We start from the raw sequence: 259,524 nt of genomic DNA, 5'->3' as shown, positions 1-259,524 counted from the left end.
ATGATAGTCATAATTATTAGAATTTTGACATGGAAGGAAAAATGAGAAAAAGGTAATTTAAATGAATTTGAAGTTATTTCAGAGAAAAACCTTTAAAAGGAATCAACATAATCTTAACATGCACCATCAGGGACTTGTATTTAACTCAGAGCGAAATATATTGCTTCTTTTATAGATGCCCTTTCCCAAAGGCCATGTTATCTAGAGAAAAAGTGAGGAAATGTGGTTATTAATAACCTGTTATGGTTTGGGATTGGTGATCCCTGATGGACATGAAGCCCAGGTTGTCCATCAATAGCTGGTAGGGCCGTGTGTCCCTATCTCCTGGGGATGCGCCTGGAGTTGGCATTAGGAACCTCAAGAAGATCCACTTAGCATCCTCTGCCCACCAAGTATCCAGTTCTCTGACCTGGATAAAAAACAGAAACTTTTACTTTCAGTTCCTTGGGGAGGGGGGTGGGGGGAGAAAGCCATATTAAAACAAACAAACCAAAAATTTTCCCAAATAATATGCAATAAAAATTCTCATACCTCAACATCTTCCTAACCAGCTTGCATAAGAATAGTAGGAATTGTTTGGGGTAGAGAGAAAAAGTTTAGTTCTAGAACCTCTGGAATTTCATTGGTCTGAGAACCAATTATTTAATGTGAATAATGTCTACTTACTGTGTGCAGACACTATGCTGTTTTATATGCATGTTTTAATTCAGCCCTTAAGACAAGTTAGTGAAGTATGTATTGTTTCCACTTTTATAGTCTTCATAAAAGAAAAAATATCAGGAGAGGATGGGCAAATGGTCCAGAAAAAGACAGGACTGCATGTGCCCCCAATCCCAGGCATACAAACAGCCCAATGTGCCTGTAAGAGCCTCAGATTAGAATCCTTGTTCCACCACATCTTATATCTTAAAGGAAGTTACTCCGTTTTCTTATCTATTAAATGGGAATGATGATGATAGTGCCTATCTTTCAGACTTGTGACAGGTTTCCAATAAGACCCTACACATAACCGACTTAGAACAGCACCTGCCAGACGGTAATATTCAATGACTGTCAGGCAGGGCTTTTACCTGGTCCAGCAACACCGCACGTTCCCACACACCAGAAGCATGCCTCCATCTGCATAGGTTTCAAGGATAATATATAGGCCAAGGACCAAAAATCCGGGACACTGAAAACACTTCATTCTTATTCCCTAAGTATAGGCCTTGATTCTCAAAGTGTAGTCCCTGGACCAGTAGTATCAGCATCATCTGGGAGCTTTTTAGAAATGTAGAGGGTCAGGTCCAGCACAGACCTTCGGAATCAGCTTGGCCATTTTAACAAGGCCCCCAGGTGATTAGTATATGCATTGAATTTGAAAAGCTCTGCTCTTAGGCACACAGAATAGCAATTCTCTCGGGCCCTTTGACATGCGTGCCCGGGGGCTTCTTAGTCCTCATATTTCAGGAGAACAGCCCAATGGCAGTGTCCACAATGGTCTAGGCTGCTGGGCCTTTCCCATTTTGCTTTTGTTAGTTCAGAATGTCCCTCGTTATCATCGATCTCTGAAAACCATTATTCAAGACTCAAGCATCATGGAGACTATTCCTATCTGCCCTACTACCCTACTACTCCTGTTTCTAGAGGGAATTAATCACTTCCACCTTTGTTTTGCCATTGAAGTTCAGACCAACGCTGCTCAAACTCCTTTGGTAGAAATGGAGAATTTTGATATTTTATAAAGACATGAATACACACACACACACACAAACACGTGCACACACACCCTGTATATTGATGAAATGAAAGCTTCATGAAAGAATACTTTCATTTAGAATGGACTCATATTTTTTCAACATTATTGTGTTCTATTTCAAGTATTAGCATGCTATATGGGTCATAACTGACAATTTGTAAAACCATGTACATTGCTATTTCTTTCAAAGGGACCACAACATTAGATCCATCATTTAGTTTCATGTCTATCACCAATTATAGGTGGAGAAGCCATGGTCCGAGACTGGCATATAAAGGGAGACAGCATTTTGCTGAATAACAATGAATGGACGAATGGAGCTTGCTTTCTTGGCCTGACACTACTCCACCCCTTATCTCCTCACTGCCATAATTAATAAAAAAATAATATGAGGGATTTATTATGTAATAATTTATTAACCATTAACCAAAACTACAAACCAATACACTGAGTCACTATGCTCTCCATAGGAATTTTTAAATGAAAAGTGGTTCTACAGAGTATTGTGTTGAATAAGAGGAAAGACAAAAATTGTGACTTTACAGAATCCTTTAGTTTTGCATATTTTTGGATCTTTTGCTATTGCCATTCATGCTGATATTTTCTTAGTCTTCCTATTGTAAATGAAATGGAGCTCGCGTAGCTGTAACTAAGAGCATTTAGAACACCCCGCGCCAGGGAGACGCCAGCCTGCCATCCGAACTTCTCCAGGGTACAGTGCCAGTTCACCTCCACTTTCTCTTTCAACACCTCTGCTCTTCCAGCATGAGATCTCTGATAGGGAAAATGATGACCAACCACATTCATTTATCATTTATATCCCCAGCTTGGGCAAGACACTCTAGTACATAAGGCAGGGCTGGAGTTTGACCTTCAGGGAGGTGTCAAGACCTTCAGTTCTGTTTTTGCAAGTCATACGACCCCTGCATGCTGCCCTCTTTCATTCATAAGGAGTGGGTAGAACACGCAAAGACCCAGAGAATACATTTGGAAGGACTAGCAATGTTTTCAGTCTTACCTGTCACCACAGCACAGCGATAAAAAAAAGCCACCTAATAATTCTTTCACTCCCTTGCAGCTTATTCTCAAATATTGCATTTATACATGACATTTGAGAGTTTGACTGTCTGGGTTTTAATCATGGCTCTGAGTAGCTAAGTGACATGCATGCCCCCTGCCAAATAGAGATAATAATAATAATACTTGCCTCTTAGAGTTTTTTTATGGGGAAAAATAAAATAGTACATATAACCTACTTAGGATTGTGCCTGGCACATAGTAAGAGTTTAGTAAATGCTGGCTATTTTCAAGACTATTATTATCCACAGAAACTGTATATACAGATAGTATTCCTTTTCTACCACATTTAGACACTTAAAATAATGGGGGAAAAATCTTCAAATTAAATGCTATACATGCTAAGTGCAGTATGGTATCCTGGATTGAATCCTGGAGCAAAAAAGGATGTTAGTGGAAAAACTGGTGCCATCTGAATACAGTCTGCAGCTTAGTTAATTTAGTACCAAAGCGAACGTCTTAGTTTTGAGCAGTGTACAAAGGTTATGTAAAATGTTGACACTAGGAAAACCGAGTGAAGACTGTACAGGAACTCTCTGTACTGTCTTTGCAACTATTCAGTAAATCTAAAATTATTCCAAAATAAAATGTCATTTTGTAAAAAATGCCACACATAGTTGCTGAGTATATGGTAACGACAACGTTGTGCTAGGCACCGTGGAAAATCAAGAGATAAGGAAAATATGACTGTCTTCCAAAATATGACTGTCTCACTCTGAGAACAGGACAGCAACGAGCTTACTATCAACTGGCCAGAATATAATAAATGTCTTAACGGAAGTGGAAATAAACTCTCGTCAGCCTGATATTAAGGACCAGCTTCAAAAAGACCCTTGTTCTCCAGGATGAAATGTGCGGGTAATAAACTGACCCAGCTTCACAGTTCCTGTCACCTCGAGTGGCTACTCTGCCTGGCTGGTATTAAAGAGGCGGGATGCCTCTGTGATAGAGGTGCTGCCTGATACCTGACTAATGCAGATATAAATTCTTTTTTAAAATCCTCACCTGAGAATATTTTCCCATTGATTGTTTTTTGGTTTTTGTTGGTTTTTTTTTAGAGAATGGAAGGGAGGGGGAGAGACAGGGAGAAACATCGATGTGAGAGAAACACATCCATTGGTTGCCTCCTGACCAGGGCTGGGACCAAGCCTGCAACTGTGGTACAAGCCCTTGACTGGAATCAAACCTGAGACCCTTCAGTCCTCAGGCTGACGCTAACCACTGAACAGAACTGGCTAGGGCTAATTTATTAATTTTTATAGGTTGTGGAATGCAGGAGAAAGGGCATGAACCTCATAAGCAAAACTGAGATCAAACCTAGTTTCTCACTAACCTGGGCAGGTTCACTGAATCTCATTTTCCTCTGTAAAATGGGGGGGAAATATTGAAGTTGCTGGCTATTATAATAATGAAATGATCACACGAGATAATGTCATAAAGACCCCTGGCCTACAATAGGCAGGCTTTATTATTATTGCTATCATTAGAAATTATCTGCTACGGATGTGCCCTGGCAACCATACTCAAGTACTTATTCAACTGGTAAGTATTCGTTTCACTTGTCTAAGACCTTACTTCAGAGGGTCTAGGACTGATTTACCAAAGGAGAGGGTGGCAGACCCCACTGGGAGAAGCTGACAAAGATTAAGGGTTAATTGCATAGGCTTTAGAGCCAATTGGCCTGGATTTAAATCCTGGCCTTCTACTTACCAGCTTCCTACCTGTGTGCCACGGGGAAATCAAGTTAACCTCTCACGCGTCTGTTTCCCTATGTGTAAGATGTGACAATAGAACCTACCTCATAGAGATATGTTATGAGGAATTCACACAGGTATAGTCTCTAGAACAGTGCTTGGCACATAGCTATCAATAAATAATAACTATCACTATTTGCTATTTTTATTATTCAATAACCATTTCCTCTTTTTGCTGGATGCTCAACATCCCCTTCTGTTCAAATAGGGGATGCAGGGGGCTCAGGGAATGGGGGACTCTTTCCTCCAGCACCAGGGGATGACCAGTGATCAGTATAAACTACTATAATAATCCCGTCTGTGCCCATTTAGGTGTGAGTGTGTGGTTGAAGTCTGGGCAATGGAAACTAAAGGAAAATATGCTGGTAGCTTCTAGGGAATCCTTTTTGTGTTTAAGGCTGTCATGAGGGGATGTGATGCAGCCATCAGGAGACCTATGGAGGGGCTGCCTCAGAGCCCAGCCATCAATGAGCTGCTGCACCACCTCCCTTTGGGCATCTTGATATGTGAGATGATAAGTGTCTGGATTTTCTCACTTTTAGTAGGTTTTCTTTTACTTGCAGCCAAAAGCAACCTAATATTGGAGGTCACTGGGAATGAGAGGCAAGCGTCACTATTCCCAGTATTATGGATGAGGAAGCTAAGTTTCAGGGAGATGAAAGTAATTTCCTACAGTCTTACACACCTGGTAAAGAGCAGAGAGTCAGAAGGGAGTGAATACAAGATTTTTATCTCTTCCCACTGAACTTTTCCTGGGTCCATTATTTTATTCAAAAAGTATTTATTGGGTCTATCAGACACTCTCATCAACCCTGTGACATTTCCTGGCTTCAGGGCTTGGGTGGAGCACCCAAAGGGCAGAGCGGGTGAGTGCACACCCAGAGGCAGCCCCAGCTGTGTGTGAATGCTTAGGCCTTCATCACATGCTCAGGGAACTGTCTGCCATGAGGGAACCAGGGACAAGTCTTTGATAAGATAAAGTATTTCCAAGAGGTCTGAGTTGAGAATTTTGTTTCCCACATATTTGAAAAACCAGAGTCTACAGCTGTTTAGTAATTCATTATTAAAACTAATACCAGTCTGACGAGATACTTGATTTGATGCCAACATGCCTTTGGAACATAAACAGACCGGACCAGATAGGAACGAACCAGAGTCACCAATAGTAAGCTCTTTTTTTTTCCTGCCTCAGTTTGGAGTGTTTCCTTGTATCTCTATGTTTAAGAATAACTTAGATCCTCCAGCCTACTTATAGCTTCTCATCTTTTTTAGTCATTCTTTTATTTATGTTATCATTGATCCTCTGAACTCTTTTTTCAGGCTTAGCATCATTATTTTCAGAACTGTGGCTGAGGAAACAACATTTCAGAGAAGTCACAGCGATTTTCCAGAGACATACAGCTGGTCAAGTCTAGATCAGGGTTCAAACTTGAGTCATTCAAACTCCAAAGGCTGCACTTGTCCCACATGGCCTCATGGTGCTCTCTCTGCATTGAGTATAGCAAAGAGAGGGAGTTTGGGGGAGGAAACTTTTGAAATCCTGGGGTTGGAGTGAGAGGTCTGAGGATGGAGGGACGCTCAGGCGTAGATGTAACCCGCACAGGCTCTTCCGTAGAAATGAGAAAGATGGGTGGAGGATGGGAAAGAAGTGAGTCTGAGAGGGGCCTCCACGAGGAGCCGCAAGCTAAGGCAGGTCTCCGCAGTGAACCTAGCTGACCACAGTCGCCGTTGGCTGCTATGGAGAAAGGATGAGCCAGTTTTGTTCTGAGGGAAGAAAGAGGACAAGGTGGAAGGATACATCAGAGACCGGGCCTTGTTACCAGCGCTCAGGTCCCACGTGTCCAAAGACATGAATTCTATGGCCAACATAAGTCAGTTGCTAGCACCTACGAAGCAGATTTTTCATAAATTCTTCCTTTTCAGCGCCTCTTGAAAAAAAAAATCAGAATATCTGGTTCTAGTTTTTTTGAACTCTCACTTCCAGAGTGACAGGTAATCTGAGCTGAAAAATGACCCCCCTCTCCAGCCTTCCATCCGGTTTCACTCTCAGCCTGCTTCCCGGATTCACAATACATACCTGCCTGGACCCTATTGTCATTTTATTTTATTTTATCTTTTCCCTACCTTTAATAAACAGCAAAATATTAGCGGCAGATAACTTTGGATAGTGAAGTTGTTCCTGATTTTTAAAAAAATCAACAAATGAGCTAACTGCATTTTCTAAATGTCCTCCAATTATTGTGTTGCTTTTATAATAAAAGAAAATGTGAATGTTATTTCTATAACGACCAATTCCACAGATATTAAGAGAGGTGTTGTGGCTTGGCAGGAGTCCTTGTGTAAAGATCCAAGGGTTTGAGTGAAGTCAGGCTCAATGTGAGCCAAGACCATGACACAGTAGCTAGAAAACAAAACAGGGCATAGCAAAATCCTGGCCAATCACTGAGGGCCACGGCCTCATGGCACGCTGCGTGGGTCAGGCCTCATGGAGCATAAGCCACATTTTATTGGAGAAAACAATAAACTAGAAAGAGTTTGTTGCTGGGAAACCAAGATGGAAGGAGTCTAGAAGTCAAGTTATGTGAGAGATAGGAGAAAATAGACATTTTTAGCTTGGGCTATTTTTTTTTTTTTTAAACAGGGTTTGGAAAGATGAAATGTGGTCAAAACAGCCTTCCCCAGTGTTGATGTAACAGGCAGGGAAAGCCCCAGTAAGAATAATGGGAAGTTTGGGAGGAGGAGAGATTTTTAACCATTTGAGTGCCAACCAATATCCTAGGAACTATGCTAAAATTGTCAAGGCATTTTTGCTGATTTTACAGCAGTTTAGGAAAAAAAAAATTATGAATCGCAAGTAAATGAAGTTACATATTTAAAAACTTAAGGAAACCTTTACTACATTTGTTTTCATCTTCGACATATATTGTTTGCTGATTGTATTCTAAAATACTAGAAGAAAAAAATTTGAACAAAACATATAATGCTAAAATAAAATTCATGTTGGCTTTGAATGCATGAATGAAGATATTGCGAAAGACAGGAGGAGTGCGATCGCGCTCCCCCGTACTCTATGGGTTAAATGTGAATTTATGCAACATGGCTCTGCCTTGTGAACTGGAAAGCTCCCACTTCAGGGCAGAAATGGTCTGGCAGCCCATTTTAGGTAGAAGTTTGTACCAAATGACCTCAGTGCACCCCCCAGGCCCGAGGTCCTCTCTTCCTCTGCTCAGGACTGTTCACAACCACCCAGGTGCAGATCACCAGGGATGCCAAGAAGATTTAATAACAGAAAGACATGACTCAGGACTGCTAATGGCTAATTTGCCTCCATTTCCCCAAAGTAATATTCCCTTGTGAGACAAAAAAACAAAGTATTTTCCAGCAATTGAAATAAGCAGAAGGTACATTAGCCATATGTCTGTTGAAACATGGAAATGTCCTCAACATACCTATTGCAGAATGACTCAGAGAGATCACGGGTTTAAGGTCGAGTTTATAATATTTCCAGGAAAACAATGGTCTCAAGCTTAGATAGCAGTGGGCACTTGCTTCGATGGTCAGAATTCTGATTTCATTTTCTTATTTAAATGTAACCATAGAACCTTGTACTTTTAAGATGCTGGTCTCTATAGCCAACTAGTCTGTCCTTACATGAACACAGAACTCAACGTTTTCCCAAAGGATTATGCTCCTTCAGATGGAGGAAAGTGGATCATATCTGAGATGTCCCTGCTAACATTCCTAGTCTAAGCAATTTTTCTGGTGAAGCATCGAAGAGATAAAAATGTTGGAACCCTCAGTGGTAGTGTGATGAGATGAGTGGCACCATGGGGAGGGTTTGCCACAGGGACAAGCACCTGAAGCTGCAGTTTTAAGATACCTGGGAGCAGGCGGCTAAGGGAGAGTTGTCAATCAAGCTTGCAGGGGAGCAGTGTCTTATTTAGAGGTTCTTACCCACACACACTCTGAGCACACACACTCCTCTTAATATAAAAGGTGGGTAGAGGAGTAGCTATTAACTTTTGGATTCGTTAGCACTGAGTTCGAGAATTTACATAGCAGCAGTGCCTAGCTATGCTCCCTCTTCACTTCTGCATCTATTTCTGCCCTGCTCTGTGCTCTGGCAGCATCCCATACTGACTGGTTCCTGGTTCTCAGTGGGAGGCACCAGAAAAAGATCAGGGCATGGAAAAGGTAAATAAAGGGCCCCCGTCCCATTCCAGGCTCCCTCTCCGCTCTGCGTTGTTGGCAGTGGCAATGTACCTCCATCAGTACTGCTCCTGTCAGTCGGCCTCTCTCCTCTTGGGATCCAGCTCTTGCCCCTCAGACTCCAATTGGCCCTGCTGTGCCTGGATTCCCAGCTCCTCACCAGCCTTGGCTGGTTCCCTTAACAGTGTCTGCACCTCTATAAATTATTTCGTCATTGGTCTCTAACTACCTGAGCTAGATCCTGTTTCCTGCCAGATTCTGGCTGATATAGTTGCTCCCTGGCTGTGTGACCTTTATTATTTTGAGCCTTAGATATGCCATTTGTGAAAATGAGAGCAAAATTGGTATTATCATATGGTGGCTGGGTCTCTGCCCTATCTCTTATTTTAAAAGCACCTTCATTTGGGAAGAGAGAGGAAAAAAACTACAGTGTGTTGAGCATGTGACTGAGAAGGTATCCAGGACATGGTCAATAAGAGCATCCAATCACTTGGCAACAGTGATTGGATCCAGGAAAATCACATGACCCAATCAGAGCCAATGAGATACTGTCTACATTTTAGGTCTATGGAGCAAAGGGGTTCTTTCCCCCTAGACTTGGAACCGCTGGAGGTCACAATGTAGAGAGCGCCAGTCTGAGAGTAGCCGGCAAATCAAAGAGAACCAAGATGAAGAGAGACAGGTTGCCAAAGAGCTTGATTGGACCCCTGGATGTAGCCATGCCTGCACACCACCAACTGGGCTTTTTTTGTTTGTTTGTTTTAAGCCAACAAATTCTCTCTTTTTGCTCAATAAATTGTGAAATTGTATTTTGTGTCATTTGCCATAAAGAGTCCTAACTGATAGAAAATTACATACTTTATAGATTTTCAATGAGGATTAGAACTAAGATGTATATTCACTTCTATCCTTGCAGAGTTCAGTATCATTATTTCAAAGGTACAGAGACATATTCACTGTAAGAAGCAACTGTACCACAAACATTTTGGGTAAAAAAAATACTGTGGAAATAATCTGTATTTGAAAGACAAGTATTAGAGTTCCCCAAGGTAGAAAAAGAACCATCGTCATCTCCTGGGTGGCCTCGTTTTGCAATCCTAGATCTGAAATTGTGACATAATCTGGTCTGAGATTCTGTAATCACCAGACCAAGAAGCTCTAGGCAAGATTAACATGCTCATTAGGAGAATGGGCCTAAGTACTCTAATTTCTAGAATGTCCAGGTAAGAGTGTTAAGGAAGCATGTTATTTTGTAGTAGCATCTCAGTGATATCCCTGATAGTTGTGGGCAATTGGAGAAAGTTGCCACCAGTGTTGCAAAGACTAAGTCTCTCTTCCAAGTCATCAGACCATTCCATCGAACATATTCTCTCCCCTACTTTCCTAGTTTTCTTCCTAGGTGTTTCCTTTACAGGAGGGAGAGCCGGAGGGGGACAGAGGCAGCTTGGCTTCATCTTCATATCATTTTCTTTCTTTATTCTTTCATTCATTCAACCATTCATTCAAAAGCATTTACTTATTATCCACCACCTACCAAGCACGGTGATAGACACTGGAGCTACACAGTAAAAAAGAAGCATGGGTCCTAATGTTCATTACCTGGGGGGGAAGGCCAAGGTCAATGAGTCAATTAATCATTTTAATTGCAAGACAGGAGTTTTGCACTCAGAAACCATTTTTAGAATTGAATTGTTTTGAATTAAATTGAAGAGTGGGTTCTGTTTCTAAAAGGTGGAAGGCCTGGTTTTATCCATGTTTTCAAGTGGGGGCAGGGTATGTGTGTTCCCAAGCAGCTGGACACTTGAGACCAGAGGAAAGCATCTATTTAGCAAAGCTAATTCTGGAGTTACACACAGACAGAGGATAGCTGGCAGCCAAGAGTGAGAACTGGATCTCTGAGGCAAAGAGTTCAGAAGAGAGAGCAAAGAAAACCACCTTGCAGGTCAAGAGCACAGATAGTAGTAGCATTAGGATGGGAGAGGGGACTCATATGTCTTGGAAATTGTCTTCACACAAAACATGTGGTTTTTACACAGCCAAATATACATTCATTTGATTTATGGATCAGAATTTAAGTAAACTGATATTATTAACTTCTGACATTTCTAGCATATTTTTGGTGAATACACACACACACACACACACATACACACACACACACACACACACACACTAGAGGCCCGGTGCACAAATTCGTGCACCAGTGGGCTCCCTTGGCCTGGCCTGTAGGATAGGGCGAAACCAGCTCTCCGACATCCCCTCGAGGGGTCCTGAATTGCGAGAGGGTGCAGGTCAGGCCAAGGGACCCCAATGGTGCACAGTGGGGGCCAGGGAGGGATGTGGGAGGTTGGCCAGCCAGGGAGGGACCGTGGGAGGGCTCCAGGGTGTGTCCAGCCTATCTTGGTCAGTCCCTATGGGCCAGACTCCAGCAACAAGCTAACCCACCAGTCGAAGCGTCCGCCCCCTGATGGTCAGTGCACATCATAGCTAGTGGTCGACCGGTTGACTGTCTGCCTCCTGGTGGTCAGTGCACATCATAGCGACTGGTTGACTGGTTGACTATCTGCCCCCTGCTGGTCAGTGCACAGTTGAGTGGCCTTATCATATCATTAGCATATTACACTTTGATTGGTTGAACGGCTGACCAGTCGACTGGGCACTTAGCATATTAGGCTTTTATTATATAGAATATATATTGATATAATCCTATATATCTTATGTAGGATAGATATATAGATATATTTTTAAGTTGGAAATTGGAGTGTTGGAACTTTTGTCCTTTACTTACCCCACCTTCCACCTCAGCTGAAAATTCCCCTTCCTCTGAACCTCAAGGTACAGAAAGGGGAGGGAATTTCCAAGGCTCCAGAATGCTAGACAGTGAGTGGCTCAGGGAGCACTACTGAGAGGAGGCTCAGGCAGTTGGTGTAAATATAAACCTGGGCTTCATCTGCACAGCTAGACAGTCAACCCACAGCCCTTCATGTGTTCATACAAAGTCTTTCAAACCCATAGTTCCCATAAGTCTATGCACTGACAATTGCTGACATTTATGCTCTTTTGCCATTTAGAGTGTTTTTATTTTTTTCCTGTGTGATTTCACTTAAGTGTTTGGGCATCTGGTAGTGGGGTGGCATGGAAGGGGCCAATGCAAGCTGCTTTTTCTTCAGCTCTTCACACACACACACACACACACACACACACACACACACACACATACACACACACTAGTCCAGGACCTCCCTACCTGCTGACTGCCTGTTTCATCCAGGGGTATCCACAACAGGCACAGAGAGCTGAGCCTTGGAAGACCATAAAAACATTAATAATGGATGGATGGATGGATGGATGGAAGAATGGATGGATGGATGGATGGATGATGATGATAGTGCTAACCCATACTGAGAGCACAGTTTGGTATGCCAGACCCTTTTCTGAGCACTTTACATGTAATCTTCACTAGAACTCAGGTACTACAGGGAGGTACAACCAAGAGGAAACAGAGGCACCCAGGGGTTAATGACTTCCTGAGGCTACAGAATTGGGAAAGTGGCAGGATTGGCCCAAAGGAACCTGGCTCCTGAGCCATGCATGGAGCCCAAATCCACACCAGTGTTCCTACTGCCACCTCCTCCTCTCCACCCCCTTACGCCGTCCGCACTAGGTTCTCCTTCCCCTGCAAACACCACTCCAGAGCTCTTCCTCTGTGGCTGGGTGACCACCCATGTTCCTCCCTGGCAAGGACACCCTTACACTGGGACGAGACTCTCCAACAGCTTGAGGAACGCACTTGCCTCTGTCAGGTCCTGGCTAAATTTGTAAGAACATTCAAAGCATGAGCTCAAAATCTCCTTGTTCTTGGAATAAAGTACAACTATTTCTTTTTCTATAAATACCCATGAAATAAAAAATGAGGGACAATAATTTGATACTTTATTTTATAAAATTAAGTAATCAAATTCCTCCTAAAAGGAGAACATAACTAGATTTTAAAATGTCCTTAATACTATTTTTAGCCCTTTAAAAGCTCTCTGCACAATCTCTTGACATTTTCTAATTTTACTGTTTGAATATTTAGAGTAGAAAATTACATTTTCCTCATGTTTCATTCTCTTCATTGACTCATATGAAAGAATTTATTACTTCAAATGCCAAATCTGCCTTATTGGTTTAGTTGTTTTTCACGTAATACTAGAACATCTCAAAATTTTCATATACATATTTTATTATATTAAAAACTAGTGGCCCCAGTGCACAAATATCGTGCACGGGGGCGGGGTAGGGGGGAGAGTGTCCCTCAGCCCGGCCTGCACCCTTTCCAATCTGGGACCCCTGGAAGGATGTCCTACTGCCGGTTTACAGGTATTGGGCCTAAATTGGCAGTCGAGCATCCCTCTCGCAATCCAGGACTGCTGGCTAACTACTCACCTGGCTGCCTGTCTGATTGCCCCTAACCACTTTGCCTGCCAGCCTGCTTGCCCCCAACTGCCCCTGCCACCAGCCTGCTCACCCCCAAATGCCCCCCCGCCAGCCTGCTCACCCCAACTGCCCCCCTGCCAGCCTGCTTGCCCCCAACTGCCACCCCTGTTGGCCTGCTCACTCCAAACTGCCCCCCACAGTCCTGATCACCCCCAACTGGCTCCCCTGCTGGTCTGCTCACCCCCAATGGCCTCCCCACACCAGCCTGATCACCCACAACTGCCATCTTATCCTGGCATGATTAACCACAACTGCCCTCTCCTCTTGGACTCTATAACTGCCTCTACTTTGGCCCTGCCACCATGGCTTTGTCCAGAAGAATGTCTGGAAGGTCTCCTGGTAGATCTCCCAGTCTAATTAGCATATTACCCTTTTATTAGTATAGAGGCCTGGTGCATGGGTGGGGACCGGCTGGTTTGCCCTGAAGGGTGTCCCAGATCAGGGTGGGGGTTCCCTTGGGGCATTGGGCAGCCTAGGCGAGGGGCCTGTGGTGGTTTGCAGGTCGGCCACACCACCCTTGGGTGAGGGTCCCTGCTGGGTTGCCTGGACAGCCTGGGTGAGGGGATGATGCCTGTTTGCAGGCATGCCAGGCCCCCCGTACACCCAGGTCCCCAGCCACTCCTTCAGCTGCGGCTAGAGAAGGCGGGAAGCTTAGCTTCCTCCATTGCCGGGTCAACCCAAGCCTCCAGCTCTGTGGCCACCGCCATCTTTGTTGGGTTAATTTGCATACTCACCCTGATTGGCTGGTGGGTGTAGTGGAGGGATGGTCAATTTGCATGTTTCCCTTTTATTAGTGTAGATGTTGTAAATACTGAAAGCAAGTTTATAAAGTTCTCTATGGTGTGATACCATTTCTTAATTTAAAAAGTTAAGAAATATATGAATATATACAAAAAAAGAGAAAGAAACAAATTGAAAAAGATGTATATCAGAATATTAACAGGGATTATATCTGAGAACTTCATATGTGAGCATTGAGAATATGGAAAAATTTTAATTTCTTATTTTTCCTTACACCTATTTTCTAAATTTTCTGTATTACTTTTACAATGAAAAAAGACCCCTACTCTTCTTTACAATAAAAACTAACATTTGAGTGACAGGCACTATTCTAGGTGCTTTACAAGTATTCACTTGTTTTAATTCTCACCTGAACTCTTTGAAGTGGGCACTGCTGTTATCCTCACTTTACAAACGAGAAGAGTGAGGCAGAGAGCAGTTCCATGGGCCACGCAGCTGGGTTTCAGGCCTGTGCTTGGAGCCACTTCAGTGTCTGGAGCAATAAGTCTCCCACTTAGGTTTGCTTTTGTTGTCCTACCACAGGAACACAACAAGCCTGATATGCTCTGTTTCAATATTTTGTAAAGTTCTTTGACCTGGAACCAGCCTTGACCGAATTTTGATCAGGCAGTCCACTCACATCTCTTGGGTAGTCAGTCAGCTTACAATATCTCTGAGAAGCAGACACTGAGAGGTCAGAAGACAACTAACACAACAGAGCAGCAGATGCCGCGTCCCAAATGTGAGTGTTTTAGGGGTCAGAGAAGGAGAAAGGTCCCAAGAAAATAAAGATCACCACAACCTTACCATCCACAGATAGCCACTGTGAGAGCTTTTTGTTACAACCTAATTGGAATGTTAATGGCATCATGGTATTTCATTATTTGCATCTAAAACTAATTTATTTTTTTCAACCCCATTCTGTTGGATATTTAGTTGTTCCTGATTTCTTATTTTGCTATTATAAGCAAAGCTATAATAAACTATCATGAGGATAAATCTCTTTCCACATCTATGCTTTTGTTGAAACAGTTACTAAAAGTGGTATTCCTAAACCAAATTTATGTGTATTTTGGTAGATTTTAATATATGTGGCCAAATTGCCCCCTCATAATGCTTATTGTCAGATACTCACCAGCCAGCCATGAGGGTACCTGTTTATTTGCTCATTGGAAATTGTAATTGTTAAGGATGTGCTGCCAATTATAAATAAATCTGCTATAAATATCTGTGTGCCAATCAGTTGAAAAGATAATCTTTGTTCCCTTGCATTTTCTTTGCTTTTGCTTTTTTTTGTCAAAGATCAGTTGATCATACTTATGCTACCCTATTTCTGGACTCTGTATAGTTTTTCATTGATAGGTTTGACTATTCTTTCACCAGTAACACACTCAAACGGCCATCGGGGAGCAAGAATTGGTAGCCCTTGCTGGGAATGCTGGAGCGGTGGGGGAAGAAATTCACACTGGCACATGGAGCCACTGAGACTGCATATCTGTACATCTCTTATGTGAGAGACAAGTATGTCATATCTTACTTAAGACATTCTTTGTAAAATTTAAAATGACACGTGGCCAAATTGCAGTGTAACTAACATAGACATCTATCCAGTCCGAAAAAATTCCTCTTTTCTCTTAAAGTTAGTCTGAGTGTATTAATATCACTTGCAACCAAAATTCCTCACTGAGTTAGATATGTGCTATATAATGTAGTGTGTAATTATACACACTTATCTGCATAAGCAAACTGTTTAGAAAATAAGAGCATTTATACATATATAAAAATGTGTGTGTGTGTGTGTGTGTGTGTGTGTGTGTGTGTGTGTAAAGTTTAGAAGGAAATCCAGAATGTTGAAAGGAATATACTTATTTCCAGTCTTGGGATTAGACTATAGTAACAAATATATATCCTTCATGTATGGTTAGGGAACCAAGACATTTATATATATACTAGAGGCCCGGTGCACAAAAATTTGTGCACTCGGGGCGGCGAGGGGGGGGTCCCTCAGCCTGGCCTGTGCCCTCTCGCAGTCTGGGACCCCTCAGGAGATAACAACCTGCTGGCTTAGGCCTGCTCCCGAGTGGCAGAGGGCAGGACCAATCCCTAGGTGCAGCCCCTGGTCGGGCTCAGAGCAGGGCCGATTGGGGAGTTGGGGCACCACCCCCTGACATGCACAGAGCAGGGCGGATTGGGAGGTTGCGATGCCACCCTCAGTCACGCTCAGGGTAGGGCCGATTGGGGGGTTGGGGAGCTCCCCCCTGTCACACACAGAGCAGGGTCCATCTGGGGGTCGAGGAGCTCCACCCTGTCACGCACAGAGCAGGGCTGATCAGGGGGTTGAGGAGCTCCCCCCATCACTCACAGAGTAGGGCCGATAGGGGAGTTGGGGCACCGCCCCCTGTCACACACAAAGCAGGGCAGATCAGGGGGTTGGGGCACCGCCCTCTATCACCCTCAGAGCAGGGCTGATCAGGGGGTTGGGGAGCTCCCTCCATCAGGCACAGAGCAGGGCTGATCATGGGGTTGGGGCGCCTTCCCTTGTCACGAACAGAGCAGGGTGGATAGGGAGGTTGTGGCCCCGCCCCCTATCACACACAGAGCCACAGGGCGATCAGGGGGTTTGGGCGCTGCCCCCTGTCACGCTGATCCTGGTGCCGGGAGGCCTCGCGGCTCCGCTGATCCCGGTGCTGGGAGGCATATTACCCTTTTCCTATATAGGATAGAGGCCTGGTGCATGGGTGGGGGCCGGTTGGTTTGCCCTGAAGGGTGTCCTGGATCAGGGTGGGGGTCCCGCTTGGGTGCCTGGCAAGCCTGGATGAGGGGGTGATGGCTGTTTGCAGCTGATCACACACCCTTCAGGGTGGGGGTCCCCACTGGGATGCCTGGCCAGTCTGGGTGAGGGGCTGAGGGCTGTTTTCAGGCTGGCGGGTGACTGAAGCTCCCAACCGCTCCTTTTTTTCTTTTTTTTTTATTCTGAGCCAGCTTTAGCTCTGGCTCCAGCTCTGAGGCCTCTGCTGCTGAAAGCAGGTATCTGGTTGGTTTGGGTTCTATAATCGAAACTCTGTATCAACTCCAGCTCTGAGATCCCGGCTGGCTGAAAGCAGGTTTCTAGGGTTTTGTTTAGCTTCTATATTTGTAAGAATGTTTCAAACTGCAAGCTCAGAGGCCGGCAAGGCAGGCAGGGAACGTTGGAGTCCTCCGTCACTGAAGCAAGCAAGCCTCATGTTAGTTTCAAGCTGCCTGGCTGCCGGCCACCATCTTGGCTGGCAGTTAATTTGCATATTGCCCTGATTAGCCAATGGGAAGAGTAGCGGACATACGCTAGTTAGCATGTTTCTCTTTTATTAGATAGGATTCATATATATATATATATATATATATATATATATATATATATATATGAAAATATTTGTAAGGGGTAGAATTTTAATCATTTTAGAGTCTGGGTCACATTTCAGTTCGGTTGGCCTGTAGTGAAGTCCAAGGGAGCAGGTGCACGAGTCTATTCTGATGGTGGCTGGTGTTTGCTGAGATAATTTGCACCTCCGTGCTCTTCACATTGAATCCCTTTATGTTTATGACAACCTATGAGGTTGGTGTGTTCAGTCCATTCTCAGGAGTGAAAACTGAAGCTCAGAAAGGTTAAATAACTTTTCTTTAAGGTCTAACAACTAAGAAGAAACAGGAAGAAATAGGATTCAACTCCCTCTCCTAATCATTCATTAATGAACTAACATTTTCCGAGTGCTTAATATGTGACGTGTGCACGTTATTGTGCAAAACAAACATGAAAGCTAAAATGCAGCCTCTGCCAACAAGGAGCCAGGAGGCTTAGTGGAGGCACAAATTAAAGAACAGAAAAGGTGCACATGCCGTCCCATACCAGGCTTATTCTTAAAGCCAGCAATTCCAGATAAAGGCGAGAGATGCAGGATGATAGCAAGAGGACTTCACTGAGGAAGCGGGTCAGCTGGGCCTGGAAGGAAGGATGGGGCTGGAATAGGAGGGAAAAGATATAGCAGGATAAGCCTGATCAGTCTTCAGGTATGGAGGTGGGCATGAGAGTAGTATGGGTGAGGGACAGTGAGGAAATGCCCAAGCAGAACCAAGCAAGCTGGCCCACTAACACAGAGAAGGCAGGTAGAGCTGGAGGGCAAGGCCATGTTGGCAGGGCCCTGTGATTCCAGCAGAGCCACATGGGTTTGAGGCAAGGCCACCTCCTAGGCCACCTCCTTCATGGTTAGGGAACCATGGCATTTTCATTTCATACTCTAAATAAAATCACGTTCCATGTTGACTCAGGTTTAGGATAAATAACAAAATAAAGCGACTGGCTTAGAGGTTCTAAAACATCCCAGACTTTGTTTATACAGGGAAGGATTTTTCAAAGGTCAACCCCAACCACTGTAATCACCTTTATATATATCTATGGTCAGTATTATTCTCGTTCCATAAACAAACTTAAAATAGGAGTTGACAACACCATCGGGTTTGAAAAGGGGAAGAGCTTCACATTTCTGTGTATCTATGGCCAAATGCATTTTTTTAAAAAAATGAGGTCCATAGTTTTGGAGGAACTGCATTTTCTTGAAATGGCTTTAAGCCAGTGGTCGGCAAACTCATTAGTCAACAGAGCCAAATATCATCAGTACAACGATTGAAATTTCTTTTGAGAGCCAAATTTTTTAAATATATTTTATTGAAAAATAAAATATATTTTATTTTATAATATATTTTATTTTATAATATATTTTTACAGAGAGGAAAGGAGAGGGATAGAGAGTTAGAAACATCAATGAGAGAGAAGCATCGACCAGCTGCCTCCTGCACAGCTCCCACCGGGGATGTGCCCGCAACCAAGGCACATGTCCCTGACCGGAATTGAACCCGGGACTCCTCAGTCCCCACGCCGACGCTCTATCCAGTGAGCCAAACTGGCCAGGGCAAGAGCCACATTTTTTAAACTTTAACTATATAGGTAGGTACATTGTTATTAACTTAATTAGGGTAGTCCCAAGGCTTAGGAAGAGCTACACTCAAGGGGCCAAAGAGCCGCATGTGGCTCGCGAGCCACAATTTGCCGACCATGGCAATTCACCAGGTGTGGCTCCAGCTCCTTTTATATGTAGAGTCAAAAATGAAGTTATAGAAACATGTATTCAAATGAAATATTGCTTACAAATATTAATTAAAAGGAGTATACCATTAAAAGAGTTAAACACAATTTTTAGATCAGTGGTTCTCAACCTTCCTAATGCCGCGACCCTTTAATACAGTTCCTCATGTTGTGGTGACCCCCAACTATAAAATTATTTTCGTTGCTACTTCATAACTGTAATTTTGCTACTGTTATGAATCATAATGTAAATATCTGATATGCAGGATGTATTTTCATTGTTACAAATTGAACATAATTAAAGCATAGTGATTGTGGACGAAAGGGGCCACACGCTGACCTGACAAGCTCAGGGAAGGCCTGTGTGGCAGCCTAGCAGACTCAGAGACCTAAAATAACCACAAAGGATGGTCTGAAATTAAACTTTAACTAAAAGCAGTTATGGTGGGCAGTTATGTCCTAAGCCAGTATCTTCACTGACAAGATCAACTTTGACCCTTACTGAGCCCATTTGCCTTTTTGCCTCTAAGATAACATTCCCTTGAAATGTCTGGGTAACTTGTAACTTCCCTTATTCTGGGCGCCAGGACAGATACTACAAATTCCTTCATTATCATGTTAATTGATCCTGCACCCACCTAAGTATGTGTCCATCATTTTACTTTTTATCCTATCACAGAGGTCCCCCCCCCCCCCCCCCCCCTGCTCCACTTAATCCCACCTCCTTAGATCTGTCACCAATGAATTTCATATGTAAATACGGATGTAACCCTGCCATTCTCCTGAGCACTATCTCAATTTGTTGAGGTTCTGCTTCCCGGCATATGTCGACAGTTTGGCTCAAATAAACTCACAAAAATTCTTTACAGGTTTCAATAGCTTTTTTTTTTTTTTTTAAATATATTTTATTGATTTTTTACAGAGAGGAAGGGAGAGAGATAGAGAGTTAGAAACATCGATGGGAGAGAAACATCGACCAGGCGCCTCCTGCACATCTCCCACTGGGGATGTGCCCGCAGCCCAGGTACATGCCCTTGACCGGAATCGAACCTGGGACCCCTCAGTCCGCAGGCCGACGCTCTATCCACTGAGCCAAACCGGTTTCGGCTTCAATAGCTTTTTTACGTTAACATGATTAATCACAAAATCAATATGTAATTATATATGTGTTTTCCGATGGTCTTAGGCCACCCCTGTGAAAGGGTCATTCAACCCCCAAAGGGGTCATGAGCCACAGGTTGAGAACCACTGTGGCAGCGGAGGGGGGCGGGGGGAGGCACAGTTGGATGAAGAAGTGGAGGGAGTACAGACAAACCTGAGTGAGGCAATGAATACCAGATTTAAGTCAGTTTTGTTTTCTGTCATCTCTAAATGCTACATAAAAAGGTTAGTCACAGAGTAGCCATCTGGTTTATCAGATGGCCTGTGGAGGTATAATAGTGCTTGTGTTAAAGTAACCCTTATTCTACCTCATAATGGCCTCAAAGTGCAGTTCGGATATGCCAAAGGGAAGATGTAAAATGCTTTCTGTAAGTGAGAAGGTAAAAGGGAAAATAAATCTTATGCTGAAGTTGATAAAATGAACTGTAAGAATGAATCTTATATTAGTGAAATTGCCTAATTTATAAACTACACATTATCATAAGTGTGTACAAATAGGAATGAAGACAGTGTATATAAAGTTGAGTATTATCCATAGTTTTGGGCACCCATCCTAAGCATTTAGGCCTTATTCTCCCATACACAAAATGAAGAGCAGGATAATCTTAGTGTCCCATCTAGCTTGGTAATATTGCTAACTGGCACCTTTCTTGGCAGTCATGGGACTTAGTGCACTTTTTCATCTTAATGCTAATAGAAGGTTCTGATCCTCATCTACATGCCCAGAAAAATAACCCAAAATCATTACCTAGGAGAGTTAACCTTAGCAAGCAGGGGTAGCTATTAGGATCTCTCATCACCTGAACGTTTATTAGGCCCTGAGATCAACTCAACTATTGCAATTGCTGGAGAAAAATTAAGTTAATTACTGGATTTTCTGGTTTTAGACAGCATTTTACATTCCTGTGTGAATTCATCTCCCTTTTGTTTCAAAAAAGTTCCTCATCCTTGAATGTTCACCAGTGGATTGTCTTTGTCCTGGAGCCAGCTTGGCAAAGCTTAGTTCACAAGATAAGAAGACAATGGGAAACCAGTGGCCTCACCGATTGCCTTTTCATCTTTTTTCCTTGACTTTCCTCATTTGTTATTGTATCTGCCATTTCTACCCTAACCCTTCCCACTTCCCAAGACTTAGCATTTATATTACTCAAGTTATTTTGCCCACAAAACTGCTTCCTATATGAGTTTCTACGAACTTATTTCCAATACCACACAAGTTAACACTTTTGTTCTTATCTTGTCTATGTTGTTGTCTATACCTTTAAACAAGCCTTTTCAATCAAGCTGGAATATAAGACTTCAATAATAGAGACAAAGTCCTTAACTTGTCCTACCATTCCAGTAATTCCTGACCTATCATTTAGGTCACAGCATGTGGTAGAAGATACTTTTTGATTGATGAAAGAGTCACCAATTAATGATCAATTTTATTTTTGCCAGGAACTGGAATCTACTATAGTACCCGCAGCAGGTATAGACAAAGATCAACACTTAGAATTAAAGTTCAACCTCATAATTTTTGTGATTCAGGAAATAGGCTTTGTCTTCACTATTGCTAACACTACCTGACCTCTTCTGACAATCCAGTAGAAGCCTTGTGAAGAGTGGAGTAACGTGGCCTTGTTAAAACTTAAAAGAAGGAAAACTGGTAAAGAAGTAGCATAAAAATAAGATACCTGAATTTCTTGAAAAATCAGAAAAGAGAGAAAAAGTTTATGGATTTTAGGCCACTATAGAATAAGAAACATGGAAGATATCTTACAAATCTCTAAAATCATCATTTTACAGAAGAGCAAAGTAAAATGCAGAAAGTAATTTGCCTGAGGTAGATTCAATACTGGAACCCAAGACTCTGGCCTCTTCAGTCCAGGATTCTTCCTACTCAGACTATGATTTGTTTTTCTTCCTATTTTCCTAATAACCTGATGAAATGATGCACTCAATAATTGTGCCCATTTTCTATCAGGAGACAATGCATCCTAGAAGAAGGAAAGATATGAAATGGAATGTTCCTAGGCCCTTAGTTCCCATGATACACCACTTCTCTTTCTTCATGCCAGTCTTATGACTCCACTGTTATATTCCATTGCTCTGAAATCAACACTAAGATTAAAACTAAACAATCTAACCAAAAGAGCATAGCACTAGTTCAACTTGGGGTTAATATTAGGAATGACTCATGAGGCAATTCCTGAGAACTGAAAACACTGTGTGATATGGTAGTATTCTGTACAAGTGGGCTCCAAATCCTTCATGGATGTCCTCTGAGGCCTAAAAGTATGATTTGGTAAACAGTCTTCTAAAATGGTTTTCTTAACTTAATCAGTCATTATCAAAGTTAAATTCTTGTTGCATTTGGTTGTGTGTGGTCCACTGGAAATAGTTTAGGCATGATGCTGTGGTGAGGACCACTATTGGAGACAGACCATAGTTAATATTATACAGCTGGTGTGATGAATTCAATTGTTACTTGTTGAGATTGTCTACATCTTTAGAACATTTTAGGGTGCTAAGGAGAAACTATTTCATTAGCCAGGACCCTTGTTAGCTTAGTTTGGTGAAATAGCAAAGTACCTTGATAAGTCCTGGATCAGAATGTTGTATATCCTACATGGTACTTGCAGAATAGCTCATTTTACACCTGGAAAATAGGGCATTCATTTTACTTCTTCACTAATGGAGTCAATAAATCAGCACTCTGTGAGTCACCATTGTGGGAACAAACAGCAAACATTCTGTTTTTCCCAATGAATTTTCCAGAGGAGAATAAGAAGGCTTTTAGAGGGAGGATACACAGTCCCAAGCAAACACTTCGGGAAAAGGCTGGATTGACACTCTCCTTCAGGCCCTTGATGTCAGCTTTACTCCTTCTCCCAAGGAGCAGATTATGGTGATTATGATCCTTATTTTCAGATGAGAAATGTGAAGCTTTGAGAATTTGAGTAATTTGCCTAAAATCACCTCTAGTAAGTGATGGAGTGATGGAAGTGAGTAAGGCATTCACATGTAAAACCTCATGAAGTTTCTGCCATATTTTATTGCTTGCCTTATACCAAACCACACCAAACCAAACAGAATGCAGATCTGGTTGGTTGTTAACTCTCATGAAGCAAAAAGAGAGGAGACCCAAATATATCCCCCTTTCACATAAGAACAACTCAAAACAAAACAAAACAAAAAAACCTCAAGCAGCCAATACATTAAATGTAAACAACCCTCTTATTAGTTCAATGTGTTTGGTTGAAGTGGGTAATGGATGTAAATATGCTATCTAAAGCTTATTTTAAGTTTCTGATAAGTCTGTGTAAATATCCCATTTTAGAATCCCAAGACTCATTGGCAAAGGATTATCTTCCTCCTTTACCCTTTGTGCCAAAGTTTCATCTTTAAGCCTGTAACAGTATTTCTCAAACTGTATTTTGATGTTAGTGAGTATGTAGAGGAAAGAGAAATTAATTTCAAAGAAAATGTTAAGAGAGAACCCAAATGGCGGCATAGGTAAACACTGAAAATTGCTGCCTCGCACAACCACTTCAAAAATACAACTAAAAGACAAAATGGACATCATCCAGAACCACAGGAAGGCTGGCTGAGTGGAAATTCTACAACTAGAAGGAAAGAGAAAAGCACACTGAGACTCAGAGGAGGTGCGGAAGCAAAGTGCAGCGGTACGGAGGCTCACACAGAAAGGGCTGGCAACTGAGGATGCGGCGCTCGTGGAAAGGGCTGGAAACTGAGGACACGGTTGTCTTTTTCAATCAGGAGGGTGTCTCAAGCTCCTGACTGCTCTGAACTCCAGTTCCGGGCGAGTCTCTGGGGACCCAGACTCATACAGGAGAAACTGGTCTGTCTGGCATCAGTCGGAACTCGAGGGCGGTTTTCTCTCAGAGGTACTTACAGTGATTACTGGGACACTGAGAAGTGGGGCCTCTTAGGGTAGGACTGAGGAGCAGCCATAGCTGCTTGCTCCACCCTGTTGATCCCCAGAGACCCCGCCCCACCCAAGCTGTGCACAGAGGCTTTTGCATATGAAAGGCCTGGCCCTTTGCAATATGAAAATTACCTAACAAACTGCAGCTGGGTCAGAGAAACCCAGAGCTTCCAAAATAAGGCCCAAGGCCCCACAGCAGCTTGCATTGCTTCACAGCTGGGCTCCTGCTAGGTAGCCTCAGGCAGAGGCTAAATTAGCACCTCCTTAGAGATCCAAGAGCCAGTGTACCCAGTGGTCAGAGTGGGACCATCCAGATTACAACTCCTCAGATCCATAAGAGACACACTCAGGGGGCACCAAAGCCCCACTGAAGCAAGTCTTGACCCAGAAGGGTGTCTCCAGCACAGACGTTCTCCCACTGCAGACACAGCTGATTCTCATAGCCAATTGGCCTGGTGGTCAATTCCTCCCAGTGATACCTACAGCAATCAAGTCTTAACTACAACAAGACTGTGCACAGAGCCCACAAAGGGGTGCACCAAGAGTGTCCACCTCAGGTAACTGGGGAGGTTGAGCCACTGGGTCCTATAGGACACCTAGCACAGAAAGACACTCTATCAACACAGGGAAGCATAAAAAATGTGGAGACAAAGAAACAGGTCACAAATGACAGAAATGGAGGAAAGCAAACTACTGGATATAGAGTTCAAAATCACACTTTTAAGGTTTTTCAAGAATTCCCTAGAAACTGCCAATAAACTTAGTGAGACCCTCAAGAAATCTAGTGAGACCCTTGAGGTTATGAAAAAGGACCAACTAGAAATTAAGCATACACTAACTGAAATAAAGAATATTATACAGAGTTCCAACAGCAGACTAGAAGATCACAAGAATCAAGTCAAAGATTTGAAATATGAAGAAGCAAAAAACACCCAACTGGAAAAACAAACAAAAAAAAAGAATCCAAAAATATGAAGATAGTGTAAGGAGCCCCTGGGACAACTTCAAACGTACCAACATCCAAATTATGGGGGTGCCAGAAGAAGAGAGAGAGCAAGATATTGAAAACCTATTTGAAGAAATAATGACAGAAAACTTCCCCCACCTGGTGAAAGGAATAGACTTACAAGTTCAGGAAGCACAGAGAACCCCAAACAAAAGGAATCCAAAGAGGACCACACCAAGACACATCATAATTAAAATGCCAAGAGCAAAAGACAAAGAGAGAATCTTAAAAGCAGCAAGAGAAAGAAAGTCAGTTACCTACAAGGGAGTACCCATACGACTGTCAGCTGATTTCTCAACAGAAACTATGCAGGCCAGAAGGGAGTGGCAAGAAATATTCAAAGTGATGAACAGCAAGAACCTATAATCAAGATTACTTTATCCAGCAAAGCTATCATTCAGAATTGAAGGTCAGATAAAGAGCTTCACAGATAAGGAAAAGCTAAAGGAGTTCATCACCACCAAATCAGTATTATATGAAATGCTGAAAGGTATCCTTTAAGAAGAGGAAGAAGAAGAAAAAGGTAAGATACAAATTATGAACAACAAATACACATCTATCAACAAGTGAATCTAAAAATCAAGTGAATAAATAATCTGATGAACAGAATGAACTGGTAAATATAATAGAACCAGGGGCATAGAAAGGGAGTGGACTGACTATTCTTGGGGGGGAAAGGAGTGTGGGGGGTGCAGGAAGAGACTGGACAAAAATTGTACACCTATGGATGAGGACAGTGGCGGGGGTGGGGGGTAAGGGCAGAGGGTGGGGTGGGAACTGGGTGGAGGGGAGTTATGGGGGGGAAAAAGAGGAACAACTGTAATAATCTGAACAATAAATATTTAATAAAAAGAAAATGTTACAAATTAGTTGAGAAAATATCAGGACACATGCTATTCTATTTTTGGACTTCTCTAGGACTTTAATATACCAATATTCATGGACTGGTTCACAAGCATATTTGACCATAGGAACTTTATTTTTAGGGGGATGCATCTATGACCATCTTATGTCCACTAGGTCATTAGAAAACATTGCCCAGTACAACAATTTAAAAGTTAATTCCCTGGCCCATCTGGCATGGCTTAGTGGTTGAATGTTGACCTATGAACCAGGAGGTCATGGTTCAATTCCTGGTCAGAGCACATGCCCGGGTTGTGGGCTCAATCCTCAGTATGGGGTATGCAGGAGGCAGCTGATCAATGATTTTCTCTCATCATTGATGTTTCCATCTCTCTCCCTCCCCCTTCCTCTCTGAAATATATATCTATAATAATAAAAGGGTAATATGCTAATTAGACTGTAACATCTTCTGGACGTCATTCTGGACATCCTTCCTGACAAAGCCGGGGCCCGAGGGAAGCCAGCCAGGATCCTGGGTGCCTGATGGCAGCTTGAGGAGAGAAGCCCGGGTACTGGGTGCCAGAGTTAAGCCAGTGCTGGAGAAAAGCAGGTGCCGGCAGCCAGGGGAAGGAAGGCCTACTCTTGCACGAATTTTCATGCATTGGGACTCTAATATGTATATATAAAAGTTAATACCCTGGAGATTCTAAAGTGTCAGAATTTCCAAGTTTTGCAAGACATAGGAAGAAAGCTTCACCTGTGACTGAAACTTTTGTGATTAATAACTGAAGAAAATGCTTCCAAAATGAACTAAGTCAAATAAATGTAACACAGAGTTTGTTGAAGGAATCTTCAACAAATCTAGATCATTCTATGTATGACTGGTTCTCTTTTTATCACTCAGGACTTCTCTGACCATCTGATTTAAAGTTCTTTTTGCCCTATTCCCATTTCTTGAGCCAATTTCTGTCATATAATTGGTTCAATTATATGATAGAAATATAATTATATTTCTAGCATATGATCCTGTTTAATTTTCCTCATAGAACTTAATCATCATCTGAAATCATCTTGTTGGTTTGTCCATACTTAGAATCTGAGATTCATGAAAGCTGGGTCTTATGATACTTATAGCAACTACTACAGTGCCAAGTATATATAGCATAACAAAAGTTGTCTCATTCATTCATGTATTTATTTATTTGACAAATACTTACTGAATGCTTCCTATGTGCCCCAAGCCATTCTGGTTCTGGGTGCAACAGTAAGTAAAACAGACATCAGTTCACTTCTTGAAATTGTCCATACATTAGTTGTGTTTTTGTAAATTAAATGAGACTTGCCAGTTCCTTTGAGAATGAAATATTTTAAACCATTGTAATTATTTAAAAATTCAAAATATCAATAACAAATTTACCTAATTCTGTAAACATGAATTTTATATGATGTTTTTATTGTAGTTTGTTATTTATTTAAAGGAGAAAGGACAAAACATTTATGAATATTACCTCATTTACTGGTAATCACAACAACCACCCTGTAAAGGAGAGACTATTACATCTGTGTAACACTTGAGGAAATTGAGATAATGCAAATAGTTTACCCAAGATACTTAATTAGTAGATAGGTAGTATCTGAATATAAACCCAGAAGATCTGTAACCAAAGCTCATATCCTTTTCTACCACAGCCAGTGCCTTCTGTGATATTAGTAGAATCCAACAGTTACTAATAGAGGAAAAAGTTAGAAGCATCAAAAAATGACTGAGTCAATGGGACTCTTGTGTCTCATTAGTAACCATGTGAATTCTCTCTAACTGATTCTTCGCGCTTATGCTCCCTTTCTGAGCTCTGGGCAATGCATCTTTTTACATAATATTGTCAGGGCAGTGAGCAGGTGTCTGCACCACCTCAGAGGTAGTGAATTCCATATTTCTGACACCTACTGTCTTCCTGATGAATAAGACCACGAAGTACATTTCATTACATGGATGCTGCAAAGGGAAGATAAGAGCAATAAAAGAGCCGAAGGAAACCAAAGAAAATTCGAAAAAAGGCAAGTTCCAAATGACCTAAATTTTTAAAAAATATATTTTTATTGATTTCAGAGAGGAATGGAGTGGAAGAGAGAGATAGAAACATCAATGATGAGGGAGAATCAGGGATTGGCCTACTCTTGCGAACCCTCTACTGAGGACTGAGCCTGCAACCCAGACATGTGCCCTTGACAAATAGCAAAACAAGTAGAAGATTCCTTTCAAATATAGAGTGAAATTCTTCAGTTGATATTCAAACATTTTCCAAACTTTGTGTAACTTTGGAGCTCCCTGTTCTCATTGCATATAATTTCCCCCAAAGATTTCATTATTACAGTCTGCTGTCATTCCCATCAAAACCCATAAAACTGAGGTTCAAAGTGTCTATTGCATATAATAGCCAGCAACATTTTTATCTTTTAAGGTAACTTGATCAAACACACAGCTCATTCATTAACTAAATTTTATCAAATATTACTAACCTCAGTATTCTACCAAGGTTTCCACTTTCCTCACTGAGGCCAAAGTCTTCTTGGGGTTCCTATCTGACTTAACATTTCTTTCAAGCTTTGGGTCAAAATCCCTTGTCTCTGCCTCCTTGATGCTCCAATCTGGAGTAGCTTGGGCCTCTGACTAGTCTACAGGTCCAATCAACTAGTTAAAAGGAGCTGGTGGAAAGATGATAGCCCTTCCCTAAAGCTGGACTATAATGTTCCCCACATTGATATCTGGCTAGGGTATGTGAATTACTTTGGCCAATGAAATGGGAGAAAAATAAAACTTCTACACTAATAAAAGACAAACATGCAAATTGACCATACCTTTGCTACACCTTAAGCCACGCCCACCAGCCAATCAGAGCGACTATATGCAAATTAACCCAACCAAGATGGCGGCTGGCAGCCACGGAGCTGGAGCAAGCAGGAGGCTTGGTTGCCCCAATGATGGAGGAAGCTAAGCTTGCCGCCTGCTGTGGCGGTTCTGAGCTCCACTCAAAGCAACAAAGTTTCAATTATAGAAGGTAAATAAACCCCAGATACCTGCTTTCAGCCAGCAGTGGCCACGGAGCTGGAGCGTGCAGGAAGCTTCCCCCCCGCCTGCCCTGGCCAGCTCTGAGCTCCTCTCAAGGCTACAAAGTTTCAATTATAGAAGGTAAATAAACCCCAGAATAAAAAATAGAAAAGAAAAAAAGGAGAGCTGGGAGCCTCTGATGCCAGGGGGCTTGGCCAGCATGAAAACAGCCCTCAGCCCCTCACCCAGACTGGCCAGGCACCCCAGTGGGGACCCCCCACCCTAAAGGGGGTGTGACCCACTGCAAACAGCCGTAAGCCCCTCACCCAGGCTGACCAGGCACCCCAGCGGGACCCCCACCCTAATCCGGTACACCCTTCAGGGCAAACCAGCCGGCCCCCACCCATGCACCAGGCCTCTATCCTATATAATAAAAGGGTAATATGCAAACTGACCCTAACAGCAGAACGACTGGGAATGACTGGTCACTATGACACACACTGACCACCAGGGGTCAGATGCTCAATGCAGGAGCTGCCCCCTGGTGGTCAGTGTGCTCCCACAGGGGGAGCTCTGTGCGGCCACAAGCCAGGCTGACGGCTGCCAGTACAGCAGTGGTGGTGGGATCATCTCCCGCCTCCTCAGCAGCGCTAAGGATGTCTGATTGCAGATTAGGCCTGCTCCCCACTGGCAAGTGGATATCTCCCGAGGACTGCCAGGCTGCCAGAGGGATGTCTGACTGCCAGCTTGGGCCCGATCCCCCAGGGAGCAGGCCTAAGCCAGCAGGTGGACATCCTCCAAGGGGTCCCAGATTGCAAGAGGGCATAGGATGGGCTGAGGGACCTCCCCCCACCCCCGAGTGCACAAATTTTTGTGCACCAGGCCTCTAGTAAGAAATATAAAGCCTTCTATTCACCCCAGATCAGAAAATGATTCTCTGGCAGAAGGAAAGAAAAGATAAAGGGGAAACAGCCAAAAGAAGTCACAGTCACAGAAGAAAGAGAAAAAAGGTGGCCACAGGATCTAAAAGGAATGAAGGTGGACCAGCCTCTAGTCCACTAATACCTTGAATTATCCAGAGCTGGGGACCAACAAGCAGCCAACTGAGAACCCTGGGCCCCACCCTATTAACCCTGTCTATTACCTGTACTCAAGGGCCATGCTAATTTTTCTTCCTGCTGTCACAAAATGAAGACTTTCCTTATCAGTAATCAGTATGACGTCTATTTATTCAATTAGTAGGTGTGAGACTCATTTGAGCCCTGTGTCTTGGCTTTGGCCAAGTTTGACTTGCATTGTGTGGATGATCTCCCACCCTTCTCCACCACACCCACACCCATGTTCATCAGACTTGCAGGGTGAAGCTAAATGGTAAGAGGGAAAGGCTTTTCAAGCTTGGGACTTGGGTGGGTTAAATTCATTGAGGCTGAGATCCTCCCTAAACTGGCACTGAGGCCACACATGTCTCTGTGAAGCTTAATCCCTCCATTGCTCAATCTTTGTTTTGGCAGCTGTCTTCAGGCTCATGTACCTACATGTGTCTGTCCTGTAGTAACCTGCCCTTGTCTTCATTTGCAGGTTCCAGTGCCAGAAATGACGACACCAAGTCATTCTTTTGTTTCTTTCACACCGGCAGCCAGACCAGTCCTCAGTCTACCATCCTTCTTTGCTTGCCAGCATTTCCCTTCTACAGATGAGCTGTTTTATTTCTAGTGTAAGAATTAGAGGGGAGTTAATCAACCACTGAGTACGGCATTACAACTCCGCACTCATATGTTTCAATTTACTAGAGTAGAAACCTCTAGTAAAGAAGAAAAGAAAGAAACAGAATAATTTTTAAAAGATATATTTTTATTGATTTCATAGAGGAAGAGAGAGGGAGAGAGATCGAGAGAGAAACATCAATGATGAGAGAGAATCATTGATTGGCTGCCTCCTGTATGCCCCCTATTGGGGATCGAGCCCACAACCCGGCATGTGCCCTTGAGTGGAATTGAACCTGGGACTCTTCAGTCTGCAGGCTGAGGCTCTATCCCCTGAGCCAAACCAGGTAGGGCAGAATAACAATTTAAAAAAAAACAAACGGTCATGGAGTTTTATGTGTGAAACCTACTTGTTTTTCCAAATCAGAGGAAAGTGATTCTAGTGCCACCCCCACCTAACACCATCCTGTTTGGGGCTTTTGAAGCTAGTGCTGGTGTTATTAATTTATACTGAATGGATGCTTGGCAACAACAAAACATGGTGTATTAAATATAAAACTACTTTCTGAAGTAGCTCAGAATTACAAAAATAAGCTCATTGGGACAGAGCTCAAAAAGAGCCATATAAATAGAACATAAAAATTTGAAAAATATGTAGAGATTTCATCACATTCCATTAATTGATGGATGAATCTCAGTAAATTAAATCAGATAAAGTTTTAATTTGGTTTGAATTAAATTTGTTTCATTTTATTTTATGGTGCTTGTACTCCAAAGTAAGAAAACTCAATTTGGTTTTCATCATAGTATGGTCACAATTAATTTTAAAATTAATTTTATTAATTTTAAACTTACTTAAACCTGATCCAAAGAACAGCACAGCATTTAATTCATGTTATAAAATGCTTACATAAACATATAGGGTACAGTATCTGCTGCAACTAACAACTCCCAAATTTTAGTGGCCTAATATAGTAAAAGTTTATTATTTACTGTCTTTACATGTCATTAAGGCTTGGACTGGGAGGAGGTGACCCTTCTCCACACAGTCATTCAGAGACCCAGACATCTTGCATCTGTGGCTCCACTGTTGCCTCAGAGCCATTCACTGGTACCCTGATGCAGGCAGAGAACAGTGGTGCGTGGAAGGTGTTTTATAGGCCAAACTTAGAAGTGGTGTGCGTCAATCACTTATCTCCACATTCCATTGGTCAGAAATCAGTCTCATGATCACACCTAACTGCAAGGAAGGCTGGGAAATGTAAGGCAGCCTTGTTTTCAATAGGAAAGGGGAATCAGTTTGGTGAAACCGTTTCAGGAGATCTATGTGGAGATTGGAAAAGGCTCCTTGCTCAGCAAAGGAATACCAGAAATAGGAGGAAATGGCTCTGTATGGAAGGGAACAGACACAATGCAAGGGGTCTGCAGTTTCTACCTTTGTTTTTCCAGAATGAAAGAAGATGTGGATTGCAACATTAAAAAGAGCTGAGGGCATGCCTCAGCTCAGGTGACAGAACCTCCTCTGGGTTCTGGAAGGTGTGGATATAATGCCCACCACTGAGCACTGACTCAACTCTTCAGCCACCCTTAGATTTAACTAGAGCAGTTCTATCAGCATCCATTAGGTTTAATTAGGTTCTATTTTCTGTCTTTTGCTGTATGCAAATTTATTCATATAATCTATGACAAGGATGCATATCCCATGTTTTAGAAAGACCCAGGAACTTGTTCTCTCTCTCTCTCTCTCTCTCTCTCTCTCTCTCTCTCTCTCTCTCCTCCCACCTATTGGTAGGATTAATGGGTGACTGTTGAGAAGGGGAGCAGAGTGTGAGCTGAAATATATTATTAAAAGCAATATTTCATGGACACTAATTGTCTGGGAGAATTTGTGGAACGTTGAATAGATATACCCCCCAGCCATGCTATCAGGCCTTATAAATGCTATTTATTGCCTACTAGTGACTGTGTTGTTGGAAATGTTTTGAAATTCTGTAGCATCTACTGCACTTGTCGTCGACCACACATCAATCTTGGATGTTGGTACTGTTGCTTAATGGAATGTTGATGGAATTCATATTTTCAGAGTGAAATCACTGGAGCATCTTGATAACATGGCTAACCAGCTAGACAAGGTGAATACTTCTTATTACAGTTTAAATCCCCTTCCTCTGATTATGTTATTCCTCCCAGTGACGGCTTTGATAGGAGGTATGAAAACATCTAGAGATTTTTAAAGTAAGAGCTAAAAATGCACTAAATCATCCTTCTTGTGGACAGCACTGCTCCAAGATATTTTAAACATCTCAGCTATGTTTGGGCTTATAAATTACTGCAAGAGATGATTGCCTATTTGGTGTGCAGAGATGTGGGAATGTGCAAGGCTCTGGTGGAGTATGATTCACCCCTTTGGAGTAAATCTCTGATGGTGCCCCTAGAAGAAGCAAAGACAGAGTTAACAGCACAGATCCTGGAGCCCGAGCGTCTGGATTAAATCCTGGCTCACCACCGACTACCTGTGTGCCTTTAGGAAAGCCACTCGATGCCCCTGAGCCTCAGTTCGTCTTCTGAAAAATGGAGCTAATGCTAGTACCTATGTCATGGGCTTATAATAGGCACCTGATGTTAGATGGGCACTTGAGAAGAAGACAGTCTAACTCCTTTACTAATAGAGACATCCTTGAGGGCACGGTCTCTCCTCGCTCTCACTCTCGCTCTCACTCTCTCACTCTTGCTTGCTCGTGCTCTCTCCTTGCCCAGTGTCTGGCACTCTGTTGAATCACCTTAGGTGATGGATAGATGGATGAATGAATGAATGAATGAATGAGTGAGTGAATATTCTCAAAAACTGTTTTTGATTTTCCACGAAGCCATCTGAATGACACATTATGATATAGAAAAAGCTTAGCAAAGTCTCAATGTGTAAAATCTAACACAATGAGAATGATTTCTGTAAAGTTGAGTTCATGTATGTTTCAGACACTGGCCTATAAGGGATAATACCTCATTTTTATTTTATTTTGTACTTATGTTTCCTTTAGGCTGGATGAGAAATGAACACAGCATGAGAAAGAATTCTGGGAATGCAACTTGGGGCTAACAAGCTTTTCTGTCTTTTCTGTTTGGTTTTTGGTCTTTATCTTCCCCCCAAAAGTATTTTCATGGAAAAGGCAGTTCCAGGATTCATTGGGGCCTCTTCTAGAAGAGAAAGAAGAGGGAGTAGAGATCTCTAGAAATTAAGTTAGGAAAAGAACTGAAATTGTTCTCAGCAAGCTGGTTCGGAGAATGTGAAATACAAAGTTCTCAGAAAAGACACTTGTTTGTCTAAAACTGCAAGTGAGAGTCAGGACAGCGGTGAGAGGAAACCAGAGGAAACGAGAGGAACCGCAGAATGGCCATGCTTACATCTACTGGAGAAAAAACACAATTGGGCTTCTACAAGTTTCCTAGGTCCTACAGTGCTGCAGTAAGTATTGACTCCAATTTCCAGGAACACTTACAGGTATGGGAAGTTGATTCAGACATGGTTTTCACCATTATTGTATCATGACTGTGAGCCACTAGGTAGGTTACAGAATTCACAGTGATTCCATCTAAATATTAGGCTGAGGCAGTTATTGGAATGATCCCTGTTTTATAGACCAGAAAACGGTGGTTGCAAGAGGTCAAGTGTAACTGAGCTAGTAAATGTATGAAGCAGAGTTAGGACGTAGAGGTTTGGGTCTAAATTCAGTGTTCTTTCCACTTCTCCAAGCTGCCTTTCCTCCCATCCCCTTCATGAAAAAAGGTGCAGAAAGGCCAATAGCTGTGGCTTATTTACCCCACACATTCTGCTTTAATGGGCGCCTACTAATGCAATATTTATGTCATGACCATGTGCGTACAGCAGAGGACATGAGGTGTGTGGAGGGTCTGACGGCACCACCAGCCCAGGCCAGCCTTCGTGTGTTCGAGGAGAAATGAAGACCCATGAGGTATGACTGAGCTGTCAATAGGGACTCAGTTAGAGCTCCTTCTCCAAGCTGAGTCCTCCCTCTTTCTTCTGGGCTCTCAGCAGCAGAGTGGCTGCTCTCTCTTGAATGTTGCAGAGAAAACCATGGTCTTGGAGCTCTTTTTCTTAAGTGAAAACTGTGCTTCCATTTATTCTGAAAGGGAAATAAATTGAAAAGTAAAACGCTATCGGCTATTTCTGCCAGTGCAGCAAACTATAAAGCAAGCACCTGGTTTTGTAACTATTGTCCTCAATAGAGTTCTGGAAACAACTTCAAAATGTTATTGTATGAATCAGTTTGTCACATTTCTTGGAATTGATGACTAAAATCAATATTTCCATATTGAGTGTGCTTATTTGTTCTTGAAAGAAGAATGGGAAAGCATGGAAAGTGCTTACACAATGCCAAATACAAAAAAAATCAATCAACATTTACTATTATCAGCATCACTATATCAAGATGTGTAAACCGTCAGAATGCTCTAAAAGTGCAATTTAACCATGTTGTTTGTTCTTTCCTCTGCTGCTCTAGAAAAATGGAATGTTAACTATTTCTCAGCACTTCCTGGAAAACATTTTCAGGTTAGGCCATTTCTGCCCTTCAAGCTTTGCTAGGCTGTGGTGTTTATGAAACACCATCGAGGTCAACTCTTAAAGAACAAGGAGCTTTGAGTTTCAGGGACACCACATGAGCCTTAGAGAAGCGGGGGGCAAAGAGAGGTTCTCCATAACTAGGAAGAGCTCCCGCTGGGCTGGCCAAGAATGAGATGGCTGAGCCTTGGAGACCTAAGTCTGACGGAGATGGAGACCCAGGGCATCCAGGCAGAAGGAAATGTAGGCTCCATCCTGTGCTGTTAGCCATGTTGAGCAAGGTGCAGAAACCACAGTAAAACTACAAAAGTAGAATTTTGACTGCGATGTTATAACTTTAAAAAAGGTTATTGCATACTGGCTATCAGCAAGTCATGTTGTTAGAACCCAGTCACCCTCTTGAACTGGCATGGAGTGTCCTGGAAGCAGATATTCCTGTGAATAAAATCGGGTCAGAGAAAAGAGGGCTAAAGGCATAAAAAAAAGAGGACTTCATTTCTGAGATTGTGCAGGTTGCCTGGCTTCTGCTGTGGCAGCAAACATCAGTGTCTCTTGCTCAAACCATGAGCAATGCATTGTAGGAAAGGACTCTTCTCCTCTCTGATGGCCAGGGACTCAGGCTGATGAGAGCTCTGCTTTCTTGTGGTTGCAGAGCTCCCCTGCCACAATGTCAGGGGAAGAGGAAAATAAAGTGTCTATCCCAATGCCTGTGTTTGGAATTGACACATCATTTCTACCTATAGCCCATTGGCCAAACTGGCCCCATGACCCTGAGTAACTGTCAAGGCACAGGGGAATTTGGGGGAGCACTTAACATTCAGAGGACAGGGGATGTCTCCACAACACAGAGCTTGTCTAGTTCAGTGTTTTTCAAATTGTGCCTCTTTGACCCTTGGGCTCTGCAGAGGAGTATAACCAATTCTGTGGATAATGATGTGCAGTCAACTAAATGTTGAGTCAAATTGATCATCTTTTATTTACTTTTTTATTGGGGGATCTACAAATGAATAGGCCGTGGAAAGAAATGTTTTGTTGCCGAAATAAATCAGAAATTTACTCACTTGTTCCATTGTTTGCCTTCAAAGAACGGTTCAGTTACACCGTCACACTCAGAGGGTTGTTTCACTAGTCACTGAACATCCTTCAAGGGCACATGACGTTTCTCCTGCTTGGATTTCAGCCTCTTAAGCAGTAAAGTCAGGATGTTATCTCCACTTACCTATATAATTCTAAACATGCTCATCTTTCACAGCAACAACAATAAAATCTAAGGAGCATGTGCATGAATTGTGAGGCAAACTTGCTATGTGACCTCCAGTAAGTCACCCAGCCTCTCTGAGCTCCACTTTTCTCATTTATAAAAATGGGGATAATACTAGAAACAAGCTTATGCTTTGTATTGTTGTCAGAATAAAATAAGTGGGTGGATGAAATGGGCTTAGCAAGTTCTAGGCACATAGTCATTGCTCGAGTGATCAAAGGTCATAGTGGTGGTTTCTAGAAAGTGGTAGGCATTTTATCAAGAAAACAAATTGTTTACACATAAAATTGCACTCCCGCCAGTAATAACCTATAGCCATTTATTAAAATGGCAAGAAATAAGACTGTAAAATGAATAAAACCCTAATAAGTTTTAAAAATCTATCCAAGCCCAGTAGTTAATGGAGAAAGATGGAAACATTTATCCTAAACACCTTTTTGAAACAAAGGACATTGTGCTAAGGAAAGCCAGGTGTCCTGGTCCACTCCCATCTGCAGGCTCCAGGCTGCTTCACTAAGTCTGGGGTCCCCCGTGCACAGTGCTCAGTTGCGCCTCATTTGTGAGTGCTGTCCAGCGTCTTCCACTGGCGCCAAATACAGAGCCAGAACTCTACTAGAAAGGAAAACCACTGTGCAGGATTACTTCCAGCTATGGTCTGAATGTCTATGTCCCTGCCCCCCACCAATTCATGTTGAAATACTAATCCCCAAAGTTGATGGTATTAGGGGTGGGGCCTTTGGGAGGTAATTAGGTCACGAGGATGGAGGCAACCTAAGGAGCATCAGGTGGAGGAGGATGTGGAGGCAGAAGAAAGCTGGTAGTCAGCTGGGGAACGAGGCTCCCTGTGATGCTGAAAAGTAAGTGTTCTGGGAATAAATGAGAGAACGAGGGGGGTAGAAGGCTCTGGCCAGAGATAGACTGTCTTGATTTAAAACCTCAGAGGACAAGCAGTTATGGGTGGAGTGACAAGTTTTAGTGCGGGTATGTGCGGGGTGACTGCAGAGCTGGTTAGGTGAAGAGAATGGAATTCTGAATGTGGTTTTGATCATATTTTAACACAATGTGAGATCATCTAACACAATGCAGAACATCCCTGTGGAGGTAGCCAGTGTGGCACATGTGATAAAAAAAAAAAAAAAAGAAAAGAAAACTAAAAAAACACACCAACTCTTCTTTTCCTTGTTCCAAGAAAAGAAATGGACACAGATTATAACTTCATTTTTATTTGGTAGCAGGAACAAGAGTTCAGCATTTACTGACAGAACTGCAGAATTAAATGGTGGTGATTCTTTTTTTAAAGTGCATAAACTTGACAGCTAACATTCATCCTGACCGAGCAGTAATGAACTAAACACTAGCCCTGAGTGGTTGCAAATTCAGCTGAAGTGTGTATCATTTGCAAATGCAGTGTTTCACTGTGAGCCTTCCCTGAGAACACACCTGGCATCTTTAGAGGAATTTGCCAGATTAGTCTGCAACTCTCAAATCTGCTGGGGACTTCTACATTTTCCTCAGCCCCTTCGGTCTCCAGACCCCTGAGCCCGCTAAGCTGAGTTACAAGCTGCAGCTAAGCTTTAAAATCACTGTATTAGTCTGGAAGAGTTAATATACTCCGAGTACTTAGCTTTCTCCTAGGGAGTCATCTGCTCCTTGGTAGGAAACAGATGACTAAGCAATCATTATCAGCGCCATGAGATAATTCTAGCACAGGGAGCAAATAATCCAGAGGATGGCATGCACTACAAAGCTTACTTGCTGTGAAAGGAAGAAGGCAAGCAGCTTTTTATTGAATATTAAAGGACAAATCATGACATCGACCACTCTGTTATTATTGTCATATTTTCTCCTGAAGATGACAGAACTTCTTTTCTGGATTTCATAGAAAACACTTCAGGTATAAGTCTCAAGTAATGGAGCCAAATGTTGTTATCTGCCTTGACACATCATTATATTTATGTATCCATACATTAACAAAAATAGTATCTTAAACTGTGATTACAGACAAGTTGAGTCAAGAGTGCTTTCACCTTAATTGAAATACATACAAATCAATACATCAATCTACATACATTTATTAAATGTCTTATAGGGAAGGTGCTGTCCCAGATGTAGTTGAGTGTAGAAATGAGTGTAAGACATAATTCCTATCTTCACAGGTCTTAGAAAGCTTTCATTTTATTTTTACCTTTTAAACAATATGTCTTTATGATTTAGAGAGAAGAGGGAGAAGAGAGATAGAAACATTGATGAGAGAGAAACATTGATCAGCTGCCTCCTATATACCCCTACCAAGGATCAAGCCTGCAACTCAGGCATAGGCCTTAATAGGGAATCAAACCGGTGACCTCCTGGTGCATGAGATGATGCTAAACTGAGCCACACCGGCTGGGCTATTCATACTTTTAGCATCAGACATGTTCACAATAAAGAATTATATTAATAGAGCTTGATAATTCCAATTGCTAGTTAAGAATCATATTAAGAAAAATACACATTTCCAGAAATCATTATTTAATGTTTTTGATGCTAGCCTTTCTCAACACAGAAATTTAAGTATGTTGCCTTCAGGGTGAATTACTGTAATCAGATTTTCATTCAAATGGCATTATTACTATTTAAGGTTCTAATACAGTTTTTCATAAACCAAATTCCAACTTCTTAAGAAATGCCTCCTCTTCTTGATCATTTAAACATTTTCTGTAAACCACGTATTCGGGTCTTCATATCAGTGAGCGGTGTCAGATTCTTGGTCTACTCTCGAGGTCGCAGACACAGGCACCGTTTGGACATTTTCTTGAACTAAATACTAAAGCAAAGGTTCAGCAGCACGTTTTAGTCGAGCTCAGGTCTCGATGCTGCCAGGCCCGTGGGTCTCCCTCCAGAAGGCCCGGTCCTCCTTGGCCCCAGAAGATGTCACTTTCTTTGTGTATATTCCATTCGGCATTGTCCTTCTGGCTGCTGGACACCCACCAGATGGAGAGAACTCTAAGAGCAGAAATGTGGAAATTAAGAGACAGACAAAACCAACGGCTTTAGACCTACAGTTTATTCACTTATAATTATCCCCTAAAAGATCCAGAATTTACATTTAGAAGATTGGAAGTGTTTGCTTGATGAGTCTTATCGATTTGAGCCTTCCACTCAAGGGACAGAAAAGAAGGCAATCCCTTCTCCTAATGGCCATCCCATCAGTTTCACCAGCTACCCTCCCTTCACTTTGTCTGGCTAAACAGGATACCACAAACAAGACTCTTTCTACATTTCTGGCCCCTAACTGGGACACCTTACTTACAATCTCTGGGTGAGACCTCTATGCCATGTAATAGAAGTTTAAAAAGCAAGGAAGCCTTTTTTAAAGGATGACACCCAACTGAGCAGGCATGGCTCAGTTAGTATTTAGTTCAATAAGTCTAGCAGGTATGGCTCAGTTGGTTGGGTGTCATCCTGTGCATCTAAAGGTTGCTGGTTCGATTCCTGGTGAGGGCACGTGGCCAGATTTCGGGCTCTATTCCTGGTAGGGAGCGAGCAGGAGGCAGTGGATCCATGTTTCATTCTCCTATTGATGTTCCTCTCTCTTTCTTTCTTCCTTCCTTTCTCTCTAAAAATTAATATAAAATCTTAAAAATAAAAACAAAATAAAATAAAAAGTAAATGAGGTGTTGGTGGTATAAGTGAATCACTATTACAGTAGACCAAAGGTCCTAACTTCCAAAAGGATATTTTGTGGGTTCCAAATGTTCTGATTTCTTTCTCTCTAGTTATGAACAAGGAATAAATGTATATGGAGATGAGAGGTGGTCAGTTTATTACAAATAATACAGAGATTGCTGAGGTTTGAAAGCTTGAAAAAGAAAAGCTACCTATTCTGCCAGCCGTGAGAGTTGAGGGGAAGAGGAGAAGTGAGGAAAGAGGAGATGGATCCAATTTAAGTCATTAGTCTACCGTCAAATGTGAGAGCAACATGGCCCGGAATGGGCTCCTTAGCCAGGAGCTTCTCAGGGGAGTTGAGAGGATGAGTTCAGGGTTTCTGTGGATCCTGTGAAATTGCAGACACAATTCTGTGTGTATGAAGAGGAGTGTGTTTTTCTAGAATGGGAATCCAGAGGTTTTATGAGATTTCCTATGGAGACGACTCCCCTCCCACATCCTACAAGAACATGGACATTTGAAGGTCATTTCCTGCGGTTCTTTGATCACCTCATTTTACAACTTAGTAACACAGGCCCAATAATTACATAATTTCCATTGATCTTTCTCTTTCTAGAATAAGAATTTATGAAATAGAATGCCCTTTGAGATCATGAGAATTCACTTAGACCTGTACTTTTGACAAACTGAAATAGCATGTCTTTTAAAAAAAAGTTCTTAGTAGTATCAACACAGAACTAGGATGTATGTAAAATAATATAATAAATACAAGTAACAGAATTTTTAGCTAGGAAGGAAGTGCTGGGAATATCTTGCCTGGGGATCTGGTCACAATGACTGATCTCCAGCTTTGGGGTCATGTGACTCTGACGAAGGTTATCTTTCTGATCTGAAAAGGGGTTTTCTGTTTCTTGCTGGTGGGGAAATAGTTGACATCTGGGCAAAAATGTGACATCTAACTCGGGGACCAGGGACCAGGATGTGGTGCCTGTATAGCCAGGCCCTGATCTTCATTTTGCTAAAAACAAACAAACAAACAAACCCCAAACCCTGTCCTCAGCTGAGAACCTGTGTGAAGGGTATTTGACTCCCGTTTCGTTATAGGATTCTGAGAGCTCCTCATGACTGATAGTTACTTGTTCTCAAAATAGAACCGCAAAAGAAATTAGAGGAAAATGCTGAAAGGTGCACTTTTGTGAGTAATACAATATTGTCTGTGTCACTTATGCACTTACATAATTTCTACTGAAATGTCACCCAAGGGTTTTATTTATCCCTCCATAGATTAGCCTCATTATATCAAGCTTAAACCAAAGCACAAAATGCTATGTGAATAGCCCTTCGAGTGCACCTTCAGCTTAAATAGCACCTTTTATCCAGAATTTTCAAAATGACCTCCAAACTTTAGGACTTAAATTGCATTTCCCCTTGGACAGTGGTCCTCAACATGTGGTATCCAGACCAGTAGCATCAGCAGGACCAGGACTTGTTAGAATTGCAAATTCTTGAGCTTCTCCCCAGACACACTGGATCAGAAAATCTAGGGGTGGGGCCTGTATTCTGTATTCTAACAAAGCCCCCAGGTGATTCTGATGCTCCCACCAGTTTGAGAGCTGTTGGTCTAGGAAACAGAACTATAGAAAATGATGGGAACATTCAATGGTCAGAGGTTGGAAAGGTCATGGCCTTTTCACTTTTGTCCACTGTTTTTACATTGGGTTAGTTTTCTTCCATAAATGGATCAAGGGCTACAATCTGTCTCCAAAACTGATGGTTCACTTTTGGACCCACAGACATATCTTTCTAGGGAAACAAGCCCAATATCAAGGCCGTGTTTATCTAATGCAGGAAGAGGGGTTACCATTGGTAAATTCATTGAAGAGGTCCCAACACTAAGTGGTGGAAATACTGCTATTGGGTCCTGGTCTTGTGATGATGGAGTACATAGATTAGATGCAGAATTAAGGGAGTATCTTCTTAGTTTGGTTCAATGTTAGACACCTGTTAAGATCAGGTCTAAGAGAAGGAATGAGTAGCTTATCTCTACTAATTAAAACCAAGGGGTGACAACATAAACTGATGAACAAAGTAGATCCAGAGACATAGAAGTATGGACCAGACTGATGTATCTCAGAGGGAAGGTGGGGGTGGGTGGATGGGTGGGAAAAGATAAATGAAAGAACTTGTACACATACACTAGTATATGCATAACCCATGGACACAGACAATGGTGTGGTGAAGGCCTGGGTATGGGCTAGAAGGGGTTAATGGGGGGAAAATGGTGACATCTGTAATACTTTCAATAATAACAATTTTTAAAAAGATAAACAAAAAATAAAACCCAGGGGTGAGAGTTCATATCGAATTTAAAAGCCATACTGTTCAAAATTCTGGAAATACTCACCTGTTTTGGCAATGGGTCCAGAAGACTGCAGTCATAATAATAAAATAATAAAATAATACACATTTCAATCTCTAACATAGCAAGCCACCTGAAAGAAAAATATAAAAGTGTTACTTGGTTATGAAAAGTGTGTAAGTATTCTCTTCCAAAGAGAATACCTAGAAAGTACACATATTTCAGAGCAAATATGCTCTTCTTTGCAATATAAACTTTTACTATTTTTTTTAAAATATATTTTATTGATTTTTTACAGAGAGGAAGGGAGAGAGATAGAGAGTCAGAAACATCGATGAGAGAGAAACATCGATCAGCTGCCTCCTGCACATCTCCTACTGGGGATGTGCCCGCAACCCAGGTACATGCCCCTGACCGGAATCGAACCCGGGACCCCCCAGTCCGCAGGCCGACGCTCCATCCACCGAGCCAAACCGGTTTCGGCAAACTTTTACTATTAAAAGGATAAAGGAAGACTTTACTCTTTTCTTTCACAGGCATGCCTCATTTTATTGTGCTCCACTTTACTGCATTTCACAGATGTTGCGATTTTACCAATTGAAGGCAAGATCTCCACCAGCAAAAAAGATTATGATTATGCTCATTTGTGGAATATAATGAACAACATAAACTGATGAACAAAAACAGATTCAGAGACAGAGAAGCACTGATCAGACCATCAAACCTCAGAGGGAAGGCAGGGGAGGGTGGGGAAAGGGGGAGAGATCAACCAAAGGACTTGTATGCATTCATATAAACCTAACCAATGGACACAGACAACAGGAGGGTGAGGGCATGGGGAGGGGACTATGGGGGGATAAGGACACATATGTAATACCTTAATCAACAAAGAAATTTTATAAATAGAAAAAAAAGATTATGATTCACATTATTGGGGAGGTCTGGCACTGAGGTGTGCCTGTATAAAACTTTCTACTCAGTGAGGTAGTTGGGATGATAAAATTGTTTAAAAATGTATGTAACAAGCTTAGCCAGTACAAGCTCTTATTAAATGAAAGCCCGGGTCTCTTTCTAAGTTTAGATCTGTGCTTTCCAATATGGTAACCATTAGCCACATGTGGCTATTTAAATTTAAATAAACGAAAAAAATTTTCGGTTCCTCAGTGCACTAGCCATATTTCAAGTGTTCAATAACCATAGGTGGCTACTGGCTACTGTATTGGACAGTATATAATTAGAACATTTTCATGATCACAGAAAATTCTATTGGACAGTCTTGTTGATCTAGACCAGTGATGGCGAACCTTTTGAGCTCGGCGTGTCAGCATTTTGAAAAACCCTAACTTAACTCTGGTGCCGTGTCACATACAGAAATTTTTTGATATTTGCAACCATAGTAAAAGAAAGATTTATATTTTTGATATTTATTTTATATATTTAAATGCCATTTAACAAAGAAAAATCAACCAAAAATATGAGTTCGCGTGTCCCCTCTGACATGCGTGTCATAGGTTCGCCATCACTGATCTAGACCCTTATTACCCACTGAAATTTATTGCCTAAATGTTCTATAGGCACCTCAAGTTCCCCAAAAGTTATGTACAAATACTACTGTATTCTTTTACTGTCTACTTTATAAGACACATACAAATAGAAACTAAAAAACAGAAAAAGGTAAATGGAATTCTGCTTTTTTTTTCTTTTACTCCAGTGGGTTGTCTTGAATTCTTCAAAGGGTATTCAAACCCTTTTAGAGGTCATAGCCTTTAATGAATACTATTAGCCCAAGAGGTTGGAAAACTGGAAGTCATCATCGATTCAATCCTCTCCATCACCCTCCATATCCAATGAGGCACTGAGACCATTTTTTGTATCTTCTAAATAACTCCCCAATCCCTCTCCTATCCCTTTGTCTCCAGTCCCTCCACTTCTCCTTCAGTGTGGTACTTCATTTATTTCCTGGATCAGATTTTTACTGAATCAGCTTAGCTTCCAGATTGGTCTCTCTGCTTTCAGTTTCACTTCCCTACACTCTAGCACTGGAGTGAACTTCCTAAATCATAAATTGATCATTCTACCTACACACACACACACACACACACACACACACACACACACACACACACACCAAGAGAGAGAAAGAGAGATGCTTCCTATTTTCCTCCAAATTCTATAGGAGAACACAACCAGTTCTTAAAGATCTGCTGTTTCCCCAATAGCTTCTCTTTGAAACCTATACTCTTGCTAAACTGTATATGTGATGGTCCCTGAATGGCGATGCTCTCTTTTTCAAGCTCTTTCCTTGTCGGAGGCTCAATACCCTTGGGAGGCAGTCCCTGATCACTTGCCTCTGGGCTGAGGTGCCCTTCCTCTGCACTTCCATGACTCGCTGTGCACATCCCAGTCATAGCATCTATGGCACTGAATTGCAACTATTCGTTATTTCTCTCCTGGAGGAAGAATTGTATTGCTGGGCCTCACACAGTGCATAGCACAGTACTGATGCCTAATAATGTTTACTGAATACATGAATAAATGGTGGAAGGTGATGCCTTTTATAAAGCAGATTCAATTTCCTGACCTTTTCAACCTTCTCTGTTTTTGTGGAATGTGACACATCCATCAACTACCGTCTTTACCCTACAATCTTACTATATCCTACCATATTACAGTTAATCTCTTGTATGTCTCCTCTTATAGACTACAATCTTCACAAAAAAAGCAGGTCATTGACTTCCTTTCAAATGGGTTCTGTATCCTTGCATTTGTGTACAGCAGAGGACATGAGGCGTGTGGTTTTGTCTGTCTCTTAATTTCCACATTTCTGCTCTTAGAGTTCTCTTCATCTGGTGGGCGTCCAGCAGCCAGAAGGACAATGCCGAATTGAATATACTCAAAGAAAGTGACATCTTCTGGGGCCAAGGAGGACCGGGCCTTCTGGAGGGTGATCCACAGGCCTGGCAGCATGAAGTAAATTAGATGACATCACTCTTTCCAATAACTTCTGTGTTCAGTGGAATAAGCAGTGACTCCCCAATATTCAATGTTTAACATGAGGTGCCCAAGGAAACAGAACTATAGAACTATAGAAAATGATGGGAACATTCAATGGTCAGAGGTTGGAAAGGTCATGGCCTTTTCACTTTTGTCCACTGTTTTTACATTGGGTTAGTTTTCTTCCATGCCATTGCTTTTTAAATGGACCAAGGCCTCTTATTCAGATGAGAGGGGTCAGAAGTAACAACATGTGAAAGTCAACATTCAAGTTCCCACTTAGAAGAATGACCAGTTCCCACTGCTCCCTTCCAAGAAGTAAATTAGATGAGATCACTCTTTCCAATAACTTCTGTGTTCAGTAGAATAAGCAGTGACTCCCCAATATTCAATGTTTACCTAGCAGCACTAGAGAAATATTGGCTAAGTGTATATTTATAAATTATAAAACAGTGTTATAGGTTCCACTTTATTTAAACAAATCCTGTTTTCTCGTAACTGCTTTTAGCCCTTTTCTAACATTAGCTTGCCATGGACCAGTGCACTTCCCTGAGCTCAGCCCCCTGGGGTAAAGACAGTGCCCAACAGAAGACATTAAGTGATCTAGCGGGCTGGGTGGAGCTGTAAGAGTGGAGAAGGCACTTAACCCTCGGCTGGTGTGGCCCAGTTGTTTAAAGTGTCATCCTGGGAGAAACCAAGATGGCGGCATAGGTTAACTCCGGAGTTTGCTGCCTCGAAAAACCACTTCAAAAATACAACTAAAAGACGGAACGGACATCATCCAGAACCACAGGAAGGCTGGCTGAGTGGAAGTTCTACAACTAGGAGGAAAGAGAAGAGCATACCGACTCAGAGGAGGCGCAGTGCTGAAGTCAAATACTAAGGTGCGGAGTGCATGCGGAGTGGGCTGGCGGCTGAGGGCGCGGTTGTTGTTTTCAATCAGGAGGGAGTTTCAGACTCTGAGCTCCAGATCCGGGCAAGTCTCTAGGGACCCAGACTCAAACGGGAGAAGCAGGACTGTCTGGCTTCGGTCGGAACTCGAAGGCAGCTTTCTCTCTGAGGTTTGCAGCGGTTGCTGGGACTCTGAGAGGCAGAGCCCCTGGGGACGGAACTGAGAGCAGCCATAACTGCTCGCCCTGCCCGCCCTGTAGATCCCCGCCCAAGCCCTGCACAGAGGAATTTGCCGGATAGCCTTAGGCAAACGCTAGATTAGCACCGCCCTAGAGATCCAGCACAGAAGTTCTCCCACTGCAGACACAGCTGACTCTCATAGCCAGTTAGCCTGGAGGACAAATCACCCCCAGTATTGCCGACAACAATCAAGGCTTAAATACAACAAAACTGCACACAAAGACCACAAGGGGGTGCACCAAGAAAGCATAAAAAATGCGGAGACAAAGAAACATGACAGAAATGGAGGATATAGAGCTAAAATCCGCACTTTTAAGGTCTTTCAATAATTTTCTAGAAACTGCCGATAAATGTAGTGAGATCCTCAAGAAATCTAATGAGACCCTCGATGTTGTGATAAAGAACCAACTAGAAATTAAGCATACACTGACTGAAATAAAGAATATTATACAGACTCCCAACAGCAGACCAGAGGAGTGCAAGAATCAAGTCAAAGATTTGAAATGCGAAGAAGCAAAAAACACCCAACTGGAAAAGCAAAATGAAAAAAGAATCCGAAAATACGAAGATAGTGTTAGGAGCCTCTGGGACAGCTTCAAGCGTACCAACATCAGAATTATAGGGGTGCCAGAAGAAGAGAGAGAGCAAGATATTGAAAACCTATTTGAAGAAATAATGACAGAAAACTTCCCCCACCTGGTGAAAGAAATAGACTTACGGGTCCAGGAAGCACAGAAAACCCCAAACAAAAGGAATCCAAAGAGGACCACACCAAGACACATCATAATTAAAATGCCAAGAGCAAAAGACAAAGAGAGAATCTTCAAAGCAGCAAGAGAAAGAAACTCAGTTACCTAAAAGGGAGTACCCATACGACTGTCAGCTGATTTCTCAACAGAAACTTTGCAGGCCAGAAGGGAGTGGCAAGAAATATTCAAAGTGATGAATACCAAGAACCTACAACCAAGATTACTTTATCCAGCAAAGCTATCATTCAGAAGTGAAGGCCAGATAAAGAGCTTCACAGATAAGAAAAAGCTAAAGGAGTTCATTACCACCAAACCAGTATTATATGAAATGCTGAAAGGTATCCTTTAAGAAGAGGAAGAAGAAGAAAAAGGTAAAGATACAAATTATGAACAACAAACATGCATCTATCAACAAGTGAATCTAAGAATCAAGTGAATAAATAATCTGATGAACAGAATGAACTGGTGATTATAATAGAATCAGTGACATAGAAAGGGAATGGACTGACTATTCTTGGGGGGGAATGGGGTGTGGGAGATGCGGGAAGAGACTGGACAAAAATCGTGCACCTATGAATGAGGACAGTGGGTGGGGAGTGAGGGCAGAGGGTGGGGCAGGAACTGGGAGGAGGGGAGTTATGGGGGGAAAAAAGAGGAACAAATGTAATAATCTGAACAATAAAGATTTAATAAAAAAATAAATAAATAAAAATAAAGTGTCATCCTGTGCACCAAAGAGAATTGCATTCCCGTGGGTAAAACTGTAATTCTGGCTCTTGATGAATTCATATTGTTCATTAGTGGGGCTTTAATATTTTTCTTTTATTTTTAGTGTTAAGTTAGTTTAGTTACTACATTAGTATTAATTATGAAAGTAGTGTTAATTAGTAATATTACATTATAAACATTTTGCTAAGTAAGGTGAACTAATAATACCGATAACAAAATAATATGTGCTAAAAATATTATTTTCGCTCAATTCAAATATTTGGAAATTCTTGTAGAGATACCTCAGTTATCCACTAAATAAAGTTAATTGTTTGGCAATGCAAAAAAATACTTGTGTTTTCAAGCCTTTACCAAGTTACTGAATTTTGTTCAATGTCTACAATATGAGACTAACATATATGTACCTGCGACACAAAAGTTTTTTATGTCAAAGAAAATGGGTTCATAAATTTTTGTTTTTACAGAAGCTCTTCAGAAGCAAGCTGAGCCATTTCATGTCAGGGATGCTTTCTTAATACCACTTCTAATGTCAAAACAGTGAGAATAATGAGGCCTATTACTCATAACAGATTTATTTGTTACACTTACAAGAACAATAATTACACATCTACAAATAGAGCTCATGAAAATATAAACATGCTGAAAATTCCTTAAATACTTAGTACTTGCCTCTTTTCTCCACTTGTAGATAACTGTTCAAGGAGCGTGCACAGGCATCAAGAGCACCGAGTCTGACAAAACACAGACTCCGGCCTCACATCGCTAGTAAGGCACGTGGAGAGATGGGAGAGGTAACCATCTAAGTTAGATAAAGGTGGAAGCGAAAGGCCCGTTTGGAGTCTGGAGAGCGAGCTCCAACTTGGAGTAATCAATGTTGACTTTATGTGGAGGTGAAACTTGAGCTAGACCTTGACGGAAGGACAGGCTTTAAATAAGCAGACATGTTGAGTGAGGGCATTCCTGACCCAGCAGATAGTATGAGCAACGGGAGGGATGGGCTGTCGTTAGGGGACAGAGAGCGGACCCTCTGGGAAGGGCTTTCGCAGAGGCTCAGAAGGGTACAATGGGTGTCAGGGGAATTCTAGGGGCACCAGAGTCTTAACAAGAGAATGGCAATCAGAGATGACAATTTAAGGAAAATTAAATAGGTAGTTTGTATGTAGTGAGTGAGATGGACTGAAATATAGTGAGTAAGATGGACTGAAATAAGAGACAACGGAGCCAGGGAGAAGGGATAGGATATCACCTGATGCTAAGACACAAGACCTGGTTTAGGAGGTGGGAATGGACAGGCGAAGCCAAGAAGGGGGAGGAGTCCAAGGTGACTCTAAAAGCCCTGGCATCTAGGAGAACAGTGGCCCATTGAAAAGTAACAGAGAGCTGAAGGAATGCTGGGATGAGAGGAGATGGGTGACTCTAGGTTTAGGTGTCGCAGTTGTGAGACTGAATCCCTCTCTTGGAGTCATTGCGGGCAAAGCCAGCACGGGCTGGAAAACGGCCACGGTTGCCAGGAACAAGGGCTCTGCAGTATATTCCTAGTTGCTACCAGCTGCGGCTTATGAAAATAGAATGATCTTGCCCTGGAATGCAGAGAAGGCAGCATGCAGACATACTTTCACAGGCATCGTCACTGAGCACCGCTACTCAAGTTAAAGGGAAAGTACTTTTCCCACAACCTCATCCCCCTAAGAAAGTTTTTAGGAAAATATAATCAATTTGGTGGCAGGAGGAAAAATAATATAGACCAGCGGTTCTGAAACTTTAGCCTGTACCAGAACCACATGGAGGACCTGTTAAAACACAGCTCACTGGGCCCCACGCCCCAAGTTTCTGATTCTGTAAGTCTGGGGAAAGGCCTGAGAATTTGCATTTTTACAAGTTTACAGGTCATGTTACTACTTGTGGGGGAGTGTCACACTTTAAGCATCACTCATCTAGAGCACCTTGACAAGGAGAAAGGAGAAAAAAAATGTCAAAAGAGAATAGTTTATCAAAGCTTTTAGTTTTAGCTCACATAACTAAAATTACAGAGAATTTCTCAGCTATGCCGGAAACACTATGGCTGGGGTACCAAGCTTTTGGTTGATGCTGCGGACATAACCTGGTAGAGTGAGCAGGTAGATGCCCATATAAAATAAGGGGTGGGGGAAACCAACAGAATAACATGGGAAGAGAAGAATGGGATAAAGCTAAGTTGGACGAGGAAAAAGAAGGAAATACATGAAAAAGAGGAGAATGAAAAAAGGGAAAAGGAGGTGAGAAAGCAGATGAGAAGACAAAGAGGAAAGGACTGAAGAACTCAGCCATCCTTGATGTGAGATTCCGTTTTCTATGTCATTGGGAAGATCAGAACGGGCTCCTGGAGGGAGGGCACGCTCTGAGGTCACTGTTTTACAGAGTGGCATGGCAGCAGGATTGTTCCAATGGCATTGCTACAGCTACTCCTGGAAGTGAAGCTCCCATATGTAGGAGCTACTAGTATGAGCTAGAGATGTGGATATTTCTTTTAAGGGAAAAGAAGAAGGAGGAAGAGGAGGAAGAGGAGGAGGAGGAGGAAGAGGAGGGAGAGGAGGAGGAGGAAGAGGAGGCAAAGAACCAGTATTGACTTAAGATCAAGTACTCACCAAAGAGAAATTATCTTTTAATATATGTTAAATCTCAGACCTTCCAGGAAAAATTTAAGAAGTGGCATTTACTTTTGCTTTGTGATATACTAAAGTAAATGAAATTAAGCCCTTTTACAAAGCACAGGTATTTTTTTTTAATTTTTAAAAATATATTTTATTGATATATTTTTACAGAGAGGAAGGAGGAGGAACAGAGTCAGAAACATCGACGAGAGAGAAACATCAATCAGCTGCCTCCTGCACACTCACTACTGGGGATGTGCCCACAACCAAGGTACATGCCCTTGACCGGAATCGAACCTGGGATCCCTCAGTCCACAGGCCCATGCTCTATCCACTGAGCCAAACCAGTTAGGGCAGAACAAGGTACTTAGAAAGCTATTGGAGTTCGATAAATCTTTTAAAAAATGTTTTCTTTAAAAGAAAATTATATTGCTTCATATGCTCTCGGTTGCACGTGACAGAAAAACCCCATCGGACTGGTTTCTGTACTGAAGGGAATGCATGGCGTTATGGATCTGAAAAGCCTGGAGCTGGGCTGGCCTCGGGCAGAGACCACTGCAGCAGCCTGTGATGTTCCCAGGAAGCCAGGTCGCCCTGCTGCTCTGTTCTATGGTACCAGCTTCATCCCAACAATGCCTCCTTCTGTGTCTCAAATAGCTGCTAAAGGTTTCTAGGATCAAGTCCTTCCTTATTCACATCACACAGGGAATGGTTGGTTATTTTTGACCTGGAAGTCCCAACAGAAACATCAGGAGTTCATTGTGCAGCTTAAAACATATGCGAACACCCAAACCAACGGTTCTCAACCTGTGGATCGCGACCCCTTTGGCGGTCGAACAACCCTTTCACAGGGGTCACCTAAGACCATCCTGCATATCAGATATTTACATTATGATTCATAACAGTAGCAACATTACAGTTATCAAGTAGCAACAAAAATAATTTTATGGTTGGGTCACAACATGAGGAACTATATTTAAAGGGCCAGAAGGTTGAGAACCACTGAGTCCTAAACCGATCCATATGGGAAGGGAGGGAGGGGCAGGGATGAGATGTGAGGATTGGCTTAGGGAACTGTACTCCACAGGGACAGAACTGGGGTGGAACCAGCACTACAGGTATATTGTGTTGTGAGATGGTACAGTTTTCATCACGGTCCTCTTTTCTTAGGAACAGTAGACACCTATTCAAGAGCAGTCACTGAGGGGTAGGAGACACCAGCCCAAAGTCTCCTTTCTCGCCATAGAGAAATCCTGCACCACAGAGGGGCTGGAGATGTTGAAATTCTGCTCAGAAAGGAGCATACCAGTATTTCTTTTAGCACTTTGGCCTATCAGAGTCTCAAAAGTCACTCTTGAATGGCTTCTTTTGTTCTTCACAGACTGAAATCTTAGGCTCATAATGAAGTGTCAAAATGAAATGGCTAAGAAAGTAATGACAGCAACTTGGCCAGTGGTCCCACGGCTCCTTTGCATGAGTCGCTGCTCCTTAGTTAAGCAGAACAAATAGAGAAGCATGGCTACAAATTCACAGAGTTCAGCCCAGCTCAGAGTCCTCGGATTAACTGGATCTGCCCTGCCCACCCTCATCCTAACCGCTTTATATATCCACCAGGACATGTGCACACCATGGTGAAAACGTTAAGTAACCACTATATAAGTAGATGCAATTCTATTTAACAACTGGAGTTGAGAGGATGCATTTGTTTATGTAACAAACTAGAGGCCCAATGCACAAAATTCGTGCAAGAGTAGGCCTTTCTTTCCCAGGCTGCTGGCACCGGCTTCCCTCTGGTACCCAGGACCCTGGCTTCCCTCGAATCCCCCGCTTCATTTGGAAGGTCGCCTGGAAGGATGTCCGGTCTAATTAGCATATTATGCTTTCATTATTATAGATTCCTCAGAATGTGGGCTAGGAAAATTGGGTTCGTAGTTGTAATATAAATAATACAATAATTAATAATAATACAAGAATAAACTCTGTTCTGGGTATTCACAAGTGTAAACCTACTTTTGCCCTCCCCATATACTGAATTTGCAACATCTCAAGAAACCTATAGGGATCTGAGTTTGCTCACTCTTTAAAAGTGACCAGTTAATAGTACTTCTTAAACAAAAGATTGTGCAAAGCTATTTCATTAGGGCACAATTATTAAAATTACATTATCTTTAAAATAAACATACAGAAACAACTGTGCTCAGAGCCTCACAAACCCCAAATACACAGTTGCCTTGCTACCATTAACATACAGTCCATTACATTCCTATGACTATTTCCTCTCGTCTCTCCTAAAAGTTTGACACCACTGCCTGTGGGAAAGGTGCGCTTTCTTCTATGCCGTTTATTGATTAGTCCCATCTAGGCCATAAAGCCCCTTTTAATGCCCCTGGACTCCTATGGCAATTATATGACTCAGCTGGCATTGCTCAGGTGCTATCTTATGCAGTTAAGCAGACTTGTTTTCCACATTGCTAGGTTTCATCTCCCCAACTACATTATAAGCAATTGAGGAATGAATCTCCCTGGTGTTTACTAAAGTGACTTAAGTTAGACTATAAGCTCCTTGAGGGAAGGACTTTCATCCCTTATTTTGTTTTCCAAGATAACTCCTAGAGCCCTACCCTGAACTACAGCATATTCTCCATAAATATTTATTGAAGGAAATAATAACCATACTAAACCAGGTGCTCAAGAGGTATTTGTTAGGTTGAATACTACTACTACCAACCTACTATCAGCTGGACCTCTTTTTGGATTAATTTTCCAACAGCTGTGTGATTTTCATTAGTAATTCAAAACACGTCCATGACTTTGTGGCCTAGGACTGCCCTATGACACGGGTGAGAGCCAAACACACACAAAAGGGTGGAAATCACAGTTTCGATTCCCAAGGAATCCATGCTTCTTTTCCATTTCTCAAGTACGGCAGCTATTCTCTTATATACCCTCTTCCTGTCCAAGCATGCCTTTGCAAGCAGGGTAATCATGCCAAAAACCAGCGTGACTATTTTACACTAGAATTTAACCCCTATCAATTAGCACAATGAGACAGCCACCCAGGCATCCTCACTCATGGATGGGAAGCAAGGAGAATCAAGGCGTAGTGTAGATTCCAGAGGTTGGGTCCAGCAAGCACATCCCTTTCTGCCAAGATCATCTATTCTCAGAGACACCCACACGACACTAAAGTTCCCTTGCCCTGTTTCTCCATTTAGATTGACAGGTTAGGAGGAGAATGTCCACCATAGTGGGACTCTTCGTTTTGCATGCTACCATTGATGAAGAGGTCTGGGAGTTCATGCTGCTTTCTCCCGTTTTCCTGCAAAGCCAGGTTCTTCTCCAGCCGTAGAATTACTAGGAAGGGTTCCCTGGCCGTGTGTACCCAGGAGCTTCCCAGCTTCAGGAAAGGGCCTAGCAGGGGGTTCTTCCTCAAATGCATTGCAGAACTCCCACTATTTGGAGGAGGTACTACAGTTCTTCCATTGCAATGTTTATCTGGCAGTTGATGGCAGCACTGAGCACTTATTTGGTAAATTCAGCAAAATATTCTGTGTTCACTTGTGTGAGGGGTTCTCATGCTGCCTCAGTGGCCTGGACTCCCAGGGGTGACAGCTGCAAGGCCACAAGACTGTTTGTGATAAACTTTGGTCGTCAGCAACTTTACAGGCAACTTTCTCTGACTCAATGCGTTTGGTACATGAGAAAGTAAATTGGCTCCTGGTACACAAACTAAGAATGGGCATGATTTTCTGGGGATTACACTAAGGGTTTGTGGGATTAAATTTCTATCGCAGACCTGGAGGGTGTGGCTCAGTTGGTCAAGTGTCGTTCCATGCACCGAAAGGTTGCTGGTTTGATTCCTGGTCGGGATACATGCCCAGGTTGTGGGTTCAATCCCAGATCGGGGAGCATGTGGGAGACAACTGATGGATGTTTCTCTCATGTGGATGCTCTTTCTCTCTCTCTCTCTCAAATCAACAGAAACATATTTAAATCATTTCTAGTGCAAAATTTCTACAGTTTCTGTATAACATACCACTGATGGAGTGGAAATGTTATGATTCTCTATATTGTATCCATTACTCTCAAACCCAAGCAAATGTCTATCAGCCTCCACAGATATTACAGTAATGTCCTAACAGCTCCTCTTACAAACAACAGTCATCGATTGACCACCAGCCCATACTACATGCTCTATTGCCACGCATTTCAGACCTTAGTTTAAAACATTTCTAGGTCAGCTACAAAGATGGTTCTAATAAACTCTTTAGTTGCAATTGAAGATATATACTAAAGGAACATGAAAAAGATAATATCTATTCTTTTTAGAAGATCTACTCTTACACGTTATTACTTAATAGTGACAAAAACAATAAATGTGTTCTTGGCTTAAGAACTGCTTATCTAAAGTAAAAATGATAGAAGAGGTTGGTGTGTGTGTGTGTGTGTGTGTGTGTGTGTGTGTGTGTGTGTGTTGCTATTACTGTTTTTTCCTTTGTCATACTCTGCCCCTAAAGTATTGGACACTCAATTACAGTGTCCACCTTAGAAGTTTCCTGGTGGATATGTCAGCATGCTTTCAGCTCTCAACAATAAAACCTTCAACTCAAACTGCCTTAAAAATCATGAACATTTATTATATGTAATAAATATACTATATTATTATTTATTAAAGTAAAAACATTTATCATCTAGCATGACAGGAAGTAGATGAACTCCTCAACACTGATGGTTCAGTGACACAATGATATCCTGTGGACCAGCTTCTCTCCATATCTCTGTCCTGCCCTCCACAGACCACACCAGCATGAGGCTTGTTCCACTCGAATCTGCTGCTAGTAACAACTGGGCTGCATGCTCTCCTGTTCACATCCAATGAGAAAGGACAAAGTGGGCCCCTCTCCTCACCATGGAAGAAAAGTCTCTCTTCTTAAGTTAAGAAACTACAACTTTTCTGATATATGATTTTTAAGGACTCTGTACATCCACTGAGTGAGAGTCTGTTACAAACAGGTGCCAATAATCTTCTAATTGAATGGTACCAATAATCCTCTAATAGAATGGTACCAATAATCCTCTAACAGATTCAGCAGCAATGAAGAAATGGGACTTGTTTAACGCAGAGTGCAAGTGTTATGAGGTGAGGGACCATGTCCGCCTTCCCCACTGCTCTGTCCCTGAGGCTTAGCAGAGGGCCTGGCAATGGCGAGATGTTAAAAAAAGTATCTGCTTAAACACATAAATATTAAATATCTTTCATTAAATGATAAACGCCTGCCCCAGAACAGGGCATCACACTGCAGAGAAGTCCTGGGTGCCAGATTAACTACAAAAGCTCTCAAAGAAAATTCTGACAGAACTAACCTAACCCAATAAATAAAAGCCATTTAGTAAGCTGCTGCTATGCTCCATGCTAGCGAGATTCTGAACCCTCAACAAATGTCTACGATAAGGCTGTTGTTAAAGAAATATTATACCTGCCCGGCAGGTATGGCTGAGTGGTTGAGCGTCAACCTGTGAACCAGGAGGTCACAGTTAGATTACTGGTCAGGGCACATGCCTGGGTTGCAGGCTCAATCCCCAGTGTGGAGCATGCAGAAAGCAGCCGATCAATAATTCTCTCATCATTGATGTTTCTACTTCCCTCTCCCCCTCCCTGCCTCTCTGAAGTCAATCTTATCTAATAATAGACAAACATGGTAATTGACCGTACCTTCACTACACCTCCCATTGGCTAATCAGCGAGATATGCAAATTAACCACCAACAATGATGGCAGTTAATTTGCATACGCAGGCATGAAGCAGCAGAGCGAAGACTGAAGGCGGCTCCGGCCAGAGCAGCGAAGGCCTGGGTCCTGGGTGCCAGAGGAAAACCGGTGCCAGCAGCCAGGGGAAGGGAAGGCCTATTGCATGAATCTTTTCGTGCAACAGGCCTCTAGTAAAAATATATTTTAAAAAAAAAGAAATATTATATCTCTATCTTTATCTTTAAAAAAGGTGAAACTCAAATGACTTTTGAGTTATCCTTATATGAGAGCTGAGCATTTGAAACATAAACCCTGAGTGCATCTGGCAGCTGGAATGTGATACTTTGCTCTCCTGAGGTCTCCTATTGGAAGGCACTTTAGACATTCTCACAAAGACATCGTGCAATACGAACGGCCAACCAAACAAAACACAGTCTCTGGTTTTCCCTGTGGTTTGATGATAAAGAAAAGACAGACTGAGCCAGAGTTCCCCCGCTCTGCGCCAGCATCTCCCCGCAGACTCTGTGAGGAACGTGGCCTGGCTGTCTCACTGACCTTCCTGGACACTGGTACTTCCCGCTTCCAAAGGCCACAAAGCCATCCAAGAAAGCATGCTTCTCTAAATTTGCCTCTTTCCAACGTTCCTGTGGGAAGAAAACATTTTTTTTTTTCCAAATCAGCCTTATATAAATAAGCTTAACTTTATTTCTCTAGGCTAAAAATGACCTTGTACAGCTAATCCTTGCATATAAAGTTGCAGGCTTGTTGGTCATTTTTTCCGACCTGTTATTAATATCAGCCACGATGATGCTTTTGGAACATAACTAATAAATAAAAGGGTTTAAAAAGAATTCTGTTAAGTAGCAAATGTAGATGATGATGTAAATCAACCACAGGACTGACTCCAGAGAGGAAGAGTATTTACAATGGGGCCTCACGCTCCATCCTGAAACTGCCCTTGGTGATAAATTTAGTAACAGACAGCTGCTGACAGCCCTGTTGGAGGGCGCCTGGATGCAGAATGGATACATCTGGAGGCTATTTTTGACAGTTTCACCTGAAGGCAGAGAATAGATCAAATGGCCTCTTAAGATTCTGTTCAGCCCAGACACTCCCCCAATTTTAAGAAACAGCAGAACACAGTTTTAATTTGCTTCATTTTTATTTTTTGTGCTCCTTGGAAACCAATAACTAGAACAATTGCCTAAAGAACATGAACTCAGTCTTCTATCAGAACAAGGCCTGTTTACTTTAACATGCTCTGCTGGTTTCGGATAAAAATTTACTGTAAAGTTGCTGAAGCTTATTCCAGGAACTTGCCTATCTGATTTGTTATATATGTTATGCCATCTATATTGCAAATCTAATCTGTATTTTGTCACCTTTGTTACTAGAGAAATATTCTGCTTAATGACAAAGTCCTGGTTAATTTATGAATTCATACTCCTGGCACAAAAAGAAATTAAAATCAAAGAATCATGTATATTGAAAGAAGTAACTTACGGGTTTGAAAGATTCTGGTTCAGGAAAATATTTTGGATTTCTATGTAGCCAAAATGGAGACAACATCAACAGGTCACCAGAAGGAACAGTGAAATTCTACGATAGAAAAATTGATTCCAATTCATTTTTTTGAAGTCTGTTAAAAAGTGTTTGGGTCATTAAAAATAATGCTATGACTATATTGTGGAGAAGGCACATACATTTTTTATAATCAATGGTGATAAACTCTAACTCTTTCCTGGGTAGACAGTTCTATTTTCCAACTTGGGGAATGACTGATTTATAATTCCTATTTTTAAAAATATTCTTATATTTTTTTAAAAATTAAAGATTTTTTTTAAGAGAGAGGGAGGGAGAGGGATAGAGAATAGAAACATTGATGATAAAGAAACATCATTGATTTTTCTGCCTCCTGTACACTCCCCACTGGGGATGGAGCCCGCAACCTGGGCATGTGCCCTGACTGGGAATCAAACCAGTTACCCCTTGGTTCATGGGTCAACGCTCAACCACTGAGCCACACCATTTGGGCACTTATTTCTAATTCCGATGATCAGTTACTGAATGTATATATTTAGTTACATAGGGAAAAATATTTGATTAATGTGAAAATTTCAGAAACCAGTATAGGTCCATGCTAATGCAGTTTTTGATGTTTAATACTGAGGTTTGCAGCAAGCGTTCTAGAAAAATCTAACTCTGAGACAGGACACTGGTCACAGCACTGAGGACAGGGGCGGCAGGTGTCCTGCCCCTGGGGATGCTCATGAGAGTGTCAGGACAGGCTCAGTGGATTCTTTGTTTGTTTTTTTCACTCTTGCAGCAGCTGTTAGGGCAGAAGGAATATGAAGCCAACTGGTTAGTAAGACACAGGACGAAGCAAGTGCAGCGCGTTTATTTGGACGGTTTTGTGTTGGATGCTGTGGTGATTGTGGGGCTGAGCAGTGGGATTCCTTCGACAAAAGAGTCTGCACAATCCTTCTGCATTCATGTTAAATAAGTTATGCCAAGAACTAAAATCATCTCATAAAATCACCCTTACAGCACCATGCTCAGGAACCACAGGGCAAAGAGCTCTCCCAGGGTGTGTGATCACGAGGTAGCTACCAACTTTACTGAGTGGGGCCACTAGTCATAGCAACTCCCATCGCCAAACATCAGAAGCACATCTATTTAACCCTGCATCATTTTCAAGTGTCCTCAAGATATTTGCAAAACACGAAGTTCATGCATCTAGAATTAACACCTTACAATTAAAAACATGTCTCCTTATGGCAGTAGGTGGTCAAGTATGGGGAGAGGGTCATTATTTTTTGGCCCAAGAGAACCCCTGTTGGCTCTGATGGGAACTAAATGTTGCTTGAGTTTTATAATTTCAATGCCAGGACAGCTGGATAGTTAGATCCAAACCCGGGAAGAGCGCGAGGCTTGCTGGTGCCCTCCTAACCATTTTTTAAGTTGAAAGAGATCGGTGAGATCCCAATCCTTTGTGTTCGTTCCCTCTGCTGGAACTGAGGCTAGAGAGGTCATGCCTGTTGTGAAATCAGCTGGGGGCAGGGCTGGAGGCAGTCTGCCCTTCCTTTCCCCACCCAGCAGCCCTCTTTAGTGGCAGTTGACCTGTGATTATGACTTAGAGGCTGATGACTGCTGAGGCCTACAGAGCCAGCTAGTAGAGAAAGACGTCAAAGGGGGCCTGGATAACACCATTAACATCAGCAACAGAGAGGAGACCAAAAAGACATGCCTCTTGTAGCAGCAAATGCCAGGCTGACAAATGGCATAAAGGGATGTGAGAGCTGGTTGTATCACAGGAACCCTCTGAGAGAACAGATACCAACATGCCCAGTCTAAACAGGCCCTGCCATTATTTATAGAAGCGGTTCTCAACCTGTGGGTCGCACCCATTTGGCAGTAGAACGACCCTTTCACAGCGGTCGCCTAAGACCATCCTGCATATCAGATATTTACATTACGATTCATAACAGCAGCAACATTACAGTTATCAAGTAGCAACAAAAATAATTTTATGGTTGGGTCACAACATGAGGAACTGTATTTAAAGGGCCAGAAGGTTGAGAACCACTGATTTATAGGATAGATGAAGGGACAGATCAAGAGGGAGACAAAATAGTAAGGACTGGAACACAGACCACTAGCAAAGAGAAGTCACAACCTGTTGCAATAATAACTGCATCTCTCAGGTAGACAGAATCGAACCTGGCCAGCCCACCACATAGGGATACTATGAGGCCAATGAGCTTCTAGTCTGGAGAGAAAAGAGAAGGAAGGACTATCTGCTGTACCTTAAGAAGAATTCTGAGAGCAAAGTGAGTGCAAGGAATGCAGACTATGGAAGAGAGAGGAGGAGTCCTATAAAGACAGAGCATCAGTAGGAGGAGGTCCAGAGGACACGGTTTCCCTCCTAGTTCTTGGCCAGGAGCTTGGTTGCTCTTAGCACTTTAAAAATTAAAGACTATTTATTTCTTCATATTGTATAATCATTGTGAATAATTCCCTCTCCAATAGCTATTTAATCTTTCATTGGCTAGATTAAATCATAATTAATCTGATCCTATTCTAATGTTTTTCCTATTATAAATGCCATAACTAGAGTCTTCTTCCTCAAAGCATTTTTCATACAAAATCGTTTAACAGAGATGTTCAGAAGACATAGGACATGAATATTTTTAAGGCTATTAATACCTGTTGCTTAATTGCTTCCTCAAATTTTGTAAAAAAAAAAAGAAAAGTCTCTAACTACAACGTGAACATATCAATTTCATTACCCTCTTATCTGCTAGTCTGACATCTCCATAGGCTAGTTTTGATTGCCACCTAAAATTTTATGTCTTGTTGAGCATTTTCCATGTTTTTTTCTTCTATAAACTTTTGTGCATTAATCTATGTAACCTTAGTGCTTTACTTACTGAGCTGTAAATTCTTTATATATTAAAATTATTTCCCCTTGTGTTATAAACATACTGACATTTATTCTTAATTTTTGGTTTACATTTAATTTAGATTATACTTTACAAAATAAGACATGTTAATTTTTGATATGGTACATTCAAACCTGTTCATCTGCTTTGTAGTTTCACTGATTAATCCTGAATTTATAATAGGGGCTACAATATTGGCTTTCTCTACACTAGTGGCTTTCTAGGTGGTTTAGGGATTTCTAGGAGTCCCCAAGACCTTTCCAGAGCTTCTGCCAGGTCAACATCACTTCTGAGTAAAAATACTCATTCAAAGTACAGAACACACCAGTGGATTTTAACATAATTTACTACAAAAATTCACTGATATATTTTCAGGTTGCAACAAACTTATAAGAAAATACCACTGTTGAGTTTTAGTGTAGTACGAAAGAATAGCCACAAATATCTGAAAAGGTTACTAAAACACTCCTTTTTTGGCTACAGGTCAATGTGAGGCTGGATTTTCTTCATTTCCATCAATGAAAACAATACATCACAATAGACTGATTGTAGACACATACATAGGAATTCAGATATCTTCTATGAGCAAGACATCAGATTTACAAAAATTATGCTACTCTTCACTTTTTGTTTTGGAAAATATGTTTCTTAAAACCAGGCTATTAATTTACCATGTAATAGGGTTTCTTGTTCTTTTTAAATGAATTACTAAATAAATACTTTAACAATTTCTCAGCTTTGGTTTCTAATACAGTAAATATATATAACTCACACAGACAAAAGCTCTTTGGGATCATCAATAAATTTGAAAGGATAAAGAGATCCTGACACCAAAAGTTTGAGAACCACTATGTTAAAAAAAAGTACCCACTTTTATTTATTTATATATTTTTTTGAGAAATTATATGTATACTAGAAGCCCGTTGCATGAAGATTCACACAATAGGCCTTCCTTCCCCTGGCTGCTGGCACCGGTTTTCCTCCGGCACCAGGGACCCAGGCCTTTGGTCCGGCCGCAGTGGAGAAGCCAAGTCTCTTCAGTCTTCAGTCTTTAGTATTCACTCTGGCCGGAGTCTTCAGTCTTCACTGAATGCCTGTGTATGCAAATTAACTACCATCTTTGTTGGTTAATTTGCATAGCTGCTCTGATTGGCTGGTGGGCATAGCAGAATGACAACAATTTGCATGTTTCTCTTTTATTAGTGTAGATTTATTTGTTGAGGGGCAATTTATAACTTTTAAAAAATTCTTTATTGTTGAAAGTATTACATATGTCTCCTTTTCCCCCCATTGACCTCTCCCAGCCTGCCCCCACACTCCAGCACAGGCCCTCACCCCCCTATTGTCTGTGTCCAGTGGTTATGCCTATATGCATGCATACAAGTCCTTTAGTTGATCTCTTACTTTCCCCCCCTCCCAACCTATTCCTGCCTTAGCTAGTCATCTCAAACCATATATTAATCTCTTCCCTTTTCATGAACTTATAATGATTTATTTATTCTATTAAATTCTTATGTGTAAGGGGTTTTGTTTTTTGTTATCTACCGAATCTGTTCTATGGATCTGACAATCTGGTCTGACACCAGTATGATGCCATTTTAATTGTTTTAATACTTGTTTTAATAACATGTCTTAATAGTTTTATATCATTTTAATACCTCAAGAAGGTAATTAATATGTCTTAATTATTCATATTTTCCAATACTACTTTGTTTATTATTTGTTTGGTATTCTTGCAGATTAACTTTGTACTAAAAATATGAAGCCTTGAAAAGAGTATAGGTAGAAGTTTAAGAGTTTTCAAAAGACGGCATAATAAAGAGAAAGAAGAAATGGAGTAAATCCGAGAAAGCAGATAGTTGTTCATTTTAATAGAAAAGAATACAAAGGCAAAAATGAATACTGATACCCTGTTCAGACTACTCAGGGGAAGAGCAGTGGGAGAATACTTCTAGCATTCATAGCAAGACACCCTGACCAGCTGTCCAACAGGAGGGAAAATATGAATGAGCCTCTGCCACTGCTCAATACAGACAGTCCCATATGAAATGTTTTCTATAATCCAAATTCTTAGGAACGTGTTAGTATATTCAGCAAAGGCATAGTGAAAAAAATGAAAGCCATATACATAATCAAGAATGGGGAACTGATGAAAAAATTTAGATTCTGTCCATATATTAGATTATCATGTTGCAATTCAAATGGTGTAGATATCCTTTATTGATATAGAAAATTATTTGTGACCTATTATTAAGTAAAATAAAAGCAGGTTATAAAAAATTAACACAGTATGACCCCAATTGAATTTTTGAAAATGCACACACTACAGGAAAAGAAAATGTGAAATTATAATAATACCAAAGTGTTCACAGGAATTATCTTTGACATGAAATTGTTAGCAATTTTTCATTTCTTTTTTTTTTTAAATATATTTCACTGATTTTTTACAGAGAGGAAGGGAGAGGGATAGAGAGCTAGAAACTTCGATGAGAGAGAAACATCGACCAGCTGCCTCCTGCACACCGCCTATTGGGGATGTGCCCACAACCAAGGTACATGCCCTTGACCGGAATCGAACCTGGGACCTTTCAGTCCGCAGACCGACGCTCTATCCAGAGCCAAACCGGTTTGGCTCATTTCTTCTTTCATCTTCTCTTTTCTAATTACCATGTATTACTTACATAATGAAAACTGTGCAAGTTATTAAAGTTAAAGTCTCATCTCCCCAGGGAGAAATCCAGGTGCGTGTGGGCCTCCTATGGGGAAGGTCACGTTTACAAAAGAAACAGTGAGTGCAGGAAACACTGCACCTTTTATAGCTGTGAAGAGCATATTGTGGGAAATAACGAAGGAAGGACTGGGGCATTCTGGGAAGATGCAGCCTGAGCACAGGTCTCTGAGAAAGAAGAGACCTGTCCCACCACTGAGATGCCGTCACAGCTGCTGGGGTCTGGAAGGAGACTGAACAGGTAGTGAGTAGCCTCTTGTCCTCCAGGAAGAGAGTGAGAGTGTTAGGAAATGGAGATATGAGACTCATAATTATTTAAAATAAGTTCTTGACTCGTTTTGGATATCCATTATGTCTAATTCAAAATATTTTACCCCATAGATGTTAGACTTTATAAGAGGGTTGTATGTTGTGAATCATAAGTGTGTTTATACCCTTGGAACAGTAATCCACTAGTAACACATAATTCAAGCATAATCATCACAAGAAGAAAATGGCCCTGGCCAGCTGGCTCCATTGGTTGGAGTGTTTTCCACTGCACCAAAAGGTTGAAGGTTTGATTCCTGGTCAGGGCACATACCAAGGTTGCAGGTTCGATCCCCGGTCAGAGAAAGTATGGGAAGCAACTGATCGATGTTTCTCTCCTCTCTCATCTCTCTCTCTCTCTCTCTCTCTCTCTCTCTCTCTCTCTCTCTCTCTCTCTCTCCTCCCTCACCCTTCTCTCTCTCTCAAATTAATAAACATACCTTGAATGAGGATTAAAAAAAAAAAGAAATGTACTCTGCACAAAGATGCAAGTAATTACCACATTAAAAGAACCACAAAGTAAAACATTCTAAATTCTCAAGAGCCAAGAAATAATTAAGTATTCAAGCTATTAACTCCATGGACGATTATGTGGCAATGGAAATAAATATGAAAACTCTCTAGATGCATGAAAAATAAAAAATAATGTTAACAACTTTTTAAAATGACATATTTACACTATGACGAGAACTAGATTTATTTACTGATGTCATACAAAGAGAATGTTGGATAGTTGTTACAGTACAGTCATGGGGTTGTGGGGTTGTGTATGCATGAGTGTATATGTATAGGCATGTGTTTGAACATGGATGTTTCTTTTGATAAAGTTGTTGAAATAAGCAAAATTAATTTTGAAAAACTATGTGATGTTAACAGCCCCAACAATCTGACAAGGATATGATGTTAAAAGCTCCCCCAAAAGCTACTCACTTAAGGATAGAAAAGGGGTTCAGGGGGTATGAGGGGTGGTGGAATATAGAGTGACCATATCAGTACCAATGTTGAAGCTTGACCAGCAGACAAGTGAGTTGCTGGTCAAGAGACAAGAAATTTTATGCTGAAAAACAAATACATTTGTGCCAGCACGTTTATGTAAAATAAAAATACAAGAAAAGAGAACATCAACTGAGTCATCTTCAAGGAAATGAAAAGTAAAATGAAATAAGCAGGAAGCTAACATCTGCCCAGTGGAAAACTCCTCCTGCTAGAAGGGAAACAAGGAGGCCCGGGAGACAGGCTTCAGGTGGTGGCATAGGAGAAGCTAAAGGAAAAGAAAGAGGATGAGCACAGAATCCTAAGAACAAAGTAGTGTTTAGTGAAAGAAGAAGTATTGGGGTGTAAGTATAATTAATCAAATAAAGATAAATGAACAGCATGAGAATATCCAAAGGCAGGATAGCAGGAGCCAGAAGGAACACAATCTCAGAGGAAGTGTGTTACATTGGTTGGAAAGTGGTGTGTGCCTAAAAGTTTTTGATTTGTGTCTGGGAAGGAAATCTATTTATGTAACAAATTAAACATTTCTTATTATACAATCACCCTGTGATGATCTCAGATACTTAGCTAATGAAATAGCACAGCCAGGTGTTATGTCTGAGAAGAGGGGTGCAGAGCTGCCATATATGTGGCAGGCAGAGCAACTGGTTAAAGAAGCACAAGGTGAAATGTGTTGAAACCACATAAACCACACTGGAACTCGCAAGAGAGAGAAGAAATCCAAAAGCAGCAGGAAAAAAATTTTATAAGAATTTAGACATAAGAATCCTTATGGGTTTTTTTCTTCCTGGTTTGGTCATGGGCATGGTTAGTACAGACAAAATGGGAACTTTATTTATTTTTTAATTGATTTGAGAAAGAGAGAGAGAGACATGGCTTTGTTGTTCACTTATTTATGCATTCATTGGTTATTTTTTGTATGTGTCCTGACCAGGGACTGAACACACAACCATGGTATATGGGGACAACACTCTAACCAACTGAGCTACCTGGCTAGGGTCTGAAATGCAATCTTTAAGGGAGAGCAATTACAGGGTAAAAAACCTAAAGAATGAGACCAGAAAGAGAAAATGAGAGAAACAGAAAGGAACTAAGGAAGAAAAGAAGAGAGCTATACTGCTGACTTTTTCTTTTCTGTCTTTCATAAGGAAATACATGTGATAGGAAGGAAGAAAGGGAGGAAGGAAGAAAAGAAATGAGAAGGAGGAAGAGTGGATGAAAGAAAGGAGTGTGAGTGCGTATGAAAAGGGTACAGGAAAAGCATAAAACAGCTTTGAAGAGACTGTCATGGTATAGAAACCAACCAAAACAGGACAAAATAAAAAGTGAAGAACACTAGACCAATAACTCTAAGGAGCTTAGATGCAAAAATCCTCAACAAAATGTTAGCAAAAGAAACTAACAATGTCTAAAAAATTATACATCCTGATCAAATGAGATTTATTCTAGGTATCTACAAAAAACCTACAGCCAACATTATACTTAACAAGGAAAGACTAAATGTTTTCCCATAAAAATCAGGAACAAGGCAAGAATATCTGCTGTCACCACAGTAACTCACCATGGTGCTGGAAGACAGAGCCAATGCAATAAGGCAAGAAGAAGGGGGAAGAGGCATACAGGTAGGAAAGGCAGAAATTAAAATATTATCTACAAGGAAGCTCCTAATGAATCTATAAAAACACTCCTAGGACCAATAAGTGAGGTTAGCAAAGTTTCAGATACAAAAAAAAATCAGCTGTATTTCTACAAACAAGTCATGTACAATTGAGACTTAAAACTTGAAAATATACCATTTATAAAAGTTTCAAGATAACTGAAATATTTAGGTATAAATCTAACAAAACATGTATAGAATCCTATCTATACATGTATAGTATCCTATTTAATAAACATGTATAGTATCCTATCTAATAAAAGAGAAACGTGGTAATTGGCATACGACCGCTACCCTTCCCATTGGCTAATCAGGGCAATATGCAAATTAACTGTCAGCCAAGATGGCGGACGGCAGCCAGGCAGCTTGAAACTAACATGAGGCTTGCTTCAGTGACGGAGGACTCCAACGTTCCCCGCAGGTCGCTGCAGGCCTCTGAGCCTGCAGTTTCAAACATTGTAACAAATATAGACACTAAACAAAACCCCAGAAACCAGCTTTCAGCCGGCTGGGATCTCAGAGCTGGAGCTGATACAGAGTTTCAAGAACCGAAACAAACCAGATACCTGCTTTCAGGAGAGGAGGCCTAAGAGCTGGAGCCTCAGAGCTAAAGCTGGCCCAGAATAAAAAAAGAAAAAAGAAAAAAAGGAGCAGTTGGGAGCTTCAGTCCCAGCCTGAAAACAGCCCTCAGCCCCTCACCCAGACTGGCCAGGCACCCCAGTGGGGACCCCCACCCTGAAGGGTGTGTGACCAGCTGCAAACAGCCATCATCCCCTCATCCAGGCTGGCCAGGCACCCCAGTGGGGACCCCCACCTGATCCAGGACACCCTTCAGGGCAAACCAGCCAGCCCCGACCCGTGCACCAGGCCTCTATTCTATATAGTAAAAGGGTAATATGCCTCCCAGCACCAGGATAAGCGGAGCTGAGAGGCCTCCCGGCACCGGGATCAATGTGACAGGGGGCAGCGCCCAAACCCCCTGATAGCCCGGTGGCTCTGTGGGTGACAGGGGGCAGGGCCACAACCTCCCTATCCATCCTGCTCTGTTCGTGACAGGTGAAGGTGCCCCAACCCCCTGATTGGCCCTGCTCTGTGGGTGATAGAGGGCAGCGCCCCAACCCCCTGATCTACCCTGCTCTGTGTGTGACAGGGGGCGGTGTGCCAACTCCCCTATCGGCCCTACTCTGTGCGTGCAGGGGGCAGCGCCCCAACCCCCTGATTGGCCCTGCTCTGTGCATGACAGGGGGTGGCTCCACAACCTCCCCATTGACTCTGCCTTGAGTGTGACAGGGGGCGGTGTCCCAACCCCCCAATCGGCCCTACCCTGAGCATGACTGAGGGTGGCATCACAACCTCCCAATCCGCCCTGCTCTGTGCATGACAGGGGGCGGCGCCCCAACTCCCCAATTGGCCCTGCTCTGAGCCCAACCAGGGGCTGCACCTAGGGATTGGGCCTGCCCTCTGCCACCCGGGAGCAGGTCTAAGCCAGCAGGGCATTATCTCCCGAGGGGTCCCAGACTGCGAGAGGGCACAGGCCTGGCTGAGGGGCCCCCCTTCCCCCCGAGTGTACAAATTTTTGTGCACCGGGCCTCTAGTAATAAAATAAAAATGAAGATGCCTGCTGGCAGATAAATGATTGTGTAATTCAAGTAATTATCTACTAGCCAGAATATAAATGAGGCTATAAAATAAATAATATAAGAGTGTGCAAAAGTAGGTTTATAGTTTTTATAAAGAAAATAATACAGTTAATAAATAATAATACAAGAATAAACTCTGTTTCACATACATAGAACTGTAAACCTACTTTTGCTCCACACTGTATAATGTAAATATTTATAATATATTTATAAATTTATTTACTTATTTTTACATATTTATATATTATCAACATTTATAATATAAATAATATAAATAAAAGTTCAAGAAAATTATAGTACTATTCAGACTAATAAACACATTGTTCTACTTAATTGCACCAAGTTGTTTGACTATTTCCTCTGGAAGCATATTATTTTATACTTTTAAAGTAATTAAGAATTTATTTAAAAGCAAAAACTGTTTAAAATCACACTAAAACTAAATCATGCTATTTATGTAAGATCAGCCAAACAAACAAATGTCTCTTCTGAATTTAGCAAGTTGCAACCTTTATAAAATTTGGGTTTTTTTTTTTGTCTTTTTGTGTTGTACCACTACAAAATGTTCTTGGTTTGAATCCAGGCACTCTCATGCTGTGTGTAAAAACAGCCAACAAGAGTGGAGGTCTGACTTAATGTGATCTTGCAGGCTCAAAGTCAAATCATTCTGAAACAATATTTTGTTCTGCCTGATTGACTCAGCAAATATTGACCTGAAATTCTGCCATGTACACATACTTTTCATGGTGCACTTCAGAATTTTCTCCTATTCTGCCCATAAAAAGGACCTCTCTCCCTTACTTGGATGCTGATTGCTAATATCAGTTATCTGTTCCCATATCTGTAATCTGTGGTCTGAAACTGTCTCTAGTTGGAACTTCTCTTGCATATGAATTCCTCAACCTATGGCTGCTCAGCAGTGAAGATATTATCTAATCCACCTGCTTGATTTAAATAGGATTATACTAATTTTGATACATAATCACATAGCCAAAATGATTATTAAAATATTATATTGTAGCTAAAATCCTCACCAATGGAAAAATACCTACATTGACAAAATGTTGCTGTACAACTCTTGTTAGTAATCTATTCCTAGGTCATTTGGTGCTACTGGAATTTAAGGAATTATCTAATAATATATGGGAAAGATATGTACATTTTTTCCCTAGAGAGATTATTTTAAAGCCAAATTAAAGCTTACCAAAATTTTAATTGGTTTCAGCACTTTTCTAGTAATGGCACCCGGGGCTCTTAAACGAATCGTTTCCAAAATACACCATTTAATTAGAGGGAGTTTCTTCAAGTCATCCTCAGACACTTTAATCTTATCTTTACCTGTAAAAAGAATTTAAAAAGAAAATGGACTTAAAGAGGCCAGGAAATGATTTCAGGTAAGCTCATAAACATAGGTTAGATACTACCTCTGACAGCTAGTGTTAATATTACTATTACTCTTTAAATACCAGCCTTAGACATTTATTGCCTCTTACCAAGATAAAATGTATGGCATCGGCATAAAAAAACTAAGTCAATGTTGATTGCTGCAACATAATGGATTGTATCCAATCTTGGTTCTCACAATCCTATGTCTGTCAAATGACTATGACAGGCCCTGTCAGAATGGTGTTCAATTTTCACCCATTTCATTCTTCCTTGTCCAAATTCTCATTTCACTTAAGGAAATAGCAATATAAGACTGGCATCAAAAGTACAAAGAATATGACCCAAGAAATCTGACACACCAGTTAGAAAGGACATATGCACCCCTATGTTCATAGTAGCACAATTTATAATAGCTAAGATTTGGAAACAGCCCATCAGCAGATGAGTGGATTAAAAAACTGTGGTACATCTACACAATGGAATACTACGCCGCTATAAAAAAGAAGGAACATTTGCGACAGCATGGAGAGACCTGGAGAGCATTATGCTAAGTGAAATAAGTCAGTCAGAGAAAGATAAATATCACATGATCTTACTTATTTGTGGAATATAATGAACAACATAAACTGATGAACAAAAATAGATCCAGAGACAGAGAAAGACCAAACAGACTGTCAAACCTAAGAGGGAAGGCCGGGGAGGGTGGTGTGTGTGTGGGGGGAGAGGGGATGTAAGAGATCAACCAAAGACTTGTATGCATGCATATTAGCATAACCAATAGACATAGACACTGGGGTGGTGGGGGCTTGTCCTGGGGGGTGGGAGTGGCCGGGAAGGGGTCGATGGTGGAAAAAGGAGACATATGTAATTCTTTAAATAATTAAAAAAAAAAGAAAGAAAAGAAACTGAAGAAACAATTGCCTGGGCGGGGGGGGGGGGGGGGGGGGAGTACAAAGTAAGAGATCTGAGAAGCCACCTGGCTTACTTCTTCTATCTCTTCCCTGCTGATTCATTTTTGTTTTTGCTTCTTTTTAATCAGACATTTCAGAAGTTTCCCCCCAAAATATTAGGAAATGGGTGATGAGATACATGTATTTCATCCGGACTGATGATTTCTCTACACATAGGTGCATCAGATGTTCCTAATGTAGCATGCATAGCTTAGCTAATATTCAGACCCAAGGCAACTGAAAAAGGATGGAGGCCAATCTGTTTATGATCCAAAGTATGGGCAGGGCCTTAAGTCAGATTAGACAACTTAGCTAATGGTGGTATTTCAAGTAAAATATTTCCATTTTGAAAATTAAAACAACTCAGCTTTCAATTGGTTTTGGAGTATTGGCTTAATAAACGTAACAACATTGTTAGTTAAATGAAGTCAACTTTCCTATTTGCTTTCCAACTGTACTGGGAATGACTGGGTAAGAGTGGAATATAGGGTCTCAAGCATGTCTCTCCTACATTCTGGATGAGGCTTGTTCTAAAAGCAAGCCCGTTCTGCATGAGAGATGGGTCCGTGCTGTGTCTATGTCAGCACATGTGGAATTCCTGGGGAGTTAGAAGCAAATGTCTTTGGTTAGTAGAGTCTAGGAACCAGGGCTTTTGGACTCTGGTTCTACTAATCCCCATAGGGGTGCCTACACACTCCGTTAAGCTCGATAGGTTCCTGACACAAATAGGGACCAGGAGCTGAGTTAGGCTCTACCAGGGTTACAACAATGAAGGCTTCTTGCAACACATTTAGTCTCGTAGGAGGTAAGAGACAAGCTCATAGTTAACTGGTACACCACATAGGCAAGGAAGCTATTCTGTGAGGTGTGAAAGGCAGGGATGCTCACATTCAACTACAGGTAAAGCTAAATATTCTATGAGTATCTTCCTCTAAAGCTACAAATATAATTAGTTCCTTGTACAAGTAGATCTCAGTAAGTACATATTGAACTAACAAATGGCCCAACTTCCACATGGAGAGATGAATAGTGGATATTCTAGGCAAACAAAAGACGAAGAGCAAGTCCCTGAAAAAGTTTGCTCTAGTAACAGTGAAGATTCTAACCTTTTATTTTATTACTAGAGGCCCGGTGTACGACATTTGTGCACTGGGGAGTGTGGAGGTCCCTCAGCCTGACCTGCACCCTCTCCAATCTGGGAGCCCTCAGGAGAGCCCTCTCCAATCTGGGAGTTTCTGTCTGTCTTTGCAATCATACAAGCGAATTGTCTGAGACCCCAACTCAGTTTGGTTTGTTGCTCACAGAATAATGGAGCCTTTTTTTTTTCTTTGCTTCATTGGTGGAGATTTAGGATATCTTCCCTTTAATTTTTCCTGGAAACTCTGATTTTACTTATGTCTCTCACCTTTGCTTTCCCTCCATCCCCCACCACAACAGTAATTTGCTCCAGGCTCACTTTGCTCTAGTGTCTAGGACAGTGGTCGGCAAACTCATTAGTCAACAGAGCCAAATATCAACAGTACAACGATTGAAATTTCTTTTGAGAGCCAAATTTTTTAAACTTAAACTATATAGGTAGGTACTTTTTCTTATTAACTTAATTAGGGTACTTCTAAGCCTTAGGAAGAGCCACACTCAAGGGGCCAAAGAGCTGCATGTGGCTCGTGAGCCGCAGTTTGCCGACCATGGGTCTAGGAGATCCATCTGCCACCAGAACTACTATTCCCAGAATTCCTGGTGCTCCCCGTGCTCTTGGTTTCCTTTACTGCTTTGTCTCCATCTCATGGCCTCCCACTCTGCCAAGTCCTCCAAGCCGCCAGCTCTCTCTCTCTCTGCTCTCTGTCTGGCAGCTTGCGGAGCCAAGTTCCCCAAGACGCTCCACTCTGCGCCAGCTCTCCCGCTCTGCTCTCCACCTAGTGGCTTTGGGGGAGCGACTGAGGGAGCCATGTCCCCGAAAGCCGCCAGCTCTCCTGCTCTGCTCTCCTCCTGGCACCTGTGTATGCAAATTAACCTGCTGTCTTTGTTGGGTTAATTTGCATACTCACTCTTGTTTGGCTGGTGGGCATAGTGGAGGGATGGTCAATTTACATGTTTCTCTTTCATTATATAGAATATTATCTTTTATTTTATTTTTCTGACCTCTTTTTAGAAAAAAAGAGATTTTATAAAAGCTATTATTAGAGTACTTGAATTATAAAGTGCAAAAATGTTTTGTGTTATGTAATATAGAAAGAAAAGCTTCTTTTGAGTTGAATGTAATATTTAAAATCTATTATGACCTATAAAAATATGATAGCTGTAGACTACTCTTGGAGAACAAATGTTTTGATAAAATATTTTTAGTTTCTCAAAACCCAATGTGATGTGGGAAAAGCAAGGTAGTATTCTTGGATTATTCAAAGAAAAAAAGGAAATATGCTAAGTTTTCAAACAACATCTTTAGGTTAAAGACCTTTCTTATTATAACTCTTAGAAAAGGCTCTGTACTCATACTGTGCATATTTCAATGCACATCTGTGGTTTGTTCCCCCAGCATTTTGACTCTAAAATTAGGAGGCTTCACTTGGAAGCATGCCAAGTTCATCATCAAGTGCGCGAGAGCCTAAAGCCACCCAGGACCAGTGCAGAAGACATCCACGGAAGAAATCATGGGTGATTTCGGGTAAAATTCAGAGACTGTTGTTTAACCATGGGCATAAATGCAATGAAAGTCAAACCAAATCTTAGGGTATTTGAAATCAAATAAAAGAAGTAACAGGGTAACTATAAATTATATTTGTTAAGGTTATATAATGGATTGAAATTCTATTATTTCACCCACTTATTCACTCAATAGAAATTTGCTTCATATCTGTCACATGCTAGCCTAAGCACAGGTGCCATAAGAGGCAGGAAGAGAATAATACTAATTTATTAACCACCTAATGTCACAGATACTTTGGACAACTTCATTTATTTCTTAAAACTCTCTGCCAGCGATCAAGCCTCAGAGAGATTATTGTGTGGGAAGACCAGCCCCTGTGCTTCAAACCCATGTCTTCCTACATTGAAAACCCTTGCCCTTGATCACTATGTCCCATCACTTCCCCTCGGAGGAGAAAGGAAGGAGAAAAACACAGCCATTGCCTTAAAGGACCCAACATCTTATCCTATCTAATAAAAGAGAAACATGGTAATTGGTGTACGACCGCTACCCTTCCCATTGGCTAATCAGCGAGTATGCAAATTAACTGCCAGCCAAGATGGCGGCCGGCAGCCAGGCAGCTTGAAACTAACATGAGGCTTGCTTGCTTCAGTGACAGAGGACTCCAACGTTTCCTGCCTGCCACTGCAGGCCTCTGAGCTGCAACTCTAAGCAACTATGTAACAAATATAGAAGCTAAACAAAACCCAAGAAACCTGCTTTAGACCAGCGGGCTTCAGCCAGCAGGATCGCAACACTGTAAGCAAAGGCTAGAAACCTACTTTCAGCAGCGGAGGCCTAAGAGCTGGAGCCAAGCCTCAAAGCTAAAGCTGGCCCAGAATAAAAAAAAAAGAAAAAAAGAAAAAAAAGAGCGGTTGGGAGCTTTAGTCACCCCTGGCCTGAAAACAGCCCTCAGCCCCTCACCCAGACTGGCCAGGCACCCCAGTGGGGACCCCCACCCTGATCCAGGACACCCTTCAGGGCAAACCAGCCGGCACCCTCCCGTGCACCAGGCCTCTACCCTATATAGTAAAAGGGTAATATGCCTCCCAGCACCAGGATAAGCAGAGCCGCGAGGCCTCCCGGCACTGGGATCAGCGTGACAGGGGGCAGTGCCCAAACCCCCTGATCGCCCTGTGGCTCTGTGTGTGACAGGGGGTGGGGCCACAACCTCCCTATCCACCCTGCTCTGCTTGTGACAGGGGAAGGCGCCCCAACCCCCTGATCAGCCCTGCTCTGTGCCTGATATGGGGGAGCTCCCCAACCCCCTGATCACCCTGCAGCTCTGTGTGTGACAGGGTGCGGTGCCCCAACCCCCTGATCGGCCATGCTCTGTGTGTGACAGGGTGCGGCGCCCCAACCCGCCCCCTCCCCCCCACTGGCTCTGCTCTGTGTGTGACGGGGTAGAGCCATAACCTCCCCATCGGCCCTGCCCTGAGTGTGAGAGTGGCGGTGCCCCAACCCCCTGATCGGCCCTGCTCTGTGCGTGACAGGGGGCAGCGCCCCAACCCCCTGATTGGCCCTGCTCTGTGCGTGACGGGTACAGAGCCCCAACCCCCCTGATGGGCCCTGCTCTGTGCATGACAGGGTACAGAGCCCCAACCCCCCTGATTGGCCTTGCTCTGTGCATGACAGGGGGTGGCGCCGCAACCTCCCCATCGACCCTGCCTTGAGTGTGACAGGGGACGGTGCCACAACCCCCTAATCGGCCCTACCCTGAGTGTGACTGAGGGTGGCATCACAACCTCCCGATCGCCCTGCTCTGTGCATGACAGGGGGCGGCACCCCAACTCCCCAATCGGCCCTGCTCTGAGCCCGACGAGGGGCTGCACCTAGGGATTGGGCCTGCCCTCTGCCACCCGGGAGCAGGTCTAAGCCAGCAGGGCATTATCTCCCGAGGGGTCCCAGACTGCGAGAGGGCACAGGCCGGGCTGAGGGACCCCCTTCCCCCCTGAGTGCACAAATTTTTGTGCACCGGGCCTCTAGTCTAGATATAAATAACCATAATAGAAGTTTCACGAGAGAGGATTCAAGTGGCAGCTGTGTTCATTGCCTCCTGACTAGGACTGGAGTTTCAGCTAATAGTAAGCCTGCAGGGATGAGTGAAACTCACCCAGGCAGAAAGAAAAGGCACTTACATATCAAAATTAATCATAAAAATATGATTTCCTGGACTTAAAAGAAAATAAACACAAATCAAATACAATCACCAAAGTGTGAGAGATGGCTATTCTGGTGCCTTAATATTTAAGCCCCTGTCCCTTACACACACACACACGGAATATAAAATATAAAAAATCTGTTTCTATAGCCCTGGGGTAATATTACATAAGGACGTAACTAATAATTTGGGGAAAATAATCCATGTTTTGAGAGAAAAGAAAAGGAATGGTAGATATCTGTTGTGTCATTCAGACCTTTTGAGATATATTCTAAAAACACTGAATCAGCCCTAACCAGTTTGGCTCAGTGGATAGAGCATCGGCCTGCGGACTGAAGGGTCCCAGGTTCGATTCCGGTCAAGGGCATGTACCTCGGTTGCAGGCACATACCCAGTAGGGGCTGTACAGGAGGCAGCTGATCGATGTTTCTCTCTCATCGATGCTTCTAACTCTCTATCCCTCTCACTTCCTCTCTGTAAAAATATATCAATAAAATACATTTTAAAAAAACCACTGAATCAGAAGGTGAGGTTGCAAAGTGGGGTTGAATACTGAGGGCCCCTGTGCTTCCCACAAATGAAAGACAGATGTAGATGCTACCAAGGGACACATGGAAAGATGAAGAAAAGCAAATAATAAGCTCCACTGAAATGTAAACAGTGGATCCCTCCACATCCCTCCACCTCTTTCTTTACTTTTGAAAGCATGGATTCTCAGTTCTGTTTGTTGTTCTCTGCTGTGAGTTAAGCTTTCCTTTGCAGAGGCTGCCTTTTCATATTCACAGAACAGCTTGTTTAAAATACTTAAAGGTGCATGCAAAAGGTCACAGTACACATGAAGAATGAACATGGGACAAAAAAGCATGACATAAAGGTTGAAAAATAAAGAAACTGATGTAATAACCTTAAGCAATGATTCCTATCAAAATTCGGTCAGGAAATTCGCTTCCAAAATTTTATGATAATTTATTTAAAAAGTAAAAGTCAAATAATAAAAATTAGTGTTTATTTTAGACTATTATTAGGGAAATTATGTAATCGCTTTAAAAAAAGCATTTCTATGAATTCTACTAAAAAATAACGAAGCAATGAGATCAACTGTAGAAAGAGATTAAGGGCAAGAAACTAGTTTCTTGGCATATTTTCTCAACCAGAGACCTCAAGAAAAACTTCTGGAAAAAAAAATCCATTTTTAGAGAACAGAAACAAAGCTAAAGAAAAATAGTAAATAGCTTATATCCACAGGGGAATAAAATCGGTATCTTACATTCTTCTCTTCATTTCAGAAATTTTAAAAACTTCAATATTTTAAGTAATGTCCAAAAGTTCAATTTTTAAAAATTATACCTCTATTTTATGTCAGGAAAATCCTATATAATAAAAGGCTAATATGCAAATAGACCAAACAGCTGAACAATCAACCAACCAAACAACTGGTCACTATGATGTGTGCTGACCACCATGGGGCGTGTGTGGAACATTGCAGGTGTTGGTTGCAGTGGGATGGTGGAGCAGGTGAGCAGGGGCGCCAGACCAAGACGGGGCGTGCAGGTCACTGTCATCGAGTGAGCCTCTGTTGGTTACTGAAAATTCTTTGCTCCCACGCACCACAGTCCTGCCTGGTGCTCGCACCTGCTGCCAGCGCCGTCCCTGCTCACACCCACAGCTGGTCCTGTCCCGATTGCTCGCACCATCAGCGGGTACGATCGGTGGCTGCCAGTCCTGATCACCCCGAAGGCTTCTCCACTTCCCCCTGCTCCTGAGGGGCAATCGGGACAGCAGCCACCACTCGAACCCATGGATGGCGCCAGCCCTGCTCGTACCCACTGCTGTGTTCTGCACTGTCAGTGGGTGGGAGCAGTGGCGGTGGGAGCAGGGCTGCCGGCAGACAGGGGACTGGGGGCCATGGTGGGAGGGGCAGGGCAGGGGCACAGAGGATGAGCCAAGACATGCCCCTGTGCTTACCACAGCCTCGTGGCCCACAGTTCCTTTCAAGGTGCACAAATTCGTGCACTGGGCCCCTAGTAGTCTTATATTTACAAAGTTATTGGGTTTTTTTTTCTCCCAGAAGAAACCCATGTTCACTGGGAAAGGTCAGTATACTGCAAATAGAGAGAATAATAGTGGATAAAATGTACTGAAATAGATAACATCACTTACAATAAGCTTTATATCTCAAAAGACCTTACAACAGTTATTTATAGGTAGTGAGAACATGCTGGTTACAGATTTTTGGAAATTTTCAGTGAGATTTTGTTGACTTGTTTCCCAAATGGGAAAAGCAATAAACCCCTTTCTACAATTATTCTTTTAAATTTGATAAAGAAATACTGTGAAACTGATCTTTGAGTATTTAAAGGGCAAATTAATTTTAAATTGTGCATAAAGACCCCAATGACCTTTCCCTTCTCCAAATATGTATTACCCTCTATCCCTGCAGACTAAGAGACAGTGAGAGAAATGCCCAGGACAGAGGGAGACCAGAATTGAGAAACAAACAGTAGCAGAAATAGCAAGAGAGAAATGAAAGAGAATTAGTGAGTAAATAAGGTCACAGAGCTAAGCTGGTTAAGCAAGGTGCACATTCGAGGGACTTAATTATCTACACAATAAGACCCAGGTTTTTCATAATGTTGCAAATTATGTCTGTGGCTGGACCTTCCCCACTGACATGAGTAGGACATGGATGCAAAAGATTCTACAGAGTGTGTTAAGAAAGGGAGAGGCTTTTTTAAAAGTTTATATTTTTTTTAATTGATTTCAGAGAGAGAGAGGGAGAGAGAAATAGAAACATCAATGATGAGAGAGAATCATTGATCGGTTGCCTCCTGCATACCCTCTATTGGGGATGGGCTAGAGCCCACAACCCAGGCATGTGTCCTTGACCAAAATTGAACCCGGGACCCTTAGTCTGAAGGCCAACACACTATCCACTGAGCTAAACCTGCTAGGGAAAGAAAGGGAGAGGCTCTTTGAAGAACAGACTGATGTTTAGCAGAGGGGAGTGGGGAGGGAGGATGGATGAAAAAGGTGAAGGGAGTAAGAGGTACAACTTGGTAGTTACAAAGAGGTCATGGGGATGTAACGTACAGCATAGGGAGTATGGTCAATCATATTGTAATAACTATGGATGGTGCCAGGTGGATACTGGAAATATGGGGGTGGGGGACCATTTTGTAAAGTATATAACTATCTAACCCCTATGCTGTACACCCAAAACTAGGACAGGGAGAGACCAGAATTGAGAAACAAAGAGTAGTAGAAACAGGATACTGAATGTAACTGTAATTGAAAAATACAATTTAAAAAATGTACTTGTTTTCAACTTGTTGAGCTGAGCCATGTTTCCCATCTCTAAGAATTAAGGGAATAATAAACTGATGAGCCATCAAATAAAAAGGGAGATGCTATTTTGGTTTTAAGAAGGGAGTGACAGAGAGGTCACTAGGCAGTGAGGCCTGAGGAATGAATAGAACATTGCTTCACTTGCATAGGAGAGTTGAGCTTTTAAAAATGCAGCCTAGCCCTAGCCGGTTTGGCTCAGTGGATAGAGCATCGGCCTGCGGACTCAAGGGTCCCGGGTTCGATTCTGGTCAAGGGCATGTACCTTGGTTGCGGGCACATCCCCAGTAGGGGGTGTGCAGGAGGCAGCTGATCGATGTTTCTCTCTCATCGATGTTTCTAACTCTCTATCCCTCTCCCTTCTTCTCTGTAAAAAAATCAATAAAATATATTTTAAAAATATATTTAAAAAAAATGCAGCCTACCACGGAAGAAGGCCCTCCAATCTCCAATCCTCCTTCCCCTCCTCCCTTCTCCCTGTCACCTTTCCTTTGTCCTCCTCCCTCTTGCAGATGTCCTGATCTGATTCTGATCCTTCTACATATAGTACAGGGCGACTCTGGATTTATGGCATCTGAAAACATAGAATGGGGGTTTATTGGGCACCTAAAGTAGAGAGTATATATAATTTCTTAACACACACACACACACACAAGAGGGAGGGAAGATGGAGAGAGATGAAAAAGGTAATGAATTAATGAAAGAAAAGAGCAGAACAGATCCCTGGAGGTTAGCTAGGTCCTGCTGCCTCATTCAGATATCTCACAGAAACCTCTGGAATGTGAAGAAAGGGCTGATAGAAAGAGGTCCAGTAAGACAAGCTCCAGAGGTGAGAACACGAATGCAAAAGATAAGCTGCGTCCACCCTTCTCGGACACATATGGCTTGCTCTACCTTATCAAGAAAACAGTAAGCTTACAGTGCTGAAAACCTTCCAAAAAATCAAGTTAAAAAACAGTATTCTGTGTTATCTGCCAAATATTTCTTTCGTAGAGAAAAATATATACGCTGGGTTTGTTTGTTTGTTTGTTTACAAAAGATCAATTTCATTATTGTGCATGTACATTATTGTGTATGTGCATTACTGTAAACGTTCTGAGACCAAATTCTGTGAGAAAGATATTAAGTTAAATTTATAGCAAGTTCAAGAGAGAGAAGATGAGAGTAGAGGAATGATTAGGATGTGTGTGACAGCCTACGACATTCAATGCTTTCTAGTTCACCACAGTTCCCTATGAACTCTTTATTGAGTCTCCCCAATGACTGCAGGTTTCTTGAATATAAATTTACCTTAACTGTTGATAGTTGAGAAACTTTTCCCTCAAGAATGTTAAATAGAGTGGAAACATTACTTTTCTCCTCTAATTATTTTTAGCTTTGAAAGAAAAGATCGTGAATTTGCTTTCTGCTGGCAAATGGCAAATGAATAAGGGTTGTGCTGATCCACTGATTTTTCTGTAACAGTTGTGTCCTATTTTTTTAATAGCAGCATTATCATCGGTGTTAATACCTGGTAGGGCAGGTCTGGCCTTACTAGTTTATGTTTATAATAATTCTGATGACTAATCACATTTACTTTTCAAATAATATTAAGTCGCTCAGTTCATTTTCCCCCCCAAAATTGGAATTCTCATTATAATTAATTAAATGTATAATAATTCTAAAAGGTTTGGCCTTTAAATTGGTAGGCTGTTTTCTTAATTAAGGTTGTTTTATTAAAACATATGATTTTATAAAATGTTAGAATTCCTCCATATAGGTTGTACACCAACCCAATTTCTTTGTGCAAGAGAAACACCAGTTACATGAATAGAAAGGACAGATATAAATGGAAAAGAAGGTTTAAAAAGCAGCTTAAGACACTTGTGGTGGATAAAGTGTGGGGAAAACAAAGAATAAGCCTGGAGGCTGTCCATGGACTCTGAATACGGGTGAGGCATTAGGGATCACAGCTGCAGCCACATCTCCTTCAATTCTTCCCTCTAACCACAAGCTTCTGCCAACTACCTCAGTCGTTTTTGAGCTTTCAACTCTGGTTATTCTGACTTGTCCAGGGTGGGTATGGCTTTTTGGCTAAATCCTTGGTATGGCTAAATCCTTTTGTCTGAAGGACTTTGCATAAAATTTTATTATCAAAAACACATATTCCTACTGTTGGGAAAGACCATCATGTGCGGTCTTTCAACCCAGCTCAGTCACGTTAGAGTGGCCCTTGAGCCTGGGACACGCCTTCCCAAGAGACGGAGAGCCCACACAGCCTGGGCAGGGCTCACCCCCTCGTGTGGGAACATTCTGCCTCGCTTCAGGCACCATGAACACTCTTTTATCTCTGCTTAAAGTGTGTGCAGTGTATGGTGCCTGTCCAACACCACTGTTTTATCTGTCCCTCCAGGGGAGGAGGGGAAGGAGTTAAGAATCAACAGACTGACCCTCCCCAACCCTTTCCCATGCACTTATAAAAATATACAAAATTTTATTCTATCAATTTAAGAAAAGTTTAATGTTACTATACCAAGTCAACCATGTAAGATTCCCTTCTGGAGGGAAAATCCTGTTATTTTAAGAAATACTTCTCTCATATATTAAAAATAGGTTATCAGTTTCTCACTTACGGAAATGTAAAATGTACCCTGCTTTATATCATAACACTTTTAAGAACATTCCAATATCGAATAAATAAAAGAGTGAGATATTGACCAAATAAGATAACAATGGGTAGATAATAAGACATAAAATAAATTTTGATCTAGAAACACCCTTATAAACTGCATGATGATTCTAAATTTGGATTGTGTTCTCTGGAGAGATGTTGACCCAACTTAAAGATCTTTACCTCAGTCTTTTCTAAAGAGGAAAAAAGATTATCCAAATGCCTGAATAATTCTCCAACAGGACACTGAATAAAAGAACTGCATCTAAATGAGAAATGTAGAGGATAAACAAAACGGGTTACAGGTGCTGCACTGCGGTGAGAGAATAGGAAGCTTTAATAAAACAGGAAGTGCCAGAGTAGGACCTTCTCCGGGTTTGTGCATTTGAAGAGGGATATCAAATAATCTACAGTCACCAGAGGTATCTCTTCCCACCTGCTGAAGCTATGCAATAAGGAAGGAGAGAGTGGGCTGCAGTATCACAAGACACACTTCAGGTGGAGGCAGGAAGTGGTGGAGGAAATGCAGCTGCTGGGAAATCTCTGGTGGGTGCAAGTGGGGCCAGTGCTGTCACAGGGTGTGAGGGGCAGCTGCTGCCCCAATCACCCCTCAGGAGCAGGGGGAGGTAGAGAAGCCCTGAGGGGCGATCAGCACCAGCAGCTGGCACTCATACCCGCTGACAGTGCCGAGTGATTGGGGCTGGCACTGGGCACCGGCAGCGGGTGTGAACAGTAGCTCCAGTGCCGGCAACAGATGAGAGAGGGGATGGCACTGGCAGCAGGTGCCAGTGCCTAATGGGACCATGGCACGCAGGAGCAAAGAATTTTCAGTAACTACCAGAGGCTCACCCCGATGACAGCAACCAGTGCCCTGCGTTGGTCTGGCACCCCCATTCACCTGCTCCACCATCCTGCCACAGTTGATGCCTGCCATGTTCCGCGCACACCTCCTGGTGATCAGCACACGTCATAGCAACCCGTTGTTCAGTTGTTCCACCGTTTGGTCCATTTGCATATTAGGGTTTTAAATATATAGACTAGTGGCCCGTTGCATGAAGATTCGCGCAATAGGCCTTCCTTCCCCTGGCTGCGGTACCGGTTTTCCTCCGGCACCTGGGACCAAGGCCCTTGGTCTGGCCGCAGGAGCGAGGCTTGGCTTCTCCGCTGTGGCCGCAGCAGCAAGGCTTGGCTTCTCCACTCCTGCTGCTCTTAGCCCTTATTTTTTTTTCCCAGATCCTCGAGCAGAGCCCAGGGTGGGCTGGAGGTCTGCATCGCCCCCAGTGACCCAGGCTCCCTACGACCCAGGCCCCAAGCCCCTCCTTGAGTGGAGCCCAGGGCGGCCTGGAAGCCTGGGTTGCCCCTGGCGACCCAGGCCCCCAGCCACTCCTTGAGCGGAGTCCAGGACCAGCGGGAAGCTTAGCTTCCTCCATCGCCGGGAGCAACCCAAGCCTCCTGCTCTCTCCAGCTCTGTGGCTGCCACCATCTTCAGTTGCCTTCAGTCTTCGCTCTGCGCCTGCATATGCAAATTAACCACCATCTTAGTTGGGTTAATTTGCATAGTTGCTCTGATTGGCTGGTGGGTATAGTGGAGTGATGGAGTGATGGCTAATTTGCATGTTTCTCTTTTATTAGTGTAGATAGTCTCCTAATAATTCCATGAGATGGGCATTCTTATTTTGCCATTATTCCAAAGAGAAAACAGGCTTCAAAAATTTGGTAAATTAAATAAGGATGGGGGATTTAAACCCAGGAAATCTGATCTCAGTTCTTATACTGTGTTTCTGAGGTTATGACAAGCTATTGAAATAGTATGTTGTAATTTATAAATTCAAAGTTAAAACTAAATGACTAATTTCTAGGAATTATACCCCAAAACTCTGTATCAAAGTAAAATATTTTTTATCAGCTTCTCCATGACATGATAATGTAGGTTGCACTGAAGATCAAAGGATAAAATAAAATGTTAGGCAAGAAAATGCTTTACAGAACTCAAAACTCTGAGAAATGCTAGCATTCATTACCACTCATATGGATTCTTGGGTTTGAAATGACTCAGCGTCCCATATTACTGATTAGATATTGGCTGAGGCTAGGGTTCTGCTAACTCAAAAATTCAGTGCAGAAAATTGTCAAAACTTCTTTACATAAAACACTCATGTCCTCTGAACTGTTTAATGGGATAGGAGACAGAGCTGCAAATGAAGGCTAGACCAAGACACTCATCTCTTAAAAATATATCCTTATATTTGTTCATTAAGTTCATTCAGAAAATATCTGTTGAGTAATTTTTTGGTTCTAGGCAGTTGGAGATACGATAGAGAGCACAACAGGCATTGTTGCTGTTGTTGGAGAGATTATGTTCTGGTGAAGGCAGTGGAGGATAAATAAATAAATACACTAATAAATAAATAATCATGTGAATGAAGGAAATAAGGAGTAAGATGAGCCAGAGCAGCACTGGGGCAAAACTAGGGAAAGTGTCTTTAGGTAGGGTAAGTCTACAAGTCCTGTCTGTGGAAATGACATTCAAGCTGAATGATGAACAAGTACAAGAAAAAGGTTCCAGGCACAGAAAACCTACAGAATTCACCAGCAGGTACACATCTCCAAAGAAACAACATAAATATTCCTTTTTCTCTCCTAACATCTGCTAGATACCCCCCAACCTGCTTCCACATGACAGAAAACCAATTCATGAGCTTCCTTGAGAGCACCTTGCACCATACCTCACTCCCCTTCACAGCCCTGGCATTTCTCACAGTGCCAAGTCCATGAAGGGTAGAGTGAAGGCTTAATCCATCTGGAAGGTTTCCTAAAAGAAATCTTAAAACGTATGGTTCGAGGTTATGTCAGCTAAAAAAAGGACTTCAAAAACTCCCTCTTTAGAACGAATGAGAAATACGGTAAAAATGGTCAGGATCACTTTTTCAGAACTCTGAAAATTAACCAAAGGCTTACAGCAATTCAGGGAGTGCTTATCCAAGAAAAATGCTGAATCGTGGTAAAAACAGCAAGCTTAATGACATTTTAGCTTGCCCTATTGCCATTCCCCTCTCTAAAGCTCCACAGTAACCTTGAATATCAATATCTGCAGTCATAGTGCAATCAGTTGCCCTGCAGCCACCAGAGGGGGTAGAATAGGGTTGGAACTACTCCGAAGCTTCGTTCCTAGAAAATTATCATTACTTGACCTGTGTGGCAGTCCCCTGGAAAATCCCACTTGCAAGACTGTCTTGATCTGACCTGACTTGGAGCTCCCCACTGGAAAAAGTCTTTTCCTCCGGGATGTTGGCTGAAAACTTTTAAAGATAATTGTTTAACTTGGCAGCTACCTGAAGCAAGAGATAACAATTGGGACAAACAACAAGTAAACCCAAAATATTAAAATAAAAAGCTAGGAAATGAGATGTCCTAAGGGCTTTGAAGAGTTCCAGTGCATTCCTGGAAATATGGAAGGCCATGCACTTGTGCAGCACTGAACAAATGCCCAGGGCTTTACTCATGCTCCGAAAAGACCTGAGAAGTCCCAATGTTTCACCAGTGGCTGACTTTGAGGTTCTGTGCAAGCAGGAAGTAAAAGCTAAGGCAGAATTGTCAATTGCCGGCCACGTGTTGAAATAAGCCTCAACATGCACACAGAGCCCCTTGGCAAAAAATGGGAGACTTGTTGGTTCCTAGTGTAAAAATACTCTGCTCAAGTATCGGTTGACCACTAAACTAACAAAGTAGAGACATAAGTGGCCACATATGATAAGGAATACAAACTAAGTCACTAAAACAAACAACAATAAGCAGCAATAACAATAAACCTGAGAGGAGAATCTGATTTCCAGAGTTGCCACATTATGTTATTAAAAATATCCAGTTTTCAGCAAAAAATGGTAAGATATGCAAAAGGAAATATGAAATAAGACATGAAACAAAAAATACTAAACATACACAGAGAAAAAAAGCAATCAATATAAAGTATCCCTGAAGAAACTCAGATATTGGGCTTACTAAAAAAGACCTTAGATTGTTTAAATATATCCAAAGAATTGAAAAAGTCAAATCAAAGAACTAAGTATCAATAAAGAGATATAAATTATAAACAATAAAGATTAGAATAGAAATAAATGAAGTATAAACTAGAATATCAAAAGAAAAAATAAAATCAAACAAAATAGACAAAACCAAAAGTTAGTTCTTTGTAAACAATACTGGCAACTCTTTAGCTACATTGACCAAGGGGGAGGGAGGAAAAAAAGAAAAAGAACACATTACCAAAAGGGAGAGATGTTTTCCTTGTGACCTAACAGAAAGAAAAAGGATTATGGGGAATACTCTGAATAATTGTATGCCAACAAGTTAAATAACCTAGATGAAATGGGCAAATTCCTAAAAAGTTACAAAACTAAACTCAAGAAGAAATTGATAATGTGAATATGCTTGTAAGTGGAGATATTTAATTTTTTAAAAACCCTCTCACAAAGAAAATCTCTGGACTAGTTTACTTCACTGGTGAATTCTACCATATGGTTAATGAAGAATTAACACCAATCCTTTAAAAATTCTACCAAAAAAAAAAAAATAGAACAATAGGGAACATTTCTGAAGATATTCTATAAAGCTAGAATTATCCTACTATCAAAACCACCCCAAAACATTGCAAGAAAACTATAGACTAATATCCCTTATTAATGTTAATGTAAAATTCCTCAACAAAATACTAACAAACCGAATCCAGTGATATATAAAAATTATATGTTTTATATGGATTATGCACCGTGATTAAGTAGGATTTATCCCAGCAATACAAGGGTGGTTCAACATCTGAAAATCAATTAACGTAAAACATCACAATATAAAACATTATGTTAAGTGAAAGAAGCCTGACACAAAAGACCAAGTATGCAACAGTAGTAACCTTTACCCTTAAACTTGTGTTATAAGAAAGATAGGTAAAGTATCTGTGATGGGCTCTAGGGGTGAGTTTTGAGGCCAGAGAGATGCAGAATTGGAAATTCACCGAGGGCATCTCCAAGAAGGAAATCGTGATCTTGTGATAGAAAAGAGCATACAAATGGGAAAACTGCCATCCTGAGTCAGATCCTTGTTCCATGCACTCGAACGTTGGTTCTTTGACAGGATCCTTTGTACGGGTACGTGGATATCTTCCTTGATATCAACCGCCAAAGACCTGTAGTCTCCTCTCACAACATCTAAATTCCTGAGCTACTCCTACGGCTTATGCATGCGCTGATCCGAACTATAGAGGCATGGCAAGAAATGATTGATATATTTTTTTATAAATCGTTTTCAATTCTACAATAGTGTCATAAACTGGAAGCATTGACATAAGTATAGCTGGTACTACATTTGAAGGAACAATTTTCTGTTAAAGGAAAATAATAGATTCTAAAAATAAACAGATCATGTAGAAGAGAAAAAGATTCCTCTTTCTCCATTAGCACTGTGTTCAATAATTCAAGCTTCAAGCATTGTAGTCATTTAGATTAATGTAATATTTGTGTTGTGGCTTGGGGTCAGATAGGTTGCCACATTATTCCTACCATTCCCATCTGTACCTTTTTATTTCCTAAAGACCAAGAATTTGGAAAGCCCTATGTCAGGACAAGGGTCTAGTGAGGAAATGGTACAGGAGAATTCGTGACAATCAAGGACACATTCCCTCTCATCATCTGTAGACACACAATTTTGGACTATAAGAAATTTATATAAAATTACGGGCTTTTGACTTTGCTCGTGATGTGTAATGAGCACACATTATTTGATGTTTCTTCAATTATGTAATTTATTTCAGCTTTCGTACCTGCTGCGCCAAACACAGATGATATGCCTTCCATAATGGCCTTATGAATACTGGGTTGAGAGAGGATAAATCCAAGTGTCCAAAATGCAATCTTAAAAAGAAAAACATATATCAAAAATTACAACCTTCTTTGAAAGTAAACAAATGCAGACTTAGTATTAGCCTCAAACATATGTAATACTTTCAATAATAAAGATTTTTTAAAAACAAAAAATAAATAAAATAAGCAAGGAGATTCTTTAAATTAAACTTAAAAGCACGTTAGTGAAGAACATCTTTGAAAACAACCAAGTTTTATGAACAAAAGAGAGAGTATTTATCTCTAAGAGGTCCAATTTATAATTTTATTCTGATTATAGTTTCATTATGTTGTTTATATAGATTAATCTACATAAAAAATGTGAAAAGTGGGATTTCTTTTACAAATGTACAATATAAAATATTACATAGGCATACAGTGAATATTTTTTGTTTTGCTTATTTGTTTTATTAATCCTCACCCCAGGAAACTAGTTTTTCCATTGTTGTTGTTGTTGTTTTAGGGTGAGTGGAAGAGAGGAAAGGTAAGGAGGGAAAGAGCAAGAGAAACATAATGTGAAAGACACATGGATCAGTTGCCTCCTGAACACACCCCAACCAGGGCCAGGGATGGAGCCTGCAACAGGTATGTACCCTTGATTGGGAATCGAACCTGAGACCCTTCAGTGCAAGGGCCAACACTCTAACCACTCAGAACACTGGCCAGGGCAGGCATACAGTGAATATTTAGGAACAAAAAATTATGCCACTTAAGACTGTTAATCCAAGTCCAAAACAAAAAGATTTTAAAGATTTAATTTCCTTGAAATACAAACGAATTGTCAAATCATATAGTCTGCAAATGAAACATGGCAATTTTAAGTAAACCCCAGATACCATATCTAAAATCTCATACACTAAATTATGAGAGTACTCCATATAAAAATGGGGTCCTTTCACACCCTACTGAACATAATGACATGCTCAAAAGTTCATAGGTTATAACCGAACGCAGTATTCTTGCAAGTTCTCTCTCCAGACCAGACAGAAGTATTTCAGATCTTTCCTCATTGTAGTATCATAAAATAAAACTATACTGCAACACATCTCAAAAACTAGCTTTTCTTCAACTCAGGTAAATGTTTTTACTTCTATTTTTAGGTTACACAACATAGAAAACCTACATAAAATCATTTAAAGAAGCTTGAATTTTGCTTTCTTTTTTTTTTCTTCAGTAAATACTGTATTGTGAAAGAAATTTCATCAAGGAAAACCAGTCCTGAAATATGACCCAGACAACACTTCCTGTCACTTAAGTCTATCCCTTTTGTGAAGTAACTTGGGGGACCTTAAAATAATTCCAGTACTCCCCTCTGTGGTCAAAAGTGGAAGAGCAATTATGTGAAAGGAAGTGCTCCCACAAAGTCAAGTTCAATGCTGCTTATTGTTTCCCCTCTGAGACATTAAACTGCAGGGAAGGGATCATTGTGTTAAACCCAGGCCACTCACTACAATGGGGGGCCCACTTTCTGTGGCATTTTCCAGATTACAAAAGAATTACCCTAGAGATGGATCATCTAGTGTGCTTTTACAGTAGGAGTAAGACTCCCAGAGAGCTCTCTTCTCCTGCCTCCCCACTCAGGCCTGTTCTACTATTTTCCATAGATGGAAGTGCTGAATTACTGTATTTAATTAATAGTGACTCCATACTCAATTCATCTTATTTCAAGAGTCAGAGATCATGCTGGGGGACTAGGGGAAGGCTTAGTGTCATACATAGATTTTCAGTTATGCGAAAGAAGGGCCTAAAGTTGTATGTGCTTAATTAGACTTTTAGAGATTCACCTATAATACCTTTTTATAACAAATACAAGAAATTCAGCTAAACTATAAATAGCTGTATAATGGTGCTAGTGATAATTTTTAATGCTTTTTTTCTTAACAGACTTTGCTTCTAAACATCTTTATTTTCTGCTTTAGAAAACGAAATCACTTTAAAAAATGAACGGCATGCAAAAAGAGTCAAAAGTAATGCTCACATACATTACTGAATCAACAAACAAGAAGAAGTGACCTTGAGGTCTTTGTTCACCCACATAGGGGAAAGGAGTTAAAAAGTGCTCCCAAAGGTACCAATTAATGTTTTGCCAAAGGGGTCAAGTCCATGGTGAGGGCTGAGCAAAAAGGGGAAGGGCCCCTGGCTCAGTGACCTTCAGAAGCAGCCACTGCCATGCCTTCCCACTGCTCTGGAGAGGTAAGAACAAAGGTGATAGGGACAGAGAGAAAAGCTCTGCCTCACTGTGTCATCAAGATGATGAATTGAGCATCATTTATCCCTTCATTGAAAAAAAATGATTTAACAAATATTGATGGAGTCTCTATAACATGTTAGTAGTCTTTGGCCAATCATGATAAACACAAATTGGTATAAGTCATAATTCCTGCCCAAAGAACTTACACTTCTAGTTGGGGATAAGAGATGAAAAAAATAACTATAGAGCAGTGGTTCTCAACCTGTGGGTCGCGACACCTTCGGGGGTCGAACAACCTTTTCACAGGGGTCGCCTAAGACCATCGAAAAACACATATATAATTACATATTGTTTTTGTGATTAATCACTATGCTTTAATTATGTTCAATTTGTAACAATGAAATTGGGGGTCACCACAACATAAGGAACTGTATTAAAGGGTCGCGGCATTAGGAAGGTTGAGAACCACTGCTATAGAGGGAATGGATGGCACAGACAATAAAGTGAAGGTCACTATGGAAAGTGTTTAGAAAAGAGCTTCAGGGAAGATGATTTTAAAAAAGGAAAAATGTCAGTTTTGAGATTAGACTTGCAAAAATGTTCTTGAAAAGTTCTTGGACCTTGGAAATGGTTTTAGCATAGAAACAATTTCATACATCGTAGCTAATACCTGGGCCAGCCCACCACAGTTCACCTCGGTGACAATGGAGCCTCCCAGGGCCCTGTACCAAGCCTATTCGAAGCTTGCGCTCTGAGCCCAGCGGGCCCCCAGGCAGAGCACAGAGTAGGACAAATGCTAAGATATTTGGGAACCAAGAAATGTCACGCCCGCCACCTACACCTCTGGCAGGTGTTCAGCAGCTCTCCAGGCAATGATGGGAGAACACAGAAACCAGTACAGCAGAGGCCGCTCCTGCCCTGGGGCATGTGAGCGGTCACGTTTTGGAAGCCAGGATAGGTGATTCCTAATGGACCATTGAAAATGGCTGATTGAAACCACGGCTTTACTTTTTATAAGAGAACAAAGTTAACATTTATTGAGCACCTATCTTGTGCCATGGACAGTTAGCTATTTCCATTTACTACCCATATAATTCTCACAACGACCCTATGAGGAAGATATCATCCTATATAATAAAAGGCTAATATGCAAATTGTCCCCTTGGGTGGGGGAGTTCAACCAACCAGAAGCTCGACCGCTCGCTATGACGTGCTGACCACCATGGGATGGCATGGAACAAAGGAAGGACCTGGCCAGTGTCCAGGGAAGGGAAGCTTGGCTGGCAGCTGGCAGCTGCTAGGGATCCTACCCATGCACAAATTTCATGCACTGGTCCTCTAGTTAAATCTATATTACAGATGAGGACACTGAGGCTCAGAGAGGTTAAACAATTTACCGGCTGTCACCCAGCACTGGGATTTGGCTTTGGACCTGACCTAAAACCTTCTAGGGTCTCTGCCTACACACCAGCTGCCCCTTGGAAGTGCCAACAACAGTCAGCAAGATGGAACTTTGAACAATCATCAGACACTTCCTTTCTGCAATTAAGGATTTAATTCCTTTCAGACCGGTGCCAGGAACAAATTCCAATGTGCTGACTTCCCCCGAGTCAGATCAATGGGGCTTTGTGTCCCTGTCTTCCGTGGGACTGTTCTAATGGGATCTTGAAAATCAATCCTGTGACAGGAGTGGCTGTTTTGTTGCTGCTTTGGGAGTTGTTTTCATGTTTCCTTTTTAATTTTGCTATTGGTTCATCAGCTTCCAAGAAAATTATGTAAGGAAAAATCAAAGATTAATATTCTTGGTACATAAAGAAAGGAAAAGGATTAATTAGACTATTTTACATATTCTAGTGGTTGACACACATTTGGGCAGGGAGGCTGAAATTTCTATTGCTGCTCTTTACCCAGTGAGTTTTGAAGCAGGTTAAAGGAAACTAGAATGTCAGTAGTTAGAAAGCCTTTACTAGCCTTGACCTTCATAAGAGGAAGAAGATATAAATAATACTTAACATATCTTATTTCTCTTTGCTCAAAGAAAAATGACCACATTTATCATTATAGATGATCTGAATGTTCCTGTTAAGGAAAAAATAAGTGTATAAAAAAGGTCATCCTTTAATTTCTCAGATAATATAAGTGCAGCTTAGGCTAATGTGAAATCCTCCCAACACAGGAAGCCGGTATGCATCGAACCTGAAGAGGCAGACAAAGCTCATGGCTTTAATCTAGCTCAGAGGAGCTTTATAAAAATAAGTTACACAGTGTCTGCTCTCTTCAGAAGTATTGTGCATTCCAATGCCACCAGCTCCATTTATAGGGAAGCTTACAGGACCAAGATGGCAGGTAATGCAAACAGGAGGTGTACAGAAGGAGAAGGGGATGAGGAAGACAAAGAACCCACATTCACCAGGTACCAGAGGGGCTTATCTTGAATCCTCAACAACAACCTTGCAGAGAAATGAGAGTTACTATTAATAAGTACCCAAGTCCTAGGACAACGGTGGCGAACCTATGACACGCGTGTCAGAGGTGACACGCAAACTCATTTTTTTGGTTGATTTTTCTTTGTTAAATGGCATTTAAATATATAAAATAAATATCAAAAATATAAATCTTCATTTTACTATGGTTGCAAATATCAAAAAATTTCTATATGTGACACGGCCCCAGAGTGCAGTTAGGGTTTTTCAAAATGCTGACACACCGAGCTCAAAAGGTTCGCCATCACTGGCCTAGGACCTCACTAGGAGTTTCCTTATACCCTTTTTAAGAGAAGGAAATGGAAGCTCAGAGTTGAAATTACCTCCGTGAGATTCTATAGCTGTGACTGGGGATACCTGGATTCAAGTGCAATTCTATCTGAAACTATCTGTTAACCCACTCACTCCCCAATAAAAGGTAAGGGTCAAGCCTTCTTTGTCTCTGCAGCACCCATGCTAACTAAGCACACTGCCCGACAGAGAAGTGCTCCATAAGCAGGTGTTGTCACAGCTGACCCAGAGTGCAAGCTTCTTCCTTAGCCTGTGACATGCTGCACCTTAGACACGGAATTCCCATTGATCTCCACTTTGCCTTCTCTGTGATCTTATCAGACTTCATTAGATACTAAGTCTTATTTTTCTATCTCACAGACAACTCTACTGCAGTCTTTTTCTTCCCCATAAGAAGGAAGGAAGGAAGGAAGGAAGGAAGGAAGGAAGGAAGGAAGGAAGGGAGGGAGGGAGGGAGGGAGGGAGGGAGGGAGGGAGGGAGGGAGGGAGGGAGGAAGGGAGGGGAGGGAGGAAGGAAGGAGGGAAGGAAGGAAAGAAGGGAGGAAGGAAGGGAGGAAGGAAGGAAAATGAAGGGAACATTGAGAGTGCATAGACGGAAATGCAGCCCTTACTTTACTGACATACTTACAGGGACAGCATTGGACAAAGAAGCCCAAAGGAGTAGAAGCCCATAGTTTGGACTTTGCTCATTTGTTTCCGTCTCTATGATTTCCAGTAGCGCCTGCATTAGTGTCTGTTGAAAAGAAATAAGTATCGTCAAGCCACAGCTATGTGACAAAGACTGATATTGGTAAACAAAAGACCACACATTTTTCTTTTATCCAAAAGGTATTATTTCTGCCATTCCCAGGTCTGCAGTTTGAGGCATGTAAGGGATTTACATACTTATTCCTTGTTCAGTGATTAGGAGTAGGGACTCTGGAGCTCAACTCCCTTACTCTATTGCTTCAAAACCTGCCTTAGTTTTGTTTGTTTTTTAAGACTTTATTTTTTTTTTTAGATTTAAAATAAAATTGAGAGGAAGGTACAGAGATTTCCTTATAACCCTTACCCCACACATGCGCAGCCTTCCCAATTATCGACATCACTCAGCAGTAAATTACATTTCTCACCAAGGATGAACCTGCATTGACACATCATAATTACCTAAAGTCCATAGTTTACTTTAGGGTTCACTCTTAGTATGGTACACTCTATGGGTATGGACAAATCTATAATAACATGTATCTTTCAAAATAATCCATTCACACACTGAAGGGCATCAAGATTCCTTCCAAGTTTTGACAATTATGAATAAAGCTGCCATAAGCACTGCTTTTGCTACATCCCCAAATCTGGTAGGCTTAGTTTTCATTTTCATTTGTTTCAAAATATTTTTAATGTCTCCCAAGTTTTCCTCTTTGGCCCATGAGTTATTTAGAAGTGTGTTGTTTTACTCCTTTTATTTTGGGATTTTCCTCTCTCTATCTTCTTTCCTCTCTCTGAAATCAATTTAAAAAAACATTTAAAAGTTAAAAAATATATAATAAAGGGATACTTTCAACAACTCTTTGCCCACAAATATGATAACCTAGATGAAATGGACCACTCCCTTGAAAGACACAATCTGCCAAAGCTCTCACAAAAAGAGACAGATGACTTAAACAGGACTACATCTGTTAAAGAAATTAAGTCCATAGTTAATAACTTTCAAAAACAGAAAGCACCAGGCTTTCTACCAAACATTTTAAAATGAACTTACACCAATTCTCGTTCAGAGGATAGTAACAGAGGGAGCACGTCCTAACTCATTTTACAAGGCCAACATGACCCTAATACCAAAACCAAAGATATTATCCTATCCTATCCTATCCTATCCTATCCTATCTAATAAAAGAGAAACATGGTAATTGGCGTATAACCGCTACCCTTCCCATTGGCTAATCAGGGCGATATACAAATTAACTGCCAGCCAAAATGGTGGCCGGCAGCCAGGCAGCTTGAAACTAACATGAGGCTTGCTTGCTTCAGTGATGGAAGACTCCAACGTTCCCCGCCTGCCGCTTCAGGCCTCTGAGCTGCAACTCTAAGCAACTATGTTACAAATATAGAAACTAAACAAAACCCCAGAAACCTGCTTTAGTCACAGGGCTTCAGCCACCAGGATCGCAACATTGTAAGCAAAGGCCAGAAACCTACTTTCAGCAGCGGAGGCCTAAGAGCTGGAGCCAAGCCTCAAAGCTAAAGCTGGCCCAGAATTAAAAAAAGAAAAAAAGAAAAAAAGGAGTGGTTGGGAGCTTCAGTCACCCCCAGCCTGAAAACAGCCCTCAGCCCCTCACCCAGACTGGCCAGGCACCCCAGTGGAGACCCCCACCATGAAGGGTGTGTGACCAGCTGTAAACAGCCATCATCCCCTCACCCTGGCTGGCCAGGCACCCCAGTGGGGACCCCCACCCTGATCCAGGACATCCTTCAGGGTAAACCAGCCAGCACCCACCCGTGCACCAGGCTTCTACCCTATATAGTAAAAGGGTAATATGCCTCCCAGCACCGGGATCAGCGGAGCCGTGAGGCCTACCGGCACTGGGATCAGTGTGACAGGGGGCAGCGCCCAAACCCCCTGATTGCCCTGTGGCTCTGTGTGTGACAGGGGGCGGGGCCACAACCTCCCTATCTGCCCTGCTCTTTTCGTGACATTGGAAGGCCGCCCCAACCCCCTGATCAGCCCTGCTCTGTGCCTGATGGGGGGAGCTCCCCAACCCCGATCGCCCTGCGGCTCTGTGTGTGACAGGGTGCAGCGCCCCAACCCCCTGATCGGCCCTGCTCTGTGTGTGAGGGGTGCGGCGCCCCCCCCCACCCCCCACGGCCCTGCTCTGTGTGTGACGGGGTAGAGCCATAACCTCCCCATCAGCCCTGCCCTGAGTGTGAGAGTGGTGGTGCCCCAACCCCCTGATCGGCCCTGCTCTGTGGGTGATAGAGGGCGGTGCCCCAACCCCCTGATGGGCCCTGCTCTGTGCGTGACAGGGGGCAGCGCCCCAACCCCCTGATTGGCCCTGCTCTGTGAGTGACAGGGTAAGGAGCCCCAACCCCCCTGATGGGCCCTGCTCTGTGAGTGACAGGGGGCAGCGCCCCAACCCCCTGATTGGCCCTGCTCTGTGCGTGACAGAGGGTGGCGCTGCAACCTCCCCATCGACCCTGCCTTGAGTGTGACAGGGGGCGGTGCCCCAACCCCCCAATCGGCCCTACCCTGAGCATGACTGAGGGTGGCATCACAACCTCCCGATCGCCCTGCTCTGTGCATGACAGGGGGCGGCGCCCCAACTCCCCAATCGGCCCTGCTCTGAGCCCGACCAGGGGCTGCACCTAGGGATTGGTCCTGCCCTCTGCCACCTGGGAGAAGGCCTAAGCCAGCAGGTCGTTATCTCCCGAGGTTTCCCAGACTGTGAGAGGGCACAGGCCAGGCTGAGGGATCCCCCTCCCCCCCCCCCCCGAGTGCACAAATTTTTGTGCACCGGGCCTCTATTCCTATCTAATAAAAGAGAAACATGGTAATTAGCGTACGACCGCTACCCTTCCCATTGGCTAATCAGGGCAATATACAAATTAACTGCCAGCCAAAATGGCGGCCGGCAGCCAGGCAGCTTAAAGCGAACATGAGGCTTGCTTGCTTCAGTGATGGAAGACTCCAACGTTCCCCGCCTGCCACTGCCAGCCTCTGAGCTGCAACTCTAAGCAACTATGTTACAAATATAGAAGCTAAACAAAACCCCAGAAACCTGCTTTAGTCGCAGGGCTTCAGCCACCAGGATCGCAACATTGTTTCAAATACAGAAGGTAAACAAAGGCCAGAAACCTGCTTTTAACAGTGGAGGCCTAAGAGCTGGAGCCTCAGAGCTAAAGCTGGCCCAGAATTTTTGAAAAAAGAAAAAAAGGAGCGGTTGGGAGCTTCAGTCACCTGCCAGCCTGAAAACAGCCCTCAGCCCCTCACCCAGACTGGCCAGGCACCCCAGTGGGGACCCCCACCCTGAAGGGTGTGTGACCAGCTGCAAACAGCCATCATCTCCTCATCCAGGCTGGCCAGGCACCCCAGTGGGGACCCCCACCCTGATCCAGGACATCCTTCAGGGCAAACCAGCCGGCCAACACCCGTGCACCAGGCCTCTATCCTATATAGTAAAAGGGTAATATGCCTCCCAGCACCGGAATCAGCGGAGCCGCGAGGCCTCCCGGCACCGGGATCAGCGTGACAGGGGGCAGCGCCCAAACCCCCTGATCGCCCTGTGGCTCTGTATGTGACAGGGGGTGGGGCCACAACCTCCCTATCTGACCTGCTCTGTTCGTGACAGGGGAAGGCGCCCCAACCCTCCTGATGGGCCCTGCTCTGTGCGTGACAGGTGGCGGCGCTGCAACCTCCCCATCGACCCTTCCTTGAGTGTGACAGGGGGCAGTGCCCCAATCCCCCAATCAGCCCTTCCCTGAGCGTGACTAGGGGTGGCATCGCAACCTCCCGATCCGCCCTGCTCTGTGCATGACAGGGGGCAGCGCCCCAACTCCCCAATCAGCCCTGCTCTGAGCCCGACCAGGGGCTGCACCTAGGGATTGGGCCTTCCCTCTGCCACCCGGGAGCAGGCCTAAGCCAGCAGGTCGTTATCTCCCGAGGGGTCCCAGACTGTGAGAGGGCACAGGCCGGGCTAAGGGACCCCCCCTCCCCACTGAGTGCACAAATTTTTGTGCACCGGGCCTCTAGTTCTATCCTATAAAAGCCCAGGGACCGAACGGGGGGGCGGGGGGGGGGGACAACCAGAACAACTGGTCAACCAGCCGCTATAACGCACACTGACCACCAGGGGTCAGATGCTCAACACAGTGTGCCACTTGGCTGATTAGGATGAGCAGTGCTCCCACAGTGGGCCAATCCCCACAGGCCATGTCCCCCACCAATGCATGAATCCCAGGCACCAGGCCTCTAGTAAGGAAGGAAAACTACAGACCAATATCTCTCATAAACATAGAGCAAAAATCCTTAACAAAATATCCGGTATTTGCCTACTGTTCTCTCCATTCTTGAGGCCAATGGTTTGCCCTGTATCCTCCCTCTCTAGTGGATCCAAGAGTTGTTGATTTTTCAGTCTGTTCAGGTTCTTTCTTGAGAGGATGAAATGACAACCTCCAAGATTCTTTCATGAGGAACTAAAACTTGGCTGTTATTTAAGAATTGGGTAACCTCAGACAAGTTAAACTCTTTGTGTCTCAGTTTCATCTATAAAATGGTCATAGGATTGTGGTAAGGATGAAATAACTTGCCATTTTGACAAATGTTACTTTAAACACACACACACACACACACACACACACACACACACACACACACCCCTCTACTCTTTGGAAAAGAAACACAGCTCTCTGGAGCATTCAGGAGAAAACCCTACTGCCATTCTCCATGCAGATTCTCAGGCTACACCCCATGAGAGAAAACTGCATGGCCAGTGTACTGTAAATACCGTCATTCTCTAAAACCCTGTGGAAAACTGATGTTTGCCTGAATGGCTCTGGGTCAGATTACAGCCTCACCCAAGGTTGGCTACTATGGTTACTCTCAGGTCATCACACAAATACCCTGAGGGTATTTTCCTCATAGAAAGGTGTCCCCAGGTTTGCCTATGCCTGTTCCCCAGCATGAGGAAGGAATTCAGACACTGCAGTAGTTCTCAACCTTCTGGCCCTTTAAATACAGTTCCTCATGTTGTGACCCAACCATAAAATTATTTCGTTGCTACTTCATAACTGTAATGTTGCTACTGTTATGAATCGTAATGTAAATATCTGATATGCAGGATGGTCTTAGGGGACCCCTGTCACAGGTTGAGAACCACTGCACTAGAGCATTTTCATTAAGTTACTTGTGCACTTTGAGTCTTAAATAACTCAGGCATAGGTGATGGAAATAATGGTAGCTACTGTCTAGTCATTGCTTGCTAAGGCAAATACCGTTTCAGGTGCTTTACAAGTATTTTACCCATTCAATCCTCACCCAACTCCAAGACGTAAATACTTGACCATTTTACATTTGAGTCAACTGAAGTATGATTAAGTTAGGGGACTTTGCCAGGGACATATATCTTCTAGATGGTGGGCTGGGATACAGACCCTGTGAGCTTGGCGCTGGCTCCAGAGCCCACACTCTTAGCTGCTATACTCTACTGCCCCCTTAGAAGCACAACCCATAACTCTCAAGGATTAGGGGTTAGGAGAACTGCCTTGTACCATATGTACTAGTTTTGCTTCAGATCCTACAATACATAAAATAACTATTAAATCACTACCAAAGAAAATATATGATGAGAGGCAGTTGCAGTTACTTACTAAGGCACGTAATGTTTCAAAAGTGATTAACCACTCTAATCCCCAGCTTTCTGGTTTTAATAACCCCCAGTTTTCTGGGTATGAAAGTTGCAGAAAATAAATGAGAAATGAATCTGTGACTGTGTAACACTGTGCCTGGCATGGAGTATGCAGCCCATAAACGTCAGTAGTGTCTTATTGTTATTGTTTTTTGTAACAATGGATTAGCAGAACTGAAAATAGTTTAAGGATAAATTTCATTTAAAGCTGGTTTCTACCATACTTACAATGGAAGCTGTTATAACACAAAGTTTATATCTCATGAAAAACCCTACAGATGTATTTAATTGTTTTGATATGCCATTCTGTAAATGGAAATACTCGTTTAATATACATTTAGACACATGGAAGAAATCACCACATTTGATATTTCTAATGTAATAACATGGGTGTGTAATATTTGAAAAACAAAAACAAAAAAACTTCTTTTAGTCCTCTGCTTAAGTAGGCCATTGAAATCCACTTATGTAGAACACAACAGAATCTTTTATTTTCTTCTTAGCCCACGTTAAAAAAAAGTGTGGGGATCAAAACAGGAAACTTCTCGAGGGAAACAGAAGCAATACATACAAAGATGAAGTTAAACTGCTTGTGAACGTTCACACTGAATTCTGTCCCAAAGTCTTAAACAATGAATGAGCATCAGCAAAGTTCAAAATCTGTCTTGATTCAAATAGGGAATTAGAGTTGCTATGATTTAAAAAGTTCCATTGTCTTCATCTCATGTATTTTAGGGTGTACTTACCACGGAATTATCTTTTTCAGATTTGTTTGTTTTTATATCTGGGATGTTTTTCTCAAAAAATTCTAGAAACCACCTTTTGGATTTTGACCAGTTTCTAGGCAAGAGAAAAAATGTGTATAAATTAATTTGAAAGCACTTTAGAATAGGTCACAGTATGAAATGGGGGATGTCTATAGAATTACAATTATTTCTCCAAATTTTTCATCTTCAGCTAGAATTTCATGATAGGTGTACCCTCAGACGTATTAGTCCATAAGGAAAATTGTAAGGGACAACTGTAGTGTTTTTTACAGATATATGTTTGAATTCCTACAGGATTGGCACTGAACAAGAAAACAGAACTCAGAGTAAAATACTTTTACTCTGGCTGTTGTCACTTACAGAAGGATGAAAAGCTAGCACGGGGACCCATTGCTGTCTTAAACCAGGTAAAGCAAACTGGCTATGTTTTTTTAATCTTTCTGACCATTGACCACTGTAAACCAACTGCCAAGAGATAAAAAAAATCACAAGCTACTTTTTATTCGAGGCATTTTATAAATATTTATCTGAGCCACTTTGAGAAATGCATTAAACCACATCTACTTTTGCCTCAGAGAGAATGAGGATGACAATGTCTGATTCTGAGACTAGTCACACTGGACAGTTTAACACAGGTCCAAACTGTAGCAATGAGTGTGACTATGAACTGTAAATGGGATAAACCTCAAATAAATTCTTCACTTTATTCTAATATTCACATTCATATTCATTTCCTCTCTTTTCCTCTCTCTCCCTCTCCCTCTCCCTCCCTTTCAAGGATTTGCTCCTCAAAATTAAAAAAGAAACCATGCATAGATCTTCTGTTCCTCCTTCAAACACAAGCCAGTCATAAAAAACAGTTCTCTCTCTTCCACTCAACTGTTATATCTACGCTGGACAGAGAAATGAGAGACGTATGAATTGCTGGGAGGAGCTTGGTCAATGAATTAATTGTAGGAAACAAGTTCTACCTTAGAAGATATTCTGGCATCTGGGACCCATGTTCAAAACCTTCATCATAAGTTTGAAAATGCTGGTAGAACTCCATGATTTTCCTCTTGTTTGTGGGAAACAAACCTTTTTTAAAGAGCATATTCACACTGACTGGATAAAGGAGATGCCTATAAAAAGAGAAGCATGTGGAAAGTCAGACCCAATGACCAGGAGAATATAAAGTCAGGATACAAAAGAGGGCATTATTTAATAGCTATATATAAGGAGTAGAAAATAATACATGATAGATTTTTTGGGGGGAAAAGCTACCCTTAACAGGTTTTAATATTTGGATATTGTCAAGATGACTCAGGGGTGTTCGGCTGGTGTGTCTCAATGGTTGAGCGTCGACCCATGAACCAGGAGGTCAAGGCTCAATTCCCAGTCAGGGCACATGCTGGGGCTTGGGGCTTGATCCCCAGTAGGAGGTGTGCAGGAGGCAGCTGATCAATGATTCTCTCTCATTACTGATGTTTCTATATCTCTTTACTTCTCCCATTCTCTATCTAAAATCAACAAAAACATTAAAAAAAAAAATGACCAGGGTAACTGAAACTGTAGTCTTATTTATCTGAAGATTTTAAAATGCTTTCTAAGCAAGCATTCTTAGATTCTGACAAATGTTAGATGCACAAAAATAAACTGATTCAATGCAATTTTAAAAATCATTAATTTAACAAATTATATCTAAGATATAGTCCATGCCTTTAGATAACAGCAAAAAATAATCAAAGAATCAAGGGAAATATTACTCACCAAATTTCCTAATGTCTACAGGATCCTACAAATGTGAACTATTCTATAATGAAATATAGTATGTATAATTAAGTTTTACCATAAGTGAATAAAATTATTTCTGTGGCATACTTAAGTAAAAGAATATCAATGATAGTTAATATGCCCTAGATTGGTAACACTGAGTACTGTTAATTTCATTTTTATTTATTTTCTCCAAAGTTTCACAGATAGCTGAGAATTTGCTGTTTTGTTGTACATGTGGGGCATGCCAAAAGTTTGGTTGGTTGGTTGTCTTTGTTCTTTTTTTCTCTCTCTTTCTAACCACTAACAAAACATTAAGTGTCGTTCTGTTTTATGAGTCTGAACTATTGAATCCCGCCTTCAGCATCTCAGTATCCCACTGAGATGGAAAAGTGCCCAAGGTAACTTCAATTTCCCACCTCTCCTTGTGTACATGGGAAATTTCTCTCCTGGTTCCCATGCCCAGACCTTCCATTCGCCAGAAAGCTTCAGAATGTGGCTGACATGCTGCCTGGTTCCTCTACTGCCCTTTCCTATCTCATCCGCCTTTCAGCACCTCCCCTCCAGGAGGCACCTGGGGTGAGGCCTCTGTTGACTTTGCCTCAGTCAACTTTTCATGTCTCACACCATCTCCTGGACCCTCTACTTCAGTGGTTCCCAACCATTGTTTGGCCATGCCCCACCTAAGCATGTCTAAAATCCTGATGTCCCCCGCACTGTGACATATGATTCTTATTATTCAAAAAGTAAACTCCTATTCATGTGGAGGAAGCCCAAAAGGCCATTAACTTCCAAAAAACATGGCATCCATGAAAGAGAAAAATAAAAGAACAAAAAAGACAGCTGAAGTACTGAGGAAGAAATCACTAAGAGATTGTTTAAAAATAATAATATGAAATGATATAAAAAATAGCAAAGTTTCAAAACATATAATAGAGAACTGAAATGCATAAACATGTCACAATATATATTTATATACCATATGAAGCACCTAGAACCATAAGAAATGCAAAAAACTTACTGTTAATAACTCATTCTCGAATTGCCCCCCTTAAAAACCAAATTGCCCCCCTGTGGGGCGTGTGCCCCATGTTGGGAAACACTGCTGTACTTGATGATTCTATCCTCTCCCTTGTCCTTTCAACATCCATTTGTTATAATAATCACAAATTGCACTGAATTTTTTATCAAAAATCTGATGGATGCAAGACAATTGTAAGAGGTAAGTCCATACAGAGCATACACAATTGTATGGAATGACTAAGGAGAAATTACTGTACACGTATTAAAATGTGTTGACTTATTTGCTCACCATAAAAGTGGACTACTCAACTGAAACCTGCCCATTAATTAGAATTTAAAATATTAACATAATCTCTTAATTGCCTAGTTAGGTAGAATTTATTAATCGACTGGATAATTTCTGAAGTCCAATGTATAGGCTTTAAAATGTTTTATTCCAAAAAAACCAAGATGAACTCATACCATTGGTCTATTTACCTTACTAAGATGTTCAGGTCCCTTGTCCCATGAGTGCCTAAGTTCTCCAGTTGTTCCTGTAATTCTTCAGTTAGTCGTCCAGTGAATTGACAGAGGTTGAAAGTCCCCATTTTCCCTTTCATCAGGATATAAAGTTTTTCATGCAGTGTTAAAAAGACATTCTTTGGAATTGATGCTATAAACAAGAAAACTATTTTTAAAAGAAGCAACAACTCCTTGAAGCAGTCAATATACCCCTATTATTTGATCAGTAGAGAATATAGCCAAAGTTCACCAAAAACATAAAATAACCTCCTGGGAATAAAACCAGGTAAAGATTCAACCTATATTGTAAGATAGTAAAAGTCTGTAGGGTAATTTACTCTAAGGTATAATCTATAAGTGGGCCTCTGGAAACACAACTCTAGTGATGCTATTTTCATGCTTAAACCTTTCATTGGCTTTCTACCAACTTTTGGACTCTGGTGATATTTCCCCCTCCAAATCTACATTTCAGGTATATTGAAAACAAACAGTTTTATACAGCCCAGCATTTTCATGAGTTGTTCTATCTGCTCAGAACATTCTCTACTTGACCAACCTCACTCACTCCCAACCCCATGCCTACAAGACCTAAGTTTCTCCTGCTAATTTCTATTCCTCTTTCAAGCATCTTCTTGAATATTACTCCACCAGGAGTCCTTTCCTCACCCCATGAATTAATTGGCCCCACTATTTCCTTTATATTAGCGTTCATGCTCCTTCCACAATACTCACTCCTGCTGTGGCTGAGGTGGTGAGAGTATAAGTAAGTGTTTTTAACTCACTATTCCTTCATATTTTTCTTTAATCCTATTTTATTTTCTTCAAAGTAACCTTTTCAAAAAATAATTTTTAGGTTTGTGTTTCATCATCCTATTATGTCTAGGTTACATTTTATACAGGTAATTTAAAAACAACTTTTAGATACCCTGAAGCATTCATCTTCTCTGTGGCAGGGGAATACATGAGAGGAATTTGGAAGCTGGCTCAAAAGTAGAAATTAACATACTTCCATCTATTAAATAAAAATATTTAAATATGAAAGCCACCAGAAGGGAGGGACAGGTATAAAAACTTGATCACTTTCATGTACCTGACAGGTGAGTAGGTTGGTATATATTTCTGAAGGGTATGTGACTTTATAGATCAAGAAATTTCAAAATATTTATATTCTTTGATCTGAAATTCCATAGTCCAAATACCAAGAAGTATACTAAATACTCATAAAATTTAAACAACATGTGATTTTCATAAAAGCAAGATGAAAAAATAATCATTCTATTGGTCACTGAGAGCTTTTAAAACCAACTTTTTGGTTTTAATGGCAAAAAAAAAAAAAAAATGCATGAGAGGCTACAAAAGAACCTAAGAAAGAAGCAAAGAGGAAAAAGCTATAGTCAGTAGAGGCAAGCACAGACATTGTGAACAAAGGCGCAAAGTGAACCAGATGCAAAATGAACTAGCCCTGCATTTCTGGGAGGACAAATGGGCTCAGCATGCACGTGTGTGACCTGGGGAGAAACAGAGGAGACCGTGACCCTGCGGACACACTAACCAGTACAATCCAGAGGTCACCGAGGACAGAGAATTGGAGAAAGGGCACCACTTACCTTAATAGCCCTATGGATTATGTCAGGAAATGCCGTTAGTAAAGGGCTTAGTAAGCAGTGGAATTCTACTTTCAGGGAGCAGAGCAGTAAGATGTGATCAAGCCAAGAGCTACAGCCTGAAGAGCACTGTATGCACAGTAGCAGAACAGTTAGCCACATCTTGGGAGCTGTAACAGGATACAGATTCCAAATATTTTCCAGAGAAAACATCCGTGAGGTAACCTCATCTCTTTCACGTGTCTAATTGAGATCTAACTGTATTAGGCTGCCGATACTTTGTTTTTCAATGACCAAACTCATTATATACTCTTTTCTCCTCCTACCCTTACTCTAAACAATAAAATAATGGAGCCTCATCATTCTTGATATAGGAGTAAGGATGTCACTGTTACCTAAAACTACTTGGGGATTCCAACGTTATATTTCAAATGAACTGAGAATATTCTTTACCTGTACGATAGACGGGATCTTGCACTGCAAATTCAAAATTTACTTCTTTGGATTTTAGAAACACATCAATGCCCTCTTCTTCAGTAACAAAGGTCATTCGAATTCCCATAGCAAATACTGTAAATATTGGTCCATACTGAAAAACACACATAAATACAGATCATATTAGTAAGCATTTCTGATAACTAAGTTACTGGGTCATGGGTTAGGTTTAAGACACAGTATGCCTCAAGAACCCCAATGCTGAAGTTATAGTCAAGAAAAAAATTATTATAATTATATATGGTAACTAATTCTAAATTTTGACTGATTTGGCCAATGCTATATTATATAAACCCTAATTTATTCTGTCCTAATACTTAACCTCTCTTCTGATCATGTAATTACTTAGTTGCATCTTCCTTTCTTGGAGTGCCAACTAATAATTGGAAGTAATTATTAGAAATTTTACTAAATACTGTACTATTTGAACATTGTTTTCAAGATTCAGTAGGTTATAAGTAACCTATACCTCAACTTTGTTCAAGAAAAATATACAAAATTGTTGACTGTTTTTACTATAAATTCATGGTCACTCAATAATGTCTTGCAATCCTAAAAAGTTCTCTAACGTGTTCACTTTCTCACTTTCCAAAATGACTATTTTACCTGTACAACTTGCCCAACCTTCTCTACTGTGAGGTAGTGTTCCTGCTTTGTATGTCACCGGGAATGTAAAAGCAATCAAGTAAGAGCACTCTCAACTTCCTACCACCAAATCCTGCAAAGTTTATCCATTTGCCCCATTCTCCATACTTCCCTCTGGTGAACACAGGTGGAAGGTGAAATGCCAACATCCCTTCCATGCTCTCTTACCTTCTTTTTGTTCTACATTTCTTCCTTCTCTCTCCTACATCCTCAGTTTTGCCCTTGCTATCAGATCATTCCAAGTAGCCTAAAACATACTCTAGTGAGGGGTTTGATTCCAGGAAGTCCTTTATTGGGGGGCGGGGAATATATCATTATTTTCATTTCCCCTGTGGCCACAGTGACTTTACCATACTTCATCCAACATTTCCCATTGTTAGAACCACCACCCTTACTTTTATCTCTGAATACCATTTATGTTCATTACTACTTCAATATTAGTCATTTCTAGACCTGCCATGAAAAGACACGTGATACACTGTTGAACACTATCAGGCAACTGAGGGCTTGATAATCATGGAGCCACCAAACAGTGAAGTCTCATTTTCTTTCACTCGCGATTCATATGTTAGCAGCAAGAACGGCAACAGGTGTTAGACTGGTGGAGTCAGACTGGACCTTGGTGCAGCAACCTGGAGTTCTGGCTAAGAAAGAATTCAGAGCCAAGACAAACTATAAGAGAGTTTATTTAGAAATTCACAGAGGTAGAAGAAGGGAGCCATAGAAGAAATGGGCTCAGTACAATGTGCCTGAGGGAATGGGGCGGGGAAAGGCATGGGCATGCTCCATAGAGAGAGCCCCTTGGGATCCTGGTCTAGAGCAGGGGTGGGCAAACTTTTTGACTCCAGGGCCACAATGGGTTCTTAAACTGGACCGGAGGGCCGGAACAAAAGCATGGATGGAGTGTTTGTGTGAACTAATATAAATTCAAAGTAAACATCATTACATAAAAGGGTACGGTCTTTTTTTTTTTTTTTTAGTTTTATTCATTTCAAAGGCCCGCAGGCCGTAGTTTGCCCACGGCTGGTCTAGAGGGTATTTATCTGGAGGTCTCAGGGGAGGATCCCAATAGAACAATCATCAGCTTCCCACCACTGTATCCAATGGTGGTTTCCACGGATTGGCTGGTGCCAAGGCAGGGTAATTAGTCAATGCAGCTGGTCCCAAGGTCAGCCATGGGGTCCCTTGTCTGGTTTGGCTGCTTTTCTGGGCCTGGAGCTAAAACACAACTGAGGCCTAGATGTAATTGATTTGGGTCAGAACCTCGTTGTCCTCAATGCATAAAAGCTATTCTCTGGAATAGCTTTGTTCATAACGCCTCTAAGGGGTCTAACCCACATGACTAACAACATGCTAGGGCAGGAAAGATCAGAGGAGGGTCCCAACCACATGACCAGAGATATGAAAAGTCAGAGGGGTCTTACCACATGACCAGTAATATGCTAGGGGAGGAAAGGTTACCCTGGGGGCAAGGTCCTTGTTTCCTCAGGTTTGCCCATTGCTAAGCACCCGAGGCTTTCCACCCTGTTGACCTTCTGTAACCTGGCCCATCCTCCTTGCTCTGCTCTTGTCTAACTGCCTACAGCACTGGAATCTACACTCCTTTCCAAAATTCCCTCTCTATAATTGTTTGCTAGTCAATAGTTAGAAGATGAGTGATTCTCATTGTTTGTTAAAACTTTGTCCAAAAGAGAATTCTTAAATTTCCATTAGAAATGTGTCCTTTTGCAACACAAATTGGCACCCAGGTCACGGGGGTAGAACAGCCAAGTTCAAACACCCTGAGTAGTTAAGATAACTGCTGACAAGTAATATTTAAAGTAACTTATTGCAAAATGACTGCACAGTGCAAATGTCCATGTTCGGTGTTATAAATTCAACGAGGTTTTTCTGTCTTATTTGCCTCCCTTCTGTTCTTGTTTTTGTGCAATGTCAGCACTCTGAGTATTACAAAGTAAAGCCAAGCATATGCAGTATGTGTAGTTGTGATGCTTGTATTTTTTTTATTAAACTTTTTATTTTGAGATAATGTAGACTAACATGCAGGTGTAAGAAATAACCATCACTCTGCTTCACCTAGTGCTAACACCTCTCAAAGTGATAGTACAGTATCATAACCAAGCTACTGACATTGATAAAGTCAAGAAAATATGTCCCTTTTATAGCCATACCCATTTCCCTCCCACACCGACTCCTCCTTAACCCTTGGCAGCTACTAATCTGCTCTCTATTCCTAATAGAGTACTGAGTTTTAACAATGTTATAGAAATAGAATCATATAGTATGGGGACCTTTGGGATTGTCTTTTTCACATGGCATAATTCAATTGAGAACCATCCACATTGGTGTATGCATCAGTAGTTCATTCCTTTATATTTTGAGTAGAATTCCATGGTATGAATGTACCACAGTTTGTTTAAACATTGTTTAAGGATGTCTGTGTTCTTTTCAGTTTCAGACCATTGCAAACAAAGTAGCTATAAATATTCATGTACAGGTTTTTGTGTGAACATAAGTTTTCATTTCTCTAGGCTAAGTTCCCAGAATATGAACCAGCATTTCCATCAGCAATTTTACCATCTTACATTTTGTATTTCCACCAGCAATGTATGAATGACCCAGCTTCTCTGTAGCATTTGGGTGCTGTCCTTGTTTTTTATTTAGCCATTCTGATAGGTGTCTCATGATATTCCATTGTGGTTTTAATTTACATATTCCTAATTGCTAATGATGTTGAACATTTTTCCATGTGCTCATTTGCCATCTGTATATCCTCTTCAGTAAACTGCCTGTTCTTGACATTTGCCCATTTTTAAATTGGATGGTTGTGTTTTTTCTTTAATCTGGAATGTTGAGCATTCTTTATATATTCTAGATACTAGTCCTTTGTTAGATATGTGGCTTGCAAATATTTTCTTTCAGCCTATAGATTGATTTTCATCCTCTTAACTGGGGACTTTCATGCTAAATATTCCTCTTTAACAAACAAAATATGTTAACATTTACTTTTGAGCTAGCTTCCTATGTCCTCTCATGTATTCCCCTGCCACAGAGATGAATGCTCCAGGGCATCTAAAATTATTTTTAATTCACCTATGTAAAATGTAACCTAGACATAATAGGAGGATGAAATACAGAATTAAAAATTATTTTTTGAAAAAGTTACTTTGAAGAAAATAAAACAGGATTAAAGGAAAATAAAAAAGCATAATGGGTTAAAAAAAAATACTCACACTCTCACTACCTCAACCGAACCAGGACTGTGCATTGTAGACAGAGCATAAACACTAATATAAAGGAAATAGTGGGGCCAAAGCTATTCATGGGATTAGGAAACTAGACATGTTTATGCCTTTAGAATATAAATCTATTTGAAAAAAACAAACACCCCTATATTTTAAAGAAGACGGACTTGTAATTTTGATAGCAACATTGTGGCAACTTCTTTCTGAATTTCTCCACTTCTTTCCTGGAAACTACACAAAGCCAAAAGGAGAAAGAAACAAACATATGCACAAGCAACAGACTCAGCTAAACAATAAGAAGAAAATCCACACACTACAAAAGCCACCACACCTGAAACCAGCAGAAGTGGCAGTGGAAGCTCTAACCGTATAGCGGGGAGAAATGAGCGATGTCCGGAGAGTTCAATACTGAAAAGCTCAGGAGTATACACTCCGGGAGAGGAGAAGGCAAAACTCGGAGCTAGAACCACTCGGAGAGGGGCTAAAATAAGCAGGCCGTGGATATTGAGGGAACTAGCAAAGGATCACACAGAAGCTATTCAGAGGGTTCCAGAAGCAGTGTCTTCTAAACGTGAAGAGGCACCTGAGAAGACAAGAGTCCTGTCTCTTAGTAGCAGCAGCTATGGGAGAAAGGCAGTGAGAGTTCAAGTGTGGAAGGGTAGGTCCCGAAAGGCGGGAGCCATAGATCATGCATGCGAGGAGGCGCTATGGTTTCTCTGTAGCGAGAGAGGATAGAAAAAATTAAGCTGAGAAACTTGGAAAGCAACTACTTCTAACCAAAACCTCTTGTTGACAGCTAGTCAAAGACAACTCAACTCTTTAAAATATGGTTAAACAAAAGGGAAAAATTCAGCACTATAAGAAAGAAAAGAATACCCTGATAAAGAAACCCACTGAGAGGATTTTGCTAACGAGTACATGAGAATTGAAATGCAAAATTACAGTTGTGATTTGTAAAAATTAACCTAATAATTGCAGTTGGAAAGAAAATAAAGCAGGAATATAAAGAAACTACGGGAAAAAATAGCCAGACAAAAGAGGAAAGCTAGGAGATAAAGGAACTCAGGAAAGAAAGACACAATAAGAACATTTCTGAATAAAAGAAAAGAATTATATGTGAGGCTATACACCTCACACAAAAAGGTCTAAGGAAAAGAGAGTATAGAAATGTGAGAAATGCAAAATAGAAAATAGAAATAAAGGTGAAAACGATTGCAAGGGAATGACAGCATGGGAGACAGGCCAAGGAGATTAAACCGATGCATAATTGGACCTCTTTCCCAAACTCCAAATTCACTTATCCAACTGCTTATCTCAACATCGCCACTAGGATGTCAAAGTCCCAAACTTCTACAGATCTAAAGCTGAACTTTCCTTCCAATGAGTTCTTGCAATCTTGTCCATTTCATTTGATGGCAATCTACTGTCTAGTTTCTCAAGCGAAACGTCTTGGAGTCACCTTTGCCTCTTTGATTCTCTTACACACCACATTCAATAACCAGTAAATCTTGTTGTCTCCACCTTCAAAATATACCCAGCTGTTTCTCAGACTGCCACTGCTATCACCATGGCCCAAATCACCATGACCTTAAGCTTGAAATATTGCAATAACCTTCAAATTATTTTCCTTCTTTTATCCTTAAGTCCCTGTTTTTAACAGAGCTGCCAAAGTGACCCTTTAAAATTTAAATCAGATCATATTACTCCTCTGCTCAAAACACTCAAAAGTTTTCCTACTTCACTCTAAATTACAAATATATTTACACTTTCAATCTGATAATTTATAGATATACTGTACACACAGAAATGACATTTATTGCTACATTATGTATAATAGCAAAATATGAGGGGAAAAACATGTCCATCATTAAGTGACTGTTTAAGTGAACTATGTTTCAGGAAATACTTTGCAGGTTTTATGTCTGAGTAGGATGTGGTAGAACCAGGTGAGCCAAGGTTCTTACTGCCAATTTTAAAAAGGTGAATAAATTCCAAAGATGATATTTTGAAAAGCATCAGAGAACTGGGGATACAATAAAAACTAAATTGGCTAAAACTCCACAGAGGAGAGAATTGTACAGAAGTGAAAAAACAATAGTTCACTATTTATTTCCCTGTTGAATTCTGGGTATGGTCTGAAGGTCAGAACTGAAATAGGCACCTTTGGAAAATCAATAGTTAACATCATACTTAATGGTAAAATGTCGAACATTTAACTTAAAATTAGGAAAAAGACAAGCTTGTCAACTCTCATCACTTTTATTCCACAATATATTAGAGCTCCTACTGATTGTAGTAACGCAAGAAAGAGAAATAAAAGACATAAACATCATGGCGGAGGGGTGGAGAAAATAAATTTATCTCTTTGCAGGACATACTGTTTATGCATCAAAACTCTTAAGAATTTCACAAAATAACTACTAGAACTAATAAGTGAATTTAGCAAGGTCATAGGATACAAAATTAATATACAAAAAAAACTAAAACCTTGCATTTTTTATGTGCCAGCAGGATACAATTAGAAAGCAAAAGTGAAAACAATTTTATCTATAACGAGAGTCCCAGTGCACGAATTTGTGCTCCAGTGGGATCCCTCGGCCTGGCCTGTGGGATCAGGCCAAAACCTGCTCTCTGACATCCCCTGAGGGGTCCCAGATTGCAAGAGGGTGCAGGCCAGGCTGAGTGACCCCACTGGTGCAGGATCAGGACTGGGGAGGGATGTGGGAGGTTGGCCAGCTGGGGAGGTACCACAGGAGGGCTCCAAGGTGTGCCTGGCCCACCTCACTCAGTCCTGATCAGCCAGACCCCAGCAGCAAGCTAACCTACCAGTTGGAGCGTCTGCCCCCTGGTGGTAAGTGCACGTCATAGCAAGTGGTTGAGTAGCCTTAGCATATCATTACCCTATTATGTTTTAATTGGTTGAACGACCAACTTGTCAACTGGACACTTAGCATATTAGGTTTTTATTATATAGGATAACCCCCAAAATATAAAATCCACAAGAAAGTAATTAACAATCACAGGCAAGCCCTCATTGCAAAAAACTACACGTAATTTCTGAAAGAAATTAAGTAGCTAAATTGAGAGATATACAGCATTCAAAGAATAGAAGAATTAATATTGTTAAAAAGTCTATTCTCCCCTAATTTTTCTATAGGTTTAACAAACTTCCAATCATAATTCCAGCAGTCTTTATAATAGAAATTGACAAGTAAGTTTTAAAATTTATATTAAAATTCAAATTTAAATCTTGAATGTCAAGGCAATTACAAAAAAATATATAGAGAACTTTGACTACCTGATTTAAAGACTTACTATAAAAACACAGTATTTAAGACAATTCAATGTTCATAAAGGAGTGGTCATATAAATCAATGGAATAGGAGAGAAAAGCTAGAAATAGAACTACACATATACAGTCAACTAATTTATGAAAAGCTGCAAAGGCAATGCCATGAGGAAAGTCCTTCAAGAAATGATACTGGAACATCTGGACATCCAGGTCAGGGGGGAAATGAACCTCACCCCTTACTTATACCACACACACACAAATTAATACAAAGTTGATCATAGCCCCAAATGAAAAATGCAAAACTATAAACTTTTTAGGAGAAAATAGAATAATCTTTGTGACCTTGATTGACCTTTTCAGACAAGCTTGTAAAAACATTCCCTAAACATTATCAAAATCATACTCCTAAGGAAGGCTATATCCTATATCAGGGATGGGCAAACTTTTTGACTCGAGGGCCACAATGGGTTCTTAAACTGGACTGGAGGGCCGGAACAAAAGCATGGATGGAGTGTTTGTGTGAACTAATATAAATTCAAAATAAACATCATTACATAAAAGGGTACGGTCTTTTTTTTTTGGTTTTATTCATTTCAAACGGGCCGGATCCGGCCCGTGGGCCGTAGTTTGCCCACGGCTGTCCTATATGATATGCAAATCAACCTAATTGTGGAATGACTGGTTGATATGATGTGCACTGACCACCAGGGGGCAGACACTCAACGCAGGAGCCCTGGTGGGGCTCATGGCTAGTGAGCGCAGTGGCGGTGGCAGGAGCCTCTCTCGCCTCTGCAGCAGCGCTAAGGATGTCTGACTGCTGGCTTAGGCCCGCTCCATGGGGGAGCAGACCTAAGCCATCAGTTGGACACCCCCCGAGGGCTCCCGGACTGTGAGAGGGCGCAGGCCAGGCTGAGGGACACCCCCACGAGTGCATGAGTTTTGTGCACCAGTCCTCTAGTATATATATATATATATAAAAGGCTAATATGCAGAGTGTCCCCTCAGGAATTCGACTGGGAGACTGGGAGTTCAATCGCTCTCTATGACGTGCATTGACCACCACAAGGTGGTGGGGAATGAAGGGAGGAAGGCCCCAGCCAGCAGCCAGAAGGCCCCGATCTACCCTGATTGCCAGCCAGGCCTAGGGACCCCACCTGTGCACAAATTTCGTGCACCGGGCCTCTAGTAGGAAATAAAGGAGAATTTATTTTAAATATACTGTTTTGCATCTATTAGACTAGCAAGAATTATGGTTCCTTGTGTGGGCCAGGATAAGAGGAGCTAGGCAATTCCCTACCTACACTCAAAAGAAAAGAAAAAGTGTATACTGTTAAATCCTTTTGCAAGGGTAAAATGGTAACATAAGCAATGTAAATGTTCATGTTCTTTAGGCACTTCCATTTTTAGAAATTCATTCTGAGGAAACAATCGGCTAGGTGCAAAAAGCAACACACACACACACACACACACACACACACACACACACACTATATGTATGTATACACAACCCCCGCCCCTCACCCCCAGAATGTTCAGTGAAGCGCTGGTTGAAATAAATAAAAAAGTTGGCAGTATTCTATAAACTCTTTTTGCAAGATATACTATATTTGAAAAAGTACAAAACCATCTACTACAACAACCATCACTAATCTTCTTAGTGCCCAGGGAAAACTGATTTCATCATCAGTAAGTAATAACAGCAGTCGAAAATACGGGGCCAGCAAAATTTGTAAAGACCAAGTTTAGGCATATCCCCAGTAGGAGATGTGCAGGAGGCAGCTGATCGATGTTTCTCTCTCATCGATGTTTCTGACTCTCTATCTCTCTCCCTTCCTCTCTGTAAAAAATCAATAAAATATATTTAAAAAAAAAAAAAAAAAAGACCAAGTTTGTAAGCAATTTTTTTTTTTTACAACAAACTCCTATTTGGCTACTAATTTACTATGTGTTTTCATAAACTGAAATTACACTTGTCTTTCCCAATTACTGCAAGCATTTACTTAATATGTATACAAAGGATTTTTTAAAGATGAAGTAATTAGCACTCATCATAGGTTGCATCCCATAATGTCTGCTTCCCAAAAGGCAGTTAGTTGCAAGCTGCATTGTACTTCATAACTGATAGAAATCTATTTGGTTTTTAAAAACCATGCATAAGACATAGCTGTAGGTTGAGGAATGCATAAATGACTAGATCCTTTAATTGAGGGCAGCAGATATGTTCCCCGTGTCCTAACATTACATTTGAGATCCAATGAAAGAAAATAAAAAAGTAAACATTACCTTCTCCGATAACCCCACCTGCTAAGGCCTCTTACCTTGATTCTTGCTTTCTCTATAAACTCTAGAGGGGCTTTCCCAAACTCAAATGCAGCTCCAATCCAAGGAATCCAGCCGCTGATGCACGGGGGTCCGCTCAAGTTCTTCCGTTGAAGGAATAACAAAAGAGCAACGCAACCTAGGATTATAAGCACTGACGGGAAAATTAGTTCCATGTTTTTGTCTAGCACCTTCCAGAATCAAAGAAGGAAAAGTCCTGCTGCCATGGCACTTGTTCCTTCCCTCTGCGAATCGGGAGCACCCACCGGACCTCGCAAACTTTCCTGCTGCAACTTTTGCAGCTTCCTTTGCCTTTCTAACTGTAGTCGCCTTTCCCCGCCCCAGTGTTTAGATGACTTTTGCATCATCGCTCCCTCCCACTTCTCTTCCAGGTCTTGGCCAACCGGTTCGTCGTGCTGAAGCTGGACCGAGGTCGAAGGGCGGGTTCGAGTGGCCAAGAGGGGGGAAAAAAACCCACGCGTTGTTGCCATGGATACCGGGGCCCAGCGAGCGCGTAGATTGCGGCCAATCAGAGAACGCGGGGCGCAGAGTGCGGAGGACTACATTTCCCAGAAGCCTCGCGGGCTCCGCGTTGTTTATCTGTTCTCAGTGTCCGCTGGATCACTCCGTCCTGGGGCTGTTAGGAAGGTCGCGGGTTCGAGGGGCCAAGCCAGAGAGGGACGCGGACTCCGCCACGCCCTTGGCCGGTTAAGGAGAGGCCGCCCTGGCCAGGCGGCACGCCAGCTGTGGCGCCCGCGCCGGCCGGAAGGGGTGCATTGTCGTCCTGTCCTGCTGCTGAATGTCGGTCCCAGAGGATGAGGAGAGGCTTTTGCCGCTCGTCCAGAGATGGCCCCGAGCGAGCAACTTCGTACTGTCGGGCTGCGCGGCCACCGTGGCCGAGCTAGGTACCCGGACGCCCGCTCCTGGGCCTCTCCCGCCGGTCGTTGTGGCGCCACCCTGGAAAGGGGTGGCAGTGGGGGAGCGGGGGAGGGGGGGGGGAGGAGCGGTAGGGCCAGCAGATGGCTCGGTTCCCGGGTGTGTGCAGTCCGCGAGGTTGCGCCCTGTCCTTCCCCACGTGTCCCGCAGATGTGGCGGGGTGCGGGCAAGGCCAGCTTTGTGTGGAGGAGGGACCGGGGGGTCACTAAGGTCTTTGCTTTCCAATTTCGTCTCCCTCGGAGGTGTGCAGTTGTACCCAAACGTGTACTTTCAGGAGCTTCACGAGTTGTCATTCCCCTTAAGGCATCATTTTCCCTTTAGTGAGGATGACCTTTTGGAAAACAAAATCCACTTTTCGTCCTTATTGAAATAATCTCTTGGATGTATATTCTTTTTTAAAAAAACTTATCTTTACTATTGAAACTATTACGTATGTCCCTGTGATTTATATTCTTACACAGCCTCGATACATCATTGTCTTTTGGGTCCAAATTGTGGAACCAACTTATTAACCTGTCACACTTAATTGAGCCTCTACTCAGCATCTGCCAGTTGGCCACTTGGAGCTTAACGCATCTACTGTGTTTACCTTGCAGGATTCTGAGAAGTCAAAAATAAATAAATACTAAATCCAAGGCAAGACCCCCAATAATCGTGCTATTATTATAATTACTGCAATGCTAGAGACTGTGGAGATGTAGTTTAAAAGACCCAATTCTGACCTTCCAGGCTGGTGGCGAGACCTGCATTCTTATGATGAAGGTATTGTTAGGTATCATAAGAGCACAGAGATGAGCGGGTACCTCTGTGTAAGCAAGTCAGGGAAACGGAAGGCCACCTAGCGCAGACTGAGGATGCCCTCACAGGAGCAGGTGGTGTTTCTTCCAAGGATTTTGTGAGTAGTGCCTGCCGTTCCCTGTGAAGCCTTCACTGTGATGAGCCTTTCATTTTGTTGCCCATTTAAAACAAACAAAAAGTAACAGCTCTGGTGTGTTATCAATTGTAAATGTTTGCCCTGTTACAATGAGCTTAGTTTGTATTTCCAGCCCAGCCAGCACGTTCTCTGTTGTTCCGCCCTTTGTGCTCCTCCACTCTTGCCCTTTGAACCTTCTTTTTTCTCTGTCCACTCAAAACTGATGGAGAATTACTTTCATTCATTGTTTTTACTGAAATATAATTGATCAACTTTTTTTTAAATTTAAAAGCAGATTGCTGAATGATTAGATATATTTCCAGGTGGGTCTTTTGTTTTGTTTTGCTTTTGTTTGTTTTGTTGGTTTTTTAAAATTTATTTAAACTGATGTTTCCCCCTCTGACCAAAGGCTTTTGTAAAGGAATATTTCTTCTGTTAAAAATTCATGGAGAGTTGTGAGGAAGCTGGGATGGGAGGAGGGAGAATCAAAACATGAGATGGTTCTGGGTGCAAAACAATTTAGGATCAGAACCTGGAGCATGATTTAAGTAACGAGCAAAAAAAAACAGATTTGTTTTGAGTCATAACCTATGCTCATATAGAGGATCCTATGTCTTAAGACTTTTCATATTTCATATTTCAATGAAGCATTGCTTGAATCCTCTATATGTTAATTACTTGTTTAAGGGAAACTATCGGCAAGATATAAATTTTTCCAAAGACCAGTGGTAAGATTGATTATTCTCTTCACTCTGTTTTCTTTTGGAAGGACATAGCTATGGTTTTGTATCAAGTGGGAGTCATTGAAAAACTTCTGTAATGTTAGCAATGTTCATGAAGTTAACTGAATCTGGTCATCTCAGTTATTTGGGACATTGTGTTTATAAAGTTATGAGCTTGATATTCCTACTCTGGCCTAGCTAGTGCTGCTCTGTCTCAAGGTAAAAGGCCTATAATTCAAAATGTAATCATTAGAAAAATAATTTTCAAGGGCAGTTGGTACTTGTAAGGAGGCCATGCATAAAAATTGTCAATGCTGGAAAAACAGTATGTGCTTTAATACAAGGCCAATGAGCATGCCATCCTCGTATACAGAAGATGACATTATAAACTCCTTATTGCATCTTCTGTATCTCAAACAAGTTAGTGAGTTATCTGCGTGTGAACATCATCTATGAAATTATAGAATTTAGCTTCACCTGGCATTCAGAACCTAGCATAAGTTATACAGTATTCTAAAAGTCACAGTAGATCTTAATCACAATTACAGTCAAGAGGACATTACACAATATGGATACCTGAAATTATAACCATTGGAAAGCAAAACTTAAGGACAAAAAATAGATTTTAGACTGAAATTTCTGAACAAAAAGAACGCAAGGCTTGACACTTTTCCTCCTGGTGATTGGGATGTGCTCTGGAACAGTGGATTGTAAATTTGGGAGCGCTTATGAATCAACTGATTTCCATAGCTGATTCTAATGTACTCTAAAATTTGAGAATCACTGATGTTGTGACTGAAGTATTAGTCCTGTGATTTTAGAATTGTTTGTTTCTCTGATTATTGTGAGTTTCCCCCTCATTTTGGATTTTTTTTGTATTAGCAACCTTTCCCCTCGATCTCACAAAAACTCGACTCCAAATGCAAGGAGAAGCTGCCCTTGCTCGGCTGGGAGACAGCGCAAGAGAAGCTACTCCCTACAGGGGCATGGTGCGCACAGCCCTCGGGATTGTCCAAGAGGAAGGCTTTCTAAGGCTTTGGCAAGGAGTGACACCTGCCATTTACAGACACGTAGGTATTTATCTTGATTCTGGCTGGTAAGTTTGTTTTGATTTCTGTGTTTGTCTCCTCTGCTTTTCTGTTTGGCTCTATCCAAAAACCAGTTAGTTTTTTCTACTAATGTGATAAATGAATATATAGTCTCTTAAGAAGAACAAAATTAACTACCAATTGTTATTAAGGAATTATTGCACTCAATTTTTAGAAATACATATAGAATTATTTAGGGATGAACTGTCATCATATCTGTAATATACTTTAAAATAATTAAGAAAAAACAAATAACATGAAGCAAATATGGCAAAAATATTAGCACTTTATAAATCTGAATTATAGATACTGAGGGAGTTATATATCATTTTGAAACATACAGAGAAGTAGCTTCTCTGTATGTTTCAAAATTTTCTTAATAAATTATTTTCAAGTTTAAGAAAAAAAGCATAATTTATGTATTTATCTATTATAGAAACTTTAAACACAAAATTAAAAATGTTTAGGTTCTTGAAAATTAAATATATTTGACCACAATTCCAAATCTCACCAATACATTAGAAATCAGGCTACTCTGAAAAGACAGCAAGCAAGGATGACTGTCTGTCCAACTCCGGCAATAGATTAAATGCAAAGCAGGTGCTTTTTGTTGCCTGTTTCCCAGGCTACCTAACTAGCTAGCTATGTGGGCCTTTGGTCACTCTTAAAGGAAAATAGTGATAAGCACATTACAGCCAATGAGAGCACTTTTCTGCTCTGCTTCCCAAGTGGCACTCACAAAGATAGGAGGTGTTGAGTTTTCAGCTTGTGGACAGGGGAACATAAACTTGGCTTCAAAAGGTGGCAGGACAGTCCTAAGCAGTGGTTGGAGCATCAGCCCAAGTACTGAAGAGTCACCCTGGTCAAGGGCATGTTACCCCGGTTGTAGGTTCAATCCCTGGCCCTGGTGGGGGCACATTCGGCAGGCAACCAGTCCATGTGAGAGCACATTGATCTCTCTCTCTCTCTCTCTCTCTCTCTCTCTCTCTCCCTCTCTCTCTCTCCCCCCCCGCACTTCCCTTTCACTCTATAAAAAAAAAAATCAATGGAAAAAAATATCCTCAGGTGAGGATTGGAAAAAAAAAGTGGTAGGACAAGTGTGGCATTTTTCTCCTCTACATTCATCATGTTTCCTCAACTATTGAAGGGACCCTTGGTCAGAGAACCGCCCAGCAGTAACTTCCATCTTATTATTTTTAAAGCTTCAGTTTTTCAGATGAGTAAGTTAGAGTGTATTCATCAAGAACTATCCAGAAATGTGCATAGAGACTGTTATTGTTTGGTACTTTGTATATTTTTTAATATCTTGAAATATTTCATCAAACTTCCAGAAATATCAAGAAAAATTCTCTATATGAATATCATGTACTGATTTTAATGATTTTTACTTTTCATCCTTTAAAAAAATATTTTCTCCTTTGCTTCCCATTGTTGTTTTGAATTTCACTTCTTTTCATGTGTATTTGTTGACCACCATATATGGTTTTACAGTTAAGCTTAATTTCATATATTTGACACGACTGAAAAATGACTATACTATAATAAATTATCCAATAAAGTTATACATGTTTATTGAATGAAAATGCCCACTGTTTACCCAGCTCTGTACTAGGGCATATAGGGTAATGAAAACCTCATGGTCTGATGAAAAGGTGAGCAAGAAAATCAAGTCCATCTCTAGTCAGTATGATAAATGCTGAATTAGATGTGTGCCTGTGTGGTTCTGTGGGAACACAGGGGAAGCAGCAGGTGCCATGACAGCCTAGAACACGGGAGCAAAGGTCAGAGAATATTTCTGGAAAAGTAGTTCTCTGAGTTGAGTTTTGAAGATCGGAGGAGTTAGCAAGGCAGAGAAGGGAGAATCCATGCAAGAAATATCAGCCAGCTGGTGAGAAGGCCTGAGGCTGGAAAAGGCATGCCCATGAGGGGAGCCACCAGGAAGTCCATGTGCCGGAGGCATAGGCTGCATGAGGAAAAGAGCCAGCTGGAGAGGCGACCAGACCAGGTCAGAGGTCCTCGTATTTTATTAAACATACAGCTGGATCCACTTTTTTCATGCTCTCTCTTACACAGTGTACTCTGGAGGTCGAATGGTCACATATGAACATCTCCGTGAAGTTGTGTTTCGCAAAAATGAAGATCAGCATTATCCCCTTTGGTAAGTTTTGTTTTGAAAATAAGATGCTATTGCCCCTAAGGTTTTAATGTTTTATCCATTAGATTTACATAAAATTATGCATTGTACTGCAATCACCTCAAGTTACAGGCTTAAAATAATAAATATTAAAAATTTAAGTCCAAATAATTGACCATTTACTGCACTTTGTATACAAATGTATATATGTACATAAAATTGTATATGTATTATTTAATATTTTAATATTAAAAATTGTTTTAGAGCACATTCTCTATTCCTTTTTCTACTGAGAATTCCTAGGCTTTAGAATACGACAGAGATGGGCCCAAATTCCTGCTCTACCAACATGTAACGTGGGCAAACTATTTGAATTTCAACTCTCTGTGGTCCTTTAACCTTGCCCTCTGTAAACAGACAGATCATCCACTTTCCTCTGATTTGTTTGGGTCTGTTCCTCATTTTGTCTTAAATGTCATATGCAAGGGCTGTACCAGCATGGTACTGTTTACTACAAAACTTATGAAATTAATAGTCATCTTTAAAAATGTATCTCCTTGTATAATCAGGAAATCAGTGATTGGAGGGATGTTTGCTGGTGTGGTTGGCCAGTTTTTAGCCAACCCAACAGATCTAGTGAAGGTTCAGATGCAAATGGAAGGAAAAAGGAAACTCGAAGGAAAACCACTGCGGTAGGTTCGCTAATTAATGCACACCTTTCTGTCCCCCTTTGCCACCATCGTATTTTGAACATTTACCTAATGGACATAAGCATTTTTGTACTTCAGCATTCAGTAAAGACAGTAATTTTGACTCTCTTAATTTGGAAATTGTATCCATTAAGAGGAGAGCTAAGGTGGATCTTTTCTTTGCATGATAAAGGTGCACATGTTCTCTACCCAGACAAATTATGTGTGTGCTGCCTTTCCTAGCCCAGGCAGCAATATACTAGTAAAGAGTTTGATCATTAAAATGTGCCCTGCTCTGAATCCTGATTTAGCATGGCCTGGTGTTGTTGAAGTCAATTAACATTTCTAGTCTCTGCTTCTCTGACTTTACAAGGGGCCATCTCAGAAGGTCTACCTGACAGTGAGACTGCCTGGCTCATAGGTGCCAAAAGCTTAGCTTTCTTCCCTTTCTCCCCGAAAGAAGGGAAATAGCAAAGTTGACCTTGCAGGTGGTTCCTGCTTCCTTGTCCAGTCTGCTCCTCTTCTTTTCACCAAGTTTAAGGAAGTTTGGGGAGTTCGCTCCTGACCACTGCTCTCTGCTCTGCTGCTCCCTGAGCTGACTCAGTGGAAAACGAGGTTGGACTGGGGAAGAGCCTGCACCACAGAGGAGAAAGGGAAACCACTCTGATTTAACCAAGTAGTTCACGGAACCCCAGGGCCTATTTTGTCATCTGGCAACAAGGTCTAATTACTCAGTAGCAGGGAGAAGTGATGTGGCCTTGGTTGGATATATAGGGAGAGAACTAATTATTAGGATCCAGAAATAATCTGAATTGATTGCCTCAATTTTTTCCCTCATCTTTAATGTTGGAACTTTTTGGTTTGCTATAGTAATAAAAAACATTGAATACTGTTATAAAGAATATGAATGTTGGGATCAGATAACCTGGGATTCAAATCCAGCCTTTACCACATTTTAACTCTGTAACCTTCGTCAATTTCCTAACCTCTCTAAGCTTTAGTTTCCTCAGATGTAAATTGGAGTTAATAATACACACTTCATAGAGTTTTCAAAAATTAAATGTACCATATATGTATAAAAAAAGTCTGGTGCTTAATAAGTGTACAATAAATTTTAGCTACATTAGCCCTTTATGACCATACCTCCCATGTAGCATCGTAGCAATTATGCATGCCTAATAAATGTCATATTATCTTTTCAGTGCGACTCAGAAAGTGTAAGTCCTGAGCAAAAGCCACACAGCACAGCTAGTAAGTGGGAAAGGTAGCATTTGACTCCAGGTATATCAAATCCAACTATATCAACTATATCAAATCCAGATCTTTATTTTATACCAGAGGTTTCCAGATGTGGCCCATGGTTCAGTACCATTTTTTTTATCTGTGTAAAGAAAAATAAGCAAAATAAGAATAAAATAGTAAATTTTGATAAAGCCAAAGTATTCTATTTTAAACCTCTTATGATGAGGTTGTCCTTCTTACTTTTTGGCCTAAAAATATTTCTTTAAAAGATTATGTGAGGGTCATTGTTATTTGACGAAATTACAGAATTTGTAGGTCTCCCACAAAGTAGTAAAATGAACCAGAGGTACAATAACTACTGTTCCCTCCTATAATTAATATGTGCACTGGTTATGTAAAATATCAAGAAAATAATTGTAATGTGTTCAAAAATTTGAGAAGAGGTTGACACAGTTTATAAAGATTTCCATTAAAATGATTAATTAAATGTTGGCCTTTTTTTAAAGGATTTTTAAGTTTATCTGGAAATTAGATTTCTGTGGATTGCTTTAATTTCTAACAATTCTGAGTGATTAAGATGTTATTTTACTCCAAATCATTAACAGCTATATAGGCAAGCTTATCCAGTTGCATTCCATACAAAGGAATGCATGCAGCTTTTACATTCATTATTATTTCCCCTTAGATTTCGTGGTGTGCATCATGCATTTGCAAAAATCTTAGCTGAAGGAGGAATACGTGGGCTTTGGGCAGGCTGGGTACCCAATGTACAAAGAGCAGCGCTGGTGAATATGGGAGGTAATGGAAACTTCATTGAATTCTGAGAAGCGTAATAGCCTTAATAATTATTGGCACTCACCTCAGGAAAAATGAAAAATGTTATTATTTTTAAATAACATATACTGACAATAGTCTTCTTTTATGTTGTACTATAATTGAGAATGTTCCCTAGAGCATTTTCACTTTTTGGTATGGCATGTGAAAAGGATTTCCAAAAATAAGCAAATTGTGACAATAAAGATATAAGACCAAATTATTTATAAGGTCTTCTCTCTGCTCCACACCTTCTCTAAGATTCAAAGACATTATTGTTGAATAAATAAATAGTTGTCTTCTTTTTCTTTCTATTGCCAGATTTAACCACGTATGATACAGTGAAACACTACTTGGTATTGAATACAACACTTGAGGACAATATCATGACTCACAGTTTATCTAGGTAAGTGGTTGTTTTAGTTTTAGACTTTATTTTTTTTTCTCCAGATCACCTTTTCTTCCATATTTGACATACCTTTTTTTTCTCTTTTGATTGGGAATCTAGGGATATCACACTTAGAGAAAGGTGATAGTATATTTATAAAAAGCAGTTTTCTTAAAGTTTGTTGCAGTTGAAATGGAGAAGACAGAGACGAAGTTGTAGAATGTTGTAGATTAAACTTCCCCAAATATTTGCACCTTGTTGGGGCCCTGCCAGGGTCAGATTCTAATGATCAGCTCACCAGCTTGTTGAGCAGATATGTCTGAGCAACTTCTGTGTTAAAGGCACTGTGCAGGGCCCTTGTAGTCAGTACAGACCATAAACCCAACTCCTTCCCAGGATGTTTACCAAGACAGAAAACAAGACAAAGCGTAAAAACACTGTACAGTAAATGACAGTTACTGTAGAGTTCGGAGGAGGGAGAAGTAATAACCACTTGGAGGGGTTAGAATTAGATACGTGTCTTGAAGGGCTGTGCTTTTGATAAAAAGAGACAGGAAGAAGAGCATTCTAGGGAGGAGTAATACGTACCTTTATCTCTGCAACAATTTCAAATATCCATTAGAATGAGTTATTTTATGGATGTCTAATATCCTTAACATTATAGTGATTTTATTTAGCTCCTTATCTTGTTTCCAAATTCTAGAACCCTTTATGGTATTTGGACAACCCCAAAAGTATATTAATAGTGCCAAACCAATGATATTTGGAGACATAATAGGTACAGATAAAATGATTCCTAAATCAGGTTCAACCTAACTAAATATTCTTAGGGTAGTGTTTCTTCATTCTTCCTCTTTTAAAATCAGCGCTGTCTTTAGTGTTGCTAGGGCAATCTTTTTATATGTCTTTGCTTACTGTTCTTTCTCATTCTAAACTCTTACCCAGGTGTGTTCACAGTCTGCACCATACATTCTCTGGCCTCTTCACAGAGCACAGGATGTTAGGGCTCCTTCCACTTTTACCTCCATCCCCATAAACATGTGTGTGATATCTGTATTCACTCATACGTTTCTTTCCTCCACTATCTTTGTGCGTGCTGTCCCCTCTGCCTATGAGACCTTCTTCACCAGTTTCTACCCAGTCAAGTCATCTTGACTTAGCTTTCCAGATGCTTGTCTGGACCAGTGTATGCTGTACTGTGGGAGCAGGTTAGTCAGGTCTTTCCGAAAGTCCCACGGTGATATCATCTCTGTTTCTTGTTGTTTTTTTTTTTACCTTATCTTTCTAACCAGATAGTCTTTGAAATCCCACACTTCTCACCTAAGATTCATGGATTTCCCAGCAGGAGTAAATCTGTTTAATGTACACGACTCCCAGATATACCTTCCAGATAATATCTTTTTTGGAAAGACTTGAAATTTCCAGCCAGTATATATTCTAGCCCTAATATGAAATAACTTAGCTTTATTCTTCTCTAATTCAGGTTTTGAGAAAATGGGATGATTGGTATTTGGCTCATTTTTTAGCTCCACCCACTGGATCAGGTTTTTAAGTGCATTGCATGAGTATGTATAGTATGTGAGGCAGCTCAAAGTTGTTTACTGTGAACGCAAATATAAGTAGGTAAGTAGTGCTGTGTGATCTGAAAGTTGTGGATGCTGTGAATGCTCATGGATGCGTGAAGGGGACTGCAGCTCTACAATCAGGGAGCTTTACCCAAGCCATCAACATCTGGGGAAAAGGAGTTCAATATGAAGAAGAATAAAAATGGTGTAAGCTCTGAATTGTGCACTTAAACATGGTGAAAATGGCAAACTGTATGTCATGTATATTTTAGCACAGCTTTTTAAATGGTGAAGGTAAAATGAAGTCCTGGAGTAGGGCAGGAGCCATAGAAGCCTGTGGCCAGGATTTGGATCTTCCAAAATTTTCCGGTGAGGTGGGAAGGCAGGTTACAAGGTATGTTAATAGGAGAGGCAAAGGAAAGATGGGAGTAGAATTAATGGTCAGGAAATTGTATAGAACAGAAAGACCAGGATAATCCCCTTTTTTGTTTTTGTAAAATCATGAGGCTATTAGGTAAAACTGAGAAGGTCAGTCTCCATTGTGTGAAGATTATATGTGAGCATGGTTATTTAGTTGATCGTGAAGAGTATCGCTGATTCTGACACAGGGCTGATGGGATATTTTAAACTAGTTTTGTAGAGAACCATTGGTCTCCTAGAGAGAACAGAAGACTCGTCCAGTCACCTCTGTCCATTTTCACTTTCACTGTGTCCTCGGCCTCATTTTGGGCTATTACTAGCAAGGAGTGATAAAGGTCAATAGCAAAGTACCCATGCCCATTACGAGTAGCTTGACAAAATAAATCTCCTGTTATTGCCCTATCTTCTTACTTTGACTCTAGGTGTCATCGTACTTGAGGCCTTTTTAATACATTACTTGCTCTCTTTTAATATTTATTTTTTAAAGATATCCAGCCAGATCATACTGTGGCATCAAAACAATTTGATAGGAGGATGAGGCCATCAGCAGTTGCGTCCTAAGGTCGCTGTTTAATATTTTACACAATGTTCCTTTCTAGCTTTGCATTAGCCAAACATAAGCTACTCTCTAGGCTTCCATGATCCCATACTGTGGACTCAGCTGCCAACTTCTGGACTTTGGGCCTCTGTTCTCTGTGATCAGGTTAGCCACCCCTCTTCTCGTCAGATGCCTTTCTCTTGGAAAACTTTAAGTAGTTAATGAGTTGTCTGTTTATGAAATTTTGATTATGTTCTTGTGTTATCTCCCTTATGTCTGTACACATCACGAACTTATAGTGGTTTCTTAACTTTTCAGTCACTCATTTACATACTCTTGACTTACTGTGCAGTTGACATCCATTTTGTCACTTTTGAGTAGTTGACAAGAAACCTTTAACAAGGAGTGATTAACCTTGTTGGGTAAAGAGAGAGCGGTAAGCAAAAACTCCTTAGACCTTGTGCCTGAGCATAGATTGAAGGAAAAACTGGGAATTTTCCAATTATATGGGGAGCGGGGCATTCCAAATGAAAGAATTAAAGGCATGGAGGTATTGGATAATGGTGGTAAGTACAGAGAACTACACTTAATGATAGCATTAGAGCATAATGCGCAGAGAGAGAATACCTGGCATAAAATCAAACTCCTTCAGTGGCCTTCATGGGCTGAACTCCGCTTCTTTGGTCTTTCATCTGGATGGACCCTCCTGAGGAGGATGCAGCCATGTGGTTGCTTTCCCCCTCTGACACACAAGAGTATTCCTGACTCGGGGCTTTGACTGTGCCCTTCCTCCTGCTTGCAATGCTCCTCCTCCAGGTCTTCGCATAGACACTTTCTTCTCTGCTGCGCTCCCTTCACATTACCCCATTTTATTCTTCATAGTGCTTATCAGCACCTGACATTACTCATTTTTCCTGTGCCGCTCCACCAGTGGAGTGTACGTGCCTCAAGGGCGGACCTCATCGTCTTGTTCTGCCTATCCCCAGTAGGTTTTCAATGTATAATTGTCTTGTTTCCTTTTTAGTGGACTTTTGTATAAGTCATCCACTGACTGCTTGATTCAGGCTGTCCAAAACATTCTTTTGTTTTTCCTTTTTTCTACCTTTTTAATGAATTTAGCATTTATTTTAAGCTAAAAGAGCATTATTATGAAAGATATTATAGTAATTTATTTAGTATTCTATTCTTTCTAAACGTTAAATTCCCTTTTATTAAAATTTATAAACTGATACATATTATCATGCAATTTCATCTATTTGTATTTATAGTTTCTGTTCTGGACTGGTAGCTTCTATTCTGGGAACACCAGCTGATGTCATCAAAAGCCGAATAATGAATCAACCACGAGATAAGCAAGGAAGGTAGGTAGAAAGTCTTCAGTGTCCATGTGTCTGAATGTCTGTAATAACATTGATCTTTAAAGACGCTTCCCTGTTTATTCTTGATAGAAATGTATTTGTGTGTTTGTGTGTTCAACCAGGAAGTTGTTTTTATGCAATTACTTGCTCTTTGTCTGATGAAAAAGTACTGTGCCTTTGGGGAAATGAGCTAATTTAACAATCATATTTAGACAAAAGATATTTATTGTGACTTTATTGTTTTCAAGGAGGTTTTGAAAACATACTCTGCTGAGAATTTACAGAGTACTTTCTTCAGAAGCTTATGACTTACAGGTAACATGGAGAATTTGATCTGACATAAAACAGTATTTTCTCTCTGGAAGAGATCAGGTAGAGTGAATTCTAAGTATAAAACCAAGGGTGGGATGAATCAGAAGAGTCAACCTTAAAAATATCTTTAAACTCAAAAAGGTGATCTATATACAGCAGGTCTTCAAATAATGTCATTTCATTCAATGGTGTTTCCTTATAATGTTGATGAGCTGCCGTAGGAATTTAACTCTTGTTTCTGTCAATTAGCTTGTGGTGAATTGGTTTTGTGAATACACCATTTTGCTTGAAGTCGCAGAACCTATCAACATTAAGTGAGGACTTACTGTATACAGAACCACAAATAGTATTTGTTCTAAACGAGCAGGAAATATTTAACTTATAGCAAGTTTCCTTAGTCTATTTTTAATTTATATTTATATACACAAGAAATTTAACAGAATTGTCTTGTTTCCTTTTCAGGGGACTTTTGTATAAGTCATCCACTGACTGCTTGATTCAGGCTGTCCAAGGAGAAGGGTTCATGAGTCTGTATAAAGGCTTTCTACCATCTTGGCTGCGAATGGTAAAGTTAGGTCTTTCCTTCTGTTGTTTTTGTTTTATTTGTACTTAAATTACTTTTAATCTATAAGTAGTTTCCCTTTTCTCTTCTGGCATGGCCCTGCCCTCATACCACAGTTCTTTCTTTTTGTTATCTTTGACTTCTCATCAGAATTCTATTACCTTCTTTGGTAGATTAAAGTAAAATAATTCAGTTATATACAGAAATTAATAGATTGATACTCTGTTGTTATAAAGCCAGTGGATAGATTTTTCTGCATTGTGAAGCCTTTAGTAGTCTATTTAGCCAAAATACTGTCATTTTGGACACATGTACTGATTTAATACTGAAGATTATTCTTACGGAAATGCTAATGTTTCAAACAAAATTTGTTAGTTTGATGGCACATGTTGCATTACCCATTGATATTTATTATCACAAAATTCTGCTTAGTAAGAAAGCATTATGTCATTTTTATTTGGTTTAAATGTTATTTTTTAGAATTAGATACTTATTTAAGAAACATAAAACTATATTAAAAACAAAGTACCCAAATATTTTATAAGTTAGAAAATATTTGAAAGAATGGCTGAGTTGTGGGTTTAGAAATTCAAACAATCAATAATTTACACCATATAATATTAATTGAGTGCCTATGCCTTGCCAAGCCCTGGACTCAGAGTGGGGCTTTGGGACAAATGGAAGATTCCCGGCCCCTGTCCTAGTGCTGGAGCTTTTAGTCTAAGCGAGGAAAGCATTGACTAAGAAGCTAGAAGTGATGGGGAGTAGGAGAAAGTGCATGGTGTTATGGGACTTTATAGCAAGTAAGTGTAGCCTAGGCTGAAAGATTAAGAAAACTTTTTTGGAGAATGGACTTTTGAACTGAGAGATGAGGAACGAGTAGTACTTACCCTAGTGAAAAGGGCAGAAAGGATCATTTTAGGTGGAGGGAATAGTTGGAGTGGATGGAGAACGTGATGAGTTCAAGGAACTGCAGGAAAACCAATTGGTCAAGGCCCAGGGATATGGAGGACAGCAGCACAGGCTGAGGCCAAAGGGGCAGGGACCAGACTGGAAAGGGCCCCGTGATCCGTAAGAGTGAGGGCACCAACTGGATGACGTGTGTTTTTAAAAAGAGCATTCTTGCTGCCATGTGGTTCTGGAGAAGCCTAGGAGTAGTGATAGATGAAAGGTAGTGGTGGCTCGGACTGCAGCCGTGGGCAAACTACGGCCCGCTTGAAATGAATAAAACTAAAAAAAGAAAGACCGTACCCTTTTATGTAATGATGTTTACTTTGAATTTATATTAGTTCACACAAACACTCCATCCATGCTTTTGTTCCGGCCCTCCGGTCCAGTTTAAGAACCCATTGTGGCCCTTGAGTCAAAAAGTTTGCCCACCCCCGGACTAGAGTATAACAGTGGGGACAAGAGAAGATAAATTTTAAAAATATGTAGAAGATAGAAATGTGGCTGGAGAAGACAAAAGTCCAGCTTCACTCACAGATTCTACCCTGACAGATGATGTAATTTCCTAAATGGGAATTTAGGAAATTACCGGGAAGAAGATTTTGTGGTAGAATAACAAGTTTAGTTTTAAATGTGTTAAGCCTGAAAACATATCTAGATGATTACCTTCACATATTGGTCTGGATCTTGGACTACGGGAATGGAGATTTAGATCTGAGCACCCTCCACATCTAGATGGTTATCGAAGCTTTGGGAATAAATGATGTCACCCAGGGATGGTATCTACCTATTAACATGAAATTAACTGCCAAAGCCATTGCCAATATCTGATACAAAAGTGTACCCAAGTTGTAAAACATTGCTTTGTCTAGATCAGCGGTTCTCAACCTGTGGGTCGCGACCCCTTTGGGGGTCGAACGACCCTTTCACAGGGGTCGCCTAAGACCATCGGAAAACACATATATAATTACATATTGCTTTTGTGATTAATCACTGTGCTTTAATTATGTTCAATTTGTAACAATGAAAATACATCCTGCATATCAGATATTTACATTACAATTCATAACAGTAGCAAAATTACAGTTATGAAGTAGCAACAAAAATAATTTTATGGTTGGGGGTCACCACAACATGAGGAACTGTATTAAAGGGTCGCGGCATTAGGAAGGTTGAGAACCACTGGTCTAGATTATACCTTGAAATTATCTTACATCTGTGGGTATTTCTTATTGGAAAGGAAGATTTTTATTTGGCCTGCATGAACCAGGCACTATTATAAGTGCTGGTAACACTAAGGGATAAGATGTTTACTTTTTGTACTAGAGGAGGTTACATTGTGATAGAGAAGATAGATATATATTTAAAAGTACAGAAATAAAGCTAGTATTACCAAAATCACTTGGTGTATAGTCAGTACTGTGCTAATCATTTTTATGGCTTACCTCACGGACTTCTCCCAACAATCTATTTAGCAGGTTACTATCATATCTCTCTTTTATAGAGGAGGAAACAAAAACTTAGCGTTTGGATACCTTGGACAGGGCAGGTGGTTAACCAGTGGAGTTGGGGCATTAAAGTCAGTCAGCCTGGCTCTAGAGGACATCGTCTTATTAAGGAGGTTATATTAGTGCTTTGCCAGTGGTATGGCCAAAACACTGTGGGAACATGACTAGTGGAGTAAAAATGGCTTTAACTGTTTAGGACACCATAAAAGCCTTCACAGAGGTGATAGCTGATATAAGCTTTGAAGGATTAGTAGGCATTTGTCAAGAGTAACATGGGTATCAAAGGAAGGTAGCATGGGCATCAGGTCACATGTGGGCCTAGTGTTGGGAGAACTGCAGAAAATTCATTGTGGCTGGAGAACAGGCTTCACAGGGCAGTGGTAGGAGAGAGTTCTAGAGAAGTACTTAAGGACTCAGCTGAGAAAGACCTTGTTGGCCAAGTTCTGTAGTTTAAGTGTAATCCTGCGGTTAGCAAGCAGCTGCTAAACATGGGAGCAATGAGCTTGGATTTGTTTGGGGACAAGATTACTTTGGCAGCAATGAATAAGATAAATTAAGACTAAGATACAGGAAAGGAAGTTTTGGCAGTGATATAACCAGCAGATGATTGTATAAATGGAGAGAAAACAACATTCTAGGGACACTTATGGTTAACTCTATAGGACTTAGTAACTTATTATAGGTAGAAGGTGGGGGAAGGAAAGAGGAAATGGGACTTCTAGGTTTCTGGTGTGGGAGACTATGAAGCTGGGTGAGACCATTGGTGACAAATAAAATCAGGGTAAGGAGGAGTGAGGGGCAAGAAGAACACCCACGGACAAAGAAATACTGAGACCACATAGATAACAACAACAAAATGAGTACTTAATATATGCCAGTCTCTAACCTCAGCTCTCTACACACATTAATTATTTTTTAAAGTCCTACAAGAATCTATTAAAACAGGAGGTGTTAACCTCATTTTTCAGATGAGGCAACCATGGCTCAAAGTATAAGAAACTTGCTCAAGTTCATATTGCTAGTGTGTGGCAAAGCTAGGAATTGACTGCTCAACTCTAAACCCATGCCTCTGAATAATGCAGTATACTGAGTGTCTCAAGATCCTACAGCTAGTTTTAGAAGTTTTAAAAGAAAAGAGAAGGTGTGTAGCAATAGAGCCTTGTTACCAGAGAAAGGCTGGTGAACCACCAGAGATCACCAAGGTGACATTGGCCTGTTGAACTGACACAGTGCATGACCCTAATCTTAGAAACCTTACTCATGAGTACGTCCAAGAAGATTGGCCTTGAAATTGATGAGTGAACCACAGTATCATCTCAGTCACATTGAGAAACACACGTAGCCAGTGATTCAGATGCTGAGGTCCTCTGGACAGCGTGCTTCCTCCTACATCGAAGCAGTAAGAGAGCCAAGTTACAATCAGTAGATTGCTTGCTGAACACAGAATATTGATGAGGAAGAGCCGTAACTATCAACTCAAGAGCTCTTATGTATTCAGCTCCTCAGTAATAGGCAAGGAGAAGGACTCTGCTGTTTTCCCAAGAGTGATGGCAATTGGTAGAGCAGAGCAAGCAACATGGGTGCATATATACTTGGATTTTTTTCAGTGGTACAGCTGTGCCAGTGAGGAAGAAAACTAGTAAATATGCACTATCCACATATACACCTGCACAGAGGCTCAGTGTACCCCATTTATATACTACCCAAGTTGTCTGGCTGTGTGGTCTCCCTCTTTAACTTCTGTTCAAAACCCAGCTGAACTCAATCTCAATCCCTTCCACCAGGCAGAGGCAATATGACCTCACTTCGCTCAATCCCTGATTAATATACTACATTTCGTTTGCATATAGTTTGGCTGCTATGTCACTAACTTGAGGAAGAAGTCTAATGACCAGAGCAATTAGGAATGAACGCATAGTCTATTCTTAACTAAGGCCTCTGCTCCTTGCTCCATCTACAGTTATATTCGTGGTTCACTTCATTGTTATTGTCACAAGAATATGATACCATCACAGCTTCGCATTATTTTGCGTCTGTCTTCAGACATTGAACTGACCCAGATGTGGTCTCCTAAATCCACTCTATAGTAAATTCTCAGTCTATAAATATACATTAATATTTCCAAACACATTGACATATATATTGCTTTACAAACTGTCTAACCAAATACATTCTATAGTCTAATTGCTTGAGTTTATATCTCTAGTTTGATATTGTTTCTCTCTGATCAACATTACCCATCACCTATGAACCAAACTATACAGGAATGGGATCCAAGGCACCCTTTCTCTAATGGTTACTTCCAATATTTACTCTGTGATTTCCCTGTGTCTTTTAGCATTTTATAACTATTATTGAATAACCCTCATCCCCTTATGTGTAATTCCTTTTGGCACAGTTATAACGTCATTCAAGCTAGTCTTTCTGAGCTGGAAGCTCTTCTCTATTTAACATGAATTTTTACACCCATTTTGTGATACCCTAGGTGTTGGTTTTGTGACCTCTCAGGATATTTTTTCATCTTCACTTTCAATCTTTTAAGTGCCTCCTTGTCATCTCCGTATACACCAAATGTAGAGGAGCCAGCCTGGAATTCAGACATGCTCAGCCTGAGCCTTTAGGCAGTTACATGCAGTAAAAAGAACTCTGGGATGGAGGCCAGAAACCTGTAGTCTAGATCCACAACATGTTATTAGGCATTTGATTGCTAAGCCTCAGTGTCCTTGTCTGTAAAACGGGGATATCAACTATAAATTGTTCAGAGAAAATATATGACAGGAAAGTGTTCGGTGAGAAATAATGCTACATGAAAATATTTTGTGCATTATATAAGGTGTTCTGCAAGGGCAAAATAAAAATATTTGCTTTTAGCCTAGGTAGAGTCAAAATGACTTTGACATTTAAAGATGTTATACATATATGTAGAATATTCAGAATTACTTTGAAATGTGCACTAACTTCTTTGGTTAATCTTGCAGACCCCTTGGTCACTGGTGTTCTGGCTTACTTACGAAAAAATCAGAGAGATGAGTGGAGTCAATCCATTTTAAGCCCTTAAAGAGACAGTGTTCAGTATCAGTGAAATATGGGCATCTGCAACACCCCCCTATTATTTCTACCTCGTTAGGAAGACACCTTCCACTGCAGAGACTGTGATTTATAGGGGACAGCACTTTGTTTTTCTCTGGAAGCCCGAGTTCTCTTTGACTCCTCTTTGTTCAGAAGCAATCTGCGTGGATAACAGGCCACCAGTGGACCCAGCAGAGCACTTTCTAAAGACGAATGCAAGCCTGACCACCTCCCTTGGGAGATCTGACCTTTGAGACATTGTTCTGTGCTGAAGAGAATAACAGGAGAAGTGCCAGTGGGAGACAGCAGCTCAGATCTGGAGTAGACAATAGGGATGGGGAAGAATACACACATACATAGTGATGAAGAAATATATTTAACCCGTTATGTCAGTATTTCCAATTGACACTTGATAATTCACTTTCCTGTTGTTGTTAACGTGCACATACTGTACATTACATAGAGGTGGATGAAAATTCATGAATAAATACTTTGAATTTCCCTAGTGTTGAAGGACGTTAATGTACCTTTTCTTGCCAGGAAGATGAAAAAAATCAAGGTGGTAGGATGTTTGAATTTGAAGGAAAGAAGCTGCTTTCTGTCAGCGCCCCGTCGTTAGTTAGACCTGTGTTAACTGGTCAGCACTCCACGCACCTGCTGGGGGCTTCTGACAGCCACAGACCGAAGCTTGATGAAAACAGAGTATTTACTTTGTCCCATGTCCCGCTACAACCTGGATTTGTTGCTAGCTCTCAAGAAACTTCAATATATTAAAAATTCAACTCACTTGATTAAAGTGCAGGTGGATAGATCTTTTTATAAAGCATCTTGTTATCATAAGCCCTTTAGTGGCAATTTAAAAGCAAGGCTGAGGTTAAGTCAGCCAGTTCTGACATGTACTGGTACCCTCTCTTGTTTCCCCTTCCCTAACACTGAGGACTCTAGAAAGAGAGAGAGCCAGAACTCAGAAATCACACTGAAGCTGTCTCTAGCCTGAATCTTACTCAGTCTGACAGAGCTTCCTGCCAAAAAGTGATAACTGCCTAGGATATAGTTATATCTCCCTCCAACCCCTCAATCACGTCCATTTTCTAATTTTAGAAAGATGAGAGAGTTCTTCAGATTCACCCGTATCCACCTGCTCCCCCAACACCAGACAGTGGGCATGTCTGGATGGATGGCTACAGTTATGGGTAAATGTTGTAACTGTCAAAATAGGAAAACTCAGAAAGCCCAGAACTAAGAAACCTGACCTTGAGGCTAACCAAACAATTGTTATGGACCTAGATGCTGTTGAAAAGGTTTACAAGTGCTCTGTGATTGCACTAATGCACAATCACTGCCATTGAAGAGGGGAAATGTACTCTAAAATACATTTTCGTGTGATGTACTAATTTGCTGATTTTTCTGTACAGTTTGCATGAAATCTTTAGGTGGTGTAGTTTCCCACTGCATTTGTCAATCTGTATGAATCGAGTTGTTAAATACATTTAAAATAATACTATGTAATTACATTCCCAAGTGTTCTGCATTAGAAACACTTGGAGAACTTGTTATTTTATGTTTTATAATAATTAAAATTAAGTAAAGAATTAATTTCTTATTATACTGGATCAGAAGAACTATATGAAACTGTACCCTAAAAATATTTATTTAGCTTTATAAATAAATAAATAAATAAATAAATAAATAAATAAATAAATAACACTCCTTCAGTTTTTCGGGTAAAAACACTGCTTAAGTACCAAGATTCCTCTTTGGTACCTGGACTCAACATGAGTGATTGGAATTTTTTAACTTGAAATGACTTCCTGGGGCCATCTGGTTTAACTCTTTGATTTTACATGTTAGAAAACTAAGGCTCAGAGAATTAGAGTTGTTCATGCTTGTAAGTTACTTAGTAGCAGAGCCAGGATAAAAATACAGATCTAATTACAACTAACAGCTATTGTACTGATTTTTCTTTATGGAATTTGTTGTCTTATTCATGTTAACTTCAGTTGCCTTTAGCATAAATTTTAAAATGGAGACACCATGCTTTAGTTTGAACATTAAGACCCTCATACTCTGACCAAATCCTGTATATTTAACACATATAAGCCCATCACCTTCACACTTTTCCAGGGAAATCATGTTCATTCATGTATTTTGGAACTTTGCTTTACTTTTACCAACTTAAAATCATCTTGCTCCTCTTCAAAATAATAAAAAGTAAATAAAAAGGAATAAAAAGTTCAGTAATTTTGTGTTCATACTAAAAGACTTAACCATTTCAATCTCACATTCTTATTATCTTACTTCAATATGTGGTTTTATCTTCACTTCAGAATTGATAACACTTAACATCTGTTTCTTTTGCTTAACCTCCACATTTTTTCTCTTCCCAAATCATTTTTTTCTTGTTGAAAAAAAATATATTCTTACTTTTAGTCATATAATTATTTATTCTTTATAAATGACTTAGCATATATATCTAAATAAAGAGATAATAGTTCCTAAATTTGCTTTTAGTAAGGAACAATGTGTCTTTATCAAGTTCTCCAAATGTATATTTTATTGTGACTAGGGGTAGGACTATGTCTTTATGTCTTGTTTTATATATATAATATATATCACTATTCATTAGTAGCATTTCTTTGATGTTAGGTACTCAAAAAATGTTGATTACAGTTACATACTGCATGAATCAGTTAATTTTCTCTTCATTATTTTAAGAACTTATCATAAAACTAGTCTGAAATTTCTTTCACTTTGCTAAGAAAAAGTAAACATTCAGAAATGTAAAAAAAAAAATGCTGTTCTGTTATTTTCAAAGATTTAAGCACAACCATTTATTAACAATTTAAATAGTTTTGTATGTTTTTCTTCATTAATGAAAATAGATTCCCTCAGGACCTGTGGTTATAAAAACAAATGGTGGGGGCGCTATTGTCTTCTTCCCAGTTAAACATTGACTCTTAAAAATGATTACCAAACAAATATATAATTAAATGCCAGATAATGTGGATAAAGGATAGTGTGGTTTCTAAAGACCTTTATCAGATTTGGGGTTCTACTCTGACAAAGCCTAACTATAATCAGTTTCCTTCACTTCCCATGATTCTTGATTTCTACTTCTTGATAAGGTGAAGTGATTAAACTCTAGAATCTTAAATTGCATAGACTTGAAGGGGGCCATTATATTTATGCCAGGTGAAAGAGAGAAGATATGAAGTATTTATTGGGATTTTTGTTTTCTGGTCTTAATTGATTTGTCATATTTCAAGATTGGGAAAGGTTTATTCAGGCGTTAAAGTATAACACAAACTTAAAAAAAAAAGATTGAAAAGTATAATACATTTTATATAGCTGGCCTGTCTCACTCAGAAATCCACCAAGTAGCAGTCATCTTCAGACAATTCTGGGCATGTCAGCCCATATTCTTCTCTTCAATTGCTCCTTTCTACACACAATAAAAATTAAAATTCTTAGTACTATATGCAAGAACCTCTCCATCTGACTCCATTTCCTAACCTTTGCATTTCACTGCATACCTGCACTCTACCTCCTTTTACATGCATTGCTCACTAATTTCTCTGGAGATGCTCATGGCTGCCTTTCATGCAGTGTTCACACTGGGCTCCCCAACAGACTTTCCACCATCACTACTACCCATCCCTCCTCATTTCCATCAGTTACATCCAGAAGTAACATCTAGAATGATCTCTGAGGACCTAGACATCTTCAACCCCCATCTTCCCACTGCCTCTCCTACTGCGGCTATATGTCTGAATGTATGGGTGTGTGCCTGTGTCCCCTCCGCTACATCTCTGTTTCTCGTACAATTCAAACAGGAGCCAATAAAAAGGTATTGATTGAATTCAGAGATTTTTAGGGGGTGGAGAGAGAAAAATTTAGGCACACATGGTTAAGTCATTTGTTGTTTTCTTCCTATTGTCGGAGTAATCATGTTAAGTCAGCAACACTTGATTTCATGAGATTCTTGACCATATTACCAGTAAATGCATAACTGCATTTTCCTAAGATCACATGTTTACATGTATGTAATTAACATTTTAAAGAGGTATTCATCAGTTTAATAGCTATTCCACAAAAACCTAGAATTTGGAACTTTTAAGTAATACAAAATATTTGGTTAATAGTTAATACATATATGATGAGTTTATGTTATTCTTCATTTTAGAGTGTCTATGGAAATGATTTCACTCTTTTGGCCTTCATTGATGCCATACAAATGCACATTTTGCCCACTCAAGTGTTTTGAATTTTGAGGGATACATGATTATTTTTCTCTCCCCATACTTTACCCCCAACAGGCTGCTGTAATTGTCAACAGCAGCAGGATCCACTTGGAAGGTTTGATAAAAGCAGATGAAGATGCTTAAAGATGTCTGTTTGCTGAAAATATCTGGTAACAGGAATGTATGTGAGTAAATATAGTGCATTCTAATTTTTAAAATAAATGTTTTAAGACTTCTCGCTGGCTGTTAAGGGTTTTGTTTTGTCCTGATGTGTAGTTTTATCCTGGTGTATTTTTTAGTTAAAATGATAACTTTATTTATGTATCATTTTTAAATCTTAATCTTTACTTTTTACAAGTGTAAAAGAAACTGGCTTAATTTAGGATGTCAGAGCTGAAATAATTATTTTAGAAAAAAGGATGCTCATACCTTATCACTATAATAAATCCATTTCGTCTGTTAATCCTCTTCTCCCTACTAATCTAGTTCTGCTCTGTCTACAAAGAATGGATAACTATTAATGACAAAGATGGATATGCTCAGGAGCTGAGGACAGAAGAGGAAAATAAAAATGGGAATTGCTTTAAACATTGGAGAATTAGTCCCTCCTTTTTTGATAGCATGTTCTACTTTGATTTCCATGATACTATTCCCTCCTGCCACTTATATTTTCCATTACTATTTTTCAGTCTCTATTGGCTACTTCTTTACTGCCAAGTCTTTAAATTTTGGTTCTCAAGGTTCTAATTTTGCCCCTCTTCTCAATTTCACTCTCTCTTTAGGAAAAGCCGTGCATTTCTGTGACTTCGGCTACTACACTTAGTCTGGTTTTTCCCAAACACATAAAAAGTACTCAACACATGGCAGGCACTCATTACCCGTATTTCTACTCCTTACTCATTTCTCAAGCTTTAATACTGTTTTATCAATTGCCAATTATATATCTACAGCAGGATGGCCCACAGTCCAGTGACCTCAAGTTTCCCAGTATTAAGTCATTTTCTTCCGTTTTTTTTTACAACTCCTTCCTCCCTACCCTTTAAAATGTGCTCTTCCAGGATTCTCTGTTGCATGACACAACCAGTACAGCAGCCAAGAAACCTAGGGACATCCTTAGCTTCTCATTTGTTTTCTTATTGTTCAAAATGTTTAAATCCATTTATAAAAAAGAGATCAAAGTCTCTTGTGAACATAGATGCAGTAAGTACCACTTCACACCCATGAGGATGGCTGTTATAAAAACAAAACGCAAAATAACAAGTGTTAGGGATGATGTGGAGAAATTGGAACTCTTATACATTGCTGGTGAGAGTGTAAAATGGTACAGGTGCTATATAGAACAGTATGGGAACTTCCTCAAAAAATTAAACAGAATTATCCTATAATCCAGCAATTCCCCTTCTTGGTGCATACTCAAAAGAACTGGAAGCAGAGATTTGAACAGATGTTTGTATACTAATGTTCATAGCAGCATTTTTCATGTAGCCAAAAGGTAGAAGCAACTCAAATGTCCATTGATGGATAAATGGATAAGCAAAATGTGGTATATACCTATGATGAAATATTATTCAGCCCCCAAAATGAAGGAAATTCTGAGACATGCTATATCATGGATGAATCTTGAAAACATGCTGTGTGAAATAAGCCTGACACAAATGGGCATAGTGTCTGATTCTACTTATATGAGACACTACAATAATCAGAAAGTAGAAGAGGGTTACCAGGAACTTGGGTGGAGGAGAATGAGATGTTAGTGTTTAATGGGTACCTAATTTCAGTTTGGGATGATAAAAGAGTTCTGGATGTGGATAGTGGTGATGGTTGCACAACAATGTGAATGTACTTAATACCACCGAACTGTACATTTAGAAATGGTTAAAGTAAATTTTAAGTATATTTTACTAAAATTTATATATAAAAAAATTTAAAGAGCATGAGTATAGTTGGAAATATATATTAGCAAATTGAATTCAGCATTATAAAAAGGACACTACATCATATCTAAGTGTGGCTTATCCCAGGAATACAAGGTTAGTTCAACATTTAAAAATCAATAGTCCTGGCCAGTGTTCTTAGTGGTTAGAGCATCAGCCCATGCACTGAAGGGTTGTGGGTTTGATTCTCAGTCAAGGGCACATACCTGCGTTGGTCCCTAGCCCTGCAGTTGGGGTGTATGCAGGAGGCAACCAATGGATATGTCTCACATCAAAGTATCTCTCTCTTTCTCCCCTCCTCCCTCTCTCTCTTCCGCTCTCTCTAAAAATCAATGGAAAAAGTATCCTCGGGTGAGTATTTTTAAAAATTAATATAATTCACCTAATTAACAAACAAAAAAAGAGAGAATCAAGCATCTCACTAGAATATGAAAAGTACATAATACAATCCAGTATCCTTTCATGATTAAAGTTCTCAAAAAACTAGGCAAAGAAGGTAATGTTCTCAACCTGGTAAAAGAGATCTAAGTAAGGCCTATATGTAAAATCACATTGATGAAAGGCTGAAGGCTGTCTCCCTACAGGAACAGGACAAGAATATCCAGTCTCACCATTTTTATTAAAAATGTACTGCAGACCTTAGCTATTATAATGAGGCAAGAAAGAGAAATAAAAGGCATGTATATCAGAAAGAAAAACATAAAAACTGCCTTTATTCATAGATGATGTAACTCCGCAGACAATCCCAAGGAATCTACAAAAAAGCTACTAGAAGTAATGAATCTTAACAAGGTCATAAACTAGAATGTCAATACACAACGAATATATATTGCAGTAGCAGTGAAAAATTGGAAACTAAAATTTTAAAAAATATAATTTACAATAATATGAAAAACTTAGGGATAAATCTAACAAGATACTTGCAAGACGTGTTCACTGAAAACTACAAAACATTGCTGAAGAAAGTAAAGAGCTCAATTAATGGAGAGAGAAACCATGTCCATGGATTGAAAAAAATACTGCTCAGAAGTCCATTCTCAAATTGATCTCTATCTACAATGCAATCCTAATAAAAATCCCAACAGGTTTTCTTTTATTTTTTTGGCAGAAATTGACAAGTATATTCTAAAATACATAAGGAAAAGCGAAGGCTGTGCATTCAAAAATAAATGAGAAGAGTTCCTGCTTTCAGGAAGGTCACACTGGTAGAAGGGAGAAATAGTAAACAATTGCAAGACATGATAGGTAATATAACAGACATATGTAAAAGGAAGGGATAGGAGAGTCATGTGGAAGAGAGATTTCAGCTAGATCTTGCTAGAAGTCTTTAAATCAAATGCTTTTCTTGCATCGTGATTGAGACATTAACTAGAGTACATTTGGAAAATGGAATTGAATTTTTCAAGGATGAGTTTATGGGTAAAAGTTTAGCTTTTTTTTTTTTTCCAGCTTCCATAGAGCATACTTTTGATTGTACAGGTATATATACAACAGTTTAATTTGTGAACATTTACAGGCGTGGAGTTCAATACCAAATCTCCATGGCACCCCATACACTGCACTGTGCAGTCCTGTTTTGGGTTCAGCCCAACAGGAATGAGACACAAAGTTATTGCTTTGTGAACAGAGTTTCAATTATATAGAATCTTTCGCATCAAGAACAGAGCCAAGGATCCTAATTCCTAATACCCCATAAAAAGTTTTGTTTTTTTTAAATCTAGCATCTTCAGATACCAAATGCTGCATACAGTAGGAGGCAGATTCTATCCACTTAGCAACTAATGGGTGGTATTGGACACAATAAAAAATTCCCTTGTTCAAAGGGGGCCTTTGAGCTTTACAAAATGTGCAGAAACACAGCTTGCTGATGATTTTATGTTTGTTAAAAAAAAACAAAACAATTTTGAAACTTAACTCTTCAAATGGAATGTCCTTTGAAATGACATGTTCCTTTAAGGTACTGAAGCTTGATTTGCCTATTTATTTCACATCTTGGTGATTTAAGTAAACTTGAAAAGTCTAGTTTTTCAGAGAAATCAAATCCATTCTTTCATTTACTAGTATTCACTAGAGGCCTGGTGTACAGATTGGTGCACCGGTGGTGTCCCTTGGCGTAGTCTGTGGGGATCGGGCCAAAACCGGCAGCCCAACGCCACCTGCCACTCCTCCTTGCCACTCCTGCTCATCCCAGCCCCACTGTGCCCGCCACCACCACTCAGTAGACTTGCTGCAGCAGCCAGTCGTAAGCCCTGCGTCTGGCACCTGTTGGTCAGCTGAGCGGCTCTCCTGCTGTGGGAGCTCACTGACCACCAGGGGGCTGTTCCTGCATTGAACGTCTGCCCCCTGGTGGTCAGTGTGCGTCATAGCGACCGGTCAACCTGTTGCTTAGGCTTTTATATATGTAGATTCTGTGAGTACTAGTATGTATTGCCTCAGCCCCAGGCTAGATTTCAGGAATGTAAGAAACAGTTCTTGGCAAAAGGAGCTTTTAAGCTGGTGGGATGACTAATTGCAACACAAGTAAGAGTGCAAAGTAAGCCCAGGGGGCTCTGGAAGTGGGGAGGCCTCTAATCTGGATAGATGGAGACACTGCAGACCAGGGTTATATGCCTTGACTTCATCTACATTCTATCTGATGATATTTCATAATGTGAAGGAGATGGAAAAGTATGAGAAACTAAGATGAATGTGTCTAACTTTGCAAATGAACAGAAATCCAATGCAGACATCTCTGGGAGCTACTTACAGAGTCCGCACTTCTCCATGCCACTCCCTCCTCCTTTACAAATTGAGTCCTCCAAGGATTCCCTTGGTAAGGTTTAGGTGGGGGACAAACAAAAGTTTGGCCAAGAGACCCTCTGCCCCAGGAGATACAGCAAGACCTTGAAGTCACGTTTCTTCCTTTACTCTTGACCTCCTTTTATGAGCCCAGTTATGTCCTAGCTCTGGGAGTAAATGAAGAATAAGTGCCTGAAAAGCTAGGCTGCACACAGGCAACCTAAAGAGCAAAGAAAGTCCCACTGGATAGTCATGGGGAAGGGAGCACTTAAGTCTCCATATACTAATAGTCTCATACTATTTCTGTATTTATTATCCTCACCGGAGGATATTTTTTCCATTGACTTTTAGAGAGAGTGGAATGGATGGAGAGACAGAGAGAGAGAGAGACAGAGAGACAGAGAAACATCGATGTGTCCATTGGTTGAGCCTGCAACCAAGGTACATGCCCTTGAATAGAATCTAATCTGTGACCGTTTGGTCCTTGGGCTGAAACTCTACCCACTGAGGCAAATGGGTTAGGGCTCACACTTGATTTTAACCCTTGTAACAGTTCAGGTGATCAAAGGGGTTCATAGGAGAGGGTCAGCAACTTGCTCCAGGTCACTGCAAACCCTGTCCCATGTAGGACACAAGCGCATAGGCACCCTCAGCCAGGAAGCGCCTGGGGTCCTGTGAGTGTTGGGGCCCTAACGCCCAGGAATGTGCTGTTGGGGAGTCACCTGTGCCTTCCCCCCAACCCTCCACCCCGTGAGCCTGCGCCTGGCTCACAGGGCTCCTAGACACTCCCTGGCCAGCCCGTGGCCAGCCCTTCACACTGCGTCCCCCAGAGTGGAAGGCGCTCTACTGAGGGGCAGGTGGTGTCCCCATCCTGGCCTTGGGAACAGCCCTGCAAGTCTATTCTGCTCTCCGGCCACCAGCCCTCTCTGGGCTCCCACCGCAGCGGGGCCGCTTCCCTCCACGTCCCGCGGCCGGAAGCCGGGGCGCCGCGCGCGCAAATGCCTGCGCGGCCGCGCAACCGTGGGCTCAACCGTGGGCGGTTGGACACGCCGCGGGGTCCTACCGGTTGGTGCGCGTCCGGGAGGCTGGGCGATTGGCGCGTCGCCTCCGGTGGCCTCGTTGTCTTCCCAGTGCTTTGGTCCAGAGCCCGGGTTGTGCTCCTTCCCGAGGCGCAGGGGGTTCGCGGGCCTGACCCGCCCAGGCCGCTCCGAAGGCGGTAGCCGCGCCGGCGCCGGGGAGATGTGCTCCACCCCCGGGCTGCCCACGCCCGGGACCTCGCTGGCCCTGAGGGTGTCCTTCGTGGCCGTGCATTCTGAGGTGATCCCGGTGCAGCTCTGGGGGCTGGTGGGCGAGCGGCGGGACGAGTACCTGCGGCTGAGCCAAGAGATCCAGGAAGCGGCGGCCACGCGCGGCCCGTGGGCGCTGGGCGGCGCCTCGGCTCTGCCCGGCGAGCTGTGCCTGGTGCAGGTGGGGCTCCGGTGGCACCGCGGCCGGGTGGCCGGCCGGCAGGGCCAGGACAGCCGCGTCTTCCTGCTGGACGAGGGCCGCACCGTCACGGCGGGCGCGGGCTCGCTGGTGCCCGGGCGCAGCGAGTTCTTCCACCTGCCCTCGGAGGTGCTGGGCTGCGTGCTGGCCGGCCTGGTGCCCGCGGGGGGCGGCGGCGGCAGGCCCCAGCACTGGCCGGCCAGCGCCCTGGCCTTCCTCAGCAGCCTGCAGGGCAAGGAGCTGCGCGGGCAGGTCCTGGACGTGCTGCTCCCGCACCGCCTGGTCTTCCTGGAGGTGCCCGCGCTGTTCCAGCAGATGGAGGAGCTGGGCCTGGCCAGGCGGATCCCGCACAGCCTCTTCCGCTCGCTGCTCAAACGCTACCTGCCGGCGGCGGCCTCGGCGGGCCTGGGCTCCGGGGCCCCCGCCTTGCAGCGAGTCCTGCCCAAGCAGGAGCAGCCCAGCCTGGATTACTTCTGCCCGCAGCTGCAGCTGGGCGTGACAGAGCCCATGGTGGTGACGCAGGTGTGCCACCCCCACCGCATCCATTGCCAGCTGCGGAGCTTCTCGCAGGAGATTCGCCGCCTCTCCGAGAGCATGGCCCACATCTACCGGGGTTCCGTGGGGACCGGGGAGGAGAACGACGCCAGTGCCCCCTGGGAGGGGGAGAAGGAAAGCCCGGACAAGTCGGGCTCTCCGTGTGCATCCTGTGGGTTGGACGGACGTTGGTACAGGGCGGTCTTGCTCGAGACCTTTCGGCCGCAGCGCTGTGCCCAGGTGCTTCACATCGACTTCGGCAGGAAGGAACTAGTGAGCTGCAGCAGCCTGCGCTACTTGCTGCCGGAGTACTTCCGGATGCCCGTGGTCACCTACCCCTGTGCCTTGTATGGTCTCTGGGACGGTGGCCGCGGCTGGTCTCGGTCCCAGGTCGGTGGCCTGAAGGCACTGATACTGGGCCGGGCCGTGAATGCAAAGATTGAGTTTTACTGCTCCTTCGAGCATGTGTATTACGTTACCCTGTATGGAGAAGATGGGATGAATCTTAACTGTGCCTTTGGGGCACAGTCCTGTTGCCTGATTGATAGATTCCTTCAGAGCCCGGGAACAGAGGAGGAGGAAGAGGAGGAGGAGGAGGAAGGAGAGGAGGAGGAGGAAGAAGAGGAGGAGGAGGAGGAAGAAGAGGAGGAGCCCGAATTAGCCCTTTACTGTCAGTCTCCTGCTGAAGAAGTGGAGGAAGAGCTTTCACTCCCAGCCCTGAGGTCTGTCCGTTTAAAGATTAATGCCTTCTATGATGCCCAGGTCGAGTTTGTTCAAGATCCTTCTGAGTTCTGGATCCGGTTGCGGAAACACAGGGGCTCCTTCCGCAAGCTGATGAAGAGAATGAGCAGTTTCTATTCCTCCGCCAGGAAGCTGGATGGGATCGTTTTGAAACCGAAATCTGATGACCTCTGCTGTGTGAAATGGACCGAGAATGGTTACTATCGGGCTGTGGTGACCAGATTGGACGCCAAGAATGTGGATGTATTCTTAGTTGATCGAGGCAATTCGGAGAAGGTGGACTGGTGTGACGTGAGGATGCTGCTGCCTCAGTTCAGACGGCTGCCAGGATTGGCTCTGAAGTGCACTCTGGCTGACATTTGGCCTGTGGTAGGAACCTGGAGCCAGGAGGCAATTTCCTTTTTTAAAAAGACTGTGCTCCACAAAGAATTAGTCATCCATGTCCTTGATAAGCAGGATAAGCAGTATGTTGTGGAGATTCTTGATGAATCAAGAACAGGGGAAGAAAACATTGGTAAGGTAATTGCTCAAGCTGGATATGCCAAGTATCAGGAATTTGAAACCCAGGAAAATATCCCTGGATGTACCCACTCCCCAGAGCATGTTTCAAACCATTTCAGTGCTGAGAAGAACAAAATACCTTCTGCCAAGAAGGAAGAAGTAGAACAGAAAGCCAAGGGCGATAATAAAACTACATGTGTTTCAGAAGCTTTGGCGGACACAATAGTTGGTACAAATGTTTCAACGGGACTAGTTGTGCAGGGAAAAGAGAAAAGAATGTCTGTTTATTCTCCTCTTCTACAGAACTTGGAAATTAAGCTAGGCTCTTCTTGTAAAGGAGAGATAAAAATTGGAAGCACAATGGAAGTCAAAGTGTCTTATGCTAAAAACCCTGGCTATTTCTGGTGCCAGCTGACCAGGCACAGGCAAGAATTTAAAGCTTTAGTGTGTGATATTCAGGACTATTGCAAGAATACCCCTACTCCTTACCAGGGATCCACCCCCGCTTGTTTGGCAAAGCGAACAGCAAATGGAAAATGGTCCAGAGCTCTGATCTGGAGTACACAATCTCCAGAGAATGTCAAAGTAGTATTTGTAGATTATGGAGACAAAGATGTGGTATCTGTGACGAATATTTGCGCAATTAGTGAAGCATTTCTCAAAGTTAAGGCTCAGGCTTTTAGGTGCAGTCTTTATAACTTAATTGAACCAACTGGCCAAAATCCTTTTGCTTGGGGTGAAAAGGCAATAAAAGTTTTCCGTGAATTTGTAGTCAATGCATGGAAAGACAATCTAGAATTAAAATGCACAGTATTTGCCACTGCATCAACAGGTGACAAGGAACTGTTTTATATCGTGGATTTGCTAACACCCTTGCAGAGTGCAAGCCATATTTTGGTAGAAAAAGGACTTGCAAGACCAATCAAACTTCCGAAGCTGCTGGGGTTCCCCATTCAGCTATGTTCTTACTACTATTCAACACATGATATAAAAATCGGAAGTGAAGAATTAGTGCTTGTAACACATGTTGTTGACCCTTGGACATTTTATTGCCAGTTGGGAAGAAATGCCCATATTTTAGAAGAGTTGTCCTGTTCTATTATACAATTAAATAAAACTTTGCTGAACATTAAAAAAAAACCCTTGATTCCTGGGGACTTGTGCCTTGCTAAGGATACTGACAGAAATTGGAGTAGGGGGATAATGATAGAAAAAGACCCAAATAAAGTCTTTTTTGTTGATTTTGGCAACATTCGTGTGGTAACAAATGATGATCTGCTTTCCATACCTAGTGATGCATGTGATGTCTTATTTTTGCCCATGCAGGGCATTAGATGCTCATTGTCTGATATTCCTGACCACATACCAGAAGAAGTGACAACATGGTTTCAGGAGACTATTTTAGGCAAGTTATTGAAGGCTGTGGTTGTAGCCAAAGATCCAGATGGAGGACTGATGATAGAACTATATGATGACAGTATTCAAATTAATGCTAATATTAATGAGAAGTTAGCGTTACTTGGTTACAAAGGTAGGGAACGAAAAAAAGAAGAAAGTGAAATACTCTCTACAACAGAAACTCTTGATGTGAAAAAGAAATATATGAAGTTGTCACCTATGGAATATTTAAGCAAACAAGTAGAGAACAAGATATACAATATGGAGATCCTGACAGAATCAGACAAACCTAAGGGCAGCTCAGCAGGTAAGGAACTCAAACTTTCACAAAGTTCAACAAAGACAAACGTAGTCGCTCAACATCGCAACTCTGTGGGGAATGAAAAGAGTGAAGTGTCTTCATTAATAGAAAAGAAAGAAAAAAGGAAACTCATAGAACTAGAAGTCACTCCTTTAGAGAGAAAAAGAGGAGATTCCTGTAACAAAAATTTGCCTATAAAATTGTCCGAGTTTCCACAGAAGACTATAAAGCCTGGCTTTAAAACAACTGTATATATTTCTCATATAAATGACCTTTCAGACTTTTATGTGCAACTAACAGAAGATGAAGCTGCACTCAGTCGTCTTTCAGAGAGATTAAATGATGTTAGCATAAAGCCCAAATGTTATGCAGGTCCTCCTTTGCAAAGAGGAGATATGATATGTGCCACTTTCCCAGATGACAATTTGTGGTATCGTGCTGTGGTCAAGGAAAAACAACCCAGTGACCTTCTTTCCGTACAATTTATAGATTATGGCAATGTTTCCATGATTCCTACTAACAAGATAGGTAAACTTGACCTTGTTCATGCCCTGTTACCAAGGTTGTGCATTCACTGCTCCTTACAGGGACTTTGGGTTCCTGAGATTCTACATTGTAAAGAAATGATGCGTTACTTTTCTCAAAGGACAGGCGAGGCTCCAATAAAATGTGAATTTGTTAAATTCCAAGACAGATGGGAAGTTATTCTTGCTGATGAACATGGGATCATAGCAGAAGATATGATCAGCAGATATACTTTCAGTGAAAAATCTGAAGTAGGACTTTCCATCCAAATAATGAATGGCGCCTTTTCCAAGTCGGCCAACAAAACAGACAGTGGCACTTCAGTATTTCTTAACTGGTATAATCCCAAGATGAAAATGATAAGAGCTTATGCCACTGTGGTAGATGGACCTGAATATTTTTGGTGTCAGTTTGCTGATAGTGAGAAACTTCAGTATTTAGAAGGAAGACTACAAAGTGCTGGAGAATGGACAACAGATGGGAGAAGCTGTATCTCGTGTCCTCATATTGGAGATCCTTGCATAGTGAGATACAGAGAAGATGGGCACTTGTACAGGGCACTTATCACCAATATTTGCAAAGATTCTCTTGTATCTGTCAGGCTTGTGGACTTTGGGAACATTGAAGATTGCGTGGACCCCAAATCCCTCTGGACCATTCCTTCTGAACTTATGGTGATCCCCATGCAAGCCTTTCCCTGTTGTCTCTTGGGATTTCATATTTCAGAGGGTGTGTGCCCTCAAGAGGGAAATGACATTTTTTATGAAATCGTAACGGAAGATGTGTTGGAGATAACAATCTTAGAAATAAAAAAGGATATTTGTGATATCCCTTTAGCAATTGTTGACTTGAAAAGCAAAGGCGAAAGTATTAATGAGAAAATGAAAAGGTATTCTAAGATTGGTATTAGAAACAGTGATCTGCCCTATGAAAAAAATGGCCCAGGGATCAAGGGAGCTCTTAGATCCCCTGGTCCTGATGTCAGACTTAAGAAACCATGTAGTAAGGCCGGGCAAGAGAAAGCATTATATGTGGAACCACAGACAGATGAGTTCTCTGTAAGAATTGAGAAAGACTTAAACATGATTGAAACCAAGCCAAATAAATTCCATGACCCCAAAATGGATACCATTTTTGAAGCTTTTGAAAACCCATGCAAAGACAAGGTTGGCACTGAGGTCCTGGAAGGTCAAGTAGAGTGCCATTTGGTTGACAAAGCAAAGTTTGATGATGAACCAATGACAGGATTGAATGTGTTATTACCGCGTGCTGATGAAACAGAGGAGATACTAGAACTGAATTCACTTGAGATGCTGCTTTCTCCTGATGATGAATCAAAAGAATTCGTGGACCTGGAATCCATGGAGTTACAGCATTCCCTAGTCGGGGATGAAGAAAAAGAAGAACCAGGCCTGGTGCCTCCTGTTGAGCCACTCCCCCTGGTCTGCGACACAGAAGCCACCCTGGAGCCCTTCACAGTGCAGCTGCCCCTCACTTGTGAGGCCGAGAAGCAGCCAGAACTAGACTTACCTACAGCCCAGCTGTGCCTAGAATCCCTGTGTGCTGAGGACACGAGAGAGTCAAGCTGCGTGGAATGGTGTGATGACCAACATATGTTGCCATTGCATCTACATGGAAAGGATTGTGATCCCAAGACACAGGTAGAAATGAACATACATAAAGAAGAATTTACAGAATATAAACACAGAGATGCCATTTCCTCATTGACGTCTCTGCTTTCTGAGGAAGAACCCAGAGATGAGCAGAAACACGGTGCTTTACCAGAGGTCGCAGGTATGTGAGTTTTTTCTCTCACTTTCATTTAGGCTTAACCTGGTGTCTTATTTATTTACTAATTTGTCTTAAAGAAAATAATTCTTATCTAAATTTTTAAATTAACTCTTTGGGGGAACCGATTAAAACCTGAAAAGAGAGTCTGATTTGGAGGGTATTTTTAACATAGGGAAATTATATTGTAAAATTCGTGTAAAATAATACTTTATATGCTGAGTAAAATGCTGACTTATTTTGTGTTTAAAAATAGAATGCTTAAAGTGTGTTTCTAAAACACACTTTACTTTCCAAAAAGTAATCACATTAGAATGTAAAACAACAAACACCACCTTTGAAATAAAGAGGTTATATTTTTTTGGTGTTTTTTAAAAAAAAATGTGGGTTTGGGTTGTGTGTGTGTGTGTCTGTTTCCAAACATTACTATAGGCATGAATTTATGATAGGGATCATTTCAGCAGAGATTTCAAATTTAACTGTTTTGCTTCATGCAGGTACTTTGCCATTCATTTAGAATCCCTTAAAAAAAAAACTAGATTATGGAGCCTATGCAAACCAAAAAAGTTAACAGCCAGGAGTAAATATTGGAGAACATTTATTGTCATTAACTTTCTATAAATTATTACTACTGCTATTTTCTTAGCTGCTTAATAAGATTCAAAGTTAGATGAAATGGCTAACTTTCAGTGTGTTTTTTTATAATCAATGTAACTTTTTAATAATTGTTATATTATTCAACTTGAGTTATTGTACAAAATAGAGAAAACAATAGGCTAAGGAGAATGAAAATCACCATAATTGCATTACCAAGAAATGGCCACAGTTAACACCATGGTGTACTTCCTTTCTGTTGTCTTTCTGCATATGTGTGTGTTTATTTACAGAGTTTGAAAAACTAAAGAGATCAGACTATCCTACAGTGTTCAATGCTGCATTTTAATCTCTTAAATATGCCTTCAAAATAATTTAATTTCATAGTATGCCATCCTGTGGATATATGATGATTTATTTAAATATTAAACTAGATTTTTAGTCTTAGTTGTTCCATTTCAGAATAGTAAGTAATAGCTTTGTGATAAGATTGTCTGTTCATTTGCAATATGCTGCTTTGCTATAGAAATGGTTGTTGTAACCATAGACCACACCACCTCTGGCAAGAATAGCCTGCTTTTTGTAGTAGTTTTTAATGTTAGAATCAGACTCACATCTTTAAAAAACATAACACATGGTGATGGTTTTTTGTTTGTTTTGTTTTGTTTTTGAGGAAAATGGTAAGGAATTATCTGGGGAGGGACCCTGTTAGAATTTAAATAAAATCAAGGAAAGATGACAGACTTAGAACATATTGTATTGTACATGATGCCAATTATATAGAAACTAGAGGCCTGGTGCACAAAAATCTGTGAACTGGAGGGGGCGGGGGTTGTCCCACAGCCCGACCTGTGCCATCTCACAGTCTGGGACCCCTCAGGAGATAACCACCTGCTGGCTTAGGCCGACTCCCCGGGTTGCACATGGCAGGCCCGGATCTGGCGGCAGGGCAGGCGGCCGATTGCGCTTCCCTGCCCCACTGCCCCCGGTCACACACGGCAGGCCCAGATCCCGTGCCAGGTTGGCGGGTGGCGGATGGCACTGCCCCGCCCCGCCTGCAGTATGCAAATTTAATGGCCTTCTTTGTTGGGTTAATTTGTATACTCTTCTGATTGGCTGATGGGTGTAGTGAAGGTACAGTCAATTAGCATCTTTGTCTTTTATTAGTGTAGATAGCAACGGCAGATTAGGAAAATGCTTTGCTCATGCATCTAATATTAAGGAATGAAGAGGCATGCATTGAGTTTTACTCTATTCAATCTGGCAGCTCAACCAGAGAACACGTACACTTTGAAAGGATTTACTGTTGGATCCAAATGTGTTGTGTGGTCAAGACACACATGGTCTAAATGTGAGATTTTGGAAATAGCTGAAGAAGGTACAAAGGTTAGTACAGTTGAAGTACTTTATCTCAAAATGTACCTGAATATTGTTAAGGAAATTTTATAAGCTGAGAAAATGCAGTTAAACAGAAGTTCACCTGTTCATCCCCCCTCATATTTTGATGCAGTCCAAAATATCATTTTAAGAGTTCATGGATGAGCATCCTAGCAAGAAATTGTGCTAGGCTCTTTCCTCCTTACCTCTAAAATTCTATCAATCACCAGGTTCCACACTTTCCACTTCCAATCTGTCAAAACATTTTAGATATCTTGCCACTGCCTTTGTCGAGTCCCTCATTTCACAACCAGATTATTCTAATAACCTTCTATTTGGTTCACATCTGGTCTTCCTTCAGTTGATTCTCTACACAGCCAGTGTGAAGTTTGTCAAATGCCAATCTGAGTACATCATTCCTGTGTGTCAAAGTTCTTGGGGACTTGCAGTTGATTGTGTCTGTCCTGTGACCTGAAAACCATTGTATCAGAATCACCTGGTGTGTTTACTTAAAATGTAGGTTTCCAGGCTGTTCCCTGGCTGGCTGACTCAGAACTTCTGGGAGTAGGACCAGGACTGTGCATTCTTATACCATTAAAATTTGAGAGCCACTCATCTAGATTAGAAAAGTCAAGCTCATCAACATGACATTGTCCTCCGGATTGAAGTGTCAATGTACCTCTCCAGCCTTAGGTCTTGCTCCTTTATGTTTTGTACTTTACATCAGATGAACATCAGACTGCTTGGTTTCTCGTATATGTATGATTCTGTTTGGCTTCTTTGATTGATGTATTTAATAATGCAGTTAGTTCTATTTGCCTGTATTCTGTCCCCTGTCAAACTGGTTAATTTCCACTTATCTTTAAAAGATTTACTTCAACCATTGCTTCTTCCAGGAAGCATTCACTTGCTCTGTTTTCTAAATTTCTCTATCTCTCCCCTTTCCCTAACCTTCAAAGAGCTTTATGTCTTCTTTATATTTCTGTATCTCCTGCTGCAGAAATCTGTTATGCAATTTACTGCTTAGAGCTCTGTTTCTCCACTAAATTTTGAACCCCTTGAGATCTAAATTTAATCCATCTTTGATCTCTAAGCATGTTCAATATATGTTTTTTGAACTAAAGTATCACTGAGTTGAAACATAAGACTGAAATTTAATACAATTATTTGTATTGCCTTTTAAGGTATTTCATTTTTGAAAGGATTGTTGGGGTACAAGAATCAGTTAGTTTTTGGAAACTACCAATGTTCATTACATTTTTTTCTATGGTAGGTTTTGAACCTTTCAAATGGTATGGAGGAGATAGTAAACCCTGAGAATGTCTGGAATGGCATACCCAAATTGGATAAGAGTCCATCTAAGGTATGGAATTATAGAAATAGTAATTAATAAGAGCATTGTCCTTCATTTTGAAAGGTGATAACTATTGCCAAAGACCTTGTGTTTAGGAATAATAGAGAAAAAGTACTAATATTGTAATGACAATGAAAAACAGCAATAACAGAATCAATGTTTCAGGGCTTTATGCTTCATACCCTTTTGGACAACCTAGTTATTAATGTTTTACTCTTTGATTTTCATTTTGGGACTTAAAAAATTAAAATTGTTCAGTGTCCACGACCTTTATAAAATATGGTTTGATGCAGAAAATCTAGGACAATGGCAAAGTTGAAAAGGAGAGAGTATCAGTCACCTGTAATATATTCATCCAAAGATAAACACATTGGTCAATGTGGTTTTCTTTTATAGTTTTTCTGCTTATATGGAATGTAAACATGCCATCTACTAGTATGTATTTTGAACATAGTTTGTTTTATTCTATATACAGTTTTACATTTTGTTCTTCATTCAAGATTATAAGGTGGGCAATTTCTGTTGCCATTATGATATGTATGGGCATTTGAATTTATCCTATTTGGATAAATTTAAATCTCATGATGCATTAACTTACAAAGGACTATTTTTTGTGATACATTAATTCACCATGGTCTGGGATTCTATTTGATTACATTAAAAAATTTTTTTTTATCTGAGCTATTTTCTTTTACCATAAGAATAGGTCTCATGAATTCATTTCTGTACAGACATCACACACATGATGCTATTAGGAGTTGAAAGCATCCAGGAGAACTATTCCTCTTCATGAAATCTTTAATAAACCACCTATCTGTGGATCACCATTGATAATGTGTTTGAAAAGTAGCCCTTGAACAATACACCAGACACCAGAGTTGTGGGAGTTTGGGAGCTAACCATTCGAAGAGGTTACTTCCTTCCCTGTGTTAAATGCTCCCATGGAGATGGACCAGAGGAATGAATAGCTGAAGGATAGAAAATGTACTTGAGGTGATTCTTCACTATAAAATCAGATCCTTTTTAAAGGATTACTTTTTGTTGTTTACCATTTTTCTCGTTTATCGATGGCCCCCTTTCTGATTTTAATTATTTTGTGCCTACAGTAAAGAACTGGTTATAATCCAAGGGTTCGTTTTGCTGGGCTATAGTCCAAACACTGGGGAAAGATCTTTCCTTCATGTCATTGGATGATAACACCATTAAAGGACACTTTTGTTTATAAAACAGATTGCCAAGTCTTAAAGATACCATTACCCCGAATCTGCAAACAGAAATGGTTTATCAATTTCCTTGTCTGTCAGTAGTAAGAAAAACAAAAACAACTCTAGCTAAAATGTTAAATGTGCTTAAGAGGATAAATAGCCAAGAAGAGGAATTCTTGAAATAGGAAGTGCTTGTTGATTGAATTAATCTTGAAAGTTAGATTGTGAATCTGATAAATTCATAGTTTAAAGGCTTTTTTCAGTGTTAATCCTATTTAATAAAGAGGTAATATGCAAATTTACCCTCACACCCTCACAAGATGACTGCCTATGACCAGGCTGGCAGGGGGGTTAGTGAGGGACAACCAAATGACTGAACAAGCAGGCTATGTGGGGAGACCAGGCCGCCAGGGGGCGTTAGTGAGGGACGACCAGGCTGGCAGGGGGGCAGTTGGGGGTGACCAGGCCAGCAGGGGTGGCAGTTGGGGGTGATTAGGCTGGCGGGGGCGGGAGGGTGGGCAATGAGGGGTGACCAGGCCGCCGGGGGGGGACCGTTAGGAGCGACCAGGCCGGCAGGGGGGCGCAGTTAGGGGCGACCAGGCAGGCAGGCAGGTGAGCGATTAGGAGCCAGCAGTCCAGGATTGTGAGAGGGATGTCCAACTGCCAGTTTAGGCCCAATCCCTGGGATTGGGGCTAAATCCGCAGTCGGACATCCCCCAAGGGGTCCCGGATTGGAGAGGGTGCAGGCTGGGCTAAGAGGACCCCCCGCCCCATGCACAAATTTCATGCACCAGGCCTCTAATTAGCTTATATGTTCAAATCATTTATATATGTTAAATGGTCTCTTGGAATTTTCTTTCAGGATTTTTAGTTTTATGTATATGGTACAGTTCAATTTGGGGGAGTTCCTGGTCATTGCAGGGTCATGTTCATAAGAAGCACACTTGTTCTTAGAATTGAGATTATGAATGAAATCAGCTCTTGGTGGCTTTACTAGTATGTGAAAAATACACACTAGTCAAGGAGAACAATGGACTAACTGGCTATCAGCCTTGTTAACATCATTCTAGCAAAATAGAAAATATGCCCATCTAATAAAAGACAAACAGGGTAACTGACCATACCTTCGCTATGCTTCCCATTGGCTAATCTGGGCGATATGCAAATTAACTGCCAAGAAAGATGGCGGTTAACTTGCACACATGGGCGCAATGATGGGAGGAGGCGAAAGGGGGAGGACGGAAGAACGGTGATCAGAAACCCAGGCGGCAGGCAATAGCTAAGAGGACCCCCCCTCCATGCATAAATTTCATGCACCAGGCCTCTAGTTAGCTTATATGTTCAAATCATCTATGTATGTTAAATGGTCTCTTGGAATTTCTTTCAGGATTTTTAGTTTTATGTATATGGCACAGTTCAATTTGGGGGAGTTCCTGGTCATTGAGTTCCCCCCCAGGGCTGCCTTTGCCCTGCCCCCGGGCCCTGGATTGGAGAACCAGGGCCGCCTTTGCCCGCCCCCCAGCCGATGATTGCGATCAGAAAGCCCGGCTGCAGGCAAGGCGGCACCCCCGGAACCCAGGCGCTGCTTTGCCTGCGGCCGTGATCCTGATAGCGAAAGTGGAGGCATGCCTAAGGATTTTTTGTACATGTCCCACAGTCTAGAAGCAGAGTCAGAATCAAGAAGTGGAGTCTTACCTCAGCGCTGGGGTGTTTAAAAGTATCTAAAAATAGCAGTTCCATTGTAGAGTCCACCACCATGTTTGCCCCGACGGGAGGCATGCTGAGGACTTCCAGGGCAGCCCTATAATCTCCAGGCGGCGACAGCAGCTCTGGAGGGGGAAAAACTGCAGCACTTCCTGTGTCGGAAGTGCTAGCACCGCAAACCTTGGCCTATCTCCAGCACAGCAGACAAAGGCTGAGAGAGGAGAGGTGGGTACGCTGGCTCCAGTGGTCCAAATCCTGTCATTGTCTGCATTACCTAGCCTCGGTGCCCTCCAGGGCAGCCTCAGTGCCACTGCAGAGGAGGCTTTGGAAAGGGTGGTGGTGAGGAGAATGCTTCCGACTCTGGATACCCAGTGAAACTGCGGTCAGGAGCCTTTCTAAGGCTGGCAGGAAAACGCGGCAATGAGTGAAGAATAATGTCTCAAAATGAAGAGGTCGGTTTTTTTTTTCTCATCAGCAAAATGTGAATATTACCTAACCCACAGGCTTTGCAAGAATTAACTGAAATAAAATTCCAGAAATCGTATAATGGCCAGGCTGAAGTAGATAGGTTGGTTGAGCATGAGCGTGGTCCTGTGCATGGAAAGGTTGCAGGTTCGATTCTAGGTCAGGGCACATACCTGGGTTTCAAGTTGGATCCCTGGTCCGGGCTCCTAAGGAAGGCAACTGCAGGGATGTTTCTTACATTGATGTTTCTCTCTCCCTATCCCACTCCCTTCCACTCTCTCTAAAAATCAATGGAAAAATGAACTAATGCCATATCTACAAATGTGGATAATCTAAAAAAAAAAAAAAAGTGGGGGGCCCTAACTGGTTTGGCTCAGTGGATAGATCATCAGCCTGCAGATTGAAAGCTTCTAGGATTGAATCTGGTCAAGGGCATGTACATTGGTTGCAGGCACATCCCCAGTTGGGGGTGTGCAGGAGGCAGCTGATCGGTGTTTCTCTCTCATTGCTATTCCTAACTCTCTATCCCTCTCCCTTTCTTTCCATTGAAAGAATCGATATATTTAGAAAAAAAAAAACGGGTAAAAGAGGTTGAATATGTACTGTATAATTTAAAGTATGTAAAAAAAAATAACTTTTTAGGGGCATATATTTTATCTATACTAAAAAAAGAGTAATATGCTAATTAGACCAGACATCTTTCAGACATCCATCCAGACATCCTTTCTGGACAAAGCCACTGTGTTGGGGGCCAAGGCAGAAGGCTGTTACAGGCGATCAGGCTGGCAGGGGAGGGCACTCAGGGGCAACCAGGCCGCCAGGGAAGGGCAGTTAAGGGTGACCAGGCTGGTAGGGGAGGGCAGTTAGGGGCGATCAGGCTGGCAGGCAGAGGCAGTTAGGGGTGATCAGGCAGGCAGGGGAGCAGTTAGGGGTGATCCAGCTGGCAGGGCAGCAGTTGGGGTGATCAGGCTGGCAGACAGAGGTGCTTAGAGGTGATCAGACAGGCAGGCAGAGACGTTAGGGATGATCAGGCAGAGGTGGTTAGGGGTGATCAGGCAGGCAGGGAAGCAGTTAGGGGCATCAGGCAGGCAGGCAGAGTGGTTAGGGGCAATCAGGCAGGTAAGCAGGTGAGCTGTTAGGAGCCAGCAGTCCCGGATTGTGAGAGGGGTCCCGGATTGGAGATGGTGCAGACCGGGCTGAGGGACCCCTCCCGTGCACGAATTTCATGCACCAGGCCTCTAACTTTATAGTATTTTAGAGAAACTTTATTTGATAATAGGTAATGTATGAGAACCAAAACACTACAAAGAAAACATTTTTATAGGGATAATTCTCTGTAGCAGGGGTGGGCAAACTTTTTGACTTGAGGGCCACAATGGGTTCTTAAACTGGACTCAGAAGAAGGAGCTACGGCCATGTTTCCCGACGTTGCCATGTTAACACTGCTGCTGGTGAAGGAGCGGAGGGGAGAGCAAGAGAACCCTCCGCTCTTTCGGCTCCGCGGGCCGGAGGATAGAACAGCCGAACGGGCCGGATCCGGCCCTCGGGCCGTAGTTTGCCCACGGCTGCTCTGTAGTCATTAGAATACTCACTCATCCTCCCTCCCCATTTTTAGAGGACATTAAATTTGTGGTGGTCACTCTCATGTAAGTAATTTTGTTTTTCTTTTTCTTTCTCAACCTCAGAAAAGGGGCCTGGAGGTCACATAGATTTAGCTGTGGATCCAGTCAGAGCTGCTCTTAGACAAGAGGCGTGGCATCCAGACCAATGGAGTCTTTGAGCTAATTGAGAGCCTGAATCACAAGAAGTTGTCATGTTTTGGAAACTTTGATATTTGTTGAAAACCAAATAGATCTCAGGTTGAGGGTGCAGTGTATTTATAGTCATATTGCTGAACGTATATGGATCCGGGATCTTTATTTTGCTAACCAATTTACTAACACATTAGGTCATATTTTAAAAAATTGTTATTATTTTAAAATACAGTGTTTAAATTTTAAAAAGTATAGGTTTATGACAAGTATATTTTATGATGCTACTTAGGAGGATGGTTTTGTAACTCCTTCAGGATTTTTGTTTTTATTTCAGAAGCTTTGTCTTCTCTGTCTAAATATTTGACTAATTGCCTGTTTGAAATTAGAAGTATTCTAATATGATACAATATTTGAATAAAGTTTATCCTTTAAGATGTAATGATCTTCTTTCATTAAAAAGAAAATAGAATCCTGGAATATCCATAGTGAAGGAACCACAATTCTACAGTTGGGGGAAAGAGAGCAGCATTAAATGCTAGCTCCAGGTTTAGTCACATAGATGGTACTTTAAATGCATTTTCTTATTTACTCCTCAACTCTAGGCACATATTAATATTATTCCTATTTTATAGGTGAGAAAATGGGAACTTTTTACAGAAGCTGAATAACTTGCCTAAGGTCAAAGAGCGAGAGGCTTGATCAAACTGGACCCATCTAACATCAAAGTCTATGCTTTTAAAAATATGGTTGCAAGTGGTAGTATGCAAAGTCCAGATCCTAGCATCAGGAAATAAATCCTACTTATATATTGCTTACTATATATGTGACCTATGCAGGTTATATAATATCTTTGAGCCTTGATCTTCCTAATCTGTGAAATGGGGATAATAAAACCTTTCTTGCAGTATTTTTAAGATTATAAATAATTTATATAAAGTACCTGAAAAAGAGTAGGCATTCAATAGGTATTTCCTTCTTTTCCCTGAAAGATGTTCAGTATACTAGGATTGTGATTTTTTTTTAACCTTAACTCATTGGATCCTTTCAGCAGATAGTTTCTTCTTTCCACAGCAGCAGGTGTCACCAACAAAGGATTTGAAAGAGGTGCTATTGAATGGGGACAGCCATACAGTTGGAATGGTTATCCATTTCTAAAATGAGGTTTGCGACATGAGAATGGGAAAAGATGTTTGCGTAGGAAACATTATCAGACCTCGAAGCTGGAAGGGAATCATGAGAATAGGGAACCTTAAAAGCTGGGTGTAATTTCAAAAAGCAAAAAGGAGATGGTTTTGCATTTAATGTACTGAAGGTAGATAAGTATATGGTTGTTCCGGAGATAATGGACAGACAAGTTTGGCTCAACATGAAGGAGACATAGTTGTGAATTCCTGAGAGAAATGTCAGAGAAGGCTTTTTAGGGCCAGATTACAGGAAGCCTGCAGTTTCATGCTGAGGAATTTAAACATTTTTAATCTGAATGGCTATATAGGTAGGAGAAACCAAATTTCTCAAAATGGGTCTTTGTGCACCTTAACACATTAAGACAGGCCCGAAGTGCCATTTCAGAACACAGTTACTTAGTAACTGGGCAGAAGGGGTAGCAATGGAATAGTCATAGTGAACCAAGCTTCTTACCAAGTACTAATTATCCCTGTTCACACAGGCTTAATTAAATATAAAGAAGTCAGAGAAGGCCATACTTAGACCAAAATATACTTAGCTAATCAGTGGCGTAAGTTTTTACCCTTTAGGAAACTAAAAAAATGTTTCCCTTGACTCCTGAACATATAAGTGCATAATGTTTAAGGCAGTGGTTCTCAACCTGTGGGTCGAGACCCCTTTTGGGGTCAAACGACCCTTTCACAGAGGTCGCCTAAGACCATCGGAAAACACATATATATTTACATATTGTTTTTGTGATTAATCACTGTGCTTTAATTATGTTCAATTTGTAACAATGAAATTGGGGGTCACCACAACATGAGGAACTGCATTAAAGGGTCGCGGCGTTAGGAAGGCTGAGAACCACTAGTTTAAGATATTCTTTTCCCTCCACTTATTGTGATATTCTATTTCCAGTACTACCTATATAATTAAAAACATTTATTAAATAAAAATAAATGAAGACCAGCCGATGTGACCTAGTTGGTTGAGCACCATCCTATGCACCAAGAGGTCACTGGGTCAATTCCCGTCAAGGCCCATGCCCAGGTTTCTGGCTCAATCCCCAGTAGGGGGCATGCAGGAGGCAGCTGATCAATGTTTCTCTTTCATCGATGTTTCTATCTCTCTCCTTCTCTCTTCCTCTCTCTCTAAAAATTAGTAACAGTAAAAAAAATATTTAAAAACATAATAATAAAACATAAAAATAAATAAAATAATTGAAAAATAAAGCAGTTAAAAGTCACTCTGAATGTTTTCTTAGTTAACCCTGCCTTTGGTGAATAACTAACTGAATGTGTTATGTAGCTGGTATTTCTGCTCTGTCTTATGCACCTTTCTTTCATAAGTAGAATCCACCACGAATAAACCATTAAAAAAATGCAAACAAATTACCCACTTCTTTTAATCTGCTTTAATATGTTGCCCTTGCCCTGTCTCCAATAATCTTACCCTTGTCCATGCCCCACTTAGTTATCATGTTCAATTGTATAGTATCAAATTATATAGTATCATTGTGGTAAAACAATGGCTTTATTACCTGCTTGACCTAATTTTTCTTAACATGACCAAAAATCAAAGGGAAGTGCTGCCAAATTTTATCCAGATTACCATGTTGCTGAAATAATAAAAAAAGAGGCAAGAAAATCTCTTTTTATTTTTTTAGGGAGTGTTATGCCCTTACAACAATTTTTTCATTGGCATTGTGCCTGTTTTAATATCCTTGTTCATTAATGTAATGTAAAAACAGTTATTAACTTGATACTAAAAAAGGATCACTTAGTAAAAGTAAAATTTAGGCTGGTATGATTTTTACATAATGTAGTCTCCCCTTATATTTAAAGGAAAAAAATTAATCCAAATTTCAGTCACTATTATGGTATAGCCATACAACACACACTTTCAAACAGTTTTAAAATAAGACTTTTTAAAAAGCACGTTTGATCTCAATTCTATTCCTCTAAACTTGTAGAATTCTGTAGAGCGCCATGGTGGTTGGTTACGTCAACATTGGTCCCTGGAATAAGGTGATCGTCTTTCCCTTCAATCAAATAATCCCATTTATCAAAATCTTTCTGAAGTCCTGTAAAATATAAATGTTAATAAACATTGAACTTTTGAGAGTGTTGAACAGTTGAGTGCCACTAGGTGGCAACATAGCATCACAAATTACATAATCTGTGTATTGCTCAGGGAGACAAGGTAGCCTGTGCCCAGCTGCTGCATCTGAACGAGATGGGATGGAAGCAACATGCACAGTATCCTCAACATGGAAGCCTGCCCCAGTCTCACCAGAAGACTGTTGGCTCTAACGGGTACACTTACTGTCTGATAATATAGTATGCAATGCTGCAAAATTAAATTTTCTCAAGTTCTCAAACTGATTTGACTGCTATGTTAAATTGTAAACTACTGGAAACTTAACGTGAGACTAGTGCTGTAATAAAAGGCAGTTTTGTTCTGAGAATCATCCGGTTTGTGGAATGAAAGAATATTTGTTTCTTACCTAAATGCTTTTGTAAGAATGCTAATGAAGCTTTGTTGGTAAGATCCATAGCGACTTCTGAGTCTATTTTTCCTTTTAATGTGAATAAGTATCCAACTGTTTTGCCAGTTGCAAAAGTGAAGTCAGCAAAATTCTGATGGACTGAACCCCTGAAAGATAAATGAGACATTTACAAATCACATTGTTTATAGTTAGAGTGCAGGAGATATGGGCCTGGTTGACTTTTTTTTTTATTTTTAAATTGATCTTTAAAGAGAGAGGAAGGGCCAGGGAGAGAGAGAAACATCAATGTGAGAGCAAAACATTCATCAGATGCCTCCAGGAGGCCCTCACAGGGGATTGAGCCTGCAACCTGGCATGTGTCCTGGCAGGGAATCAAACTGGTGACCTTTCAGTGCCCAGGACAACACCCAACCAGCTGAGCTACACCAGCCAGGGCCTGGATGACTTATTTACCGAAAACCAAGGAAACAATATTTATCAATTTGATATGATTTTTGAGGGTCACAGACTGTTCATTTAGGGATCCTATATATTTGTCTTCCCTTCTAGATAAACAATTCAAAGATCCTATTTTTGCTTGGCATCTTGTCTTTAAAAGAAATGATTCCAGCTTTTTAAGGGGCTGGAATACTTGCAATTTCAGTAGATGGAATGTGTTATATGTTGAACTCAGAGCCAGAAGCCTGCTCCCTTACTGCAACCACTTAACTTGATATCTATTTGATATCTAATCAAGCCACTTTGGATTTAAGCCTTGGATTAAGTAGATTAGAAAACATGTTTTCTTGTATTGTTTAAAATGTAAGCACCTTCCAAATACCAAGCTGCATGTTAAATTCACCAACAGCCTACCATCATATAGGATGGCCTTTTTATTGCTCATTTTCTATTACCTCCGGGACACTTGACACTTGATTTTATTGCATTTTTTTTTCCTCTTTGTTTCCTTGACATTATGCCTGCCCCTTTCCTTGTACTCTGTTCTTTTCTGGCTCTTCACCTAAAATGTAGGCATTTCTCAAGGTTCTATTCTCAGACCATTTCTCTTCTCACTTTGCGGTCTCATCCATGCCAAAGGTTTCATCCATAACATATAAAGTCTATGCATTTCCAATTTGTGGCCAGACAGCTCTACCCATATTTCCCAATCTCAAGCTGAGAAATACCAAATTAAAATACATTTTTTCAGGCCCCACATGATGCAATTCTTTTTTTTTTCCCGACTTTGCTGCTGCTTATAAGCAAACTGTGACTCCTCTTAGCTATCACTACTCAAAACAGAACCACTTGGCACCTGCTCACTCTTCCCTGAATTCCAATCAAAACTTGAGCATGGGACTCATAAAGAAGGTAGACACAGGGTCAGGGAAAAGCAGAAGCCTGGATGCTACCCACAGTAGAGTATGGCTAAGGAGAAGGAGAGGGTGGGGGGAAAGGATGGAGCCCTCTAAATGACAGGGGAAGAGTAGGGCTGGGTAGCCTGGAGAAGAGAAATAGGTGTCCTCAACAATATCGAATGGATGCAGAGAGAAAGGCTGAAACTGCACATAGACTGCTGGGCTTTTAAAGCCTCGGCAGGGCCAGCTTCAGCAAGGGGGGGGGGGGGGGTGGCGTTTGGGAAGCTAGACCACAGGAGTCAAGAGTAACTGTAAGTAAGCACATGCAATATTAAATATAAGCTATTCTTTCAAGATTTCTAGTAGCAAAAGGAAGAAAAAGAGTGCCTAGTAAGGAAGTGGGGTGAAGGACAGGTTAGGCATTCTATATTATTTCTCCTTTAGAATTAGACTTGCATGTGCAAATATGCTACATTGAAGTCCTTTCCTTATCTGGACATTTCCTCGCTCTGTCTAAACTCTCTCCATCCTTCAACACCCAATTCTACTCCCATCTCTTCCAAGCAGCCTTTTCTGACTACATCAGTTGGAAAAGACCTCTCCATTCTGTGATCCCAAAGTGCTCATTGCCTGTACTATATATTTTCTCCCTGGAAATAAACCCGTTTCATATAGGAGAGGGATGAGCACTATCTTTGCTTTGTAACATCCCATTGTGAGTCCAAAACTTTTTTGGGATTTCGTTTTCACATCGATGATATAAGCATATTGCCAGCACTTAGGGGACCCCATTATAGTTTGGGGAATTTATAAGTTTGTATTCTTCCCAAATAGGTAAACATATTGCCGGTCTGAACCGATGCTCCGACTTTTTTCCTAAAGAGTTCCTACTCTAGCTTGGTGATGGAACACTTTTCTCTGCCCGGACCCCAAAATGTGTAAGCTTGCTCTTGTGTTTACATGAAAGTGGCAAGCACCCTAGCGTGCATTTTAATTATCAGTATATGGGCCACATATAGTAACACCACTTGAACATTTGCATTTTAAAAAGAGTAAATCTAAATGCACTTAGAACCTGAGATTTTTTTAATATTCTCACTTATTGAAAGTCTACACAACAAATTTAACAGTCCTTTAATGGCGGATATCTGTTGTGGTTTATCCAAGTTTCAAGTTTCTATTTCAGATAATGAAGTCAGTTGCTATTACCTGATTGTGATCATTTTCCTTTCTTTACCAGGTGCGTAGCATTTTTTCATTTTTATGATATTAGCAGGATATTGGAACGCTTCAGAGTTGATAAAAAAGAGGGGCTGAGAAAACTTGGAACATACTTCCTCATTCAGGGGCATCATCCATGCATCCAGGGCAATACCGCACCTGCAGGTGTTTGTTGAGATGATAACGGAAGGCTGGTTACACACTGGCAAACATACAGGTCTTTCTACTAAAGCCAGGACTAATGGACACACCACACTGGCCCATGATGGTATTGTGCTTCATGTGAGAAGGAGATATGATTAGCTTTATAAGGTCGCAGATGTGGAAATATGTAATCATTTTCTTTAGGAGGCATTTAGGAATTGGGACTTTTAGAACGATATATAATCTTTAAAATTTTCATTCATTTTAATATTATTTTCAAAATAAATTTTTGAAAAGTAGTGATTTCTTCAAAATTGTGGTGTCTGAAAAAATTCCCTGCACGCATTATTGCTCCTATGTTTCCAGACTTTCTGGATACTCCATAGTCTATTTATTATATCTTTTCTTAGAGTAACAGTTGGACCCATCGCTTTATATTTAGAGGTGCTGTACCTGGAAAATTGTCTGGGCATTGATGAAAAAAATGGGCATATCTCTGGAAATATTACTAACTTTCTTATTTCTTTATTTTTTATTTTATTGTTTATAGTATACAGATGCTCTCAGTTACTAACTTTCTTTTTACAAGTCAGTTTATCCTATGTTTCTTGACATTTTGGACACTGTTTTATGTGCTAAATGGACTAAGGAAGAGAAACCCCTTCTACTGAAACAGATTTTAAGAATTCGAGATGGAGTTTCACAAGTGATCCTCCCTTTCTATATGGTGGGCTCTACGTGAGCTCATCAGTCTGGGATGAAGTACTTCAAGGCAGAAAATATATCCTTATGTTAGCACACTGGAGTATTTCAGACCTCACTCCAAATTAAAAATGAAAAAATAATTAAAAATGCCCTGCTTACTAGGGAAATCTGGACTATAAGATGGCTACATTATTATCACAATCTTATGTCGCTGATAAAATGTGTATATAAAGGTACATTTCCAAGTGAAAATGTTAAGCCCTCAAACAGATGAATAAGAATGAGGGAAAATATGTGGGGAAGGGAAAGTTTATAACAGCAGTGAAATCAGATATTTTCTGCTTAGGAAAGTTCACAGAGAGTATTTAATAGAGGCACAAGAATAGACTTGTAGGCCTCAAAGGGTCCCTTCCTTACTAAGAATTTGATAAAATTGTATTTCACGTGGGTTATCATTCCCCCTCTTCCAATAAATTACTGTTCTGTCTCTTCACCTCATTCTCTTACCTGAATCTCCGGTCATCGTGAAGAGCCTGAATAACTGTGGCTCCACCAAAAGAATGTCCCATTACTGCTATTTTATCTCTATCAATGGAGTCCTACGTGAAAAAGCATGATATGAATTGATAACTATCTCACAGGTTGTCAGAAAAATAGAGTGAATGATTTTGTTAATCAGGCAATTAGTATTCAATTCATGGGCATGGTTATACACCTTGATTTCTTATAAAGGAAATACACACATATACAAATATACACATATAGCACACACACATAATACATACATAGAAATACATCCGCACATATATATGATAAGCATTTGTAAAAGTTCAGAAGTGAACTTAATGGTCTTCCCAGTCACCCACACTTAAAACATCATCAATGCTGATTTCTCCCTCTCCCCAATTCATATTTATCACTTTGTGCATTTCATGAGGATTTATTGAGTGCCTGCTCTGTATTAGGCATTGTAGTTCATTTCCAGTGAGCTCATAGCCTATTGGGAAGGAAAGAAATACAGATGCATGATGCAAATACAATGGAGTGGAAGCAAGGAGTAGCCAGGATAGATAGCCAATCCAGGCCAGGGCTGGGCAGTGGGTCCAAGAAAGCTTCTCTTGGAGGAGGTGCTTCCTGACTTGAGTTGAAAATTAAGCAGCACTTAGTCAGGGTGGAGGGTGAGTCACGTTGCCAAGGGGATAACATGTACAAAGGCATGGAGATAAGAGAGAGAGTGGCGACCATCATCTTATGCTTAAACTCAAGTGCCTCTACTCCCTGTACTCCACCCTCCACACCCACTGTTGAGTCTTTGTCTATGATCTTCACTTGGTGTCATATTTTTTCCCCCCCAACATTGTATCTAAAAATTGTGGACCAGCTTTCCAGGATCAAGCTCAAAAACATGCAGAAGCCATCCAAGAAGTTACAGTACTTCTACCAGAGGTGTTAAGTTGAACCACGTGGAACTGCCATTTTTGTAGACTGACTATTGGCAACTGTATATACAGTTCAACCTAATGCATTTCTTCCTGTCCTAACACTTCACCTGTAATTTTTTTTTTTTGCAGCTCTTTATCATGTTGTACCCTGTATTACAGCAGAAAAGCAAACTCTAGAGAATAAAGAGCTAAGAACTACAGGACAGGGAAAAGGGCTTTCGTAGCTCACCTGCAGCTGTTGCATATCGAACTCTGAGTCTAATACATTCTTCACCGGTGTTCCAGAAAGCATCACATCGAGAGCCTGGGAACACTCTTTTGCTCTTTGTTTCACCTGATATGATTATTAGAAGAAGGAAATGACAAAGTAAAAAGTTGTAATACTTTACAACTATTGTAACGTTTGTGTAGAGCTTGTGTGTGGGAGCAATGGTCAGCTACTTATAAGCTGGCAATGTCTGAGCAGTAAGTGGTTAGAAAACAGCCCAGCATCATGATGCAGGCACCAGCCTTGTGGGGGCCACATCCCGGCTCGGTTGCTTAGCCACAGTGTGACCTCGGATGACTTCATCTCTCTGAGCTTCCTTTTACTGTCTAACGCTGCCTACCTACCCCAGTGACATTTGGATGGAATTCAATGCAATAACATATGTAAAGCACCCACAGGAAAGCCGTCACAGGGCTGGAGCCAGTGTGCTCGATTTCATTTAATCTTCCCAACAGCCCTGTGGGAAAGACACTAGTACTCGTTATTTTGTAACTGAGAAAACATGGAAGCAAAACAGGGACAGTAAATTAACTTGTCCAAGATGACGCCACTGAAAAGTGACGGCTCCAGGATTCAAATGTACAAAGTAGGATCCTAAGGCCCTAGACTCTTAATACTATGCTATACTCCCTCTCTGAAAAGTAGTCTTTCTTATGGGACTATGAATCTACCTTGAGATTTTAAAATGAGAAGTTGTAATGCAAAAGAATTCTGTATATTCATGGTCATCTCCCAGAATTTTGTCTGTCTTTGATTTCACAATGACCCACACATTTCACTAAGGCAGTGGTTCTCAACCTTCTGGCCCTTTAAATACAATTCCTCATGTTGTGACCCAACCATAAAATTATTTTCGTTGCTACTTCATAACTGTCATGTTGCTACTGTTATGAATGGTCATGTAAATATCTGATATGCAGGATGGTCTTAGGCGACCCCTGTGAAAGGGTCATTTGACGGCCAAAGGGGTCGCGACCCACAGGTTGAGAACCGCTGCACTAAGGGGATTGTATTACTCAGTGAACCTGCTGATGGATCTTGGGCGATGGGAAGTACGAGTGCAAGGAGCACAGCTTGCCGAGTATAAATCTAAATTAGCAAATGCCATCTTGGTGCCTGTGCGTTTTAGTCCCCACGCCACCTGCCCTGACCACAGTGTACCTGTGCATTTCGTAGAAGCACCTCATTCTCCCCTTGTTGTGGGGTTTTGAGATAGAGCCACGACTTGTTCCCTATTTCTGCAGCAGACTGGTCATTGAAATAGTATGTTGCAGAGGCGGATCCATCTCTTCAACACAAACAGAATCAATTACTTACACTTCCCCATCGCACCCATTTTCCTCTTTCCCACCCTTGACTCAAGGTCACTCTGACCTTCCTGACTTCCCTTTCTTCCTTTATACTGCATTTAAAAAAAAAAATCATGCACAGCCTGTGTGCTCAGGGTTGAGCATCGACCCATGAACCAGGAGGTCATGGTTCGATTCCGGTCAGGGCACATGCCCAGGTTGTGGGCTTGATCCCCAGTGGGGGGCGTGCAGGAGGCAGCCCAGCAATGATTCTCTCTCAGCATTGATGTTTCTATCTCTCTCCCTTCCTCTCTGAAATCAATAAAAATATTTAAACAAAAAATCAAAAAGGCCCTGAAGGGACTTCTAAGAAAAAGACATCATTGCGAGTAAACTCAACCCATTCTATCTTCCCAATTCCTGGAGGCCACGTTGAAAACTCCCTCCCAGAATCAAATCCAGCAATGTCACTTACTAGCTGTGTGGCTTTTGGCAGATAACGCTTTGCTGGCTTCCTTTTCCTCCTCCTTAGAACAGTGATAACGGTAGCCATCTCATAGGGTGGCTATGAGGATTACATGATGGTGTGCAAATACAGCACAAAATAAACCCTCTAGAAATGTTAGCTGCTTTTGTAATTCTTGAAGAGCTAGCTCAGTCTCCCTTGTTTCTTACCATATAGTCATCGCTGACCACCCAACATTTTCTGTCAACCTTTAGGAAAGTTAAACCCTAGCTACATCCCAGGTGACATACCTGTGTTCTACAGTAGCAACTATAAACCCATGAGATGCCAGGTCATTGCCAATTGCAGAATAAATTGTCCTTCAAAACAAAAAGAGGGGAGCATTCAACTGCCAGTCATGATTACAAGGTGGAGTTTACTAGTAAACTTGGGCTGTTACACCCTGGAGTAGTGCCCTGGAGTAAAGCAGAGAGCTGTGGTTCTCAAAGGGAGGCGATTTTGTCCCTCAGGATATTTGACATCTATTGTCATTTTCATTATCATGAGTTGGGGGAGGGTGCTACTGCCATCTGGTGGGTAGAGGCTCCGCTAAACATCCTACAATACACAGGACCACCTACCTCCACAACAAGAAATTATCCAGCCTAAAACATCAACAGTAGCAAGACTGAGAAACCCTGGTGCAATGATTATCAATACGGCCTTTGAGAGTTCTGAGTATTAATTGTGGCTCTGCCACTTACCAGTCACATGACTTTAGGTAATTATATTTCTGATTTTTTTGTCCTCACCTGTCAAGTGGGGCTAATAAAGGCTTTGCTGTAAGGTTTTAATAAGATAATGTGTGTAGGAAGGCAGTACTGTGTGGTGCTTAAGAGAATAGGATCTATCGTCCTGCCACTGTGTTTGAATCCTGGTTCCACCACTTGCTAGCTATCGACCTTGGATAAGTCACCTATCTTACCTCTGCCTTGGTTTTCTTTTATCTGTAGAAGGGTGATGCTATAACAGAACGGCATCTAGTGGGATGATTCTGAGGATTAAGTAGATTAGTACATTTTCAGTGCTGATAATAATGTCTAAAACAGAGTCATTACTGAGCATGTCAGCTGTTGATAGGGTGAGATGTTTAACAGTCATGTGCAAAGCCATTGCATTTGTAACCCCCTTCCATGTCTTCATTCTGCACAATCTTCTCATATCATGCATTCAGTAGAAAATGTCCATAAAGAATAAAAAGGAGGGAGGGAGGAACTATGTCTTCTACCCCTGAAGATCCAGGAACTTCAGGGACAATAATCTAGCACAGGGATCAGAAAACCTTTTCTGCAAAATGCCAGACAGTATATCTGTCCAGCTCTGTGCACCATACATTATGGTCACAACTACTCAACTCTGTTGTCATCACACAGAAGTAGCCACAGACAATGTGTAAAATGACCGTGTTCTTATATGACTTTACAGAAAAAGGTAGCAGGCTGGATTTGGCCGTGGGATTCTAATCAAATAAATAGCTAGACCACAATTAAAGAGCTGAAAATCATTTCTTACTGCAGATGCTACCCATCTGTTTTCTAGCTAAAAGCTACCTTTTATTCTCTGAAAGTTGCATAATTCTCTGAGGTGGAGGAAGGGAAGGCAGATGAGAAGATATAAGAAGAAAGTGGAAAGATATAAGAAGAAAGTGGAAAGGATGTAGTGATCATAAAAATAAGCCAGTCAGATATCACGTTATTGAGACCAGAGTTAACTAAAGAGCCCACCCAGCTCTGACCTCTCTGGATCCTTTGATGAACAACATTGGGTCAAGCACTATTTCCCCTGGCCTTTTAGAACTATGGGTATGCTATAGTCTGAGACTTCATACCCAATCAACCTTTAGGAAAGTTAAAGCCGTGCCACATACCAGGTGACATACCTGTGTTCTATAGTAGCAACTATAAACCCCTGTTTCTCATCTCCTTCCCAAATGTGCACCCTGAATCACGATCTGAAGGCTCTCCCCATCCCTTCCTGATCATTCCCCTCTATCCTTCATAGGCATTTCTCTCAGTAACTGTCTTTCACAGCTAATCCAATCTTGGTGTCTATTTCTCAGGGGCCCTGAACTAACACAGTATATTCTGAGAGTATAAATATTGTAATACAGAAGGACAACAGCCAAAAATGCAACGCCCTCTCTCCTCTGTTGTGAGGCTAAGCTCCAGGAGCTGGTAGGTGGAAAAGACAGGGCTTGGACTGATCAATAATAGATTATAGCCAATTCTTGAGGAACCCCAACTCCTCCAGGATAGGGGCCTGCATGACACTCCAAAATCTGCTATTTCTTTTGGGGCTGGGGGAATACATTGATCCCTCATGGCTGAAATTGTTCAACCTCTCAAACTTTACCTGAATGCTCCAAGACCATGAGATAAAACAACCAGTGGGTATTTTTCACCAGTCCTCACAGGAGCATTCCAGCTTGCAGGCGTTGTTTTTGAACCTAGATAGCAATGAAAGATTATAAATAGGAGTTTTTACTTGAATGTTGCTGGTTAATTTAACTTACATCTCCTTACTATAAAATCCTGACCCATGGAATTTATATTTTTATGCATTAATAGCACATTTGTTAAAAATTCTCCTACTAGATACCCACCAACCAAGGACCTGAACCATGTGGTTTTTCCTAAGACCACAGGATCATTAGTTATCAGTTCTCCTTGCCAGCTCTGAGCTTAAGGTGAGACATTTTACTACTTATGGGCATATTTAAGAAGGCTGTTCCTTACTATCAATGCCAGGTTTTGGAAAAATTTCAAAGGGAATGCTCTAAAAACAAACTAAACCTCAGGGACATTACACTGAAAGCCAGAATCTTCTAATAGGAGACTCCTCTCATTCTACGTGGGTCATGATCAAGAGAAAGGTGAAGAGACCATTGACTTCATACTCAGATGTGGCTTTAGATACAGCTCTGCCATGATCACTAGCTATTGACCGTGGGCAAGGTAAGAGAACTGTCTAAGCTAAAGAGTCACTTTCTCTTTTAAAAAAACATATTTTATTGATTTTTTACAGAGAGAAAGGGAGAGGGATAGAGAGTTAGAAACATCAATGAGAGAGAAACATCAATCAGCTGCCTCCTGCACACCCCCTACTGGGGATGTGCCCGCAACCAAGGTACATGCCCTTGACCGGAATCGAACCTGGGACCCTTGAGTCTAAAGGCTGACGCTCTATCCACTGAGACAAACCAGTTAGGGCTAAAGATTCATTTTCTATAAAAGGAAGGAAATGATACCTATCTCATCAAGTTTCTTGTGAGGATTATGTTTAAGTGGTAACACATGTAAAGCACCTATGCAGTCAATAGTAAGGGGCACAAACATGGAAAATATTGTCTTCCCTTCCTTCACTTCTCAATTGTCATTGTTTTCATCAACTGTGTTTCATTTTCTCACCTATAACATGGAGATGTGATCATGAAGCCCGAATGTGACGATTGCTACAGAAGTGACCTATAAGTTATTCAAGCACCACAAAGATGTGTAGTTTTTTAAGAAAACTCCAAAAAGATGTTTAAAATAAATGCCAAAAGCTGTAGGTAGTTTTTAGGGGGAAATCTGAAGATATAGTTGACACCAGCCCAACAGTAGTGTCTGGTCAAACAGATAAGAAAGGAAAGTCTATACTCATGAAAGTAGACAAATTAAGTGATGACTGCATATCAGATTGTCTTTGGAAGAGAGGCTGGTCCCTTGGGTGTGGGTGATGGGAATGAGAGTAGAATCTCCTCATTTATGCTCAGTAGGAAATTAGCTTTCGCTCCTTAGTTTGAGATTTGGGAATTATGGTGGCTTCTACTTTTTTTTCTCTTGTTGTTGGCCTGTAGAAAGCACTTTAGCACAGAGCATAAGGGATAGTAGTTGCATCGGCCCAGCTGCTGCTTTCACCATATTATTGCTCCCCCACAATATGTAAGAAGAAAACGAAAGACCTGCCACTGAGAGATGTTAGAGATGTTAGAGCCAGTCTGAAAGTCTGATACTTTCATTCCCTCCACCCATCCCATCATATTCAGAATGGACAATATGAGAACCCTCGATTCACTGATAGCTACCTGGCCTTTGACCTTTTAAGAAATATATACTTGCTTTGTCATCTTAAGTTAGACTGATGAAAATCTACTTTGGTCTTTAACTGCCTGAAACAGTCGCTGTTTCCAAGACTGTCTTATATTCTGGAGTGTATAAAGCAGGGTCAGCAGAAATCTTACCAAATAATAAGCTCAAAATGTTGCCCATAATCCAGTGTGTTCCAAGAAATTTACTAAGACCAAAAAAATATTCCTTGTTTGGGATCCACACGGTGTCAGGGAGATCATTATCTTGGGATGGATAATACAGACGCAAGAAGGTGCCCTGTAGAGGAAAAAAATTAATGCAATTTTAGTCAAGTCACTTCTCAGATTCCAACAGCTATTTTATTGGGGACACAAATACCTCTGTTGCTCACGAAAGAAGTCCAGAGAACTTTTTAAGCTGCTGTCATGATTGAATAGCCAAAAGAGAAGAGAAATAACAACAACAAGCTTTCGTGGTGAAAAGAAAGTGAGCCTGGTTTCAGCCATTAAGGAAGGGGAAAATTAGAGTTTATAGTTAAGTTAATCAGATGACAGCAATGAATTGGGGAATGACTTAACTCAAAAAAGGCTTCCCATGAAGCAGTACAAATGGCAACGTGAGTCATTCTCAGGTGAGGGCAAGGTCAACTTTCAAAACCTCTAGGGAGTCATAGCAAGTCAATATTCCAATACAAGGGTAAGTGGTTTTAAAGCATCACCTGTTTAGTATATGTAGACATCAAGTCTGTACAACCGACAGGATAAGGTCCACTTCCTTTGGGGATTTTACTCTGGCCCATGATTGCAGCAGCCATCAGAGCTTGTATTTTATTGATCCGTGCTGAAAAACAGGTGCATGTTATCTCACTTGTCACTCATTATGCCCCAGATTTTATTATGCAAAGAAATTCCAAAGGAATCAAGTTCCCGCCCATAGTGTCTAGTCTCCTTCATTACTTTACTAACTAGAAAAATATATAAGTAATTATTGAGAACCTGCTGTATGCCAAGTACTATGTGAGAAAAAAGATGGAGGTAGACATAGGCCTTCTCACGAGATACTTAGCACTATCACCTTCTGATACTTACAGCCTTGCCCTTACCTTCTGCTCCAATGCAGACCATATTAAAGACCATTTCCCAAATCTGTTTCCCCTAAACATGAACCTTATCTCATATTTCTGATTTGTGCTTACAATTTCCCATTTCGTATCCCCACCTGATGTCCTTCCATAGGAACATCAAAGCCAATGGTCCAAAATAAAACTAAATGACATCTTCCCAACTTCACTGCCTCATCCGCCAACCACAAACCTGGGATCATCTCTCCTTCCTACCTCTCTCTCGCAAACTCCCTACATCCAACCAAGTCTCAATTTCTAACATTTGTTTTTAGCTTAGGGTTCTCTTTCCAATATACCCCTGACCCTCTGGCTCAACTGTCTCATACAGACCGTCCCTGTCTCTTGATTAGACAGTTACCATCTCTCCTAACTGTTCTATTCACTTTGGAACTTAGCCTTTTTAAATGCATAGTTCACCCAGATCCTGGAGTGATTAAAACACAAAGCTCACCAGTCAATTCTTTGTAAAATCCTTCAATGGCTTCCTACCACCACATGGTTTTTCTTGAAGATGGAATGTACTGGAATCTTTCTGGAAGGCAGTTTGTAGGTGATTTAAATCTACACATACCTTCCTAAGCTACTTCCATTGTTACTTGAGGCACAAGTATGGCCTTTCCTCCCAGTGTTCTGGGGTTAAAACGTGTTCATAGGCACACAAGTTTAACCCCCAATTCCTGGGCACTGTAAGAAAGACCCTCCATGATCCAGAGTTCCACTACCTTGTACTCTTCTGCTTTTTTCCTGTATCTCCCTTCCATGTGCTCCAGGGCTCCTGAGTGACACACAGGGCTGTATGATACCTCTGCACCTTGATAAATGTTATTCCCTGTGTTTGAAATCCTCGTAGCAAAATCCTATTCAACCTTTAACATCTGGATTAGTTTTCAGGTCTTCTCTAATACCTTTTCTGATCCCCAAGAAGTAATCATTTTATCCTCAGTATTAAATCAATTCCCTGTATATGTTTTTAGCATTCTTCATATCATATTTTATTAAAATTATGTGTTTGCACACTCAGTCTCCCATAGTGGGCTATTTCTATTTTTTTTTTTAATATATTTTTTATTGATTAAGATATTACATATGTGTCCTTGTCCCCACGTTACCCTCTACCCCCCCCCACACCCCCCGCTCATGCCCTCACCCCCCCGTTGTCCATGTCCATTGGTTAGGCCTATATGCTTGCATATAAGTCCTTTGGTTGATCTTTCCCCCTTACCCCCACCCTCCCCTACCTTTCCTCCAAGTCCCGACAGTCCAATCAATGCCTCTCCGTCTCTGGATCAGTCCTTGTTCATCAGCTTATGTTGTTCATTATATTCCACAAATGAGTGAGATCCTGTGGTATTTATCCGCTCTCCAGTTCCATCCATGCTGTGGCAAATGGTAAGAGTTCCTTTTTCTTCTTCCTCTTCTTAAAGAATACCTTTCAGCATTTCATATAATGCTGGTTTGGTGGTGATGAACTCCTTTAGCTTTTTCTTATCTGTGAAGTTCTTTATCTGACCTTCTATTCTGAATGATAGCTTTGCTGGATAAAGTAATCTTGGTTGCAGGTTCTTGCTATTCATCACTTTGAATATTTCTTGCCACTCTCTTCTGGCCTGCATGGTTTCTGTTGAGAAATCAGCTGACAGTCGTATGGGTACTCCCTTGTAGGTAACTGACTGTCTTTCTCTTGCTGCTTTTAAGATTCTCTCTTTATCTTTTGCTCTTGGCATTTTAATTATGATGTGTCTTGGTGTGGTCCTCTTTGGATTCCTTTTGTTTGGGGTTCTCTGTGCTTCCTGGACTTGTAAGTCCATTTCTTTCACCAGGTAGGGGAAGTTTTCTGTCATTATTTCTTCAAAAAGGTTTTCAATATCTTGCCCTCTCTCTCCTTCTGGTACCCCTATAATTCTGATGTTGGTACACTTGAAGTTGTCCCAGAGGTTCTTTACACTATCTTCATATTTTTGGAATCTCTTTTCTTTTTTCTTTTTCGGTTGGGTATTTTTTGTTTCTTTGTATTTCAAATCTTTGACTTGATTCTTGGGATCCTCTTGTCTGCTGCTGGATCTCTGTAAATTATTCTTTATTTCAGTCAGTGTATGCTTAATTTCTAGTTGGTCCTTTTTCATGTCCTCCATGGTCTCACTATACTTATTGAGGGATTCATTAAATTTATCGGCGGTTTCCATAAAATTCTTGAAAAACCTTATAAATGTGGCCTTGAACTCTATATCCAATCGTTTGCTTTCCTCCATTTCTGCCATTTGTGACCTGTTTCTTTGTCTCCGCATTTTGGCAGCTTCCCTGTGTTGATAGAGTGGCCCTGCGCGCCAGGTGTCCTGTAGGGCCCAGTAGCTCAGCCTCCCCAGTTACCTGGGGTGGACACTCTTGGTGCACTCTTGGTGCCTTGGTTGTTGTGGAATCACTGGGAGGAATTGACCTCCAGGCCAATTGGCTGTGAGAATCAGCTGTGTCTAAAGTGGGAGAACTTCTGTGCTGAAGACACCCTTCTGGGGCAAGACTTGCTTCAGTGGGGCTTTGGTGCTCACTGAGTCTGCTCCCTGAGTGTGTCCCTTATGGATCTGAGGAGTTGCAGTCTGGATGGTCCCCCCCTGACCACTGGGTACAGTGGCTCCTGGATCTAAGGAGGTGCTAATTCAGCCTCTGCCTGAGGCCACACAGCAGGAGCCACGAAGAGGCTCAGCTGTGAAGCAATGCAAGCCGCTGCGGGGCCTTGGGCCTTCTCTTGGAAGTTCCGGGTCTGCCTGGCTGGGCTGCAGTTAGGTACATTCACATGCAAAAGCCTCTGCCGCAGCCTGGGTGGGGCGGGGTCTCAGGGAATCAAAGGGCGGATCAGGGAGCTATGGCTGATTCTCCGCCCAGAGTTGCGGGTCTCAGTGACCCGCTAATTGCTGCAAGCACCTCTGAGGGAAAGCCGCCTTCAAGTTCGCCCGCTGCCGGACAGACCAGCTTCTCCCAGTATGAGACCTGGGTCCCCAGAGACTTCCCGGAACCGGAGTTCAGAGCAGTCGGGAGCTTGTGATTCAAAAAGACAGCCGCGTCCTCAGGTGCCACCCCCTTTCCTCGCGCGCGCGAGCCGCCGTACCTCTGCACTTCACCTCCGCAGCGCCTCTGGCTCTCAGCGTGCTTTTCTTTCCTTCTAGTTGTAGAATTTACACTCAGCCAGCCTTTCTGTTGTTCTGGATGATGTTTGCTCAGTCCTTTGCGGTAATTTTCAATTGTTGTGTGAGGCGACAATTTCCCGGTGTTTACCTATGCCGCCATCTTAGTTTCTCTCGTGGGCTATTTCTTAAGAGCTGTATCCATGTTTTGGTATCCTCAGATCTACATGGTCAGTGCTCAATAAATATTTGTGAAAATGAGCTGAAGTAAGCTTTTCACTGCCACTGGTCTGTCATTTCCCTCAAATGCTTTATTGTATTCATTCTCTTACCCTCCCACTCTTGAAACTTTCTCTCTGATGTCAAAACCTTTCAACACACCTCAGTTTCATTTCATCTGTTCTTCTCCTTTCTAAACCCCAATCAATATGTAATTTCAAGACTCTGAATCCAAATATCAGTATATTCTGACTGTTACTTTTCTAGATTCAGCTTGCCCACTCCTTTCCCTCTGGTGGACTGTGAGTTGATTACTCCGCTAGAGAGACACCTTCATGCTTTCCATCACATTCTCCCTCTGCCACTAAGATACCTAGAACTATGTAAGGAATGGCGCCTTCATTAATATCTTAGGGAATCACCTAGAAAGATTTTGAGATGTAATTAGAAGCCCATGTATATCCTCCACTTTGGTGAGTAATTGTGAAGCACATGCTGGAAATGAGCCTTTAGATACATAAAGCCTTGCTACTCAAAGTTGGTCCATGTACCAGAATCATTGGCATCACTTGGGAGCTTAGAACCACAGGATCTCAGGCCTCACCCCAGTTCTACTGAACCAGAAAATATGTGCCTATTAAAGTTGAAGAAGCACTGGCCTAAGGTACCAGACCACCGTGGGTCAGCAATTCACAGTCAAATAGTAGCAGACAGTTCTAAGGAAGGCCGGGGGTGAGATGGACCCTGGGTCTTGCAGTTGGGTGATCCTATTTTGAATTCCAACTGTACCTCTTGTAAACTATGATGCTCTGGACTAGGTGACTTACTCCCTCTCTCATGTAAAGTGGGGATAAAGTACTTGACCAGTCTACAATTATAAGGATGCTGGTTAAGATACATAAGTCAAGTACCTAACCTATAATGGGTAGAAGACCAATATTATCTGTCCCTTATCTAGACTTAGTTAACTCTGACTACCCAAATTCAATCCATTAGAGGAGTTTTAGCTACCCTAAGCTAAACCATACTATACCCACCTGAGGCAGATTCAAAATCCAAGGCATTTCCTAAGAGATTGTTAAAAAACACACATACCTATAAGCTAAAATTTTAGGGTGGATTTAGAATTACAAAAGGCATGTTCCCATTTAAGACTGTCTACTGAGCTATGCTCTGTGGTGTAATAAGGAGATGTCAGGTCCAGAGAATGGTGGGGTAGGCCACAGCTGCCTTGCATTCTGCTGTGCCCAGCCCACAGGCAGCCAAGGTGTGACTGCACAGGGGGTGAGGGCAAGAACTCTGGCTCACAGAGTTTGGTGATGAACCCACAGCTGCCTTGGAGGCATTACCTCTGGAATTGGGAGTTCAGTTTTAGAACCGTGGGAAGGTTCCAGATGAACAAGGTTCTCCCTGGGAGATCTCAATTCCATCTGTGCCTTGGGAACCTTTCAATCATCTAGGAGTGCCCTGGTTCTCTAAAACCAGCCTACAGCTAACCTGGTCATGGTCTTGGATTTCCTGTTCTCTACCCACCTATCAAGACTCATCATGAAGAAAAAGGCAGGGAAGACGATTGTCAGGTTGATGGCCACTCTCTAGATGACATAATTTTGTGGTTCAGATTTATGTCACTTCCTATTTCTCTTCAACTTTATTTTCCTAAAAGATTGGAAAGCTTGGTATGTTATTAATCCGATTACACATTTCTGGTGGGATTCATTTTTAAGTACTTCTGATATCCATTCCTGGGTTTGGAGATAGATTGTGTACATGCTAAGGACATTGCATTCTCTTACATGGCTTTATGTCCTCTATTAGCAAATAAACTATCTTTAGCCTAAACTTATAAACCTTTTACCTGCATAATTGTATTTCCTATGAATTTGTTTAGTAAGAATATAATCATCTTTTAATCTTTTATTTAATAAGCTATTTCTAATAATTTAAAAAATGTTTGTGCATTCATTCTTGAGCATTTAGAGTGAGAGGGGCATTGGGCTCAATGCTGGAACTACAGAGATGAATAAAGCAGTGTCTTCAGCTTCTGCCAGTCCAATAACAGCTCTCCAGTCATTTTCAAACATGAGTGATAATGGGGAAATTAATTTAATTAGGCTGTAGGCTCCTCGAACTTGACTACAAACTCATTAGCATAGTCACCAATGTATTGCTGATGCTTCAGTTTCCTGATAAATGTTGTTGAATGAATGGACCTGTGAGATATTGTGCCATTTCCTATGCAAATGTAGATGTAAGGTGAAGTCCCTCTCCTACTGATGCATTCATTGCCCCAACTATGACGTAGGGTGAAATTTATCTATAAGGTACTGGGTTATTAAAAGCCTTTTGCAAATGCTACAGCAATGAGTCACCACCAAGCCTGAATAACTTGATACAGAGGGACCATATCTATCCAGGTGCACCGGTCTGTGGGTACAGATATTAGGACACCATTCAGAAGCCACCCACACTGCTCATTATCTGAGGAGGTTGGATAAAGGAATTCATGGATCACAACCCTCTGGGGTTAGCAGGAAAACACAAAGCTCCAGAGGCAATCTCTTTGAAATAAAGTCCCTTCTTAGTGATGGGAGATGTATGTGTCTAGAGATGCCTGTCCCACTCTGGCCTCACTTTCTGGGCTTGTCTGTTCCTTCCTCGCCTCTCCTTCCCTCCCACCACAAGGTAAGAAAGAGCAAGTGATGCAGTCCATTCTCATCTGGGGCTCCTTAGCACCTACTTCTCCCTGTCATTAGGTAGAAAAGATTATTTCCCTCTGGATCCCCACACCCTAAATTGCCACTCTCACATCACCATTACCAGGACTACAGCTGTTGAGCGTGACACCTGACTCTTCTCCCCTGCGTAGTGGCAGGTTTTGAGGTTGCTCCTGAGGGAGCTCCAGGGGATCTGGGTTACTATGTTGGAGTGGGAGTGGGTCAGGGAAGTGAGGGAGTTCTCCATGGGGACTGCAAGCTGAGCTTCTGGTTTGTCTGGTTCTGTCCTGCAGGCATCATATTTGAAGACAGGTGCTTGGAATGAAGAGACAAGGAGGTCCTATCCCATACCCCAGGAGAACAGAGGGCCTCCATGAGCATCTTCCTAATCAAATTTGCTTACAGGCCAACTTCTCTGAGGCCACTGTGAGCCTGGCAACAGGTCAGTGGCACAAACCTTGATAAATGTACCTCTTACCTTCTGGTTTAACATGGACAACAGGCTTTACATCTTGCCAGTCAAAAGGATGAACCAGGGTGAGGCAGCTGCAGAGGCAGAAGAGCGCATGCAATTTGGGTGGCAACATCTCGGAAGCTGAGCAGTGGTTTCAGCTTAACCTTCTTCAAGGCAGATTATTAAAAGAAAAAAACAAAACAAAACATGCAATAAAGAGATTTAAATAGGCTGACAAATCATTGTTATTAGATACTAGTAATATGACTTTATAAATTACTAGAGGCCCAGCATGCGAAATCGCAGGAGACCTAGATCTGGCATGCTGCGGGACCCAGTGTCAAGTCCTGCCGGCACCGCAGGACCCATCAATGCACCTCCTGGTGACTGGTCTTTGGTTGTTACGGCGTTATGACCACTGAGTTTTTATTATATAGAAAAGCGAAGAAGACACTTGGAAAAAAAATGGCACATGCATTTTCTGGAATGGACTTTTGGTAGATACTAGGGAGGCAAAAATCCTTCACAATCTGTTTATAGAGCACAAAAACAATACTTTCAGGCTGTTATATTAGGTTTTTAGCCACTAGTTCTCTAACTGTGTAGAAGTCTAGTTTGATTACAAAGGAGAACATCCACATATAATGATTATAATATATTTCATAATAATAATATCCATAGGCATGTCTATCACATAGAAAATATTCAATAAGTGCAGGCTAATAGTCCCATCATAAATACAGAATGATTATATTGCTACAGCTGTGGCTGTGTTTGGTGTTGACATATTTGTTGTTATCTCTATAATCCTGCTACACTGAAGGCCTCCTTCCTGTCTCCAGTGCCTAATAGCAGGCCCAGTGCCATTGGTGTTGAATAAATGTTCCAACGAATAGAATATCAGACTCATGGTAATGATAAATTATATTACTACTGAGTTCATGCTAAGACCTTATTTGCTAATAACTATCTCATATTCGTGCATCACCTTTCCCCTTTAAAATTTCTTCCCTCATTTTTCTGAGGTGATGGAAATGGTCCAAGCCATTGCCATTTCTCACTTGAACTTTGGCAATAACCTCTAACTGGTCTCCCTGCCTTTACCCTTATCCCCATGCAGCCAGATTGATCACATCACTCCTCTGCTCAAAACTCCCAAATGGCTTTATATCACACAGAACAAAACCCACAGACCTAGTCACCTAGAAGGTTCTACACAGTCTGTACTCTATAGAGCCCCAAACTTACCCCAGCCCCTTTCGCATGCTCACTGCAACCACACTGGCTTCCTTGCCATTCAGCAAGTATATCAGGCACTCCCTGTCTGGCCGTGGGATCTTCACATGTGTCCCTTCCTCCAGGAAGGCTCTTTGGCCTGATATCCAAATGACTGGCTCCCTCACCCCTAGTTTCTACTTCCCTGTTACCTTCTCAGTGAGGCTTTCCCTGATCAATTTAAAACTACAACCCACCCCTCTTCTCCACATTAATACATGTCCTACCCCTGTCCCTGAGCTTTATTTTCTCTATAATATTTATCACCAACTAATATGCTCTAGACATTTTTGTTAATTATTCCTCTTTCTCTACTAGAAAGTCAGTCCTGTGAGGGTATGGAATTTTGACTGGTTATATTTTTTTCCTGTTGTATTCCCAGGCCCTAGACTAGTGCTAATAGCTAGTTGGCATAGTTATTCTGCAGAAAGATATATATGTAGACCAGTGTGTGGCACACAGGATCAGTGAGTAGCTGTGCTCCTGAGTAGCTGTGTGGTCCCCTACACTTCCTGGTCTTGTTTGTGGCTGGGTGGGGCCACTGGACTGATTTCTGACAAATGGGAATTTGAATGGAAGTGGTCTATTTGCCATTGGAACCACTAAGAGTCGGTATGTCTTCTCCACCCCTTCCTGTCCCTGATTCAGAAGCCATGTGTGGTTCTCAAGATGGAGGAAACCTGGGTCCCTGTCACAAAGAGAGAAGGGCCCCTGCCAATCACATGGCCTTTCATGAGTAGGAAATAGACCATACTATGTGTTTTTACTTTAAAACTAAAGTCCCAGTGCATGGATTTGTGCACTGGTGGGGTCCCTTGTCATGGCCTGCGGGGACTGGGCCAAAACCAGCAGTCCAACACCTACCGCTCCTGCCTGCCAGAGGGCTCATCCCGGCCCTGCTGTGCCTGCTGTGGGCACGTGTCCAGTCAGTCCCAACTGGAAGAGGTTCACACCGCCACAGCAGTGCTCACCAGCCATGAGCCCTGCATCGGCACCCATTGGTCAGCTGAGCAGCGCTCCTACTGTAGGAGCACACTGACCACCAGGGGGCAGCTCCTGCATTGAGCATCTTCCCCCTGGTGGTCAGTGCGTGTCATAGCAACCAGTCGATCAGTCGTTCAGTCATTTATATATATAGATGGCACTTAGTTGTTCTTCCTGTAAAGTTTGTTCACTAACTGAATAATAATGCTGCTGACATTTGAAGGCTTCTTATGTCCCAAGCATTCTGCACAGTTTCTGGCATGTTATCTTATTCAATCATGATCAAAACAGTCTGTGGGGGAGGTTTAATTATCCCCATTCTACTGATGAGGACACTGAAACAAGGAGAGCTGAATTAATTTGTCCTAATCAACCATCAAGGCTTGAACTCAGAATGTCTCAGTCCCTGCTTTAACCACAGTAGACCAACTCTGTGTAGCTCAATTACTGCTCAGTTGAAAACTACAATATTCTAAGTTAATAAATACAACATTTCATTTAATAATGCTAAGGTTTCAGGAACTTCTTGGGCTGAGAAGATGACTTAACAAAGAGTTAGAAATTGTTCCCCAGAGAGATGAGACCCTGTCTCATTGTTTCGCCCTGCTATATATTTAGAGCAACATGTTAGAAAGCTGCAGAGTACTATGTCTGAATCCGGGGAAATAGCTACTGAGTTTCCCAAGTAAACAAGAGAAGTTGAACTAAAGTCAGGCTGTCTGCTGGCCAGCTCCCACCACCACCCTCTGTCTACTGTCACAACTTGGTTTTCCACCAGATAACATCATCCACGGAAAGTATTTACAGAGTCATGAGCAGAAGACTTTAGAAAATTCCATCCGCGATGCTTATAGCCTATAACTGAATAAGAGTGTCATTCATCCCATTTGGAAAATCACCGGGGATGAAAACAAGAAAAAAGGAAGACAAAGTGAGTATATAAGATCAGCAGCGATTTTCAGGAACATCTCATGACCCAAAGGTTAGCTTACCCACGGCGACTTAGTATTCTTCACATCTTCCCTGTCAGTAACCTCAGGAAGAACTAGAGACAGCCAGTTGCTGGCAGGCCTCCCCCAAATCCTCCAAGCAGGACTGGGTGCTCAACCCTCTCCGTGTTTCCTCCCAGACCAGTGCCACGGCCATCACCTTTGATCCTCAGAGTGCAGCAGGGGACACTTAAGGCCAGGTGAAAAGGTGCACTAGAGTTCCCAATCTGACCCCACCCATGCTACAAATGCTCTTGGGGGAACTTTGAACGTACTGATTCCCGAGCCCCACCCCAGACCTACTGACTCAGAACCTTCAGAAGGCAGGCCAGCCATCTGCATTTTCGCTCTCTAGGGATTTTGGCACAGCCAGTCCTAAGATAAAGTGTTTAGAAACTGCTGCAGTGGAATAACAAGTACTAATCGTTGCGAGTTTTTCATCACCCTGCCACATGTGCTATCTGATCTCATCCTCTGAATGATCTAGTGATTAGCTGATTCATTCATTCATTCATTCATTCAATTGTTTATGATTTCATTTACTCAATTTTAAGAGTGCCTGTGTGTTAGTCACTATGTTTGGGATAAAAATATATTTTTTTTGCATGCTTAGACTATTTCATTATATTTTTAAATTTTTTATTTTTCAATTCCAGTTAACACACAGTATTATATTAGTTTCAAGTGTACAACATAGTGGTTAGACATTTATGTAACTTATGAAGTGATCACCCCAATAAATCTAGTATCACCCTTATTGACTACATTCCCAATGCTGTACTTTACATTCCCATGATTATTTCATAGCTGTCAATGTGTACTTCTTAATCCCTTCATCTTTCTCACCCATCCCCTCTTCACTCCTCCCATCAGGCAATCATCAGTTTGTTCTCTGTATCTATGAGTTTGTTTCTGTTCTGTTTGTTCATTTATTTTGTTTATTGGATTTCACGTATAAGTGAAATCACATGGTATCTGGCTTTCCCTGTCCTACTTATTCAACATAGGAGTGATATTTTTTTTACTTCAAGATCCCCCAGGAAAAGAGACTTTCGGATAATCACAATGAATGCTAAGCAGACAATTTACAAGACTTAGTGGAAATAAAGATCCAGTGGGCATAAGAGAACAGAAGCAAATATTAGCACCTCCGTTTTCCAGTTTGGGGGATGGAGATCAATCACACACAGAAAGGCCATGCAATCTGCCTGAGGCCCACAGTGAGCCTCTGGCGTGGGCAGGGCTGCGGCAGGTCTTCCTCCTTCCACCCCAGTCTACCGAGAGGTAGAAGGATCCAAAGGGGATCCCTCTCCTCCCTCCACCTTCCCAGCGCCACTAAATTGCCTTCTCCCACTGCCTCTGGTGTGCTTTGACAGATGGGAAAAAAGGCCAGGACTGTCTCCAGCTGAAGGCAAGACAGCTGTGCCCAAAACAGTAGACAACCATCACCAAAGCTTCCCTGAAGTCAGGAATGGAGGTCCACGCTGGGCCTGACTCCTCAAGAGCCTAAGGAGAAGACACTTCCCATGTCACCGCGCAGAGGCGCATCTGTCTAGGTAGTCAGACCACGGGGCCTCCAGCAGCTCAGAAGACTGCCTCTCCTTTGCTGGGGCAGCTTCCTGTGCACACCTCCACGCAGGCACTTTTTATGTCTCCTGCAATGCTGTCCACGGCATTGCTTCACCTGGGAGCTCCTCCAGGGCAGGGATTGGTCTCATTTGCCTTTTTCTTAACAAAGGGCTCAGTGTATAATAACCACTAGGAAATGCTTCTTGAATGAGAATGACGGATCCCGTCTTGTTTTTAATATGGGCTACCAGGTAGCCCAGAAACAGTTTCCAGATTACTTCACACCAGGCAGTGACTTCTCAATATGCCACTGAAGTGGGGAGTGGTCAAGTGCTTGGGCTTTAGAGCCTAGAGCCCAACTGCTTGGGTCTGAATCCCAGCCTTGCCACCAGTGTGACCTCCTATAACTATGGAAACCTTCTGTGCCTTATTCCCTGACCTGCTAAGTGGGGCTGAGGATGATGATAACGTTTACGCAGGGGTCAATGATAAATATATGTAAAACAGTGTTTTTGCATGTAGCTACCTGTAAACATTAGTACACGCACTTTGCATTCCTAGCATGCCCATCGCTTCTGGGTAGGTAGTTGCTCAATAAATGTTAACAAACAGAAGAGAAGACATTGAGAGAGGAACAGAAAGACTTAGTCATTGCTGACTGAAGTCACTTGTTGGTCATCATATACTTTGTCCTTAGGTGGTTCTGCTGAAAAGATCTTATGGGTTTCATTGAGGGCTGTAACTTCACTAAGCATGGGATCAGCACTATAATTAGCATTTTCCCTCCATTCCCTGGGAACTTTGTGTTCACTGCCTTTCTTCCTCTCTTTAGGCTGTTAGTGCCCTGGTAATGCCTGGGCACCCCTTCTGGTTTACCACCATGGCCTGCCTCCCCAAAACTTACCAAACGTTCCCCATTGCCAGCTCCTTATACTTGGCTGCCCAGAGGTACTGGTATACTCACGAGCCTTTCTTCAATAACTTCCAAATAACCGCCCTTTCTTTTAACCAAGGTCTCCTGGAGGCATCAAAGCTCAGGAAATTTACTCTAAAGACAAAAACCAGATGCTGTTGGAGTGAAATATTTTGAAGAAAAGAGGACTTTTCATGTCCTTTGGATCAGATTCCAGGAGCAGAATCCACCTGGTGCCCAGCACCGTGTCGCTGCCAAGCTCCAGACAAGAGCGAGTGAGGCTGTGCTGTGTCCTACATGAAGAGCTTGAATGATTCAGAGTATGGTTTGTGAGGTAACTTCTGTGTTTGAGGGAGGAGATAGGTAATAGACAATACTTATGGTGGGTGGGGAGGGAAGGGGGAACCTCAGAGCAAATAGTTTTGTTCTTGGAATGCCACCTGTGCTCATAAGGCAAGCAAAAATGGGACAATTGCTCTTTTCTGAAAGAAAGTTTTCTTTAACTCTGGGGAACCAGAAGCCAGTCCTCTCTCAGGAGGTTTGAGTGAAAGGGGCAGTTCTAGATAAGAAGTCCTTTTGAAACTAAATTACTGATGCTGTGTCAAAAGGCTGAAGAAGACATAAGACAATTTTGATGTCAGTCTTTTGAGTATATTTTGAGCATTTTCTCAATCAGTTTTACGTTTTCTAAAATCCTGAACGAGAACTCTTGGGACCAGGAAGAGGACTTGATGAAGCATGCTTCTGGAAGAAATGATGGGGAACTCAAGAGGTTAAAATGTTTAGCTTTCGTTATACAGTTAATAGGCTTGGTGATTAATGCACGTAGAAGGCTGTTGTTCCAGGAACAGAAATGTATGACTGGACCTACCAAGACTCCAGGACATCCGCAAGCAATTCGACCTTTGTGCCCCAGGTGTTCAAGACGGTATCTGAGCCACTGAGCTCCAGGGAGAGAATGTCAGCCACCCAGGACGCAGATAAAGGATCACCAGGCGGCAGATGAAGGGAAATCAAATGGCTGGACTGCAGCTTTTATCTGATGAACCTTTTCCCTGAATTACAAACCCCTTACCTAATTTCTCCTGAATCCCAAATGCCTTTTACCTACACTTTTCATGTCCTTATAAAAAAGGTCAACTTGAGATGAGATGAAAGAGGGTACATAACCATGGTCTTTTAGGGTATATAACTGTGGTCTGTTCAGGTCGCCAGCCATCTGAATAAAGCGCTCATAAAGAATCAATCCTCATCTCTACTCATTGGTTCTGGTAGTGACAGGCAGAAGGAACATGACCTTTCAGGTTTCAGAACCAACAAATGCTCCTGATTGACAAGTCACGGGCATCTGAGAGGAGACACAGGGATTGGTTTCCCAGTTGATCTTGGCTTAGTTGTGCTTTAATATTAGTAGAACTCTTAAAGATAAGCAAAGAAGTATTTTGACAGTAACTTAGACCTTCTGAATACAAATTCGATTACTGTTTAGGTAAGTTGTTGGAGAAGATCACGGAGAGGACAAGACCTCCTTCCTGTTGACCCTCAGGCTCAACCCAGGCTCCTCCCTGCCTCTCCTATTCTGGGAATGTGCATTCTGCTTGCCTTCCTCATGTTAGAAGCTGCCCAAGGACACAGCCTTGAGATAATAATGTGTGGTTGAAACCATCTGGACAGTACACGTGCCTAAACCCAACTAAGGCCTCTAATTAGTGGTTTGTGGTTATTAGGATGTCAAGAAACTTTAAGATTCTTGTGGGCGGGTGCTGAAATCTACTCAACTTGTGGCTGCTGAAGACAAGCTGAGTAGGTAAGTTCCCTTGCTTATTAAACCGCCACTTACCCGCCTAGAGTGGTCTGCTTCTCTCTGCGGTCTCTCCCTGCCTTCTGTATGTATGGGGCCTGGTTTCATATTCCACCTCAGAAGCTCCTGAGGTTGCAAACTAACAGAAATTTTAAGAGGTGATATGAGGATGTCAGATGGGTACTAAACTTCGGAGTGATCACTTTGTAAATTATATAAATGCTAGTAAGTTATACAAATGTTGTACACCTGAAACTAATATACTATTGTATGTCAACTATAGGTGAAAAATAAAAATAAAATAATCAATCAATAAAAAAATAAATAACAGGTGATCTGAGGCATAAATTACTTTTTTATTGACCACCTACTCTGTGCCAGCACTGTCTGGCGAGGTACTTTATGTAATCTCTGGACCTCCCAATAAGGAATAGAGTTGAACAGGTAGCATTACCTTCATTTTACAGTTAAAAACACTGAGGCTTTGAGAACTTGGCTGACTCCTGTGATTGACAGGTTTCAGAGGCTCGATCCACAAACCCAGCCCTCCGAGGTCAATGAGAAAAGACTATCAGTTAGCATGCTCTCATTTTTATTTAAATATATACAGTTATACACAAATAGGGGGGGAATATAGATGGATGTTAAGCCAGAATGTTCTCAGTGGTTATTATTTGAGTGGTGAAATTATAGGTGATTTTATTTTATATTTTTTTACATGTACTTTAAAAATTTTCAACAATGTACATGAATTACTTGAGTAGGTAAAAAGGCAAAGAAACAAAACCATAGCTCATTTCTTGGGCAATTAAATCCAAACAAACGGCTTCCTGTCAGAAACACATATTTTTCCGTGTATAAGATGTTATTTTTTTTCTAAAATCATTTCGATATATTAGGTCCAATTCAGAGGTAATATTGGATTTTGGGCTTTGCTTTGGAGCAACAATTTTGGGAGATAGGTATGCTTAGTTTCATTTTGAAAGTTTGGGGTAGGTATTTTTCCTTTAAAAAAATATTGGTTTGTGTTTATTATGATTTCAAATTAGTACTCATGAGCTAGGCATCATGCTTAGCTTTTAAGGAAATCCCAGTGTGTGTGATGTGGTTTGTATAGGTGTGTGTATATACTAGTGGGGAGGAGGAGGTGTAGGATGACAAATAAAAGAGAAATAACACACTTCAAAGAGTGCCTGGTTTTGTGGTTCAGATGACAATGGACATAACCTATTCTAATTCTGGTTAAACTACGAGACATTCATTTAATCCCCTCATTTTACAAACAAGGAAACTGAGGCTCAGAGAGGGGAAGCTATTTACCTGAAACCACACAACAAAGTAGTGGCCAAACTGGGATCAAACAGCTTGTTCCCTGGTCACCGGTCATCAGGTTTGCAACAGCAGTGAGTCCTGCCCTTTACTGAGGTGCATCGGGGCTCTTTTGTCGAGATCTGGACAATGAATATGGAAGCTGCCAAGGGCAATGGGCAGGGCCTGGGTTTGCAATCAGAAGGCTTAACTCTGGCCCAGTCACTGCACATGGGAGACCTAAATCTCCCAATGAGTGAAAGGGAATTAACCGTCCCTATCCCACAGGGTTGATGAAGTGAGGGGAAATGCCAGCATGGAGCCAAACACACCAACTCTCAATGAATGTCCCTTGTCCTGCTTCATCAGGAACAAGCTTAGCCACTGGGAACAAAATATACTAAGCTCCAAAGACTACTTTCTGAGAAAGGAAAGAGCCCAGCGATCTGCAAGTTGGTGAATTTATCCTGCTGAGTTTCCAAGGGAGCATCAGTGGTGCAGGCCCAGCTCCACCAGGTTGCTCTCCCTCTGCACCACGGACATTGGGACCAGGTAACACATTATTGCAAAAGTTGTTCCCTGCAGTAAGAATGTTTAGCAGCATCCCTGGGCTCTCCCCACCAGATGCCAGTAGCAGCACACCCTCTCAGTTTTGGCAAATAAAAATGTCTCCAGACATTTCCAAGTGTCCCCCGGGGGTGCGGGTGACAAAATTGCCACCGGTTGAGAACCACGTGGCTATGTGAAAGGCAAGCAGGCACAGAAAGGGGGCTACCTTACCTTGGAAGTGGGACAAAACCACATACCGAGAAACAAACAAGGTGGAAAACCATCTACTTTAAGAGAAATAACTGAAGAGTCCTCTTGCTAAACAGGTAGGTTAAACTAACAGTATACATAGTGTTTGTTTTGGTTTACGAAGGTATGTAAATTCCTTATTAATGTATTCAACTTGTGACTTACCGTATTTTTCCATGTATGAGATGCTATTTTTTTCTAAAATCATTAGACTGAAAATCGAGGGGCATCTTATACATAGAAGTCAGCCCAGGAGGGAGCCCCCCCTGTGCACAGCTGCCCAAACAGGCTTCCTCTAATCACAAGCCTTATTGTTACTGTCAGCTGGTGCCATAACTGGAGGTGGAGGTGGAGAGTGCACAGAGGCAACAGGGACCAGAGCATTCTGAGCCCATAAAAATCTCAAAAAATAAAAAGATAAATACCGGTATGTGATTGTCTTACTCTGCAAAATGCAAACTGAATGTAATCAGCTATGAAAAAGAGCATGGAAATAGAGCTGCAGAGAGACCATTTGGATCTCCTCCCACTGAGTGTATCATCAGACAGTAAAGAAAACAGGAAGAACAACTCCTTAAGATGCCAAAAAAGAAGGCCTTAAGAGGAAAACCAGCAAAATGTTTAAAATATTGATTTCTTAATTTTGGGTTGGAAAAGTGGGGGGCATCTTATACATGGAGGTGTCTTATACACGAAAAAATGTGGTACACACATCACCACACTTGCCTTGCATCTTATTCTCCAATTATTCTAGTTGGGGATCTTCCACCCTGATGCCTTTGCTTGTTTCACAACCAGGAGCATGTGCCCCTTCCCACAATTTATTTTTATTGATTTCAGAGAGGAAGGGGGGGAGAGAGAGAGGGAGAAACATCAATGATGAGAGAGAATCTTTGATTGGCTGCCTCCTGCATGCCCCCTACTGGGGATTGAGCCCACAACCCAGGCATATGTCCTTGAGCGGAATCAAACCCAGGATCCTTCAGTCCGCAGGCTGATACCCTATCCACTGAGCCAAACCAGTTAGGGCAGGGTGTTTACTTTTTTGCACAGTATATTCTACCACAATAGCCTATGCACAAGACCATCCACTAACCTAACCATCTGTCTATCCATTCAAGCATTTACTAAGCAGCATCCATGTACCAAGTACTGAGTGCTAAATATACTGCTGGCTTATATGATAAACACACTGAACCCCATGCAGGAAAACAATGAAGCAAGGGCTCCAAAGCTTTGGGGAAATTTTAGTCTCGATGAATTTACTTAGAATATTTCAATTAGAAAAATCTTCAAATGAATTAGTCTAATCAATATGCATGAATTTTATGTTGGCCTAGTGTTGTCTTTACCTTGAATTACAAACAGAGGATGAGTATACTACAGTATTTGTGGTACTTGAACCTTCTATAGATCTTAATTCTGCTTTGGCTAAGTGCTGAGGAAGCACGGAGAGAGCCATCAGTTTTTTAAATGCAACTTGGAGTTTGAGATGTTTGGATAGATGTGACTTCAATGTGGGTACAAAGGAGGATGGTGAGTTCTGGGGTGGGCAGTGCTGGAAGGTATGGAAAGCCTTCCTAGAAGAGGTCACACTGGAGATGTCTCTGAAAAGGAGCCTTAGCTGACTGACTTGGCTTGATGGGAAGAAGAAGGAAGACATTTTACAGAAAGGACACAAGGATGCAGGCTGGGAATCAGTAAGAGGGGTGGTAGGAGACGTTAGGAGATGGGTGTTGGGAGGAAGGAGGTTGGAGGCAAGAGCAGGAGCCAGAACACAAAGACCCTTACACGCAGCACATCTGAGTGTGGACCCTTGCCCCACAGGTCATTTTCCCACTGCGCCCAGCACTGAGGGCCTTTCTCTCACCAGAGGGACAATGAATGTCTGCAGGAGTGACTTTAGCACTGCAGAAGGGAGTCTCCGCGTGTCCCTAGTCCAATGACATGTGTATGTGTGTGCATGTGTATGGTGGGAGGTCAGTAGCGGGCCGGAGCCTCACCTGCTCACTGGGCTCACAGGTGTGCCCACAGTCTCCGATCAGCTCAGCTTGTGCCTCGTGATTTCATGGCAGCCCCCTCTTTACACTTTAGCTCACCTCTCTCCCCATGACGTTAAAGTCTTCTCTCCTCCACCCCGTTTTCCTATTCCTTACAAATGAAGATCTGAAAACATCCTTCTCAGAGGAAAACAGAGAACATCTTCTCTTTGCCTTCGGTTCAGTTTTGAAGCACAGGTTGCCCCTCCTCCTCATAACCAGCTCTTGGTCCCAGGCTTCAGCCTCACCCTTCCAGAGTCAAGGGCAACATCAGCTTCTTCCCCCAGTGCCTCCTCAGCACCCACAGACCATGCTCATCCATATCATTACGCTGCATTTAATTCATGTCACTTTTAAACATTTAAAATATTTTCTTGTCCATTTTCTTTCCCCAAATAGATTGAAAATGCTCCTGAGAAATGTCCAATATCTTTCTTCTTTTTTTTTTTTAAAAAAAAATATTTTATTGATTTTTCACAGAGAGGAAGGGAGAGAGACAGAGAGTCAGAAACATCGATGAGAGAGAAACATCGATCAGCTGCCTCCTGCACACCCCCCACTGGGGACGTGCCCGCAACCCAGGTACATGCCCCTGACCGGAATCGAACCTGGGACCTTTCAGTCCGCAAGCCGACGCTCTATCCATTGAGCCAAACCGGCCTCGGCAATATCTTTCTTCTTTTTATATTTCTCACAGTTCTATGATGTGCCTAGCAGGCACTTAATAATACATTCCTCTGGTTTCAATGAGAAAAATCTACAAATGAATTAGTCTAATCAATATATGCATGAATTTTATGTTGGCCTAGTGTTGTCTTTTTTAAAAAATATCTTTTATTGATTTTTTACAGAGAGGAAGGGAGAGGGATAGAGAGTTAGAAACATCGATGAGAGAGAAACGTTGATCAGCTGCCTCCTGCACACTCCCCACTGGGGATGTGCCCGCAACCAAGGTACATGCCCTTGACCGGGATCGAACCTGGGACCCTTCAGTCCGCAGGCCGACACTCTATCCACTGAGCCAAACCAGTTAGGGCCCTAGTGTTGTCTTTATCTTGAATTACATACAGAGGATGAGTATACTATAGTATTTGTAGCACTTCTCTAGCTTTATTTCTTATATTTGCTATTTTCTTATTTTGTGTGATTTTATTATAAGTAACATTTTGGGGAACATGTGCAAACGTTTCCCATGTTGCTAAAATGAAAACAGTGCGTCTTGGTTTTATGAACAAAGAACTACTCTGTATGGCCACGAGTCCCCATCCTCCCTGGACACTGGAGTCTTTCATCTTCAGATGGTCATTGAGATCTGAGAGAATGACCACAAGGGATTCTGACTCTGAACACAGAGGAATAATTCATAAAAAGTCTTAACTCTCAAAGCAATCTTTCCACAGAAAATGAGCTAGCTAGAAATGCATTCATATTTGAGAACCAGGACCCTGAAAAGACTAATATTTATTTTGGACATTTAGAACTGATGAGTCCAAGGTGACAACACTAAAACTCTTGATATACAGCCTTCATTATCATAACCTATGAAAACCCATTATTCCCACCACCAGCCAATACAAAATTTTCTAGCTGGCCACAGAGAGCAATAACTGGTAACCCCAAATCCAGAACACAGAACTTACCCATTTTTTTTAGATTTTTTCAATTACAGTTTACATTTGATATTATTTTGTATTAGTTTCAGGTGTACAGAATAGTGGTTAGACAATCATATACTTCACAAAGTGGTTAATCTGTTCTTTACCAATACAGAATTTACCAAAGCAAAGTCAGCAATTCTAGTGGAAGTATAAATGGGTTTACTGATTTTTTGGAAGGCAATTTGGGAACCCTTCGATTGCTCATATTCTTTGACCTTTACATGACATTTCTGAGATCAGCACACAAAAACATCTTATACACATGAAAGTAAGACCCTAAAAATGTAGTGTGCTATGGAGTTTATTCCAACTCTATTTATAAGAGCCAACACACACACATATACACATGGAAACCATACAGATGTTAAACAATAAAAGAATATCAATGGGATTTTATTGTTATTTATGTGATAATTACAAAGTAATTCTTTATGATTTAGGAAACTGTTTACAATGCAATTTTATGTGGAAAAAGATATAAAATTGCCATGCAAAAATTCACACTAAAAAGACATTAATATAATAAGGGTGATGGAATTATGGGTGTTTCTCCACTATGTTTTATATATTTTACAATATAATGTAATGCTTTACTAATAAAAAATCATTTTAAGAGGATATTTAAGGAGTATTTGTATGACCATGAAAAGTGATTATGTTTAATATTTAGTAAAATGTTGTGTAAAGATTTAAGAGAATTATCCGTGATCCCAGATACATAAAAGAAGAGGAGACAAAAAGAATAAGAAGAAACAAAACAAATAAATAACAAATATTTTAAAAGTTTATCTTCTTTAGAGAGTTTTGCATAGTTAGAAACTAAAGGTAATTTTTTATCTTCCCCTCTACTTTTCTCTTTTCCACAATATTAAATCAATGAGAATATCTATTTTTAAAAAATCAATAATGATTTAAATACTAAAGGTGGAAAATAATTTTTTTAATTTTGGCTCCTTGACCACTAGATAAAATACCATCCTGGGAGATCAAGAAGATCTTTAAATGAGAGGTCATGTCCTATTTCAACCAATTTAGAAGTAAATATCTTTTTGTCTTTCGTCTGTGGACTTTGTATCTACCACTGAAACCACGGTTTCCTATGTGCTCCTCAATTCTCAGCTGAGATCTCCATATGCACTACCATGACCTCTGCAAATCCTGTTTCCCCCCATTTGTCTGTCACTGTTAAATTCTCATCATAGGCATCATGTCCCTTTTGAAATAAAAGATAAACCAAAACAGTAGGTAAAATGTCCATTCTCAAGACCAGAATGTCTGTCAAGAGATAATGAATACTAAGACCATGCAAAACCCACTTCTGGCAACAGATAAGGGAATGGGCCTTAAGTCTTCTGTTACCGGTGAAGAGAAAGAAAATGCTCTTTCACAAGTATCAGTGATCTCTTTGTCAAATTCTTTCTGATTAACTTTTGGAATGGGAGGATATGACAGGCAGAATAATGAGACTACTCCACCTGCTTACCCCCCCAAAAAGAGTCCACACCCTAATCTCCAGTACCTGTGAATATGTTATGTTACATGGTGAAGGGAAATTAAGGTCCCAGATGGAATTAGGGTTGCTAATTAGTTGAATTTAGAGAGATTATCCTGACTATCCAGGTGGGCCCAATATAATCACAAAGGCCCTTAAAAGTGGAAGAGAGAGGCAGAAGAGGAAGTCAGAGTGATCAGATGAGAGAAAACTCAACCCACTATTGCTGGCTTTGAGGATGGAAGAGTGGGGCCATGAGCCAAAGCGTATGAGTGGCCTTTCTGGAGAAGGTGAGGAGGCTCTGGAAAGGAATGCAGCTGCCGGAAAACACATACATTTTAGCCCATGGAGGCCATTTTAGACATCTAACAGAACTGTAAGATAAATTTGTGTTGCCTTAAGCCAATAAACTTGTGATCAATTGTTATAGTTGCAATAGAAAACGAATACAGAGCATAGAAAGTTACAGAATGAGATCAGAGAGCAAATAACAAACCAATTTACTTTTGACTAAAGCCAATGAAAGGGATTTCTTAAATCTCAGAATTGACCCCGTACCAAACTGAATGATTAAAAAGATAAAATCTTCTGCTTTGGTTGTTTCACAATAGGATGAAGGCAGGAGACTGTCAATCTTGCAGCCCTGATTTCTAAGCAATTTATTACTACTTTTCTATCATAGTATCTTCTGTTGTTATTTAACATGTAACATTACATATTTGTAGTTTACAAATTCAAAAATTACAGAAAGGTGTAACTCTGAAAGTCCAAATTTCTGTAACTTTACATGCATTCCCTCCCCTGATCAGACACAGTTTCATATTATGGAAACTCCTGCTCCTAATTAGATGTAAAGGACCTCACATACATTTTTCTATAACAATATTTTTAAAGCAACTTATACTCTTGCTTGATAAGGAAACACTATTTCCTTATGAAACAGGCCCAAGGCAGCTAGAACATCATCCTATAGTAGTGATGCTCAACTGGAGCAGTTTTGCTTTCCAAAGATATCTGGCAAAGTCTGGAGACATTTTTGATTGTCACAACTGGGAGTGGGTGCTACTGGCATCTGATGGGGTCTGGCCAGAGATACTGGTAACCATCTACAGCAGGACAGCCCCCATGAGAAATGCCAGTGATGTTGAGATTGAGAAACCCTGGTCTAAGGGATGCCGGTGAAACAAAATATTTATTTCATTCTGAAACAGGCGACAGGGAGGCAGATGCCTGATCAATACAAGGAAGAACTTTTTATCAATCAGGCCATTTGCGATGTATACCTCGCAATGCAGAGTTCTCTGTCATGAGGAGAATTCAAACACTGCTAACTGGTCCCCTGCCAGGTGCTGAAAAAGTGATGGGTGCATGGGTGTGGCTGGACTCTGAGGTTCCAACTTCATCTAAGAAATGATTCCTTTTAAAAGCATTGACAAAAATGCCCTTACTTTGTACTTGTTAATATTGAAAGTAGGAAAGAGAAAAAACCTACTCTATCAATATTATTTTTCTCTACCATGTGAGCTACGGAATAAAACTTAGTCTGGACATTATCTCAGATGTAGACCATCTAAGTGCCTTCTGCAAAAGGGTCTAATGCCTCTTATCTTGGGAAGTAGACACAACTCTTGTGAAATCATTTCACAATCTAAGAAACGCCATAAAGGTCAAGAAAGCAAAATAAGCAGTTCCCTATTGCGGTAATAAAACGGCTGTTTGTAAGTCCAAGTACCTAAATGCTGCAACTCAAATAATATGGACCAATTCTACTTACATTTTTTAAATGGGGACTCGTCTGCATCCAGTTTGCAAATGTCCAGATGTCTGGCGCCCTGTCCAGCTTAAAAGCCGCAGACGCTAAGCGTTTTCTAAGATCGCTGAGCAGTTTGATGCTATGCTGGAAGCATACTGGGACATCCCACACCAGTTAAAGCCCTTCTTATGCAAGTGTTGGGGTTTTAGGGACATTAATAATAAAAATAAAAATAAAAAACTGAGTCAAGGGAACAATAACCCAACAATAACTAGACTGTTGAGGGAACAAGGCAGAAAGTCACATGAGGAGATGAAGGAACCAGGGATGTTTACTCAGGGGGAAACCAGAGAGTACATGACAGCTGCAAACTTATGGACAAGGATTTATTCTACTGGGATCCAGATTGTAGAACTTGGTCAGAAGAAGCCTTGCAACAATTACCATATTCTCTTTATTAGAGGAGCAGCTTAAGCACAGGTCTGGGGACTACCAGCAAAGATCCTGAGAAGGGATTCCTGCATTGGATGAGGATGAAAGTGGAACAGATAGACTAGAGAACCATGAACCTCAGGGTTAAGATCAGAAGACTATGAGGGCAGGCAGGCAATGTAGATGAGTTAAACAGGACCTGTGTAACAGAAAAATCACTGGTGGGGACTGTGGCAAATGGGACCATCAAAAAGGGAGTCACACCACTCTTCAGTAGCTCCATGTCACCAGGCCTCCTAGTTTATTTTTCAAGAAAAGCTGGAAGACTATATTCATATGTACAATCTACTGATTTATAAAGGATAGCAGCTAATTCAGCATTTCATTTCAAAACATGTAACTCAACAGAACAGATGAGTGGCCTCCAAGCAGAACATGAACCTCTTCCTTAAAAATGCCCCCAACCACCGTCATTCCGAAGAGATGAGGGTGGTAATTACCAGAGGAAGGAACTTGCACAGACCCCAGAATTACTGTCACTTTTTTGTCTGCAATTTGAATCACCAGACTCGCCACTTTGAACTGAAATTCAGAACCACTGACCAATAAATAATGAATGGGCCCTGGCGAGCGAAGATAACCAAGAGACAATTAAGTTCCTAAAAGCCGAGTCTTTCCCTGCACACCATGTAATTGAGGAAAGGCTTCCATTTGCTTGTAAACAGAAACATCTCATTCTAGTGAATTGCATGTCAAAATGAGGCAGGAAAGAGAAACAGGGTTGCCTCATTGTGGTAGTAGGTGCCCTGTTGCTGATGTCATCACAACCCTAGCCTGTAAACAACATTGAAACTCTTCCCTGGCCCTCTTAGTCAGTGATCAACTAGGGAAGGTTCAAGAGCTTCCTTTGAGAGAGAATGCCTCACTAAGGGAAACAATCCTATTCAACTCTGGTTCACAGCGCTCTCCAGAAATCCTGCAGGCACGTATAGGTTTTCAATTATCAAGAGACCTTTGCCCAACAGATATCTGTGCACAGCAGTATTCGGGACAAAGGCAAAGCTGCTAACTCTTTTCTGTATTTTTTTCTTCCAATTCCAAGCTTCAAATACTCTATTTTGAATTTTACCTAAACACTTTCAACTTCTAAAAGTAGGATGGCTATCAGTTTAACATTAATATTACAGCATTTTATGATGATGTTGTTGCTGTTTTTTAAAATTTTCTATTGATTTTTAGAGAGGAAGGGAGAAGAGAGAAACATCAATGTGAGAGCATACTATCCATCAGCTGCCTCCTGCATGACCCCTATTGAGGATCGAGCCCTCAACCTCAGTATCCAAAGGTCAACCCTTTGGTGCCCAGGACCATGCCCAACCTCCTGAGCCACACAAACCAGGGCTATGATGGTGTGTGTTATAGGTAGCTCTTAGGTAAGGGTTCCCAATACTCGGAACAGAGTAGAACATTTTTTATGCATAATAAGTTACATTATTTGGAAAGAATAAGATACATTTAAAAAGCATTGACATTTATTATAAAAATTTTGAAAATTATGCACAGGGAATTCAAAGTAACACAATATTAGCAAATAATCTATACTAATAATAGAGGAATATGCAAATTGTCTGGGATGCTGTCACAGTAACAGTAACAACAGAACAGAAGGCTGTGTGGGGTGACAAGGCTGGCAGGGGGGTTAGTGAGAGATGACCAAACAACTGAACAGCAGGTTGCGTGGGGTGACCAGGCCGGCAGGGGAGGGCAGTTGGAGTGAGATCAGGTCAGCAGGGGAGCAGTTAGGCATCAATGAGGCCAGCAGGGGAGCGGTTAGGGGGTGATCAGCCTGGCAGGCAGAGCAGTTAGGGGCAATTAGGCAGGCAGGCAGGCAGGCAGGCAGGCAAGCAGTTAGGAGTCAGTGGTCCTGGATTGTGAGAGGGATGTCCGACTGCCAGTTCAGGCCTGATTCCACAGGCCTAAACCGGCAGTTGGACATCCACCCAGGGGTCCCAGATTGGAGAGGGTGCAGGCCGGGCTGAGGGCCACCCCTCTCCCATGCACAAATTTCATGCACCGGGCTTCTAGTGATAGTAATAAACTCTTACATTACCCTTAAGAGCATATTCACTAGTGTGTTTGTTTTTACAAAATATAGCAATGTCATCCCCATTGCGTAGACGGGAAATTTGAGAAACATTAACTTCCCACTTTACCTCTAAAAATATCTTCTGCCCACCTACTGCTTCCACCCTCCACTAGATTGCTACCAATAAAAACCCAGAGCTGGTCTCCTTTCTCCCTGTTACCCATTCTCCACATAGCACTCAGAGTTACCTCTGAAAAAATGTAACTATCTTGTCATGCCTCCGCTTCTGGCTTCTTACTGCTTGTAAAGCCCAGAACGCTTACCTCAGCCGAGGAGGCTCTGCAGGACCTGGCTCCTGCCCCCCACCCTCACTCCTTCCTTCTGGTTCTCCTCCTCCCTCCTCACTCTAGCCACACTGCCTTCCTCCCAACTGTGCCTGGAACATGCCAAACTTGTTCCCAGGACTGTGCACTTGTGGTTCCATCCACAGGAACTGTCTGCCCATCTTCTGGGGACTCATCTAAAGGCCATCTCTCAGAAAAGCTTCTCCTCAAAACCCAATTCAAGAAGCCCAGCCCCTCCCATCTCTCTCTCTCTCTCTCTCTCTCTCTCTCTCTCTCTCTCTCTCACTCACACACACACACACACACACACACACACACACACACACCACGATATCTACCACGGCACTTTTCTTTTTCTTCAAAGCTTGCAGTACTAGCAGACTTTACCTGCTCATCCCGCAATTCGAGAATGTGAACTCCGTGAGAACAGAGCCCTACCTGTCTTAATCACACTGCTCTGTAGTTAGTGCCTGGAACATGGTAGGTGCTCAATAAATATTTCTTGAAGTCAGTGAGGGAGTGAACAAAGTTTTCACTAGGAATCACTAGCCCACTTAATTCAACCAACATCTATTTGTATGAGTACACTTTTCTTTCTCCCCCACTGCTAAGTTTATTTTTTAAGAGAAACTATAAGCCCATATATATATTAGACTGTTTCTATTAGTGTGTTGTATCTGTAAAATGGTCAAAGTGACAGTGAGGGTACATAACAGGTGCTGGCTTCACAGAGAAAGGCAGTGAGAATCCACTGTTCATCTCTTAAAACCACAAAGCTTCCACAGAATTCCAGAACAATATGACTTTTGAGCTCAATGTTCCCCCTTCGACGTCCCGTCACTCAATACTTTCTCTTCAGTGTTTCACTTTTATGGAATTTTCTCAATGCCTCAAGAGTGTGATCAATTATCCTGGGTGTCAAAGAAAAAAAATCAGGCTTGCCCTGGCCAGTGTGGCTCAGTTGTTTGGGTGTCATCCCATGCACTGAAGGGCTGCAAGTTCCATTCCAGGTCAGGGCACATGCCGAGGTTTCTGGCTTGATCCCCAGAGTGGCAGGTGGGGAGGGCATGTAGGAGGCAGCCCCATCCATGTTACCCTCTCATATCAATGTTTCTCTCTCTCTCTTCCTCTCTAAAAATCAATGAAGAATCTTAAAAAAACAACAACAAAAAAAACAGGCCTAAACCGGCAGTCGGACATTCATTAAGATGATCCAAGGTATAAATAACCTAATGATCACCTTCCTTTCCAGGAAATATCCATTTTCTGGGGTGTCCGGGAAAGGCATATAGATGCCTAAACTCCAGCTGACTTTCCCAGGGGTCCCACTCCAGTTGCTCAGATACCTAATCAGCATTTTCCTTAATGCTCTTGTGGTGAGAGCCTCAAAGAGGATGGAAAATTGTATCACCCCCAAATCTAACCGTCCCCAAATCTAACCGTCCCCAAATCTAACCCTGTGAGGGCACAGACATAAAGTGGAGAGGAAATGAGGAACCGGCTGCTCAGGCTTCTATTTTTTGTTGTTGTTTTTTTTGGGGGGGGAACAGTTGGTGTGCTGGGCAAGCCCGTTCACACCTCAGAAGGGATGTTTCTCAATTGTCCCTGTTGCTCAGCCACCCATTTGACAATTCCTCCCTACTCTGCTCCTCCCTCACTGTCAGTAGCTCTGCGGACACTGGCAGGCCTGGTGATAGTCTGTGGTGGCAGACTGTGCTGTCAGCCTAAGGAGGAAGGGCCCATTTCAATGAAGAGCATCATCACACTGTCCCCAGCAGCAACTCCTGCACAACTGTCTGGGGAAGAGAGAGAACCCTCCGTGCCCAGAGGCAGTGAGTGGAAGCCGCAAGCTGGAAAATGCCATGTAGGTGGGCTCTCTCACCTGGGCCACCAGGTCGCCCTCTGCGAGGACATCGGTCCTCATCCTGGCAGCTCCATCTCCTTCTTAGGGATCAAGCCAATACTTAATGCCCTGATCCCCGAGTTCCATGTTAGCCTGAGATTTGGTCCTGAGCCTTTTGGGATTGTCAACACTTTGAAAGACGCATTTTCCTGCTCTTATTCACATACCAGTGTCCCAGCTCAGCATTCTCGTTTGGGTCAAAGGCAATTTGTGCAAGACCGATTTGTTAATACAAGTCCCTCCCAAATCTGAGCCTGTGTGAACTTCAAAGGCAGCAAGCTCCCTTCCTGAGCCCCCACACCTCTCCCTCCTCCTCCCGCATCACCTTTGCAGCAGCGCCAAAAACCACAGGTCTGACGGAAAGCCCGACCTTTTTGTTTTTGGAGATAGAATCTTCCAGTAGAAGCTCCAGGGAATGATGGGGAAGAGCATATTCGCCGCTTCCAGGTTTTGTTTGACTTTTAAAAATGAATCCCCTCCGGCCCTGGGTAGAGCGGCGCATCCCTGATCTCACGGGGCCCCCGGGGGGGGGGGGGCGGAGCGGGGGCGCTGTGGGGTGTGAGGAGTGAAAGAGCCCAACAAGCTTTGTTTTCGTAATTCTGGTCCCAAACAGCGCCTCAGAACTGGGTTGATGCAGAAGCAATACTCCCAAAGGGAGGGTTTTGCTTTGCTTGTTTTGTCCCCGGGAGAGACCTATTGATCAGAAAACTCCTCAGGCTCCCAGTTCCTTGGGCCTGATTCTCCCTTTCGGGACCGAATTCTTTGGGTTTCTTCCTCGGGAAAAGGTGCGGGAGACAGGGTTCGAATTCAGTGCCGCCGACCGCAAACATCCCAGCGCAGTCCCCCAGCTCCTAGGCGCTCCTAGGTCTCTGCCCCCCGCGCGGCGCCGGTCCAGCCCGAGCCCCGCGGGCCCCGCACCTCTCCCCTGGCTCCCGCCTCTCCCCCGGGGTCCCGCCTTACCAGGCGAGCTGCTCCCAAGAACCCGGGACCTGGGTGCGTTCGCGGCGCTCAGACGCAACCCGAGCGCGTCTTTCGCGGCGGCTGCTGCCAGCACCGCGGGTCTCTGCCAGCAGCAGTCACCTTGGCTGCGGGGCGGCCGGGCGTGCGGCGGACGAGTGGGCAGCCCACAGGCTTTGCCCCAGGTCCGTCCCGTGCTGTTTTATTGCCCCAACTTCTCCTCCCCCAGCTGCAGGAGGAGGGGCCGGGGAGGAGCGTGTGGCCACCAGCCGCCCACGAGCAGAGGCGGTTTGGGATGCGAGGGTGCGCAGAGCACCCAACACCCTCCCCAGGGCCCGGGATCCCGCGACCTGGACTCCCGGACTAATGTAACGCGCCCCGGATGGACCCAGACAGCGCCTGGGAGGGGTTGCTGTGCCCCCCCCCCCTCCCCCAGTTTCTGTTCTCAGACTCCGTTCTGATTCAGAGATCTGTTCCCTGTTTGGTTCGCCCCACATCCATCCAACCTTGCTTGTCTCTCTAGATTCCCTCCGCTTGCATCTGTAATCTGGTATGCCCTGCGCATTCCGCATTCGGGTACACTGTAGGGTGGACACCGAGTCAGAACTGGGCAGACTGTGCTGTGGTTGGAAAGACTGCCACGGGGTTGGTTTCATTTCTCCGAGGGAGTGCAATGCAAGGCGATCAGAACGAGCGACCCTTTAATACAGTTCCTCCTGTTGTGGTGACCCCCAATTTCATTGTTACAAATTGAACATAATGAAAGCATAGTGATTAATCACAAAACGGTATGTAATTATATATGTGTGTTCCGATGGTCTTAGACTACCCGGGTGAAAGGGTCCTTCAACCCCCAAAGGGGTCACGACCCACAGGTTGAGAACCGCTGGCTTAGGGGGGAATGGTGTAAGAGGGGCCATCTCATAGCTCAGTTTAATCCCAGTTATTTGTAGTTTAAACTGAAATCCCCTTCCCCATTTCCCAATGCTTTCTCCTCAATCCACTTTCCAAAAAAAGCATATTTATTAAAAGTGTCCGTTAGAGACTCAGGGAACATAGTTTGAAATTTATGCCTGGTGTTATTAAAGTTTGCATTTTTTTCAATAGTGATTTTTGGGAGGGTGATGGAAATGTAAATGAAATTTATTTTTATTCCAAGGACTCATGGATTATAGCTCCTTTCTCCCACTTACGAGTGCTTTGACCTTGGGCAAATTCTTTATCGTTCCTGCTTCTCAGTTTCCTCATCACTATCAGGGAGATAATCAAAGTCCATCCGTCAAAGTCACCTTGTGGGAATAAAATTCAAATGCAGGTGAAATACTTAGGGTGAGCATGGCTCATGGGCAACATTCAACACTTATCTAACAGCAATACCTATAAGGAATCAGTGACATGAAACGGATGCATGAAAAATTAAATAAAACTACATTAGCCTAATGACATTTTCCAGTACTGCCTGAGAGAACCTCCTGTGTAACCATCTGCCTCCAGAATATTAATCTGAAAGGGTACATGCAATCTGAAAGGCTACCCAAGAGATCTCTAAGACCTTCCTGCCTTTGGCCTTAAGTTGAGAAGCAGCATGAGACTGCATCACATTGAAAAAGATGGTGGGATTTGAAAGCAGGTCCTGAAGGCAAGTAGGAAGTATTTTATTTACTTGTCCCAATGCCAGCTCTATGCCTCTTCCGTCACCATCAGATCATATTCCTTGAGGCTGTCCGAGTGGCTGGCATTTAGCAAGTTACTGCCTGGAGAAAATACCCAGTGTAGGGTTGCCAAATTGAACAAATAAAAGTACAGGACATCCGGTTAAATTCGAATTTTAGATAAACAACAAAAAGGTTTTAGTATAAGTAGGTTTCATGCAATATTTGGAACATACTTCTACTAAAAATTATTTGTTGTTTATCTGAAATTCAAATTTAATTCAGCATTCTGTATTTTACCTGGCTGTGCTGGTCCAGTGAAATGACTACAGAATGAGCCCCACACCCAAAAGGAGGACAAGTTGACACAGACATGTGGGTCTGATGTGGGTTTGGTTTTAGTGCTGCTCAGTGAAGAAAAGAAATAATGTACTTGTGTTTATAAGTTGATTCTTTGTTGAACTATTTCTTATCTTTTAATTCTCACTCCCATTTCCCACCAACTTAGCAGCCCTTACTTACCCTTTAATATGAGCAAATAATGGCTCTCCCCTTCAATCAAGATATTGGGTTGAATCATGTGCTCAATAGTGTTTCCAAATAATTTTATTAAAGGCCAACGGAATGCCAGGCGCCATTTCAAGGATGAATAAGACACAGCCTGTGCCCTGAAGGATAATAAAATAACAGCACAGAGTGCTGCTCCATGTAAGTAAATGCAGAGGACTGTGGGAGTTCAGAGAGCGAGTTACTGGCTGTCCTTGGAAGCGGTGGGAGTCAGAGCCACCCTTACCCTTGCTGCACAAGATCAAATGGCTCCAATCCAGATGAGCGAGCAGAGGAGGGAAGTTCTAGAATGACAGCTGCGCCTAGGCCTGGAGACTAACCATCGTGATTGGAGTGGTTACACTGTGGGGGGTGGGGGTGGGGGAATGGGTTTTGATAAAACTGTAAGTATGATTGGGAACCCAGAGACTATTAAAAGTGACAGGATACAAAAATAAATAAATAAATAAACAAATAAATAAATAAATACAAGTTTAAATTACCTAATTTTAAAATTTTAAAAATTAAGTTAAATCTAGGAACTGCAAGGGGGGAAATGTGGGAAAGGCAAGTGTGATGCAACCTAAAATAGATTGATTCTTTTAAATGTTTATTTTCCTTTTTATTAAATTTATTAGAGTGACACGAGTTAACGAAATTATACAGATTTCAGGTGCAGAATTCTACAACACACGCTCTGTACACAGTATTGTGTGCTCGCCACCTGAAATGGTCTCTGCCCATCACCATTTATCCCCGCTATTCCCTCCTCTGCATCCCCCCACCCCCAGCAATCACCACACTATTGTCCGTGTCCATGAGTTCCTTCTCTTGTTTTTCTTTTGTGTTCAATTCCTCCACCGCCATCACCACGCCCCACCACCACGCACAACCACCAACAGCTGTCAGCCTGATCTCTATCTATGAGTCTGTCTCTATTTTGATTGTTAGTTCATTGTGTTTATTAGATTCCATATTTGAGTGAAATCATATGGTACTTGTCTTTCTCTGACTGGCTTATTTCACTTAGCATAATGCTCTCCAGTTCTATGCATGCTGTTGCAAAGGGTAAGATTTCTTTCTTTTTTACGGTCGAATAGTATTCCACTGTGTAAATGTAACACAGCTTTTTATTTTTTTTTATTTTTTTTAAGGGGAGAATGATGATTTTTATTTTTATATATTTTATTGATTTCTTACAGAGAGGACGGGAGAGGGATAGAGAGTTAGAAACATCGATGAGAGAGAAACATCGGTCAGCTGCCTCCTGCACACTCCCTACTGCGGATGTGCCCACAACCAAGGTACATGCCCTTGACCGGAATCGAACCTGGGACCTTGAGTCCGCAGGCTGATGCTCTATCCACTGAGCCAAACCAGTTAGGGCAACCACAGCTTTTTTATCCACTCATCTGCTGATGGGCACTTGGGCTGCTTCCAAATCTTGGCTATCGTAAATAATGCTGCCAATGAACATAAGAGTGCACATATTCCTTTGAGTTAGTGTTTTGGGTTTTTTCGGATATATTTCCAGAAGTGGAATCACTGCATCATAAGGCAGCTCCACTTTTTATTTTTTGAGGTAACTCCTTACTGCTTTCCACAGTGGCTGCACCAGTCTGCATTCCCACCTGCAGTGCACAGGGTTCCCTTTTCTTCGCATTCTCACCAATACTTGTTGTTTGTTGATTTATTGATGATAGCCATTCTGACAGGTATAAGGTTGTTACAGGAGAAAAACCAAGCCACGCTTAGAGAAAGGGAGTTACATGTTATTATAATTATGCGCGGGCCCAGAGAAAAATGTGTCTTTCAAATTCTGGGACCTCCAACATGGAGGAAACTTTTTCTATTTATACTTTTTCTAGTTCTTTGTCTCCCAAATTTGGAATGAGACTTCCAGGCTTTCTGAGAAAGAAGGCCTGTGTGCTGGGAAGGGGCCATGAGACCATATCTCAAGGCCTGACCTGGTGCCAGCACTGACAATTCTGTCTGGGGCATAGTTGATGGCCTCTCTGGAATGGGAGAGTCTTATTTTCCTTATTATTTAAGCAAGCAAGCGTTTACAGAAGCCAAAATAGCAGGGTTAAAATTTCAAACAGCAGTTTTTATATAAGATGGATGCTTCAAGGTAATATCTCATTGTGGTTTTAATTTTCATTTCTCTGATGATTAGTGATGATGACAATTTTTTCATATGTCTATTGGCCATCTGTATGTCCTCTTTGGCCATTTTTTCTATTCATGTCCTTTGGCCATTTTTTAAATTGGAGTGTTTGTTTTGTTAGTGTTGAATTTTAAAAGTTTTTTGTAAATTTTGGATATTAACCCCTTATCTCAATGTATTGGCGAATATGTTGTATCCCTTTCAGTGGGTTGTCTTTTAATTTTGTTGATGGTTTCCTTTGCTTTACAAAAACTTTTTAGTTTGATGTAATCCCATTTGTTTATTTTTTTTCCTTTTGTTTCCCTTGCCTGAGGAGATATATCAGAAAAAATATTGCTATAAGAAATGTCTGAGATTTTACTGCCTATGTTTTCTTCTAAGATTTTTATGGTTTTGAGTCCAATATTTAAGTCTTTTATCCATTTTGAGTTTATTCTTTTGTATGGGGTGAGAAGGTGGTCTAGTTTCTTTCTTTTTTGCATGTATCTGTCCAATATTCCCAACACCATTTATTGAATAGACTACCTTTACCTCATTGCATGTTCTTGCCTCCTTTGTCAAATATTAATTGACTATAGAGGCATGGGTTTATTTCTGGGCCCTCTATTCCGGTTCATTGATCTATATGTCTGTTTTTGTTTTTTTGCCAGTACCATGCTATTTTGATTACTATGGCCTTGTAGCATAGTTTGATATCTGGTAGTGTGATTCCTTCAACTTTGTCCTGCTTTCTCAAGATTAGGTCGATGCTCAACCACTGAGCCATGTCTAATAGGCTCATTTGGCTCTTTTTCTGCAGATTTCTCCTCTTCTGTCATTTTGGGCCTGTTTCTTTGTCTCCCCATTTTGACTGCCTCTTTGTATGACAGATTTGCTATGACTCCCAGTCTTGGTGGGTTGGCCTTACGTAGGAGGTGTCCTGTGAAGTCCACTGGTGCAGTCTCCTTGATCACCTGAGCTGGATGCTCCAGGAGTGCCCCTTGTGTGGGTTATGTGGGCCTTGCTGTTGTAGTTGTCTTGGCTGGTATTGGCTTGCTCATATGGGGAATGGATGACCCTCAGGCTGGCTGACTGTGAGGCTCAACCCCAACTAAGATATGTGAACTGCGGTGCAGGTGCTGCTCACGCGGAGCGGAATTCGCCTCAGCAGAGTGTCGTGCCTGCTGTGACCCCCCTTTGGATATGCTGCTTGTGAAGCTTATTGGATCCTGTTCAGTTGTTGACTGAAACTGGCCCCTCAGTGTGTTCATTCTGGGCCTCTTGAGAGGGTCTCTGGTACAGGCCAACAGAAGATGCTGCCTGTGGTTGGTCCTTGGCAAACTTTTTGGAGCTACAAGTGATCCACAGCTTATGGCTCCCTCTGCTGGGCCTGGGTGTGCACATAAAGGACCAAGCTGCACATCAAGGCTGGCTTTTACCAGCGAGCCCAAGGGCAGGCCAGCAGATGTCCTAAGGTACCCCAAGATCTGGCTCTACCTGCCTTCACCTGCAGGCTACTTGTTAGGCTCAGTCACTGAAAAGCCTCTGGCTGTACTTCTCAGCAAGGTGTAAGCGCCTCAAGGTGGGACAAGAGGGAGACCAGAGGGTGGGGTTATTGCTTTCTCCCAGGGCTGATGTTACAGGGCAGAGAGTGCTCCACCCAAAAAAGATGGCATCCCCAGCAAGGGAGAATGACTCAGCACAGGGTCCTGCTCCCTTTAGCTCTCTGCTCAGAGCCACAAACCCCAGTGCCCTCCCCCCCCCCCCCCCCCCCGCTACTCTACCCTCCCCCCCCACACACCTTTTGACTTTAGTTTATTCACCTCCTTCAGCAGGAATCCAGGGTGAGTGGCTGCGAATGAAATTTTGTGTCTTGGCCCTTTAAGACGGTATTGATAGCGAACTCCATCCCTCCCTGGTGAACAGAAACCCCACTGCTTTTCACAGCCAGATGCTATGTGGTGCCTCTTTCTGGCTCTGGTGCTCTGGGCTGGGGAGCCCGGCTTAGGCCCCATGTTTCTCAGGGGGAACCTCCTGCAGCTGACTTATTACTCTGTAACCTTAGCCTCTTCTCTGGGAGTGGGGCAGCCCTTTTTGCATTTCTGCCCTTCCAGTCTCAATGTGGCTTCTGCAAATCCTTGGTTTTAAGACTTCTCTTCAACTCCTCTTCAGTTGGTTATTTGGGATAATTGCTCTATAATTTATTATAATTCCAGTTTGGTCTGGGAGGAGGTGAATATAGTTTCCATCTACTCTGGCACCTTCTAGGATCTCCCTGGATTGATTTTTGAGCTACTTCCTGCGTGGTATCTAAAAATTCAAACTACATTTAAACCTGGAATCCAAGAATATACTTCTGCAAATGGCCCAGAGAAGAAAGTATGATCAGAAAGCTCCACTAGACTATAAAGAAGATTCATAGTCTAATAATGGAAATATTGCTCATTGATTTTCAATTTTTAGAATTACCTTGTAAGCAAGCCAAAGAAGAATGGAGTATCACTGAAGCAATGAAGCATAGTAACATTCATCTTGGGTAAAAACCGCTGTTTGAATTTTAACCCTGCTATTCTGGCTTCTGTACACACCTGCTTGCTTAAACAATAGGGTAGTTACCTCAGTTTCCAGATTGAGACCTGGAAGCTCACATAAATCACCCCATTTTGTTGCCAGCCCACATCACAAAGGTTATTCTCCTGTGTCTGAGGACCAGACACAAAATTGCTTTCCTTAACTCAGTGGCTCCAGGAATACTTTAGAGATTATTAACTTTTGCTCAATTTTGCTTCTGTAAAACTGCTTTCGCAAGATAATTCCACATTCCAATACCTAGCAGGATGTGGTTTTTGCCTTTATAAGCTGGCTACTGCTCTCACTCAGGCGCTACGAGATTTGGAGAGCATTTGCCCCCTTGTAGCTGCCGGCTTTGAAATAAACGTGGCTCCTTAATTCGACTTCTTGAGGCATCCTTGTGTGATTCTTGGGGTACATTACAACATAACTATACAAGAGAATGTGACTATGATTAATTTTTAAATGTAATTTTTAAATGCTAAAAGGAGGTGCATTGGGGAGCAGAATAGAATTTGGGTTAGTAAGGGTCTCATTTAAAAAAGTGGAGAATCAAGAGATACTGTCTATAATTGGTAGAACAGTTAATAAAGATCTGGATACATAGTAAGTTTGCAGAGGAGAGAACTGTGAAGGGCCTGAGTATAGAGATGTCACTCTATTAAGAAGATCAGGGAAGAGAACAGATAGGACCAGTGAATACATGAGCTAGGAATGAGATAAATAGTTCTAAGATGATGCACCACGAAATAATAATACAGTATATTATTTTGGAAGCATTGAGATCACCACTGGATATCTAAAAACAGAAACCACTAGAGTGATTCTCTTTGGGAAATTGTACTGAAATTAGGGTGGGCTCAGTTGGGAGATTCTGGCTTTATTCTCTTGGTACTTCAGTACTATTTAACTATTAGGAGGAAGGGCATGATTACATATTTGTGAAAAGAAAGCCTTCACCATCACAATGGTTTTCAGGAATGAGTACGAATTTATCTGGAAGGAAGAGAGGAAGAGAATTCTACAGAATGTGGAACTGCATGAGCAAAGGCACAAGGGCCTACGGTGAACAATATACTTTGGGAATGTCCAGTTCTCCATGTGGCAAGAGCATAGGTACATAGGTAGGATGGAGCAGAAGTTAAGGATGTGAAGGTGAGCTGGCACCACAATAACCGTCTTGTGAATGATGCAATAGAGTTTGCACTGTGAGCTTCTTGAGGACAGGAGCTACGTTATTTTATTAACCTGTATCCAGTAAGGAGCTTGGAACACAGTAGTTGCCCAATAAATGTTTTCTAAATGAATGAAAAATACCTTGGGGGAACCACAAATGTTTTTAAGCACAGCAGTTGCATTTCTTATTTTTGGAAGATAATTTTGTACTGGAAAAAGATGAACTAAGATTGGAGAAGCCAAAAGCAGGGGATGGGATAGGAGGCTATTAGGAGAAAGGTGATGATATAAAACAGGATAGTGACAGTGGGAATTGAGAGTGGAAGACCTACCTGGGAAATGTTAGCAAGGTAGAAATGGGTGAGAGGACAAAAAACGGGAATGAGTCCAAAATGGCCCTGAGACTTCTAGCTGGGGAAACCAGGGAGATGCTGGTTCATTAATTGAGAAAGAAAAATAGGAAAAGGGAACAGGTTGGAGAAGTGAGTTAATAATGCAATTTTGTGTATATTGGGTTTGAAAGATTTGAGGATGATGGTTTAAAAATGGTGAGTCTGGAATTATTAATGGCTTATGAAATGTACTTGGTGAGCCTAGACAAGTAGTTTTTAATGAAATGGAACATGATAAATTTTAAAGTGTATAGTATGTGGTAAGGTTAAGTGTTGTTCCACAGAACTTTTATTTGCATATATGTAAGTATGTATGTAACTGGTATAAAATGTGTCTTACAACATACGTCAAAAGAAATGTTTGAGATTCTCTGCCCTTGGATACGAGGTGGAATAAGTGGTGTGTGGAGTCGCCTTATACCTGCTTGAGAGAGCCATCTCTGTAAACTTCTTTCTAGCTCTATTCAGTAACCTTTCATTGATAGCTAGAAGTCAGTCAGAGTTGGGAGTTCATGCCACAGAAACCAGCAAACACTCAAAAATGGGACTTCTTTCCTCTGTAGTGAGCAAGGACACCTCTGGGTGGAACCTTATCTCAAGGGTAGTTAGTTATGTAAGCTTGAAGCTCAGTATAGAAACCTGAGCAGAAGTTATTTGGAAGTGAAAATGTCTAGACTGCATGAGACTGGCCATTGAGAGCTTTTAGAGAGAGCAGAGGTAGAAGATAGAATTCTAAAGAACACGTTCAGGGAAGGTAGGAGGAAAAGGAGCCAGTGAATGAAACTGTGAAAGGTTGATCAAAGCGATGATGGAGACTAGGAGAGGGAAGCTCTACAGAAGTCAAGGGAGAAAGAGATTTTCAAAGGTCGGTATGATCAACACTGTTGATTAAATAGAATGGGTGAAGGCCAAAGAAAGGGCTATGGGATTAGCAATTAGGAGGGCAAAAACCAATTTTAGTTTTTAACCCCTAAAACCAATTTTAGTATAATCAAGGGATAAAGGCAGGGAGGCTATCAGGAGTAGAGATGAGGATACAAAGACTCGAAGCGTAGATTACTCTGAAGACATTTTATGAAGAAGAAAAGGAAAGGGACATGGCCGTAGCTTGAGTGAGGAAAAGAAGGAGGAAGAGTGAAAATCTGGGGGTAGGTGTGAGATCAGCCTGAGGATGTCTGAAGCCTCTGAGCCCCAGGTGGCTGGAATTCACTCATTAGTCATGGAGTCAGTCTGTCCGGTGATGTGCTTTTCCCGGAATGTTTGCCAGTTCAGGAACAGGACCAGAAAGGAGGGTTACCTGGGCTTGGAAATTAGGAGAGTAGTTTGGCCAATGGCAAAGAAAATAAGGGAATTGATGGTAATGTGAAAAGATAAATTATTTCTTTCTAGTTAAGATGTCATATATTTGTATTGCTAGAAATCTGAACAAAACAACAAGAACAAAAGAAAGAAAGTGGGGGTGTCTCCATAACCGCAACCTCATTTGGTACTTATTTAACAATGTGATACATATCTTCTAGACACTTCTGCACGCTGAAGTATAATACTAATTAAAAGGGCTGAGTCATACAGACTTGGGTTTGTATCCAGTACTACTGCACTAGCGCTAAGGCCTTGGGCAAGTTACACAGCCTTTTAATCCCTCAGTTTCCTAATGTGTAAAATAGAAATAATAATAGCATCTATATCACAGGGTGCAGTGAGGTTTGAAGGATCATGCATGCTGATTGCTGAGAACAATAGTTGGTAAGCAGAGTGAACACTTGAGATACACATACACAAAAACACACACTTATATGGGAAAGAGAATTCATATATATAGGAACACACACATACATACATAACATCAATAACCAGGAAGCACTGAAAAAATATATTTGAGTGGGTTGGAAGAACCTATCCTAGGCAGAGTGACAAAGTGGGAGGGTGGAATGTCATGGTCAGGGAGTGGAATTGGAAGTACAAGACTTCAGAGGTGAAGCCCTTCCAGAAGATAGCGGGCCCTAGATGATCATGCCTCTAAGTTTCTACAGTGGAGAGAAAATAAAGAACTCTCTATTCAATACTTTAGCCAATTCCAAAATGTATTATTCACTCCAGAGTTAGTCTTCATTCCTCTGTGGCAGTGTCTTAATGCCCTTTTTAGACTTGGTTTTCCTGGAGACTCTGGAACTGTGGATGCCAAATGGACTTGTTTGTATGCATTCAGTAACTGAGCCCTAAGTTCTGACCTGTCAAACCTGTCTTCAGGAGGTTTTTTCTTTCTCAAGTCGTTGATAACACCTCTACTAACCTTAATCAAGGTGAAGGTGGTGTTGTGCTAAGTCCAAGACTCACAGTGTTTCCCAGGGGCACTATGATTCATAGGCACCTGGATCCTTTATCCAGGCACCAAGTTATTTGATTCCACATGCATAATGTCATCAATTCCCCCCTTACCACTCCTACTATTCCCATGCTAATCAAGGTCTGCAAAAGCTCTACCTTTGACAACTACATAATGTTTCCTTTGTTAGACAAGTTATGCTCATTATAGGAAACATGCTATTTAGCTCATACAAATTCAATGTACATCCTTTTATTTTTTATTTTTTTAATGTACATCCTTTTAAAATTTTGTCCACATAAACAAGTAAATTCACATATATTAAATTTTTGGTCAGTTTTACAAGATTCTATTTTAATTTAGCAATATAATACTAATATTTTACCAAGCCAATAAGTACATATGTGCAGTATCAGTTCAAATGGCTTTATATATTCCCTTTGTAGAAAAAAATTGGGTTATTTATTATAAGGTTGTTTACAATTTTTAGTTTTTGAAGTACCACTTCAGTGAACATCATTGCAGTTAAATCTTTGTGCATGTTTTAAATTATTTATTTGTGATAAATATCTGGAAATGGATTTTCTTAGTCAAAGTATATGCATTTTTATTTCCTTCTTACTCTTTTTTCCTCCTCCATGGGTGTCCCTCACAGCCAGAATACATTTTACCTTCTTGTGGCAAAATTACTTCTCTAAAAATGCCTGACTTGTTATCATTTTACTTCCCTATTCAGAAATCGTCAATATTTCCATTGTACACGGGGATCAATAAAGTCCAGATATCTTGCCATGGCATTTGTGGCCTTCCAGGATAGCCTCAACCTCCCTTTCATATAGGTTTTCCCTGCTCAACTTACTTTACACTCATCCATTCTGGACTCCATGCTGGGGTACTATTCCCTTTGCTTGTAGAATTCCTACTTCACTGGGCCAGATCCTGGCAGGAGGCATGTGGCATCCTCAAACTGGATTATTTAATGAGCTTTTGTTCTTTGATAACTGTTTACCAAGGTGTGAGTAGAATTTAGGGAATGCACAAGGCATAGTGCAGTCAGTCCTCTGGCCAAATGACACCAGTGAGCCCTTACCACCCAGTGGCCTGAAGGAGCAAGAGGAAAGAGAAAGCGATGACTGGGACCTACTGAGGAGAACTCCATGGAGAGGGCCACCTGATACCTGCAGCAACGCCCTGACAACTAGGCAGGATATCAAAGGACTAAATATTTCAGCCATACATTCTATCCACCCTCAAAACTCCTGCTGGAAATCAGCCAAGCCCAAGCCAGAAGGCACTGGAGCCCATGGATACTATACCTGTAGGTGAGCCTGCCAGGATGTATAGTGGAGAAGTATGATGGGACAGATGGAAGATTTCCAGCATCCTTTAAAGATTCCTACATGTAACATCTGCAGGTGCTTTGGTGCTTCTCTTAGGGCATTTAATACAGACTCAATGATATTTTATTTGTGCAAGATTTTATCTCCTCAGTTAGATCCATAACCCTTTAAAGAAAGATATGGCTTTTTCACATGTGTGATCTGAAACTCAGGGAAAATTTGTTGTGAATTTGTCCCCTACAAAGGGACTTCCTCGAGACAGTTGGGACAGAAGCAACAGGTCTACGGGAGACAGTAGAAAAGATGAATTGACTGGACAAGGGTTGCTACATGGAAAAGGTATTAGGTACAAAGTCAGCATGTGAGGGAGCTGCATAGACCCACATTCGGGTTGTGCAGCACCCAGTGAGGCTAAGAGGAGAACCAAGCTATGCCTCGGAAGGATACAAGATGATAAAGTAACATCTTTAGTGAATATGGCCAACCTGGAAATCCTAACTCCCCAGAGCAAGACTCCATGAGCTTCATGCTGGCTTGGCACACATCTCCAGTTTGTGCTGACCTGCAGCGATGCTGAAATCCCAGACCCAGCACATCCCTCTTCTCTAGTCTAATCCCAGGGATAGTCCAAGATGTCAACCTAATTCCTCCTTCCTGATCAGGAAGCTCCGTGAAAGCTTCTACAGTATGCACATAAACGGAAGGGAACAAAAGATTCGGAAGCCACAAATGGAACCCGACTCTCACCTTCCCAGGCCCAGAGGCAGAGACTGAGTTTGATCAGCTCTCCCACTCTCCACAGGAAGTAGGCAGCCCCGATCTGAGCATGTTTAAGCCCTCTCAGCCTCCATATCCTGGCTTGTGAACTATCTATATCTCCGACTTAGTTAAGACTGATGAGATAATTCCCATAAAACACCTAGAACAATACCTGATTCACAAAGGCATTCGACAAATCTTTCATTTCCTTCTTGCCACTCCCAGTTCCCATGTCACCATTCTGTCCACCTCACTGTATTGCCTCTTTCAGTATTGGTTTGAAATTGAAAATGCAGCACTTTTGCATGTGCTTTTGACTTACCATCTCCAGAGGCAATGCAGCAGAGTAGATAAGACCATACTTTCTGTAACCAAACTACCTGGGTTGTCGATGACTAGCTTTGTCACCTTAGGCCTTACTTGATTCCTATGTGCCTTAGTTCACTCTTCTGCAAAGTAGGGATAATACTTGCACCTGTCCCACATGATTAAACTTATTAATATGTGTTAGAGCAAAACCTATATGGCCTTCTTATTAGCATCTGCTTTAGAATTGGAGGGAAGTGCACGAGAATCAATTCACAGTGGCCTGAGCAGGGATCAATAGTAAGCGGTGAATATGCAAAGGAGTGGCAAAGCTGCTCAGCCCAGACTTGAACTTGTGGTCACTGTACATCAGCTCTGCATGCTGAGCTTAACTAGGGCGGGGAAGGTTGTAAGAGATGAATTAAGACCTAGTAGCAGTGTGACTTTTATGAAATAAGTTAATGTCAGTAGGTCTCAATACTTGCATCTATAAAGTGAATTTTTAATTCACGACTTCTAGAATTCCTTCCTGATTTAAAAATGGCTTTGACTCTATGGGGGAAAAGAATTCATAGAAGTCTTTTATCAGAAATTTTAGTCCCTGTGCTTTAGTCATTGTGACCACAGGTTGATGGCTGGCCCACAGATATTACTCGGTGATCTCGGTGGCTATCATGACACGGGCGAGAGAACCTTGAGGGTAGATTTTTGACATTAACCCCAGATGAAGTTATTCATCAGGTCACACTGATGACACTGAAAAGCATTTACCACACAAATTCAGTTTCTCATTAGCAGATTCACTACTTGTAGTATACAAAAAATTAATATTTTTATAAAATCAGGATATGTCTTCATCTCATTTTTATATGGTCTTGTGTGCTGTTTGTGTCAAAATTTTAATCTTTTTAGATCAAAGCATACCCTTCTTAAGTCATTTCTTCATCACCTTACTCTTGACTTAAGAGAAATCCTGGAGGCCTCTCCCTTTGGTTTCCTCATTTCTGGTCAGCTCATGGCTTATCAAGAAATTGGGGCTCAGAAACCCATTACAGGTTTCCCCCACTATCCAAAACTAGAGGTGCCTATGAAACTTTTAGTAAGCTGAAATGGCATAAAGCAAAGATGTGATTATCATTCATTTATATGGAAATATTTTGAGTGTTCTCAGACCCCAAAATAACCTACCAAATTATGCCAAATATGCTTAATTACATCTGGCCTTACAATAAGCTTACTTAGGCTTCTCCGATACCTTACAACTCATCTTGCTAAGGAAGCACAAGGTAGAGCACAGATGTTCACAGACCCAGCTCAGACCCCTGGTGGTTAGATGCTGAGATGCTGAGTGTGGTTCCAGGGAAGGAGCTTGGTGGGGCTGCTCTCGCTGCTTGGGGTGCCTGCTGTCTCTAATAACAACTGCTGCAAGAACAAACACTGAACTATTTTTGCAAAAGCAAAAATCCTCTTTGGATGTTTTTCAGATAGCAAAAAATAGGTACTAATATAGGTCTTTCATAAGAGCAAAGTGACATAATGCTAACTTTCAAAAAGTGGGAACAGGTGTATGTATTAGGGAAGGAACCATGTGGCGGGGTGTGGTGGGTTGAGGTGGTCCCAGATGCATGACATTTGTGAATGACAACAGCTCCCTCTCTTCCCATGGGATCCTTATCAGACTGCAGCTTCCTTGAGGGGACGGCTCTGTCCTTGAATCCTTGCCTCATTCCACACTTACTAGTTGCTTATAAAACATCTATTTGTTGAATAAAATCAAGCTGAATTGGAACTGTTCTGGTGCTTAGAAAGCTTATAAGACACTGAGCCCTTTGGGGTTGGGCATGGGATCTCATCTGAATCGTTTCCTGCCTGTCATAGGCATTCATTAAACCCCACCCTCTTTGACATGGTTGCACATTACTCTTCTTAACCTTTAGTTTCTGTGGGGCTCTATTCCCCTGGTTTCCCTCCTATCTCCCTGACAGTGCTTCTGAATTTTCTTTGATAATTCGTCCTTTGCTATCGGGTCTCTGAATGATGGCAGGCCTCAGGGCTTGGGTCTCCTTCGTCTCTGTACCTGCTACCTTTAATGCCACCTTTATGCTGACAATTCCAAATGTGTATCTTTAGCTCAAAAGCCACAGAATTTTGGTCTCCTACTTGATAATTTGGATGCCTTACAGGAACCTCAAAACTTAACACATTTAAAACAGAACATTTAATTTAAACTAGCCTTCTGTTACCCAAACCTGGCCCTCCTCGAGTCATCACTATGCCATCAAATGTCACCACCTTCACACCAAAGTGGTCAAACCAGAAGCCCAACAATCATCCTTGATCCCTCCATTTCCCTGATCACTCATATAGAACCCATTGACAGGTCCTGTGAAAAGTCCCTCCTAAATAATTCTTTTAAAAATACATTTTTATTTATTGATTTGAAAGAGAGAGAGAAAAACATCGCTTACTTATTTATGCACTCATTGGTTGATTCTTGTATGTGCTCTGACTGGGGATTGAACCCACAACCTTGGCACATCAGGACAAAGCTCTAACCGACTGAGCTACCCAGACAGGGCCCTAAATAGTTCTTGATTTCAATCATTTCTCTACATGTCACTGCCGAATACAACAAGCCACTACTCTTTCCTGTGTGAACTTCAGCAATAGGCTTCTTAGTGATTACCCTGTTTTTCATTTTGTTTCTCTTTAGTCTTTACCGCATGTACAAGCCAAAGTCACCTTAAAAATACATATAAATTGCACCATCTTGTTCCTTGCTTAAAGCCTTTCAATGACTTATCCTTGTACTTGGAATAAAATCCAAAATCCTTGCTGTTTCCTAGGAGACCCTGAATGATCTAGCTTTTGCCTATCTTCTTCCACTTGCCCCACACCACACAGACTACCCACACCCTCCTCCTCTTTATTTCTCACTTAAGCCAAGCTGTTTCCCTCCCTCTGCCCGGAACACCTTCCCTAGCTCCTCAGATGCCTGGCTCCTCTCATGCCAGGTCTCAGCTCAAATGTCACCACTTAAGGACATCCATGATCACCCTCCTTCCCCGTCATTCTCCAACATTGACCGTTGTTTGTTCACGACACTAGTAGAAGTTGTAATTTTACAGGTACACATTTATTTGTTTTCTTATTGTCTGTCTTTTTTATTGGACTCTAGGCTCAAAGAAGAGAGGAACAATGAGTAGTACCTTGTTCTCCATGTGGCCCAGTATAGTGTCTGGCAGATATAATGCATTCAATAAATACACGTGGGGAGAAAGAAAATAAATACAGAAATACATGTAAAAAGGAAGGGGAAAGAAAAAAGAGAGAGAGAAAAGAAGGAGGAGGGGGAGGAAGAGGAAAAGGAGGAGAAGGCAGGGGAGAAAAAAAGAATGGGATAGATGGATGATAGAGAAAGAGAGGAGAGAGGAAGAAGGTCTTTTAGACCAGCATCATCCTAAAGATAGATGCTTAGAGTAATGGAGCAGAAAGAGAAGGCAAGGAGAAACTACCCAAAGTTTTCCTCCTTTCCTCCCTCCCCCACTCCCTCCCTCTCTCCCTCTCTGCCTTCTCTACCTTGTGCCAGGTGGGTCATAAGTTATTGCAGCTACTCACCTTTCACAGCCCCAGGGAAAGGTGTAAACACTTCATTTTATTGGTGAGAAAAAAGAGGCTCAGCAAAGTTAAGGGCTTTGCCCAAGATCTCCCAGCTGGTTCTGAATGTAAGGAGGCCACCTTGTCCCCACTACTCCAGTGTCATGTGGACTGTCAACCATACTTTTAATTTTTATATTTCTTTATTAAATGCTATTTGAAATGAACCTGTTAGGAACCACCTTGGACTACAGAAGCAGACCGGAATTGCTGACCAGTTTCAGTGCTAAGCAGAGGGGCAGCCCCCATCCACCGGACAGTCATTGCCTAGTGAAGCTGAGGTTGATTGACGGACTTTAATGAGGAAGGAGGCGTCAGTTTCCATGGTGTGAAACAACAAGACTGGCAGCCAAGACTCCTTGCCAGCCCTGAGCACCTCAGTTTCAAACAAGACAGTAAGTATTTGTATATTACTCTTGTCTTCAGATGTTTACTGCAGTTACTGTAGATCATTCATATTTATTAGAGCTTATAATTACTGGCTACTTTTTTACATTGAGACACTTGAACCAGGAAGATAGAAATTCAAGTGCACTTAAATATATAGGGATTCATGTGAAGGAAAATTTACTAAAGTTTAGTAGTCAGTTGTAGGCTAGTGAATTGTATGTTTTCTACAAATAACTTTCTGTGTTTTTTTTTTTAAGAAATCATCTAATTCATAGTATCCTTTATTTTTTCAGCTTTGTTGAGTTATAATTTACATACCATAAAATTCACCTTTTTAAAGCACACAATTCAGTGATTTTTAATGTATTCAAAGTTATAAAAGTATCACCCACCACTATTTAATTTTAGAACATGTCATCACCACAAAGAAAAATCTTGTACTCCTTCCCAGCCACTTCCCACCCCACCTCATTCCAGCCCTAGGTAACCAATAATCGACATTCAATATAGATTTGCCTATTCTGGACATTTCACATAAATGGAATCATACAAACATGCAAGCTTTTGTGATTGGCTTCTTTCACTTAGCCTGTTTTCAGGGGTCATGCTTGTTGTCACATGTATCACCACCTCATTCTGTTTATTGTCAATTAATAGTCCTTGTGTGAATATCCCACATTTTATTTATGCATTTATCCATTCATGGAAATTTGGATTGTTTGCACTTTAGGGCTAGTATTAAAAATGCTGCTGTGAACATTTATGTACAAGCTTTTATGTGGACATATGCTTTCATTTCTTTTAGGTATATACCTAGGATTGGAGTTTCTGGTCATATATAATTGTTCTATGTTTACCTTTTAAAGAACTACCAAACTGTTTTCCAAAGTGGCTTCCCCATTTCATACTCCCACCACAGTATATGAGGGCCCCAATTGCTCTACATCCTTATCAACACTTGTTATTACTTGTCTTTTTTATTATAGTTATTGTAGTGGGTGTGGAGTGGTGTCTCATTATGGTTTTGATTTGCATTTGCTTAATGACTAATGGGGTTGAGCACCTTTTCATGTGCTTATAAGCTATGTGCATATTTGTTTTGGAGAAACTTCTGTTTATATTCTTTGACCATTTTTAATTGACTTATTTGTTTTTTTATTGTTAAGTTCTAATGGTTCTTTATATTTTTTGGATACAAATTTCTTATCACATATATGATTTGAAAAGATTTTCTCCCATTTGGTGGTTGCTTATACTTTCTCAAAGGTATCGTTTACAGGACAAAAGTTTTTAATTTTAGTGAAATACAGTTGATTTAATTTTTTCTTTTGTTGCTTGTGCTTTTATTGTCCTATCTATGGACCATGGCCTAACCCAGGGGTGGGGAACGTCCAGCCCATGGGCTGCATAAGGCCCGCATAATCGTTTGGTTTGGCCCTGTCAAGACATTAGGGTGAGTTAATTAAATGTTTGACCAAATCCAGCAGACTAATTTTTAAGGTGATAATTTTGTATGGCTAGGGGATTATGCTATACATATCCAAGTGGCCCTTGGCAGAAAAAAAGGTTCCCCACTCTGGCTTAACCCAATGTGATGAAGAGTTACCACCATGTTTTCTCCTAACAGTTTTAGTTTTAGGACATATATTTAGGTCTGTGATATATTTTAAGTTAAGTTTTGTATATGACAAGAGGTAGACGACCAACTTCATTCTTTTGGCTATCTAATTGTGTTAGTAGCATTTAGAGACTATTCCCCACTGAATATTCCTGGCACTTTTGTTGAAAATCAGTTATTTGACCATAAACATAATGGTTTATTTCGGACTCTCAGTTCTAGTCCATTGCTCTTTATGTCTACCTTTTTGCCACACAACATACTTTGTACCACACTGTCATGATTATTGTATCTTTGTAGTAAGTTTAAAAATCAGGAAGTGTGAATCCTACTTTGTTCTTTTTTTTTTTTTTTCAAGATTGCTTTGGCAATTCTGAGTCCCTTGCATTTGAGCTTTTAGGATCAGTTTGTTAGTTTCTCTGCAAATAAATTTAGCTACCTACTCATTGAGAACATCTACTTACATTATAAGTTATCCATGGGAAGTTGTGGAATTTCCTTGGTGTGAACTCAAATGTGGAACAAATGGGACTAATTTAAGTGTAAACCTGCTTACAGGTTTGTGTGAATGGCAAGCAAAGAAAGAGGCTCCCACGCACTGATTCTAAAAATGGTTTGGCTTCCTGTGATACCTGCAGGGTAGAAGCTGTCTAGTACCTCTGTTCACCATGTTATCTTATCATTGATCGAATGCTCCAGTATAAGGGTTTTCTACTAAGACAAACAAGCCAAGAAGATAAAATCCTGTGTCATCTTCTGTTACCTACTGTACATACTCAGCACCCACTTCATATACAAAGGCCCGTCCTTGTCCTTCGCACTCAGACATGCTGAACCACTTTGGGCTGAGGCCCAGGCATCTGTTGTTTACACCCACCAGTGAGCCAGCCAGACTGCCTACGCCTTGTGGATGCAGAGACATTGCCACTCAAATGTGGTTTGTGAACTACTAGATGCTCTGGGGACTTGTTACAGGCCCATCCCAGTTCAGCTGAGTCAGGATCTGCATTTTAACAAGATCCCAGATGCTTTACATACACCAGAGGTTGGTAACTACAGGCCAAATCTGGCTCCCTCCCTGTTTCTGTAGGCGCATGGTCACCACCTGTGGAGGTGGGCCTCACTGGGCAAGGACTGTGAGCCTCTGAGAGACAGCTGAGGTCACTCTCTGTGCTCCCCATACCCTCTCAACTCCCAGCACATGCCTCCTGATCCCGCTGCTGTGCTGCCCAGGGTCCTGCTGGTCACCACCTACACCTTGGGGACTCTGCTACTGGCAACTGCAGGGCACTGAGTAGAATCATAATCCAGTCGAGTTGCCTTGCCTCCTGCCAGCTACCAACTTGTGACAGTCAGGCTCCTGGAGAGGAGAGAGAGCATGCTGGCATCTGGGCGTCACCTGCGCACAGTGAGTGACCTTCCCACAGGCCAGGCCCCTCCCACTCTGGCAGGTGGCCCTGAGAGTGTCTCAGGCTGAGGGCTGGCGGTCACTAAGCATGCTCACCCACCAGCACCAGCCCTTCCTCCCCCAAGAAGGCCCCTCCCCCATAAACAGGGCAGCAGTTTATCTTGTTACTGAACCGTCTTGATTTTGCCTGGTGGTCTACCAAGCCTAAAAAATGTCCTATTTCACCTTTTTCAAGAGAAGTTTGTGGTTTACACATTAAAGGTGGAGCTACTTGCACTTTGCAGAATGTGCCTGAGCTGGGATCCTCCACCACTGTCAGTGCCCAAAATGACTCTTATTCATCATTCAGGGACCCGGCTTAGGTTGTTTTCAGAGAGAAGTGCCTTTTACTTCCTAATGTTGGTGAGGGGTCCTTTCCTCTGTCCCCAGAAAGTCCTCTCCATCCTAACACTTTGGGCTTGCTTGTGGATTACGGTACTTCCTTCTCTTCTCTCCCACTCTGGAATGGCCCTCATATGTCCATGCACATCGGACTCACCTGAGGCCCCACTATGACACAGATTGCTCCTCCCACCCCAGTTTCTGACCCACTAGGTCTGATTTGGGGCCCAATCATTTGCCTTTCTAGAAGGCCCTGGGTGCTGCTGCTTCTCGAGGTCTCACTTCAATGTTGAGATGGAAGAGACATTTCTAACAGCCCCTTCTCTAGGGGCTCTGTTCTCATTCCTCTTTCCTATATCTCAGCCCTTTTTTTGTTATATCGGCAATTCTCATACTTTTCCATCTCAGGATTTTACACTCTTAAAAATTACTGAGAATCCCGGAGGGAAGTTTTATTGTTTGTTTTTTAAATATTTTTAATGATTTTAGACAGAAAGAGAGAAGGGAGAGGGAGAGAGAGAAAGAAACAACAATCGACTGCCTTCTACACACCAACTACTGGGAATTGAGCCCGAAACCCGGGCAGGTGCCCTGAGCAGGAATCGAACCAGTGATCTCTCAGTGCATGGGATGACGATCAACTGAGCCACCCTGGCCAAGGCCCAGACGAAGGTTTTTAAAATGTGGATTATAGCTATCAATAATTACTATATTAGAAATTAAAACTGAGAACATTGAAAAATGTGTATTAATTCATTTGCAAAAATCATAAGCCTACAAGATAATAAAATACTGTAATTTTTATGAAAAATAACTTTTCCTAAAACAAACAGTGTGAGAAGAGTGGCATTGTTTTGCTTTTTTTGGTCAAATCTCTTTAATATTTGGTTTAATAGAAGACACCTGTATTCTATCTACTTCTGCATTCAGTTTGTTGTTCTGGTTGAAATACGTAAAGAAAATATGGTTTCACACGTATATGAAGTTGAAAAAGGGAGGAGCATTTTATACCCTTTTCAAATATTGTGAATATTTTTCTTTGATATACACCAAAACTAGACAAGTGGAAGTGCTTTAAATGTTATGTGGAATCTGAAATGGTCTGTGTGTTTTCCATACTCTAAAGTAAAATTCATTACACTGAAATCCATTGGCCTGTTTGGAATGGATCCCTGTACCCATGCATTTGCTAACATCATGCACTTGTCCTACAGAAAATACTGGTTGACAGAGTTCTGCAGACATTCCAAACGTTGATATATTTCATTATTTTTTAATTCCTTTTACTAAGTCACATAATCAAGAGTAAAAATTTGATAAAAATGAATAATTCTTACTGCTTTAGTTTCTTTACTGAAACTAGCTTTTTCATTCTTTAAAATACATGTGTGTGGTGGTAAAGGATACCATGACTGCTAGTCCAGTCTGGGCCACTGCCCACTTCTGCCTCTCTTCGTGCTAAGGCGACTGCAGTTTTCTACACCTTTGTTTGTCAACCATCAGGGCAATTTTCAGTACAGTGTACAAGGTCAATGATATTTTAATATTATAATGAAAGTAGTTTTGACCTTATGGACTTTCTGAAAAACTCTCAGGGCTTCCTAAGCATCTATAGACTATAATTGGAGAATGGTTGGTTTATGTCTTAATGCTGTAAATAATTTAGCCATTTTATATTTTGTCTACCTCCTGAATTGATGGAGTAATAATATTTAATTTCCACAGAGTATATGTTCTGTGTCCAGAATAAACTTTTCACATGGATTGTCACTGTATCCTCACAGCAACCCTGGCAAATTACACCCATTCTACAGATGAGGAGCTTAAGGCACAGAAATACACAATCAGATCAGTGTCACGCTACTAGCCCTGGAAGGTGGTTTGAGACCAAAGAACAAATTCCAGCCCCTGACTTTAGCCTGGAGTTCTGTAGGCAGAGGAGAGCCATTGATAATTCTGGGCAGGTGACTGGCATGCACCAACCACAGTAGCTAAGATCTAAATGTACACTCAGCAGAGCATACACATGAATCTACCCTGGATGCAAGTTTAGGGTAAAGAATCCTCACTAGGAGTAAAGGGTTGTAGATAATTTCCTAAGTGGCATGTTTCCCCACAGTTTTTTTTGTCATGGCATCGACGAGAATGTCAGATATGACAAAGCTCCATCAAGCTGTGGCTGCAGGGGACTATACTCTAGTGAGAAAGATTTTGAAGAAAGGTCTCTGTGACCCAAACTACAAGGATGTGGACTGGAATGACCGAACCCCACTTCACTGGGCTGCAATCAAAGGTGAGTGGGCAATGCCAAGCAGAGTCCATCCCCTGCAGTCTATTGTTCACGAAGGTACAAATCAGCATCTGTGAGGGGTAGCCGGAAGAACATTTCTTCTTTTTTTTTTAATCCTCAACCAAGGATATCATTTTTATTTGTTTTATTGATTTATTTTTAGAGAGAGAGGAAGGGAGAGAGAAAGATAGAGAGAGACATCGATGCCCGATGGAACATTTCAATCTGAGCACCACCACTTACTAGTTGTAGCACCTTGACAAGTTATTTAATGTTTCTAAGCCTTAGTTTATTCATCTGCATAATGGGGACAATAATGCTATCTTAGAGTCTTGTAGTGAGGATTCAGTGAGATAATGGGTGTACAGTGCCCAGCACATAGTCTACTCTCAGTTAATATTAATCCTCTGCCCTCTTGACCGCTAGCAGGATGGGAGCATTATTCCTGAAGTAGGACAGGGACTTCGCCTGTTCATTGCTGTATCCCCCAAGCCTAATGATGGCTTAGTTATAAAATTGGAGGAGGAAAATGGCAAAAATTCAACAATGGCCTTGTCAAGGCCTTTGGCAATAGAATACCATTGAACTTTGAAAAGTGTTAAGTAAGAAAGTATTATAGTCCACTTTGCTTTGTTCCTGTATGCAGAATGGATTGGCAGGAAGCAAGACTGGCTGCAGAGAAATCAGGTTGGAGGACTTTGTAGAAATTTAAGTACAATGGCATGGTGGCTATACTAGGGCACCTTTTAGCAAACATTTGCCATAGGCTGAGTACTATGCTATGTACTTTAGATCAATGATTTCATTTGTACTTCACTAGAACTCAGTGAGGTAAATAGTAATATCCTTTATTTACAAATGAGAAAACTGAGCCTTAGACATCTGTTGCTGATCCGGGGTGCCATAGTTAGTAACTGGTGTTTATCATCAGGTATGAACCCCCATCTATCTGGCTAGAAAGCCTGTACAATTAATCTTTGCTAGCTATATTGTAAGTGAAACTTCAAATATTTTTAATTGAGGTATAATTGACATAACATATCAGTTTCAGGGGTGCAACATAATAATTTGATTTTTATATATATTGTGAAATGATCACCACAAAAAGTCAAATTAATATCCATCACCATCCTTAGTTATAAATTTTTTTTCTTGTCATAAGTTTGAAGATCTATCTTAGCAACTGTCAAAGAGGCAGCACAGAATTATTAACTGCAGTCACCATGCTGTACATTACATCCCCATGACCTTGTATTTTATAACTGAAAGTTTGTACCTTTTGACTACCTTAACCCAGTGGTCGGCAAACTGTGGCTCGCGAGCCACATGCGGCTCTTTGGCCCCTTGAGTGTGGCTCTTCCACAAAATACCAGGTGCGGGCGCGCATGTACAGTGCGATTGAAACTTCGTGGCCCATGCGCAGAAGTCAGTATCTTGTGGAAGAGCCACACTCAAGGGGCCAAAGAGCCGCATGTGGCTCACGAGCCGCAGTTTGCCGACCACTGCTTAACCCATTTCACACATCTCCCACAGCTGGAACCCACCAATATAATCTGTTCTCTGTACCTATGAGCTTGGCTTTTGTTACTTAGATTCCACATATAAGTGAGATCATACGGTATCTGTCTGACATGTCTTTCTCTATCTGGCTTAGCATAATGCCCTCAAGGTCCATCCATGCTGTAGCAAAATATTTGTTTTTGAAATCAGCCTGGAGACTGCCAAAAGCAGGGAGCTTGCCAGTGACAACATAGGCAGGGGCAGAGTGACTTGGGAGGAAAAGCAAGATTTCTGGGCAGGGCTGGGAGGGGAGTGTCTGGGAGGAGTAGAGGGAATATTTAGAGGGCCTCTGCCCCTGGGTGAGTGAGAGCTTGGTTCCTGGGGGTAAGGGTGGGGTACTGAGAGGAAAAAGGGAGGAGGGAAAGATGCTGAGCAGCTGGAGGGGCCTCAAAGGCCAATGTCTTCCCTCTTTTGTGCTATCTAGACTAACCGTGGCCTTGGGCCAGCGGAGACATTTTCATCTTAACCTTCTCTTTCTTCTTGGTGCATGTAAGGGCATATGGAGGTGATGAAGCTCCTCATACAGTACGGAGCCAGACCCTGCCTGGTAACTGATGTGGGCTGGACCCCAGCTCACTTTGCAGCTGAGTCGGGCCATCTGCATGTGCTCAAAATGCTCCATGCATTGCACGCCGCCATCGACGCCCCCGACTTCTTTGGAGACACGCCGAAGAGGATCGCACAGATCTATGGGCAGAAAGCCTGTGTCGCATTCCTGGAGAAGTAAGTTCCATTTCTTTCCAACTCTAGGAAGGGCAGGGAAAGAGGAGCTTGTGATCAAGTCTTTGCTGACTCAGTGATCTCAGGTCAATGAGAATAAAATGAAGAAATCCAGGCAACTATTGTTTGAGGTTTTTTTAAAATATATTTTTACTGATTTCAGGGAGAGATAGAAACATCAATGATGAGAGAGAGTCATTGATCAGCTGCCTCCTGCATGCCCCACACTGGGGATCGAGCCCGCAACCCGGGCATGTGCGCTTGGCCGGAATCGAACCTGGGACCCTTCAGTCTGCAGGCTGATGCTCTATCCACTGAGACAAACTGGCCAGGGCATGTTTGAGTTAATTTTATTAATTTTTCACTGAAGTGACTAATTTGCTGTGGAAACTGTAATGTGTTACATTATGTAAAATTGATTATTTTTAAATTATACAAAATTATAATTTTTATAATTATACATTATTATAATTTTAATATCATAATATATAATTATTGTAATTATTGTTGTAGATTATAAAAAGATGATCTCAGATAAGAGAGGTGGGACACCAGGTTTGAAAATGGGACATGTGTAATATTTACCATTGTGCTGAATCAGCTCTCATCCAAGTTACCAGGGAGTCTTGTTGCTCTATCAGTGGCCTCTTCTCAAGTCACATCTTACCTCCACTTAATTTGATATCTGACATTTTTCAAACTCTTCTCTCTTATTTTATCTGATGCTACTCTCTTCTAATTCTTCTACCTCGCTGACTATTTCTTCTCATAATTTTGTCTAAGCTCTTACTTTTGCATGCATTTTAGATGCAGAAATTCCTCAGGGTCCTGTTCTTGACTCTCCTCACTGACTTTCTCTGAGTAATTTCAGCCCCTGCCCAGTGACCAGTGGACGGCTGGGCATGAAAGCCACCCCAGAATAACTGAGTGGGGGAGGAGTGGTTCCTCCAAATAGTCAGCAGTGCCATTACCAGGAAAGCTGGGCAAACAGTGCTGAGCAGACAGAAAAATGCATCATGTGTAAGTCATCTCTGCTTATCATCATCTCCCACAGGGAACTTCCTTCTGACAGTCATGGGGTTTTGAGAGAAGGAATCCTGGTTAAGAGGCAATTAATCTGGACCTTAAAAGATGCCTAAGAGCTGGCTAACGAAGGAGGGAGAAAGATTTTTGATTGAGAGGAAAGACACCAAGTTGGAAGTGTTCATAGATTGTGTGTCCATGTGAGAAGGTAGTGGGATAGTGGAGAAGTGAGGGGCCTGGCTAAGTAGAGCATCACACCTCCAGAGAGAAGCGTAGAACAAGGTTGGGTGGATGTGTGGGTGACCTTAGTGAGATGGGCAAGCATATGAGTGTGAGCTCATTAGGGGCTGATCAGCAGAGCCACTCCTGTAGTGGAAGAGGCAGTGATGTTGTGCAGATAGGATTGGAGGCACTTAGATTCCAGGCAAGGAGATTACTTAAGGAATTTCTTAAAAATTCATGTTGTAGCCCTGGCCGGTTTGGCTCAGTGGATGGAGCATCGGTCTACCGACTGAAGGGTCTCGTGTTCGACTCCGGTCGAGGGCATGTACCTTGGTTGCGGGCACATCCCCAGTGGAAGGTGTTGGGGAGGCAGCTGATCGATGTTTCTCTCTCATCGATGTTTCCGACTTTCTATCCTTCTCCCTTCCTCTCTGTAAAAAATCAACAAAATATATTTTTTTAAAAAATTCATGTTGTAAGGCCCTAGATAAGCGGTTCTCAACCTGTGGGTCGCGACCCCTTTGGGGGTCGAACGACCCTTTCACAGGGGCCACCTAAGACCATCAGAAAACACATATACAATTACATATTGTTTTTGTGATTAATAACTATGCTTTAATTATGTTCCATTTGTAACAATGAAATTGGGGGTCACCACAACATGAGGAACTGTATTAAAGGGTCTCAGCGTTAGGAAGGTTGAGAACCACTGCCCTAGATGGTTTGGCTCAGTGGATAGAAGGTCGGCCTGTGGAATAAAGAGCCCAGGGTTTGATTCTAGTCTAGGGCACATGTCCAGGTTGAGGGCTCGATTCCCAGTAAGGGGCATGCAAGAGGCAGCCAATCAATGATTCTCTCTCATCATTGATGTTTCTATCTCTCTCTCCCTCTCCCTTCCTCTCTGAAATCAATAAAAATATATTTAAAAAAATTCATGTTGTAAGTAGGTGAGCTCCTGGGTGAGGATGATGAAGAGAAAGGATGTACGAGAGAGTTTTTAAAGAAGCCTAGATAGTATTTGACCATTTTCTGAACATTCTCAGGACCCTAGGAGAACAATTCAACTTTTTGATCCAGCCTTGCTAAGTAGTACATCTCTCATTCAACAAATACTTTGGAGACCTACTATGTGCATGGCATTGAACTAGATACTAAAAAGGATAGAAAGATAAATCAGATACAATACTGGGACATCAAGAATTTCCCTGTCTAGGAGAGGAGATAACTTGTTTGCATAAATAGCAAGACTACTATCCTAAGAGCAGGGCAGAGGAGGTTCAGTGAATGTTGAGAGGGGCACAATAGATGTGGCCTGATTATTGGGAGATCACTCCCAGCTTGTTGGGAGGATGGGGGCTGAGGGGCAAGCAGACTTGCTATCCTCTGAATGAGCTGTGCTTTGTATAATGTTTTGCACTTAAAATACTGTTTGCCCTGCCTGTATCATCATCTTTCCTCTAAAATTCTATTGATCTTCATATTGGCTCAAGTTTTATCTCTATGAAGTGGTTTTTACCCATTTCTTTAAGCAAGTTACACACTCACCTTTGGCCTCATATACAAAACTAGTAACCCTGCGCATGAATCCGTGTGCCAGTAGCTCGCTGCTGCCCTGCTATAGCTTCCCCTGCGCCCCCTCATAGCTTGCTGTCCTGCCCCCTCCTATAGCTCTCCATCACCCACTTATAGCCAGTAGCTCACTGCCGCCCTCCTGTAGTTCTCTGCCTGCTGCCCCGCCATCCTGTAGCTCCCCCACGCCCCGGCCCCTGACCCCCCTTCATAGCTTGCTGCCCTACCCCCTCCTGTAGCTCTCCACCACCTGCTTGTAGCTTGCTGCCCCACCCTCCTGCTGATCTGTGATCTGGTCATTATGCAGTTGGACATTATGTAACAACCATTTGCATATTACATCTTTATTATATAGGATGGTACATAATATGTACACTTCCCATTTTCTTTGTGTGTGTGGCAGTCAATTCATCTATCTACTTTTCTATTTACCTCCCTATCTATCATCTGTAACTAGTTCTTCATGTGCATCCATCTACACGTACAGTACATATGCAATTATGAATAATTTTTATTTTCTTCCTTATATGCTTTTGTACTTTTAAACTTTTTACAGTGAATACACACGGCTTTCGTAATTAGGAAAAAAATAAAATTACAAGTAAGTTAAGGAAAAAATGCCTCGTAATAAGATGCTGTCCGTGTGTAAACAGTGAGTACTTTAAGAATTAGCAGGGCCTTCTTCAAGCTAAGTGCTAACTGATTCTGTCAACACCTTACTCCTCGTGCACCGGTTTTCTCCACCTCCAAGTGGTTTCTTTAGTGTCTGAGTCCTCCCTAAGTGTACACTTGGAAATGCTTGAACGTGGCCTCTTTCCTTTGGGATGGACCCCTGAGGTGCCCAGGGTGTGTGCAGAGGCCTGAAAGCTGCCCCTTCAAAGCTGGGCCAGGCTCACCTGCACTCTCTGAGAGCCACTGTCTCCCCATCTTCTAGGGCCGAGCCCGAGTGCCGGGACCACCGCCTCACCGCCAGCCAGAAGGGGCTGCCGTTGGATCAGCGGGACCCGGACTGGGATGCCAAGAAAAGGGAGATGGAGCTGTCTCTTCCTTCCTCGAATCAAAACACTAATAAGAAAAAGCATAAGAAAAGTCGAGGCCCCACCAAGCTCAGCAATACCAAGGAGAGGAAAGTGTGAGAAGGCTGGGCCACAGAGCCTGGAATCTATGTTTTCTGGTGGGAGACTTTCCCTAGTACCAGAGTAGAGCTTGTCAAGCGTGTGTTGTCTTTACCTGATTTTACTCATAGTCCATTATCCAGATGGCTTCTATTGGTAGCTCAAGACCTGTCATTCAACCGGAAGTCTTGCCCTAAGGCTGTCCTCGCTATTGTCTCCTCACTAATACCTGGTGTCCACAGAATTATCAGCAGGAGACAAGTGTCAACTGCTTGTATTACCAGTGATTTGGACTCGTCAGCTTCTCCTGACCTCCACATGCAATTACAGAATTCAAAAGAGTGTCTCCTAAGGGAAACTAGATTGTTTAAATGCAAAAAAAAAAAATTAAAGAATCACCAAAATACTGTTTAGCCAATCTATGAAAAAATTATTTGTTGTCACAAAGGCTAAGCAAAGAGATAAACAAATGTATGTCTCAGTTTCCAGCCATTTTTGTTGCTGTTGTGGGGTAGGGGGCCACCACCTCAGCATGGCCATGTTACTCATGATCACTTCTACCCAGGAGGAGCAGTCCGGGCAAGAGACCAGCTCAATGGGACCTCACTGGAAACTCTATGGAGTCAATGAGAGAGAGTATAAAACACGGGAACATGTGATTACAGCTCTATTTATTGAAGTATATATTTTAGGAAGTCTGATACAAATCAGGTATTTTCAATGAAACTATTGTATCCAAAGTGAGATGTGCTGTAAATGTAAAATACCTATCAGATTTTTGAAGACGTAGTACAAAAATGTAAAATAGCTCATCAATACTATTTAATGTTGATTACATGCTGAAATAATATTTTGGATACTGAGTTAAATAAAAGATACTATTAACATGAATTTACCTCTTTCCTTTCACTTAAAAAAAGTGGCTACTAAAATGTTTAAAATTATGCATGTGAATCGATTCCCCCCCGCCCCCCCCCCCCGCCCCCCCATCAGACAACACTGCCATAGAAACTAAAAAAAAATATTTAAATCAGGCAACTGGCCTGGTGCACTTTCATTGGCTACCCCACATTCTAGGTTTACTATGTTCTTTGCCTAAAGCAATTGTTTTTGGGCACCTAACATCTTTATTACGCATTCCTCAATTAAAGCTTATGTTAATACAGGTCATGTTAAATTTGAAATTTCTGAAATGAATAGATGCTTGAACATCTTATAGGAAAGTAGTATAGCTGGGAGGATACCTTTCTAGTGTTCATCCACCCGAGCATCCCTCCCCTTTCTCTATGCCCTGCAGCTTACAGGGGTGGTTCCTGCTTGCCATGTTTGTACTGATCCCCAACCAGTAAGCACATTAGAAGACACCCGACTCAACATGAGTCACCTGGACCAATATGACTCTCCTGGAAACTTGAAAAGGGTCTTCATCAGAAGATGGATCAGTAGCTTATAACCTCAGTCTACAATAGAACTGAGGAAGTAGAGACTCGTTCTGCAAAAAGAAAGAGAAGACTGAAGGCAGAGATGGAGATAGAGATAGAGAACTAGAGCTAGAGCTAGAGAGAACAACTTTCCAGTTTCAGTTTTAATTCCTTACTCCAGAAGTCTGTGAAATACTACTTTCATAATATTATTTCCTTTTTTGACACTGCAACCCCCCACCCCCACCCCCCAGCTATTCCCCACAACCCGTCTTTTCTAATAAGTACAGTTTTAAGATCATGGGCTTAGGAGTCAAACAGACTCAGGTTTGTATCCTCTTCTATAAAATAGACAAAATAATCTTTACCTCCTGGGGTTGCTGTGAGGATGAGGTGGGAGGATGTGTGTAAAATGCTGGCATTGGTGCTCTATAACAGGCCTATGTAATGGCTATTATATCACTCTAGAAATGAGCTTACTTTTTCCCTGGGAATCCCAAAGGGGTCCAGAAATAATCCATTTTACTAATCAAGCGAGGCTCTCCATTGTTCAGTCCATAAATATCCCCTGCCTAGTTTTATGACATGGATAATGGCCTGCTTGCATTGACCATCAGACTTGGACTAAACTGTGATAAGTATTCAGAGGGTTCTCTACTGTATTCATAACCCATGGCCTCCCAGTGTCCTCACTGAGTCCTCCTTTCATTCTTATTCTCACTGAAGCAATAAAAGAAGGAATATATTCTTTCTGCCATGAGTTTTTGTATAATAAATAAGAACAACAGGAAGAGGACCCTAAAATTGCTTTCTTGTATGAAGAATTTGTTGCTGTGGAGAGTCTATAATAGGCACTTTACATGTATTATATCTAATCTGTATGACACACCTGCAAGGCAGGTACGATTCTCCCCAGTTAATATCACAAACTGAAGTTCCGAGAGGTGAGTGGCTTGCCCTAGGCCCCCTGGCGGATGCTTGTACAGTATTTAGAACCAAACTGGATTGGATGGAGCTCTAGTTCTATAGCTGTGGGACCTTGGGTGGGGTGCTTAATTTCTCTAGTTTTCCCATCTGTAAGGTGGGGAGAATACCAGTGCCTATGCCATGACATTGTGGTGAGAACTAAATGAGATAATGCATGTCAAGCATTTAGTACAATACCCTCTACATGGTAATGTCTATTGTTGGGATGGCCATTGTTTTCACAGCCTTCATTGTCTTAGATAGGTAACCAAGAAGAATGGATTGCCCAGTGGCATGGCTCAGTGATTGATGTTGACCTATGAACCAGTAGGTCTCGGTTTGATTCCTAGTCAGGGCACATGCTTGGGTTTCAGGCTTGATCCCCAGTGTGGGGTGTGCAGGAGGCAGCCAAACAGTGATTCTCTCTCATCATTATATTTCTATCTCCCTCTTCCTCTTCCTTCCTCCTAAAATCAATTATATATATATATATATATATATATATATATATATATATATATGAAGGAGAGGAGGAGGAGGAGGAGGAAGAGGAGGAGGAGGAGGAGGAGGAGGAGGAGGAGGAGGAGGAGGAGGAGGAGGATGGCTTGCTGGCAAGCATTAGCATCAACCCAGAGGGGTAATTTGGGGAAAGTATTCTCTCTAAGCACATCAAAGCCATGAATGAAGATACCCACCTGTTTTCTGTCCCATGAGGTTAAGATCTCAACCAAGTAGCCTCAAGGCTGAGATTACTTCACAATGACCATGGACTTCACTTCCCACACTCACCCCATTTTAGTGAGGCCTGTATGAAGATTTGCAACATTGGCAGGGTCTGGTATTGGGGGTAGTCATCTGCTCTCTCCCACCCTTATTTTGTGAGGAGCAGGGGGAGCATCCTATCTAATAAAAGAGAAACATGGTAATTAGCGTACGACCGATACCCTTCCCTTTGGCTAATCAGCGAGATATGCAAATTAACTACCAGCCAAGATGGCGGCCGGCAGCCAGGCAGCTTGAAACTAACATGAGGCTTGCTTGCTTCAGTGACAGAGGACTCCAATGTTCCCCGCCTGCCTTGCCAGCCTCTGAGCTTGCAGTTTAAGAAACATTGTAACAAATATACAAGCTAAACAAAACCCCAGAAACCTGCTTTCAGCGAGCCCGGGATCTCAGAGCTGGAGTTATACATTGTTTTGATTATAGAACCCAAACAAACCAGATACCTGCTTTCAGCAGCAGAGGCCTCAGAGCTGGAGCCAGAGCTAAAGCTGGCCCAGAATAAAAAAAGAAAAAGAAAAAAAGGAGCAGTTGGGAGCTTCAGTCAGCCTGAAAACAGCCCTCAGCCCCTCACCCAGACTGGCCAGGCACCCCAGTGGGGACCCCCACCCTGAAGGGTGTGTGACCAGCTGCAAACAGCCATCATCCCCTCACCCAGACTGGCCAGGCACCCCAGTGGGGACCCCCACCCTGAAGGGTGTGTGACCAGCTGCAAACAGCCATCATCCCCTCACCCAGGCTGGTCAGGCACCCCAGTGGGGACCCCCACCCTGATCCAGGACACCCTCCAGGGCAAACCAGCCAGCCCCACCCATGCACCAGGCCTCTATCCTATATAGTAAAAGGGTAATATGCCTCCCAACACTGGGATCAGCGGAGCCGAGAGGCCTCCTGGCACCGGGATCAGCATGACAGGGGGCAGCGCCCAAACCCCCTGATCACCCTGCGGCTCTGTGTGTGACAGGGTAGAACCATAACCTCCCCATTGGCCCTGCCCTGAGTGTGAGAGTGGTGGCGCCCCAACCACCTGATCGGCCCTGCTCTGTGGGTGATAGAGGGCGGCGCCCCAACCCCCCACCCCCCACGGGCCCTGTTCTGTATGTGATGGGGTAGAGCCATAACCTCCCCATCGTCCCTGCCCTGAGTGTGAGAGTGGCGGCGCCCCAACCCCCTTATTGGCCCTGCTCTGTGGGTGATAGAGGGTGGCGCCCCAACCCCCTGATCCGCCCTGCCCTGAGTGTGACAGGGGGTGGTGCCCCAACTCCCCTATTGGCCCTACTCTGTGAGTGACGGGGGGAGCTCCCCAACCCCCTGATGGGCCCTGCTCTGTGCGTGACAGGGGGTGGTGGCGCCGCAACCTCCCCATCGACCCTGCCTTGAGTGTGACAGGGGGTGGTGCCCCAACCCCCGAATCGGCCCTACCCTGAGCGTGACTGAGGGTGGCATCGCAACCTCCCAATCTGCCCTGCTCTGTGCATGACAGGCGCCCCAACTCCCCAATCGGCCCTGCTCTGAGCTCGACCAGGGGCTGCACCTAGGGATTGGGCCTGCCCTCTGCCACCCGGGAGCAGGCCTAAGCCAGCAGGTCGTTATCTCCCGAGGGGTCCCAGACTGCGAGAGGGCACAGGCCGGGCTGAGGGACCCCTCTCCCCCCCCCCCCCCCGAGTGCACAAATTTTTGTGCACCGGGCCTCTAGTCATAATATAAAGAAGACAATGGTAGAGGAGAGAAGCCATTCTAGGCCTGACTTATCAGGGAACTGGCTAAGCGACTGTTGGCAGTGCTTTTGGAACAGGGTCCCTTACCTATAAAATGTCAGGGTAGAACAAGATCTTCAAGATCACATTTAATGCATGTAAATCAAAGTTCCACAGGGCTCTTCTGAGCAATTAAACCAAATTTTATTCTGATATAATTTGTAAATGAAAGAACGTGGCCTTCAGCATGAACTGAAAATGCTCTTTGAGATGAGGCAAGGATTTAAAAAGCAAAAGTCAAAGGGATGGGTTGCTAGACAAAAAGAACATAAAGTTACATCATTCATTTTTTGATGGGGGACAATGGGACAGGTGGGGTTGGGAGATAAAAATGGTAGTTTTGGTTGACTCATGAGCAGCAGATAGAGTCATGGGATATGACCAACAATTGGAGCCGTGAGACATGGTCAGCAGAGGAGGGGGCATCACAAGGCATGAGTCAACACCTCAGTTCCCCTGGGAGTCTGCAAAATAAACTAGTAAAACAGGATTTGTCATGACATAAACAATTCAGAGAATTTAGTTCCTCAGGTAGACAGAGTCAGAGTTTAGAAGGCAAAATGACCTAGTCACTAGAGCAGGGTCAGAGACCAAATTGAAGAGCCTGGATATTTGGTTCTAAAATTGTATCAGAGTCCTGATATATGAGAGTGTAAGACCCTTAGCCCTGTTAAGCCCAGATTTCAGGATCCCCAAAAGACCACCAGGGAGCGCTGAGTCCGATGTAAAAGCAGATAGAGTCTTTATTCGGGCTAGCTCGAGCTCCCCCCACACTCGCCGACACAGCGGCTGGGGCAGAGAGCAAGCTAGCTCTGTGGGACGAGGGGTTTTATAGGGGGGTTGGAGTAAGGGGAGGAGAGAGGACTATGGGCTCTGCCGATTGGCCAGGTGCAAGTCAGGGTCTTGTACACAGGATGTGGTTGTGTTTATGACACACACTTTCCTTGATTGTCATTGGTTAGTTTAAAGAAATCCTAGGTGTGGCTAGCAGAGGCTTGGGCTTCTGGGAAGAAGCTCCTTGCCGAGCACATGGCTAAGGCTGCTGTCCAAAAATAGAGGATCTAGGGTAAGATGGAGGGTGTAGCCCTCGCCCTCTCAGCCCTAGGTTGTCTAAGAAACCAAAATAAAGTAGGATATTGTCCCTTATTAACTTAAGAAAACATTAACTTAAGAAAAATTCTATAGAGAATTTTTATGAGTTAAAAATTGAGTTAAATTGATAATAATTGCTGGGATACAAAATCTCAACAGGTTGAGAACTGCTCTGGAGAATGGCAGATTTGCAGCTTATTTTATACATTAGAATAAAAGGCGATGTAAGAAGGGTTATGGAGATGGTGTTTGGACAAGATAACAATGAAGGTAACTATGTTTGGTGCCAGGTGAGTACTGGGAATATCAGGGACCACTTTGCAAAGTATATGATTGTCTAATCATTATGCTGTACACTTGAAACTAATACAAAATGATACTGAATGTAAATCGTAATTGAAAAATAAAATAAAATTTTTTAAAAGATAACAATGAAGGATTCTGTGGTCTCCTGCTCTGATGCCTGTGGCTGTGCCCTGGAGGGGTCAGGAAAAGAAGGTTACTCTGATATTTCAAAGGTATGTTATTTTAGATACAAAAAGACAGCTGACCGTCTCACTTAAGGTAAAGATTGACTTTTGCCAAGGAAGCCGCAGGCCTAAGACATGACTACCCTCCATGACCTGCTTTTAGTTAAGAATTTTTAAGTTCAGGCTATAGTATGTGGTTATTTCACTCTCTGAATCTGTAAGGCCATCATGCAGGCCTCCCCTCAGCTTTCAGATTTAAAATGTGGCTCCTTTTTGGTCCACGACCTGATGAATTTACACCAGGCATCTGATCTGGATATTTAAATTAAGATTTCCACATTTTTTAGAATCAGTGGTTTTGGACTTATACAAAGCTTTGAACTAAGGAAATGGCATACAATGACTTTAGTCTCCAGGGAAGATCTAAAGCAAGCAGAGTCTTCTCTCCTCCCCCCCCCCCCCCCCCGCCACCTCCCTCTTTCCTTCTTTTCTTCATTTTTCAAATATTTGTAGACCCTATATTTTGGGCCTAGCACTATGCTTGGTTCTGAGAATCAAAAGATGAATAAGGGGGGTGGAAACAGCAAGTAGGTCAGATATTAAATCTAGGTTTAGTAGCATGGGCTTTAGCACATGTAATGCAAATTTTAGGCCTGTGGTTTCCTCTGTAGCATTTCACAGCCTTCAGAAAGCATCAACTCTGCTGACACCTGGATTTCAGACTTCAACCCTCCTGAACTATGAAACAATACGTTTCTGTTGTTAAAGCTCCCCAGTTTCTGGTACTTTGTTATGGAAGCTCCTGCAAGTTCTGCAAACTAATACAGAAGTCTTTTAAATGACAGCATTTGTGATAGTTAATGCTGTGTGTCAACTTGACTGGATTAAGGAATGCGCAGATATCTGGCTGTTCATTATTTCTGGGTGCATCTGGAGGGTACTTCTGAGTGAGATTGGCATCTGAATCAATGGACTCAGGAAAGCAGGCTGCCCTCCCCAAGGTGAGCTGGCATCACCCAATCCACTGAGGGCCTGAATCAAACATCAGGTAGAAGAAGGAGAAAGTCACCCTGTTTCCTTCCTTACTGCTTGCTTGAGCTGATGTGATAGACAGATATGAGCAGAGCAAGGATGATGGGCCAAGTACAGAAGGTCACCAGGGTAGAAAGGCTTGGGTGCCTAGCAAAGGACAATTATAGGGCGGGTCTCATCCCCAGGGGGGACCTTTTCTCCTCTAGAATACCGATGGTCATGCTTTTTGGACCCCCTTGACCTTTCATATCTCTGGCCATTCAGTTTAGACTCCCTGACCTTTCCTCCCTAGAGATAACATCTAGGCCTCAGTTATATTTCAGGTCCAGGCCCAGAAAAGCAGAAAAACCAGACAAGTGACGCCATGGCTGACCTCAGGACCAGCTGCATTGAGTAATGACCCCCTACCCTGGGGCCGACCAATCAACCAGTGGAGACCACAATCCTGAAAGGACACACCTGGGAAGCTGCTGATATTCTATTGCAGTGGTTCCCAACCTTGGCTGCACATTAGAATCACTTGGGAATCTTTTTAAAATAATAATTTCTGGGCCTCATCCTCTGGAAATTCTGTTTCTTTGTTACTAATGTTGAGACCTCACCCCATAACAAAGAAACAGAATTTCTGGAGGATAAGGCCCAGAAATCAGGATTTTAAAAAGCTTCCCAGGTGATTCTAATGTGCAGCCAAGGTTGAGAACCACTGTTCTATTGAGATCTTGCCCTGGGACTTCTCCCAAAATCTTCACCCTTAAAACCCTTAGGACAGGGGACCCATCCTGCTCTCCCTTTTGGAAGCACATCTGCACCTTTCCCCTTCCCTCCCACGTCCCCTCCCAACCCCTCCAAGTGAGTCACCTTTACCTTCCTCACTTCTAAGCTCCAAGGGCTCTTCCTTTGCCTCTATAACTCATTTCCTAAGCCCATTTCTTCTACCAATTACTTCTTCTACCTCTGTGATTTCCTAAATAAATGTGCTCCCTGGTTTGAGTCTTGGCTCTGAATTCTTTCCTAGCCAGAACTCCAATACTGACATTGCTGAACCCAGGTCTGCTCTGACCCCACTAGTCTAACACCTGCTGCCGTTCTGGCCACCACCAATACTGAGACATCAGTTCTCCTGCCCTTGGGATGGTATTTACCCCATCCACCCCCCTGGTTCTCGGGCCTTTGGACTTGGGCTAGAAATAGACCACCTGCTGCTTTCCTGGGTCTCCAGTTGGCTGAAGGCAGATAGTGTCCTCCTCTGTAATCACACGAGCCAATTCTGTATAACAAATCTCATAATAAATATATGTATATGGTTCTGTTTCTCTGGAGAACCCTAACAGTATTGGTCACAGAATAGGAACATTCTCTGATTATTCACTGCCATGTCTCTGAACATATTTACTTAGCATATCAGAAGGACTTAACAAGTGTTTAATCAATGGCACTACTAAACACCGTGCATTTTGAAGGATAAAATCAAGATTATAACCCAGAGTTTTTGACTCTTAGTTCAGAGATCTTTCCAATCCATCAAAAGGTTAAATAACATTGTGTATTTCAATGCCCTTCAGCATGGCTGTTAGGTTTTTATTTTGGCCAATGACTATTTGAATTACGTGGAAATCTCTTCTGGCTATGGAAAAATTTTTGTCTTATTTTTAAAAATCAATATTTTATTAAATAGATTCTAAAAGCTGCACCACAGAATAGAGCATTCAAAGTGTATCTCCATGAGATAAAAGCAACTTATTAGATAATGCAATAAAGAATCTTATTGTTTGGTATTTATGATTGCAAAGAAGTTGGTGGGATTTATTTTTTAAAAGCATACATTATTTGGCATTGCTTGAGAGTCCCAAATAGCTTTGTTTCTGCCAAAAACATTGTTAAAGTTTTTTTTTTGTTTGTTTGTTTTTAATTTCTAGTGGTCCTGTTATTCATTCAAAGTTTGTGGGCCCAAGGCACCCAAAGACCAAAACTCAAAATGTCAGAGTATGGGTAGGTATATTGGTCCAGAAGGTGCTAATGGACAAGATAGGAGCCTTAGCATTGCCTTAAATCCATCTTAACAAAGTGCAGAGTTCAGGCTTCTTTTATGTTAAGGGAAGGGGAAGTGGGAGGGGCTGTTTTTGGAAAACTCAAGCCTCAAGCAAATTCCTCTGATGATTTGCATGTGTATGTGTAAGACTAGGCAGAAGCTATTAGCCTAAAGGCCAAAGGAATAAAACAGGCTTGAACAGGTAGAGTCCGAGGTACTCAGCACTTTACTTTGTTAGAGTCACATCTGGACTTTTATCCTTAACACTGTGTTTTGTTTTTGTCCTGCATACTCCATTGGCAGGCAATGTCTCCTTAAAAGGCCTGGGAAGAGAAACTTTATGGGTGAAAAAGAATAAAACTCTATAACAACAAAATGAGTTAACTAGCTCCCATATTTCACACTGACTTATCCTATAATAATAAAATGATCATTAAGTTCATCTTTTTTTTATTATGACTTGGGAGACAGTAATATCTTGACTCCTAAATTTCCCTCCTCACATGTTCTTAATTAAGTGAAGAGATAGCAAATTTGGAAGGAAAAGTGACTAAACTGTGGATTAAAAACCTCTCAGGAAGGAGACTCTTAAAGTCACTGATCAAGAATAATATTTACATGAAACTACAGTTTTCAGAGAAAATGTTTTTTAGATGGCGTTAATACATAAATCAAAATTATGAAAAATAATAGAATGTTAATTATCTGAACCCAAGCCTCTAATCTAATCTCACTTCAGAATCTTCCTTGTGTTAGGGGGAAAGGGCAGGTAATAAGAATATAGAAGAGCTACAGTTGTCTGACGATTATTCACTTTACTAATGATAGGTGAGAAGTTTTCTTACAGACCCTGGAAACTGGAGGATGAAACAGGCCTGTAAAAGGCCAGACCCCTCGGGGCCTAGATGGGCTCATTATTCAAAGAAAAGAAAAACATTTTGAAAACAGACCCATGACACGTTTGGATTTGGTTGCTGCACCCGAACCCTGGCCCTGACTCCTTCTGGGAGTTTTCCTCAGGAATACTGACCACTCTCAAGTCGCAGGAACGGGCTGAGCCATTTGTAACATCATAGAAGATTAGCCACCTTGTTATCAGACTTTGAGCTTCTGAAGGCCGAACTGCAGACTCTACCCTCCCCTGTCCATGTTAGATTTGTGGCTTTCAGCTGCATGTAACTATCTTCTCCCTTGTGTGTATATATAACCAGCCAACTGGCAAAGGGGGTCAGAGCAGATCTTTGTGGGTGATCAACTGCTCTCCCATACTGCTGGCAGTATTGGAATAAACGCTCATCTGATTCAACCCTGCCTCGCTAGAGTAGTGACAGGCAGCATGGACCCATTATTTGTCCGGTTACACTTGTACCCTCCTGGTGCCTGCCCAGCTGGGCTGCTTGCTGCCTGGTATCGACTCTATGCACTAAGCCATGTCCCAGACATGTTGCTATGTATACTCAATAATTCTTTGAGGGAGATGATATTCTAAGTGAGGACACAGAGGTTGAGAGAGGTTAGGTAACATGTCCAGGTCACACAGCTAGCAGGAGTCAGGGACTTAAGCAATGTAACTTACAGCCTGGCCTCCTACCCCCTGTGTATCCTGCCTCTCTGCAGGGGGGCCTGGTTCCTGTTGTCTCTGCTGGATACCCTCCATTTTCCCTCCTGACTCTCCAAATCTTATTCTTCCTTCAATGTCCATCTCTACCAGGAAGCCTTCTCAGATTACAAGGGCCACACCATCTTGCTTTGAGTTTTAATTGAATTTTTAATAATATAGTTTTATTTTTGTCTTAATTGGTTCATGGATACCACTCTCTTTTACTTTAAGCTTTTTTCTATTTTAAACTCTAAAAAGCAAGGGCTCTGCATATACTTAATTGGTTCCCCTATAGGCCTAAACACAATGCTAGTTACATGTAATGCTCAATACACATTGCTTGACTAAATTGGAGTCACTAGCATGTTCTAGATCAGGATGAGAAAGGATTTCCCTCACAAACACCAAAAATAACATCAAAGGACCTACGCTGGACTCTGTAAGAAATTAAGGATGGTTTTCTCTATAATTTATAGGAACTTGCCTTTTCTATCTTCTAAGCTTAATGTTTAGAAACTGGCACAAATTTAATTTTAATCCACATTACTGACCTGGTTGCCATGGCAAATAATAGAAGCTTCTACAGTATTTTGTGGACAGGGGCCATAAGCCAGGTGTTTTGTATCAATTTCTTCATAATATCACACCGACTCACTAAGTTAAGTATTGTTAGAGATAAAGAAATGAACATTTAGGAAAGCTATTTGTCTAAATCAAACAATCAATAAGTTACTAATGCAGCTGTCATTTATTTGGATTTAGCTAAATTCTTGGTTTTTAGCCTTCATCCAAACTGTTGCTTGGCAAACTACTTAACATTTCTGATCTCAGTTTTCTCTTTTATAAAGATGGCATTCACAGTTGACATGATTGTTTAGAAAACCTCAAAGAATCTGGAAGAAAGCTATAGAGCTGATTAGGTCACTGGATTGCAAACATGCAATGAGAACACTGAAATAGTAATTTTTCAAAACAACGAACAGAAGTCAATTGTTCTTATAAATAAGACTGACCTAACTAGTTCAAACATCAAGTTTTGCTTTGGTTTGGAATTATGTCAGTTCAGTGAGATAACCCTAGTTCCTTAATGCTAGACTAATTATTAATGTATCTGAAAATTTGATAGTTTTTATTTAATTAAAATGGGATAAATTACAGAAATTAAAAGGTCAACAAGGGAATACTATGAACAAATCTATGCCAATAATTTGACAACGTATAGGAAATAGGACAAATCCTTCAAAGACACAATTTGTTAAAGCTCACTCAAAAACAAATAAATAAGTAGTTCTATATTTACTTTTTAGTTAAATGTGTAGTTAAATTGATCTACGAAAAAAAACTTCAGGCCTGGATGGTGTTTGACATGTTCTACCAACCATTTAAAATAGAAGTAATACCAATTCTACACAAACTCTCCTAGAAAATCAAAGATGAACGAACATTTCTCAATATCTTCTGAAACCAATATTACCTTAATAATAAAACCAGACAAAAAAACATTTAAAGAAAACTGCAGAACAATATCCCTCATAAACACAAATGCCAAATTCCTTAAAAACTATAGAAAATTTAATCCAGCAATATATAAAATATATATAAAGATAATGCATCATGATTAAATAGTCCCCCACCCCAAGAATTTCAGGCTGGTTGAACATTAAAAAATCATCTAAGGTAATTCACCATTAGCAACAAGTTAAAGAAGAAAAACCGTATGAATAGATTATCTCAATTGATGCAGAAAAAAAACCATTTGACAAATTCAATAAAACAAAATAAAACACTTGAAAACAAGGAAAACCTACTTGATGAATGCCATCTATCAAAAGAACTATATTAACATCATAATTAATGGTAAAATCTGAATGTTTTCTCCCTTGGATTGGGAACAAAACAAGGATGTCATATTCCACATTATACTGGAGGTCCTGACATATGAAATAAGACAAGGGGAAAAAAAAAAGAATACAGATTAGAAAGGAAAAGATAAAACTATCTCTATTCAGAATATGTCTATTTATAAAATTCCAAATAGTCTGCAAAGAAAGTTACAAGGGCTAGTAAGCTTAGAGAAAAAAATTAAAGTATGCAAAGTCAATTTAAAAAATTAGTTCTATTTCTATATACTTGCAATAACTACTGGCAATTAAAAATATAAAAAGTAGATCAACCAAAGGACTTGTATGCATGTGCATAAGCATAAGCGATGGACGCAGACAAGAGGGGGTGAGGGTGAGGGCAAGACTGGGGGGATGAGGAGACAATGGGGGTATAAAGACACATTTTTAATACCTTAATCAATAAAAAATTTAATATATATATATAGTACTGTTTAAAATAGCACAAAACCACATGAAATAAATAAGAAAACATAAGCAGTACCTGTGTGCTGTGAAATACTAAACTGATGAACCAAATCAAAGAAGATCTAAACAAATTGAGAAATATAAATGCCCATTGATTGGAAGACCTAATATTGTTAAGATGCCAATTCTTCCAAACTGTTCTATAAATTTAGTGCGATTGCAGGCAAAATCCCATGAGGGCTTTTTTCATAGAAATTGACAAGCTGATTTTAAAATTTATAAGGAAATATGAAGGAATCATATATACTGTAGTCCAAACATTTGGGAAAAAAAAGAGGACTAGCACTACTTGATTTCAGGGCTTATAGAAACCAAAACAGTGTGGTGTTGGCAAAAATACAGGCATACAGATTAATGAAACAGAATAGAAAATGAAGAAATTGAGCCACAGAAATACAGTGAATAGATGCTTGATAAGGGTGCCAAGTGAATTCAGTGAAGTCTTTTCAACAAATAATATAGGAACAATTGTATATCCATACGCAAGAAAAAAAATGAATCTTAATTTATAATGCACCAAATGCAAAAATTTATGCAAAATACATCATGGATTTGAAAATAAAACACAAAACTTTGGTATTTCTATACAAAAAGGAATGTGGCTTTTGATGAAGCAAATATACCTTATATTTGACACTGAAAGCATGATTTATAATAGAAAATAATAGTAAATAAGAACATTTGCTATTCAAAAAATACTAAGTTATTCAAACTTTGAGAAAGTCCTTGCAAAATATATATTTTAAAAACCCCAAAATCAAAAATATAAAAGCAAACCAACTTGCAAAATGGGAAAAGGAATTGAATAGCTAATTCACCAAAGAAAATACAGATAGAAAGATGCTTGACTTTATTATTAGCCATAAGAGAAATGCCAATTAAAACCACAATCAGATACATTACACAACTATTGTGGAAAAAATAGTTGAAGGAAAAAAATTGAAACTGATAATACCAAGTGACAAAAAATACAGAGCAACTGGAGCTCTCATTCATTGCTCATGGAAATGCAAAATAGCATGCCCAACTTGGGAAATCCATTTAGCAGTTTCTTATATAGTTAAATATACACTTACTCTATGACCCAGCAACTGCACTCCTAGCTATATAGCCAAGTGAAATGAATCTTTCATTCAAAAACCCTGTATGTGAATATTTATAGCAGTTTCATTCATAATTGCCAAAAATTATGGAAACATTCCAAATGTCCTCAACTGGTGAATGAATAAACAAACATAATGCATCAATACCATGAAATAAATATTACTTAGAAATAAAAGGAATGGACTACTGATACGCACATCAATATGCATGAATCTCAAACATATAATGTTAAGTGTAAGAAGGCTAGAGTCAAAAGCTACATGCTGTATGAACCATTTATATGACAATCTAGACAAGACACAACTAAGACAGAAAACAGAAGGTTTTGCCAGGGAGGAGAAAGGGAAGAGTTGTCTACAAAGAGACACACGTAATGTTTTAGAGCAGTGGTTCTCAACCTTCCTAATGCCGCGACCCTTTAATACAGTTCCTCATGCTGTGGTGACCCCGAATTTCATTGTTACAAATTGAACATAATTAAAGCATAGTGATTAATCACAAAACAATATGTAATTATATATGTGTTTTTCGATGGTCTTAGGTGACCCCTGTGAAAGGGTCGTTTGACCCCCAAAGGGGTCGCGACCCACAGGTTGAGAACTGCTGTTTTAGAGTGATGTAACTGTGCTATATCTTGATAGTTGTGGTGGTTGCATGACTATATGATACACTAAACACTGTAAGTTTTATTACATGTAAATTATACCTTAAGTCCTTTTTATAAGAGGAAGAAATTAATAATTACTTAACCCACACACTGTGACAAAGCCTTTCAGAATACCAGGTTCATGAGAGTTAAGGGTGAAAAAGGGACTATATACCAGAAATTCTTAGAGAAGTTTTTTGGAAATACCAGGAATTCAGTGAATTCCTCAATTGGCTGTGTATCAGAACCACCTTTGGAATTTGTAAAATTACAGATTTTACCTCAGAGATTCTAGTTCATTAAGCCATGGCTATGTCTCAGGAATTTCCATTTCTTCAATATTAACTAAATTACGATGAAGCCCATTTAGGTTTAGAACCCCTTAGACATATAATTGCTGAAGTTCTTTCCAAATTAAACATTCCTGCACCTGCATAAAACTTAGCATGTACTAGTATGTGAACTTCTCTGGGGGGAAAAAAATCTTTACTTTTATTAACCCTAACTTACATTTAGCATTTCTTTCAGCTATAAATTTGGGTAACAAAACTCAGAAATATTAGCTGTTCCTGTGCTACACACAGACATCTCAGATCAACATGATATTATAAATCATATTTCAGATTAGGAAGTATTTTGATATTCAGATAAGGTTGGAAATTATAGTAGCTATTGGAATTATCATTGTGTCTGGTTATAGACTATATTAATAAACATACATGCATCACAAATTATTTTAACATTTTGATAGTTGCATTTTAATAAAATGAGTTTCCTATGTAATCTTTTGTGTTTTATTTTATCAATTTAAAACCACTTTCTCTAGAAGAGGTCCAGGGCTTCACTAGATGACCAACGGAGCCAATGGGACAAAACATTTAAGCACATTCATGGTCAGTCTTCCTGACTTGAAGTACAATGGCTCCCCAAACTGCAGACACACCCATATTTAAATGAATGCGGAGGGGTGAAAACTAGTCTAAAATACAAATGGTGACCGGGTTTTGGATTATCTAAGTACTTCTGGTGACCAACACCCCTCTACTCAATCAGGTTTGGGCCAAGCTCACAGGTAGAGGGTAATAAGTTGGGTCTAGAGAGGTGTCTATCAATAGTTACACATTATGTGCCCTGGGGTAACTTCCTTCTTCTATTTCTAGAGAGTGACAAACAAAACAAAAGACATAAAAAAGAAACAGCCAAGGTTGTGAACTGAGTTCAAAGGCATTGGTTTGTAAAAGCAGCACATATTATGGAACACACACAAGTACACACACTCACACACATGCACAAAACCAAACTGTAAGGATTAAGCTCTGTGGGAGAAGGACCACATAACTTAGGTATGCTCTTTTAGGATACTGTATTTGACATTCTGTTCACAGCAGAGTGATAAACCCTGAGCTGTTTTTGTTTTGTTTCATTTGGCTCTATAAGATGTAAAAATAGTAAAAATGCTAGTAGAAATCAAGGATTTCTGGTCTAGGTACATGCCTGGGTTGCAGGCTGGATTCCTGGTAGGGGGCGTGCAGGAGGCAACTGATCGATGTTTCTCTCTCATTGATGCTTACTCTCCCTCTCCCTTACTCTCTTTCTCTCTAAAAAATTTTTTAAAAAAGAAGAAGGAGGAGGAGGAAGAGGCGGAGGAGGAAGAGGTAGATTGGGCAAAGTGAAGGCATAATGACTATGCTTTGAAAAAGTGCCATGTCAGAGGGCATGATGGCACAGGGGTGAGATTCTAGGCTTTAGCCCGAGAGAGATGTGGGCTCTCGTGATTTCCAGCTAAGTGACACTAAGCCAGCTGCTAGCCTTTGTGACCCTATTTCTTCACCCATAAGGGAGGATTCCACCTACTGCATTGGTGCACGAGATGATTAAATGACATGCGGACATAAGAAAGGATTGAGAAGTCTTGATGGGAGAAAGCTTTCTCAAGATTAATTAAAACCAAATGATTCTACAAAAAATAAGGCCGGTTGATGGAGTAATAGAGATATGGCCAAATGACACAATATATGACAAAGCAAGTAGTAAGATCCAGTAGACTAGGTATAAAACTGTTCACTGTAAAATTCTTTCAATTTTTCTTTATGTTTAAAAGTTTTCTAAATACAATGTTGGGGAGAAATATAAAGGCTTTTTTATGCAGTGAGTGGCCTTGGGAGTCCAGATATTACTGCTTTTATAAAAATGTTAAGCTACTACATAGATTTTGAGATGTTTTTTCTACCATCAGAGAAACCTCTGGGACTGGATGGCAAGTAGCCAGCAGACATCAGATGGATTCTTCTTTTATAAACCAATTCATTGAGGTACAATTTGCATGCCATAAAATGCTCACATTAAGTGCATAATTTAATGATTTTTAGTAAACTTACAGAGCTGTACAACTATTGCCATGATTCAATCTCAGAATACTTTTGTCACACCGAAGAGCTCCATCCTGCCCATTAGAACCAGAAAAATGTTTGACCAAATATTGGTGCTCTGTGAACACATGAAATTAGCCATTGTCTGGATTAATAGGACAGATAGTAACCGAGGCCAACATTTTATAAAGAGAGGATCAGAAGAAGCAGCTCCAAGGAGAGGCCATGTGACCTAAATGAAGTAAAAGCAAGAAGCCGTGGAGGAGGATCATCCCAGGCAGAGGGAAGAGCAAGTGCAAAGCCCTGCACCTGGGACAAGTTTAGAATATTGGAGCTGCAGTGAGAAGCCACCATGGCTAGAGCGTGCCTCAGGGAATTAGCTGAGGTTGGAGGGGTGGGCAGCAGGAGGCTGATGTTGACCTTGTGAGCCAGGGCAGGAATTGGGCACTTCGTTTAAGGGTCATGGAAAACGACTGGAGTTTTGACATCTCTGACTACTGTGCTGTAGACAGGCTGTAGTGGGTCAAGGGTGGAAGCGGGGACACCAGTGACTGAGCTTATTGCTGTAACCAGGCTAGAGATGACTCCGGCTTGGGCTGTGGTGGCTGCCATGAAAGAGATGGGAAGTGGCTGCGTATGGATGTACTTTGGAGAAAGAGTGGAAGGCCTGGTTGTAGAGCGAATGGACAGACTAATAGATATATTAGTAGAAAATAGACAAATGATCTGGATGTGCCCCATCAATCCTTTTCACAGGCCTTGTGACGACAATTCAGCTTTCACAGAGGGAAACCTTCTGCTGGCTGGCCTCTGTCAGCTGACTGTTTTCTGAATGGTTATGGATGTGCCTACACTTCTGGAATGTTGCTCTTGCTTTGTGCATCACTGTATGCCTCTGTCTGATTGCCAGGGAAGCTGTCTCTGTATACGCTGCCTTTATCATATTTTGGTAGCTCTGCTTTGCTTTGGGAGCTCTTTTTGGATAGTTAAATATCATAAATGTGTTTGTTTTGTTTTGTCTTATTTTTTCAACAACTAACATGTTATTGGGGCATAATTTACATAAGTCAAATGCACAAAGCTTAAGCAAAAAGTTTCATGTGCGTACCTGTGAGATCTATTCCCATAGTTCATGAAAGTTCCCCCAGACCCCTCTCCAGCCAGTCTCTCCCATCCCTGTCCCACCCAACCTCTGTTCTGATTTCTGTCACCACGATTTAGTTTGGCCTCTTTTTAAACTTCATGTAAGGAAATTATTACTTTGCATTCTTAAGTTCCTGGTCTGTTTCATTCAACATAATGTGTTTGAGATTGTGTCAGTAGTTTATTCCCTGGATGAATACAGCATGATTCGTTTATTAATTCACCACTTAATGGACATTTGGGTTGCTTCCAATTTGAGGCCATTATGATTAAAACTGCAACGAAGCATTATTTACAATATCCAAGATGTGTAAACAACCTAAATGTCCATCAACAGATGAATGGATACACAAAACATGGTATATACACACAATGAATAGTATTCAGTCTTAACAAGGAAGGAAATCCTGCCATATCCAACAACATGGATGAACATGGAGGATATTATGCTAAGGGAAATAAGGCAGTCACAGGAAGGCAAATACAGCAGAATTCCCACTTATATGAGATATTTAAGAGAGCCAGACTCATAGAAGCAAAAAATGGAATGGTGGTTGTCAGGGGATGGGGAGAGGGGGAAATGGGAAGTTGCTATTCACTGGGAATAAAGTTTCATTTATGCAAAATGAATAAATTTGAGAGATCTGTAGTATATCACAACTATAGTTTATAATAATGTATTTTGTTAAAAGGGTAGGTCTAATGTTAAATTTTATTATTACAATAAAAACTGCAAAAACATTGAGTACATGACTTTGTATTTACACATATTTTGACTTCTCTTTGGTAATTACTTAGGAGTGGAATTGCTTGGTCACAGGGTAGGTCTATGTTACACTTATCAGAGTTTTGTTTTCAAGTTAGTTTTCATGCAAAAGCCTTTAGCTAGGTATGTCCACTTAAAGACTTTCACCATTGGACCTTAGAAGGAAAACAACATTTGGTGATAATGATGAAGATAAAGAGGATGAAGAGAAGGATAGGAGGATCATGGTGATGGTTGTGTTTTTGTAGTACTTACCATGGCAGCAGCTTTACGTGTGTTAAGTTACTAACCCCTTACACAGTACACAGAGGTAGGTAGTATTATCCTCATTTCACAGCAGAAGAAACTGAGGCTCAGAGAAGTTAATTAATGTTCTCAAGGTCATTGACACCCATACTGAGAAGGCCCATGTGCTCTTTCTACAAATCCAACAACCTCATTAAGAAGACCTTCTCATGGACATCGTCTCTCACACCTTCTCCTGGTGCCCTGACCAGCCTCTGCATGGCTGCTTAGCCTTTCATGAGACTTTCTGAGTCCTCCTGGGGTCCATTTAGCTTGGCAGATGCTCTCTGGTATCTGAAGTGCTGACCTAATGCCTGCCTGCCTACAGGGTCCCTTTGACTATCAATTTGTTTTTTCTTCCCCACGACCCTCCCTCCACTAAATCTTCCAGTTCCTTTTTCTACCTTTCCTGTATCCCTATTAAACTTGTCCCACCCCCTTCGCCCCCACCATCTCCATCACCAAGCCCCGTTATAGTTTACCCACAGCCCATAAAGGGACATCCTTGGATCAACTTCTCTCAGTCAGTGGTTAGAAGAACCTTCTCTCCATACTACTTATTTGTTCTCCAAAGTACTTTTTTTTGTACAGAATTTTACCTAGAATAATTTTTATAATGAAAATATTTGATTCAGTGGTTTTATTTTGATTAAGTCACTATGTAGCATAAAAGGAATAAGGCAGTTGAGTGCAGACTATTTATGTGGGATATTTCTTCTATATGATGAGAATTTCAAGCAAATACATTTCAAAGAGAAAGGTGTATCTTTTATGATTTCATTTTACCTTTTTTCTCCTAAAAATATCTAATTATAATTAATACACATCATGAGTCCTGATTTTTCAGCAACAAACTTCTGTTTAATAACAATAGATTACATTTAGATAGTGTTTCAGATCACTTTAATATACTTTATTTTTATTTCCATAAAGCCCTCGAGGTAAATCAAGCAGAAGTAATTGTACAAGGGATAAAATAAGAATTTGGTAAGTTAAGTGATTGAGGATTTTCTATAGTAGTGAATAGAATCTCAAGTGTAGCTCCATACAAATTTCATATATTTCATCACTCCAATATCATGGGTAAAATCACAAATTAACCCTTTGTGGAGATACTTCTTCTTTAACAATGGAAGTAAATTTGTACTAACAATTACCTTTTGAAACATCTAAATAAGTTACAGGTACATTTTAAATCACTTAAAATCTGTGCTGGCTGGAATTTCCCTGAGATTTATGAGAACTATTTCTGTGACACCAAGGCTCTGTACAGATGTCCAATTCATTAGAAAGTGGCGCCCTCTTGTGGACCATATAATACCAAAGACAGATTCAGTTGGAAAACAATAACCCTCACCAATATGCACACTGAATCCCTAGCTTTGAATTATGAAAAAGTGGATGGTAAGTTTATTTAAGACATCAGTGAACCTTAGAATTTGAGATGTTACATCAGCAAGATGTGACATCATTTTCCAGGTAAGGAAACCAAAGCTCAAAGAAGTAAGTTGTTCTCAAATCATCAAACACCACAAAGCTGAGATCCGAGTACAAATTTAAGATCTTTTATAAAAGCAGCATTAACACGCTGATTGTCTATAAAAGACCACGCAGAGCTACATGTCAAGAGAAGTACATACATGTAGTATGGCAAATATAAAAATGTCTGACAACCCCTTACTGTTGTGCATTCCTTAAGCATTCTTGAAGTTTCTCATCCTATGCAGAGTGAATCGGTGAGGAAGTTAGTCAGGAGGCTGATGCAGTCCCAGAAGGGGAAGGTGATACTGATCTGGGATGAGAAGGGGGCTATTGGGAAGTGAAGGGTTTTTGAGAGTTGTTTATGAGGGTGAATCCAACAACTTATTGAGATTGATTATGATGAGAGGGAAGAAGCAAGAATGGTTCCTAATTATCTGGTTTGGGACAGGGGATATGAGTGAAGAGCAAGCTTGAATGAATAAATGATGGCTGAAAAAATTCATAGCTGGGCTGTCTACATGTTGTTGGTTTTTTTAGGATTGGGACACATAGTTGAACTCTTGTGATTCTGTGTGTGTGTGTGTGTGTGTGTGTGTGTGTGCGTGCACGCACATATAGGTATTTATTTGATAGCAAGGGGATTAGAGAGAGTCCATGCCTAGTTCATAAATGTTGGTGAGATTTAAAAATGAAAAATTCAAAGGCATAATGGAGCTTTTTCTTCTCTGTCTTATTTTTGCCAGTAAACGTTCATAATGTCCCAGTTTTAAGACATAATTACAAGATCATTAAGTAGCTCTAAATTATATAATAAGTACATTTAGTTTAATTATGATCACTTATTGGTTCCATCTTTGTAACATAATTGCATTGGTGAACAACTGATGAGGCCTGGCTGGTTTCTTTACTCATAATCTAGGTAATTAGACTCATGTTCTGAAAATTTCAGGTGGTCTATACCTTTGGGAAGGGGGCTCCATGCCAAATTCCTTGGCTTAAAATATCATTCTTCCTAGGGGTTCAGAATTTCATAGGGGATTCCAAAGAAGAGAAAAGACTTTGAAACATTGGTCAAATATTCTTTGATGCTGGGTTTTCAGGAACTGAAACAGACGATAAAGGACATGCCTTAGGGCCCAGAAGGGCTGAATAGAGCATCTCAAGTCACGCTTGAAAGACAGCCTCCAGTTTACCCTCCTGTGGAATCAGGGAGATAAAACTGATATAAAATAGGTTGTGTAGAAACCATTTAAAAATTAATTACCACTTGTACAAATTATTAACCTTTACAGTTTTCTCATCTATACCGTAGATCTGTGATGGCGAACCTATGACACGCGTGTCAGAGGTGACACGCGAACTCATTTTTTTGGTTGCTTTTTCTTTGTTAAATGGCATTTAAATATATAAAATAAATATCAAAAATATAAATCTTTGTTTTACTATGGTTTCAAGTATCAAAAAATTTCTATATGTGACTTATTTTGTCACAGTTCTGGAGCCTGGCAAATTTCTGGCTGGTAGATGGCTGCCTCTTGCTCCTGTCTCACATGGCTTTTTTGGGACTCCTGCATGTGGAGGGAGAGAGTTAATTCTTCAGTGTCTTCTCATAAGGATCAAGGCCCCATCCTTATGATTTCATTTAACCCTAATTATTTATTTAGAGGCCCAATCCTCAAATGGAGCCAGTCTGGTGATTAGGGTTTCAACATATGAAGTTTGGTGGTGGTGGTGGTGGTGGTGGTAGTGGTGGTGGGTAACACATTCAATCCATAACATACAATAATGGTTCCTAATTATCTGGTTTGGGACAGGGGATATGAGTGAAGAGCAAGCAACATAAGGATGCTGAAAACAGGCTCTGTCTGGTTGTAGCAAAAGATAACAAAAGTGGACTTCTATTGTCCCTTAAGAGACCTGTCATGTCTGCTGTGTTCATAAGCATTATTCCATTCGAAGGGTCTACTATAGGAAACTCATATTTGCCATTCTTGCTAAACGTATTATTATTTGTGTCATAGCATCTAACAAAGGATGAAAGAATGGACGTTGCTTTGTGCATGTGAATAGTCCAAATATCCCTCACTTTTGTGTTATTTTGCCTTTTGTAAACCACCAAAACCATAGTATTTTGTTTCCTTTTTAAAGAGTTAATTCCTGCATTATTACTGTCCTTGGCTAAAGGAGTTCAAACTGCCTTTACATTTCTGCAACATGGTTTCAGATAGTGGTGGGGTGTGGGTGGGGGGATTGAAGATCTTTTTGTAATTGTAGTTCTTTAAAAAATAATAAAATAACTCAGTACATTTAAATATATATATGTTTTTATTGATTTTTTTTAGAGAGACAGGAAGGGAGAGGGATAGAGGGATAGAAAAACATCAGTGAGAGAACACTGATTAGCTGTATTTTGCACGCCCCCTGGGGGGGGGGGTTGAGCCCACAACCTGAGCATGTGCTCTGACTGAAAATGGAACCATGAACTCATGGGTCAATACTCAACCACTGAACCACACTGACCAGGCCAACTTAGTACATTTTGATTCAGCATTTTTTCTTATTGGAATTTGTTCTAAGGCAATAACCTGAGGTGCATATAATTGCAAATGCAATATGTTCACTGTAGCATTGTCTGTACTAAGCAAAATCAACTGAAATCAACTCTACATCCACAACACAGGCTTGGTTAGTTAAACCCAGTATAGTCATTGAATGAAATTATATGTCATCACTGATAAGAATATTGTTTATGAATATCTATTAACATGGAAAAACATTTGCACATTTGCAAGTGAGGCTATAAGCCAAATGTAACCAACATTTTTATGGAGAAAAATAGACATGGAGGAAAATCTAGGACAGATGCCAAATTTGTTAGCAGTGCTTATTTGGGGTAGTAGGATTAAAGTGAGCATTTTTCTGCTGTTTTCTCCAATGCTTCTTTTCTTTTCTTTTTTGTATCAAATAAGGATTAATTGTGAATATAGAAAAACTTAATAAACATTATTTTTTTTAAAGATGAGGCTTCCAAGGACCCACAGTGTTTTTGGTGGGGTTGTGCATTGGTGAAAGCCTGCTGGAGAGGGTCGAGAACTGATGAGCATTCTCAGGAGGAATAATGTAGGAAAAAATAAATAACATTTCATCTCAATGGCTCCATGAAAGCTCTAGTAGTCAAAATTTCAGTGGATAAAAATTTACATGACTATAAAATATGCATATATAACTAAAAAATGGAAGGAATCAATGTATGTCAAGAGCAGGATTCATTGGAAACAGCCCCAAAGCCTATCAGTAGATGAACGGATAAAAAAGCTATGGTAGCCGAACCGGTTTGGCTCAGTGGATAGAGCGTCGGCCTGTGGACTCAAGGGTCCCAGGTTCGATTCCGGTCAAGGGCATGTACGTTGGTTTCGGGCACATCCCCAGTAGGGGGTGTGCAGGAGGCAGCTGATCGATCTCTCTCATCGATGTTTCTGACTTTCTATCCCTCTCCCTTCTTCTCTGTAAAAAATCAATAAAATATATTAAAAAAAAAAAAAAGCTGTGGTACATTTACACAGTGGACTACTATGCGGCTATGAAAAAGATGGCGCTCTTAACCTTTGTTAAGATAGCATAGATAGACCTGGAGAGAATTATGCTAAGTGAAATAAGCCAGTCAGAGAAAGACAGATACCACATGATCTCACTTATCTGTGGAATCTGATGAACCAAAAAACTGATGAACAAAATAGAAACAGAGGCATGAATACATAGAACAGGTCATCAGTGACTGACATTCTCGCTCACATGTTTCTGACAAGCCACGCTCATTACTGTGTGATACGTGGCATTGTTTTGGAAAGCGGCTGCCACGGTTGTCTACCCACTCCCACCACTGGTATTGGAAGAAGAACTTATGTTTAAAAATCTGACTCATCATGGGAATGAATGTAAACTGTTACTAATTCAGAAAGCCTTAGCTAGTCTATTTACTTTCATCAATTACCCCTAGAATTTCCAATAGTGACCCCACACCGGCTGTCCTATTACTCTGTCCTTATGGTAACTCACAGTCCTGTCAAAGTGTCAGACAATGTAGCTGGCCCTGAACGGAGCTGCTGGCCACTTGCGTAAAAGAATCAGCTGTAGCAAAATCAATTCTGCAGTTTTCAAAGGAAAATGGATCACAATTGTCATTTGTTTCCTAAGAGGGCTGAGCCTCTTGTACTTTGGATCAAGTTACATGTGTGACTTACCATCATCTTGCTTCCATTACATGACCTCAAAACTTCTCCCAGGACAAAGAAAAATCCCCAAAACAAGCAACACTCGTTCTTTCTCCAATACCACTTCTTCCTGAAGAATTTCATCTGCCCATGCTTGCCTCACCATCAACCCCAACTGTCGCTTTGGCGTTATTCTCTATGACTAACACTGTCTCCCTCTTTAAAACACTTTTAGGATCCAAGAATCCTTAGATGACCAGGAAAGTCGTTATATCTAACCATTAAGCGTCCCTTTTGCAATTTAAGCCTTTTTCCTTACTTCAGGGACAGTGGTGTTGAGATACATTTCTAGGCCCAAGATGGAGCCACTCCTGCTCAAGGTGCCACATCAGCAAACGAGGTTTTATGATCCTGTAAATGCTCTGCTTGGTCAGAAAGGAAGTACACCCAGTCAGCCAATTCGCAATCGCCAAGACACTGCACTTATTTCCTTGTTCCTTCATCTACCTAAATAAGACTACATCTACACTCCAGCTAGTCACGTCCTGTGCTGTGCTGCTGCTTCTAATTCTCTATAAAACTCACCCACACTCCCTCGGACAGAGTCCTTCACTCCCCAGTCCATGGATTGTTTCCTCTCATTACTCGACTGTGTTGGTTTTGTCATTGGATAGTGGAGACCTCTTGCTCTTTAGAATCACGTTTCCTTTGGGAGAAAATCCCATCCCTTCGCTCACCAATCCCTATGTGTTTAGTCTTCCCTCCCAGATGCTCTTGTCCAACTTGGCATCTTGGGCATTGACCCTTGTAATTAGCAGAGGTTAGAGACTTTTCCTGAAATCAGAGGGTGATCTTGCAGCTCTCAGATGGAAATCGAGTTAGCTTCAATTTCTAGTGCTCTAGGAGGGTTCAGTAAGTAGAAAGAGGATTGGCAAAAAAACGAAGCCTCTGGTTTGATTCTCCCCCGCACCATGAAAGATGGCCACACTGGGGCAGATACAGAAAACAAAACGAAATGTGGACCTTGCCCTGCAGAATGCATAACTGCCTTTTATCTGCAAAGCCATAAGCCCTTTAAGCCTAGGATTTAAGGCTCTGGTCTTATTCCCTTGACACTTGATGTCCTGGGACAAGAAGTGCTTAAGACTGCAAATAACTGGTAACTAATTAACAATCAAGATCACAAAAGAAAATCACCAGGGCCAAGTTGTGCCAGCTGAGGAACTATGCTCCCAGCAGCAGAGGTTCAGAGGTTCGCTGAGCAATGTGTGTGCTGTGGAGCTCCCTGTGCTTGTTGCCTGTCCTTTGCCAGGAGCCAGTAGGTGTGGATTAAAAAGCTACGTTTCCTGAGTGCTTCCTTTGTTTCTGGGACCTGTGCTGCACGTAGGTTATCTCATTGAAGCCTTACATTAGCCCCATGATGTAAGCACCACTATTCATTTCACACATGGAAAGCAGATGTTCAAAATGCCACAGCCAGCCAATGGTAGAGGTGGGATTTCAGTTCCTGACATCTGACTGCAAAGCCATCATTGCAGTATATTGTTCAGATCTGTTTTAGAGGGAAAGATAAAAGCAGATCTGGAGGGAGGGCGAGTGGAGAGAATGAAACAGCCCCGCTACTGCCTGTTTGAGATACTAACACCTGAGAGCCAGTGTGGGGGTGGAGGAAGTGTTCCTCTACTCTCCTGGGTTCTTTCGGCTGGTCCAATAATTAAATCGACAGGAGACAGATTAACAGGAGAGTGAAATTTAATTACACACGTGCACATGGGAACCCTGCACACATGAGCAAGTCAAAGACCCACAGACATGAGAGGTGCCAAGACAGAAAGGGAAGTGAGGTCTACTTCCTGAGCTAAGGGCACCGATGTTC

The 259,524-nt window shown here is 41.6% G+C and overlaps 5 protein-coding genes and 1 long non-coding RNA gene across 25 annotated transcripts; 4 read left to right on the top strand and 2 right to left on the bottom strand.

Moving 5' to 3' along the window:
- The first annotated feature begins 5,477 nt into the window (after positions 1-5,477).
- Positions 5,478-9,514, top strand: LOC118659888. The gene is made up of 3 exons (XR_004968737.1): positions 5,478-5,734; positions 8,697-8,763; positions 9,342-9,514. It is a non-coding gene; the product is annotated as an uncharacterized LOC118659888 (long non-coding RNA).
- Positions 9,515-37,890: 28,376 nt separating this feature from the next.
- Positions 37,891-115,449, bottom strand: LOC118659779 (24-hydroxycholesterol 7-alpha-hydroxylase). Of its 8 annotated transcripts, none has more exons than XM_036316155.1 (13): positions 114,491-115,449; positions 104,949-105,084; positions 102,868-103,042; positions 100,587-100,736; positions 99,595-99,688; positions 93,097-93,201; positions 87,425-87,515; positions 69,645-69,778; positions 58,175-58,270; positions 57,227-57,315; positions 42,736-42,823; positions 40,626-40,769; positions 37,891-39,668 (listed from the first exon to the last, which is right to left on the bottom strand). In XM_036316155.1, the coding sequence occupies exons 1-13, from the start codon at positions 114,665-114,667 to the stop codon at positions 39,597-39,599; spliced, it is 1,551 nt and encodes a 516-aa protein (XP_036172048.1). In that variant the 5' UTR covers positions 114,668-115,449; the 3' UTR covers positions 37,891-39,596. The 8 variants fall into 8 exon arrangements, 6 of the variants coding, with proteins under 6 accessions (XP_036172048.1, XP_036172049.1, XP_036172052.1 ...); XM_036316156.1 differs by having other exon boundaries at positions 102,868-102,982; positions 114,491-114,972; XM_036316159.1 differs by lacking the exon at positions 114,491-115,449 and adding an exon at positions 104,499-104,665.
- On the top strand, positions 115,128-138,132 carry SLC25A27 (solute carrier family 25 member 27). Of its 13 annotated transcripts, none has more exons than XM_036316171.1 (11): positions 116,023-116,063; positions 116,636-116,663; positions 117,945-118,136; positions 120,224-120,308; positions 120,854-120,976; positions 122,176-122,190; positions 122,901-123,013; positions 123,350-123,434; positions 127,208-127,300; positions 128,072-128,174; positions 134,798-135,342. In XM_036316171.1, the coding sequence occupies exons 3-11, from the start codon at positions 117,983-117,985 to the stop codon at positions 134,891-134,893; spliced, it is 867 nt and encodes a 288-aa protein (XP_036172064.1). In that variant the 5' UTR covers positions 116,023-116,063; positions 116,636-116,663; positions 117,945-117,982; the 3' UTR covers positions 134,894-135,342. The 13 variants fall into 13 exon arrangements, 12 of the variants coding, with proteins under 12 accessions (XP_036172058.1, XP_036172054.1, XP_036172056.1 ...); XM_036316168.1 differs by having other exon boundaries at positions 117,945-118,132; positions 134,798-135,341; XM_036316169.1 differs by lacking the exon at positions 116,023-116,063 and adding an exon at positions 116,168-116,189 and having other exon boundaries at positions 117,945-118,132; positions 134,798-135,341.
- A 5,756-nt stretch (positions 138,133-143,888) lies between these two features.
- On the top strand, positions 143,889-158,744 carry TDRD6 (tudor domain containing 6). Its single transcript, XM_036316153.1, has 4 exons — positions 143,889-149,928; positions 151,784-151,902; positions 153,167-153,256; positions 158,307-158,744. Exons 1-4 carry the CDS (start codon positions 143,889-143,891, stop codon positions 158,328-158,330), a joined length of 6,273 nt encoding a protein of 2,090 aa, XP_036172046.1. The 3' UTR covers positions 158,331-158,744.
- A 2,433-nt stretch (positions 158,745-161,177) lies between these two features.
- On the bottom strand, positions 161,178-203,164 carry PLA2G7 (phospholipase A2 group VII). The gene is made up of 12 exons (XM_036317239.1): positions 202,963-203,164; positions 180,683-180,825; positions 173,748-173,869; positions 173,182-173,326; positions 171,312-171,405; positions 169,211-169,279; positions 168,327-168,453; positions 167,127-167,231; positions 165,963-166,054; positions 164,595-164,765; positions 162,046-162,194; positions 161,178-161,622 (listed from the first exon to the last, which is right to left on the bottom strand). The coding sequence occupies exons 2-12, from the start codon at positions 180,789-180,791 to the stop codon at positions 161,492-161,494; spliced, it is 1,314 nt and encodes a 437-aa protein (XP_036173132.1). The 5' UTR covers positions 180,792-180,825; positions 202,963-203,164; the 3' UTR covers positions 161,178-161,491.
- A 22,593-nt stretch (positions 203,165-225,757) lies between these two features.
- ANKRD66 (ankyrin repeat domain 66) lies at positions 225,758-232,879 on the top strand. Its single transcript, XM_036318084.1, has 3 exons — positions 225,758-225,920; positions 227,972-228,200; positions 231,946-232,879. The coding sequence occupies exons 1-3, from the start codon at positions 225,758-225,760 to the stop codon at positions 232,145-232,147; spliced, it is 594 nt and encodes a 197-aa protein (XP_036173977.1). The 3' UTR covers positions 232,148-232,879.
- Positions 232,880-259,524: the final 26,645 nt, after the last annotated feature.

The sequence above is a fragment of the Myotis myotis genome, unplaced genomic scaffold (assembly GCF_014108235.1).
Source record: "Myotis myotis isolate mMyoMyo1 unplaced genomic scaffold, mMyoMyo1.p scaffold_m19_p_7, whole genome shotgun sequence".
Classification (NCBI taxonomy): Eukaryota; Metazoa; Chordata; class Mammalia; order Chiroptera; family Vespertilionidae; genus Myotis; species Myotis myotis.
Note: the sequence above shows the minus strand (reverse complement) of the source record. Positions and strands in the feature narration are given on the sequence as shown.

Excerpts from the sequence above, each read along its gene's own strand:
- LOC118659779 (XM_036316155.1), bottom strand. The coding sequence starts at position 114,667 with ATGGAACTAATTTTCCCGTCAGTGCTTATAATCCTAGGTTGCGTTGCT. Across the intron at positions 105,085-114,490 it reads TAGAGAAAGCAAGAATCAAG|TATGGACCAATATTTACAGT; the intron begins GTAAGAGGCCTT and ends TGTGTTTTTCAG. Across the intron at positions 99,689-100,586 it reads ATGCCAGAATATCTTCTAAG|AAACTGGTCAAAATCCAAAA; the intron begins GTAGAACTTGTT and ends TCTCTTGCCTAG.
- SLC25A27 (XM_036316161.1), top strand. The coding sequence starts at position 115,291 with ATGTCGGTCCCAGAGGATGAGGAGAGGCTTTTGCCGCTCGTCCAGAGA. Across the intron at positions 123,014-123,349 it reads AGCGCTGGTGAATATGGGAG|ATTTAACCACGTATGATACA; the intron begins GTAATGGAAACT and ends TTCTATTGCCAG. Across the intron at positions 123,435-127,207 it reads ATGACTCACAGTTTATCTAG|TTTCTGTTCTGGACTGGTAG; the intron begins GTAAGTGGTTGT and ends TTGTATTTATAG.
- TDRD6 (XM_036316153.1), top strand. The coding sequence starts at position 143,889 with ATGTGCTCCACCCCCGGGCTGCCCACGCCCGGGACCTCGCTGGCCCTG. Across the intron at positions 149,929-151,783 it reads TGCTTTACCAGAGGTCGCAG|CTCAACCAGAGAACACGTAC; the intron begins GTATGTGAGTTT and ends TCAATCTGGCAG. Across the intron at positions 151,903-153,166 it reads TAGCTGAAGAAGGTACAAAG|GTTTTGAACCTTTCAAATGG; the intron begins GTTAGTACAGTT and ends TTTCTATGGTAG.
- PLA2G7 (XM_036317239.1), bottom strand. The coding sequence starts at position 180,791 with ATGTTGCCACCCAAATTGCATGCGCTCTTCTGCCTCTGCAGCTGCCTC. Across the intron at positions 173,870-180,682 it reads TGTCCATGTTAAACCAGAAG|CACGGATCAATAAAATACAA; the intron begins GTAAGAGGTACA and ends CCTGTTTTTCAG. Across the intron at positions 166,055-167,126 it reads TCGATATGCAACAGCTGCAG|GACTCCATTGATAGAGATAA; the intron begins GTGAGCTACGAA and ends TTTTTCACGTAG.
- ANKRD66 (XM_036318084.1), top strand. The coding sequence starts at position 225,758 with ATGGCATCGACGAGAATGTCAGATATGACAAAGCTCCATCAAGCTGTG. Across the intron at positions 225,921-227,971 it reads TCACTGGGCTGCAATCAAAG|GGCATATGGAGGTGATGAAG; the intron begins GTGAGTGGGCAA and ends GGTGCATGTAAG. Across the intron at positions 228,201-231,945 it reads TGTGTCGCATTCCTGGAGAA|GGCCGAGCCCGAGTGCCGGG; the intron begins GTAAGTTCCATT and ends CCCATCTTCTAG.